Raw genomic sequence first — 231706 nt, 5'->3', positions numbered from 1 at the left:
CTGACGTGAAATTCCTTGAACTTACAAATACATTTATTTCGCGTTTCCTGTACCTCTTCGCTTAATAACCCTATGAGTTGTGCTCTTGGCCTTAATAATATCTGCGCCGTGTACTAGCATTTTATTAACGGTTGGCGATATAGCTAATATGGAATTGAATGGGAAATAATCTCCTAAACTGCCGAATTACTTTCACGACCATTTTAGATACTAATTTAAAATAACAGTAACGGTACCCTCAAATCTTTTGACAAAAAACTCCAGTACTCTAATAGGATTTGCTTGAAAATGTTCCTCCTTTTTTACTACGATCATAGTCATGTTCCTGTTCCTGAATACGTATAAGACATCAATTTTGAAGACTTCTCAGTTTTCTGACACTAAAGTAATTTAAAAGATTACTTTAGACTAGAATCAGAAATATCAATATAAAATGTAATTTCATGTGCATATATCCAAGTGAAGATTTCCATGACTATTTGTAAAATAATGAAAATTGTAAGATAGATATTTGTCAAAAACAGCTGGTGCTGAGCTCCATTTGCAGAGAGGACGATACGACAGTCATTATTTGAAATCCAGGATAACTGCTAAGGCGTGGTACACTAATTACGTAACGCAAAAATTATAGTTTTTTGACCCCCTCCCACCCCTATGTAACAATAAGGAACGCTTGGCATAGCCCCCTCTTAAAATTACGTAACGTTAACTAAACCTCCCCCTATCATTGAATGAAAATCGCACAATCCGTTTAATTTTTTTAGTTTTGCAAACTCAAGACCGCGCGCCGCATGTGGCCCTTTGAAATGATTCGTGCGGCCCGCGGACTGATTCGAAAGCTGGTGAAATTAGGAGAAAATTTTTTGATGACATAGGAGTCCCTCAGTTTTATCGTTATGCCTCGCGCATGTTGGGAATCTGAATGCTTTCCGGTTCAAATCTCATGGTGATTCCTAGAAAATTGTTTTTGTTGTCGCCTATTTTACATATTGTTATGCACAGAAATGGCCAGAGATTATTGCGGCCCGCGGCATTCATGGGCGATCTGATTTGGCCCGCACCATGCCTATACCTGGGCACCACTGATTTAACACAACCAAGTCTGAGTTCAGAACAAAAATTTTGATCAAAATGGATTTGATCAAGTGGAAATCAAGACTAAAATAATGTTACACAGCTGAAACAGCAATTAGGCATCACCCCATGTTGCATGTTGGGCCAAACGGTTTTCAGCTGCTCAGATTTATTCAGCAAAAAATAATTCCGAATTTTTTCAATTTGATAAATTTGTTACGTAACTCTTCTCAAGACTCCCCCTCCCCCCCCACGTAACAAAAAGTAACGCTAGCTTGTCCTCCCCCCCCCCTTCCCCTATGAGCGTTCCGTAATTTGTGCACGAAGCCTAACCAGAGTACAGTAGTTCTGTGGAGACCAAGGCCCTTCACTCTAAACCACCGTCGAACTAACTACGCGCGCAATGAACCAGCCTGCCGCTGTATGCAGCTAATGAACAATTTTAGAAACATACTAAACTTAAACATGTCGACTGATACTATTAAGAAAAAACTTTCTGACTATTTCTGAGAGATCAATTACATGCACACTAATACCACTGCATTTTATATTATTTTGTATTTGGTATTATAATTTATATTTATATGTATGGATTGGATGACGGGCGAAGTCCATATATCTTGCCAATAAACAATTGTAAACACTACCGTTATAAAAACTTATTTGATGAATATATCAGCAGTGGTTCGAAAACTAGCACAAGGTCAAAAAACTAGATCTCTTAACTTATCCGGAGTTCGAAGACTATTTTACGTGACAATCAGAAGAAATTGTGTCAAGGTACGACAAATTTCTTTTTTACTATTTACATGTTGACTTTAATCGTCTTCAAGAAGATATTAGAAAATACTCCATAGTAGAAAATGGTCAAACATGAAATAATTAAACTGAAATTACTCGAGTTAGAGAAAAAACCAGTTTTTTATTTTCACATATGTTTGAGATAAAACTCCAAGCTTTCAGAAACGGCCAAGTTTGATTTTTTTCGTTTGCCCCTTTTTGAGATATTCTATTCCAAAAATGACTAAAAAAACACAGGAAAAACGTTAGAACTCGTTACACGTATGAGTTTTCAACATACAATGTTCTACAAAAATATGTCTTTTGATAAGATAACCCACTTTGTAAGACATTATGATGCAATAAAACCATTGCATTTGAAGAAATCAGCGAAAAAGTGATTTTTGAGAGGTCTTTTTATAAAACACCATGTAAGTTAGAAACGCCTAGAAATACGCCTACTATGTCTTTGGCAAAGTTACTTATATAATCTTTAGCTACAACTTTGTCGAAGAAGTTATCCTTCTATCTCTTTCTTATAAAAAGTTATTATGGATTATGTGTTCACAAGCCAAACTGGAACTTGGTCGTTGATTTCGCATTAATTGTTTATTAGAGTTGTACAACTTTGCTGAACATTATGGGGAGCTATTATGAACCACAAAAAACTTTCCACTTAATTTTCGCTGCTGGACCACTGTGCAGTGATTGCAGGCGGCTAATGTTGGATGACATCCGTCCAGGGTTTTTGTTTTCCGTTCTCAGATCTCACGTTGGAAGCTTCGCTTCCAGTCCCTCCTTTTGGAGCTATAGCTAGCCATGATCGAGATCATCGACCGGATATTTTTTAAAACCAGCACACAACCGATGCGAGACAGCGTTGAGGCAGCACTGTGCGATAGTGATTCGGTGCGGCATTAGACCGGTGCGACATTTGACTTCTCCAGCAGCCGATCGGTGCACAACGACTTGTGGAAGGTTTTAGTTTGGCGTCTTTACATGGTGATGACTATTGCGTACGTCAGCGAGTGATGCTAAGTGCTGGAGGATAATGGATGATGAATAGTGAAGCAAAAAGCTAGCAAGAATCTTATATATAAAAATGGATTTCTGTCTGTCTGTCAGAATGTTCCTTATAGAATCGAAAACTACTGAACCAGTCGGCGTGAAAATTTGCATGTAGAGATTTTTGGGGCCATGGAAGATTCTTATGATGGTTAGAGACTCCTCCCCCCACTAAGAGGGGGGCTCCCATACAAATGAAACACAAATTTCTCAATAACTCGAGAACTAATCAAACAAAATTTGGCATGTGGGTGTTTTTGGAGGCAAGATTTTTTTCTATGACGAATTAGAACCCCTTACCTTTTTAGGAGGGGGGGGGCTTCCATACAAATGAAATACAAATTTCCTCATAACTCCAGAACTAATCAAGCAAATGGAACCAAATTTAGCATGTGGGTGGTTTTGTAGGCAATTTTTTTTCTATGATGAATTGAGGCCCCTCCCCTCTTTAGGAGTGGAATTATGCCCCCTCTCCCATTTAAGAGGGGGGCTTCCATACAAATGCAATATAAATTTCTTCATAACTCGAGAACTATTCAAACAAATGGAACCAAATTTGGCATGTGAAGGTTTTTGGAGGCAAGAATTTTTTCTATGTTGAATTAGGACCCCTTACCTTTTTAGGAGGGGGGCTCCCGTACAAATTAAATACAAATTTCCTCATAACTCCAGAACCCCTCACCCCTGGGATAAGGACTCTCATACAAATAAAACAGAAATTTTTGCGTGACTCAAAAATTAACCGAACTCGAGAAATTTTAGACTCTTCTTATTGTTCTTATTCTTATTAATACCAACACAGCCACAATAAAGGATTCCTGGAAATAATTTTAATTATTTCTAATCATAGAAATATTTCAAATTTTTTTCTTGTCTGTATTAACATTTGCAAAATTTCAGAGATATATTGCAAATGTTTAATCGGGCAGGCCAACTGTGAAGTATTTCCGCAAAGACGATTATAAGAAATAAATCTTGTGTGAATAAGTTATTCATACATAGATGCATTTCAAAATAGGAAGAAGAACCGGGGACGTCTCGTACCAACCGTTTCTGATTAACTGTAAATTTGTTTCGTTGGGAGTATCTTTGCTAATAAAGGTTAAGTGATTCTCCGGACCCTCGGGGATGAACTTATGGCATTAACCAAAGTCAGGCTACAATAGGCCAAGGTTATAGCGCCTTATTTCGCTTTCTGAAAATAATTAATCTCATTACCCAAAAATTTATCCGCAAACGCAAACTAACTGAGTAAGAGTTCTTCTCTGCAGGAGTAGCATAGAAAATAAACTCCCATTCGACCCGTCAACATCTGCAGAAGTGCAAAAACATTCAAATGGGAAGGTAATCGAATTGTACTCTCTAATTTTTAATACCTATCGTTTAAAGAGTACAATATAAATACTAAATGAGTTCACTTATCTTGCGTAATCCAAATGCATATGATATAGTAACGAGAAAGCTGCTCTCCATACAAACAAAGCTTCTAAGCTGGCTTCCAAATGCGTCGTTCATATACTTGTTGAATTAATGTAAAAAATTATGTCTTCAGACAATTAGTTTCATCCTTTGCATCTTGAGCTGCAGTATTTTTCCGTGATAATTTCCGCAGCATTGCATACTCCTTAGCAATCCTCCTGCAAACTCCTTCCAGCACCAACAAAAATCTGGGACCGAGCCTCGCGTCCAAGAGGCAAGCCGATCACTCACTCACTTAAAACTTATCCGTTTAACACTAATCACATTGCAATGCAATTGCCAAGTAACTATTTATTTAGGAATTTTCGGAGTGAAAAATTCATGACGCGAAAAAATATATTGGAAGCGCCGGCCACTGCGGGGGGCAGCCCCCGTAGAGATCACCTCTATCTAGGTTTATTTATTTTCCTAGATCTACTGACCTCTATTACTTTCCTTCAGTTGGGTCACCCCTGCGAAATGGTGCTTTCCACGAAAAGACTTTCGCGTAAGGTTTTTCGCGAAAGGGTGTTCTGCGAAACTCTATGTTCCGCGTTATGGTCGACCGAGAATTGGTGTTCCGCAAAATGGCATTCTGCGAAATGGTTTGAATATTTAAATGCTACCCGCTTTATTTTATCAGGCTAAGCAATAAGGGGGAGGGGGGGGAGTTGTTTTCTACTTTACTGTGAGGAATATTTGTATATTAAAACACCTCAGAAACTTGCAAAACTCGAGATTGTGATAAAGGTCATCCGACATTCAGGATTTATTTATATATTTATTTGACGTTTTGGGATAGCCATTTGATAGATTTGCGGATTTGTGATGCAGCTACAATACAACCGTTCGTTAATTGAATGACGACTGTACTGCCTATAAAAGCATAACTGTCCCATATGGAAAAACGTGAAGCGTGAGAAAATGAGATTGAAAGTGGCTGACTGATTTATATGTTGTGCGTCATTATACAAGAATTATTTTACTTTATTCGACAAAAACATCACGTTACACTAGTAATTGAACTATCCACATAAATTTTGTTGTAAAATTAAAGACCAATGCAATATTTTTTCAAAATTTCGAAGGTGGGACAGTTATGCTTTTATTTACAAGCGCAAGTTGCTAAATAAAAGCATGTCTGTCCCATTTTTTTTTAAATTTTTGTCAGTACATGGTGAAAGATAGTTTCTTCGCCAAAGTATGCGCTGCAGAAACGCTCCTATAATATTCCAAGATCTCAAGGTCGTGATTAAAGAAGGCAAGAAAGCCGTCGCGGTGTTGGACATAAAGTAGTCGATCCTTTTCAAACCAGTGATGCTGGCTTATACAAATTATAAATCCTAACCAAGGCTATACCTCGAAGATATTTGAGAAATAATATTCAAAAAGAGCAGCCTTGCTGTTAAAGATAACAGCAAACTTGATGTAGTTCGAGTTTCGAACTTCAGGTATGTGCTGCTGTTGAAAATTGTTTTGAAAACTTTTCAATCGAAATAAAACATCAGCAAAAAGGATATCGTGAAATCAAAACGAAGAGAAAAGCTGCTGTATTAAATACTCTTTTCCCTGACACCGCCGAAGAAAATTATGCCAGTGAAAGCTTCGCCAATTAAGAAAAGATTGTGGTCGAACATTGAAATAAACTTAAAAACAAATATGTATTACTATCATATTTCTTTTTTTGTTAAGTTTTTATCCTTTTCAGGTGGAAATTAAAAGAATATTGTTTTATCAAAGCTATAATGCCTTATGGTTGCCTCAGCTGGCAGAAAAAAATGTTTATAATGGACAATATTATTATGGGACAGTTATGCTTTTATTTTTCGTATGGGACAGTTCAGGTTTGATATTTTTTGGAAAAATTTTCGAACAAAGTCCGTCTAAATTAAAGTTTTTTAGATAAATTAGGATATAAACAAGCTACTTTCGTGCTTTTCTCAAAATCGATAAAATTCCATATGGGACAGTTATGCTTTTATGGGCAGTGTACTCCAACTATCGAATCGTGTTCACTAATTATACCGACGGACAATGGATCATTGAAGATAGCTGGTTTTGAAGTGACGACTTTCTTTTGGCGCTAGTATATTAGGACGGTTTAATGTACACTAGCGCCAGAAACAAGTAGTTGTCACTCCAAAACTAGCTACATTCATTGATCCATTGATAGAAATTCGAAAATAATGGAATTTGACATTCAAGTGCTTTTTAGTTGAAGCATGACCATCGCATCTTTCTGGTCCAAAGTTGAAACTAGTTGAACTGAGAATAGTAGGACATTTGCCCGAAAATCATCCCCCAGAATTTTTTTACCAGAATGCAATTTGCTCGAAAACCATTCCCCAGAAAGTATGATTTCCCAGAAAAAAATTTCCCACAATGTACCATTCCCCAGAAATATTTTTCCCAGAATGTACCATTCGCCAGAAAACCATTTTCTAGAATAGATTATGCTTCAAAAAATTTAATAAATGGAACCATTTTTCGCATTTTGGTGAAAACCATCTTGCGGAATATATCAATCTGCAGAAGAGTCGTACGACTTTTCCCCGAAAACGATTTTCCATTTTCTAGAGTATACTATTTTTCTAAAAAACCTTTACGCGTAGTACAAAGCAAAGCCTTGGATTATAAGCTTCATAAGACTTGACCGTTCTTGATCGACAGATTCCGCAACCGGTAATTAGGGTACAGGATAATTACGGAGCTAGTGTAACGATCCTACTGTCTATATAGCAACGTTACGCGTAGTACAACTCTCCCGAATAGACTGTTTCATCTCTTTGCCCCGTTTTCCCGATATTTTCTTTCCCGAAATTATATTTTTCCTGAAAACTTTTCTCGAATAATATCATACACTAATAAGAATATATTCTCAAGGTTAACATTTACCATCATAAAAGTACTTCAAAGTTGATCTTTTGCGTTTAAGCAGAATATGGGATAACGAAGGAAAGAAAAAAGCATTTCTCAAGATCTACTGCTTATGGTATATGGTTTATTACGGTATTTATTTGCATTGGTTAGCGGGACATTGGATTTTACGTGGTCATACATAAAAGAAAATCAGCCTTATTCTTGTTTTCGTTCGAATGACATTCGTTCGAAAGTTAAGCCGATTCGTATTCTTGTTTTCGTTCGAATCAATTCGAACGTTCGAACGTCCGTTCCTTTTACTCATTCGAATATGAGGATATTGCTTCCCGATTCGTTCGAAACAAACTATTCGTATGAATGCAGGATACGGCCGTAAACAAGAATAAAGGTGAATATATTACTTGCACTACAAATCCTTTTTTCTTTCCCTTAAATGCAAATTTTATTATGCTCATTACAAGGTGTGACTTATTTACCGTCTTAGTAGCAAGTGTTTCCTAAACGATTCAGGGTGAGACGGCCGTAGGCCGCGAGTGCCGGCCACTGCAGGGGGGCAGCCCCCGCAGAGATCACGTCAATTTAGGTGCAAGCATTTTCCTAGGTTTATTGACTAGTAGGGGCTATCCCTTTGTTGAGCCCGAACGAGCGATAGCGAGTAAGGACAGCATATACTCAATAAGTAGGCCGAACATGCTGTCGCAGTTTCCGAACAGTAACAGTTAAATTTAAATTACCACAAGCTGATTTTAGGGAAACTGTTAATAGGAAATTATTCGAAAACTAGACAGCAAGAAACATTTTTATTGCTTCAAGCAGGGCCTTAAATTATCACCGAATTTCGAACAAAACAGAAAATCTTTTTTCTCAGCATACATTGTTTTTTATGCCTCTGTGTTTCGTATGTACAACTGCACAGTGATTTTTATCATAGTATGCAAGTTCAATATATCGTGAAAATAGAACAGGAGAAGGTGATTTTCAAATCCAGAAGGTGATACTCACTTCAGGTAAAAAACAATTTTAAATGCAGTTAATGAAAAGAAAAATCTTATGTCCAACAGCTGAACGCAATAGATGCCAAACCAGAACATATTTTTTTTTATTCATTTTCACTGCAAAACGTGAATATCAGTTTGTTATAATATCACAGGGCGCTGATATTCTATATTCTCGTGCATGAAGTTCATGCTTGCTGCATTTAGTTGTTATGTACGTTTGATCAAAGCAAGCAGATTTTCAATGCAAGCTAGACTGATAATCCAGAAGTTTGAACGTTATGCTGATGAATATTAACAGCACTGGCTTCAAGTATTTATCATACACTTGATCCATGTATCCAGCTTTTTACGAGCCATTATGGCGGACGTGTTCATAATATTTGAACGACATTTTTGACATTTCAGTAATACATCACACGTGTTCACGGTAAAACTAAAGGAACTTGCGGAAACAATGTACTCTTCTTCGGAAGTTTCCTTATTACTCCATATTACGTATGGAGTCTAAATCCCAAAACGGTAACTGGCTTTATAAACCACTAGAGGACCCGGCGCGCGCTGCTACGCCGTTCTAAAAAGGGGGTACATGCATAATCCTGAAGTTTGATTAATTGTAATCTTGCAACCAAGAGCTTTCTTTTTGACAACCCAAGATATTCCTAAATCATGCCGCAAATTTCTAATCCAACGCATAATCATTTGTGACTCGAGCAGCTAGTCTAACGTAACGATTTGGGTTTTATTACCAACCCTTAAAATGGCAATGTTGGCCAAATCGTAATAAAATATCAGTGCAGTTCGATTGAAATCAGTTGAAAACTGGTCAGAGTGTAATCTTAGTGTAATCTCAACTTTATTTTCTTTATATTTTCATTTCAACAATGTATTTCTCTTCAATTTTGTTTTTAAAATAAGTATTATATTATCTTACTTTTAATTAATTTGACCCATTATCTAGGCTTCACCGATTTATTCTTAACAATTTTGTTCCAAATTTATCTTATACTAGCTGACCCGACAAACTTCGTATTGCCACAAATTAACCTGTGTTGTACATAAATCATGAATCTCGGATGATCTTTGTCACTATCTCGAGTTTTGCAAGCCCCCCAGTGGGCGGCGCTTCCGACGGCGGGTCACCGGCAACACTCGCGACCGGCTCGTCCTGAATGATCTAGTGTTACTATAGATAGTTTTTGTGGTCTTGTTATTGATTAATGTTTTATGGAAGAGTCTCGAATTTCTCGAGTAGGATTAGTTTTTGAGTTTCGCAAAAATTTCTGTTTTATTTGTATGAGAGTCCATATCCCCCTACCACAGGGGTGAGAGGTCTCTAACTATCATAAAATAAATTCAAGACTCAAAAATCTCCTACATTACTCTTAAAAGGGAAAGGGGTCGTAATACACCACAGAAAAAAAATTCTGCCATCTAGAACTCTCACATGCCAAATTTGGTTCCATTTGCTTGATTAGTTCTAAAGTTATGAGCAAATTTGTATTTCGTTTGAATGGGAGCCCCCCCCTCCTAAAAAGGTAAGAAGTCCTAATTCATAATGGGAAAAATGGTTGCCTCCAAAAACACCCACATGCCAAATATGGTTCCATTTGCTTGATTAGTTCTCGAATTATGAGGAAATTTGTATTTCATTTGTGTAGAAGCCCCCCTATTGTAGTGTGAAAGGATCCTAATTCACCGTAGAAAATATTTTTGCCTCCAAAAACCTCCACATGCCGAATTTGGTTCTATTTGCTTGATTAGTTCTCGAGTTATGGGGAAATTTGTATTGGAGCCCCCCCTCCTAATGTGGGAAGAGGTCCTAATTCATCACAGAAAAAATTCTTGCCTCCAAAAACACCTACACGCCAAATTTGGTTCCATTTGCTGGATTAGTTCTCGAGTTATGAGGAAATTTGTATTTCGTTTGTATAGGACCCCCCTCCTAAAGTGGGCAGGGGTCCCAATTCATCATTGAAAAAAAAATTGTCTCCAAAAACACACATATGCCAAATTTGGTTCAATTCGCTTGATTAGTTCTCGAGTTATGAGGAAATTTGTATTTCATTTGTACAGGAGCCCCTCCTCTTAAAGTGGGGAGGGGCCCTAATTCACCATAGAAAATTTTCTTGCTCTCGAAAACCTTCACATGCCAAATTTGGTTGCATTTGCTTGATTAGTTCTCGAGTTATGAGGAAATTTGTATGGAAGCCCCCCCTCTTAAAGGGGAGAGGAGTTATAATTCCTCTTATAAAGAGGGGAGGGGTCTCAATTCACCATAGAATAAATTCTTGTCACCAAAAAAAACACCCACATGCCAAATGTTGTTCTATTTGCTTGATTAGTTCTCGAGTTAGGAGGAAATTTGTATTTCATTTGTACAGGAGCCCCCCCTCTTAGAGTGGGGAGGGGTCCTAATTCGCCGTAGAAAATTTTCCTGCCCTCGAAAACCTTCACATGCCAAATTTGGTTCCATTTGCTTGATTAGTTCTCGAATTATGAGGAAATTTGTATGGAAGCCCCCCTCTTAAAGGGGAGAGGAGTTACAATTCCCCTTATAAAGAGGGAGGGGTCTCAATTTACCATAGAATAAATTCTTGTCACCGAAAACACCCACATGCCAAATTTGGTTCTATTTGCTTGATTAGTTCTCGAGTTATGAGGAAATTTGTATTTCATTTGTATGGGAGCCCCCCCTCCTACAGTGGGGAGAGGTTCTTATTCATCATAGAAAAAATTCTTGCCTCCAAAAACACCTACATGCCAAATTTGGTTCCATTTGCTGGATTAGCTCTCGAGTTATAAGGAAATTTGTATTTCGTTTGTATAGGAGCCCCCCCCCCCTCTTAAAGTGGGGAGGGGTCCCAATTCATCATAGAAAAAAATTTTGTCTTCAAAAACACACACATGCCAAATTTGGTTCCATTTGCTTGATTAGTTCTCGAGTTATGAGGAAATTGGTATTTCATTTGTACAGGAGCCCCCCCTCTTAAAGTGAGGAGGGGTCCTAATTCAACATAGAAAATTTTCTTGCCCTCGAAAACCTTCACATGCCAAATTTGGTTCCATTTGCTTGATTAGTTCTCGAGTTATGAGGAAATTTGTATGGAAACCCCCCCTCTTAAAGGGGAGAGGAGTTATAATTCCCCTTATAAAGAGGGGAGGGGTCTCAAATTACCCTAGAATAAATTCTTGTCACCGAAAACACCCACATGCCAAAGTTGGTTCTATTTGCTTGATTAGTTTTCGAGTTATGCAGATTTTTGTGTTTCATTTGTATGGGAGCCCCCCCTCTTAGTGGGGGGAGGGGTCTCTAACCATCACTAAAACCTTTCCTGGCCCCAAAAACCTCTACATGCAAATTTTCACGCTGATTGGTTCAGTAGTTTTTGATTCTATAAGGAACACAGGACAGACAGACAGACAGACAGACAGACAGACAGACAGACAGACAGAAATCCTTCTTTATAGGTATAGATTTTAATATGGACGGCAACACTCGTGAGTTCGATTACTTTTTGAATATTGCAAAAAATTCTGTTTAATTTGTATGAGAGCCCTCCCCCCTTCCAGAGGGGAGAGGAATCTCATTACGCCATAGAAAAAAAGTTTGCCTCTAGTAACCCCCAAATTCATTTGCTTGATTAATAGTCAAGTTATGGGGAAATTTTGGTTTCATTTGTATGGGAGCCCCCCTGTTAGAGGAAGGAGGGTTCTCAATCTACCATGGAAAAAATTTCTGCCTCCAAAACCCTTCACATGCCAAATTTGGTTCCATTTGCTTGATTAGTTCCCGAGTTATAAAGAAATTTGTGTTTTATTTGTATGGGAGCCCCCCCCTTCTAGAGGGGGAGGGGGCTCAAACAATCATAGAAAAAAATCCTGTCTCTAGAAACCCCCACATGCATATATAGATATGCATATATATAGATGGATGTAGTACCGAATTGTGGCACAGGATTACAACTATCCCGCTCAGCTCCATCAATGGGTATGAGCGGTACGTAAACTGTGTACAGCAATCGGGGCCTGCCATAAAAGACGACCATTAAGATTGTCGCAGTGGCCTTTTAACCCAATTCTGACATACAAAAAAAGAGTCAAGAATCAATAAAACGCTTAATTGTTCCAAATTTCTGGTATGCTCATGCAAATACATGTATTTTGGGGTATGGTCCATTCTAGTGAAGTTCCCTGGGAGACAGAGGATAATTTTCTGGGAAATGGTCCATTCTGGAGAATGGTTTTCAGGGAAATGGTTCATTCTGGGGAATAGTTTTCTGGGAACTGGTTTTTTTTGTATGGGCTTATCACTTTGACCACAACATTACTGATCTATTGTAATGTTGCCCGGGTGTATGCTGTATTCTGCACTGCATTTCTGTGCTTTATCGGTATTGAGTAAACGAAAAGCTTATATATTTTTTTATGCGTGCTTATGTGTATGAGCGTTTTACCCTTGCTTCGATGCATGTCCTACTATACCAAACCTGTTTCGCCTCGTTATAGTTAGAACTGGTGAGTCCTCATGAGGTTCAAAACCATTACCTCAATAGGTCCTCATACCAGTTACTAACCATAAGAAGCGTCTTCGGGATAATGTAGAACTCAGCATGAAGGAAGGATGATGAGGGGCCTGAGAATAAACCCATGCTAAAGTCACTTTGACATCGAATGGCCTGATTCTACTATGATTCGAACCCACGACCATTCGCTTATCAAACCAGACTCGGTAGCCTTGCGGCTACATTCTGGCAAATATTGTTGTTGCAGTTGAAACCCGTAATAAACGACTCGTGACATTCGGTTTTATTCTTGTTCTGTGTGTCGCAACTACGTCGCACGTGGTGCGCTGTATAGCGCATCAATGTGCGATCACAGCGCACCACGTGCGATGTAGTTGCGACACACAGACAGTACAAGAATAAAACCGAATGTCGCACGTCGATTATTACGGCTTTCAACTGCAACAACAATAATTTTCTGGTAAGTGGTTTTCGGGCAAGTGTCTTGCAATCGAATTGAGCTGAAATTTTTTCAGTGTATTCCCGTAGCATACCTTCTTTCGTCTGTTGTTACCTTGTTACTAAATTTGACATCGAGAAACGTCAATATCACGTGCGAGTAATTTTCTGATTGGCCTTGCCAGCGTTGCTGATATTGTTCAGGGTTTTGCGTGAGAAAAAAAGAAAGGGAAGTATTTTTGCTTTTGTCAACACTCACGCGTTGACAGTTCGGCACGAGATTTCCTGTAAGTGCGAGCAGCCTACGAAATCTCTTTCAACGCTGGCAAGGCCAATATCGTATTTTTTCTATCGCTGAGCGAGTGGTGGTTGATTAGAGTGGATAGGCAAAATACGTGGTCGAACGTTTGTGAAAGAGATCGTTGCCAAAATGTACATTCATATTATTGTGCACACAAACGACGACACAGAAATCGCTCAATAAATTTACTCCGCGGTGTTTTCTGCTGAATGGAAAAGAGAGAAGTGTTTCGCAATCACCGGATTCCGTCGCGGGGTGGCCCACAGCGAATCGATCCGAAAGTCGCACGAAGTGTGTAAACTCCGCGAGCTGTAGTGTTGTGAATTGAAGTGCGAGTGAAGATTTGCTTCGTTCCCACCGATCGATTGGTCCGCAAGTAAAGTGGAGTGGAATTTCTGGCACGAATCTGTCCCGTGTGTGGTCAACGTAAAGGAAAACCTGATCCGAAGGTAATGACTTTCTCGCTCGTTGGCTCTCTTGCTGAGTGAAATTCGCGTCGGTACCATCGGGCAGAGAGCAAGGCAGTCGAATATGCTCATGCAATGATGATCCGTTCGCACTTCGCAGGTGTGATTGATAAGAAAGAGATGGTTGACTATAGTACACTGAAACAAAATGGCTTTATCATAATGCAGCAGAAAAGATTCTGATTTACCGTTATAAACATCGTAATATTATTTATTTGACCCTCTGGTTATTTGCTTGTTTGGTCGTTTATATTTGAGACCTTTCAACCTTTTCTGGTCATTCAGGTAACCTTCTGGTGCCCACAGCTGCCTTTTGGCGGATTAGAGGTATTTCCCTTTAAATCCATATAGGGTTTTTTACTAATTCCCGTCGCAATAAGGAAAAGCACTTCAATTTTCATCATTTATTTTTAACGAATTAACGAATAGTCCAAAAGTTTTTGTGGTAATTTGACTCAAACACATTTACCTTTCGACCTGTGTACGTAACATTCACTGAAAAGCGATTATTATAAGCATTTTATTAAAATTACTCAACTATTTCTTAAATTCTTTGTACCGTTTTTAAATCCGTCTATTAATTTTCCATCGTCCGAACCAAAAACAAAAAAAAACAATGTCCGTCCGAACAACAATGTTTACGAAATTAGCGCGCATGTATTTGTGTAGGACGGCACGACGAATGTCATTCTGCAAAAATTTCTGCTGGTCCCGTAGGTTTTCCAGGATGCAGAATAACGACAATCTGTAGTGAGTTTTTTTTTTTGATGTTTTGTCTTTGACAGACAGGGATGAGAATATAGTTGATCCATCTCGCCAAGTTATTTTCATTTCTTATTTTACGCAAAGTGAAACTAATCGTTTTAAAATATTTTCTTCGTCGCACGAAGAAAGATAGAAAATTTGGCTGCTAGGAATGCTTTAATGGAAAAAAGCAATCAAATAAATCTCAGGTCACTTTAATCGAAGGCAAGTGATAGCCAACAAACTAAAATATTAATTAGGGAATAACTAGTTTTACATTGTGTTTCGAAAAACGCTGATAGTCCAATATTAGTATTGGATAGAATGGGAATAGGCAAATACAACGAAGCAACAACAGATCTCCCCAAATCTCTGATTGCTTATTATTATATGTTAATATTTACTCATACCTTCTAGTGTATCCATTCAAATACACAGTTTGATTTATGTATTACGTTAATTTGAATTTATTTTATTTCATGCGAAAGTTAAAAAAATGTGAGGAAAAACTTGGGCACCAGATAATAATTACGGGGCTAGTGCAACAATTTTACTGATTCTAGTAGTATCGCCTAATCGAGATTTGAACATACGAGTGACTTGTTACACCGGCATCGTACCTCACAGGCTTTGAGTCAAAGCTAACTGTTCAGCCAAAAAGGCAGTGGGTGCCGTTTACTTGACGTTGACAAGAACGTCATTGAACACAGACGCAAGATGCAACCGATGCAACATGCGATATTTGGGCTCAAAGTTATCAGTTGCGAAATTGACTTCCCAAATCTGTTTTCCTTTATCAATGCACTCAACGGGATAAAATAAATAGGGCTAATGGCTAACGTAATGTCATCGGATTGCGTTTGGATATTAACCAATTTTACTGAGTATGTAAGAATCTTTTCAAACGTGGAGGAAAAATTGAACTGGTGAACCATCGTACTTGTCTACACGGTGGTTTAATTTAGTATAAAGTTTTATTCATGTAGACAATTTTCAGGTCAGTTAAGTTCAGATATTATTTTTGCACGAAAAGATTATTTTTACCATTTACCCGATATTTTAATATTATCCTGCAACACTACTTTTGAGTGTTTTTTACGAATCAGGAATTTATGGCTGCCGCATTTAGTTTGGTAATTTATCCAAGTAATTTATATTTTTAGAAGAAATTTTCATTTTAACGACCTGTATATAAGTGAAATCAAAGCCGCCACAATTTTATAAACGAAAGTATGTATTTTCAGTACATCCTGGTCATTCACTCATATAATGGAGTGAAAAGTCTTTTTGTTTCAGTGTTCTCCATTATAGTAACCATCTCGTAGAGTGAGCAGGACCGACGACTGCTGGCTCGTTCCGAATCTTTAAGTGCAACAACTGTGTGAAACTTCTCTTCGACAGCCATGCAGTGTACTCTCCCGCATTCTCTCGCGCTCTCCCGTCATGTGTTTGGACTGGCAAAAGATCTCGCGAAGTCCAGTGATAATCTGGTGGTGGTTAAGCGCCTCCGAATCTTCAAGATCCTCAACGTTTCGGGGGTTTCTAGCGTAATACTGCCGACCGATCGGCTCACAATTCTTTTGACTATGGCGTGTTTAAGTTCGTCGAATCGGGTCTGCGCCCGCGTTGTGCAGGAAAAACTGTGTCAGTTCGTAGTTGGCAAAAATCAGCTAGTGACCACTGCCAGCACTGTCACTAACGTTGGTGATAGTGCTTCTGAAAAATCCGGAATTGGATCCGGCAGCAATGGCAGCGGAAACAGTGGCAGTGTAGTTCCGGCCATAAATCGTGTTACGAAGAGAAGCTCAATCTTTTCCGGTGCCGTTTATCCGTTGTTTACATCCGGTGGTGCTATCGGTGTGGAAGCCCTTAAGTACGGACCGTGTGGAATTGGTGTTGGAAGTGTTCGCAATTTTTACAGTTCATCCTTGGTACGCAATCTCTTCAAGAAGAATCAGGTAAGTGATCACCTCTCTGGCCTAGTGTGTAAAGCAAACCAGGCTTACTTAGTAGTTAACCTTACGGTCATCAGTCAGCAAACACAACGGTATAATATCGACGATCAGTGCGTGTGTGTATGTGTGTGTGTTTGTGCGCGGTTTGGTGCCCGAAGACCAGAAAAGAGAAATTTTCCAAAGATAGTGAAGCTTACACTTTCGAGGGATTACATAATTTTCTCGCTCTCACTCACGATACTTTTTCGTCATTTTCGCAATTACCGAGCTCGAACGCTGACGATCGATGCGTCAACTTTCATCGAATGCGCGAAGAAGTGAATGACATTGGAAGATTTCAACACCTTGCGCGCCACCGCGACCTTTTGCGGATCCGACAAAATGACAACAAAAAATCGGTATTTGGAATGCGAAGAATCGTCCGTGGTATGCGGCAGTGACTGCAAATAAAACAGATTTTTGCGAGATTAGATTTCGGGGCCAGCCGTTATAGCTGCGCACACGAAACTAGGAATCGCTCTGCATACCGTTGCAATGATTGAAAAATCATTACGAAAATCGAAGAAGTAGTAAAAACTAACTTAGAAAGTCGACGTAATAAAAGTGTATATGTGATTTGCTTCGAAAAAAAGAGAAACGAACGAAACGAAAAGAGCCTCTGAAAAAAAGCGTCGAAGAAAACGAAAGACACAGGCGCAGCGGCGAATAACTTGTTTAATCAACTTTCATTGAAAATTAATAAATGGGCAAACGAGAAAACAGAAAACATGCATTCGTATATATGCCCGGGCTTTGTCGTCGTGTAAGTGTGTGTAGACCGTGTCGTTCACCAACAACCCCAAACAAGCCAGCGACGAGCAATCCAACCTACCAACCAACGAACCAGATAGACCACCTAGCCAACTGAAAGAAATTTGACACCGATAACCGATGTGCCATTACGCAAAAGTCAATAGTTTTCGTAAACGGTGGCAAATTGGGAAGGGGTGAACTCGATCGCGGTGGCTATCCCTCCCGGAATTGGGCTGCCACCCACTTTTTGTTGTGTTCTCGGTCTCGGGCTGAGAAGAACGTTCTTCCTGCTGCACACGAACAGCTGAATTTGACAAACAGCTGATTGGGAGAACTGTCAAAAGCACCCGGCAAAAATAAAGGGAGAAGGAAAGCTTCATGCATGGTTGTTTTCACTCAAAGAAATGAGAGAATATTCTCTCGTTGCGTTAAACTCCGTCAATACGCGGACGGACACGGGACGGGATATGGCTTACGTTCACCACCGTAGCCGTATAAAGGAAGCTAACGGTGTTCCTGACGAAAAACAACACAACACTCTACTCTCCGCCGTTCTCGATGGTTCTCCCGGTTTCGAGTGGTGTTTTGCTTGCTTGCTTACTTATCCCCATCACTGTGTCCAGCTATAGGTAGTGTACTCAATTTGCCTCTCTTTATTAGGTCTATTTGGAACGCGTGCAAGCGGTTTGTGGTCGTCCCCGAGCCGAGCAGCTGACGACTGAACGCCGCAAGCAAAGCAAAGCGAAGGGATAGCAGCGAACAATCCGCTGTTAGGTTGCAGCTTCCGGAACTGGTTGCTGCCGATTTGAGCACACAGTTTGGCAAAGTACTGAACCGAAAGTGGTCCAATTTTTATTCATAATATGCCACAAAGCAGCAGTAGCATTGACACACAATATTCGTGAAAAAAATGAACATATATACTCCAAATAGCACCTAGTAAGAAGTAAAGCGACGAAAATTAATCAAATTCCCGAAGAAATGTGAATTGTACAAGAAAATTTGAAGCTGTACCTAAAAATCATTTTTTAAAGAGGCGAATGAACCTCTTTGGTTAAAAAAAACTCTAACAAACAAGCAAAAAATGGCAGAGAATGTGTGTCTAAAAATAGCTCAGCTCAGCCAGAAAAACATACTTTTTTAATAAATTGTCCAGTGGCCTCTCATAGTTAATCGGTACACTTGCTATTTAATTGTTGAGGGATGTTCTTCAAATTTGTTATTTGAAGAAAATGGTTACCTCAATGAAAATATGTAATGTATAGCGAAGAAAGCACACGGAATTTTGTTGATATTCAGCCATGTCGGGGATGTTTTTTTTTCCTTCGATGTTACCATGACTTGAATACATATTTATCAAACTGCATATGCCATTGAATGCCTCTTGGGCATGCACATTTCCAATAGCCTCAACACAAATATTATGTTTTCATGGCTGATGGATAAAATATTCATCTACAACTTTTTTGCAATGGAAGCTATAATATGTGTATAATTTATTGGCGTAATCCTGCAAGGAAATAGTTCGTCAAGCAAAAAAAAATTATGGCTTTACGAAATATAGAGGAACTTGTGCAGGCTGGGAGACATTTCAAGCGCTCATTGTCAGATAGGCCCCACCTCAAATCCCTACAATAGTTTGAGCGAGACGGTTTATTTACCTAACATATTTATAATATAACATAAATACAATGTAGCCAGACGGTAAAAGCAAATAACGGACTGGCTTCTAATACAGACATCATACCTTCAATCGAATGCCAAAATTTCAGAAATGTAAGGCACGATTTATCCACTCTTTCTGCAGCCCAAGGCTCGTCCAGAAAGTTTCCAACTCAAAAATCATCTGGACTTGACTGGGACCTAATGTTTTAGAGCTCCAGTTAGTCAGGATTGGTTCTAGATATCGATGTAGAACTACGAGTGAGTTCACTCCATATTAACCTCCGCAGTAAAGCGATGCTGGTAGATTTCGGTAGATTCTCCAAATTCGAACAATCCTTCAACCCGCGTGAATATCCGGATACATGCAACCATTGGTTACGCAAACCCAAACGTGGTTCGATGAATTTCGGTATGCAATACCGCCGACCGTGGTACATAAATGTATTGGCGATGCACGAAAGTTTAATTATGTCAGTAAGGTCGGTGAATCAATGTCATTGTTCAGTATTTTTACCACTAGCGTTGCCTGTTGAATTTGGCGGCGCCGTTCCAAAGGGTCTAAGCCTAGCAGGCGACAACGTTCCTGATACGGGGGAAGATTATCAGGATCTCTCCAGAGCAAATTTCTTAGGGCCTTACGGAATGAATGCGTTCGATTCTTGAAATCCAGTTGAGCCGATAGGGCTTCCAAATCATACTTGCATATTCAAGTGCAGGACGGACTAACGCACAGTATAACGATTTTAAGCAGTGAGGATCCTTGGAATCTATCCTAATTTTAGCAATAAACCCAAGCTGCCGGGATGCTGTCGAAATAATAGCAGAATAGTGAAGGTTAAACGTAAGTTTCGATTCGAGTTCGATGCCGAGGCCGCTAACTTGATCTACTTTCCGGAGAGTATTTCCGTCTTGTCTTGTAATCGTCTTGTAATCGAAGATAATTGGGCTTTGGATGCGGCGGAATGTGATTATCTCACATTTTGCTGTGCTCACGATCAAGTAGTTCAACTTGCACTGGTTCACGAAGGCGCCTAGTAATCCTTGTAGCCGGTGACAATCGTCGATGGAACGCACGACAGGGCAAGTAACAATATGAGATCGCCAGCGTAGATAAGTGCACATCCGGTTTCAAGCAGTGTAGCCACGTCGTTGACAAATAGAACGAAGAGCAAAGGTCCCATGTTGCTTCCTTGAGGAAAACCAGATTTATTGGTAAACACAGATGATACGGTAGATTCTTTTGGAAAGTTTGACCTGCAAGACTCTGTCGCATAAATATGAACCAATCCACGACAATAGCCGTTGTGAGGCTCCCAGTCACTGAAGTTTTCGTAGAAGGATGCGGTGGTCGATACGGTCAAATGCAGCTTTCAAGTCAGTGTATACTGTGTAACCCAATCCTGCTAGCCTCCGTTTTTAGTCTGGCGAAGATTACCTTCGCCGACCCAAGGTTAATTGTAATGATGTCAAGGTCATCTGCGAAGGCAAGGATTTGGCTACTTTCGCTGAAGACCTTTCCTCTCGTTTCGATGTCCGTTCGCCACACCTTCAATAGTGATGTTGAATAACAATTTCCACAATTTTTATGACTCACAAAACGGATTTGTAAACGCACTAGTTATAAGGTTTGATTTTCGTATTTGTTTTGGTAAATATGAACTTCAGAAAAAACTTCCAACCTTGACGTCTTAGTCAAGTTGATAATCTTTTTTTATTATGTCTAACCACTGTGCGCTAAACAAATTATATAAGAATCAAACAAGCCTCCCAGTTGGCCTCGAGGTATGATCCTGGCCTAATAAGCCAGTCGTCGTATGTTCGAATCTCGGCTGGGGGAGGCTGTTAGTGTCAATAGGATCGTAACAACTGGCCCTGCAATTATCCTGTACTCTAATAGCTGGCTGCGAAGTCTGTCGTATAAAAACAGAAGGTCATGTTTCAATAACGGAATGTAGCACCTTGGCTTTTGTAAGAATCAATGTTTTGAAGAATCAGCTGTCACCAGGTAAAGATTTCGTCAGTGGTTAAATTAAAAACAACATCCTGCGGCCACGTACTGTACTGAAAATCACAGCAGTAGCCGGTTACAAACGCACAACATCGCATAGTCATTAACGAAAACATGGCATTTCAAAAGATTCAGTTATGTACGTACATAGAAAATAGCTATGAGCTTACCTTGGTGTTCGCTTCCATTACTAATACTTTCAGACGGTTTCAATCATATTTTCTATACCGTTTCCGGTTTCGTCCAAAACAAAAATTTATTGCTTTATGCAGTCTGCGCAATTCCTAAAGTGGTACTCTTTGTAGGCTGTTTTTATGAGCGTATCTGCAAGAAGGTCGAAATGTTTTTTTTGAGCATTTCCAGGTGAAATCCGCAAAATAAATAAATAAAAAAAAACTTATATGAGCCCCTCCGATTTGAACGAAACTTTCCACATGTTCTCAGTGGAGGAAATCAGTCATTTTTCTCAGGTCACATAGGACGTATGGACATAAATTATTATTGCTTGTTGTAGACAATCAATTCGGTTAGATACAAATTGTCTACTAAGTCTACTAGAGAGTTGATTTCGAGGTACAACACTGGTTTGATAAACTAGTCGGCGTATGTTTGAAATTTAATAGGGAGATACTTTTAGAGTCAATAGAATCGTAGTACTAGTCTTGCAATTGTCCTGTACTCTAAAAGCTGACAACTAAGTCTGTCAAATAAAAACAGAAGGTGAAGTTCCACTTGCGTAATGGTTTTACATTAATTTTAGATTATTTAGCAACTGCATAACAAGATTTTATCCATCATTGCGCAAGACTGCTGGGCATATTAGGGTAGTTGATCCAATAGTTGTGGTAGTACCAATAGTTGCGCTATTATTCATTATTAATGCATATTTTCGTCACCGTAGCATTTTAGATAAAACAATTACATTCATTATATAAAACAGGCTTTTAGAAGTATTGGTAGTTAGACTACACCATTTAAAATTAAAGCATTATTTGCTAAAATGCCAATTTTCCAAAATCTAACGCGCAGTTGGAGCGCACAACTATAGGCGCTCATCTATAGTTTTGCTACGATGTTTTTTCACTTAGCAACCTAGCAATGTATATGGAATAACACAATTATAGGAACATCAAACTTAATTAACGAAACATTAGCGCAACTGTTGGTACAATATAATTGAATCGGAAAATTCATTTTTTCTGTATAAAGCTTCTCGTACAACGAAAGCAATTGTCTCGTCTTGTGATAAATACCTTGTATTTGATAAATTTATATCCCACAAGCATTAATTGTAGCATATACCTCAATAAACAAGCAAAATGAAGTTATATTGTGCTTAGTGGCGCAACTAATGGATCATCTACCCTATCTATAATTAAATGACTTATTTATGACTTGAGAAAAAGTCGTTTCAATGCGATGGTCCAACAATGGTGTTAGCCGTCCCATGAACAAGTCAATTAAAAAAAATCACAATTCAATGTCACTGTTTCATTTTCAGTTTCACCTTGTACTTCAATATAGAAAACAAACAAGTAATCGTACACCGAAAAAAAAAATCGCGATTCGAGTTAAACCACAATTTAACCCTGACGACATTCCCATACCAACCAAGAGCACGGCGAAGGACACTCTCGTGTTCAGGATTCGAAACTAGCTTGTAATTTGAATAAATTTGAAACCATTATTCTCTCCATCGCGCTTTTCCAAAAGCGCTTGAGTGCGACTTTGCAGCGGGACGCAAGCAGATGTAATTTGCAACCAGATGAATAGTTTAGTGACAATCATTTGCGTTGATTGAAGTAATAAATTAAAGCCAACCAATCTCCTAGGATAGAATAAAAGTTTCTTGTTTTGAAATTCCGATTGATTCGCATAATCGGATTTCACTTTTCGCTTCATAGGCTGGGCGGAACCTTGACCCTCCCGCGGCCGTTGTCATTCATTGAACAGATCACCACTGACTGCTGTAGTGTAGTTTTGTTATCAGGTGATGTCATATTTTTTCGGTGTGTGATTTCACGCAACTCATGTATCAGATACCGGATTGTCCGTCGCTTGTGTAGCGGATGTTTGCTATTCACTCGCATAACGACAGTGGCAACTATGGCGGTAATGAAGGCTGGTAATGAAGCTAGTGTCTTAACAAATGTCACTTGTGGAGGAAGAAAATACTGAAAGCTATAGTCCTTCGGTAGAAAATGACTTATGATGCATGATAATATTCAAGAGAATTTCATGGCTGCATTTTATTTTATGTTCTGGCACATCTAATCATTTTTTTAGGCGAATGCAAAAAAACATGCGTGAAGAGGTAATGGCTAACGAGCTTTTTTGACCACTACGCACAGTACGTGAGAACAAATTTCAATATCGTATTTCTTTTGAATTCAATGTCACCACGGAAAGTACTGGCCACAGTGTCTGCAGATCAACCTGCCATCTAGGGTTCTCCACACGTGCTAGGTGCGGTTCATGACAAGCCAATGTTTATTTTATACGTTAGATTAAAAATTCAAGTTATTTTTTCTATTTTCGGTGCCGCCGTTGCCGTCGTCGTCGTCGTCGTCGTCGTCGTCGTCGTTGTCCACGCTTGATCACAGTTTGGTCTTCTGGTTTGCTGACGTTGTCCTTGAGCATAATCGATGGACGGACAGACATCTAACGCAGCCGCATATAAAACATTCAATACGTTACTACCGAAGGTGCAAGATCCGACCGTCATGGTGACGGTGGCGGCGGCCGAAAAAAAATGTTTTCATGGATATCGAGCTCACATTTTTAACTAGGTTGCGGTCATCCGATCCCCTCGAAAAAAAAAAAATACAACACTTTTCGCCGCCAGTAGTAGCGGACCAAGCAGCACCCGAAAAAGAAACTGGTTCCGTCCGTTTCTTTTTTCGTTCGGACGCTTATCGTTGCGTCGTCTTTGGCCGAGCTCGTTGCGCTGTGCTGCGTTTTCCGCGCTGTATCTAGGCGCTTCATGAATAGAGGCATCCACTCTCAGTCTGCCACCCCGAAAGTTAGCGGGTAGGCGCACGTTGGGGTCAGCGAACGGGGTGGTGGGGGGATACGCGCATTGCGGTGGGAGAAGAATCAAACTCCAAAAACTAGGCGGTATGACCTCAATAGGCGCAACTTTTTTCCTGCTTCACTTCTCCTCCCTATAACTGACCACGGTCGGTCACAGACGATGGCTGGGTGCACAGTGATCGATCTGCGCTGCTGCTCCACGCGGTCCCACGGCAATCGATAGCGGGCTGGTGTGCGTGCCATTTGGCCTGAAGCGAATTTGGGAAAGGGCCGGGGTTTTGTTGCGGGTGCGGAAGCTGCGTGGTGGAGTCAATTGAGTTGATTTCGATTTTTTTTTCTACATAGGATCGGGAAGCGTTGCCAGGGTGCGTGGGCTCGAAAGCTAGGTCTAATTTGTGAGTAACGTGAGCGATGGTTTGGTTGCATTGTTCAAATATTTTTAATTTCGAACCACACGTTTGACCGAGTACTGCAGTACAAGTAACTTTACATGTGTAAAATTTCCTGTTAATGGATTGTGTGTTGGGTTCGGATTTTCAATATCTGAAAGGGTTCAAATGATCTTTTTGAGTTGCGATTAATAAAATGTACTTCAATTAGTTTTACCTTTGCTCTTTGAAAAAGAGAGAAATAATTTTAACCTATGACATGGCTAGAATATTCGGTTGGACTGAATGTAACAAAGTAGAATTTATTAGTTTTTTCTTTATTCGTCTTCTGCGACCGTCCGTTTCAGTTGGTTCCAAGCATTTCAACGCCTCTCGGTACTCCTTCAATAGCCTGCAAATGTTTGGTTGAGTGATTAGCTGGTATATTCCCATAAGGTCAGTGGTAGTTCTGCATTAGCAGTCCAAATAACAAAGTGAGTTTTGTTTTACTCTTATTGCGGATGGTACGTCGAACCACCGGCTATCATAACCTCAATAAGCGTGCGATAACATCCATATTACTGGGGTGCCACTTCCCTCACAGAGTTCTAGGGCAGTCGCAGGCTTTTTCTTCTTCCAGGAGCTTTGAGTCGAGTTGTCTCGTGTTGTATCAAGAACTTCTTCTCACTGTATATGCTCCTCGGCTAGCCATCGCTGTCAATCGGGCCAATTCGTTGAGCGTCTCGACACGACTTCAACCTGACTGGTCGTGTCGGCGGGGTTCCACAATCGCTCTGTATCCTTGCGACGTAGTCGGCCTACCGTAGCCTCCAGACTTTCGCCAGATGTACAATGGGAGTCTCTCCGTGGACAGTCGCAACCTATATAGCGTAATATTCGCTTCAATAATAGTCTCGTTTTAATCTCATCTAAGTCGAGGAGCGCCGGGGTTCACCAAAACTTTCGATGTTGTTGACATCGTTCTTTTCGAACTTCTAGCAGATGGTTCAAGCACACCTTTCCGTTGAATCTGTTTCAAAAGAGACTGTGATTTGGAGGAGATCTTCAATAAGTGGGCTTCTATCCAGCGTTCTATTATCATTCATACGGATAATGATCGTGCCACCAAAGCGGCTGAACAGAAAGTAGTTTGTACTTGCGCATTCCCAGCTACAGGCACAAATGGATGGAAGTAATTCGGTGGGATACAGAACCTTGAGTACACCGACCTCTGTTTTTATCCTCATAGCAAATTTACCACCTCCACTACCAACGATCAGCCACCAAGGCTTTCGTCTGTCGCCAAAGCAAAGCCTGGGTGCTAATTCCGTTATCGAAATTTCACCTTCTGTTTTTATACGACAGACTTCGCAACCAGCTGTTAGAATACAGGACAGTGCGGGGTCAGTGCTACGATCCTATTGACTCTAACAGCCTCTCCCAGCCGAGATTCGAACATACGACGACTGGCTTATTAGACCAGCGTCTTACCTCGCGGCCAACTGGAAGTTTGTCGCCAGCTAAGGTGCGTCGCCGTGGGCCTCCAGATTTGCCTCTCCTTCGTTGCCCTTGCGGATTCCAGTCAAGTTCTTCCCTATAGATCGCTTTTACTTCTCTCATCGAGGTGCGTCTGATTCACTTCCGCACGTTCCGCATTTTCTGATTCTATCGGTCGTTGACTATATTGACGATGGACATCCTCGTTGCTAAGCCACCAGGCACGAAAATTTCCGCCTACTCAATCTGTTGGTTTTCTACTATGCCGTTGCGGGGATTGTCAGTGTTCACTACCACATATTTACTGTGAGACTGGAAGCTTTCGGTGAGGTCATCCAGCTTGTTCTATATATTCGGGTTCGCGTTGCGCGAGCCAGACAATGTCGCCGGCTAGGTAAACGTCACTGAGCTGCTCCATCGATAGTGGATTCCAGGACAATCTTCGATTTGGTCTGCTGGTAATAAGTTAAACTAGTATCTCATTCACAACGATGAGAAAGAGCAGCAGTGAAAATGTGCGGACAAGACGCCATTGTGTAACATTAGCTGTGTTTAGCTGGAACTCCTTTACGCTTCCCACTTAGCATTTTCATATGTATGCTAGCTGACCCGATAAACTTCATATTGCCACAAATTAAACTGTGTTGTACATAAATCCTGAATCTCGGATGACCTTTATCACAATCTCGAGTTTTGCAAGTTTCTGAAGAGTTCATGGGTGTTTTAATACAAAAATTTTCCTCATAGTAAAATAGAAAACAACTCCCTCCATTGCTTAGCTTGATAAAATAAAGCGGATTGCATTTAAATATTCGCCATCATTACAAACCATTTCGCCGAATACCATTTTGCGGAACACCAATTCTCGGTTGACCATTACGCGGAATATAGAGTTTCGCAGAATACCATTTCGCGAGAAACCTTACGCGGGATGTACCATTTCACGGAAAATCTTTTCGTAGAATGTACCATTTCGCAGGGTCACGCTGAAGGAAAGTAATAGAGGTCAGTAGATCTAGCAAAATAAATAAACCTAAATAGAGGTGATCTCTACGGGAGGCTGTCCTTCCGCAGTGGCCAGCGCTTCCGACGCCGGGTTCGCACTTTCACCTGCGTGTAGAATCGAGGGCGTAAAATGAACAAGCAAAGAAAAATTAATACTTAATCCGTAACCCAATGTGCCGCTAGCCCTCACGGGCAGCTGGCTGCTCACGAGTTGTTTGCCTCGTGAGTGGGCTATGAAGAAAGACGCTACGAGGATGTGTATTCGCGACTGTGTAGGGCGTCAGTGGCGTAAACGTTGAATGCTATGCGTGAGAGCAGACATCGTTTGCTTCTTGCTCGATTTACAACATTGCTTTATTCACCTTAGCTTATTACATGCAGACTGGAGGTATCTCTAGGTGGAATGATCAATGCTAAGAACGCTTAAAAATGCTGGTGAAAATCTGCCTGCACTAAGTTTTGAATTCCCGGAAGAAGTTCCCAGCGCTTTATTTTCCATCATAAGATACAGACTGAACAACCTGGACTATTCAAATTTCCAGATGTTGTATAGGATAACCAACGTATTTTGGACCCCTTCAGCATCTGTACATAATTTGGACACTTTGTTACATTTCGAAATTGAACCAACAAAATGCCGCAAAATTGCCCATTGTGCACAAATGATCACTACGCAGCCCAATATCTGCAGTAAAATATGTGCGTCAAAAATTAGACCAGCTCTCAATTGGAATTTGCGTTGCGTTGCAACAATTGCGTTAGACGGCTCTCTTAGTGCTAAGTCCCCGAATACACTCTCACAAACAAAGCCTCAGTTTCCGGTGAACCTCAAAGTGGTTCAGTCGCCACTAAGTCAGTGTGTCTAATCGAGTGGTTTAGCGAATAAATCACCGAGTGATTAAGTAATAAACACACTTAGTGCAAGTCTCTCGCACCTGTCTGGGAAGGCCAAGTGCAGTGGGTTCATTAGCCCGTCAAACACGTCGAGATTCGAGTTATAAGCGAATTCGGATACATAAACGTACAGGCAACCATCACTCCATCAAGGACAAGTGATAGCAAGGACCCATGTGCAAGATCACTGGCAGGTAACTATTGCCTTCAACTGCAATTGCAGTCAGAATTGCAACTATATTGTACATTAAATTCGCCAGTCAGCAGACGACATCGCTCACAATAAGGACCCACTAGCAAGCATTGGCAGGCATATCATCTCACCTAACCGAAATCGTCGAACACCTGTGTTGAGAACCACCAGGTGCAGCAAAACTCCTTAAGGTAAGGTAAACCATAACATCGTTCAATTGGATTCTGGCTAATACCGCTGCATTCGTTGCAGGACTTTTTTCGTTGGCGTTTGATCGGTTTTCCAGAAATCGTCTTTATTAGAATCATCGAGCGGATGAAAGCAAAAAGCATTTAAGCATGAAGTTGACATAGTTGAGGTAGATCAAAAATAAATACGGTCCAAGGTGGCTCCCGTGAGGAACACCGCATGTAATTGCGACGATGTGAATAACGACCCGATGATATCGATAGATAAATCCTTCCAAGCTTACTTGTCATCAAACAGTTGAGGGGATTGTGATGTGACTTATTTTTAAAAAGTTGGGTTTACAAAATCAAAATTTTTTAACCATCTTTAGGGAAAGAATTTTTGGTCTCCACTGTCGGAATGCTAGTTTTAATTCCTCACTGAATGTCATGTGCTAGCTTCGATGGGAAACTGGCAGCACGGCTAAATCCCAGCCACTGCTCGCTTTAGTCCACGCCGCCGGGCAACAAGTTTCAATTAATGGGATCGAATTCGCTCGGGCTTAGTGCGATCGGCGGTCGACGAAACAAGCGTAGCGGTATGCGAAAGCGGCTATAGTGATAAAATTTCCTAAAATCCAATTAACATTGATCGTACATTCCGTCTTCTGCCTTCGGCATCGGCCCAGCTGCGCGCGTCATTCACACACCCGGGCACCCACTTTTTATCAAGAGGCTCAATCAACTGCGGATATACATATACGATCGGTTGCGGATCGGGGCTTCATTTGCATAAAAATTCCTGTCCGACTTCAGGTCACATTCGAGAGAGTCGGTCGAAGGTTTGGGGGAAAAGATTTTTTGTTGAATGCCGAAACGGCAGCACCTGGTTGCTTGCTTAGCTATCACTGGCAATGAATGAATGGACGTGGTTGGTTTCGCCTTCTGTCAGAACGAGAAATACCCGTGTCGGCAGATCCGCTTTCAAGGGTGACAACTGTGTCAAATTCTCGCTCTAATTATTCGCTTCCGAGTGGATGAGTGGGTCGTGCATCAAGCAGCGGTGACGACTATCGATTGAAGGAAAGATTGATGGCAGTTTCGAAGCAGTGACGGATCAAATTCTACGGGTGTTACCCTTCAATTGGAATAGTTGGTAGGAACCTGTGCTGGTGCGAATCGAAAACCGGAACGAAGTTATTTAAAAGAATGGACACACACAACTGAGGTTTTCAATGGGTAAACCTTGACAGCGAAGATGGCCATCGTGTTCGTACCGTGAAAAATGCCTTTTGTCGCTTCCTACTTGCTGCTGAATGTGCTGAATATCAATAAATCTGCGTGAACAAGAGCCAGTAATGAACGATTGCTCGATTGCCTCTTTGTACTTTTAAAAGTTTGTTTGTACACATTGGCGTGAGATATAAAGAGCAAAAACAAAACGAGCGAAACTTACCTAGCAGTGCGATAGAGTCTCTAATTTATTGATCATCAATTCTTTTAGTAGGCAATTAGTTCAGAGTTTCTCCGATCGTATACATTTTTGTCAGACGTCGACCTCCAAATTTACCACACTTTCGCAAGTTCAATAGCAAGATTTCAGTAGCATTCATCAGAAGAACGCTAAAGTACGAGAAACCGCGGGATCATTCAAGCGCATATTGATCGTCAAATTTTCAAGATGAAATCTAATTAGTCCCAAGTATACAAAGCTCTGAGACTTGTTTGAGCTCAGAAGAAGCTGCCAAAACGGCAGTGGTCCATTGATCAAGGCAAACCGGTGCACTGGCAGGTAGTATAACACCGGATCACGGTGAAGTGTTGATGAGCGGCGGGCGAGCGGCAAGCGTTGTGGATGTATGGCAGTGAACATATGCTCAGTTGGTCCGCGCTGCGTCTGCTTCGTTGACTTCCTCTGCCTGCCTGGCAACCAACCTGCTAAATGCAGTTGTTAGTATCCGTGTAATTGCGAAGTCATCAGTCGCCAACGCTGTTGCCCCGTGGGTTGTCTACCGTTTGTTGAAACGTGTGGGGGGTAACAAGAGCTCTTCTGGGCTCTAATTGCGGAAATCGACGATGGTATGTAGCTTCGGGGGAATCGCTCCACGGGTGGTGGTTTCCGATACTAGAAGTGCTGGTCGATAAGGATTGTTAAAGGTATTCGAATACTAAGTAGCAGTTCTTTAGCGTACCAAGGACCCTTTGAGGAGCTTCCCAATTCACAATTGTTCAAGGATTTTGCTATGCAAATAAGTTCTAATCAAAGGCTTGAATTGAAATCCATGGATGTGATTGGTTTTTGGCACTGTTAGTATGCTCTAGTCGAAAATCTTTCGGCTGTCTTCGTGCAAATTTTACCTTACTTCTAACGGTACGTATATGAAACCGTTCTAGAAGTCCAAGACTTTCACTTTCCTTTACAACGGTTAAAATGCTAATTTACTCACACTAGGGGGTGCCGTTTGCTTCCTTTTTTTCGGCCGCGACAGGCAGTGGACGAAAAACACAATCGGCTTTAAACCCCAACAATGAACATAAATAAATCGATTCAGTCTGATAATCACACGGAATTTTCAGCCGTCATATTTCATAATAGCTTCTTTCTGTGGCTCCGCTCGCCATGTTGGCGCACCAATCGAACTCTCACACATCGTCATCGATCTTCGGTGGTTGTTGGTGGTCAACTTAATAATCTCAATAGCTGGAGGGTGGTGTAGAGTTGAACCGTGAGAAGTCTTGTCGAAGTGAATGTTTCTGTTTTTGTGCGTTCGTTCCAGCAGCGTAAGAGAAAAAAATCGAGAGTGCTCGATTAACGTATCGATCGCCGGGCGCACATTTCTCGGACCTCAGAAAATCTCAAGAAAAAGATCGCGCGCCTTGACGTGACACGGACGATGGTGGAATTTTTACGATCGCTTGCGGCAATTAATAAATGCTCTGCATTATTGTCGAAACATGTCGGTGGCGTGTGAAGACAGCGGTAGCGGCCTCATGCGCACTTGCGTACGCTCAACCGATTTTGCCATTACTACCGAAAGAAGGCCTTTTCCGATTGTCCGTCCTCTCGTTCTTGGTTCAACTGTTGTAAACAACCAGCAAAATTATGAAGCTAAAAAAATCGATGAGACAGAAAACACCACACGCGGGTATATTTATCGAAGTTATTATTTGTTTTCAATCATAAAAGTGGAAAAGTGAAAGGAGCTCGCTTGGACAACGGCACGGCAGACAACCGTCGTATGGACGGACGGACGTACGGATGTACGAAAACACGCGACCAGCCAATCTTCGGGTCCGTGCTTCGGTGTGGGCATGGGCATGTGTGTTTGTGCGAACGCAAGTGATATGAGGGTTGAATGAAACTGTTTGCCCAGACGCTATGCAGGTCAGTGTTTCAACAAGATGTGACCATAAATAGGATCTTTCCGTTATTTGGTTCCGATAGTAGAGCGCTAGAGGAACACGAAACAGTTGATCAGTTGATCAGTTGAATCAGTTGAGATATTTGGCGGGTATCATGATTAAACCATTGTGAAGAGGACGTGAAGTACGTCGAACAAGTTCACCTTTTTCTCTTTAAACTAACCCTGCATCGATATTGTCACTTTACATGACATACGACTTATATTTAACAATATTTTGGTAATCAAGCAACAAATTGTTTCCTGCCTTTGTACATTTATACTGTAAAACTATCAGACCCACATAATAATCGTAACTATTTTGGTCCGCAAAATAAAATTTCAATACCGTATATTCCAAAAAATAAATCTATAACGGATCAAAGTTCTTTAACAACAAGAACAGACTGAATGCCTCTGTCATATTTTCTCGGAAACACTGTTTACTTTTGATAAACATTAATTGCATTGATTTTTATCAGTTGAAAGAGCTGCAGAACCAAGGTATAAATGCGTCTAATCTAATCTTACTTATATCTTACTCATTATTGCTCTTATCAGTAACGCAAATTTCGTCTATTAGAGTAAGGTGAGGGCGCCAATACTAGACCCATTGGGTGACTCAATTGAAGTGTTATATTTTAATTTGTTAAGATTAGTCAGTTTTGATAAGCACCACCATGATTTTAACTTAAGCTACTAGAGATGTTCTATCCGATTGAGATCGAAAGAATACTGTTGTTAAACTGAATTCGTTTTAAGGTAGGTAAAATAAGCATTAACGAAACAACGCAGCCGTACATTTATGATCTGGACGTTACATATTAGCAATCCCAAGTAACAATTTTAAAACCCCTTTGTTTTACTTGATTTTTGTAAAGGTTTTATTGCGGTATTAATCATTACTGGTTTTATTATGCTATTACACGATTCTAAGAGGATGTGAGTCAAAACACACTTATAGCTATCTATAAAACCATGATGAAACTGTTAATAAAGCAAATTTTGTTGTGGAGACTTATATTACCATGATAAAACTTGTTGGCTGCACCACGTCTCCTATAAATTTATTTACTTATAAATTTGGTATAGCAATATAATATGGTGCACCAATAAAAATTAATCCTATTATGGTTGCTTTTAAAACCGCGATAAATCTGTTAGTTTTATAGAGCTCTTAAAATGGTAACATCAATCAGTATTCTTTAAAACGATGGTTCTACAATTGATGAAGGGACGGTAGGGAAAGAAATGAAAATTTTTTGGTGAAGGTGGGGAAGAGCGGAAAGGAAGGGGGGAGGTATTGGTAGCTATGCTTGACAAGTAGTCATTTTGACTCCTACCTTTTGTCCAATACTGGAAGGTGCATGAGTCGAACCAAGCTGTAATCTGAGATTACAACCGGATTCGAACCCACAACACCCGCCAGGGCATGTGGTTTGCTGGTACTTGTACCTTTGAACCATAGAGGCGCTGGACAAAAGGAGACCGCAAAATCCACTTCTCAAGGATAGCGACGCGTTAGGTTGGGTTATCGACACATATTGTGCCGCTTCCTACATCAATTGCAGATTACCACCGAGCGAGAAGTTTTAATCTAACTACTGTTTACTTTCAGGACGACGACACTATGCCGGCCCTTACGACTTGCAAGGTACTGCACGTGACGTTGTTCGTCTGTCAGCTTGTGTTAGCCGCGTTTCACGGCGCGGGTTTTCGAGGGAAGGCCCCGTTCCTATGTAATAGACTAATCTCAAGTTTTTAGTCTTGACCTTGAAATGCGGTCATACATATATATTAATATTTTTTGAAACGATGGTTCTACAATCGATGGAGGGACGGTAGGGAAAGAAATGAAAATTTTTTGGTGAAGGTGGGGAAGAGCGGAAAGGAAGGGGGGGGGCTTGGTTCGACTCATGCACCTTCCAGTATTGGACAAAAGGTAGGAGTCAAAATGACTACTTGTCAAGCATAGCAACCAATACCCCCCCCTTCCTTTCCGCTCTTCCCCACCTTCACCAAAAAATTTTCATTTCTTTCCCTACCGTCCCTTCATCAATTGTAGAACCATCGTTTCAAAAAATATTAATATATATGTATGATCGCATTTCAAGGTCAAGACTAAAAACTCGAGATTAGTCTATTACATAGGAACGGGGCCTTCCCTCGAAAACCCGCGCCGTGAAACGCGGCTAACACAAGCTGACAGACGAACAACGTCACGTGCAGTACCTTGCAAGTCGTAAGGGCCGGCATAGTGTCGTCGTCCTGAAAGTAAACAGTAGTTAGATTAAAACTTCTCGCTCGGTGGTAATCTGCAATTGATGTAGGAAGCGGCACAATATGTGTCGATAACCCAACCTAACGCGTCGCTATCCTTGAGAAGTGGATTTTGCGGTCTCCTTTTGTCCAGCGCCTCTATGGTTCAAAGGTACAAGTACCAGCAAACCACATGCCCTGGCGGGTGTTGTGGGTTCGAATCCGGTTGTAATCTCAGATTACAGCTTGGTTCGACTCATGCACCTTCCAGTATTGGACAAAAGGTAGGAGTCAAAATGACTACTTGTCAAGCATAGCTACCAATACCCCCCCCTTCCTTTCCGCTCTTCCCCACCTTCACCAAAAAATTTTCATTTCTTTCCCTACCGTCCCTTCATCAATTGTAGAACCATCGTTTCAAAAAATATTAATATATATGTATGACCGCATTTCAAGGTCAAGACTAAAAACTTGAGATTAGTCTATAACATCAATCAGATTAACTGCTGATTTTATGAAGAATATTAGAGTTCAACACCGAAATCAGTTTTTTATCAGAGGCCCTATTGCCATATTCTAGTATTTTTCTGTCACAGGAAGCAAGTAAAATAAGCTTGCTGGAAATTTGAATTGACTGACTGAATTAATTTATTTTGTCAAGACAACCAGTTTTCAAAAATTGCAAAATCTCGATGGTTCGTTGATTTTATCCACCTATCATATCAATATGCACGATAAAAATTTAATGCGCATGTTGCAGCACATGCCAACCAACGGAAAAAAACTGAAAATTTAATAATTGTTCTATGGGATATCTTATTATGGTCAGTATAAAGCAAATCGATCAAGATGATCTGACAGTAAAACTCAAACCCTTCTGCCTTCTGGATGTATTCATAAGTTAACAAAACTGGAGGACTGATTTAGTTTTTTACCAGAACATGCTGTATTCATTAAATTATGACGGTAGATGTCAAGAAGCGAAAAGCATAATCGGTTTCATTGCTGTTTTTTTGCAGAGTGTGATAAGACTACTTAAGCTTATAACCTGATTCTTAAAGAGGTTATAAAAACCTGAAGAATGGACCCTGATGGAGCTCATAGTTTTATTAGCGGTTTTATGAAAGTCGTCATAAAAACCACTAGTGGGACGTAATAAAACTTAGAATTGTTACTTGAGATTAGCTGGTCATTTTTCAAAATTATTGCACAAAAGGGGTCGAAGGGTCTCAGAATTGCACGAAATTTTGTCTACGAGCATAGTTCACGGACATATCAATGAAAACAATATTTAAAAAATTCCCGGTTTTCCCGGAAAGCTTTAAAGGATTTTTTTTGATTTTCTCGCATATTGTTTGGGGGTTGTCTTCAATACAAATGAAACACCAATTTTCTCGTAACTCGAGAACTAATAAAGCAAATGGAACCAAATTTGACATGTAGCACACATTTTTGGAGGCAGGATTTTTTTCTATGGTGGTTTAAGGCACCTCCCCTCTCTAAGAGGGGGAGTCTCCCATATTAATGAACCACAAATTTCTGCATAACTCGAGAACTAATCAAGCAAATGGAACCAAATTTGGCATGTGAGAGTTTCTGGAGGCAGCAAATGTTTTCTATGGTGGATTAGGACCCCTTTCCCCATCTGAGAGGGTCAGGCTCCCATACAAATAAAACGGAAATTCCCTTATAGCTCGAGAAATAATCAAGTAAGTAGATCCAAATTTGGCATGTAGCGATTTTTGGATGCAGGGTTCTTCCTATGGTGGATTGAGACTCTTCTCCCCTCTCTGAGAGGGGGCTCCCATGCAAATGAAACACAAATTTCGTCATAAATCGAGTACTACTTAAGCAAATGAAACCAAATTTCGCGTGAGAGGGTTTTAGGCGGCAGGATTTTTTGCTATGGTGTTTTGAGACCCATCCCTCTCTGGAATTAATCCCTCTCATACTAATTAAACAGAAATTTCTCCATAACTCAGATACTAATGTAACTCGAGAAATTTTAAATTTAATTTCATAAAAAATTAATTAATAACAATCCCACCGACAACCACCTAAAGTAACACTTGCTGATGTTGAATGTTATGGATTTCGTACTCGTGATGAATTCACAAACGGTCTGTTTTGCCTGATTCACTCCTAGATCCACAAAAACTCGTTTATTTGCTATTGCGTAAAAAATGCGTAATTTTTCAACGATAGTTTCTTGCAAAGTTATTGTGCAGAATTGATTTTTAAGTGTTCTTTTTAAACAAATCATTATATCTTGCAACTAGCTAGAGACGTACTAGAGACCAGTTACTATATTCGGCAAAGTTACCCATTTTAGTGCATTCTACAATTTTTCTGAATTTTTTTTGACGTAGTAAAAAAACAGCCTTTGATTTAGTTTTTATCACTTTAATTTGGTTTTACTATGAATTTATGGGGAATTGAGCAAAATGGACTATCCTTGCATTTCGCACAGTATGGAATGGATAGGATTTGATTCTTCTGATGTTTTGACAACATGTAGAAGTTATTTGAGGTTATTTCACGGGCCGCAAATAAGTTTTTATGCTGTCTATGATTTTTGCAGATAATAGGGCAAAATGGACATGTTCCCAAGGGCTGCATAAGATAGGACTGTCACCAATCGATTCCTTGCATTTTTTTACATAGGAATAGGTATCTTGTTAGATTCCAAACAAACGGCTTCAATTAATTGAAGTTACGAGCTCGTTTTTGCCTATTGTGTGCCTTTACCAGAATTTAAAAAAGTTATGTACAGAAACCTTTTAGAGCTGGATTCTGGATTTGGTCTTCGGATTTGACAAAAAATCTGGAATTTAGATGAGGGACTGATTTTGAACCACATATTTCAGCTCTCGAATCGAAGCCGACATGAAATCTGAGCTGGATTTTGGATTCGAACACAACATTTTGACTGTGGGTTTGTATTTTGAATTCTTATTCTGGATTCGGATCTAGGTATGAACTCCGGATTTGGAGTAATGAAATGGAATCTGATTTTGGACCCTAGACTGGGAGTCTGAATTTGATTTAGTACTTTGGTCTGGACTCGGATTTTGATGTTGGAGTATGGATTTGGACGGTGGATTTAAATCTAGATTTGCATTAGATTTATACTATGAAATTGGACTATGAATTTGGAGCTTGCATTTCGGTTCTGAATCTGTGCTTTGCATTTGGACCTAAAATCTTTATTTTGACTGAAAATTTGGGCTCTGGATTCAGACACTACATTTAAGCTCTAAATTCGGACGTGGAATCTAGATTCTAGATTTGAGTTTTGAATCCGAAATTGATATGAAACTTTGGACCCAGGATTTGGTCTCATAATATTGATTCTAGGTTTGGATTCTCACTTCGAACTCTGAATTAAAGTTTGATATTTGAATCTGAATTAGGATTAGATTGGAGTCTTTGAGGTTGAATTTGCAATCTTACTTTGGCTTCTGGATTTGAACAACTTCATCCACCCTATTTAAATGCTTCTTTTCATTAAAGAATTCCTGGCAGACAAATTTCCTACGTTTTTTCGTGCGACGAAGAAAAAATGTCGACTAATCGTTTCAATTTCCGTCATTCATAAAATAAAAATAACTCACGCACCGCATTGTCGTTATTCTGCAGCCGGGAAAACTTGCATGACTAACAGAAATTTTTGGAGAATGCCGTCCTACACAAATACATGCGCGTTAATTTCGGAAACATTGTTGGGATTTTTAGTTCGGACGATGAAAAACTTTGATGGACGGATTTTAAAACGGTACGACGAATTTAAGAAATATAGTCAGTTGCGTAATTTTAATAAAATGCTTTAATAATCGCTTTTTAGTGAAATTAAAGTGCACGGATCGGAAGGTAAGTGTGTTTGAGTCAAGTCAGCACAAGATCTTCTGGAGTACTCGTTAAATCCATCCAATAAATGATGAAAATTGGTGTGGTGTGTTACTTACTACGACGGGAATTAGAAATAAACCCTAGGATGTTTCTATCTTTTCAACTTTTTCGTGGTCGGTAGCAAAAATAGAATTCTGTGTCAGAAAAGGGCTTTGTTCTTGAAGACCATGTTCCACCATGTTCTGGAAGACCACGTTCGAATCGAGCCAATTTTTGAAACTTTCAAATACACGATATGGTTCCATTTTTTGGTTATGGTTCCATTTTTTGACGATGCACCGTGGTTCCAAAAGAACAGAAAGTGGAACTTTTTTCCTACCATCTTTTGCTTTTATTATAGCAATATAGTGTCCCAGGGAGATTTGTTCGTATGAATGCCCCCCATAATCTGAAAGGTTCAAAACTTCAAGGTTCAAACATTTTCTTTCAAGGTTCCTTGAAAATTCTCATTTTTTATCTGTTTTCTATCACTCGTGTTAGGTGGTGAATGACCCTCAGGGTTAAAACCACTCTAATAGAACAAAAAAAAAAAAAAAATTACTCGTGTTTTTTGAAAATATATTTTATGTATAATCTAAGAGTGTTTTCATGCCATCAAATCAAAATTTACAAGCAACCTAAGTTGCGATAATGTGATGGACACGCATGGTGTTTTTGTCTATACTTGCAAGGAAACGAACATTTTCGACAAAGGGGACCAGAAGTATTAGTTTTCTTGCCTGAAAAATTAATTGCTTTTTTTCTTTAAAATATTGTATGTCCAAAAGAAAAAAGAATTGATCCGTTGTTCAAAAAAATTCCAGATATCTAGATAAGGTATTAAAAATGGAGTTCTCTTTGGCTTTCAAACTGCCTAAACAACACGATGCATTCATTGCCTTTGTTTTACTTATTAGCTTAAAATTTTACTCAAAGGTTAAGAAATCTTCGACCTAAATAACCCGATATTACAAATTGTCTCTCACTTTTTCTGGACCAGACCTTTGTCAAGTAGATTAGCAAGTTTGGTACAAACGCCGGCGACTTTAAGTTCAGGCATAATTTCGCAGGCAACAAATGATGGGACACCTGCAGTATTTGTGCCTTGTGGACAATCGTTCATATTTACAACCTGTTGCCATTGGTGGTCGGATTGGTGGGGTGTATGGTAATTGATAGCGGAAAAATGAACATCCAACGCAGGATCGAAAACAAGCCACAAAGAGATGCGCGCATGAAGTTGAAGATGAGTAATTTATCTTCATCCTCATGTGCCTTCGCCGCTATGTCTTCTTCTTCTTTTTCTTCTTCCAAAGTTTGTCGTCACTTGCACTGCAAAACCGAAAGGAATACATAATGACTCCATTGTCACCAAGATCTGTCAAGCATCTCGCTTCAGCTTAGATTCGTGTGCGATATGACATAACCAGCCTGCTACCCTCTCGGCACGGCTAGCTGCCGTTAACATGCTGGCAATCCTAGTCCCCCGCTCCTCGCTCCACTCCCTAAAAGCACACACCCCAAAGCGACTCTCTCTCTATATATTGTGGCCATTTACATGCAAATGAGGTCCGACGACCGTATACGCAAAAAGCAGACACACTAAATTTAAAGATTTCATTTACACCCAATTCTCTGTGGGTCGACTTGCTTTGTCGTTTTCACTTTCCTTACATCGATCCATCCATCCATCCATCCGTCCGTCCGTTTATCCAGACAGACAAAACGGTACACTGTTTTCGCGCATTACTACCGGAGAGACCCCGCTAGAAAGTGGTCGGTTAAAATGTATTGCGCTGTCGCCCGGAGACACAGCCCCATCTACCGCATTCGTAAGCACGCAGATCTTTGGGGTGGATCTCCCATTCGCGCCATTTGGGCAGAAATGTGTGGTTTTCGGTGTGCGAAAAAAGGAAACAATTATGCCCATGCGCTCTCGCCCGCACTGTTGGTGTCGTTGTTGTTGGCATTTTTGAGTTCCGCGCGAAAGTACGTATAGCACAGAGGGGCTGAGCTGAGACCACTGCTGTCATGGCGGCCATCATAGTTGGGAAATGCAAAACGGCAGCAGCAGCAGCAGGGAGCGCGCTGCTGGTTGCGATATGGTGCTATTTTAAAATTCCATTCGCTACCAGGAGAGAAACATTTATGTTTGCACAGGCGTGCGTGATGGGGCGTGTATGCGCGACTATCGCACGATGTCATCGCATCCCGGTCGCACGCCGTATCTGACTGTATTTGCCTGAAAGTGGAGAAGAAAACACCCCGCGAATGCGTCCTCCTAGCGGTGAGAGAAAGCTCTGTTGGTAGTCATCACTTTACTTCAGTTTTTCAACGGAAATAACTATAGCGAGTTTTCGAGTGAAATTATCAAAAATAATTTAGTTGCTAAATTAAATAGAGGTGTTGCTTTTCTTGGATGCCAACGTTTCGATCCCGATTTTGAGCATCTCTAAGAATCAAGTCAACAAGTGACACGTATCGCCGTACGAAGGGCTATATGCTAAAAGTTATTAGACAAAAACGTTTAAAATTTTATAGCCTGCAGAAGATCCCAAACCAGAATCGAAACGTTAGCGTAATCGTAAAGCAACAGGCCTATTTTATTTGACAACACAACAGCCAATTACCAAATATCTGTTCCAAAATTTATAAAAATTTATATTTTAACAGATGGCAATCGAATCAATAATTTCTTGTGTTGTCGATGGAAAACTCAAGTGATTTAGCCTATAAGTCTACGAATTGGGCATTACTGCATTAAGGATTTTTAAAAATTATTTAAAATTGCAGGTAGTATTTTTTTAAAATATTAGATATTACACTTTGCATAATTTCCTGTAATGCCATTCTATTGCCCACCAAAAAGTTTACTGAACCACTAGAGATAAGAGATTGGTGAAGATATTTTGGAGAAACGCTTCTATTAGGCACTTTTGAACCTAGCAAAAAAAATTTTGTGGTATACCTACCAATTTGACGCTACTATTTGCCATGTTCATTCATAACTTTTAAGCAAAGTTTGGTTAAAAGTGTTGAGTAACGACAGTTTTATAAACTGTTGACATTTAGCATACGTGACGATTTATAGAATGTAATTCTACATAACTTCGTACCCAAACATTGCGTCATATTGCTGAGTCTAGTTGATAGGCATGATAGGCACTGGGCTCCGCTCCAATTTTACGTTTTCGACCGATTGTATAACAAAGGTAAAAACATTATTGTACGGCTCAACGGTCACAATGTCACGTTCAGTTGGATGTTAGCCACATCCGGAACCAAACCGGTGAGACGCGGCGTGGCGACCGAATTGGTATTGTTTGTCTTGAGAACGTACGGGGAAAGAATACGAGGAAGCAACAGTACAGGTGTGCTTGTTGGTTGGTCAAGGAAATTAATTCACTAGGTCGTTTCGAGTAGAGAGGCATCATTTTCGGTTCACATTGATACTATTTGCAGTACCTACGATGCATGCTTGAAAGATTAAATAAATGGGCTGAACTGCGTTATTTTGTTACATCGTCGGTCAATAGAGGGACTAATTTCGAAGGGGGCTCTGGAAAATAGTTTTCGATGTTGATTTTCATTTTTATAAAAACTAATAAGAATATCATTTATCCATCTAAGCTTTGTTCTTTTCTAGTTAAACTCTTATTTTTTATGATGTCATCAAAACGTACTTCAAATGAAAACGATTTATCTGTAAATTAGGTAAACTGTTTTAATCATCACAGTTTTTAATTAAAGCTTCGACGAAGCCTATTCTTCAGCAAACAATAGCTAAAAAGTTAAAAGTTTTAAAAATTATCACGAAAGCGGTTTGTATATTTAACAAAATTTTAAAATTATTGTTAACAACTTTACCAGGAACTTTTTTTCTAATCTAAAGACAAAGTAGTCGAAAAAAGTGAGACTCCCAAAAATGGTCATCTAAAATTTATTTTAAGTTGGATTTTTTTTAAACTTTCCGGGAATAAACTGCAACATTGTGGTTAGGTTTTTTGGTCACTGTGTTTTGTTTATCGTTCCGGTTCGGTGTCTTATAAACCTTGAAGACATGGAAGCTGGTGGGTTCCATCGTTTTTTGGACAAACCAGACGAGCACATCCACCGTCTTCGTCGTATCGTGAATCGAATGGTTCAGCTGACGTCAGAACGGTCTGCCTAACCCCCGCTGGGTCGTTTGATGGAAGCTCAGATGTTTCCCGATCCCGATCTGTGTAACACAATCAAATTTTTTAAAAATATTAAAGCCGTTGGCTGTTGCAATACCGTCCAGTTAGCTTCGGGGGTACGATGCTGGCCTAACACGCCACTCATCATATGTTCGAATCTAAGCTAGGCGGTCAGTAGGATTGTTGCACTAGCCCCATAACTGTCATGTACTCTAACAGCCGGCAGTGCTTCCTAAGCACAGTCGTCAAATTAGTGTAGGCTTAATTGTCGTAAAGAATCTTTGACCTCTAGGGACTTTTTTTTGACGTACGACTACGTCTTACGGCAAGGTTTGGGATAGGGTGTCATTCCGAAAAATCGAAAAATGCGAGCATCACGAAAAATGCAAGCGTCACGAAAAATGATAGGTTTTGAGCGCTAATAACTAAGCGGTTTCCCTATCGATTTTAAATATGTTTGCACCAATCAATCGCTAAATCTTCTGCGCATCAACCCCGATATAGAAACCTATTGATTTCAAAGTACGCACTATTGAAAAATTGAAAATAATGATGCATTGTCCAATTCGCAATTCTCGCTTCATGATTGGTCGCAGCGTATTTTTATAAAAAAGTGACAAAATCTCCCCGTCCAAACAGGTCGAAGATTCTTTGCGACGATTGAACCTGGAACCAATTTGATATCTGTGCTTGGGAAGTACGCCAGAAAGAGTGTCAAAGTCAACCCGTCCCAACAAAATTCCTTACGAACGCGATAAACCTAGTCCAATTTAAAATCTGTGCTTGGGAAGTACGCCAGAAAGAGTGACAAAGTCTCTTTGTCTCAACAAAATTTCTTACGAAGGCGATTAAACCTAGTCCAATTTGAAATCTGTGCTTGGGAACTATGTCAGAGTGCCAAACTACCCCTCTTCTTCAACCGGCGTTATCGTTTAAACATGAAATATTGATATCTAGCTCAATTTGATGTCCTGAAGGTGAAACTTCACAGAAAGTGAGCGGCCACCCTTTCCTTTTGCCAGCATGCATCCATATACTGCAAGAATTTGTTCGTAACTGTTTTCTTGCTCGGAAACAGGGCTTAAGGGATATTTGTGTATGTGACCTGACGCAGCAATTCTCAAAGCGAGGGAAATTAGCAACTCTCTTATCCGAGAATAGTTTTGAACGTTTCATTTGCTGTTTACGTCAGTTAGTTGCCTGCAATTCTATACATAGTTACAATGATCAAGTATTACATTTAGATTAATTTCTTTCGAAAATGATGGACAAGACAAGGCAGGCGGATACGTGGATACATGCTACTATCACTGCAAAGAGACTTATGTAGTCCTGCGTCACCTATGCGGTCGTGACTTGTACACAACCCCTCTGGGGCTATCCAGATACCACGTGGACCGAAAAACACCTATTTTCAACCCCCCGCCCCTCTCCGTGGACAAGCGTATATATTGGTTCAACCCCCACCCCCCTCCCTGTTTGTCCACGTGGACATTTTTTTTCTAAAAGGGAGGTATTTGCAATCGCATTAAACAGATGCTGTACTTAACCGTCGTCCCTATCTGTGAAGCAAGCCGAACACGCAGATCGAAATCTTTCATATTCTCGTGGTGGTAAGGCTTGTTCGCGACAAAATCTGGACACCTCAATTTTGCAATAAAACAAATTTGCTAGAAGTTTAATGAAACAGTTTTCTATCATTTATGTGTGTATCGTTAATAATTATCAAACAAATTAACATTACTTATTTGGTCTGTATGAAAAATTGGCAAACTTTGGAGTTTACCCTTGCCATGAGGGTCAGTGCCGACTTGTTGGCAACCAATTTAGCTGCGTTTGTCCAAGATTTTCGAAATTCATCTATATTTGTTGCTTGTTGTTTGTGCTGGGATAGCTCTCTCTTCACCAAAGCCCAATACCGCTCGATGGGGCGTAACTCTGGACAGGTAGGTAGATTCGCCTCCTTCGGTACAATATATGGACTCCATTAGCATCATACCATTCCAAATCATCTTTGGCGTAGTGACAGGATGCCAAATCAGGCCAAAACAGCGAGGGTACATCATGGCTGTGTAGGAACGGTAACAATCGTTTCTGCAGACATTCTTCACGGTATATTTCCTTGTTAACCGTTCCCGTAGTGATGTAACTTTTGCTTGCTCGTCCACAGCTGCATATGGCCTGCCATACTAAATATTTTTTGGGGAACAGGGCTTTCTCCTTTGTCCTAAAATGCTCTGCAACGCCATGCCGTGTTTCATGGCAGTGTAAAAAGACATACCAGGTAGCTGTTTAAAGTCTTCTAGGACATACGTTTCATCGTCCATTATAACGCATGGAAACTTCGTTAAATATTCGTGATAAAGCTTACGAGCGCGTGTTTTGGCCGTCGTATTTTGCTTATCATTACGGTTTGGCACAGTCCTCACCTTGAAAGACTTCATGCCTTGTCGTTGCTTAGTAGTGTGCTCGAATGTTGGCGTAATATTTGTTTTACCCTCGCATCCTTGTGGTGGTTCCTCAGATCCGTTTTTGTTTCACTTCCCTTCTTCCTAGCTGTTGTCGAGCGAGTATCAAACGATTTTAAAACACTGTGAACAGTGCTTGGAGGAAATCCAAGCTTTTTGGCAAGTTTTCTTAACGAGAGATCCGGATTTTTATTGCGACCGCACACAATTGCTTTTCGCACGTGCTCTTCTTTTAACGCCATTTTACGTTGAGCGCTTGTAATATAAACAAGTGTTATATTTTCAGAAAGAACAGACATACGTCTACCACTCTGCAAAATATTTCACTCATTGTCAATGTATTTCCGAAGCTGTGTGTGTTTATGGAATGACACCTTTGACACATTAAATGCGTGGAGTCAGGTAACACAGTAGGATTTCTCTGATCGGTTTTTCCTTAAGATCCAGTCTTGCGCCGTAGAAACAGTTGCCGTTGTCCGTATAGATTTTTTTTTCGGATGCATGATTCCGTTCCGAAAGAGTGCATCATATGCTCTCATCGTGAGGCTGTTCAGTAGTGTGACTTACCGTTTGACTGAAATAAGTGACCGAAAATTTAAGTGGTCCCTGCGAGACAGTTAGGACTACTCCTGTGAATGGTTCATCTTGAGTGAGGAGTACTCCCAGGTGTAGACTTTCCCGTAATTTTTAGGCGCAATTTTTGAATTTGGACTGGTTATGAACCTTCGGGTTCTAATAGAAAACGCGGATGCGAAATGGTACCGTCGATGACTCGAGTAAATTCATGAAAGCGCGGTGCTCGGATCGCTCTGCAAGAATGTCCGGAAAATCTTCAGGTTGTGGTAAGGTCTTCAGTAGGCGAGCTCTGTTAACTGCGTGACCTCCGTTTTCGAACCAATGAATGGATGTCATTCATACCTCCAGATGCAAGCCGGAGTCTACAAAGATGTGGATATGCTGGTAATTGGTATTTCTAGAATTGTTGATCGAAATCAGTGTCTTAGAATGGTTGGTCTAGCTTCGGGAAAAGGCTCGTTCAGTGCAACAGGGACAGGTATTGGGAAATAATCTCATTTTAGCCTGTATCTCTGGCTTAGATATCTTCCACCAAGTAACAATTTTGGTTTTATTCCTCTCTTATGACGGTTGTTTGCAACCCAGTTAGCTTCGAAGTACGATGCTGGTCTAACAAGTCAGTCGTCGTATGTTGGACATTCGGCTGGGCGGTGCTTCTAGAGTCAGTAGGATTATTGCACTAGTCCCGTTATTTTCCTTTACTCTAATAACCGAAGTCGCGAAGTGCGAAGTCTGACGGTTTTTATGACCAATTTAGGGCGGTTTTATAACCAATTTAGGTAATATAAATAGTTTAAGGTGTACAACAAAGTCCATGTTGTTATTGGTGCGGGGTCAGGGTTTTACCATGGATGATATACAACGAGATTAGTCCCAGTGTGTCAAATATTCTTATGTCAAAGCTGTTATAAGGCCTTACACTTCGTTAGAATTTAATAAAGTTCTAAGAGCGGTCGGAAATCATCACGAAAGATTGGGTAAATACGTCTTCTCCGGGCAAACGTGTCATTATTAACACCAAAGAGGAGTTTTCTGTTGTCTCTAGCGACAAATGTTTGCTTTTTTCTTCCGTAGCTTCTTCGAGACCACGCAGAATCTCTATTTTCTCAGACAAAAAGTGCGCAACATGGAATCGAAAAAGTTGCGAAAATAATAGCAAAGTGCGGCGAGGAAATAGAAGCTTACTGTAAATATCATTAGATTAACTTGTTTTGTCTAATTAGAATTTCAAACTTAACAGCAATTTCATATGAGGGATGAGAAATTCAAAGACTTCAGAGCACTAGTGGTATCTTTGGCGATACTGAACATGACGCCTAGATTTTGATTGAAGATTTTCAAATGGTCGGCGGAAGATGAACGGAAAACTCGCAACTTCCAATTCTCATCATTGAAATATAAAAGCAATAACGATGATCTGAGATGGCTACCTTGAGACATTTCTAGAAAGGGTAGTAAATTCACTGGAAAAATCAACACCGATGAAGATCGGATGTGCAGTATCATCGACATTTTTATAATGCAGAACTAAATTCATTCAAAATCAATTTAAAGTCAAATTGGAGAAGATTGCGTAAATGGTCATTTTGTCATAATGAATGAGCATCTAAGTTTTCGGTTAAATCCGGAAAGTTTGGTTGGAAAATATTATTTTGCGTTTGTAAACACAACACTGAAAAGAATGTTTAGTATTTTATGGGGTGAGTATATGTGGTATGTGCTGAAATATGTACCCGAATCCTGTCGAGATCGGTGCAGTAGTTTTTGAGAGAGAAAGATGACCAACTTCGAAAATGGACACGCTAAGAAGAATGCATTGAAAATTTGAAATATAGAAAAGATAAAGAAAGACGAGCAAAATTTTTATTTCTGTTGCCTCAAATTGAGCACGTTTTTGTAAATTGTAAATCTATAACAAAAGTTTTCCCCAAAAAATCGTGTTTTTTTACAAACACCGAACTGCAATAATGCAGAATATAGCTTCAAAATCCGTCATGGCGTATTCGAGGTGCGAATTAATAAAATTTCGGTGTCGTTTGATTTTCAACTTCACAGACATCCTTTGTATCTGTTTTTTTGTTTGAAAATTTATTCATATTGGCACTGCTTCACATTTTGAGAGTGGGTAATTTTGTGAATTTTTATTCATAAGCGAAATGAAGCGCAGCGAACAGCAAACTGAAACTAGTGGGTGGTGCAAAATACCGTTGTTCAGGACTCGCTGGGGTTTGAAATTATTTTGAGCGATTCAGAGTTTTTTCTCGCTGGACTGCTCTGATACTGTATTATAGAATGCGTCAAGTAATAAATCGATAATTTACCCGCAGAAGTTTGCTAATCAAGTCAATCCCAAAGCATGGTTATTATTTATGAATGAAGTTTTTCGAAGCAAAAAAGCCTGCAAGAGCGACAAAACCTGTGTATCTCTGATCACGCACCGCTGATTGGAATATGCTAATTTTCTATTTAAATTCTGCTGTCTAATAACTGGAAATTGACGTTTTTTTGCTGATTGTATATTTTACACAGTTTATAGGAAGAGAGGCCCATACACACACGTCACAAGTTCATCCGTTGACAAACTTTAAGCACCGCCAGGCAGGGATGAGAACTCGAATATGGCACTATCTGTGGATGACACTTCTTTCCTTGTCCGGTCTCGTCTGGCAGGAGACGCTGCCAGGTGGTCCGCATGGCAAGATGATGTCACACATGTAGACGTCCACTAGTCCATGAATGAGCGGTTTGTGTCATCGATGCCGCGTTGATTCCGTAAATATCATTACAACTCAACCGGATCTTTGCGTGCTTGCCGGAATCGTCGAATGGGTCGCTTCATGCGGCGGAAACTTCTGATCGAACCAATTGAAGAATGGCGATCGGCACACCTTTCTAGACATGGACAGCCGAAAACTCTGAAATGCCTTCGTCTGGTTTCTGTCCATCTCAGTTTTCGTCACTCGTATAAGCATATAAAGCTGTCACACGAGTCGGAACGACGACTTTGACCATGAACAAGCCCGTATCGCGAAGTCCAAAAATAAAGTCAATATTGCCTTATGACAAACAATTCGCTGAGCGATACTTTTGACTATTTAGAGAAGAACCAGAAGTATAGGAACGCAGTAAGAGCACATAATTCTTGATCTCTTCCTCCGAAAATGCTGCTTTTCACGCCAGCTTAGGTCATTAGCCCACGCCGTCAGGGTCAGACACGCAGGTGTTTCGCCCGTAAAGTTCGCAGCAGAAATCTCTAATCTTTTTCGAAAGAAAAATAAAGACATAAGAAACATCTTTCGCCGGGTATAAAAATCGCGCTCCGTTCCTCGTTGCTGGATCCTGTTATGTAAATTTCTTGTTGCAGAAAAAATAACGCTAACACACACACACACAAACACATACGGAAATCCTAACTTACGCCACGAGAAACATTCACAGGTGCGAGTTGTGGCATACTTAGGTGAAAAACTGGCTCGAACCAGGATGTGCCGGGATCACGAGACATATTGGTTTAGGTGGGCGAACGGTAATACTTCTGAATCGGTTGAAAAATAAAATGTGCGTTTGTGGAATTTGGCGGACGAGACGACGAAAAAAGATGAGAGAAAATTTCAATTCTCACAGTCGGGCAGCATAAAAACCCGCGATTAGAGTCCGACCAGCCGCGAATGCGAATTTCATGAGGCTGGGTTACTGGACGGGTGTCGTAAAATTTGTCTTCCATTGGTTTGAAATCTTGTTCATTGTGTTGATGCGTTTTATTGGTTTTTAAATATAGCCGAAGGCCAAGTAACGTCCAGACACTAAAGTCCTCGGGGTAATTTGAAGCAATATTATTCAGTTGGTGTAAAAGCATTTTTTGACTGATTGCATTTCGCAAGCGGTGATTCTTACGTTTGATCTTGGTTCCAAAAGTTCAATTGTGGTAGAAGCTCAGACAAATCATCATTGAATTACATAGATTAAGGTTCTACAAAAATCGCATCTAAATTCGAGACCAAAGTAAAACCAATTCTTCCATATTATCGTCCCCCGTAGACTTGAACATTCTGCCAGAACATTCGAAAGAAATGGACTGGTATGCATATTTTTCAAAGCTTTGATTCCAGAAATTAAAACCATCAAACTCCTACATCCAACAGAACGAAGCTAAAGTCACCCGGCAGTCAAAGGAAATTTTCAGACCGACGACATACACGCGTCGTAACGTCTAACTGTCCGACGGATCGATAAACCGATATACTCCGAAACAAAACAAGCACAATCTTCTGTAATATCCAAACATTTGGTTGATTGCATAAAAATTAGCAGAACAACAGAGCCAAAGGTAGAGCCCCAAGCTGACCAGCCCATGTAAACAGTAGCGCTTTTCCGCGCCGCGGCTTTGCGGGCAGCGAAGGGGACCAAACAGCTTTAGCCGCCTATAAGGGCAACTGATAGGGGTAGCAATGGAGTATCGGCCAGTATCGCCCTCAGCCAGTCAATCGTTGAAATGTAAACAAGAAGCATATGGTTGTGTGTGCCGTAGTGCAGGCAGCGAACCTCGCGAAGAGCTGCAACGAAATGCAACCGCCAGCAGTGCTCAAGTGGGTCTGGGTTGGCTGGCCGGGTTGGGCTTTTGCGGATGGCATGAACGCGCGCACGAAGCACTTGCGCATGGTTGAGAAATTTGCGGGTCGTTGCGAGAGGGGGTCTCGGGGGGCAGCAAGCTACATATGGTTTAGCTACTAATCGGTAATATAATATGCCGCATGTGACGTATGTTTCAGTGTTCATGTGCGCTGGTGTGCATAGGAAGGTATCAAAACATCGATCGGTTGGTAGGCAGAAGGGCGTTTCGTAACCACATAACGATGTTTTACAGGAGGGGGCGGCTTTTGCGTTCCATGCAGGGTTACCGAGTGTTTGCGAGCGTACTTTCGTGCGTGTGTGCGGTGAAAACTATCATTTTCGAAAAGTGTAGACAGCCAATTCAAACACAGGAACGTTCCAGCAGCCAGTGGCCAGCATTGTACGGCGCGCGTACGTCTTCGACGGGAACATCGCAACATGGTACGTAGGTCTGAGTGAGAGAGCTGCTCTTTCTTTTCGGAATGACAACTGCCACGCTGTGGCAATGGCAGAAATCCAGTCGGATGCCAACAGACCGGTCTCCATCAATGAGCCGCGTCAATTTGGTGTATTGGTGTGCGATCAGGGCCGACTATTCACGGAGGTGTCCTACTTTATCTGCATCGACACCGTGATAGGAGTAAGCAGAGTGCAGCGGCGGAGAATGAGGGTCGGTAGTGACTCTGCCGTGAGGCTCTCTGCTGTCACAACGCTGGAACTACTACTTAAGTTGCGGTTGTTGATGATGATGCTGCTGCTGCTGGTCACCGTTTTTTCCAATATTTGAGAAACAAAATACAAAACAAGGCCAACCGGAGGCAACAGATGAGTTCGCGTGCGCGATTCAACTTGATTGCGGATGATGCCGTTCTCTAGAGTCATTTCGAATGCAAAACATATGATTGCGCCGTCAGAATCGGCGTCTGTGGTCGTGCACTGACGGCAGAAGAATATGTTCAGAGCAAACCTTGACAGTTCTTGGGGCTAGAAAATTTTGTTTTGTTTTAGCTTAGGAGTGTTGTAAGTACGCACATTGGGGTAAACAGGAATTGCTTAGAATTGCTCAGTTAGTTGGATTCTTTATTTCGGCTCGGTTTTCAGCAAACGGTTGCCTTCATGGTAACTTTTGTCAGATGTTCCACAGTGGCGGAACCCTAAGTTGTACATGGTGGGATACAGCATAAATTGATTCACAAAAAATAAGTGAGATTAGCTGCTCTCCCTCGATTTACACCCCCTTAAAAATTACATGTAAAAATTAAAAAACCAGTGATAGCTGCTAAAGGGAAAAAGATAGACCCCTACTATCTTCGACGAAAATGTGCAATTCAATGTGATTTATAAATTCTTAGAACATTTGAAAAGCATGCGAAGCGTTATTAAAGAGCTAGATCGAAAAAACTGTTTTTAAAGATGTCCCTAAGAGTTTGGCTCTATAACTTCTTTCATGTAAGAGATAGAAATCTTTAGTATTCAACAAAGTTTCTCGAAAATAGTTTAGCTACAACTTTTCTGTAGGTAGCAATCATTTTTATATTTTTATATTTTAGAAAATATTTTTTGTATCTGATTAGGGACACCCTAACGTCCGAATATCTTTTCACTACTAGAAAGTGCTTTTTGAATGAAGAAACTTTTCTGAAGTAACTATTATGCTGTGTCTTAAGGTTTCGATGCTATTACTGATGTCTCACTATTTTTGAAGCCGTTCCACTGTGCGGCGGAGGCAATCTACGCCAGACTGAAATCGGAGGCCGTATTTGAACGAAAGGTGTTGCGGACTATTTTTAGCGGAGTACAAACGGAAAGCAGAGAGTGGCGGAGGTCTATGAATTACGAGCTACAGGCACTGCTTGGAAAGATTCCCATCGTACATCTGGTGAAAGTTGGGAGACTACGGTAGGCCGGCCACGTCGCAAGGATGCCGGACGACTGTGCAGTGAAATCCGTTCTCGTCAAGAACCCCACCGGCACCAGGAATAGAGGGGCCCAACGTGCTAGATGGGTCGAGCAGGTTGAAGCCGACTTGCGTGTGTCGAGACGCGCAACGAATTGGCGACGAGTAGCCCAGGACCGAGTACAATGGAGAGGAATTCTTGATACGGCAAGAGCCACCCCGGCTCTCGGCTGCTAAAAACCAAAAAAAAACAACGAACTTGTGGTAGGCGGTGAGGTACAGTAGCCCCGGAAGCTGCCGGAAGTCCGCATAGACTCATCATCTATAATTGGACAATGAGGCTTCGTCAGCATCTGGGTGTACAGTTTCCGGACCATTACTTTATCGTTGGAGCCTCCTGCACTTTGTACGTATGCAGTTCCTCCCGGTCCCGGGCTCTCTGAACGAAAGACTTGAACAGAAATGCAAAAAAGAACATAATATTAGTAAACTTGGCACACTTTAAGCGAAAATTTTTTTTTCCGATTATTTCAGTTTTCCAATTATATCAGCCTAAAATTCGCGGAGGGGCTGATATAATCGGAACAATGCTGTATTGCAAAATTTGTGGCCCCTTGTGACTTTCTCCATTTTCCTAACATAACCTGGTACTGCCATCCAAAAATGTGTAGAAATTTGCAAAAAGTATTCTTTACTCTTCATTACTATAAGCACTGTTCTTTGAAAAAAAAAAAAACGAAAAGTGGTTAAACATTTAATGGGGCGAATATCAATGGCTAAAAATGTGGAAATTTTAAATATATTTTCCATCAACGGCAAGTAGGGTGTGCGAAAATAACGAGAATTTTCCCGTTTGGTACCAGTAACCCTATTCCTATATTGTTTTGGCAGAATTCTTTACAAACACACTAGCACTTAAGGTTCTATAGTGGGACAGGTAGAAGAATGTTAGGAAAAAGGAATATGAAACATTTAATTCATCATCCAGGGGTCTGATTGTGGCACACTTCACTCAAGAATTTTATTTCAGTCAAAATGAAAGTTCGATATTGCACCTGGCAGCAATTTTACGAGTCCTACGCAAATTCGTTTTTTTTTAAATAATAAATATCCTGTACTTACTAAATACATTGAAAATATGGTTGTCAAGCAAGGAGGGGTGCAGTGGGGAGGCAATAACGAAAAACTGATGGCTCAAATTGCTAAATTGCAAACATGCGTGGTAAACGCAGAAAATAACCACGCTAATAATTTTCGTGTGGGACTCTAAATAGGTGGAAACTCCACAATACATTCACCAGAATTTTTCGAGAAGGGTTGTCTGTTCTTCAGGTTAAATAATTCAGCAGATCGAACGGCAATTATTTTTCCCTAACGTTTCGCATAAGGGAATGTTTTGTCTTGCTTTACCTTATAATTTGTATTGAAATCTAAAAAAAGGGTTTACTTTAAAAGTGCTCCGATTTTTTTCAAATTTGGTATGTTTGTCTTTTGAAAAATTTTAGACTCATATTTTTTTATTTTGCGCTTAAGGTACCGCTTAAGGTAGCCACAAAAATCGTCATGCTTTTGCGATATTTCGTTTTTCATGATTTCCAATTGAGTTTTTCAGGTAATAGGGTTTTTTGTCTAATTCCCGTCGTAATAAGTAAAGCCATTCTAATTTTCACCATTTGTTGGATGGATTCAACGAATACTCCAAAAGTTCTTGTGCTGATTTGACTAAAACACACTTATCTTCCGATCCGTGAACTTTGAAATCACTGAAAAAGCGACTATTAAAGCATATTATTGAAATTACGCGACGGACTTTATTTCTAAAATTCGTCGTACCGTTTTAAAATCCGTCCATCAAAATTTTTCATCGTCTGAACTAAAAACCACAACAATGTTTACGAAGCTAACACGCATGAATTTGTGTAGGACGGCATGACAAATGTTATTCTACAAAATTTCTGCAGGTCAGGCAAGTCTTTCTAGCTGTAGAATAACGACAATGCCTTGCGTGAGTTATTTTCATTTTTGAACGACGGAAATTAAAACGATTAGTCGACATTGTCTTCTTCGTCGCACGAAAAACCGTAGGAAATTTGGCTGGTTGGTTCTTTATAATGATAAAAAGCATTTAAATAGATCTCAGCTCACTTTGATTGATCACGTATGATAGACAACAAACTAAAATATTAGAGAACTAGTTTTGCATTGTGTGTCATAAGAATGCTGATATTTTTCATAATTTGTGTTTGATAGGACGGGAATAGGCAATTACGACGATGTAGCAACATACCCTATATTTGACTGCAACTCAAAGTTTTTCGTGGTTACAAAACATTGAAACTTTAAAGAAAGAAAAATTTGCAAACATGACCATTTCTCTGGAGATCTTAACTCAAAAAGAGACACCCCAAGCGCAAAATAAAAACTATAAGTCTGATTTTTTTCGAAAAGGAACAAACAAACCAAACTTGAACAAAACCGGAACATTTTTAAGTTGACTTGTTTATCCTGGGATTTCAATACAGGTTGTAGGGAAAACAAGGCAAAACATCCCCTTATATGTCACTTTAATGCAACATTTGTTCGTCGTCCAACCTGAAGAACTGAAAGGCCTTCCTCAAAATCTCTGGTAAAAGTATCAAATTAGCATTTTGACTGTCTAACAAAATTCTTGAGTAAAATAGGGTAAATCAGACCCGTAGGTGACGCTGTATTGGATTTAAATTGTATTGGAGACTAGCTGACCCGACAAACTTCGTATTGCCACAAATTAAACTGTGAATTTCGGATGACCTTTGGCACAATCACGAGTTTTGCAAGTTTCTGAGGCGTTCATGGGTAGTTTAATACACAAATTTGCAATTTTTCCTCACAGTAAAGTAGAAAACAACTCCCCCCATGGCTTAATCTGATAAAAAAAGGGATAGTATTTAAATATTCGCCATGATTATATAACATTTCGCCGAATACCATTTTGTGGAACACCACTTCTCGGTTGACCATAACACGGAATATAGAGTTTCGCTGAATACTATTTCGCGAAAAGCCTTACGCGGGATGCACCATTTCACGGAAAATCTTTTCGTGGAAAGTACCACTCGCTATCGCTCGTTCGGACCCAACTGAAAGGAAGTAATAGAGGTCAGTAGACCTAGGGAAACAAATAAAGCTAGATAGATGTGTTCTCTGCGGGGGAGGGGGGGGGGGGCGCTTCCGACGGCCTCTAGTGACCATCTAGTGCTACTATAGGTAGTTTTTGGTCATCTTGTTATTGACTAATGTTTTATGGAAGATTCTAAAATTTCTCGAGTTCGATTACTTTTTGGCTGACGCTAAAATGTCTGTTTTATTTGTATGAGAGTCCTTATTCCCCTACCACAGGGGTGGGGTAAGGGGTCTCAAACTATCATAAAATAAATTTCGGCCTCCAAAACCCCCCACAGACTAAATTTGGTTCCATTTGCTTGAGTAGTTCTCGAGTTATGATAAAATCTGTATTTCATTTGTATGGGAGCCTCCCCGCTTAAAAAGGGGAGGGGCATAATTCACCTTAGAAAAAATTCCTGCCTCTAAAAACTCCCACATGCCAAATTTACTTCCATTTGCTTGATTAGTTTTCGAGTTATGAGGAACATTGTATTTCATTTGTATGGGAGCCCCCCTCTTAGGGGTGGGAGGGGTCTCTAACTATCATAAGAACCTTCCCAGGCCCCAAAAACCCCTGCCAGGAAATATTCACGCCGATCGGTTTAGTAGTTTCCGAGTCTTTAAGGAACATACGGACAGACAGACAGACAGAAATCCATTTTTATAGGTATAGAAGATTTTCGGCTATACAGTCGGTTATTTATCGAAAACGGCTTTTTTATACTGCCTGACATTTCGGCCCTCGGTTTTGGCATTTTTCAAGCTAATTTGGCATTTTTGTAAGGAAAAAGGCCAATCATTTTCGATAAATAACCGACTATACAGCCAAAAATCCCCAATAAAATACATTTCATTGATCTCAACAGCATAGACGTATTGGATTTAAATTTTTCATATTCTTTTTTCTAATATTCTTGTACTTTCCTTACCATAGAATCTCAAATTAGAGAGAGTTTGTAAATGATTAGGGGAATGAATAGGTGTTAATGGTGTAAAACGGGTAATTTATCGTCATTTCCGCGCGTTGAGACCATTGTCAATTGCTTTTTGGAGATTTTTTATATGAGAAAAGTTACTTTTCATCCGTTAAAAACAGCGGTAACAAAAAGTTCCTTTTTTCGGTCGATTTTGGCCATTGTACGATGCTGCAGAATATGTCTTGGCTGATCTTTAAAATCATGTCGCTCAAGCACCAATGTAAACAAATCAAGCTGGAGTTTTGACATAGTGGAAAAGCATATTTTCACTCGGTTTGCTTACATTTTTATATTTGAGCATTCAGAGTCCAGAGCTAATTGAAACAAGGTAAAATTTAAACTAAAGTTAAATTGCAATCCGTCACACAAAAATCAAAGTCCTTCTGAAAGCCGTCATTATGAGGAGCAAACAAAGAGAAACTTCATTAACGGGCGTGAAATGAGATTACCAAACAATATCGGGCTGATGATTGTTTATGGGCAGTTAAAAATCAATTTTTCATCAAATTCACAACTTTGAAGCTAAGCGAGCGGTGGCACGCGTAATTTCCTTTCGAAACACGGTTGACGGTAAAAAGGGAATAGATAGAGGGAGTAGAAAGAGAGGGAGTTGGGGGATTTCTTACCCACTGACCGCCAGCCATGCTGCCATGTACTTACGCCACGTCATAGGTGGCGGCCCTGAACACGAACTTCACCCGTTCGTTTGGCGGCTGGCTCGAAATCTCAGTGGCAGAGCAGCACGCATTCATCACATGAAATCATGCTAATTTGTTGGATCACTTATGAATGAATGAATATCGCAGCACTCAGAGTGGTTGCGAACTGCCGCAGTAGCAGCAGCAGCAGCAGCAGCAGCAGCGGTCGGTGGCAACGCCAACTACACACATGTTGGAGTAGAAGTTGGAGGGCAAATTTTACGATAACTGGCTTTTTTCCACGCGTCCCGCATTCCTTCTATCTGCAGGAATAAGGTGGTTTGCCCAGTTTGGCAAGATCAATCGCTTGCGGATTGTCGATCGAAGTATTTTCACCTTCTTGTATCGCGACTTGAAGCATATTTGGAACTGGAACTGGCCCAATTCATCGCGAGTAGTAGTGGTTGTGCAAACTGCGCTTATCACACAAACACTTCGTAAAGCTGAACAGCTTTAAATTATCAACTTTCACTGGTTGTCGGCGGCCATCGCTTCCAGCGCTCGGAGAGCGCAGAAGAGGGGCTTGCGAACACACGCGATGAAAACAAATTGCCGTTGAACTGCCAACCGCGCGGACACGACGACCGTTCAGAAAATGTTAAACCACACTCCGATGTTGCGGTTCCGCGCAGGTGTGCCCCCGACTCGTTCCCTTGCCCGTGCCCGCCAGGAGGTCAATTATCTTCCGGCGGTGCGGATTTTGTGCGGCTTGACTGATGTGCTGTTGGGCAATTTGCAGACCTGCGCTGGGGTTGTACGAAGGAATTTCGGAGCTTGTTGCTGGTGATAAAACTTCCACGCGTCTCCGTTGCTTCCGGATGACGTAACTCACTCGATGTTTATAACACTGCCTCTAAGAACGTCCGCGCGTATGTCTGCCGAGGCCAATAATGATTGAGATTTGAACAACTGCAGATATCCGAAATGTTCAACGTTGCGGGGCGGGGGAAAGGGTTGACGATGAAGCTGTTAAGTAATATGGAGATAATTTATTTCATCAATGGGCGGTGTGGGGCGTGATGTTTCTCTAGTTGAGTAGCGTAAGCTGCGATAACCCCAACTTTAAAGGCCTGCGTTTTGAGTTTTGTTTGTATTTTCGGGTACTTTGATCTTTCCGATTCGAAACTAACACCTACTTTTTCTCTATTTTTTGCAGGTACGATACCGTCCAATTTGGCAAGTGTCGCTAATTATTATGTCGTCATACAACAAGGTCAGTGCGATCGTTTTTAAATTGAGGATTGTTGGCTGCAGATGAGAAGGACTTCCAGTTTTGCGAGCTATCTTTATTCAATGTTAGTATGCACAAAAAAAGGCTTCTCGTCGTATGCATCTGCTGAATACACAAACAGTTATGTTTTCGGAATTCAAATCGAACGCGTTTGACCATATGCATGCATTTGACCGTGTGTTCCGTGATCGTGTGAATACAAAGCTTCCAAAAAAACTATGAATTAGTCTATCACACTAGGCGTTTTTCCTTTACATTTCTCGTAGGTTGTGAAATCACGCCCGATGTTCGAATAGGTGGTCTGCGACTAGTCTGTGCTAGGAGACATAATGCTTCATTCAATTGATTGCGAGTTAACAGCTCGACTACCTGGGTGTTCGATTGTGAATTTCGAAATTAAATTCCAAATTTTTGGAGAGCCAATATTAAATGTCTCAGATGATAGCAAACTGTGCTTTGAGAGTAGAATAACTTCACATATAAATGTGACAATTTATGTTATAATTTAATACAAGTTAAGTGCTATGCGAACTAGACACTAGGAAGAGATTGTTGGTTGCAAAAATTGGGTTACTTAAAGGTGTAGAAACGTTTTTCAAAAGCTACATGGGCTGTAGAATTATTTTGAATTTAATTAGCATTTCTTCTGATAATGTGTAGTTATTTCTAGTCAATGTTTACGTCTTCAATGAATTCTTCATCATTTTAGTTTTTGTTTCTACAGCATAAACTGCCGAGCGCTCAAAAGCTCAAGTCTCAAGTCGTTCACCGCGTCGCTTTTGGGGTTACAATGAAACCAACATATTTTTGACATTTAGTATAACCTATTGCAAGCGTCGTCGCCCTGGGATGCTCAGCAGAATCACCATTCACCGCGAGCGAAGGCGCCCGGGACGGTGCACTTGTACTTTCGAAAAGAAAAACGAACTACTACGAACGAGGTTCAATGACAAATTGACTGGCCGACTGCCCCAGAAGGGGCAATTAGCACCGAACGCTATTCTCCATCGTTTATTTTCGGTTAAACTAAACCTTTCGGTTGTGGAACCTTTGACTGTAAGCAATGCCGTCCGTTATTTCGTAATGCTGTTTTTCGGTGAAGGGAATACAGCAAATAACGAATGGTCAAATATGTTTGTTTGTACGTTTATATTATATTTATAATTGATCTGTTTTGAATCATTCAGTTACAATCTATGTAAATCAATCGCCCTTGAACAATACGTTTGTAGCTAGGTTCAGCTTCTTTTTGGCGTCGAAATTATTATTTCACTTTGTTCGACTAAACGTCAGCGAATAGCCAAACTGAGCACGAGCAATATTGTTGGTTCCGCTAATTTGGCGGTCGGCTCGTGGTCTGCTCGACAGAGCCGAGCTCGACAGTTCAATGTTCTACTAAGCTAGAGTATGACCATATGTGTGTTGGTTTCAGGAGAACTAGCGAGAAAAACGGTGATGCTTGACGTGCGGCGATGCGGCAAGTGATAATTGAATTACATCAGAAGTTAATGGTTGAGTCTACAAGAGGAGCGTTGCTGTGTTGCTGTTGGTGACAACCAAAGCAAACTAAGGACAATTTTGTATGATTCAGTTTAAGATATCTGCAATGGGCATTTTGCCAGAGCAATTTTCGGTTGAATGAACAAATTTTGCAATCATTATCTTCACTATCTGTATATGCGGATACGGATAAGCATTTAAGTGTACTCCAACAATGAGGGTATAAGAAAAATAATTGTTGAGACAACCGATGTCATGGTCGAAGCGTCTGAAAGCAGTGTTGATTCAAAAAATTGAAACTGATATTTTATTTTAAAGAAAATGTTTGCTGAGTAGCAAGGAAGGGGGTTGAGGAACGTGCTGCTCGAGCCATAGATGCTGAAGGAAGGGGGTCAGTTATTTTGCACAAGAATTTTTAACTAATACCTCAGAGTGATAAAATGAGCGTAATAACTTTAAATCTTTTCAAAGGTTGTACCATTCTTACAAAACGAGGAGGTGTGGCCTACAATATTAGACATTCAGATTATTACTCACGCATATTTGGTCGGTGTCAAATCAGACTGGACCAAGTCGTAAAATTTAAGAAAATAAGTTAACGATTAAGAATTTCCCAAGCTACATTTTACTCTAATCAGATTACATAAATGTTGCAAACAGCCAGAGATATGAAATGATTTCGAATGAGTGATAGCTGTAAACTACACAGCAGCAGCAAATTTTGAACGCGTTTTTCTCGAATTCAGAGTTTTGTCACTTGGTTCGGTCTGACCGACCATTTGAGACCATCTGTCGATGGTGAATGACTCTGGGTTAAAACCACTCTAATATATAAAAAAAAAGATCTGTCGACAAACATGGTCCCTAACTCAGAAGTGGCAGCCGAATAAAATAATGTGGATCTATTTTTCTCTATTTTTTACAAGTCCATAAGTATTGAACAAAATGGGAGCGTTTTAAAATTTCGTCATATCCTTATTTTATGTGTTCGACTGAATTTCACACATTTGTTTTAGTATGCAATGGTAAATCTATTAATACCTCATGATATTGTGTTTGAACGAACCGTATTTTAACGACTTGTTTGGCCAGGTCAGGTTCCTTTTAAATATGTTTATTTTCTGTTTCGGTTTATAAGGTAAAGTATCCATTAGTGGACCCTTCAGTGCTTGAGTTGTCTTCTATGAATTATCTTGCACTGGTAACGTTAAATACTCAATCGATGTCACTTACAATATTTACAATACTACAATTACTTACTTTCGATTAAACCCTAAAATAGCGTTTTATGTTGTAAATCTCTATATTTTACAAATTTTTCAAAACAGATTGGAATGTCCGTTTTCCTTTTATGGATCCTTGTGGTTTACGATAGAATAACAACCGGGTCCATTATAGACATTCTGGTGTATTTTGCATGAAAAGGGTTCACTAATGGTGACATTTTCGCATTGTTAATCGTAAAATTGACCCTAACTTGAAAACGTCGATTTTAAGGCATTACTAATAAAATGCAGTTAAAATGTTATAATCTAAAATGTACGTTATGTTTAGTACTTTCTCTTTCATGTCATATATCCTCAGATAGAAGAAGTGCAAACTAATAAACGCCGCACTTGTAGCTGAGGTCCATTATAGGTAAAGGGTCCACTATAGGTTAACTTACCATAAGTCGAAAATAAACTTGTTTGAAGACAACCCGTCACCGAAGCACTACCATTCTAACCAAACCAGAAACAGAAGACAACAAAAAAAAAAAGATCCTCACGAGCAAGGCGATTGATAATCCACTTCACTGCCGCCACTCCAATAACAGTCTCATTTATATAGGAAACTCCATAACAAATGGGACTGTTATGCGAGTAGCGACAGTTAAGTTCAGCTTCAAATTGCTTCTCCTTCCAATCGTATTCCCCTGATCGGTTACAGTGACTAGTGACAGATTTCGCGCCAACTCGACCAGAGTGGTAGGTATGATTCTTTCGGAATCAAATGATGCTTTGTGGTCTGATTCGGTGCCGCGGCCGGATAACCAAATAGGCGACACAAGCTGTTTCTCAATCCAGGAAAAGGACCCTTCTTATTGTCGAAGAGCCACCGCGGCACGCTCTCGTGTCGCCAAATGATTTGAGCACCAACCGACTGAAAGTGTACGAAAATGAAGGGCGGCACTCAACATCTATAACGGGGCTTCGCACAGTGAAATGGTGGAGGTTTACAGCCTCCCAATCACTTCAATTGATTATTCATCCACTATACTGAAGGAGGACCAGCTAACGGCTAACCGTAATTAATTCCTGAACTGTATTCTCTAGCCACACGGCCATAGTTTAGGAACTGCTAGCTGGACAATGGCTATCTACTCCGCCTGCTACGAACATATCTCGCCAAGGATCTCTCAAGGCTTTGTGCTGTCGGGATATTTTCCGAACAGCGAGGATACCTCAAGCGAGATAATCCAAAATCAGAACGACTTCTTCGGCTTCTTTACAAAGCTTTATTGAAGACCTGGCAGCACATATGTCCCGAAGTTCATTGTACCCGTAGTTTGTGTTGGATCTTCTTTCACCGGTTGGCTACTTTTCCGTCCGTTGCCGCTGGGTGGGTGCACTAAATTATCTGTATAACAAGCTAAAGAACAAAAACCTGTACTTTTTGGCACAATCTCATCTCGGCAAACGGTAGCGTTTTGGCTCTTGAGATAAGGACGTTTTAGTATATGCAGTTAGTGAGTTATCCAGGACGACACCCAGATCACTAATATGATAGACATGTTGTAACTGATGCTCCGCCATATTGTAGCTAAAAGTTATAGGCTTTTTTTATGGTGAAAGAAGCTGGCGAAGCACTATGAGATTTTCAAATTCGTCCACTAGGCGTTGCAGTTCAATAAAAAACATAAAAAGATCGGCAGTCAGGTGGCAGGAGAACCGACAGTTTATTTATGAAAAGAGAAAAGAGCATGGGTTCAAGGTTGCTTCCCTGTGGCACTCCAGAGAGCTTGCAAAACGAGTGGGAAGACTCGGACCCAATCAATCTTCACGCTTAGCTTACGGTGTGCTAGGTACGAGTGCAGCCACTTGCAGAACGGAGCGAAAACTCCCAGCTTCTCAGGAAGGAGTGTGCCGTGATTCGCCCGATCAAACGCTGCTTTGAAGTTCGTGTATACTGTATCAATGTGCACTTCTTAGGAAAAAAAACATGGTGGTCTGAACAACTGTAGTGTTCAGGAGCTAGCGAACAAAGCGTCATTCATGATTATCTCGAACACTTTAGAGCTGGAGTGCAATGATGTAATCGCAGAAAAAAATTTTGATTCTTGTGTACAGGGAACATAACTGAATCTTTCCACTGGGGTAAGAAACTTATACTAGCCATGTTAATCAAGCAAAGTTGTATGACAGGATCATTGGCAACTATCAGATCTAACAAGCGATTATTCCTGTTTAGGACTGGGTTAATTTATGTCAGGTCGTGGAAACAGAAACCGTCTAAAAGTGCGGTACAAGCGTTGGTAGCGTATGAGCAACCGTTTACAGAAACATTCCAAATTAAACTGGACTGGTTGTAATCACCGAACAGCAGCGTTAGCTTATTCGACATTAGATGATAATGCACACAGTGGTATCGTGATATTTATACCATATTGAAAGGTCTGTCTGAAGTAGCATTGGGCGATACTGTATCTGTATCGAAAAAATCGATACTTTTGAGCCGATACATCGATATTTTGGATCGATACTGAGAGTCCCGATACCGGCCAGTATCGATGCTAAAACGACGATATTTGTATCGATACCTTTATAGTAAATGCTAGAGAAACTAAAATACTTTACTTATCCTAATGCGATGTCCATTATATTATATGTCCACCTGCATAACAATGTTCCGCCAACAAACTCGATCCATGGCTGTCCGCCTCCAATTTCTCGAATGTCCCACACTTTCCAGGACTTGCTCCATTTGGTCTAATCGTCAAGCACGCTGCGTACCTCTGCGCCTGGTACCAACCGAATTCGAGGCAAACATCATTTTTACGGAATTGTTTTCCGGTATTCTCACCACATGTCCCGGCCATTGTACTCTTCCAGCCTCAGCAACTTTCTGAATACTGGGTTGGCCGAAAAGCTGCGCCAGCTTGTGGTTCATGTTTTTCCTCCATAGACCGTACTCACATACACCAAAAAAGATGATCTTAAGCACACGACGTCCAAAAGTGGCTAGTCTCCGTCGAGCATTGTCCCCGATTCGTGCCCGTAGACTATCGGTCTTATTTGCGCTTTGTACATGGTACATTTGGTACAGGGATGAAGCTTGCCAGATTTTAGGGTCTTGTAGAATCCGTAGTAAGCACGACTTCCGGCAAGAATACCTCTGCGTATTTCTCTGCTGCAGATATTATCCGACCACCTCGAACTCGTAGAAATTGAAATAAGAGGTGTACCTAATTAATGCGGCAGCTAATTTTTTTTTGATAAACTCTGCAAAAATAGATGCATTCCTAGTTCCAGTCTTAAATCAAATTTTAAGTAAAACTTCAATTTCAATTTGAAATCTAATTTAAAGTCGGATTTCTTGGGCGATGTAAAAAAAATCAAATTCAATTTCAAATCCTATTTCAAGTCCAATTATAAGTCCGATTTAACTCCAATTTCTGGCAAAGTTGTAAGTATAATTTCTAGTCAAATTTTACATCCAATTCACTATTAGTTACTAGTAAAATTTCAAGTTCTTTATTATGTCCTATTTCAAGTTCAATTTCATGTCTCATTATAATTCCTATTTCATGTGTAATTCCAAGTCCAATTTATATATTCTAGTCTGAATTGGTGTGAATTTTAAGTGTGATTTGAAGTCCAAATTCAAGTTCCACTTCAAGTTTAATTTTAAGTTAAATTTAAAGTCTTACTTCCAGCTCTATTTAAAGTAAAGATTCAAGTTGAAATTGATTCAAACTGAAGTCCAATATCATTTGATCATCAATATCAATTTGAAGTTCAATTTCAAGCATAATGCCACGCTCAATTCTAAGTTAAATTTCAGTTCCCATTTCAAGTTCAATATCAAGTTTAATTTCAGGTTCAATTTTAAGCAAAATTTCAAGTGCAATTCCAGCTCCGATTTTAAAATTAATTTCAAATGCGATCAATTAGACAACTCGCAAGTTGCTGAGTGAAGCTCTGCTTTCCTCAATGGAGGTAGCTGTCTTGGCACTCGAAGATGGATGTGGTTGGATACGCTAGACCGTCAATGAAGCCGCAACTGTGTTGTTAAGTGAAGAAACCCTGAGTGCATGAAATGACTTTTGACGGAAATGAACTGGAAGGGGTTGATAAATTCATAAATTAGGGATCTCTGGCAACCGCCGTCAATCATACGAGTAAGCAGATTCAACGACGCATTCTAGCTAAGTCAGGTCTACTTTTCCCTTCGTAAGTCATTTATATCAAGAAGCATAAACCGTACGCAAAATATAAAAGCATTTGCTAGCGCTTGGCTGAGTGGTCGATTTCTGGTCGGCCCGGCCGGTTTATCACTTGCAAAGCCGGTGACCGATCAATCATGCAAAAAGTCGGTTTACCGACTTAAGAAAACGGATTTGTACTTTTTGTCCGATTTTTAAAATTTATTTTTCATTTCCATCATTCCACTAGATTTTCTAATAAATTTTGTAGCAATCCTGAGCAATTCGTTGCAGTTTCCGGTCAAAAGAGTTTAAAACCGCGGCCTGACCAGTCCGACATCAGCCATTATTTCGTTCCTAACGAGATTTCGTATGAGAACGAAAGAGAATCAACAGTAGTAAAAGCGCACGCATATAATTTTCTAAAAAAATAAGCTAAATAATAAACAAAAGTGTGGTTTTCGTTGCACCCTGTCAGTGTATCGATACCGATATCGATACCACTGGTATCGATACTTGCCGCCCGATATTTCAACGGGATCGATACCTTTACAAAAATTGTATCGATATTCGAATATCGATGCTTTTCGCAGTATCGCCCAATGCTAGTCTGAAGTGTGTGATGTGATGTTTACTCTATATTGACTGGGGTCACCGGTAGCGTGCACTGGTTGGCAGACAGATAGAAAAGTAACGAGATGCCACGGGTCGGTCGGTAAAAAGAGTAATGAGTGTCAGAAACCGGAAATACACTGGTAACTGGTAGTCCGGGTTTCCACACACACTTCAAGCTGAGCCAGTATGTCTGTTGACACATCTGGCATCGTCCTTACGGCTGGGGTTCGAATAGATTACACCGAACGGCCTCTAGGACTTTCACCCATAGTTGCTTATGTATTTTGTAAATCGGGGATGGGGGCATGGAGCAACTCAGCTTAGTAGAGATCGCGATTAACACTCCATTACCGCGAGATTTTCTCCAGTTCTGCTGGTTACAATCACTTCCAAAGACAAAAAATGCTCTTTCGAATAGCTGTTGAATCTTTTCGTCAAGCCAGGTTTCCGTTAAAACGATTATATCGAAGATCGTCTCAGTTACGACTTACGACAATGAAAAATTCATCAATTTTGGTTCGAAGTCCGCACACGTTTTGGTAGTAAATCAGCAGCGGAGCAGTTCAGCTGCGGGTCGCGCATAGCTGGAAACGGGGCAGGCCGGAGGCTATCATTATACCGACCAACATTAAAATATTATTGTATGATAACTGCTCGCAAACCGACCTTCCACACTACAAGAGATGTGTATGAGTGTGACGCGGGCAATCGAAAAACAAAAAATGTATGCTGAAGCCTGTGTTTTTCTCGTAAATTTTAAACTTGTTCTCTAGAGTGTTTTGACTTCCATTACATGATTTAGTAGACCACACGACGAGTTCGATTCAAATTTGGGATTCTATGCTTTTAACGCAATCATAAATCTTAACTTGAGCAGCAAATTCGTCCTCCGTATGTGAAGATCTGACTCTGCCGCCTTAGTTATGCAATTGTTGCATATCTTTTAGTGGCATGGAAACATATAACCGCGGCAAACATATTTTCATTTAAGATAAATGAGCTCGTATTTAAGTTCAAAAATCGATTAATGATATTAACATTTCGTCATTTTTTCTTTGAAGAAATATTGCTGAGTTTCCATCGCCTAATGCATAAAAAATAACTGCAGCAATTTTGTACGTTATTGCATCCGGGTTATATTCATTGTAAAATTGCTTGACCTACACCACTATAATTCAGTACACATGATTAAGTTCGGCCGAATGTTAAAATTTATTGCTACGATGTGCATCCAACCTATAAATGGTGACATTGACATCGGCTCTGAAACAGCAAAACAAGAAAAAACAATGTTTTAAGTTTTTCTATACTAGCAGTTGTCAGCACAAAAAAAAACACAACAGTATCGCCATCTGGCGATTGGTGTGTGAGGGTCGCGTAAATTGGCTGGCGGTCACCATGCTCTGATTTTCATTCATAGTCGTTAAAATATAAGGTTTCAGTTTTTATGAACACATCGTACCGCACCTATATAGATAAGGGGTGGCGGCAGTATATAGCACCGAATCGACTTCCGATCCGCAGAGGTCCATGCCGGGTGGAAATCACACCGAAGAACATTTGATACGGTCATTAGCTCGATAATTCAATTGTGTTCCCCCACAATCACCGCCGCCGGAGCAGTGTATGTGTGTCCGTGGAAACGCGACGGAAAGAGCACGAGAGCAGGGTTACGTAATTGGTTTCTTCTCGTGCCCCCAGGATTGATAAATTGTGTGACAGCGGCAGCGAATAAGCGCTGAAACAGTGCGGACAATAATGAGCTTGATCGCTATCGCCTCGCGCGAATGAACGGTCACTTTTGGCACGTTAACCGAATGATTAATTACGCATGGCCATTTAAACAGTTAGTTGTCGGAATTAGGTCCAATTTTCGTTTACTTATTGTGCACTGATGTATTTCCAGCGATGTTCCGGTGCACTGCCAGGAGGTTACTCTGATTGAAAATCGATTGATGTAGTAGGGCTCAGTGGTATCAGAGTGTGAAATTTTGCACTTGTCCCAGTTTGACTTTTGACTTTCATGTGCTCTGATTTACACAGTCGCATGCCTCCGGGGTTCGTTGTTGGTAAAACCCACCGTGCGAACTAAACCGGTTCCTGCGCAGTCACTCTCGCTTGTAAGGATCGCGTTGTCCCTTATTCGAAGCTTTCAACTATCCTTGGTACGCACGGCGAGTGGAGGCGTGCGTGACCTTCACGGGAACGGTAAATAATCGGTTGCATAACGGAAATTACTGTGTGCACAAATGCACCGTTGTTGCGTTGTGTGTTTGTATAGGTGAGTTTAAGTACCCTTTCCAATTGGAACGGCGATCATTCATAATTGTGACGACGATGGATGGATTGATGTGGATTTTTTCAATTTCAAGTTCGCCGGCTAATCGGGGAGACAATAGAATGGAAGCGAACAGTGGAACGATGCTTTTAAAGCCCATAAAGCGAATCATAAATTGCTGACTAAGGGGCATAATCATGTATTATAACAAGAAGCTTCATGACATTGTTCTCAGCATTAGAGGTTTTTATCGCGATCGTTTGATTTTGTTTTGTAGTTGAAGAGCTGGTTTCAGTATTAACCGGAACTTTGATCGCTATTAGGCTCTACCATATCATTTCAAACCGATCTTCACAACCTGGCAGGTGTTCATAATCGACACATCTCGGATCATAAAGTAAAAAACAATGATTTTACACTCATGATTGTCACTTTATTTGGACTCACGTAGTGAGTGCCTCTATCCTCCACATAATCACTTGGATAACTGTATAAAAGAAACACGAAAAAATCACGTAAATTCACACCACCGAAGTTTGGAGGTAAAAGCTGCTGTTTTTTTCGCGGGGGAATTTATGTAGTTCGCTCGCTATGCTCCTACCACGCCAGTCCGTGGTCACATCTGACAATAAAGCGCCGTAATCAGGCATACATGTCACACAAATTCCTCACCATGGTACGTACGAACAACGGTGGAACCGGTGTATGGCGGCGATAGTTCCTCGCACATGTCAATGACGATTCGAATTCGTAATGAGCGATGAAAAATGTACAATCATAAATCGACCCCAGTTACTAGGCGTTCGCAGATACGGACGAAAACAGCAAAAGTCCCAGCACTCACCCGAGGCCAAAAGATTTGGCAGTAGCGGCACGATCACGGAACCTACATCGTCGTAATCGTTGTTCGGCACTGCGTAGATCAGGATTGTGACGCTTGGGATACGGTACCTGTCGGGTCGGCACTATCACAGTGCGGCACAACGGTGCCGCAAAAATTAAAATAACATCATTCTTTTAAGCTGATAAAAACGCCAATGGCTTGATGAGAAACGTTTGATCATCGGGTGGACTTATCGTAGCGATGATGGACGACCAGCTTTGGACAGCAACCAGCACCATCGCCACGTCGTTGCGCAGTGATCTTTGGCCCAACGCAACGGAAAGTGCGAAAACTCTCGGAGGGAACCGGTGATAAACCTTCGCAGTATGTTGGTTCGAATCATCAATGCCGTCTATCAATGTGTTTTGAAAACACCTGTGTCATTGAATATTTCGCATCCATATGATTTTTGTTGCATATTCAATAATATCGTCCTCTTTCGATAGAGAGCCTGTAGCTGAAAGCGAATTGGATGTATCTAACCCAAATGAATTCCAGAACTTCGAATTAGTTAATCCGCTAATCGCTTAGTTAGCTCCTTGAACTCCTTGAAGTGTAGATCGTTCAATCTCGTTTAATTTTGGCGGCTTAATTACTCATGAAATATTTGGAACTGAAATATTTGGAAATTGAGTCAAGCTACAGTGAATAAATACCAAGCGCCTCCATTACATTTTCGCAACTTCCACTGGCAAACTGTCATCACCTCTGTGTTGACAAGCAACCACCACCAAAAACTTTCTTTTTCTATGGGGGCAGTTTTCACGGCGGATTCACCAAGCTGCATACAAATACAAACTCTCTACCAAAACCAACAAGCCTAAGAACGCTGCAACATATAGTCGCTTCACAAGACGGCCACTGACATTACTTTTCGGACAAATCCTGTTGGTATAATATTGCTTCAATTTCGTATACGTCTGGTGTACTGCAGGGAAGCAGCAGTGGACCAGCGCTTTTATTTTATTTTTAAACGATGATTATTTTACCAGCATTGTATCTTCAAATGTACTTAACTAAGCTGGATCAAATTTAGATTGCTGTAAACTTCAACACTATATTGGCGTTCTTCCGCTGATAATGTTACTTTCGGAGTTTACTTACCGTTGTTGTGACAAAGTCCGTGACAGCCTTCCGTTTTCGAATATGGGACTTTGGTTTTTTATTCGACAGACTTCGCAGCCAGGTGATAGAGTACAGAACAATTACGGGGATAGTGCCCTATTGACTATAACAGCATCTTACAGTTGAGATTAAAGTAATTAACCGCTCACTTATTAGGCCAGATACTGTGGTCCAAAAGGGGCGAAAAGTTGAACTATTTTCCTAGTGTCTTTTACTTTCATTTTACCAATATTCTGTCTTCAGAACTGTTGTCAATATGAATATCCCCCCTCAACGTGTCAACCCCAAACTCAACCCAACCCAAATATCAACCTCAAAATGTCAAGGGTTAGCCACGGCTTACTATGATAAAAATCAATATACTAACTTTTTTGTGTTACGAAATATAAACATGCTTTCTTCAGCAAAGTTGTAGAGAATGTTAAAACAAACAACTTTGCTGAAGAAATAATATTTCTATCTCTATCTGAAACAGAGTTATAGAGCATTTTGTTTGGAAGCTCCTTAAAAATTAGATTTTCTTACCTAGAAGAATATATTATTCTAGGAAATTATCAAAACACTCAAAACACACGTCTTTGCAAAAGATAGCAAATCTCTAGGACCTTTCGCTGCAAAGTTATCACGTATCTAATCTTTCAGTGTAAAATTAGTGTTCAGAGCAGGTGCCGCCTGACTCCAGTATACGGTAAGTATCCAGAATACAGCAAGTATTTTGCGTGAGCCAAAATCTTATAGCACGCACACTTGATAAAATACGAAAAACAAGTAATTTTATAGCTTCCGTAAATCTCACTGTATTGTAAAGCTTTGAAATTAATAAAAAACAATTCCTTCACAGAAAGATTGATAAAGATTGAAGCACTTAAGGTGAAACGGTACTGAATCCAACATGGCCGAATCGATGGCACTTATATCCTCACATGAACGCCATTTTTTCGCCCATGGTGGGATTCAGTACCGTATCACCTTAAAAAAACTGTCAAAATACAGCCCGGACTCGATTATCCGGGTGTCGATATTGGGGTTTGATAATGATGATGATGATTTTGCTGATGATGATTATTTTGATGCTGATGTTGATCATGCTGATGATTTTGTTGATGTTGGTTATTTTAATGATGATGATTTTGATGATGCTGACGATGATGATGATGATGATGATGATGATGATGATGATGATGATGATGATGATGATGATGATGATGATGATGATGATGATGATGATGATGATGATGATGATGATGATGATGATGATGATGATGATGATGATGATGATGATGAATTATCAATCATACTACGCAACAATTTAAAAATTAAAAATTAATACCATTTTCTGCATTACTCGCTGATAAAAATATATAGAAAAGGAATTTTATACCTTTAGGGAGGTGAATCAGTATTTGTCATGCTAGAATCATGATCTAACGTGAAAACTATAACATTTGTGTTTAAAATAAATTATTTGAAAAATTGTTTTTTTTTACCCGGATAATCGAGTCTAAAAACCTGGATAATCGAATCCCCGGATAATCGAGTGCGAACTGTATATGCTTATAGGATTGGGTGGGTGGGGACAAACGGCACCTATACAAATTTGTAGTAGGCTTAACCTAAGCTGATCTAAGCTTGGCTTGTGAAATTAGGAAAGAATAAAGCTCAAATATGCAAAAACTTGGCAAGGAAAGGTCCTACAGTTTTGCGGCCTTCTGCAAAAACGTATATTTTGATCGTTTCGATTATTGCACAGAACATTGTATGCATGGAAAAGATAACTAACAAAAGTTAAGTATGAAAAACTAATTTTAAAGGATCTTTCATAGAAAATGCTTTATCGTTCTGCACCGGATTGAGATAGAAACGTCATTTCTTCATCAAAGTTGCATTCTTTTACAGTACCTGCGTCTTTCCCGAAGGAACTCTGTCTCTATCTCTTCATACAAAAAAATTTATTGATTTTTATCACAGAAAGCCATGACTAACTTTTGATATTTTCAAGTTATGGGGGTATTCATATGAACAACAGTTCTAAAGATGGTAGGTATATTGTTAAAAAGAAAGCAAATGACACTATGAAACAAATTCAACTTTTCGCCCTTTTGAACCATAGTGTAGTGTTGTACCTCGAGATGACGGATTACCTTACTTTCACTAGACACAATCGCGGCCTAGACACAATTGTACACATTTTGTAAGAGTTATAAGTGTTGTGTCTTGTCCGCAATTGCGTCTAGTGATGGTGGTGCTCTGGCGTTGGCACGAAAAATTTATTTGTTACCTTACTTTACTTTACCTTTTCGGCGACAATCCGCTTTTCGAATCCATGCCGAATTCAGGAGACATCAGCACGTTTCTCGGTCTTGGGCTGCCGCTTTCCAGTCGCCTCTAACACCCGCTACTCTAGCATCCACGTCAATAGCGCTCATTCAACGGGTACGGGGTCTGCCTCAAAGTTGTCGGCCTCTGTCGAGATTTTTCGCTAAATATTGTTGTCGCTGGTCTCTCATCCGGCATCCTTGCTACGTGGCCAGCACACTGTAGCTTGCCGTGTTTTAACCGCTTCACAATATCCGCATCTTTGTATACTCGGTATATTTCATGATACATGCGCTTGCGCCACACTCCTTCGTCCAATATGCCGTCAAGAATTGATCGCACAATCTTACGCTCAAAAACGCCAAGAGCTCGTCGGTCGCTCTCATTCAACGTCCCCGCGTCGTGGCCGTAGAGTACCACCGAGAGAATTAGTGTTTTATAAAGCGCTAGTTTTGTATAGAGTTGCAGGCTACGGGACCCCAGCTGGCTACGTAATCCGTAGAAGGCCCTGTTGGCAGCCGCTATCCACCTTTTTACTTCACGGCTCACATCGTTGTCACGTATCACTAACGTACCCAGGTAAACAAAGTCGTCGACCATTTCAAAAGTATCTACATCTATCAGCAGCGCAGTTCCAACACTCGAAGGGCTACCACGCTCTCTACCAGCCACCATATATTTGTTTTGGTAGAATTTATGATAAGCCATATCCTCGCACTTTCCTCCTTAAGATGCGTGTGCGCTTCTTCCACAGCTCTACGGTTGACGCCGATGATATCGATGTCGTCCGCAAACCCTAGGACCATTAGAGATTTCGCGATGATGGTACCGCTTCTCTGCATGCATGCCCTTCGAATAATACCTTCCAATGTAATATTAAATAGCAAATTTGTTAGTCCGTCATCTTGCTTCAAACCATTTAACATCACAAACGAGTCCGGTGTCTCACCCGTTATCCTGACGCTTGATTTTGAACCAAAGGTAGCACGTATCACTATCTAATCAGTTTTGTTAGAAAACCATGTTCAAGCATAATCTGCCACAACTCATTTCGTTTAACTGAATCGTACGCCGTCTTTAGGTTTATAAACAAATGGTGAGTCTGCAAGGTGAACATTTGCTCCGTCGTGGAACGTCACTCTAGAAAACCGCACTGGTATTCGCCAACAAAGGTTTCCTGCAGCGGCCTCAGTCTGAGAAACAGGATGCGGGAGAGAATTTTGTATGCGGAATTGAAGAGAGTATTGCCTCGAAAATTGCTGCATTCGAATAGTTTGCCCTTTTTGTAAATAGGGTATTTGAGACATTCCAACCAGTCCGTACGTAGTTCCTCCTCAGTCCATGCCTTTAGTATAACCTGTTGGAATACACAATACAGCCGTTCGCTCCCGACTTTCAATAGTTCAGCGGGGAAGCCGTCCTTTCCAGCTGCTTTGCAGGTTTTCAGCTCTCTCGCTGCTTTTCTAACCTCGTCCAAAGTTGGTGGATCTACCTACATCTTGTTCATCATCCTCAATCGTTATCCTATTTTGGTTGACCACTTCATCTTGTTCACCATTCAACAATGCATCGAAATGTTGTTTATAACGCCTAGCCACCTTCGATCTTTCAGTTATCAGGTTCCCCTCTTATCGTTGCACATAACAGGAATTGGCGCAATCCTGTTCCTGATTTCGTTCATCGTATTAAAGAAGCTGCTCGTATTGTGCCTCGCGAAGCAATTCTCCGCCTTTGCAAGAAGACCAGCCCACCACGACCTGTCACAATGTACTATCTCCACTATATCAGAAAAATTTGTTTGCTTGATATAGTTCGTTCTGCTCCACACTCCGTTTCCATTTTGTCACCAAGTATTGATCGCAAAATTCTACACTCAAAAAACCTCAAGCACTCGTCCGTCAATTTTCTTTAGCGCCCATGTTTCATGTCCGTGAAGGGCAGCCGGAAGGATTAATGTTCTGTAGAGCGTCAGTTTTGTGCGAATTTGCAAACTACGGGACTTCCGTTGGCTACGTAATCCGTAGAAAGCCCGATTTGCGGATTCAGTTCGTCGTTTTACCTCGCGGCTTTCATCATTGTCACATATTATGAGCGTACCGAGCGTATGTGAAATCTTCCGCTGCTTCATATCGTTCTCCATCCAGCTCCACCTTTGTAACAATACCACTTTTTGGAGCGCCCTGTAGCCGCAAAGCTACCGAGTTGGCCTTGGCAAACGAGTGGTCGTGGGTTCGAAACTTAGTAGAATCAGGCCATTCGATGTTAAGTGACTTTATTCTCAGGCCCCTCCACATCCTTCTTATTGAATTCTGCATTTCCTAATAAAGGGGTCTCTTGCCAGGGCAAGTTATAGGACTGGTACTTTTTTGAAGTGCGAATGAAGCCTTTTGTTCAAGGGCAAATTATAACTTGTTTCACTATCTGGTTCTAGGAACGAGATTGGTAATGCAAAAGTAGTAAGGAACACATACACACATGCACACCCTCACTATGTGCTGAACTCTGCTTTACCGACCATCTAGCCGAGGCTGGTTATAAGAATGATACTTGCTCGAGGTGCGAATAAAGCCTCTTGTTCAAAGGCAAAATATAACTAGACTCCGCATTCCTGGCTCTAGAGCAAGATTGGTTGAAAAGTAGTAAGAAGCGTAGAAGGTAAAAAGAGGGTGAAAACACAGGCACTTAAGCGCGGATAATAAGCAATTCGCTCACTTTATAGCGACAATGCAAAAATAACCTTCCTTTCCACGTTTTCTCTTCGCATTGCACCTTCCAAGAAAATATTGAATAGTAGGTTAGAGGTTCAGTCCATCCAACATCACGAAACCGGCTGAAGTCTCAGCCGCTTTTCTAACACATGGCTTTGACCCACCCAGTGTCGCACAATTCAGCATAATTAGTTTCGTCGAAAAACCAAAAACCAAAACCAACCATTGACTGAATCGTACGCCGCGTTAAAGCCCACAAACAGATAATGAGTCTGCAAGTTGTACTACCGAAACTTGTCTAGCAACTGACGTAGGGTAAGCATCTAATCCATCGTGGAGCGTCCCTCACAAAACTCGCTACTCGCCGTCGAAGGACTCCGCTAACGCTTCGTCTCAGTCTAATCTATCTTCAGGTTTAGTTGAGTTTTGCGGTGACTTAAAATCAAAGAATCAGTCTAATCTAGTTTTTACAGTCAAGTCCATGTCCATTTTTGAAATTAAGGTCATCCAACCACTCCTCCGACATTTGTTTTTCCACCCAGATCCTGATAATGATTGCGGTGGATTGCTTCGTTCCCCGCTTTGTTAAGTTCAGCCTTCCCAGTAGCTTTACCTTTTTAACAACTCATTGATTGCCTCGTCCTGTGATAGGTAACTCCGCAGCTTGGCCATCGCTCACAATTCCTATTCTGTTCCTACTGATCTCTGTGTTTACCTCTCCATTCAACAACGTCTAGAAGTGCTCCGTCCACCAGGCTACTACCGTCGTTTCGTCAGTAAGTAAGTTGTCGGTACTGTCATTGCACATATCCCTGGCATGTCAAAATTCCTGAACCCCACCGTTCTGTAGAAACTCTGTGTGTCATTGCTGGCGAATCTCTCCTCTGACATTCAGTACAGGGAGAGTAATAGTATGTTTTCTTCGCCTAGTGAATGGTATAACGACTGTTTTGGTAGGTTTATATTAGGTATACGACATGTCTGTCTCTTGACTATATGATCACTAGCTGTAACCCGCGTGCGTCGCTTCGCGTCTAATTGAGAGCGAATCGGAGGTATGCTATAAAACATTGACGCCAAGTAACCCAACGAGATGCAACTACGTTACTGTTGCTTGTCTTGAATGCAATCTGGTGTAATTGATTTGAGTCTTTACTTAATGTGGGCGTTTCCTACCACAAAAATTTGCCGCCCTATCAGGGACCTGGTTTTGGTTACAGACACGGCTCTTATATATATACTAGCTGACCCGACAATCTTCGTATTGCCACAAATTAAACTGTGTTGTTCATAAATCGTGAATCTCGGATGACCTTTGTCACAATCTCGAGTTTTGCAAGTTTCTGAGGAGTTCATGGGTGGTTTAATATACAAAATTTCCTCACAGTAAAGTAGAAAACAACTCCCTCCAATGCTTAGCCTGCTAATATAAAGCGGATAGCATTAAAATATTCTCCATGATTTTATATCATTTCGCCGCATACCGTTTTGCGGAACACCATTTCTCGGTTGACCATAACGCGGAATATAGAGTTTCGCGGAATACCATTTCGCGAAAAACCTTACGCGGGATGTACCATTTCAGGGAAAATGTTTCCGTGGAAAGTACCATTTAGCAGGGGTTATTCTCTCCTTACTCGCTGTCGCTCGTTCGGACCCAACTGAAAGAAAGTAATAGAGGTCAGTAGACCTAGGAAAATAAATAAACCCATTTGCTAGTTTTTGGTGATCCTGTTTTTGACTAATGTTTTATGGAAGAGTAAAAAATTTCGCGAGTTCGATTAGTTTTTAAATTACGCAAAAATTTCGGTTTTATTTGTATGAGAGTCCTTATTCCTCTACCACAGGGGTGAGGCGACTAAAACCATCATAAAAAAATTCCTGCCTCCAAAATCCACCACATGCCACATTTGGTTCCAATTGGTTGATTAGGTTTCTAGTTATGATGAAATTTGTACATATTTCATTTGTTTGGGAGCGCTCCCTTTTATAGGGGGGAGGAGTCATAATTTACCTCCTGAAGAGAGGAGAGGTCTCACCGCATCATAGAAGAAGAATTTGCCTCTCAAAATACCCACATGCCAAGTTAAAAAGGGTAGGGGTCCTAATTCATCATAGAAAAAATTCTTGCTTCCAAAAACCCCCACATGCCAAATTTGGTTCCATTTGATTAGTTTTCGAGAAATTTGTATATCATTTGTTTGGGCCCCTCCCCTAAAAAGGTAAGGGGCCCTAATTCATCATAGAAAAAATTCTTGTCTCCGCCAACACCCACATGCCAAATATGGTTCCATTTGATTGATTAGTTCTCGAGTTATGAAGAAATTTGTATTTCATTTGTATAGGAGCCCCCCCTCCTAAAGTGGGGAGGGGTCCTAATTCACCATAGAAAAAATTCTTGCCTCCAAAACCCTTCACATGCCAAATTTGGTTCCATTTGCTTGATTATAGTTCTCGAGTTATGAGGAAATTTGTGTATTATTTGTTTGGAAGCCCCCCCTCTTATGGAGAGAGGAGTCATAATTCCCCTTCTAAAGCGGGGGGGGGGGGGGTCTCAATTAACCATAGAAAATATACTTGTCACCAAAAATACCCACATGCCAAATTTTGTTCCATTTGCTTGATTAGTTCTCGAATTATGCAGAAATTTGTGTTTCATTTGTATGGGAGCCCCCCCCTCTTAGTGGGGGGAGAGGTCTCTTACCATCATAAGAACCTTCCCAGGCCCCAAAAACCTCTACATGCAAATTTTCACGCCGATTGGTTCAGTAGTTTTCGATTCTATAAGGAACATCCTGACAGACAGACAAGATATATAGATAGATAGGTATGATGTAAATTATTTGGTGGGAAGCGAGAAAATTACTAGTAATGATAGGATTTGAATAATGCTCTGCTAAAAATGCAGTGCGAAACAAGAACCACTCACGGGTTTGGCTGGCTCATTCGTCAGGGTACATGCTGTCCTTACTCACTACCGCTCATTTGGCGATTCTCATTGTAGAGCAAAAGCTAAGCGGAAGATATAGGCTAATTAAGAACACCCTTTCACACAGCACAGAAAATGCTGTCAGTTACATCTTGAAAGAATAGAAAACAGATGTCTGCCTTAATAGATTAACAAACCGTCCGTTGCCTTAATCTAGACTAAATTTCACTGCTGTGATCGCGCGTTCCACACCCGCACTACCGCTCACTACCCGACGGCGGATGTATGCTCACCGCTCGAAAGTGGAACTTGCGCTTGACGAAAGTGAAGAAAACTAGTTCACCACCGACCGCAACCGTAATGTTCATACCGAGCACCCCCTCCCGGGGGGGATTAGTTCAACATTTTGACGCGTACGGGTACAGCAAGTGTATCGTGCATCGTTAATGTGCTGTTGCTAGCTGGTGCGACTCCACCGACATACAAATGCAATGTATCAATCGGGTATCGAATCAACGCAATGCGATTTGCATATTCGCAGTTGCACATACATACCGTAACGAAACGACGCTGTGCAGGTCGGCTCCGGACACCCCAGGCCCATGGACCATGGCTCTGTGGAAAGCGAAACTGAACCGATCGCAAGGGTGTAACCTGTTTTTCCAGTATCTTTCCTTCTTTTTATCTCTAATGTTTTTTTACGCAAGACGCAGCAACTCGGCAGCCTGTATGTCGGTTGTAGCCGAAGACTGAGCTATGCTCGGAGATGTGTGCAGTAGCCGACGCTGCATTGCCAAACGATGCGGCATTGCGACAAATTTTGCAAATCTTACCCACAAATAGCCGCCATGGCAGCAGCAGCAGCAGCAGCAACAGCAGGCCAAGGCTAAGACGACGATCAGTGCGAGTTACGTTGCATAGCAGGGGCCATTAGTCTAAAATTTGACCCCCGCCACTGAAAAGAGCACACTATCCACGCGAGGAGCACGCCCGTCATAAGCAATGTTTGCTCTGACAACATTGTGGTCATCTCTTTTCCATCGGCTCTGAAGCTTAGTAACGCGGGTTTTCCTATGCGAACGATGCTTGCCGATGCTGCTTTTTTCGGATGTTTCTGTATACACGAATAGTTGCCGCGGTTTCTTGTTGGCCTTGAATTTATATCGCTAATCGAATAACCACATAACTATGAGGTGAATTTATTCTGGGCGGGAAAATAGCGGGCGTATTGAGGAATATGCAATATGTTGCCGCCATCTCCTGAACTTCTCAAAACCCCGACAGCAGGGGTGTACAAGTTCGAACAAAAAGGTGTGACATTTCTAGCAGAGCGCAATAATTGAGCGAATTGACGTAAAAAATTAGCGAAGGCATATTTAAGATTCAGTTTTGGTCAATTTGTACGGTACGGTACCAGTCAGTGGCTGGTTCAGTGATATCTTCACTATGGACGACGAACCCGCCCATTCATGACGGACTGAAACAAGTGCATACGATTCTACGTATTTGTACGCCATATTTTCTGTGAAACATACTAAACGTTGAATCCATTTACACTCAAGTCTTTTTTTACATGGGGGACATGTGCCGTGTAAAATAAAACTGTTTAAAAAAAATGCCGTAATTCAAAAATCGACGTAAAAAACCGCGTTAATTCAAAATCATCGAAAAAACCGCTAGAAATTAAAAATCGCTGAAAAAACCGCGTTAATTCGAAAAATGATGTAAAAAAATCGCGTTAATTCAAAAATCGTCATGAAAAAAACCGCGGTAATTCAAAAATCATAAAAACAAACCGTGTAAAAAAGACTTGAGTATATGAGCTGAAAAGTGGCTGAAACTGTTCAAAGATATATAGGTACTACAACTATAAAAAATAGTAAAATGGTGAATGTCATCAAGCTTCTTAAGATTAAAAATCATATTGTTGAATATATATTTACTCTGAGGGAGCAACCAGGCAGTTAAATTCTATTTTATAATGTTCAAATATTTTGGTCGTTTATTTTTGCTCTCCTCAAAAAATATTGCATGCTGTTGTTTAAATATATTATTTGATGACAAAATTAGTATACATATTTAAAGGACCTATTACAACGTAGTTCATTTTCTGTAATTAAACCGTAAGATTGCCACCGTTCCCGCTTCCCAGTGACCTAGAACTTGCCGCGTGCCGCGTGGGACATTTCTGCATTTTTTTTCTTTCAACCCAACAACAAAGTTAGTTCATACGGTACTATAAACGGTGCGTATAGGCGTAAATCAATGCACACTGGAAAGTAACAGGTAGCAAAACCGGTACGACAGAAAGATGAAATTAAAAGCGTTGCTTGAGCTTTGCAGGAAGGCCGCTAGACGTGTGACGGTCTGGGACCTGTCTGCAGGTTGCGTTTGTCCAATGCTAGCTTTAGCCGTACATACTTATATGTAGCCATACGGCAGAAACAGGATAGGACACAGAATTTCCAACTAAGTAGTGTGTGCCCATTTCGGCTCGCACACTTGAACTGTCGCAACTTTTTTCGCAGTATTGCGTGTGCCTGTAATGCACCCCGGCGGTGGCCACGTGATGCTTAGACTTGTGTGTGTTAGGTTGATCATTAGAGTAATGACACTGCGGCGGTGCCGTTGCCCCGGAGTTCAGTGTTAGTGACTCTGAGATGCCAACCCTCGCTGTAAACACTGCAAACTGGATTGCAGACGTCGAGGTCCAGACCGCAGTGAAGTTTGGTCCACAATTCGCCTTAGTTGTAGCTACGCCGGCCCTTTTCCTCGTCGCCAACATGTCTCAAGCGTTCACTGAAAGCAAGGTGTAAGTTGAGATTCCAAAAACAAAATCAAGATTTACCTTCTTTTCGGTATCACAAGACATGCGTATAAGGACTGTGCAGCGCTGTGTGCGTCGTCTGCGGGGGCAGCTTGCACACGTACTGAGCTTTTAATGATCAGCCAAAGTCGCAATGCACCGACCGAACGTCGTCGTTACAACATATTGGTCACGATCGACTTCTGTGTTTTACGATTCGTTTTACATATTGTTCAACCAAAATATAATTATGCTCCGCTCGTCGAGTTTCGCCGTCACGATTTGGCCACGGCTGCGTGTTTTGGTTGCGTTTCTCGGCGAGAGAAAATAAAAAACGGCGCGAAACCAGGGGAAATATTCGATAGGTTAGGCGTGGTTTTTCCTCTTTCTCTGGCAAAGGTTAAATAACCGTGATTTTCATTAGCGTTTCAACCATGTTTTTGGGTAGTTAAAATGTCAGCTGTTTGATCAAATACTTTGCACTGATAATTTAACTTGAATTTTTGGTCAAACTGTCAGTTTGAACAATAAACGTAATTCGGTACTAATCGTAGCATAAATCAATAAACCAACCGCAATAATAAACTAATTTACAATTGAACTTACAGTGAATTACTTTATATTGCGTACTTAGTTAATGCAGTTTTTCTGCGACAATCCAATTATCGAGTCAGAACTTAACCGAACTTTTTTTTCGTCGGATGGTTTGACCACTGCGACCATTATTTTGACCTATTGTGGTACTTAAGATCCGTTTCCACGCTTATCGGTCTTGGGCTGCCATTCTCCTATCGTCCCAAACACCCGCTGTTCTAGCATCCTCATGAACAGCTCACATCCAACAGGTACGGGGTCTGGCTCGAAGTCGTCGGCCTCTGTTGGGTTCTCTTCAGAATATTGTCATTGCTGGTGGGTCCATCCGGCATCGTTACTACGTGACCAACCCACTGTTTTCTACCGTATTTTAGTCGCTTCATAATGCCCGCATGTTCATATATTTGGTATATTTCGTGATTATTGCGCCTGCATCACAATCCTTATTCTAATATGCCGCCAAGAATTGATCGCAGGATCTTACGCTGAAAAACGCCCAGAGCTCGTTGATCGCTCTCTTCTAAAGTCCACGTTTCGTGGCCGTAGAGTACCACCTGGGAGAATTAACATCTTACAGAGTGCGAGTAACGTACGGAACTTGCAAGAGTTCTTACTCTTGGCCTCAATAGGCTACGTAATCCGTAGGAGCCTCTACTGGTAGCCGCTATCTGCCTTTTTACTTCGCGGCTTACATCGTAGTTACATGTCACTATCATGTAAAGATAGAACAAATTCGACAACTTCAAAAGTATTTCCATCTATCACCATCGCAGTTCCAACACCCGAAGGGCTACCATGCTTTCTACTTCTGTGTTCGTTGTTTTGGTCGAGTTTATGATAAATCCTATCCTTGAAGGTTGCTGCCTAAGATGCGTGTACGCCTTTTCCCATGATATTGATGTCGTCCGCAAACCCTAGGATCATGTGAGGTTTCGTGATGATAGTACCGCTTCTCTGCACCCCTCCTGATTTTGAACCATCAAGATTTGCACGTATCATTCTAACCAGTTTTGTTGGAAAACCACGCTCAAGCATAATCCACCACAGCTTTTGTAGTTTAATTGAATCGTACGTCGCCTTGGAGTCTACAAACAAATGGTGAGTCTGCAGGTTGAAAACCCAGAATTTATCGAAGATCTGTTGCAAGGTAAACATTTGGTCCGTCATGGAGTGTTCCTCTCGAAAACTGTAATTTGGTATCCGCCAATAAAGGTTTCCTGCAATAGCCTCGGTCTGCGGGTGCGAAAGCTAATTTTGTATGCCGAGTAAAGGACAGTCGTCGTCATCGTTTGCAGCATAGAGCCGGGGTGGTTCGTCCCGTTTCATGCAGTGGTCTCCATTCAACTCGATATTCGACCACTCGTCGCCGATTTCCCAGTCGTCTCAGAAATTGCAAATCACTTTCGACCTGGTCGAGACATCGTGCACGTGCACGTGAGCTTTCCTGTTTTTGGTGCCGATGGGGTTGTTGAAGAGAGCTGTTTTGGTTGCACTATTGTTCGGCATTTTTACGACGTGTTCGGCCCACCGCAGCCTACCGACTTTCGTCAGATGTATCGTGGGAATCTCTCCGAGCAGTGTATTTGGCTCGTCAAATATCGTCCGCAGTAGCTTCCGCTCGAACACGGCAAGGGCACGTATGTCCTCCGCAAGCAGTGTCACGGTCCCGAGTTCATAAAGAACTACTGGTTTAATAAGGTTATCATCTGCAAGACTTGGGGGTTGACTATTTTTGATGAAAATGGTGCCTCTTGTTTCACTTGTCGGATCACCCCCTCAAGAGTGATGTTGAACAGCATGAAGGATAAGCCGTCGCCTTGTCTTAATCCTTTCGAGGACTCGAGAGTGTTCCCGAGATGTGCACGAAACACATCACTCGATGGAATGTAGGTCTGATCAGTCGCGCCAGTTTATCCGGAAAACCGTGTTCGTGCATTATCTGCCACAGCTGGTCTTGATCAACTGTATCGTATGCTGCTTTGCAATCAATAAAGATGTAATGCGTGGGCACGTTGTACTCCCGACATTTTTGCAAGACCTGTCGGATAATAAAAATCTGGTCAGTAGTTGCGCGAGCCCCCACAAAGCCCGCCTGGTAATTCTCTATAATTCCCTATGCTATCGGTGATAGCCGGCGTAACAGGATCAGGGCGGCGTTTACCAGCGTAATGCCGCGATAGTTGTAGAAGTCTAGAAAATAACCGAAATCTTGGAAATAACATAGTACAGAGCCGTTGCCAGCGTTTCTCTGTGGGATTTAGAGTTGGCATCGTACCTTTTAGCCATATCCCGGGTGGAGATGCCAGGATTGGACAAGGATAGAGGCGTTGCCTGAGTTTCTCGGACATGGTTATAAAGCTCTGGCGGTAAGCGGTCCAGCGTCTTTGTTAGTCTTCAGCAACCCGATTTCTCGTTGAACTTCTTGGAGATCAGTTTTGGATTAAATTTTTTTTTCGTGTGTGTGTGTTTCGTGTTTGTAGCCCTCACGAGTTTAGTTCACCTTCTCGTAAAACTTGCGCGTGGCATTTTCTCGGAGTTCTACAGATCACTTCCCTAGGGACCGGCCGTGAGCGTTGACGATCTTGATGTCTAGTGCCGAACAACCGTCGTAGGTTGCCTCCGGCTGTGCGTAGAAAACTTCCTTTCCTTTGGCGTCGGGCAAATTTCGTGCAGCCAGTGCACGTTGATGGTGCAGTAATTGAAGAAACGACGTTTTATCCTCAACAGATAAATCCTCCCATTGACCACCTTCCTATGAATACCCGAAACAAAAATGGCTAAATCACGAATAGCCGAAATAATAAATGGCATAATAGATCTAAGGGCCGAGTAACAAATGACTGAAACATGAATGGCCGAATGTCATATTCGGCTGCACAAGTGTTGGGTATATGATGTCCTTACTTGCTGCCGTTCATTTGGACTCAACTAAGGGATAGTCAGCAAATGCGCGGGGGGGGGGGGGTCCCCGCAGTAGCTGTCTTATCTAGGAAACAATTGCTGTTGGCACGGTACATAGGTCTAGCACCTTATAAGGCTTCTTCAGAGGAACGTTTCAGATTCGCGGAAAGAAGTAGATAAAAAAAATCTATTCAAAATGTGTAAATGCTCACAAACTGATCACAAAAATTTTGTTGACACAGCTGCGCTTTTATTAAGCGCTAAACAAAGGCGTTCTCGAAGCATGTTTGTTTTGTTTTGCAGGAAATAGTGTAGTGTAGTGTCCACACTTGCGTGGTCTAATTTTCTCACCCACGCGTACTCATTCTAACGAACACGCTGCCATAAAGCATCCCTTTTGAACTTCCGCTCTTATTTCTTCTTGCACAGCAACGAGTTTTTGCGACTGTGTGTTTAGCTAAGAGCTACAGTCGTCGCTCGTCATTCGTCGTTGCAGCCCAACCCTGCTGATACTGATTACTCGCGGCTTGCACTCGCACTCCCGCCTGTGAGTAGAATCGAGGGCAAAGATAAAGAAGAAAAGAAAAAGTAATGCAAAATTTGTATCCCAATGCGCCACCAGCCTCACGGACAGCTGATTGCTCATGAGTTTTTTGACATGCGAATAAGCTATGCAGGAAGACGATGTGAGGATGCGTGCGCGAGTGAGTGCGTTGCAGAATATCTGTATCATCTGCATCGTGCATGTGCTACTTGGGATGTCGAAACCAACCTCAAGGCAGACTTCAAACAGCTTCCCGGACAAAAGTTATATATGGCAACCAGAAGGGGAAAGATGGCAGACATTTTCAGGCATATGAATATGAAAAAATATTTGGTTTGGTAGGCCGTCTGTACATTTGATTGCAACTGGGACTGTCAGGAAATTTACGTGAACGAGTGTCCGCAAGAACGTATGTTGCCTTTCCTGAATCAACAGAATTGCTCTGTGCAGTTGTGGCCGGATTTGACATCCTGTCACTACGGAACAAAGCATGTAGAGGGATATGCCATCAGTAATGTGCAGGTGGCACCTGAGGACAAGAGCCCTCTCAACATCCCAGAGCTACACCCAATCGAGAATCGCTGGGCTGGGCCATCGATCAAACAAAAAATGGTTTAAAGCGAGAAAAAGCAAACTGGTGTTCTGCTGCAAATAATGCAAACGAGATGGATGTACAGAATTTGATATCATTTGAATTTTTGAGTCACCGGTCAATTGTGTGTGCAATTTAAAGTTGATATTTTTCGGTGAATACGATGAAAAAACTTTCCCTTTTCTTTACGTTTCGGCTTACTGATTTCCTATTCAGCCATCTTCAGGATATCAAACTAATTATTTCATTTTTACGATTATCGGCTTTCCGCGCGCCAACCGCAAACGAGCTGCGTCGTCAATGGTGTTTTGAATTGCACACAGAATTTGATATCAGGAGTAAATCGAAAGGTTCGGCAATTCGGATTTGGTAATTATACATCAAAAAGAAAAAATAAGTTGATTTTTTAATAGAAAGAAAATTAACCAATTTATAGGTAATCATTTTTTGTTTGATCAAATTTTAATCGTAGCACCCTTTAGATAACCACATATGAAATCGCATTTTGTGACAGCTCGGTCATTCTTCAGTATGCTGTTCCTGTAGATTACAAATTAATTTTTGCTTTCCATTAGCCAGCTCTCGAAAGAAGCATACAAAGCAATTAATAGAAGTAAATATTCGGGAAACACGATAACACATTTTTCTCGTTAAAGAATGCCTGTGACTCTGAACGGCAATATCCTTAGCTTTTTTTCTGTGCCTATCAGATTTATCTCTAGTGTTTGCGAATGTGGACGAAAAAGGATGAATTATTCAAAAGAACTGGTTTAGAATGAATTTTGTTTTCCAGTTGGCCTCGAGGTACAACATTGGTCCAACATGTCAGTTGTCGTATGTTCGAATCCTGACCGGAGAGGTTGTTACATTCAATAGGATCGCAGCATTAGCCCCGCAATCGTCCTGTACACTAACAAAAGTTTACTGCCAAATCAGAATTGCAAATTACGTCGGAATGCACCGCCAGATCTTTGCTTTTCTTTTTACTTCGCATAAAAGATTGAAACTAAAAGCATTAACCCTGGCGTGGCTGAATATTCTAAGACTGGTAAAACTATCTCCAAGGTAATACACCGAATAGTCAGTCGAAAGTAATTATTGAAAAACAAAACAAACTGGCCATTTTTGTTCTCTCCGGGAAATTGAAAATGCAACCATTTTAGTAAAAATTATATATTTTTGTAATAAACTAATCGAAAGTGATGATTTGCTAACACAGACATCAAAATGTAGTACTAAAGTACTAAAGTGTATTAATTCATTAACTGGAAATGTGCAAAAAATTAGAATAATTCTTTAAAAGTGTAATATTTCTTTAAAAGTGTAATAATTCTTTAAAATTTTTGAATTTTTTTTTTCAAACCCAACAAATGAACCATAAAACAATAGCAGTTACTGACATTTGCAGACACTCTAAATTATAGCTTATTCGAAATAATTTTCCATTTACAATCGAATGCAGCTTGCAAATACTCTTTACCCCCCAGAAATTAAAACTGATCACGCAAATCTGCGGTTCAATAGACTCCGTTTTCCATTTATCTCCACTGCATCGTAAACGCGCGCGCGCCGAATATACCGTGTAAAATATCGTCTTGATTATTTTTGCTGCTTTTTCTCAATTTCGTGTGTACGCATTATTGATAGGCAATTAGCTGAAGCGAGATAGAGAGAAGCCAATGTACGGACACCATACGAAGCTCATGCAACTTTAGGATGATGATTGTTCGTCCGATTCGATCAAATTTTCACCTTGCCAACTTTTCCTCCTAAGTGGTGTGCGATTTAATTGGCACCAATCAGGACCGATTAGCTCTGGACCTTCATCATTTTCGGTGTACAGCGGAAAAAATATATTCTTCTCGCTTCGAACGGGAACTGAATTCATGTAGCAAATATTTACCGAGACCATTAGCTGAGGTAATACATATGGATCAGTGTACGTTTTGTACGAGTAGGGGTCAAACCCTGTCCGAAGTGTATGTCGAAGGGGCGTTCAGTCTGCGCAGTGCATGCAGTTCGCTTGGGGTGGGATTTTCCTTCGAGTTTCGTGGTGCTTCCTAATTTGTTGCTCACTAATTGATTGACCATTTTTGATAGCTGCCTACAGCCGAACGGGCAATATAGCGGAAGCAATTTATGGTTGCAGCTAACTTTCAATTTTTTTTTTGTAATGAGCAATAATTTTTCGATCGCACTCGAACAATGTTTCATTCTGCAACCGGCCAGCTGCACGTTGACTGTTGTAATTGAATCCATAAATCACTTCAGTATGTAAATTACGAATTATAAATACATATTTTAATTTATAAATCACGCGGCTGTTTGCGTTGTGAATTGTTATTTCAATTAAATAATCTTTGGTGTCACTTCGTTATAAATGGTCACTAGCAAATGTGGTGGATAAAAAACTCCTTTGTAGAAAATCCAAATTTACTTCTTACGGATTCTCTGTTATGTACCGTGAAACACCATTCTTGTTGTCATACTGGTGGACAACCTGCTTGGTAACGGGTAGCCGAGTGCAGTAGGAGAATAAGCTTTTTTTGTCAATGAATGCTGACATTAAAGAAGGAACGGACGCGCGGTAAATTTACATATTGGCTAATTTAAAATTGTTCTTCGCCGAAGAATGTGCAGAAGAATGGAGACAAATGTTAGGTAATTCCCATATTGTCCAAAGAACGATTCGTTTTTCACATCCGCAAAGATGGTGACAGAAAAAAAAAACGTCAGATACATTGATGACACACAAGAACCGGTGAAACTAACGTTGGCATGCGAGGCACGTTTGTGTTACTAGACTGAGCGGAGTTTGCGTCGAACAGTGCAACCAGTGTATTGTACTGAAGGCAAAGCTAAAAAAATAAATTATGCGATTAGTTTGCATTTACCAAATTAACAATATACCAACACAGGGTGTTAAGCATCTTTGAAGATTCCGGAAAATCACGCGCTGTCACGCCATTTAGTTTCATGACAAGGAATGACAGAATATGACAGAAGAAACTTTTGAATACACATATCAAGAACGGGACAACTTAGGGACCATTCAATTATTTCTCAATACATTTGGGAGCGGCCCGACATTCGTTACGTAGTTTGTAATTGGTCCCTAAGTTGCACCGTTCTTGAGTAATCGAAAAAAACAAACCGTGTAAAAAAAGACTTCAGTGTATGATCAGGGAAGGTGGGTAAAACCCAATTGTTAATAAGTGGTACAGAGTTGGATCACGATTGAAACTCTAGCTTAGAAAAATGAGTTATTTTCATTCGTATGTCCTTAAACAAAATCTACTAAAATACATCAAAATTATGAAACGTGTGGGGTCCAGTTTATGATTAATTCACAAATTGATTTCCTATTAGTCTTGAACTATGTGTAAATTGGTATTATTTATGGCATGAAAGAAGCTAATTACAGGCACTTATTCTTACATTGATGTGGAACAAATTGTTTTTTTGTGTCTGCTTCTATAGATTTTTATAGGAGTTTTCGACAATTACCTGAACAATAAATCCATGCTCAGTGGTTTATTCAGGCAGCACACTTGCAATAAATCTCACTCATTATTGCCGCGAAAGAACTTCGACCAGACATTTCTTGGATCCAGTAAAGGAAAATATCTTCTGTGTTTGAAGACTAAACTAACAAAAGAAAGCAAAAAGATTGTAAAATTTCCGTTCATTCGTGATTATGCTGCTAAAAACTGCTCATTGCGTTGCAAATCAGTGGCATCGTTATTCGTCGATTGCAATCGAAGAAATTCAAAGCAACAAACATTCAAAATTCGTTATTTTATTTGTGCAACGAGACCTAGCTTTGTTGCAAAACTGGATTCATCTGTTTTGCAGCATGCCTATCGAAGCAGTATTCCGCTTCTATTTGTATGGTCTTTATAGAACTTGTTTTCCATGCATTAACGAAACTAGTTCTTATTTTTTTTTTTGCATTTGAAATATGTCTTGCTGGTCTCTATTGTGAAAACAAGACATGAAAAAAGAAACGCAAAGGATTTAAAAAGCTAAAACGAGTTGCATGTTCTTTTTATTTTTGCGTAGCAATTTAGAGGTTAGAGCTTAAAACTAGGAAAATATAAATATAAACCAATGATTTCGGTCCGTCCTTGAGGGTAACTGCAGTGCACTGATTATAGTGGTTTTAATGCATTGTTCAATTTAATTGAACGCATTTCTTTGAGAACATTACATAATTATCAAATTGTCGAATTACAAAAGCATCGAGTATTAGCTTATTTACAATTAGGCATTTATGTTAGATAGCGACCCTAGTTAGGTTAATCGAAATCATGTTTCATTTACAATCGAATGCCGTGATACCACACTAGTTTTGTTTTTTTAGTAAGATTAACTGTCAAAAGTCTGAGATTAATGTCGACCACATCTGCCGCTACTCGCGTAACAGTCCCATTTATATAGGAAACACCATAGAAAATGGGACTGTTATGTGAGTAGTGGCAGACATAGATTGAACGGTGTATTAGTTGATAGCTTGTGCTAGCTGATTGCAATCGCTCATAAAAAGTGTACTACAATGTTGAACTTCTTTAACGCGGCGATTAGTACTCCGTCACCTTGCGATAGCTCAATTGTACAATTGCTTCGATCGCACCTGAAGATACAGTAATTTGAATATATTTCACTATTCATGTTATACGGACGAAGACATGTTTCTGTCAAGGCCAGAATGTCATAGTCGCACCTGGAAAACATCAACCTAAGCTCGTTCGTTTGAGCTCGTAGTCCTCTAATATTTTAGTATTAAATGGTAAAAAAAAGTTTTAAAGGGTACGAGTTAAGAGGAATAACATTTTCGTTGACTATTTCAGTGGAGCTGATAGTTTCTACGTGTTGTATATGTGGGAGGTGTTCAGATGGGTGCGTTGCCCGTAAATATATGTAGATGAATCCGTCTAGTCCAGTAATCCAAAGTTCAGCTACTCTATCAAAGTCAGCTCTGATCAAGTCGCAACCCTTAGGACGAATCGCCACAGCCGTACTGTCTCCTGCCATCAACGTCTTGTTGTCGGGATCGTGGTTGGAGTTTCTCAGTCTGTACCTCCAGGCAAGTACACTTAATCATCTCGAATCTCCCTGGCCCTGAAATGTTTTGTTGCACGCAGAGACAAATAGATGAGTCCGCCATGTCGAGTCATGTAACTCGAAGTTCATCGGTCTGCTGTCAGAATTCAACCGAGGTGCACGTAACAAGACACTGACTTGGTGCTGACCTAGTCATGACCCTCAGGACAAACCGTCACAGCCGTACTCTGTATCTTGCCATCAATGTCATTCCGGTCTTGTAGTCTGAGCCGTAGCTGGGGTCTCTCAGTCTGTATCACCAGGCAAGTGCGTGAAAAATTGGGCTCCTTATCGGTGGGTCGTTGCACAGAATTAGATCAAGCTTTGAAGGAAGGGTAAACCCTAATACACACAAGCACGCATAAAATTTAATAAGCATATCGCGATTATAGCAAAAAGAAATGCAGTGCAGGTCATACAGCAAACATCCGGGCGATGTCACAATAGATCAACTTACTGGTCGCAGTGATGAGTCCACACATGGAAAAAAATACCGACATCAAAGCTGTGTTCGATCGTGTTGACCACACCATACTGCTAGTCAAAATAAAGCATCGCGGTACCTCTGCTGCTTTTGTCCGGTGATTGAAATCCTTGCTTGAAACTCACTGTCTTTCTGGGAAACTGGGGAACACTGTGTCTCGCAACTTTCGGAGTACCTCAGGTGTTCCTCAGGGCAGCAACGTCGGACCCTTACTATTCTCGCCATATTACAACACTGAGTGCATGATTCTGCCTCCAGGATGCAAAATCGTATACGCTGATGACCACAGAATCTTTGGTGTGTATGCAACCGGCTCAGCATCAGCGTTGCTAAGTGCTCCGTAATCAGCTACAGTAGGATTTCGAATTTGGCAACAAATGCGTGTCGTTTATGTTGCCAAAATCGAAACCGTGCCAAAATCGAGACGCTTTTTCGATATGAAAAAATTTAATGTAAATGCTTTAGAAGTTGACTAAATATCATTAATCACCGATTGCAACCATTTTATGTTTAAAAAGTCCGACAAGAGCTATCCGTTCGATGCAAATAAGTTATTGACGCCCTGCGGTAAGACGTAGTCCTACGGCAATAAAAATATTATTGTTCGAAACCACATAACTTTTTTTCATGAACATACTCAGGGCATCATTTTTTCGTCATTTAAAGCATGTATGCGGAAGCTGATTGATATTTAAGCATATTTTTGAAAGAGAAATACCTTGTGTTGCCAAAAACGGATACTTTTGTTGCCAAAATCGAGGCATGCCAAAATCGAACCATGCCAAAATCGAACCATGCCAAATTCGAACCATGCCAAATTCGAAATCCAATTGTACAACCGGAAGAAGACTTCAATCCAATACAGTTATTCCATAAACAGCCAGAATGTTGAACGCGTAACTGTCGTCAAGGATCTTAGTATTCTATTGGATACCGAACTTATATTCCAGAACCACTACAGCAGCATCATTTCCAAAGCAAACAAGAACCTGAAATTCATAATGGGATCCATACTGCTTGAGAGCTTGTACACTCATCACTGGAGACGGCACCTGTTATTTAGAGTCCTTACACTGGCCTTTGGACTGCACGGATAGTATTTTTACAAAAAAGGTTTATCAGATAATCACGCTTCAGGATCTGTCTTGGACGGATCCAGTCGAACTTCCTCCACACAAACACAGGTGTAAGCTGCTGGACACCCAAGCAACAATGTGAGTTTTATTGTACTCTTATGCTGGTCTTCAAGACCAATTTTGGTCTTAAATGCCATCATAAAAGTGCAATAAAACCCAAATTGTTACTTGGGCATGGGCATGAGGTCCCTTGGATTCTAGCAAAGATCCTTATGAACGCGCCCTCGGGAGTTCTTTGTTCAACTGACATTCGAAAACAAACCTGTTACCGCTATGTGAGCAGTTTTTAAGTCTGTTTTCTTGTTTGGTTTTAATATTAGCTGTGAAACGTTCAAGTGTCGTTTACGTAATCGTAGATCATTTTAATTTGTTAGTTAGTACCTAGTTTATTTTATATCAGGTAGACCATGTTGTCAGATATAGCAAGGAAAATAAATAAATATTCCGGATCTCCCCTGTACCTGAGATGTTTTTGGCCCGCAAAGACGTTTCGACGACTCCGCGCTGAAGTCTAGTAGCCCAAGTTTATCGTTCAGCCGTCAGGATTCAACCGGGACGCACACCACAAGGCGCTATGAGAGCCCCAGTTAGCTTTGAAAATATGTTTGTTATATTATTTAGTTATGCAATTGTTATTTTTGTTATTGTTTTGTTTGTTGTTGTTTTGTTATGTATATGAATTAATTATACACTTCCTTAAAAGATTTGCTTACTCACTGGGTTTGCACTTCCAGTACATGATTGAAAATAAAAGAAGGTTTCGTGCTTGTGGCCTAAGAAGAGCCTAAGTAGTAGACTTTTTCGATGTTAATGGCAAATCTCAAACTAGCTGCTTCTCATTAAAAAACCTAATGGCCTTTTCCACTACTTTACAGTTGATTCCGATGATATCGACGTCATCGGTAAAACCAAAAAGCATGTAAGATTTCATAATGATAGTCGCATTCCTTTCCACGTTTACTGTTCGTATTGGACTTTCCAAGACATTGTTGAATAGTAGCAGGTTAGAGTGTGCACCCCCTTACTTCAGTCCATCCAACGTCACGAACAGTAATGCCAGATCTATGGATTTATCCGTAGTGTCACGAATTTGGGAATTTTCTACGGACGTGCGGATCAAGTGTTTTTTTTGTGTGTGGATATTATCACTACGACCAGCATTTTGATCTATTGTGATCAAGTGTTCATATCTACGGATTGTCGTAAATCTTACGGAAAAGGTTGAAAGTTTCATTTAGTTTATGAAAATCACGAGTACGTTACAGAACAGTTAAAAAAGATAGCGAAATACGATAAAATGTTAACAAAAAGACGATAAAAATGCAATGGAAAAAACGTGGTAATAGGTACTATAAAAACCTGATTTAATCCACCTAGTGGTGAAAGGAACCTTTGTTATACCGTCTTATTTGCAATTTGAGATAGAAATCGACACGTCTTCGGAAAATAATTCATCTATTGGTTAACGTTGCATTGGGCGTTGGTTTACATAAAATTTTTGCAAATTGAATAAGCTTACAAAATTTGAACAAAATAGGAGCACTTATAAATTTTGATAGTTCCTTTTCTCATGAAATTGCTGAGTAAGTTGTTACTAATGTGGGTAAGTGCAAGTAAAAGTAAGTTGTAAGAAGAAATATTATTCTTTAACATATACATTGCGTTGTAAAGGTCTAGTTTATAGGTTTTTGAACTATGCATAATTTCCTGTAATGTCATTCTATTTGATTCACATCAATAAAGTTTTCTTGCATAAATTTCATCAATTTTTGTTAACCTTCGGTTACTCACGCTGTTGTATTTTGTACAACATGTATAGGTTTTTAAATGCCATATTGTAATATAGTTACAAATCGTTGTTTAACTAACGTATGTTCTTCAGTAAACTATGAGCAAAATGTCAGAATTAATCAATGCATTAATACTTTAAATTGTTAGGAAAATAGATCAGCATAAACCGACCATCACAGAAACGAAGCAAGCAGCACGTGAGGTGTACCGCAATTGGCCCCAACTGGAATTTTCTCTAGTTTCTTCATATAGAAAAATGGTGTCTGTATGCAGCAAAACTATCAGCAAATGTAAAATGTTTAAAATGTATCCGTCTGCTGGTAGTCGAGTAATTCAAGATCAAAATTAGGGTATTTTTTGCAATCAAAGTTCTACAGTTCCTAAACAAGCAAACATAGAGGTATACTATATTCAGCAAAGTTGTGTATTTTTACTATCTGTACAACTTTGTAATACATGAAAAAGTCATACAATAATTGCAAAAAGCGCTAAAATAGAAAAACTGTTTTTACAAATGCATATGCAATAAATAAGATTCCTCTATCTTCGCTGAAGAGATAGAAGGTTACTGTCTTCTGCAAAATTTCTTGTAATAATATGCTCTAAAACTTTGCAGAACTCATCAATGTGTTATATTGAAACTGAAGAAAAATATTTTTTTATTTCACTTTTAGGGGGATTAGTCAAAATTTAAATTCTACCAGACGATAGAGCATTCAATTTCAAAAAACTCTTCCAAAGGTTTGATAATCTTAAAACCAAGTTTTCCTAGTCAAAACTCTAGTGCGCACGTTTTTTTAGTTTTGGGTTATTGTGAGCGCGAATAACTGTGTTACAAAAGTTAGCGCGAGTGTTCGAGGGTTAATATCTTTTTACCGGTAAAACCAATTCTTATGCAATTTTGCATATATATTCGTAGTGTCAAAACCTCTCGTTTGGTATTAAAATAATTGAAATTAGGTAAATTATCTTGGTTAAAATCATTACAAATTAAAGTTAATTTTGGCGTGGTGTATACGGTTGCTCATAACTTTCAAATTAAACGTCCAATCAAAAAACCATTCAATAGTGATCTATCCGACTATATTACCTTTTAAATGAAACTAATAGGGCATAAATCGGTTTGGCCATCTCTGAGAAACAGGCGATCATTTGGACCTTGTCAAAACTGGTTTTTTAAGCGTAACTTTTAAACTGCATATTTGTTTTCAATGAAATTTGGTAAAAAGTTTAGCAATAGCAAGAGCTTTCATTTGGTACTAAGATCATTAAAATTGGTTGTGTAGTTCCGGAAAAAACCGTGTCACGTAGTTTTCACATTTTTGCCTATAACTTTTAAACGAAACGTCATACCACGAAACAACTTTATAGTGATATATACTAGGCATAAATACCTTTCAAACAAAAGTAATAGCGGATGAATCGGTTCAGCCATCTCCGAGAAACAGGCGATTGAAAATGAGCTGCACACACATACATACACACACACACACACATACATACAGACATTGCTCAATTCGTCGAACCCTATCGATTGGTATATGACACTTGGCCCTCCGGGCCTTGGTTCTATTTCGCGTTTTTCGACCAATTTCTAAACCTTTGTTATATAGTATAACAAAGGTAAAACGAAAAGACGTCAAATGAGCAATATTTAAACGGCAAAGAGACACTTAAAACATCAAACAGACGATAAAACAGAAAGCCTGATGTAAAAAATAACGAAAATGAGAGGTTAATCCCGGTGTAAGGGTTAGCATTCACGCCTCTTACCAAAGATTGGATCTTTGGAGCTGTTAAAGAGACTATAATCCAATTAAAAAAAAAGAGCAACAGGCAACGGAACACACATTGCAAAAAAGACTAAAAATAAAAGACAAAGGACGAAAAATGGAAGATGAAATACGGAAAACAAAAACAAAACGCGAATGACGAAAGCCGAGAAAATGCGTCCTTGAATAATTTAGGAAAGTTTGAAATGTATCATAAACTGATTTGATTCAATAAAGTATCAAGTTCCTTTAAATGCGATCAAGACAAGACACTGATCACACATCTAGGCGGAACGACGCTGAGTTCATCTGTGTAAAAAGGAACTCTAGTATATCCGAAAACAGTAAACATCGAAATAAATTTACACTTTTCAGCAAAACTAATGAACACTTTATACTAACAAAGCTTCAAATAAAGTACAGATGTCGGATAAGCCTTCATTTGAACCGAAAATTTGATTGAATTTTGCCTCTTTCTTAGTTCGAAACGAAATTATAACCCTTTCACAGACTATGGATTTTTCTTCAGTAAACCCTGGTATCACTGCGCCGAAAGTGGTGTCATCCGCTTTTCTGGTGCTTGATTTTGACCCATCCACCGTCGCATGAATCAGCGTAATTGCTTGCGTCGAAAAACCATGTTCTTGCGTTATCTGCCACGGCTTATTTCGTTTGACTGAATCGTACGCCGCCTTAAAGTCCACAAACAGATGTCCAGTAACTGACGTAGGGTAAACATACATCAGGGTAAACAACGTCGTGGAACGATCCTCACGAAAACCAGCTTGGTATTTGCCGACGAAGGACTTAGCTAACGGTCTCAGTTTACAAAACAGGAAACGGGAGAGCAGCTTTAGGTCGAATTGTACAGTGTAATGCCTCGATAGTTTTTCACGCGAGTCGAGTCGATGTTCTTTTTTAAAAATAGGGACAAATGAGGCCGTCCAACGATTATCAGATCCTGACGGTGACGGTGGGTTCTTTTTTCCAGAATTTTGGCCCCTCAATTTGACGTGATATCCGCAGTGAGCATGCGGCTTCTGGCTTGATATGTCACTCTCTGGCATTCAGCATCAGTTCAGCTGTTACGTTGTCTACCACGAGCCGAAGCCACCACCTCTCTCGCAGTTGCAGTTGCCTTGGAGGTTCCTCCACAGCCCATTTATACATTCTTCTCTTTTTTCCTACTGTTATACGATTCGTTGTTCTAGCTTTCTGGCGTATTTCGCTGCCAGGCCATTGCGCGAATCTTACACACGACTATATAGTGGTCAGGGTCGATATATGGTCCTCGAAAAGGCCGTACAGCGATGTCGCCCGAAAATTGTCGACTGTCAATCACGACATGATCAATCTGAGAGAATCTCCGATGATGATTTTCGCGTCATATTTTGGGCACTCTCCATAGGTCCTCTCGAGTCTGTCGTAGAACTCGTCCTTAGCATTGCGTATACGTTGATTACAAACCGAGCGAGTAGTCAACGATGCCTACTCTCACGTGAGAGAGTATGAGAAGCATAGCATTCAACGCTTACACTACTCACGCAAGCGTAAGACAAACAGCCGCCGTGGCTGTGTGCAGACATTCTGTTACCTATGCACTCGCGAACGCATAGCTTCATATCGTTTTTCTACACAGCCCACTCGCGAGTCGTGAGTAAAATAACTCGAGAGCAACCAGCTGCCGTTGAGGGCTAGTGGTGCACTGGAATACAAATTTTGCATTACTTTTTCTCTTCTTCTTCATCTTCGCCCTCGATTCTTCTCACGGGCGGGAGTGCGAGTCCTCGCGAGTAGTTGGTATCAACAGCTCGGGCTGCAATAACAAACACGAGTGACGACGGTTAGCTAAATACGCACTCGCAGAAACGCGTCGCAGTGCATACATAAATAAGAGCGAGAGTCCGAAAGGGAAGTTTATGCAGGCGTGTTCGTTAGAATGAGTACGTGTGTGTAAGCAAATTAAACCACACGAGTGTGGGTTTCACAACATTGGTTGATTAGCCTGTTATCAAAGGACCTCCACCACTATGAAACCGACTCCATGTTCTGCTTTTCTACCGTCCCTGTAGTAGATCAGATGTGATACTTGAAAGAAGTGCCTGCAATAGGGTTTACTACGTAGAACTGCGTTTCCCCGGAATGTGGTCGCCGAATCTCCTCAATAACAGCAATTTCCACTCCGAGTCGATGTAGCTCTTGAGCTTGCAATGCCAATTTAAGAGAGTTTCAATTAACGATAACAACCTCTAACATCTACGCAATCGTGGGTGGTGCGTCCGAATTCACGACAAATTTGCGTAAGCGAAGAGTTCCTTGGAAATTGACTTCTCCCAGCAGCGCTGATTCCGGCATCGAAATAAGTACAAAGAGAAGACTTGCTCATCGAAAAATCGCGCTACGTTTCTACTATTAATTATAATAGTTTTGACAGCATATTTCGCCGATAATACATCATTCTGAACGCTGTTCGCGTTCACTGGAAGGGACCACATTATTATGCAGTCTTCCAACCTTGAATTTGCCGAGCCCTGGCGATCCGCAGAGAAGAACGGTACATTTCAGTGTGTGAATAAAAGCGTTATCTCTTCCTGCTCATCAGATTCGTATATGGTTTGCCCCCTTCTGTTAATAAACCACATTCACATTCGATGCACAATGTGCTGGTTTTTTTACGGAGCAAACGAAAAAACATGATCTTCTAGGAAACAACTCCAAACACGCATTATTTGTGCGCACAGTACTACGCGGGGTTCCGGCAAGAGGCGACGTCCAAAAAAGTTCCGGATTCCAAGCATTCAACGAACCAACCAAGCAACCAACAAACGAAACGACAAAGTTCAGGTTCAACAAACGCCCCTGCCCGGCCTAGCGGCTTTACTATCGTTGGTTCGTCGGTGGTTTAAAGGCGAAACCTCCTTCCAGGAGCAGCAGCAACAGCAGCAATAAATCGGCTTCTTACTCGACCGGTGCGTTAGGAAGGGGCGCATTGGGGCGAAGCAGGCCATTAGCAATGATTTTTATCGTGTGGCACTGTGGCTACAAGCGATGGTTAGATCGACTGGCCCGTTTCTGTTCTTCTAAACGCTGCTGGATAGGTGACATGTATGACAGATCGGTGGAAGGACTTCAACAGACACTGACAGATTTTACCCCGCTGTGCCTTTCCGTTACTGTGTAGCCAATTGTTGTACATCGTGTCAAGCGCGGAGCCGCATTGTAGTACGTATTTCGTTTGTTCGGCGTCGTCGTCATCGTCGTCGGCGGCGGTGTTGTTTCCTGCACAGTAACGAATGAATACTACACAAACCAAAAAAAATGCTAAAAGAGAAAGTCCATAAATAAAGGAAGCCTTGCTGAACGGCTGGCAGCGAAACGAAAACGTTGTCGTTGTTGTTGTCGTCGGCGTAGAAAAAAAAACTAAAAGTGATTGCGGTTTTCTGCACGCTTGAAGAACTGCAAAAGCGCGCGCGTAGATTTTATGTGTCTTGTTGTTTTTTGTTGTTTGACCCTTTCAGAACCTTAGGTTGTTCGTCGGTGGACCCAGTTCAGTCTAGGATTCCAACTCAAATATGGTTCTGATAAGGTGCGCCTAGTTCAAATGCTGGATTTTAAAACTTAGCGCACGTTAGGTTGCTTCCGACAGCTCCTAGTGGGTCAACAAATGATCATTGCCGTTAACAGTTGATTGCCGTTGCCGCTAAAGTGTTGCTGTCATTGCACGAACTCGTTTTTGGTGAAGCGTGATGCAAAAAAAACAAACCTTTTTTTGCTCGCTAATTTTTTCCATGCTACCTACCTTCCTTGAGGACAACGGGAAATGGACGGTAATTGTTTGCGGGTAGTCACTAACTGTCAGATCGATTTTAGACTGTCGGTACCGGGTCTCGACCGAACGTGTGGGATGTCTTGAACTTTTGTCAGATTGTTGTTGTTTTTGTTGTTTGTTGATGATGATGTTGACCCGGTGGCCTCAAAAATGAGGAAGTTTGCAGTGATTTTCAGCCAATCCGTTGAGAGTACTTGGTGTGTTTCTTATAATTTTTTCCATCTGTTTTTCTAACTAGTGTACGAGTAACTTCATCTGATTTGCAGTTTGTTTGACGAGCTGTTTGGATGATTTTTTGTCGGTAAATTTTCGTGTAACGGGCATTGAACTTCTCTCTCTCTCTCTCTCTCTCTCTCTCTGGTAGTTCTTCTTGATAGATAAATAAGTTTAAGTTATTCTGAAAGTTAGAATATCCGCAAAAGAAAGGCAAATAACAATCTTCTAATTGAAACTTTTTTTCTATTTTTATTTACAGGTTTGTGACATTTTCGTGATAATTGCTGTTCACCTGCAACTGTATTCGCGCTGGATTATTACGGACTGCACAAGTCGTCGAAAAAACAACAGTTAATGAGAGGATTGTTTTATAAAGAAATTTAGAGGCAAAAGCTTCAACACTGCATGCTACAAGCGAAATGCCCAAATCGGTCAATATGTAGCCTATCTCTGCCGTAGGCTATTTCCAGTGCATAGTTGGACTGATTTATGTTCTTGAAGGATCGCCGCGGCGTCAATCAGCGGGCTGCCGCTGACAAGGGCCATAATTGTGTGTGACCTTTTTGTTCGATGGTTGCCTGGAATGTCACATGAACGGTAACGGGTGGAGAAATTTTAAATTTATATTATCGACAGCAGGGTTGACCTTTTTCAATGGACGAATTTCCTCAAGCTTCGACTCTAGTATTGGCAAGTTTTTCATTTCGTCGAGACAGCAAAGGTCAAACGCTGCTGAGTGACATATGAAAGTTTTGCGATGCAAACTGCGAAGCTTTGGCAGGAAAGCAGAAACAAATGCTGCCGGGCAGGCTGACCTCTAGAAACCATCAAATGGTCGAACGTTGCTTTCAAATATCATTGATGATGTTTTTGTCGGAGTTGGATGCAGGAAGTGCGCTTTCGTGAATTGGTCTAATTAACTGGAACTGGCCGGATTCAACCGGTTTCGTTGTTGGAAAACATGTTCAAGGTCATCGGAAGCTGCACACTAACTGCACAGCTGCAGCTTATTAATAGACAGCGGTTCGGGCGTCTTTAAAAGAGAATTTCTAGAATAAAGCAGTTTACAATGGATACCTTATTTTAAATCATGTTTTGCAACACTTAATTTCAGCGACTAACAATTTCTAGAGTGAAAAAAAGATGCAATAATTTTGGATTAATTTAGTTTGTTTAATTTTATACAATTTTACAATCGTCATTACTAAACCATGTCATGTGTAAACCACATCGAAAACTTGCATATGTACAAGAATGCTGTCACATAATACGTTCTAAACACTGGTTTTAAAGGAGGAGCGTGGTACTTTTTGCCCAATTTTTACGGTCAAATGGGATTTGATGTAATTATAATGTAATCAAATGAATTGTAATAAAAATCATGACACGCAGCTTGCTTTTAGGGAGATTGCGGACGTACAAATTCGAGTTCGTTCTTTCCTCTATCTCCGATGTCTTTCGTTTCGCCTCCTTCCTTCGCGACAAGTAGCTAGTTTATTTCTACAAAAAGATAAACAACCGTTTACGAATGTGTGCCAGCCGAATATTTCACATTAGTTTAATCGCTAGCATTTATTGCTGAAACACAGAGTTGTTTCATGGCAAATGATGAACATTAAATAGTTTCTCGAATCGACCGACCCTCTTCGGATTCGGTTTGAAAATTTACATATCCATTCGCACCGGCTAAATATGTCATTTGACACCTGTTAATTTACCGTTTTGAATTGTGCCTTTTGGCTCAATTCTTTCGAAGGGCATATGCAAAATTGTGCTTTAATCAAATCTGCTAATTTCGAAAATATAAAATATATCATATCGGCCATCTTCGGCGGTGGTACAAATTTTTTCAAGTTAAAAATCAATTTGAAGAAATAGGTATCATATTTTCAAAGCATGTATTAATTTTAGGAATGGAATGATTTCTTAAAATATTTCGAAATAAGAATTATTTGCTGCTCAACTTGCCTTTCAATTGAGGAATAGTTGAAAAAAGTCTTTTGAAAAATGGATTGATTTTTTTAAATCAAAGACAGTAGTGGGGTTTGCTCTGACAGATTAAATTAAATTAAATTGAATTATCATATGCCTAACAATTCTATGCAAAACATGTACTATCATCTTTTAAAAGTGTTTATCGGTGGTAAAATACAGCCCAACCGTGTCAAATCGATCTTGGCGGTTGATTCACGGTGTCCATTTTCAATAATTCAATAGTTAATTCAATAGTTAATAGTTCAATAATTCAATAGGATTATTGTATTTCAATTTTACGCGATATCTTCACTCAATATTCATTTAATTAAATCCGTAAAGAACTACCGGTCTAATTAGAGTTCTGCACATCGTCAGTTTCATGCAGTGTACGCTCATTCATTTAAACATGGATTCAGCACGTTTGAGATAAGTTGGACTCCATAGTGGTTGTACCATTAGTACGAGTAGCTACTTACTGCAATAGTAGCTGGCTAGAAAACATAACTGGACCATCATGGCACTTTATGAAGGGTAAAATTCGTTTGCTGAGGCACTCCCTTTTGTATAGTTCTGAACTCATGGCGTCATTCGCCAAAAAACATTGGATTTCTAGCCACAGGAACATATCCCTTGCTAAACCACGAAATTTCTTTACATACAACTCGAATCTGCTGGGTCCTTTGCCGAAGCAGGAGCCTTGTAGAATTTGACTCCCGGGATTTGCAAGACACATTCACCGCTTTTCGCCAGCACCTAGTCGTGCAATTAACGAGCCCGGAATTTGGATACCGTTTGTTGTTTGAGGCTTCGCTTGGACTGTCTGCTTGCTCGGTAATTCTTGTAGCCTTCTCGGAGTCGGATTTGCCGCACAGTACAGCAAAAAGCATTCTGTTTTTTCGCCATATCAAAATCCGAAATTTTATTAAAGTGGGAGAGCGTTTTGTGAAAAGAATGGGAGACGATAAAACTACGAAACTTCAATATGATGCCAAAAATATAATGTGTAGTTCAATTAGTAAGTGGGACTCTAACCCACATTCTCTCAGTTGGTGTCCGAGTGTTTTGACAATCAAACAATCACCACATGACACCCAATATTAGAACGTGTGGTGATAGTTTAATAGTCAAAACACTCGGGCGCCAACCGAGAGAGTGTGGGTTAGAGTCCCACTTACCAATTGAACTATGCAAAATATATTGTTGGTCTCCTATTGAAGTTTCGTAGTCAAGTAAAATAGAAAAATAATCCAACATGTTGGCCATGACTTTCCTAATGACCTTCAACTGTAGTTCACAAACAAGCGTTCCACTTTGATATGTGGTTTGCACTTTTTGGGCAGTCGCGAGACTTTTCTTGTAATTAAATATTTTTCTTTTCTCCTTCTGTATGATGAATATTTCTTAACTACGTCAATTTTGAACATATCGAATTATTGAGTAAAACGGTTCACAAACAGTAAAATCCAGGAGTGCTGCTATTGTCAAATTGAAGTGCCGCATTGGTAAATGATTTAAACTTTATCATACATTTTGTTTAAGTCGCGTTGATTTTTATGGCAGTTCTTCAAGCCTCCACTTTTAGTATGGCTTCGATTGCTTCCGCTGTTGCAAAGTTTCTAGACTTCGATGACATCAGCTGCGAAGTCTAGGAGTTGACTATAGCCTTGGGTTAAAAACGTCTTCAACCCTTAACGTTGAAAAAATTCATATTCAAAAAAACTTGCTTATCTAAAGGCGGTCAACATAATTTACTTTGAGGATGTTTATTCACTATGTTGTTTTAAAGCAACATTACGTATTTAAGGGTTAAGACTTGACCCTTCTTTATCGACAGACTTCGCAGACGGTTATTAGAGTACTGGACGATTATGGAGCTAGTGCAGCGATCCTACTGACTCTAACAGCACCGCTGAACCGAGATTTGAACATACACCAACTGGCTTGTTATCGTACCTCGAACTAACTGGGCGATAACTGAAATGATAACTGAACTGAAATTTGTTCAGTACAAGTTCATCCCTCTGCCGCGAACTTCTGCGCAATTCGAAGGAATCCGAGAGTTCCTTTCCGATGGCTCTATTAGTCCTTAGTTGCCCGAATTTTTGTTGGATCTCTTCGAGGCGAAACGCTGCGATCATTTGTGGGTTTTTTCAGGTTAACTTCCAGGCCTTCTTCTGTTATATCATCATAGAGCTGCTCAGTGAAGAACCGCTTCCACCTGTCGACCACTTCGCGGTCGTTTGTAATCAGCTTTCCTTCTCATCCCTATACATGTTAGGTTTCAGCCTGTAGCCCTTACGAGATGGAATCACCTTCTCCTAGAACTTCTAGCACGTCTCATTAGCCTGGCATAGTTGACATAATTCCTTACGATCTCTGTCCTCCTTCTGAAGTTTTTTCCTCTTCAAGATCGTGGTCAACCGGTTCCAAGCTCAACGATACTAGACCGAATTCTTCTCCTCGTCCCTGATGTGCAATGCAATGTTTTATATTCAAGCTATTTTGTTCTCTTCATCATTTGCTTGCATTTCAGACATTTCGTACACTCGGATTTTCCTCATTTTGTGCCACAGTTCGGTCCACTCTGTTACGGTTTGTAACATTTGTATATATGTTGTCAAAATTATTATAGGTAAAATTTGTCATCGGTTAAATATTAAGCACACATTACACTTAACGAAAAGTAATGAAATAACCGGTTCAAATTCAGTTCAGTGGGTGGTTAAAAAACTTCCTTTTTTAATATTTTTAAAAGGAAGTAGTAAAAGAGATAGCAATAGAGGGGTACAGCAAAGACAGACTCTTCCGTGGAGATCATTTCTAACCATCCGCCCAGCGAATGACATCGAAGAAACGAACAAGTGGACGTGAACATAGAAGTAATTTAAAACCGTTGTTTTACAGATGGAAGAAAAAATAAAAGTTAAAATTTAAAAGAAAGAGAGTTGACTCAAGTGAGTAGAATTACAACATTATAACGGAAACGTGAAATAAGTATTAGTTTCCCAAATAGGACCCGTTTAGAGAGGCTGAGACCAACGGTTCACGATCTTGGGACCACGTGAGACTTGTCGGAGTTACAAATAACCGAAGTCTCGTCTATATGGAAGCAAAATTCACCGCGGAACATACCGTTGGGAAAGCAGCGAGGAGTTAGGAACTTCTATATACCGTACACCAGGCGAAATGTCCCCGTCAACCATTAGCCGGTCGCCGTCGTCCACAAATCATTGGCTAGCTGATCCCATTCGTCAAGTCGACGCCGCTTAAACCATACCGGAGTGCCAAAAATTTTCATTGGTTATCATACCGCCAACATAATCCATCTTAGGTGGATTTGGGGTCGCTAAGTGCAATAGTAGCCCATCGTACGCAGTCCACCGAACAGGTAGCATCTTCCCCGGAAAGGTAGGGCACCGCAGCATCGTGGAACGAGAACCAACTTTCGCATTATCCTACCGATAAGGTTGCGACGTCGACCACCCACACTAACTTTTACATACACACACAGATCCTTGTACACGTTAGCGGAATTAAAAGGCAAAAATTTTAATCAGTAGGCTTTTCCAATTCGCACACATATCGCAGTCCTGATTAGTGGAGTAAGCCAGTGCCGTCTTTGAGCCGTAAGAGACTCACACTTGTGCTCGGGTGAGGAAAAGAGGTCGTGAGCACCCATCGCAGACGGTCCCCAGTGGTTTGACCAGGGACCAGGGGTATAGTAGATGGAACCCATCTGGTTCCGAGCAAATCTTTCTCCATCTGTCTTGGAACTTTGAAGAATCTAGCTACACAGAGAAAAGCCCAGCTTAATCCAGCAGGCTCGCGTAGCTCTCGGAATACCATCGATACATTTGAGCGCACTGTACTGCTATTAGGTTAAAGTCCGAGTCGATGTTCGCACCCTGTGAGGGAGTGTATGTTGGTAACGTTTGAGAAAAATCGACCATCACTGAGAACCTGGTCGGTTTGGTCATTGCTTGTTGGTCAGATGATATCTAAGTGGTCTTATGGATATCTTTGCGGGGAAAGAAAATGTTTCTGATTACCAGTCTTCGAAAACTTTCAAAGTTGAAGCACCCGGTCGGTGGCAGTTATTGTTCGGTAATGAGGTGGTAGGCTATGGAGTCATATCACCGGTCTATATATCGCATCCTTATGGACTTGGGCGTTCTTATCCACGAAGACGGTTTTGATGTCCCGTGGCGAACAGCGGTCGAACTTTGTCTTAAACTGGACGTAAGGGGGGCTCTGTAGCCGCAAGGTTACCGAGTCTGCTTTGACAAGCGAATGGTCGTGGGTTCGAATCTTAGTAGAATCAGGCCATTCGATGTCAAAGTGACTTTAGCATGGGTTTATTCTCTGGCCCCACATCACCCTTCCTTCAGGCTGAGTTCTACATTATCCCGAAGACGCTTCTTATGGTTAGTATACTGGTATGAGCACCTAATGAGGTAATGGTTTTGAACCTCAGGAGGACTCACCAGTGCTAACTATAACGAGGCGAAACAGGTTTGGTATAGTAGGACATGCATCGAAGCATGGGTAAAACCCTCAACACATAAGCACGCATAACAAAAATATAAGCTTATCGTTTACTCAATAACGATAAAGCACAGAAATGCAGTGTAGAATACAGCATACACCCGGGCAACATTACAATAGATCAATAATGTTGTGGCCAAAGTGATAAGCCCATACAAAAAAAAAACTGAACGTAGATCGCTTTCCTCTCGGTATGGTAGCCTGTAGTTGTAGTAGACAAGTGGATTTAAATTTCTTGTCGTGGTTTAGTAGTGCAGTGTGCAGATATACTATTTGGTGAAGATCTAGAGCTGAAAGGCAGCAGCGCCGGACAGTTTTCCCCTATAGGCAGGGAAGTAATGGAATGAAAGGTGTTTTATAATACTCTAGAGTGGGATAAGACGCGATGGGGAAGAATGGAAAATTAGGTGTAGATTCTTTGATGCAACACTTACTAGGTTTGTAGTTCGTCAATTTTTACCAAACTGGAAGACCTGCGGATTGTACCAAGCTCTAATGGGAACCAATTATAACCGGATTTGAATAATTGGCTCCTATTATAGCTTGTTTCAATCCGTGGATCCGCCAGTTTTTTATAAAAAAAAAATTAATGCCTGATCTCATTATAAAGGTCAAAACAACAGACATGAGGTTGGCTTAGTTTCTCCTCTTTTGAATGTAGTTTAAATTCGTAGACAACCGAGAGTCGAAGACCTTTGCGTAAAAGACTGACTTTGTGAAAGTAGTTGACGAAGACCCAAAGGGAAAATAGCCGGTATCGTCAACATGTTTGCCTTAAGAATATCCGCAAGAACTCTCAACAACCACTAAGGAACATGCCCGAATGTTGACATATTTCCTAAATGATTTGGGGTTTCATTCTAGCTTACCTTTGACGTAGATTTTAAAGCAACAACATTCATTCATTTGCATCTAGTGTCGATCGTTCAAACCTTTTCTCTCGAAGTTGAGTTATTTGTATGCCTTTCGACGTGCGCTACTGGGTTGTCCAGAGTATTCGCGTTTTTACCACTAGCGTTTTGGTAGTACACTCTAGTCTTTTTTAACACGGGGGACACGTACCGTGTAAAATAAATCCGTCATAAAAAAAACCGTGTTAATTCAAAAATCGTCTTAAAAAAGACCGCGGTAATTCAAAAATCGTAAAAATAAACCGTGTAAAAAAAGATTTGAGTGTACACATGGATGATATGCTGGAGTTTGGAGAGGATAGTTCAGCAGCTAGTTGTTGGATGATCTCCGTGCATCCCAGTAAACATTATTGATGCTTCGAAGTTTCTAAGTTTGCGATAGATAACTAGTCGACGCTGTAAATCCAAAAGAGACTAAAGAAAGAGGGTCCATTGGGGTAACAGATGTAAAACCTGAGCTAGAAAGTCCCAATGACTTAGTATAACAGGAAGCTTGGCTGGTAGACAGATTGTTAAATTCCCTGAATTGATCTATTGTGACCTAGTATCATGGTTGAAGGCCCCATTTCTATGCTTCGAGGGAATACTAATCATAAAGCAAACAAAATTAATTAAGCTATAGGAAGGCAATGCCCTTGGATAACTCGCGTAGTATTCCGAGTCTGCAGGGTACTAGTGGTCCGACTGGGAAGATACTCTTAAAACAACTTTGGTGGAAACCAGATTTTCAACATGATTCTCGTCAGGCCTAGTGTTGGTAACCAGTTTTTGGTGGACAATCGCCATCTGGTATAACTATCGGTGTGTTGCAATATTAATGCAAGCCTGAAGGATGGGATGACGCTATTGAGGCGAGCTAATTTTATCACATTTGACGCATTAGTCGTATATCCAAAACAAGTTTTTTTTCATGGACGACCTTGACGAATGGGTCTTACCGCCTAATGCAACATTTCTGGTACATTTAGTATCAGAAACCTGAGCATTGCACAAGAAGGTATCGTTAAAGTTCGACAATAAACAATAAAGCCCATCGCGTCGCTATTTTAATTGTTTTCGCAAAAAATGCTCACTTGCAGTGTAGTCGGTTAATACATGAAATGAGTAAAGTTCGTTTAGCGTGTAAAATGTTTTACATTGGTGAGGATTTCCTAAAAGGCATTCACTGAAAGTTGATAACACTGAATATGTGCAAAAGGCAAACAGACTGAAATGCTTTGTTGGATTATTATATTTTACCGGCTGTCAGTCTGTTAATAAAGGTTAAAATGGAGTATCAGTTAAGGCAGAAATTGCATTATTGAGTGATTCAGTCGACAACACATTTACAAAAGTTTTTTTTTCGACCTAACGAAAACATTGCAGCTGTATTTTTTTCATACGAATATTTCTATCTAATGCTAGTCTATTATTATAACGCCGGCATAATTATCACAGTCACATGATCAACCACATCAGGCGTTCGCTATCGATGAGGATACCAACGCAGCGGGTATCAGATTAAATTCGTTTGATTGCAAGGAGAGACAACCTACCATAGAGGCATTTGATATGCTAGTTTAGTAAAAGAGTCGATAATGAACCTGTCACCTTTAAAGGAGAGTATCGAATGTTCGCGTGGAAGTCTTTTTTAATTGCTTATATTTAAAAAAAAAATAAAAAAATAAAAATAAATATTTATTTCAATATTTTTCCCATCAATCTAATTTATAGATTGCACCGGTTTTAGAAGTATAACTGTTCGCTTCGAAAATGTCCATTTCCATAGTTGACCGGATCCTTTTGTCTCGTGCGGCAAGCAATCAATCAGTGCCGGTTGGAACCGGTTTTCGGCTGGTTTTCTAATTCTTGGTGGGAGCTATACCTATATGCAAACGATTTTCTTCCGTTTGATCTTTCTCTTCGACCACCAGGTGTCAGCCGAAGTTATTGTCCAATCCGGCGCGGCGGAGAGCTCAGGTGGTCAGTTCTAGCTTTCCCAGCCATGGGGATATGTTCCGCGTTTTGCCTTTTGTTGACGCACGAAGAAGACGGCGAAGAAAGTCACAGAAACCTGTTTGACCGGTAATGAGATAGGCCAAAGTGTCGCGCTTTTTTTGGCTGTAATTCGCGGGACTGAAATTTGGGTGTCCTATAGGAAACCATCGCTGTCATCACAGGCGCGGAGGCAAACCAAAAGTGGAACATTGTTTGCACAAAAATTTAGCGCTGTTGCTATGCTATACGCACGAGGACTGATCATCGTCAGTGTCAGCTTAAATGAACGTTAAAGTAAACCACTACTACTAGAAAACAAATTTCAAACTAGATCAAGTCGTTACTTAACTATAGTAGCACACTAAAATGCAATCGTAATTGAAACTCTTTTGTCGCAAGCAGATATCATGGGAAACTTACCTGTCAAGCCGATAGCCGAAAAACTCTTCATTTTGAGTGTTGCGGTGTTCGTCGTAAACGACGATCAACCACCATAAGTCACATGTAACTACCATTGTTACGCGCCGTGCTGGATATGATGGATCACAAAATCTGTTGTGGATCAAGCGGTTAAATCGAGTGCGAAAAGGGCTGCACATACAACGAAAAGATCCGCTAAAAAGCACAATTAGGCTGAGCATTCATTTCCCACCAAAATGGTGATACTTGTGCAACGAGTCTGTCAATATCGGTTGCCATCTCTACGATGTGACACGTTTTTTTTGGGCGGCTGACAACAGTCAAAACACAATGAACCACTCTGTCGGCTTGTTGTGTTTTCTCACATACGGCATTGTGATTGTTTTGCAGCTCGTCCGTACCTCCCACGCAGCAGCTAGCTATGGCTGCCGTCTCGCAGGCTGTGGGTAATTTCATGGTGCTTCCTTTTGTTAGACATGGCGCGAAAACGCTGTCGAAAAATCTTCTTCTGATGGTATGACAACTGTACCACTTGTTGAGCGGCTCCTCCGAAATCGGCCATTCGCCGTATTAAAAGGTTATGTAAACGACGCGCGGCTTCACTGCCGCCGGAGCGGTGCGCGTTGCGTTTCTTTATGGCGGCGACGACGACGACGATGGATTTAAGTGGTATCGTGCGTCGTGAGAGGCAGATTTTCAATTTTATTCGGTTGGTTGATTTCGTGACAAATGGGCCACGTGCTAAGCTCGTTCGCAGTTCTGATAGAACGACGGTTTGCCTATGTTTAAAAATACATAGGCTTTTATGTAAAAATGTATCAGCTTACCAAAAAACCATGAAAAATGGGTGTCCCTTTAGTCTGTAAACCTTGAAAGTACGAAAAAATAAATATTTTTAATATTTCAATCCCTTTTTATTTGTTGCTAAAATCATTGAAATCGATTTAATGGTTCAAAAGTTATAAATTTTTAAATAAAACAAGACTAGCAAAAATGACAATTTTTGGAACTACTTTAATTCTGAAAGGGGCACTTTATACGCCAAATAAAAAAAAATATGGGTTTAAAATTTTCCGAAAGAAACTTTTGTAAGGAATTGGAAATATGCTTTTTGTATAAAAATCATAACACCAGGACAATGGAAACTGTAAGCATGGCCGGCTGGTGTAATGGTTGCACATTACATTCTGCTCTCAGTCAATTCAGCGAAAAAAAAAACTAAAATTCCGCTTCATGTATTAATATTTCCGAAAACAACTGCTATATTCGAAGCTACGTAAAATGTTCTTTTTTTTTGTTCAATCTTGGTATAAGTATCAATCATCGTGGCGCTTGATATGGCGCAGTAGTTCTGCGGAAGTCGACGATACAATCGCTTCGCCGGTTCCATGAACAACAGCGTTCCACAGCGGCGAGCAGAGCTTGGTCCACTTTATCTTCACGTACGGTTCTTAGGAATCATTTCCCATCATAAGTCGCAAGGCCTGAATTACTGATGAGTTTTGTACAGTGAATAATCAATTGTCAACTAAAACTTCTTCTTTCAGATTCAGTCAGTTATTTTTAAATGGTATGCTAAATGTTGTAGTATACTAGAATGATAGAATAGAGCATTTTTCAAAATATGTAGAGTTTTCAAATGGGTCTTGAGCAAAAACTTACTAAAAGTTCTTGCTATCAGGATATTTCAATGTAAATGTTTAGTTTAATAATTTATTGTATTACAAACTTTTCGGACTTTTGTTATTTGCAATTATTTTATTATTTTATATAAATATAATAATGTTCTATGAATACTCAGCCTCAAACGGAGCCTGTGGAGTACCAGAGCGCCCTCCACAGTAATCAGCCCTTACCACATCATGAGGGGCTCTGATGCGGCGGACTCTTCTTTCCCCTCAACTCGTAGGATTCTATATGAACAATCAAAACCAAAATAACGTAACTTCAGTGAGCGCGGACGGATTAGATAATAGACGGATTAGATATTTAGATAAGAGTGGGCCCGTCGCTAATAAAAGCAGACAAAAAAAGAAAAAAGAGACATGCTACCAAGAGCGGTAGCGGCGTCTCATCAGCTCGATGCCATTATCGAGTTCGTGGCAGGTCGCAGCACCCTGGCGAAGGACCTGAAACAAAATATGCTCATGCTTCGGAGCACCATGCATGCTGCGACGAAAGAACACAGTGAACTCGATGCGCGAGTAAAAGTGGCAGAGAAAGAAACCGAGAAGGCGTTTGAATCGAGGTCTGTACAAGCGGATGCCTGTCTGTCAACGACTGACCACACCGTGGCCCTTGCGACTACGGAGCAGTCCAATGACAACAAGGTATCCACGAAACGTGCAAGGCAGTCCCCAGGGGAAGAAACCACCGGCCTGAAGAAGCGCTTGATCGCTGAGAGTCGCAAGTCAACTGAAGAACCCACCGAGGGTAATAAGACGCAGTTAGCGTCCGACGGCCAGGAAGAAAGAGGAGGATTGAACTCCACCGAAAGTGGTCAGAAAAAAGAGGAGCAAAGGCGATGCCCTTATCCTCAAAACTGAGGGGCTGAGATATTCAGAAGTTTTGAAGGCCATGAGAGGGGACGATCAGCTGAAGGGTCTTGGTGCGGATGTGCGGAGTATCCGCCGCTCCCGCACGGACGACATGATCCTTGAGCTTAAAAAGGATGCCACTGAGAAAGGTTCTGCCTACAAAGTGCTGGCAGAAAAGGTCCTTGGTGATAGCGTACAGATCCGCGCACTAACGCCTGAGATGACTCCAGCTCCAGCTTAAAAACCTGGACGAGATCACTGAAGCGGTCGAACTGGTACGAGCTCTCAATGAGCAACGTAACATGGTGGTGACTACCGAAGCAGTTCGTCTGCGCAAGGGACCGGCAGGAACCCAGGTAGCTACAATAAGACTTCCACTGGTAGACGGAAATGCAGCCCTGAAAGTGGCTAACCTGAAGGTGGGATGGTCCGTATGCCCACTGAGCGTGTTCCAGAAGCCGGAGGCCTGCTTCCGGTGCTTTGAGCGAGGGCACAAGTCTTGGAGCTGTAAGGGGCCTGCCAGAAGCCTCCTGTGTAGGAGATGTGGCGGTGCGGGCCATATAGCGAGGGACTGTACTGCGCCGCCCAAGTGCCTGATATGTACAGGCCAACGGGACGCTAAGCACACAACAGAAGGCCCAAAGTGCCCGGCAGGCGCGCCGGCGACTAAAACACGGGCGTAGGGCAGTTAACGCAGCTTACTGATGGACAGAAGAAATTGCGGAACTCCGCGGAGCCTACTTTCGTGCAAGGAGAATTATGCAAAGAGCTCGTTCGGACGAGGGCAGAGCAAAATGTCGAGTAGAACTAGTTGCTGCACGCGCAGCGCTTAAGAGTGGGATAAAAGCTAGCAAACGAGCCTGCTTTGAAAGGTTATGTGCTAGTGCCAATTGTGAACCAGTGGGGTGATGCCTACAGGGTCGTAATGGCACAGACCAAGGGCGTGATGGCGCTCGCAGAGCGATCGCCAGAGATGCTGGAGCGGATCATCGAGGGCCTCTTTCCGCGTCATGAGCCCAGACCCTGGCCTCAGGGCGCTGAGTCGTCTCACGGCCGACGTTCCAGTATCTCAGACCATAGCGTAGGATGATCGGCCTCCATACCGAACACCCAAAGTAATGTGGGTGACGGCGGTTTAGAGGGAAGGAAGCGACGGTTACGAACGAGGAATTCATTGATATCGCTAAATCCCTAGAGGTGAGCAAAGCACCGGGGCCAGACGGAATCCCGAATATAGCCATTAAAGCGGCTATTCTTGAGGCTCCCGAATTATTCGGGGCAGTGATGAGTAGATGCCTGGAAGCTGGCCACTTCCCTGACAGATGGAAGCGACAGAACCTAGCCATACTGCCGAAGCCGGGAAAACTTCCGGGTGTCCCGTCGTCATATAGGCTGATCTGGCTGCTCGACATTGCCGGCAAGGTGCTGGAGAGCGTTATCGTTAACAGACTCGTACAGTACTGAGGGTACAAACGGTCTGTCATGGAACCAATTCGGCTTCCGAAAAGGCAAATCTACGGTAGATGCTATCTTGTCTGTCACTAAGACAAGGTGGCTGAGGTGGCGATCCAGCGCAAGAGGTAAGGTATCCGCTATTGCGCAGTTGTCACGCTCGACGTGAGAAATACGTTTAATAGCGCTAGCTGGGACTCCATAGCCAACTCGCTTCGGAACGTCCAAGTGCCGGTGTCGCTGTACAAGATTTATTTCCAGAATCGTGTGCCATGCTACAACACGGAGGAGGGTCAGAAGTGTGTTTCAATCACCGCAGGGGTTCCGCAAGGTTCCATACTGGGCCCGGTGTTGTGGAACGTCATGTATGACGAGGTGTTGAAGCTAAAGTTCCCGGTAGGGGTGGTGATCGTCGGCTTTGCGGACGACATTACCTTAGAATTCTAGCTCTATCAGAGAGGTTGAGTTGACGGCTGCCCACTCTATACGCATTGTTGAAGATTGGATGCGATCCAGGAAACTGGAGCTAGCGCATCATAAAGCGGAGGTTATCGTGGTGAACAACCGCAAGTCAGTGCAGCAAGCAAATATCAGCGTCGGGCACTGCACTATTTCGTCAACGCGGTCCTTAAAACTCCTGGGAGACATGGTCGACGACAAGCTCAAATTCGGGAACCACGTCGACTATGCCTGCAAGAAGGTTTCCACAGCTGCAGAACAGAACTGTTGTGGTAGCTCGGGTTCCAAACCGCAGAACAGTACTCTAGAGTCGATCTGACCAGGAAGCAGTATAATTCTTTTAAGCAGTAGACGTCTGTGAAACTTTTTGCGATCCTAAAAACGAATTCCAGGGTTCAGGATTTGTTGACGATATAAGATACATGCTGTCTGAATGATAGCTTTGTATCGAAGATTCCCTGCAGTTCCCCAGCAAACACATAACTAGTATATCAATGTAGGAAAATTATCGTTATTGACTTTTAATATATTCAGGATCGTAAATATAGCCTAATGAAATGCACACAAGTTTTTATTCTGTCGTATTTGACGATAGCAAGTGATTGACCTACGACTTCCACTACAGAATTGTATAGAATTATAAAACTAATCGTTTTGAGTCGGATTCTATCGCATACAAAGACTTAAAAAGTTGAATTGTTAACGTATATTTCGTAGTACGTATATGACCTCGCAATTAGTACGCATATGCTAGTTTTGTGCATCAACGAGGTTCACATCGTTGAAATAGAGCAGGAATATGAGGGGTCCCAGATGACTGTCCTGCGGAATACCTGAAATGAAACAGAATGTTCTGGATCTAAATCACCAATGGCAATTAGCAGCTGACGATCAGTTCGATAAGAACAGAACCATCGCAGGCGAGTTTCGCTTATCACAAGCCTTTCGAGTTTAGCGATTGCGATTACGTGGCTAAGTTTATCAAAGGCTGCTGACAGGTCGGTATATATGACGTCCGTTTGCGTCATTGCAGACATGTTGCCGACGATGTGCGTAGCAAGGCACAGCAAATTGGTAGTAGTGGATCGACCAGGGAGGAATCCATGCTGATCCGCACTCAAATATTGCTTGCATTGTGAAAAAAGTGGCTCCAAGACGATTAGCTTGAACAACTTCGAGACGGCATTCAACGATGTAGTTCCTCGGTAGTTGTCCACATCTCGCTAAGTGCCTTTTTTGTCCACAGGCAACATATGAACAGACTTCTAGCAAAGACAAAGAAATGCCACTGAAGATGGGCTTCTGGAATACGAGCTATAGTGGTCTAACCAAACAAGAGCTGTGCTTCTTCCAGAAAGCGGTCGGAATTCCATCTGGCCCGAAATTGAAGGAGGACTTCAGTTGCGTAGCGGCAGTGGAGATCATTTCGGTGTTTATACCCAAGATCACTTAGAGGTTGACCGTACGATGGGAAGTTGCTTGCGGCGCAGTCGACTTCGTCGTTGGTTAAACTTTCACGACTAAACACGCCAGCAAACTTTTCAGCGAATAAGCTGCATATTCTGTAAAATTTGGGGCAACTACATCGCGATAGTTCATAGAGGAGGGCAGCCCGCATTCCTCGCGTTGCTCGTTCACAAACTTCCAGAGAGCTTTGGGGTGCGGCCTGAGTTTCCTCTGAATCCTACGTTTTTTCCTTTTTGGGTACATTTTCCACTGTTTGTGGAATTGTCAATATTGCAATATTTTAAAAGTTAGAGTTTTAAAGGTTTTTTGTTGTACTTTTAAGTAGGAGTAGTACTATTGTTTATCAAAAATACTCAAAATCTCCGAAACTGCAGAAAATCACTTAGAATAATGTTCTACATAAACGTTGATTTTACAAAGATAAACAACTTTCTAGAACACTATGAACACGTAAAAGTTGACCAGAATAAGCCAGGGTTTAAAAACTGTTTTAAAGGGTTTATCCACGAATAACGCTTCATAGATAATTTCCATGAAAAGATACAAGTATAGTGTCTTTAACAAAGTTGTTTGCATTGATATTTACTACAACTTTGCCGAAAGTACCAAACCTGTATCTCGAATGTACGAGAAAATAAATTTCTTATCTCACTTTTAAGGGAATTAATCACCCAAAGATTTCTCTCACAAGAAGGGGCTTGTTATACCAAGAAATGTTCCTAAAGACACTATATGCGAAAAACTTCACGTTTTGGCACGATATCACACGATCGCGTATTTCGCTGATTGAACCGCTGTGCACCCGAAAGAAAAAGTGCGCACAAAAATACAGCCAATTACTAATGATCGACAGGAGCTTCCATAGCCACAAGGTTACCGTGTCTGCTTCGATAAGCGAGTTGTCGCGGATTCGATTCTATGTAGAATCAGGCCATTCATTGTCTTGTGGCTTTAGAATGGGTTTATACTCAGGCCCCTCTTTACCCTTCCTTTATACTGAGTTCTATATTATCCCGGTGAAGCCTCTTGACAGTGCAAAAGTGACACTTATAGTTAAGTTACTGGTCAGATGAACGCAATGAATCCTTACCAGGCACGACTATAATATGAGGTAGTACTAGCGGTGAGGAATAAGTGGGTAAATTAGTGCAAATTTTGAAGAAGGGTAAAACCCAATACACGCAAGCACGCTTAAAATTAATAGTAAGCATATCACTTACTCAAAAGCGATTATAGTAAAAAGAAATACAGTGCGGACTACAGCAAACACCCGGGTGATATCACAATAGAGATGAATAGTACTGGTCGCAGTGATGAGACCAAACAAGGAAAAAAACGAGAGTCACAACTTGGGTCCCTCCATTCCTGGTGATCGTGCGGTGGGGCTCTAGAAGAGAACGGATTTCACTGTACAGTCGAACGGTATCTTTGCGACCTAGCCAGCCCACCGTAGTCTCGTAGTAGTCACCGTAGTTTAGTTTATGTGGCACATGTATTAGTTTCAGCTTTGTACAAAGTTTTGTGGAAGCGAGCAGTGATTCTTACTACGAAAATATCGCGTTTTAGGAGAAATTCAGGATTTTTGATAACAAACTGGAAAAGCGCCAACTCAGATTGAATTTTAAATGCAAAAGAAGGAACAGTAGGGAACAAAAAATAAGCGCGAACATTGTCAAAACGTTGTCATAGACAACGAAAAATCAAAAGTAAACTAGAATAACCGACTATTTTAAATTTACTGAAAGGAACTAAGTATCATTTCATAAGGATCTTGCTACATATTTCTTTACATTACAACTTCCAGATTCCTAAAAATGTGTATCCTGTATTTTTCGCTTTTGTATTTATTATTTTCGATGACTCTTAGGACTCTCAGAAAAGTTCATATTTCGGAAAAGTTAATCGACCCATTCCGCAATCGATTAACTTTTCCGAGAGTCCACTGTATTTATTCGCGACAGATACGTATTTCGCCTACAACTTGTTGGCTTCCCCAGTGTCTGTTTTCGAACTTCGAACTTCGAGTTCAGTTTCCATTTTATTTAATTTCATGAAATATAGTTTTAAATAGAAATTTACGGTCTCAAAATACTACTGATATTGTTATTCTATAAAAAAATATATACAATCGAGAGAAACGCAATGAGTCATCGCCTTAAGAAAAAATAAAATTAACTAATGTTTATTTGAGCGTCTTAGTAGAATACCTGAAACAATAAAAAAGAAGAAAACAAAAAGTTATTTATATCCTTTAATTCTACTACTGTGTTTTATTGATAAATACGTATTTCGGTCTCGACGTGAGACCTTCATCAGTATCTAACTACTAACACAGTCTAAGTTAGTTAGATACTGATGAAGGTCTCACGTCGAGATCGAAATACGTATTTATCAATAAAACACAGTAGTAGAATTAAAGGATATAAATAACTTTTTGTTTTCTTCTTTTTTATTGTAAGAGAAAATAGTTTAAATTGACAACAAATAGTGAAAAACCTGAGCGAAACCGGAAAAATTGTAATATGTGAGACAAGTGTAAAAGAGGAGACACGAAGCTCTGCTTTCCAACTACACAATATTCCGTCCGTTCCGTTCGAACATGTTTTGTTCTGTTTTCTGATCGGTGCACAAAAATTGTTCTGCTCTAGCTAGACCGTGTGCAGTTATATCGTGCGTGCTGGAGTAGTTGAAAAATCGTGAAGAAAGCAAAGCCAAGTCTTGGCGCTACATTTCGACGTAGTTTGGTTTTTTGCTGCTTTTCTATTCGACAGACTTCACAGTCAACTGTTAGTGCACAGGATAATTGCATGGCTGGTGCTACGATCCTATTGAGTCTATCCCGATCGAGATTCGAACATACAACGATTGGCTTGTTAAAACCAGGGCGTTAACCGATCCCTTTTTTCTATCGCAGCCACGCATTCAGATTCATACCGTTCGTTTAGTGGTGGATTATGAACGCTATGCATAACACAACCAGCAGTTCGCTCAGTCATACCTCCGATAGTACAGCAGAACGAACGCGTTCTGATCTTTTTTTACATTTTTGTTTCGATCAAGTTTCCTTTACCTTAGCGGTGAAGGACTGTAAAACAATCAACTGACTGGCAGTCACCACACAAACGAAAAGTATGATTCCATACTACAAAAAAAACCAACCACTAGATGTGCATGAAGGAAGTCAGTCGGATGTCGTCCGACACAAGTGACATTTCGCAAGCGTTAGATTGACTGGATTCAAAAACAGTCAAATGAACACGCAGAAAGCGTACACAATCACGCAGTCACAGTCTTTTTCTCTTGCTTGCGCTTGCGATTCTTTTTCTAAAAAACCCTGGTTAGAACAATGTTTACAATAAATTAAAGCTAAATTTTGAAAAACGAAAGCGAGATTGACCTATTTTACTCTTCATCAAACGCATGTTTGTCTGCAGCTGTCACTGACTACGATCAAATTGATGTCTGTGTTAGTAAAACACCTCATTTTCTTAACAAAAGTGCGGAAAATAGATCCATCTCGTGTTTTTGTGTTGGCTCATTAATGAGGTCATACATTTGAATACTTTTTTACGATAGTCGTTTCAATAAACGAACCTATTACCTAGTAGCAGTACATGTGCGCTCAAAGCTGCCCATCGTATACCGGACACGTCAAAGCCGCCCTCCTCGGCTGAACATCAGGCAGCTAGATAACCCACAAGCTGCCGAGAACTACGCGCGAGTACTGAATGAGGCATTGCCTTCTTCCGAGGAGTTAGGTGCTTCAAACCTCGAAGACGGTTGGGGCAGAATACGCTCGACCATCGGAGAGGCCGCTACCGCGGTACTAGGTATTGGGCCTCGGAGTACACAAAATGATAGGTTGGATGGGGAATGCCAACAAGCGGTGGAGGAGAAAAAAAATGCTTGGAAAAATTATCTAAGTATTGCCACTAGAGAGAACCTGGCCAAGTACCGACGAGCTAGGAACCAGTTGACCACGATCCTGAGGAGAAAAAAGCGCCAAAAGGAGGACAGAGATCGTGAAGAATTAGAGCAACTATTCCGAGCTAATGATACGCCCAAGTTTTATGAGAAGCTGAACCAAACTCGGAAGGGCTACACACCGAAATCTGACATGTGTAGGGACGAGGGAGGGATTCTACTTACAAACGAGCGCGAGGTGGTCGACAGGTGGAAGCAGTTCTTCGATGAACACCTCAATGGCGAAGTCGCACAAGGAGGCGGAACGGAAATTAACCTAGGAGCGCCCATGGAAGATAGTGATGTCCTAGCGCTTGATCTCCAAGAAGTCAAACGAGAAATCAGGCTGCTGAAGACCAATAAAGCCGCTGGGAAGGACCGCCTACCGGCAGAGCTTTATAAACGTGGCGGAGAAACGCTAGCAAAGGCTCTACACTGGGTTATTTCGAGGATTTGGGAGGAGGAAAAGCTACCGGAGGAATGGATGGAAGGAGTGGTTTGTCCCATCTACAAAAAGGGTGATCGGCTAGACTGCTGCAACTATCGTGGTATTACGCTGGTAAATGCCGCCTACAAGGTACTCTCCCAGATCCTGTTACGCCGGCTGTCACCGATAGCACAAGGTTTCGTAGGGAATTATCAGGCGGGTTTCATGGGGGCTCGCGCAACTACGGACCAAATTTTTACTATCCGACAGATCTTGCAGAAATGTCGGGAGTACAACGTGCCCACGCATCACATCTTTATTGATTTCAAAGCAGCATACGATACAGTCGATCGAGACAAGCTATGGCAGATAATGCACGAATACGGTTTTCCGGACAAACTGACGCGACTGATCAGAGCTACATTGGATCGAGTGATGTATTTCGTACGCATCTCTGGGACACTCTCGAGTCCCTTCGAGACGCGACGAGGGTTGAGACAAGGTGACGGTCTATCCTGCATGCTGTTCAACATCGCTCTTGAGGGGGTGATCCGACGAGCGGGCATTGAAACGAGAGGCACGATTTTTACCAAGAGTAGCCAACTTCTAGGCTTTGCAGATGACTTCGATATCATTGCCAGGAACTTTGCGACGGCGGAGGCAATCTACGCCAGACTGAAAGCGGAGTCTAGGAGAATTGGGCTAAAAATAAATGCGTCGAAGACCAAATACATGAAACTTTACTTTAATTATCACCGAATTTCAAACAAAACAGAAAATCTTTTTTCTTAGCATGCATTGTTTTTTATGCCTCTGAGTTTCGTATGTACAACTGCACAGTGATTTTCATCATAGTATACAAGTTCAATATATCGTGAAAATAGAACAGCAGAAAGTGATTTTTAAACCCAGAAGGTGATATTCACTTCAGGAAAAAAAAAAAAAACAATTTTAAATGCAGTAAATGAAAAGACAAATCTTATGTCCAACAGCTGAACGCAATAGATGCTAAATAGCAACATAATTTTTTTTTGTTGATTTTCACTGCTCAAACGTGAATATCAGTTTGTTACATTATCACAGGGCGCTGATATTCTATATTCTCGTGCATAAAGTTCATGCTTGCTGTATATAGTTATTATGTACGTTTGATCAAAGCAAGCAGATTTTCAATGCAAGGCAGACTGATAATCCAGAAGTTTGAACGTTATGCTGATGAATATTAACAGCACTGCATGAAAGGAAGAGGCTCAAAGGAAACAAATGCGCGCCTCCCACGGACAGTAACCGTTGACGGCGACGAACTAGAAGTGGTAGAGGAGTTCGTGTATTTGGGATCGCTGGTGACCGCGGACAACAACACTAGTAAGGAGATCCAGCGGCGCATCCAAGCGGGAAATCGGGCCTACTTTGCCCTTCGTAGAACGCTACGATCAGGAAGCATACGCCGCCTTACGAAGCTAACAATGTACAAAACCATTATTAGACCGGTAGTTCTATATGGACTTGAAGCCGTGACGCTGCTTACGGAGGACATACGCGCTCTTGCCGTGTTTGAGCGGAAAGTGCTGCGGACGATATTTGGCGGAGTACAAACTGAAAGCGGAGAGTGGCGGAGGCGTATGAATCACGAGCTGCAGGCCCTGCTTGGGGAGACTCCCATCGTACATCTAGCGAAAGTTAGCAGACTACGGTGAGCCGGACACGTCGTAAGGATGCCGGACGACAGTGCGGCGAAAATAGTCCTCTTCAACAACCCCACCGGCACCAGGAACAGGGGGGCCCAACGTGCACGATGGCTCGACCAGGTCGAAAGCGATTTGCGACTTCTGAGACGACTAGGAAATTGGCGACGAGTGGCCCAAGACCGAGTTGAATGGAGACGAGTGCTTGAAACAGCACGAGCCACCTCGGCTCTATGCTGCTGAAGAAGAAGATAATCCTCCATCTAAAACAATGACATTGGAGTTTTTTTTAGATAAAATTGTACTCATTGAGAGAAAACTCCAAATCTAGTTTCAGCACGGACGTAATTACCCACATGAATTGGAAGACTCTAGAGGGTTATACTAGACGGTATAAAATCGTGAAGCTTTCGTGGTCCCGAACTATCAATGGTTCGTGCCATAAAGTTCTTACTCCAATGCCAGTGTTGATTCTTGCGTAATTCGAAAGGTACGCAAAAGCTCAATTGTTATTATATTTTGTTTGGGCAATTTAATATTACAAAGCGTCACAAGGCAGCACCCAGATTAGCGAAAACAAACAAACTATTGGAAAGCTTGTCGAAGGGTCGTTGCCTAAGATCCCGCTCGGCAAACAGTGCACAAATTTACGAGCCGTGAAGGATTCATAGCCCTTGTGTATCCGTTGCAAGCAACACTCCGCGTCAGATGGACTATTATATATCGCTAATCGTTGTTGTTGTTGTTGTTGTTGCTGGCAAGGGTACCTATTAGAACCATCGCCGGCCGCGCACCGGTAGCGAAACACATCGAATCAGGCCATCATCCATCATGCTGAAAATGATCAACGATCGAAAGTAGCGCTGACTAGAACAGCAACAGCACCGTGGCTGAATCGCCCATTCGCGAAACCGGCTTACGACCTTTGTCAACCGGGGGGCGGCTCGCAACGGTTTTCAAGTAGTTCGGAAAGGCACTGATTCCCCACTTGTAGGCCATTACCGGCCGGCAGCGTGACATCTCGCAACCAAACGATCTGAAATAACCGTTCTTTGCAGTGTTTCTACGCTGATGCAAGATTGTACCTGCCGCGGAGGCACTAAACTCAATTAAAACGATCATATAACAAAAGTCTATGGCAGCGGTTGATTGGGTTATGTAACGAACTGTCACGTCGATTTATTACGATATAGAACGCTCACGTGAAGTCCAGTTTGAGCGTCCGTCGTCGCAAAAAAACTCTAGATGACTCAATCTGTGTAGGGAAAAAGATAAACAGTCTAACGGGCAAAAACGACAAGCAGCAGGTTCGTTGTCATCGTTGCTGCAGGCGTCCAACTCTCCGTTGTCGTCGGTGGCGGCGCGGCGGTTCGATATGGGGACTTCAATTAGCGAATGCGAAACGAACTGTTATGACTAAATGTCGATGCGATGATGATGTTTCCTTTTTCGAACGATCGTTGATAGATGGACGATTCAACATGACTTAGGCTGTTTGTTCGAGATTGGTGAAATAACAAAAAATGTGATCACTTGTAGAATTGAGTGGTCCTAGAAGAGCTAATTATGCAATCATTACTAGCTGGGCTGGAGATTTTCCAAGTACGTGAAAAAAAATTGTCTGATATCTTATTTAGTTGCGCATAATAAATAAGCTTTAGGTACCTAGCGGGCTGGTCGATCCCAGTGAAATATCCATGAACTTCTACATTGTTGTCGAAGGTTGTTTAGAGCTTTACTATTCTAGTGCGGTGGTGCACCTTCTAAGATCACAACGGCACCGTCGTTGAGCACCGGACACAGCAGCATACCATTGCGTCGTCGGTAGCATATGTCTACCTACCACAGTAGCATGTAGAATATAAAATGTCAATACCTATCGGTGCTTTGGCCACCGCCGTGCTGTCAAGTGAACCGCACTCGCGGTAGTCGTGCTCACCATCAACGCGTAGTACGATCGCGAGCATGACACAGTTACGCCTGCACTTGATACCGATTTTTTTTCTATCCCCGCACCCGAGCATACCCTTTCCTCCGGCAGCCAGCGTAGAGCAGGAAAGTGTTGCCGCAAGCTATGCGTATGCGGGACGGTCTGCGAAAGGTAAACGATTTGGACTAGATCAATCGAATTAGCTCGAAACCGGTTTCTCTTCTCTTCTGTGCTCTCGACTTCACTCTCGTTTCTTGTGCTGTCTTGTTTTTCCTGGCACCGGCTGTTCCGTCGTCGCGGGTTCAATAGTTTCGCTATTCGTTGGTGTTCCTTCTCACTACTCGGTGACGCCGGGACAGTGCCGGGCGGATGTATTCGAATAAATGTGTTCTGTTTGCTGTTAACAAACCTGACATTGTTATGTTAGAATGGTAAATTGCTTGGTAAAGTCAAAGCTAATCGATAACCCTTGTCTGTACAATTCAGATGTTTCAGATGTAGTTCGGAGGTTAGTTTGGAGGTTAGGAAATTAAATAACACATAAGTGAAACTGAAATTTCAAGTCAATCGAACATTTTAGCTCGTAGTGTGTTATCCATTTCAAGTACACCCAAGAAAGTACGCAGTCATCGTCATTGATTGAAAGTCGCAGCACAGCAACATTCCGACACCCTTAAACGACACTGTCCGCCTGCTAGTAGGTCAATGGGTCGGTTTAGAACTGACCATGTCACTAAGACCGTGCATTCGCTGCCGATAGCGGGGTGAGCTAGACGGACTTGCCCTGCTCAAGCCTACTCGGGTGACGAGGGGGTAACGGTAATTAAGCTGCCACAAGAAGTTCTAGCAATGAACGGATTGATTCGGCTTTTTTGTTTCTGCCTTCCTTTTGGACACTGGGCGCGATTTTGCTGATTGGTTCCATTAGATATAGCATAAAATATGTTAATCGACGAAATGACAGGCTAGCTTTGATTTACGCGGCTGGACGCGGCATAATTGACGATGGGTGGCGGGGTAATTTAGCCCTATTGTGAACGCGAACGGTAAACTAGTTTGAGCAGAGTTGAATGCTTTCGGACGCTGATTAATATTTTTCTGTCGAATAGTCGGTGCAGTACGCTATCAACTAATGTTACGGAAATTATGAACAGATTGGTTGAATTCAATTTAATTAATCAAGCTTCCACGTTCTGCATAGTTATTAACGACCAGAAGGACCTAGATATGCTCTTGCAGGTTGTTATTGCTACCACTATGAAGTTGAGCAAGCAGCAAATCCTGTTCCGAATTGTACTTTAGAGGTGACACTAACACCGCTGGATATTTGATTATTATATGATTGGTGACCATTAACTCGATTTTTACCAGGGTCTTCAAGAGTTACTTGTGCCAGTTAACTTTGACATTGATCACAAAATGTCGTTCGCTTTTAGGTAAATATTAGAGTTCTCCTATTCAATCACGAGTGATGTAGAAGGTTGTCGTTCATACTTCAGCAGTCTAGGTTGTTCATTTTATGATGGAAATACATGACTAATCTTTTATTCTTATGCCCTTTAGTACTACCTGGCAAGGACTCATTGCGTTTCTCTGCCCAGTACACTTAACTATAAGAGGGACTTTTGCACTGTCAAGAGACTTTATTAGGGTAATATGAAATTCAGCATGAAGGAAGGGTATGTGAGGGGCCTGAGAGTAAACCCAGGCTAAAGTCACTTGACATCGAATGGCCTGATTCTACTAAGATTGGAACCCACGAAACTCGGTTACCTTGCGGCTATATGGAGCCCTCCCGGTGGGGTTGTTGTAGAAAACTATTTTCATCGCACTGTCGTCCGACATCCTTTCGACGTGTCCGGCCCAAACTCTCCTAGACTCCGCTTTCAGTCTGACGTTGATTAATTCCGCCTTTCCAGGCTATGATAATAAAGTCATCTGCAAAGCCTAGGAGTTGGTAACTCTTGGCGGATCTCTCGTTCGATGCCCGCTCGTCAGATCTCCCCCTCAAGAGCGACCTTGAATAGCATACAGCATAAGCCGTCACCTTATCTCAACTCTGGCCGCGTCTCGAAGAGACTGGAGAGTATCTCCGAGTAGCGAGCGAAACGCATCACTCGATGCAATATAGCTTGATCAGCCGCGTCAGTTGATCCAGAAAACTGACAGCCCGGCGTAACAGAATCTTGGATAGTACCTTGTAGGGGGCGTTTACCAGCGTTTCTCGGCCATGTTTATAAAGCTCTACCGGTAGGCGGTTATACCAGCTGATTTGTTTGTCTTCAGTAACCCGATTTCTCGTAAGACTTCTTGGAGATCAGGTGCTGGGACTTTACTATTTTCGATGGGCACTCCCATGCCTACCAACGATAACAGCATGCCGATCCCGAAGAGATCCAGCGAGAAATCGGTCAACTGAAAAATAATACATTTTGTTGCGTCGTCCATCCCCAATAGCAGGAGAATTCGGTTTTAAGGGGGCCCGTGCTACTGCGGATCAAATTTTTACTCTCCGACAAATCCTCCAGAAGTGTTGGGAGTACAACGTTCCCACGCACTATATTGCACGAATACGGTTTTCCAAATAAACTGACGCGACTGATCAACGATCATCAGCAAGAGTAGCCAACTTCTAGCCTTCGCAGACGACCTGGACAGCATTACTAGAAATCTCGGGACGACGGAGGCAATCTACGCCAGACTAAAAACTGAGGCTAGGAGGATAGGGTTACAAATTAATGCGTCGAAAACCAAATATATGGCTCCAGAGGCTCCAGAGAAAGCATCGTTAGCCTCCCGCGGACAGTTACCATTGATGGCGTTAAACTGCAAGTGGTTGATGAATTCGTATATTTGGGATCTCTGGTCACCACCGACAATAATACGAGTAAGGAGATTCAACGATTGCATTCGACTTGGAAATCGAGCCTACTTTTTTCTTGTAAAGATGCTTCGATTAAGAGCATTCGCCGCCGCATAAAGCTGACGATGTACAAAACGCTAATCATACCGGTAGTCTTATACAGTCTTGAGACAGTAACTTTGCTTACAAAAGACATACGTGCACTTGGCGTATTTAACGAAAGGTCTTGTGGACTATTTTTGGCGGAGTACAAACGGATAGCGGAGAGTGGCGTAGGCGTATGACCCACGCGTTGCAGGCACTGCTTGGAGAGATTTCCATCGTACACCTGGCGAGACTTGGAAGACTACGGTGGACCGATCACGTCGCAAGGATGCCGAACAACTGTGCAACGAAATTTGTTCCCTTCAAGAACCCCACCGACACCAGGAATAGAGGGGCTCTACGTGCTAGAAGGCTCGATCAAGTTGAAGCCGACTTGCGTGCGACGCGCAGACGCGCAACAAATTGACGACGAGTAGCCTAAGACCGAGTACAATGGAGAGAAATTCTTGATACGGCAAGCGCCAGCCCGACTCTCCGTCCAATGAAGTCTGTTGTGGGTTGCCGCTCTCTAATTCTTTGGATACTTCCTCTCGTTAGACCAAATCTACCTCGTTACGTTCCTAGTCGGCTTGTTTCTATCAGATATGCAGCATTTTTGCAACTTGCCCTGCCGTATCGTATCCGCCAGCTTTAGCCACCTTTCAAATACTGGATTCGTAGCAGAGCTGCGCGAGTTCATGAGGTTCATTATTCGCCTCCATACTCTGTCCTCCCATATGCCCCCAAAGATCGTTCTTACCTTTCGTCTCTCGAAAACTCCGAGCACTCGTAAGTCCTCCTCGAGCATTGGCCTCATTTCATGCCCGTAGAGACCAACTGGTCTAATGAGCGTCTTATACAGGGTACACTGTGTGAGGGGGCTTAGTCTGTTTGACTGCAGCACAACCTCCGCTGATAATATGCATCCGAATCCCGCAGTTGATGAGCCAAGTACTTTGTTTTGGACCCCATCTGCTAAGCGTTTTAGTCTGGTGTATTGTTCAACCATCGCCACTGATGTTCTGCCGACAATGTCCATGTCGTCGGCAAAGCAGATGAATTGGCTAGATTTGTAGAAAATCGTGCACCGCGTGCTGATTTGCGTTCGGTTCATAACACCTTGTAACGGTGTATTAAACAGCAGAAATGCTAGACAAAGCCCTCTGTGAGATTCTGTGAGATTGAAATCGACAATCCCCGACATACCATGCACCGTAGATTCAATCAATCTGATCAGCTTCCTGGGGAAGCCGTTTTCGTTCATAATTTTCTATAGCTCTTTTCGGTCGATGGTATCATATACAGCCTTGAAGTCAATGGATGGTGTTTGGGAAATCTATTCTCGGCGTTTTTGGAGGATCTGCCATACTGTAAATATTTGGTGCGTCGTTGACCGTCCTCCAACGAAACCTGCTTGATAAATTCTCACAAATTTGTACGCAATTGGAGACAGTCGGAGGAAAACAATTTGGGAGAGCACTTTGTAGGCGGCATTGAGAACAGTGATCACTCAATAGTTTTCACAGTCTAGCTGGTCGCCTTTCTTTTATAGATCGGGCAGATAACGCCATCCACCCACTCCTCCGGTAGCTGTTCAGTATCCCAAATTGTAACAATCAGGCGGTGCCTGTTTTCCCGGTCTTCTAATAAGCTCCACTCCGATGCCATCCTTCCCTGCCAATTTTTTGTTCTTTAGCTGTTTGATGATCTCCTTTAACATCGCCTATCGTTGGGGCTGACACCTGATTCCTGGGGTTATCGCACCGTCCAAATAACCTTTCCCGCCGTTTTGTTACTTCGCCTGGGTGCCATTTTTGTGTTCCTCGGAATATTGCTTGCATCTTTTAGGTACCACTTGATCGTCCGTTGATTTACCGATACAGTTTGGCCTGTGATGAAAGCCTTTGCGTGACGCGTTCAGTTTCTGGTAAAAAATCCTCGTTTCCTGAGAACTTCTGCAACTGCTTCAATTCTGCATACTCCTGCCTGCTTTTCCAGGCTTTATCTACCAGAAGATTTGGGTTCGCTGCATCTTTTTCTGTCTGCGTCTTTCCACGTTATGACAAGTGGCACTGCGCATCTACCACCTTCCTACATTTATCGTTTTACCAATTGTTTCGCTGATTCCGTGCCAGGAGTCCTATGATGCTCTCTGCTGCATTGTTAATGGCTATTTTGATGATATTCTAAAAGTGCTCGAGATGGGCTTCTCCTCGTCCTCCTCCGGTAGTGTAGCTTTAAGTGAATACGCGTAGTTTATGGCGATGTTAGGGTGCTTCAGCCTCGCGACATTTTCGTGAAGCAACCGTCGGCACGAAATATTGCTCACCACGGAGAATTTTGGGGGCATCTTAACCGTCACTTGGTACTGGTTCCAGTAAACGTTATCGCTTCGGTAGGATCAGACGCTAATGACGTCTGAGAAGTGTCGGTAGGCGATCAAAACGTAGACAATCCGTGTTTCTGTTTAATTTGGTGACCTTCACGTGTATTTGTGGAGGTGTCCTCCGTTCGCTGCCATGTTCTTGGAGATGACAAAGTCGCTAAGTCTTAGACCCATTGCGTAAGTCAGCAGGTGCGCGCTGAACTCTCCAATCGCCGGTTTTTATTTCTCTTTTTGGTCGACCTGAGCATGTTTTGGGAAGCGGTAGTAGTCACGCTCCAGCTGTGCGTAAAATTCCTCCTTGTTACCATCCAAACTTTCGAGGTGAGGGCTGGGTACGTATATGATACTCATGTTGAAGAACCGGTCCTTGATTCTTAACCTGCACATTCGAGGATTGATTGGCCCATAAGGCACAAACTTTCCACACGATTGTGAGGAATGTGTCTGTTGCTTGAGCCTTCCTGCTTCGTTGGAGAATGAGAAATCGACAATTCTACGTCTTGAGTTTTCAGTTTTCGATCCATAGTCCGCGACACCAACTCCCTGTATTGCCGGAGGACCAACCAAACGCAAAACAAACCCTTCTTCTTAGTCAGCATACGACTTTAGTTTTCATCGGGATTGGGACTCGATCTCCACTAAGGTTGCTTGTAATCCGGCTGATATCATGAGGCGGTATTGTTACTGGATAAGGGTTCTGACTGTAGAGTCTATCTAGCCGTTTACCAGCCAATAAATTCGTTAATAAACATCTAGGGTGATTTATGTATTTTGAACAGGCGTTACGCGTACGCTATTTTGGATATTTTCATTTGGTTTTTGCCGTGAATGTCCAAAATAGCGTACGCATAACGCCTGTCCATAATACATAAATCACCCTACTGTTTGTTATTCGATAATTATGAAAAATGCCATTCTATAACATGAAAATAAAAGACTTTTATTAAATTAAAATGTCTGTTATCAAATAAATTGGTTTTTACCTGACCTAAGTTTTGTTTGACATCCGTCATCAACATCACACGCATATATTCTTTCAGGTGGTTGCGATCACTAACACTTTTAAGCGATAGTAGCTCACTTGAGATAGGAGATGGCGTTAGTAGTATCGTCCTTTGCTGTGTTTATCCGAGCCATATACTATGTCTAGTCTTGAGTTCTGTATTCTTCACTTTTTGGTATGCTTTAGTTATACTTAACGTATTTTAAATTTAATGCATACTTGTAAAAACGTTTCATACGAAACCAGAGGCGCAAGCATTTGTGAAACAGAATTTGTTCGCTCCATTCACACCTTCGCTTGCTCTTACAACATCTTTCGGTCGCTATCTAAAAAACCGCAAACAAATCACCAGCAATACAACAAACAACAAAAACTCCACCGGTTGCAGTTCTACTTTGAGGTCGATTCGTTTCGGTCAGTAATCAAATGCAAATTACTTCCTGGTTTTCTGCCCGCGCTGCTAACAATGACATCGAGGAGGGTGTGCAAGCTTCAATTAATTGGACCCTCATTATTGACCACGGAAAAGATCGATTTCGGTGGATAATTGACCACAAAGGACAATAGGATGGATTGTAATGAGTTGCACCGTTCCACTTCGGCTGCGTCTCAAGTATTGTCACACCTTTCGTCAAGGTACAGCATTCTGTTGACATTATCGTTATGTCTCTCACATCAGTGATGCCAGTTATTTATAAAACCTATTTTTTTTAGCTTTATAAACTACCTTCCTTTCAAATCCCGGAGGAGATACTGAACAAAAATAAGATCGTTGAACTTGAATAAATGAATGAAATTATGGTGAGATCAGCTGACCTTTACACCGAACCACATCCCTCCTTTTCAAGTAGGTACCGGCCGACGACGCAACCAGTATGGGGTACTGTCCGTAAGTGGATAATAAAATCTGTTTACGTTTTTGCACCCGCGCCCGCAAATGCCGCAGGAGGGTCCATTCAGTTTTCTCCTGTTTGCTCTGTCGTACTGTACTTTTCGATTCAGCACAGTTTGTTCGATGCTAATCTTCTCGGGTATGCTGTCGGGTGCGAATGCACGGCATGAAAGTGAGTGCACTATTTGCGTACTGATTGGATTTCGGATTTTCTCGCGCTTTGGTACGGCCGCCCGTCCGTCCCACGGGGGCGGTATGCGTCGTAAATATTAAATTGCTTACCCACTGATTCAGAGGATTGTGGCTACCGGACGGTGGTGTTTATTTGCAAACATGAAACAACGGTGGAGCAAAGAAAGAAAAAACGGTTAGATGCATTGTAATTTATTGTGACATGTTGTCGACGTGCTTTGATGTGCTCCGATCAAGGGGGGTTGTTTGCAGCGCGAAACAGGCAATTAGAATGTCAAACATGTGGTCAATCACAGCGAAGAATCTTGTGTTTAATTCGAAGGGAGATTTCAAGCGTGTATGCTAGCGTATGTTCACTGGAATAAATCAGAAAGGCTTTCAGGCTACTGTTGAATCTTCAACTGTTTATTAGTTAAGCTTTGAAAATACAGCTCAACTCAAATAACATTTTCCATTTTTCTTGGTTTATTTTCAGCCATGCAGTTCACAGATCCTTCCTCCAGCCACACATCCCTGTATGCGAGGGTACAGTTCCGTGCACACACAGCAACCAGCCGGCCCGATACGGGAATACAACATCGATCCGTATATCCTGCTGGACGAAGAGCTTAAATATATCTTCGAAGATATTAGACAAGTACGTACGATGGTGATCATTCTGATATATGATATTTTTTTAAATGTCAAGAAAACGAGAAAAGAATATTCATTGTAAAGGACGATGTCCATAGGTTCAAATCGAACTTTCTCAAATGTTGTGTGCCCATTCACTGTAACTATGCAGCAAGTAGTAAGATCAAAATGCTGAGAACACATTTTTCCTGTACAATCATTAACTTATACGAGACCAAAATACACCGGCATTGAGAACTGTTGCTCTTGAAATCAGGACAGACATTCGTAAAATAGTGGATGAAATGACTGGGTTAGATAGAAACATTAAAGATTCTTGCACTTTGGCCAAAAAGTTCTTACGAAGAGCAAAGTTGAATTGAGCGATTGACACTTTTGAACCCTTCAAATCACAGGGTAAGGATGGAATTTTTCCTGTACTACTACAGCAGGGCAAGGCGTTTTCAACACTTATTCTAACAAACCTCTTTGTTGTTCATGTTCTAAATTGACAGAATATCATCTGAATATTAGTTGAAGTGGTGGGGGTGGGTATAAAATGGTTCTCATAACAAACCACAACAAGCTTTTACTTCGGTTGTGCTAAGCTTCAAAAATAAACAAGGCCATGTGATGATTTTAAACACGAGTTTATTCTCGGGCCTCTCCATATCCTACCCTCCTACATTGCTAATGACAAAACCAGTTTCGCTTTCCGAATTATATCAGTTTTTCAATAAACAATACTGTGTAGAAAATGAAGTGCGGAATACAGAGACCACTCAAATAATATCAGAGTAGATCAACATATTAGTCCCAAATCTCCACGAATATCCGCTACTCGAGTATCCTGGTCAAAAACACAAGTTCAGTGGATGTCTGCCTCCCAGTCATTGGTCTTTTATGGGTTCTCTGCTGAATATAACGTATGCATTAGAAAAATGGATTTTTTTTCGGATGGTGTTAAAAAAACTAAGACAACTAATTGAGTGTGATACATTTCCCAAAGAAGGTTATTATAATAGCACAGAACAGAAGTGAAAGTAGAAATCCAAACACGTACATGCTACTTTCTACAGATACTAGCGAACCTGGCGGTAGCGAGTCACTTTTTTCCACGAAAACACACGAACGCATACGAATGTACACGAAAGCATGTGAAAGCTGCTTTGCGATTAACAGCGAGCGTTCTGCTTATATTGCTGTTATTTGCTTCTATGCGAAAACCTTCCCGAAGAAAAATAAAAACATAAAAGACTCTGTTACCAGTTTTGATCACCGAATCGTTCGGACTTCCACTTCTGTTTTGCGCTAATACTTTACTTGCAAAAAATTCTACGCCCCTGTGGCCTTCCGGCAGTTAACCGGCACATTCGCCATGGCGGACGAAACCATGCGTGTAGGCATGTTTTTGAGTTCTTTCTTCGTTTTACTTATCAATTGCTCCTCAGTTTTCGCGACAAAATTGTTGGAGTAGATCTTACGCTTCAGGTTTGTCCCAGAAATTCTTGATGGGACGCAGCTGGGGGACGCTGGGCGGGTTCACCGATTTGGGTACCATCCGCTCCATATCCTCCAACGATTCGCTTCGAGTAGTGGGCCGACGCCAGATCCGGCCGGAACACCACGTCTTCGCCCTTATGGTATTTCTAGATGAACGATGCAACTTCCGGCAGGCACTTCGTACTATACGTACTATAAAATTCCCCGTTCACGGCCAGTCGGGAGCGAAAGAAGGGCGGCTTTGACATCCCCTTCTCGCTGATTGTCAGCCACAGCAGTACCTTCTTGAGAAACATGGTGTGTGAAATGAACTTCACCTCGGAGCTCACTTCCTTCGTGGGGGAAATAAAATACGAAGTGCTCTGTTAGTCGTTGCCATCCAGGGTGAGATAGGTTCCCTGAAGTAATACCGATAAGGTGGTTCCAGGGGGGATTGAGGCTGGAGACTCGAGTAGGGTTTTAGTGGGTCTGGATCTTCACGATCTTCACGAGATACCAAACCCCACTCCCTGAGCTGTCTTCTCAGGTGTCTGATAGCAGATTTCCCTACTCGTTAAAAAAAAAAAAAAAAAAAAAAAAAAAAAGGGTGAGATAGGTCTCGTCGTCCATCACTACCGCCACGTCGCGATTCGCCGGGAAAATCGACTTGATTTTCTTATTCAACCGCTGCCGCTGCGTCATTGCCTGCCGCCCCGAGGCCAGTGGACGGGACATGTCGCTTCTTGATATGTATGTCCATGTTCTTTTGGTACTTTTTCACTGTTGCGCGGTTGCACTGACCTCCCGAGCACGCAGCGATGTAGCCACTTTTCCTTCGGTTTTCCTCTTCGGCATACTTTAGAGCTTCTTGTCGCTCAGGGTCGACGGCCGTCCGGAACCGGGCTGTCTTAAGATGCTCTGATTGTTGTCCAATAGTGCCAAGATGTTGTAGATGCCGGAATGGGCGTATCCGGCATCCACAAAGTGCCGCACGATATCCGTTTTCGCCATCCGAAAAAAGTTCATTTTTTTTTTGTGCAAACGTTAGTCTTCGCAGCTCGTTTATCCAGCATTCTCGCTATGTGATTAGCCCATTCTAACCTGCCATGCTTTATTTAACTGAGGTTTTTGGAGCATCTTAGTAGAATACGAAACCTGAAATTAAAGAGAGACTTGTTTGACCAACGTTACTAATTTTGGTTTTAGTTGGCGTTTTGGTCATAAAAAAGAAAACTTTTCCAATTAAATTCTACTATGTATATTTATTCGCGATAGATACGTTTTTCACCTACGATTTGCAGGTTTCATCAGTGTTCGAAAACATGCTGATGAAGCCTGCAAGTCGTAGGCGAAATACGTATCGGTCGCGAATAAATATACATAGTAGAATTTAATTGGAAAAGTTTTCTTTTTTATTTAATTTCAGGATGCTTTATTTGTTGGGAATATGCACATTCGTATACAACTGATACAACTCGCGGTTCATGCGCCTGCGCCACACTCCATCCTCCCGTTTGCCACCAAGGATTGATGGCAGGATCTTACGCCCAAAGATAATGAGAGTTGTCAGGTTGTTCTCCCTCGGCGTACACGTTTCGTGGTAGTGTTACACCGAGACTATCAGCGATAGCAATTTGAAGAAATTCGCAGACTGTGTAATCCCGGCAGTTATTCACAAAAATGGCAACAAAACACTTGCAATGGTACTTTGTTGGATAATTTGTAGAAGGTGGAAGGTTGGAAGGTGTGATTTGTCCCATCTTAACAAAGGGTAGTCGGCTCGATTCGATGTAATTAACGTGGTATTACGCTGATCAACGCCGCCAACGATGTACCCTCCCAGATCTTGCTACGTCATCTATCCCCAACAGCAATAGATTTCATAGGGTGATCTTTATGATGGGCGCCCGTGTTATTGCGGCTCATACCCAATGCATCTTATTTTCGTGGATTTCAAGGCAGCATACAATACAGTCGAGTGCAAACAGCTATGGCAGGTAATGCACGAGAAAGTACTAACTTTCCGGACCAATTGATGCGGCTGATCGAAGCTACCCTGGAGCAAGAGCTACGTGCGTGTTTCGAGGGCAATCTTCAGTCGCTTCAGATCGCGCAGAGAGTTGCGGCAGGGGGATTGACTGTCCTGAATGTTGCTTAACTTCGCTATTGAGGGTGTGATTGGACGAGCGGTTGTCGAAACGAGAGGAACGATCTACAACAAAAGTAGCCAACTCCTAGCGTTTACGAACGACCTTGATATCATTGTCTTGAGCCGGCGAAGGCAACCTACGCCAGACTAAAAACGAAAGCCAGGGGCATTGGGCTAAAGATCGGCCCGCCCAGTTACCTCCGGGGTACGATGCTGGTTTAACAAGCCAGCCATCGTTGGTTCGAATATCGACTGGAAGGTGCCCCTATTGAGTCAATAGGATCTTTACACTAGCCTCGTAGTTTTCCTGTACTCTAATAACCGGATACGAAGTCTGTCGATAAAGAAGGGTCAAGTTCTTAATGACGTTTATACCCATGGCTTTGCTTTTATCAGTGCGTCTTAAACCAAATATGTGGTAGGAAGGGGCTCCGGAGAAAACAACGTTTGCCCCTACTTACAATAATTATTGACGGCGATGAACTTGAAGATGATTGAATGTGGCATGTGGGGGTTTCCGAAGGCAAGAATTTTTTTTATGGTGAATTGAGACCCCTTCCCTCTGTAGGAGGAAATTTCTTCATAACTCGAGAACTAAACAAGCAAAAGGAACCAAATTTGGCATGTGGAGGTTTTTGGATGTAACATTATTTTCTATGATGTACTGAGACCCGTTTCCCTTCTAAGGAGGGGGGCTTCCATCCAAAAGAAATACAAATTTCCTCATAACTCTAGAACTAATCAAGCAAATAGAACCAAGTTTGGCATGTGGGGGTTTTTGGAGTCCTTATCCTCCTACCACAGGTGTGAGGGGTCTCAAACCATCATAAAACGAATTTGTTTTATGATGGTTTGAGACCCCTCACCCCTGTGGTAGGAGGATAAGGACTCTCATACCCGATATAATAGAAATTTTTGCGTATGTGCCATATTTTCTGTTATGTAACAAGGGGTAAGCTGTGAAAGTAAACTAGTAAAACCTTCTCGAAGCAAGACACAGTGAATCGACACTGGTAACTTACGTGCCTGTTGCCATTCATGTCAAAAAAGAAGGACATGTCTCAATTCAAAGCCATTCAATGCCATTGCATTCAATGTATAATTGGATCTGAATATTTCGCTCTTCTCTTTTAAACATTCACCTAAACAATGGCGCTCACAGTTTCTTATAAACATACATATGCCAGAAATGCAGTTTACATTAGTCTTTGATCTAAGGATCTGTTATAGTCCTACGTCTCCCTTTCGTACAACCCTTAGGGTTGTATACCTTGTAGTTTTTCTTCTGTAAGACTTTTCTATCAAGGACGCTAATCAGACCGGTCCCAAGTAACACAATTTTGGTACTTCTAGTTGCTGCGACTTATTTATAACCAGAATTTCATGTAATCAGTTTCCGTAACAACTTTATAACAACTGTGTTAATAGCGGTAGTCCTTTACGGACTCGACTTTGCACACGGTAGATATACGTGACTTGTCGTATTTGAATGAGAAGTGTTACGTACGATTTTCGGTGAAGTACAAACGGAAAGCTGAAAGTGGCGCATGCGTATGAACCACGAGTTGCAGGCACTACTTGGAGAGATTCCCAATGTACCTGGAGAAAGTCGAGAGGCTACGGTGCGTCGGATATGTCGCAAGAGTGCCAGTTGACAGTAAAATGAAATGTGTTATTTTCGAGGAACCCTGTAGAATCAGGAATAGAGAAGACCAACGTTCTAGACAGCCCGTCCAGGTCGAAGCCGACTTGCGAGTGCTGAGTCGCTCAACAAATTGCCGACGAGTAGCCCAGGACCGAGTACAATAGAGACAAGTTTTTGTTTGACAAGTTCTAAGCTGCTTGAGAAGGAGGAGGAGGTGTGAGACTTGGTTAGGATGGTACCGCTTCTCTGCACACCTATCCTTCCAATAACGTCTTGCAATACTGTATTCGATATTCTGTAATTTTTGTTCAAACCATCTAACTTCCTAAACGAAACCGCCTGTGGGCTCCGGCTCAGGTTTTCTGTCAATTGTTGGTAAATACTCTGACTCAAATCACTAACTGGACGTGACTGATCGTATCGTAAATGCGCTTCCACTGCTCGATCAGATCTGCAATCTGTTCGTCGCTCTGCTCATCAACAATTCGTGAGTAGTTTCCTCTGCTGACTACCGCTAGACCTTCAGCTGTATCTTCTTCGTCAAAGTTGTCGCTCGCTTCTCATCGCGTATACTCGCTCATTGATGGGCCTCAGCCAAGTGACACGCTTCATTTGTTATGGTGTTAGGACAAAACCAATGCCTCGTTCCACTCTATCACGTCATCTTCGTCACTTTATCACTGTATCACGTCATTAGTGTAGTGAATGTGACAATGTGACACTTGAATAAAACGCCATAGGTAGGCTCTAATACCCTGAATTTTCTTACAGAAAATTAAGGTTTTCGTACTACATCAAGACAAGAGGGTCTACATGACATGCTTGAGGGATAGTAGCAGTGACTTGAATTGGATTCGGTTGCTTTCCGTTGAACTTCATTGTTTGTTGGAGGTCGGTTCATTATGATTCAACCCAGTTCAGTTGCCATAGCCGACATTACCAAAAGAGAAAAGAGTAGTGGTCCAAGGCTGCTCCCCTGTGGTATGCCAGGGCTATTGCAGAACGAGTCGGAAAACTCGGACCCGATGCCCTTCACATTCAATCTATGGTATGTTAGGTACGAGTATAGCCATTTGCAAAATGGAGCGCAAACTTCCAGCTTCTCAAGTCTTGCAAGTATTCTCACGGTATTCTCCGTGATCCACCCGATCGAACACTGCATCAATTTGCACTCCTGCATTCATGTTACGCAGGCAGAACGAGACGAAATCAACGAGATTCGTAGAGACTGATCGTTTTGCAAAAAACCCATGCTGGTCTGAAGAAATGTCAGCCCAACAATGCGTCATTCACGATTATGTCGAGCACTTTAGAGCTGGAGGACGACGATGTATCCCTTGTTAATTTTGAATTTTAGGCTTATCACGCTTCTTGTGTACAGGGAACATACATAGATCTTACATTTCTAGGGTGAAGAAATGAACAATGGTGAAATAGGTCTAGCGAAAACGATAGAACACCTTTTCAAGATGTAAGATGGAATACCGTCTGGTCCGGGTACTAATAACAAATATTTAAATTTTCCGATACAGTTACGACAATCTCTTCAGTTACACACAAACCGTTGAGGTTATGACTTTGTATGAGTGTTTCTAACTGCAGAGGCAATTTGTTCCAAGGAAGCAGGAATAATCGTCGAGCTGCTTGGTTGAAATGTGTTGCAAAGAGGTTGCGTTTATCGCGCGCAACATTGACTCTACGATCATCAAGAAACAGGTCTACAGGCAGGCCGTCTTCGTTTTTCTTAGATGTTACAAACGACCGGATTCCTGCGAAGGTACCCTTGCATTAGTAGAGGTTACTGTTTATAGAAGACTGCTTAAGGAATAGCACTGCAAAGTGGGAGTTTTTCGAAAAGAAAAAAACCTATAATTTCAAATACTATCAGGCTAGATTCAATCTTTTGAAGTCAAAAGCAACATCTATTTATATAAGAGGCTTATGTCCGAAAACCAGGGGTGACATTGCGATTCTTGTTTCGAGTGATTTTGGTTCGTTTCGCCCATTCGTTTAACGTGGTCGAAACGAACCAAAATCACTCGAAACGAGAATCACAATGTCACCCCAGGTCTCTGACAGGACGCCATAAAAGGCTTAATTAAAAAGTGGCCGCTGACACGACATCATATTTTCGTAGCAATGAGTTCTATCCTGAGTCACTTCACTGGTCGACAGCTGGACTGCTCGATTGCTCAACTGGTTGACTAGACTGCTCGACTGGACTAGTCGATTAGACTGCTCGATTTGATTGCTCGACTGGACTGCTTAACTGAACTGCTCGACTGAACTATTCGATTCGACTGCTCGACTCAACTGCTTGATTGAACAGATCGACTTGACTGTTTGAACAGCTCGATTTAACTGCTCGAGTGGATTACTCGACTTAACTACTCGATTCGACTGTTTGACACATTTGTTTGACTTACTACTAGACCCGACTGCTCGACTTAACTGCACGATTGAACTGCTCGACTGGACTGTTCGACTCGACTGCTCGACTGGACTGCTTGATTGGACAGCATGATTCATCTGCTCAACTAGACTGCTCGACTCAACTGTTCGATTCGTCGCTCGACTCAACTGCTTGACTTCTATTTGAATCGACAGCTCGACTTAACTACTCGATTCAGCTGCTCGACTGGGCTACTCGATTCAGCTGCTCAACTGGACTTCTCGACTTACCTGCTCGAAAAAACTGTTCGACTGGGCTTCTCGACTCAACTGCTCGACTCGACTGCTCGAATGAACTGCTCGACTCAACTGTTAGACTTTACCGCTGGATCCGACTGCTTGACTAAATCATTGGATTCGACTACTCGACTAGACTACTCGATTCAACTGCTCGACTGGACTACTCGACTTAACTGCCCGATTAAACTGCTCGACTGGATTGCTCGATTTAATTGCTCCACTTGACTGCTTGACTTGACTGCTTGACTTGACTGCTTGACTTGACTGCTCGACTCGACCACTCGATTCAACTGCTCGACTCGACTGCTCGACTCAACTGCTTGACCGGACTGAACAGCTCGATTTAATTGCTCGACTAGACTGCTCGATTTGACTGCTCGACTCGACTGCTCGACCCAACTGCTTGACTCGAATGCTTGATTCGACTGCTCGACTCACCTACTCAACTTGATTGCTTGTCGCGAAATCATATGGTCGGCGTTAAATCAAACCGGAACAAGTCGCAAAATTTGAAAAAATAAGGTAATGATAGCAAACGATCAAGAATTTTCTAAGCAACATTTTACTCTAATCAGACTACATAATAGTTTTTATTCAGTTAAATATAATCCAATACGACCATAAAAACTATTCGTTTCAGCTTCTGGCTATGACTCTTTTATGCACAACATCATAGAGCTATACTATGCAATATAAGAACTCAAAGAACTAATACAAGGATTAAACACCTTCGCAAACACTGGCCAATGGAGTTTTTTGAATTCTGAACAGGCATTTATATTTTCCAGATCTTAAGATTCGGGCTCAACTAGTAATTTTATAAGGATTTTCGTTTTTGTTTATGACACACATCTGTTTCCAGCAGTTTTGAAAGTTATTTTCATGTAGAATCCGATGGCGGGGTGTTCGATTTCGATAATAAATGACATTTTACCTTATTCTTTGGAAAGAGAGTAAGTGTCTGATGCGAAGAACGATTAACTGCATGAACCGAAAAATTGCGATATAGACATATTGAGTTGTGCAATGGCAGATGGGGTTTGCACCCATGCTCTTTCTGTCGGTACCCGAATGTTGTACTCACTAAACTACTGCCACCCGTTATATTAGGTAGTCTAATCTACTTTTGTTTTATTCTCTCAATTACAGTCAGTCCACAATCATGGGTCACACACAATTGTGGGTCATTCTAGCTTTAGCTGCTATTTTCCGTTTAAATATCACCTAACAATTGATCAAATGATTAGTTCTACCTACAAGTAACAATTTTGTCAATCAATTAGTATAACATTCATGCATTAATCGGCAGTTAAAGTTAAAATGACTCACAATAGAGCTTTCTGACAGCTCAAGTACCCACACTAGCGAACACGAAATACGCGTGTATATACATGATGTTTACCTCATTTTGGGGAACAGCTGATGCTGGAGGAACAAACCGAAAAATAGCGATTACTAGTTGTGTTTCTCCGTTTGCCACACTGCAGTGCACATATTTCAGTCAAATTTTTCATCCTGTTCCAAATTCAAGCACATATTTTGAAAATTTGCTGGTATTTAAGCCAGCGGAAGACGAAATTCATTCTGTACTTTAGTGACAAAGGAATGCATCTCTTTTGTTTACTGTTGTTGTTTGCCTCATTTTCAAGCACACACACACACAATACTGGAAAGCTCTATTGTGTGTGACCTATGATTGTGGACTGACTGTATATTATTCCGCACGTACCACACACTCCCATGCGACGTAATAATTTTTGCATGAATGCTGTACCGCCGCGAAGATAGACTATTATCTGCTCAGTCAGTGCGATAGAAACAAGCAGTGCGTTACCGACTGTCGCTCCGGCAAGTCTCGTGATTACCCACCACCGAGTGTGTTTTTTTCTGTTTATTCACTCGTATATGACTCTATGCGCGGTCATGACCTAAAGTATTTTGGAATGGAGGAAAAGTCTGATGCGAAGAATGATTAATTGGATGAACTTGAAAATTTCGATATAGACCAAAAATATATTGGATTATGCAATGGCAGGTAGGGCTCGTTTTCCGGCTGACGTCATGAGAATTAGGATAAAATGGCCCTCATTTAGTCAAACTACAATAAATAAACCGGTGTTGTGAAGAAACACCAAAAGATTGAAATTCATATAAAAATATTGTTCTGATGCTATATTCAGCTTTCTTTAACGAAGCCGTTTCATATTTTTGTAATTTTCTTTTTATTTGGGGGAATAATTCGGCATAAACTTTTCAAACGGGCCAATCTGCAAAATGTAAACAAACCGAGTGAGGCTTATTTTCTGCTGGACTAGCATAGGGAAAGAAACCGTCACTCGGTTTGTTTACATTTTGGAGATTGGCCCTTTTGATAAGATGGTGCGAATTTTTCGTTGACAATTGCCTTGAAAAGATTACTACGTAAGTTCAGATGTCGAAATGAATGAAAGTTGAAAAGCATGCATACATCATATGTGATCAGAGCAAAAAATTGTGTATGTTTTCAGCCTAATTGAAGAAGGTCGATGTTTCCATCAGTTGCTCAGACTAGGCAAGATGAAATCAGTCGCTACCACTTAAGCTATGATTAAATGTTTGTTCAAGAATACCACCTTGATGATATATCAAACACTAATTGCAGCTCGGTTTATATACTACAATACTTCCTCGGAAGCAATCACCTTCCATGACATTATGCCATAATCCTCTGGTAAATCTCTAGTGATCATCCTTCTTAATTTGGGAGCCAAACAAAGTTCATTTTCTTCAATTTCGTACCCCGGCAGATATGTTTTTTTTACTGCTTGCAGAGGCCGTCGGAGCCAACATGTCTAAGGTCAGTCGAGATGAGACCACTGCTAGACATTCGGGCGGAATTTTACGAGCGTAATACATGCGCGTACAAATCTGGCAGCTGGCAGTGCGCTATTGTGACGACGGCGCCTGATTTCGGCTTGATTTATTATGGGTTCAAAACGGTTAAGTCGAATACAGTTTGGTTCGCCATCCGCGCTGACGTTGGGTTGCTGGATTGCTAACAGTGAGCAAAAAGTGAGTGAGCTGTCCAATTGAGATTCTATGTTGTTATGGAGTTGTTAGTATTGTGATGTGCTTTTAATTAACTGCCATCGTAAAAGTTTCGAGATGAGACGTGGCATGAATGGGCGGAACAAAATGAAGTTTTTTTAGCCACTTGAACTTGAAGGTAAATGCCCTGCAGCACTTTTTGTACTGTGCACCGGAAAAGATCACTGAAATATTAATCGATGGTTCCGCTTATTAATAAAGTTTTCTCGTTTCATTAATTGTAAATAATACTGTAGCAGAGAACCTTCTCCTGAATTTATTTGACATTTTCTTTTAAAACTCATAGTCGTTTCAAACCCAAGCCAAGGCTGGTAGCTTAGTTGAACAAATATTGACCATCTGTCGTTTACGTTAAGAGCCCAGCAGTTGTCAAACAAAATCGTTTGCTTTGGACCACCATCGTTGTGGCGAAATTTTAACCGATACCGACCGATTCCCGTCCTTAATGTTAGCCAAAAAGGTTTACCTCGGCGTTTCTAATCCGAGCTTATGCGGGTCTGTCAATTTATTCGGCATGTTCGGCATGTGTTATTTTTAGCTGTACCTGTGCGATATCATCACACTCTAAACAGGTGTGGGGAGACGCGATTTCATTGAAAGTATCTCTCCCAAACCGGTTCATATGAGTACCGCCAATTTTTCGACGTTTATGGCCAAAGTCGTTCGGAGTGGAGAATTGACCGCGCGCGCTCCCATATAATGCCACGGAGTCTGTGCTGCATGGCGTGATGGTCAACTCTATCGTCGACGTCGACAGGATTGACAGCACCACGATAGCCCCACCAGACCAGCAGGGTGATGGTGCGTCATATCATTTTCGTAGTGAAAGAACCGGTTGTCGCAAATCTGTTTTGTACTGCTGCTGCGTGACTGCCGGCATTGATGTTCTTTGTTTCTGGTTATTTTTTACTTTTGTTATAGTTTAGCAAAAGTAAAAGAATCGGTTGAGAAAATTATTCAACCATTTATCAAGGAATAGAGAAAAGTTCACGTATGCGCAAGTAACATCGCAAAACCGTGTTAGACGCTTTTAGTTGTGTTTGAAAGCTACTATTGCGTAATTATTCATTACTAATTATTCTAGTGAAAATTTATTTATTTAATTATTTTATCAATTTTCTAACCGTATTAGTCCTTTACGTCCCATAGTGTCGTTCGACTGTATCGTAAGCTGCTCTAAAATCAGTAAAGATCTGATGGTCTGACACATTATTCTCGACATTTCTACAAGAGCTGAATTATTAGTCCTTAGTAGATTTGGAAGAGTACCTACCGCGTTATACCGCGATAGTTGCGACAGCAGAACACCCTTTCAGTAGATGGAACAAACAACTCCTTCCATCCGCCTCGCCGGTAGCTTTTCCTCTTCCCGGAAATAACCCTTGGATCTTGGAAATAATCCAGTTTCGGCCATGATTGATAGGCTCTGCTGGTTGGCCATTCTTACCGGCTGCCTTGCTGGTATTCAGCAACCCGATTTGTGGCTTAAACCTCTTGGAGATCAAGTGCTGGGAAACTATTATCTTCCAAGAGCGTTTCTAGGTAAACGTTTTCTTCTGCTGTTAAAAACCATGTTGCGTTTCTAGAATTCTATTTTTGATTTGAAGCAAATATTTCGTATGGAAGATTCGAATGTTTTCTCCCAAAATTTTATTGGTGACACCGATTAGTAACTTATTTCAAAAATTGCAGGAAAGTGATGCACAGTGGTCCAGAATCGCAAAAAAAGCGGACATTACCAATGCAATGAAGTTTCTTATTGAAATATAGCGCATCTTTCTGCACTATTAGGGTGACCGTTTATTCCCCAGCTAGCATTTTCATATGTATAAAAAAGGTAAAAACCAGCATTACGTACAGATATACATGCTAAATAAATCGTATTTCATGCGCAAAATTGGCATATCCGTACTATTTTGGAGGCGATATATGTGATTACGAATAATTTTGAGCGTTACGACTATATAAGTATTTATATACGATAATATCCGATTAAGCGCGAGTCGCTCCGTACTACTCTACGATTTTGTGCTGAAAATCGTATGTATGTCAGTCATTATCATTATATACGACAGAAAATCAACTTGATCCCACTTTATCCAGTTTTAGTTACGATTTCGAGTTTATTAGGAGATATTTACGATAGTTTTCGTACATTGATATACGAGTTGGTGCTAGCTGGGTCACCTATAAAGGTGATATAAACTTTTGTTTCTTTTAATAATTTCAAAACAAAAAAATTTTCTCTGAAAAGTTGTAGAACGTACTAAAATAAGTAACTTTGCTAAATATAGTAACTATCTATCTCTTACTGGTTGCGAAATAAAATGATGTGTTTAAAAAGAGCGCTTAAAAATGAACTATGCTCAATAACTTTGCACATATTTTTTTTTTTGCTTTCAAATATTCTACAAAGTTATTCAGTATGTTGAAGTACACATTTTCTCTGAAGACTGCTTTTCACTAAGATGCGTATATAATGAATTATAAAATATTTTTTCATAAAGTAACACACTTTTCAATTAATATTTTCCGAGGATGCTTCGGAGACGGAATTTTTTTTGGAGACGAAATGTAGTACTTTCCTATAAAAGTTGTAGGTTTTCCAGAAGTTGCCCGAATTTGAAAAAAAAAATTGTTCGGTGAGTGCGAATTTTTTTTAAATATTTCATAACTCATTAAATATGCGTCCTAGCGACAAACAGTCTTCAGAGAATAAGTGTATTTTAACATACTGAATAACTTTGTAGAACATTCGAAAACAATAAAAAAAATCGTGTGTATTCAGCAAAGTTGCTTATTTTAGTACCGTTCTAATTCAAACTTCGAACACTTAAGCTATGCTAAAACTTTCTTCAAAGAAAAATCTTCGAAAACATCTTTATTCTACTCCCATAAATGGTTTAATAGCATGATAATTTAATTATTTTCGTGTTAAAATTTTAAAAATGAGGATAAAATGTTAATTTACATTGAAAAACACTAAAACACTGCTTTTCGGTTTTGATTCAAACTTCGAACGCTTTCATGGTCGACATTCAAAGCTCGAATATTTCAGTCTCAGACATCGAACACTTGTATTACTTTGAAAAGTATTAATGTTTTTAGTGTCATCTAACTTAAATAAGTAAAATTTCACCCTTTTTCTGAACACTGTCTTTTTAAATCCACCTTACAGTATGATTTAAGTTTTTCCCACAATAATTAGTTTTAATCCGTACTTCTGTACAACTTTGTACACTTTTACAATACAGATAATTCATTTTCCCGAAGGAAAAACCTGATATTATTCGTGGGTGTTCGAGATTTGAATCACACCTCAAAACGTGATTCAAACTTCGAACATTTTTTATTTATCTAATGTCTTTGAAATAATGCATGAATTATTGTATTTAAACTATGCTTTAGTACATATATATCTTGCACTTACCTAATAATTGCAAAGTGGGAAGGTAACTATTCTAAAATTGGTAAGATAAGGTAAACGAAGAAAAGCAGCTACTTTTGCACGAAACGCTAAGAGATGCGAACGAAGTTAAAATCTGAGTTCTCACTTTTTTCCAGCGCTGATTTCTTACAAGGAGTCCTACAGTTCAATGTCATACCTCACCGGATAGAGGACATTCTAACGAACACGGTGGTGTACAATAAGCATAATATTTCATCATATTAGCGATACTAACGAGCATTTTATTCTGAAGTGTTCGAAGTTTGAGACTGTTCTAAGTTTGAATCAGAACGGTATGTTCTGTAACTTTTGGAGCATTTTTTTTCAAAGTTATTTGAAAAAACAACACTTATAAGAGTTAGGAGTGAATTCACGGTCACTTTAACCCATTAAGCCCCACACTTTTCCCAGCAGGGATAGAAAGTTGAAACTTTCAGGAAAATTCTCTTTTAGGTCAACTAAAAAAAAGCCGCTGACATGTATTTTTAATTTTGACCTTGTGTCCCGCAACGCTACGTTGCGAAAACGCAACGCTGGGCATTAAGAGTATACCGTTTTTGCATACCTTCATTATTATGCATATAAATGCTTCATACTTTTTCACCGTTAAATCAAATTTGGGATTTTTTTTTTGAGATTTTGAGTATTAATAAAGATTAAATGAACTACTTAGAGTATTACATGTTATGTTTTATGATAGATATCGAAACATTTGGGTTGGGGACCATCTTTGCACTAGACGCATAGTATGCAGTTTGAATGCTAAATGCATGTCATCGCAGATGATTAAATGCCTACCAACACGTTCCGGAAAGGTTGTAACATTAAATTTGGGTACATGAAACTGTCGTTGCCATCACTCAATTCCTCCAGATATTCCGGAGGCAAAGGTACTTTAACAATTTTATTACGCTCTTATCACAACGGCTTCTCCATCTGCCATCAGTGTTTGAAGCTGTGAATTCTATGTTATGTAAACTTTTATAATGTTTCCGGGATATTTTAAATAAGCGAAAGATAAGATTTACATTCATTTGTTTACTAAAAAGCAACGACATGAAATGAAACACCGCAGCGAACGAACGAAAACAAACGTTCCCGTTGCAAATTTTGAATATCGTTACTTCCTAGCGTTGCGTTTTCGCAACGCAAAGCTTCAAACCTATCTTAAAATTACAAAAATAATCAAAATTATGAAACAAAGTTTTTTTTTGGCAAGCAACCGATTCTTACTAACACTGATTGATAGGTCAGGCGTTAATAGAGGTAAAATCGAGTTTTATGAGCATTTTTCCTTAACTGTCTGAAAAATTGCAAAACCTGTTGTTTTGTCACAGCTGTAATTATGTTACAAGTAACATCTGATCTTTGAGCAAAAACAGGTCGATTAGATTTTTTTCCAATCTTTCTTTGTTTCTCAGGGTCCAAGTTGATATCTTCAACCGGGCCTTCTCTAGAAACGAATGAAAGTGCGTTGCGTTTTCGCAACGCTGGGAGGAAATGGGTTAATAGTGCAGAAATGCGCTATATTTTAATAATAAACTTCTTCAAAGACATCACTCTTTAAAAATCTGGCATTTTTTATCCAATTGCTAATGACCGCTCTTTTGCGATTCTGGACCACTGTGTGGAAAATATTTCTCGCTACTAGGTGGATCGATCGTTTTTTGTTGTTGATAATTTCATACCACCTGGTTGCTCGCATTATTTTAAAATTTAAGTTATGATCAATTATTTCTCATTTATGTAAATATTATTTGACTCCATTAGGTTGCCATGTAAAGTGTATAACTGAATGACTGAAGCATTCAATTTAAATTTAAAAACCGTTCAGCTTATCCTTCCCGCGAACGCGGCGGAACTGTGTCATGTCAAAGGAAATTCTCATGAAACTTCTGGTAAAAATCGTTCGCATTTCGGAAATAAAGTGATAAACAAATCGCATGGATTGGGAGTCGAAAAGATGGGGGAAAAGGTTACGGTAGAAATCGTTCAGCAAACGTTAATCAGAAATATTTTAATGTGTTGAAAACAAAATCGATCGCCGTGAACATAGCTTTGCATATATTTATTGGCCTTTTAGTGCATTTTTCAGCGATTTTCAGGTGTCTCAAGGTTTTAGAGCAGCAGCTTAAGCATCGCTAATATCCATATTTTAATGTCTGTTCTCACGGGTGATTGAATTGGTGATGTGTTGTATTTTGGGCAGAAATTTTTTTCTTTGCCAATAGTATATTATGCAACATATGTCAAGCGTCTAATTTTAAACATTATTTACAATTCAACGAGTTTTTCAATGTTAGTTTCGTCAGTCGGTTTGTTTTTTTTTGCATCCTGGTCTGCTGAAAAATTCATCGTACGACGTTTAGTTTTATGTCGAGAGAAAGGTGTCTATAATATTTAGCCTAACAAATTAAGTAATTTATGCCTTGCGGTTGATGGCCGATGAACTGCAGATGCCTCTGTGGCTTACGTGCTGTTCGCGTTTCCGCATTTGCTTTGTTTTGCAATCATGTCTTTATTTTGATATTGTGATAGTGAGAAGAGTAAAGATACTGTTCATGAGTAGCCTGTACTCGACACTAGATTTGTTATCCGTATCAAGATTTGTTGTCAAATTCGAACTTAATCTCATGCATTAGTTTGGACTTTCTTCTGGTTCTGTGTACAGCAGGGATATGTCATATTTTTGTTTATGCTGCGAGGTATTTGATGTCTGTAAAGATTAAATAAAATTAGCAAACTGTAATATTTTATTTGCTAAGAAATTTTCACAACTTATAATTACTGCATGCAAAATGTAAAGGTATATAGTTTTTTAATTAATCAAGTGATTTTTTGTGAATTCATAATAAGTGTTGTTGACAGATCGTCATCTACTGGCTGAAATTTAAGCTATGAAAACAAATATAAATTTAAATATTAATTCCAATCTCTCCTGCTCCATTGTATAAAAAGTGACCGAAATTCGTTAAAAACGTATGAATGCAGGAGTTTCTCTGACGTCAATGGGGTTTCCGCCAGAAGTTGCGAAATTTGCGCCTATGATTGACGTTCTAAGTGTAAGATGATAATAATGATATGTTAAAGAAAAATGAAACACAACTTCAAGCGCTGTTTTCTCATTTCGATGATTTTTTCTATTTATTTATTTATTTTTAAATTTTAATTAATCAATTTTTCTTTTGAAATAGTTGCTTTGTTTAGATCTTATCTCATGAGCCGATTACAAATTGTTGTAATTGATGATAAACCTTCTCAATTCAACAATCATGAAACTGAGATACTTCAAGGTTCAATTCTAGGTTTTCTTCTTATCATTCTGTAGCGCATATGTTTGCTGACGATGTTCAGCTTTATTTTTGCTCGAATCATCCGTCAGCTATGGTGCAGTTAATATATTCAAATCTGACGCAGGTAGCTAACTGGCCAGCGAGAAACGTACTTCTTATCAGGTCTGATTGTTTATTCCAAGATTACAAAGACCTTCAGATTTTCCTTGTATCGTACTTTCAAATCAGTTAATTGAGTATGTTAGTAAGTTACTCGATATCACTTCCTCCTGCATCGCGCAGCTCGAGGAAAAATCATAAGTGGACGCTGTATTCACTGATTTGAAAGCTGCATTCGACAGGAGGATTGACCAACGCATCCTTTTACGAAAGCTCCAGCGTCTGGGAGCATCGCAATTGGTATGTTAGTTTGGCTCATATTTATCTGAACGAGTCTTGCAAGTTATGCTTGAATCTACCGTTTCATATGTGTTTGTAGATAAATCTGGTGTTCCCCAAGGAAGTAATATGGGATCTTTGCTTTTCATCCTATTCTTCAACGACATAGCCGCACTACTTGAAGCCAAATGCATACTTGTTTACGCTGATGATCTCAAACTGTATCTTAACGTGCGCTCCATCGAGGACTGTAATCGGCTGCAAGATTTACTAGATGTCTTTGTTAATTGGTTCAAGTTAAATTACTTGATTGTGAGCATAGCCAAATGTAAGGTAATCACGTTCCACCGTATTCAGAGCCCGATTATATTGGACTACCACATTGACGGAAATACTCTTCGTAGGATTGACCATGAATTGCATCAGCTGCTTAGGGAACCACCTTGCTCACACCGCAAAAATCGGTCGCCTGCGATGAGCTGGACACGTCGTGAGAATGTCGGACGACAGCCCGGTTAAAAAAGTTCTCAATAATGATCCGACTGGAACGAGACGGCGGGGCGCGCAGCGAGCAAGACGGATCGATCAAGTGGAAGACGACCTGCGAACTCTACGCAGACTACGTGGCTGGCGAATTGCGGCCATGGATCGAGTGGAATGGAGACGCAAAGCAGCAAATGACACGCTCAAAAACTATTCTCGGATAAAACAGTCGCTGATTTTCCTCGCTTTGAAAATTGCTGCGTCACGTGACAAATATATGCAACTAGCTGACCCGACAAACTTCGTATTGCCACAAATTAAACTGTGTTGTGCATAAATCGTGAAACTCGGATGACCTATGTCACAATCTCGAGTTTTGCAAGTTTCTGAGGAGTTCATGGGTGTTTTAATATACAAATTTTCCTCACAGAAAAAAAGAAAACAACTCCCCCCATTGCTTAGCCTGATAAAATAGAGCGGATAGCATTTAAATATTCGCCATCATTACAAACCATTTCGCCGAATACCATTTTGCGGAACACCAATTCTCAGTTGACCCTAACGTGGAAAATAGAGATTCGCAGAATAACATTTCGCGTAAAACCTTACGCGGGATGTACCATTTCACGGAAAATCTATTCGTAGAAAGTACCATTTCGCAGGGGTGACCCAACTGAAGGAAAGTAATAGAGGTCAAACTCGTGTTTTTTAGTCGTTGACCTTGAAATGCGGTCAGGTATTAATATTAATATTTTTTTGAAACGAAGGTTCTACAATTGATGGAGGGACGGTAGGGGAAAGTAATGAAATTTTCTTGGGAAAGGAGGGGAAAGAGTGAAAAAGAAGGGGGGCGTTCCACTCTTTCCCTTCCTTTCCCAAAAAATTTTCATTACTTTCCCCTACCGTCCCTCCATCAATTGTAGAACCATCGATTCAAAAATATATTAACCCCTCTAAGGTCTACATCATTTTTAGCGCCGCAAAATTCACTAAAATGGCCATAACTTTTTTATTTTTCAATATTTTTTCACCAAATTTGGGAATTTTGCCGAAAATATTTTCTATTTTCATAATATCTATAGATAATGGTCATATGTTATATGGTCCCGGAGTTATTCCGGAGTTCCTTGGGGGACCGAGATATGGCTTTTTTAGATAAAGTTGCCAAATATCTCAAATTTGTTTGAAATCTGTTGATTTTTGAAAATATATCATCAACTGTGGACATATCAGCTACTTTGCCGCAGTCATGAGCCATGGTGCGCGCCATCCGGATCCGGGGGGACACTATGAATCCGGAACCGGTTCCCGTAACGGGACATTTCAGCGTCAGTAAAGCATGTCGTGTCGCATATCAAAAAACATCAGCATTCGACAAAATAGCGATTGGTGAGAGACATGAGATGCTCTCAGAGGCCGTATGACCGGTTCCGGGTCCGGGGAGGGTTTCTTTTCTGATTCAAGCACAGAACGGATTTCGGAGGAACTTGTCCGGGACCTGGAATCGGCCATATGGGCTCTGAAAGACATGAGATGATCGCCAATCGCTATTTTATCGAATACTGATGTTTTTTGATATGCGACACGACATGCTTTACTGATGCTGAAATGCCCCGTTACGGGAACCGGTTCCGGATTTATAGCGTCCCCCCGGATCCGGATGGCACGCACCATGGCTCATAACTGCGGCAAAGTAACTGATATGTCCACAGTCGATGATATGTTTTCAAAAATCAACAGATTTCAAACAAATTTTAGATATTTGGCAACTTTATCTAAAAAAGCCATATCTCGGTCCCCCAAGGAACTCCGGAATAACTCCGGGACCATATGGCATATGGCCATTATCTATAGATATCATGAAAATAGAAAATATTTTCGGCAAAATTCCCGAATTTGGTGAAAAAATATTGAAAAATAAAGAAGTTATGGCCATTTTAGTGAATTTTGCGGCGCTAAAAATGATGTAGACCTTAGAGGGGTTAATAGAGGTGAGTAGATCTAGGAAAATAAATAAACCTAGATAGAGGTGACCTCTACGGGGGGCAATGGCCAGCGCCTCCGACGGCAGGTCGCCGGCAACACTCGCGGCCTGTGTCCGTCTCGCACTGAATCATCTAATGTTACTATTGATCGTTTCTGGTGGTCTTGTTATTGACTGATGTTTTATGAAAGAGTCTAAAATTTCTCGAGCTCGGTTAGTTTTTGTGTTACGCAAAAATTCCTGTTGTATTTGTATTAGAGTCCTTATCCCCCTACCACAGGGGTGAGGGGTCTCAAACCATCATAAAAAATTCCTTCCTCCAAAACCCCCCACATGCCAAATTTGATTCCATTTGCTTGATTAGTTTTCTAGTTATGAGGATATTTGTATTTCATTTGTATTGGAGTCCCCCTCCACTATTGAAGGGGGGAGGGGTCATAACTCCCCTCCTAAAGAGGGTAGAAGTCTCAATTTACCATAGAAAAAATTTATGCCTCCAAAAACACCCACATGCCAAATATGGTTCCATTTGATTAATTAGTTTTCGAGTTATGAGGAAATTTGTATTTCATTTGTATAGGAGCCCCCCTTCCTGAAAAGGTAAGGGGTCCTAATTCATCATAGAAAAAATTCATGCCTCCAAAAACACCCACATGCCAAATATGGTTCCATTTGCTTGATTAGTTCTGGAGTTATTAGGAAATTTGTATTTCATTTGTATGGGAGCTCCCCCTTCTAAAGTGGGGAGGGGTCTCAATTTACCATAGAAAAAATTCTTGTCTCCAAAAACACCCACATGTAAAATTTTGTTCCATTTGCTTGATTAGTTTTCGAGTTATGCAGAAATTTGTGTTTCATTTGTATGAGAGCCCCCCTTCTTAGTGGGGGAGGGGTTTCTAACCATCATAAGAACCTTCCCTGGCCCAAAAAACCCCTATATGCAAATTTTCACGCCGATCGGTTCAGCTGTTTTCGATTCTATAAGGAACATTCGGGCAGACAGACAGAAATTCATTTTTAAAGGTATAGATTTGTATGGGAGCCCCCCTCTTAGTGGGGAGAGGGATCGCTAATCATCATAAGAACCTTCTCTGGCACCAAAAACCCCTACATGCAAATTTTCACTCCGACCGGTTCAGTAGTTTTCGATTCTATAAGGAACATAGGGCAGACAGAAATCCATTTTTATGGGCATACACACTTAAAAAACTCAGCAAAACTTGCCGAGATTTGGACAGCCGAGCGTTCGGTAAAAATTTCAGTTCTGCAAATCGACGTTTACGGATGTTTACTAACGTTTGGCATCATAAAAAATTTTACCGAACGATCGCCTTTCCAAATCTCGGCAAAATTTTGCTGACTTCGGCACTTTTTTTAAGTGTGTAGATTTGTATGGGAGCCCCCCCCCCTCTTAGTGGGGGGATGGGTCTTTTGCCATCGAGAGAACGGTTCAGTAGTTTTCGATTCTATAAGGAACATAGGGACAGACAGACAGACAGACAGAAAACCATTTTTATAGGTATAGATAATATGCACAATATCCCTTTCAGCCCTGTTTTCGTGTAAGACAACAGTTCCGAACAATTCTTGCAGTATATGGATGCAATCTGGTAAAAAGGAAGGATGACCGCTCACTTTTCTATGCGGTTTCGCTTTCAGGACCTCAAATTGAACTAGGTTAAATATTTAAATGACAATATCGGTTGAAGAAAAGGCGTGGTTTTGCACTCTGGCGTCCTCTTTAACTTTTTTTGTTTTGGGATTTGACTACTTTGTCCATTAATTTGAACTTTTGTAGTAATGTCAATTGGTATAGGTTTAAATGTTTCAATTGGTATAGGATTAAATGTCGTAAAGAATCTTCGACCTGCTGGAACGTGGGGGAGTTGTTACATTTTTTGTTAAAGGAAACCCACACTAAGCAGATGATGTGTTTTAATTTTCACTGTTAGCGATTGAAAATGAACTGGTAATTGGTATTCAAGTCATCAAAATCCATTCATCATTGGCAGAGCTATTAGCGTTCAAAATTTTTCATTTTTTCCTGACGCTCGCTTTTTTTTATTTTATGGAATTGGCCCCTGTACCAGCTAATTTCTTGAGTTCCACAAGGTTCGCGCCTGAGTCCTCTTCTTTTCATTATGTACGGAAATGATACCTTCTTTCTTCTGAATTCAATACGTGTTCTTGTACATGCAGACGTCATGAAGCAGTTCGTGAAAATAACTACCCAAGTAACATTGAAGGTTTTATTACACTCTTATGATGGTTTTGCTAACCAAAATTGATCATAAATACCTTTATAAGAGGATAGTTTTATTATCCTTAGTTTTATTATTCTTAATCCATTATGACCCGGGTATACCTAAATTTGGATCAAATGAAGTGAAACTCTGTAATCTATTATATTATGGCTCGAATGTGTCGGGAAACGCGAAATCGTCATTTGGAATGCTTCCAAGACCAAAATATCGCAGGTTTAATATTTCATAGGCTCAGTTTCAAACAAACAAATTACACAGTTGTTGACAGATTTCTTATCGAATGTTGTGATAGCCTTTACATATAAATACCAATTTACATGTCAGGTAATGTTTCGTCACTAAATGTAGACTTTTTCATGCGTTTTAAAGACAAAGTTTTTATCGCCATTTTTTCAATTTTTTTTCTGCCATTTATCACAGCTTTGTACTGTTGAAAATACAGATGAAATGACAAAAACTGACAAATTATATCACACACACATCAGATTGATGTCTTATCTCTCTTATGGTGATATATTAACAATGCTAACTATTAAAATTCAACAGTAAACAGGTTTTGAAGACGAGGTATGATATATCATACGCTAGGAAATAATGGGTTAAGCTAAGCTAAGCTAAAAAATGTTCCTGTTGCAGGATCATTACAACAAAAAAATGATTGGATATATGTATGCGTGCCAGCTGTAACGCTTTCAACAACGATTTCGACTGGTAATTAAAGCAAAGAGAGATAGATTTGAATTAGACTAATTTAAAACAAATGTTATGGATATGCTTGACATGAAATACTCTCAAGATTAAAATTTACTGACAGTAATTACTACTCACACTGTATAGATACAGATACGTTATTAAATAATTAATAATAATAAATTCAGTAAAACTCATTATGCCGATTTGAGCACAGCTTAGAGTATAATTGAAATCAAATTGAAAAAAAAATTCAATTAAAATCTAAATTTGACTAGAACACGAGCCGCATCAAAACTTTAAAACACGAAGCACAAATCGGACTTGCTCTATATGGTAACATTTTGCTGCCACATCTTCCGTTATGACATGCCAGTTGTAATAAATTTCTATTTACAGTAATTCCATCAATGAGGTGGAGCTTACCTGCCACCGCAATTTCTGTTCACTGTTGAGCTGTGCTATAAACAACGCAGTTAATTTTTTGTATGTGGCTAGGCCCTATCATTGTCACTTACGGAAGACGAACTAAATAAAAAAGGCCAAGGAAATGGGACCGGTGTTTCAGCACCACCTGATTCGGGGGAGGACTGTATTTGTTTATTTTAAGATTGTCAACTGACACGGTTGTGTTCTTCTAGACTGAAATTCCAGCCTTCAGTGAAGTTTTCCCATTAATTTTTGTGTTTAAGATTTTCCGAAAGACTAAAAGTTTCTGTTTGTTTATTTTATGGGCTGAAAAAGTTAAAATTTCTGTTCTTCGGGAGGGTACACTGCCGTGAATCGCACAACAGTCCCATTTATATAGGAAACTCCATATAAAATGGGACTGTTATGGGATTCACGGCAGTACAAGATTTCTGCCAGTTTTTTTTATGTTATACACTAAAAAATATTCTTATATCTGTTTTCTTTTACTATTTTACAGGAAATAAATCGTGCCACCAACCACCAAGAGCTGAAAAAAATCGCCGTGTATTACTTCGACGGTCAGGGAAAAGCGATTCGGCCGATGGTCGCGATGCTGATGGCCAAGGCGCTGAACTATCACATGCACAACGAGACCAGGTAGGTTTTTATCTCTTCCTAGTTAGCAATAATGGTACACTGTTCAAGGTTACCTGTCTAGCGATAAGAGCACCAAGCATCCTTTGTCCTGTGGTAGTCTTTTCATCCCGTGGTTTTTATGTGCGTTAAAAAATGGTAGCCAGTCTTTATAGTTTGCTTGAGAAGTAACCATAATTAGGGATCTCAGATCTGCTGCTGATAAACGATGCAGATACCTCTTGGGGATTGCTAGAATTGTCTGCAGCTGAAAAATAAAATAATAAAATGCAAAAGCTGTGGGTTTCCTTTGTGAATAAACAATTGCATTATCATCATTCCGGTCCAGTTGTAGTGGGAACTTTCCGAGACCATCCTAGATGGGATGGAGTAAGGCGTGCAGTTAATGTTCGGTGGTATCACGTTCTTGAATGAGTCCTCTTGGTACCACGGTAACCATTGCACGACGTCCGATCGTATGCAAAAATAACCTTGAACTCGGTTATGGTAAGATCTGACTGGGAAATCCCCTCCTCACTTAAAGTAAACGATGTTCTGGTCTAGATCAAACTTGTTTTCACACATTTTGTAGAGTTTGTTTTATTTATTCTTGTCATTCATTGGTCGCCAGTAAGAATGACAGGGGATTTCTTAAGGGCCTGTGACCGGTTTGTCATCTAGGAAAAATGTTGAATCTTTTGCACGTTTGTTTCTCTTCTGATAAAATCAAAGTTCTGAATCTGTTTTTAATGGTGAAAGCAAGAATTAAAAATTGCCTTTTGCGAAGCAAAAATGTTTCAGCACTTGGCAAAAATGTTACTGCGAAACTATTTTTATGCATCAACTCCGGAGTGGTTGTAATCTGTATGTTTAAATATGCGGGATTGGCTAAATCTATCTTATGAGCGATCAATATCCGGGTTTGGATTGTTTCTAGCATAACCAAGTCCATCATCCAGCTTGATAATAGTATGTGCGACGGACAGGTTTTGAACTGGTCTGATCGATTGCGAATTCCGTCAGGTGGGTTTTCCGATCCTCACCGGTATCCAATTATCTAGGCGAGCCCGTTCGCGTTTTTAAACTGCCTCATTCTGTAATTTAAGATCACTTATTCTCGGATCCTAGACTATGGCGGTGCTAAGAAACATCGTTGCTTTTATTATTCATTTTTCCTGCCCGCTCAGGTGCTCACTAAATTGCATCGATACCACAATGCAATCCTCTGTGCACTGTCGTACGGTTGAAGGACGTTCAGTAATTCCGTTGACCACAACCGTTTGACGTCAAGCAATTCCTTTTTGGTTTCATCGTTCAACGACCTGATCATCTCAGAGTTCTACTACGTTATCAATACCCACACTGGCGTGTGGGAACCCGTTTTCTGTTCACATGACTTCCTTCTGATGCATGAGTCAAAGCCATTGTGGGGTCAATTTGACGTCAATGTTCATCAGGACGGGAATTGGAACTGGCTCAGAAGCGCTTAGCGCTGGCCATGATCTTGAAAGGATAAAACATGTTTTGGGATTGTTGCTTGTAGATTGTGGGCGAGGTATGCGGAATCGCATTCGTATAACACGAAATGGGTTTGTTTTTAAAATTCGAAAGGAAATGAGGATGTTTTTGTGTCACGAGTATCGCTGGAAACAGCGCAACTGATCTTTGACATTTATGTCACCAGGCTGACGCAAATGTTCCGCTGGGGTATTGACGCAAAATTAAATACATCATAATCTGCATTTCTGCTCGTTGAATAGGTCCAGTTTAGTTTGAAGGTTTCAAACTAAATAAATTTTCTATGTCGTCCGCTGGTTTTGTGTATTATCTAATCAGAATAATTCCATTTTTCTTTTGCATGTAATCCCCGTATCCAGCAGCAATGTAGTGCACGCCCAACGACAGATCGCCATGATTGCAGAGATGATTCACACCGCCAGCCTGGTACACGACGACGTCATCGATCAGTCCTTTGCGCGGCGGGGTAAACCTAGTGTCAACGTAATATGGAACCACAAAAAGGTAAGCCTTTACGTTAGGTGTAGTGAGCATAAATCTGCGACCTGCAACGTGCCCAGATGATTGCGTCAAATCGCTTGTTTTTATTTGTCTGCCCTGCGAGCTGGTGATGTCAAGGTCTTTGTAATGGTTTAACTCAAATTCCTGAGCTACATACATTCCTTACGCTCGCATGTGACGCTTGCAACGGTGCGGTGGTGGGTTTTTATGTGGGAGTTTCTAGTGCTGAATCAAGATCCGGTTTTGTTACGTTATGACAGGCACGCACGCATCCATAACCATACGGTACGCACAAAACTTCATAAAAATGTCACATTTTCATTGACGAACGGGGAAAGCCTACCGAAAAGAGAGCCGATGATCAGTGCACGTCAACGTCAACACACTGCCAGTGGTACCAGGAGGAATTATGACGATTTTTAGTTTCTCGAAATCGAAAATAACATAAAAATTATCGGGAGAAACATTTTCCACGAGCATGATTGTAATGTTTGTCTCGAATTTTTATATTTTATCGGACATTTGATTTGAAAGTTGGATGTTAAATCTATATTAATTCAATTCAATTGTTATCCAAATTTGGTTGCTGCTGTTCAACTGATTCCAGTAACATTGATGAAATGTCTCACCAGCATAAATTTATCGGCAAAAATTAATTAAAAATCAGTAAGTGAGTGTCAGCAGATTGATTACCGGTTTGATGCAATTTTACTAATTGCAGCTTATTCCTTTGACATTGCCTGATTGATTTCCGTGCTACAAGTTCCGGTGGAAAGTTATAATAGTGCGGTAGATCACTTATAAATTTCTGTGTATTATGGGTCAATTTATACTGAGCTTTACGTCTATTTTTATTTTCATTGTATGAAATATTTAGAACTCAAACATGTTTTGTGATGACCAGGAGCCTGGGGTCTTCGCATTTGCGCTGTGGGACAGCGTGTAACAAAGCAGTAAATTTCCTTGTCAATGCTGTGGTATCTACATGGAGGAGACCGAAAACTGGAGTTTGTTCAAGGCGGTATGACCGTACAATTAATGCGGAATTCTCTATGGAATTTTATCGATTATTGTATCAATTCAGGTTTTTTCAGACTACTTCGTCCTTAACAAGTTATGCGATAGGTTTTACGGAGTCTTGTTTCGAATTCGGTGGATGTATTTTGATGGCTGGGGGCTCTGAGACTTTGTGAACGCGAGAAATGAATATTAGACGTTGTCATGAAGATTGTCAGTCGTATTACTTGCAATTTATCAATATGATCATGACTCGTAAAACTTGATGGAGACAATCACTTGAGCAATCAGATTTGGAGGACGCCGTTTTGTTTGATAGTCGGCATGCATACAAATTCCTAACGAACATGGTAAACCTGTGGAAACTGCGCTTCATTGCTTACTGATGATGATTAAAAAGTCGCTCAAATATTAAGAGACGGCCCCTTGTGCTTTTCTAGGCCTTGAAAAGGGCCTTTCGATAATAGTTTCTTCGCTTCAATCAATACGGCTCTCCTCAAAAAGCTAATCAACAAATGCTTTCGAGTAGAGAAGTCTTAGCATCATTAGAAGATACATCAATCACGATTTCGGTGATCTAAGGATGGCCTAAAGAAAGAGTTCTTTTTCCATTGCTGTGGTCGCTGATGTTAGACAAAGTTCTTCCCAAGCTATTGCTCCACGTTTTCGTTGTTTTCGGATTCTGATCACTTCCACTTAGCTTTGATCCTTCAATACAATATTTAATTCACGAAATTTGTTGAGTTGTACAAACATCGTCTCTAGGCAAGGCAGGGCAGGTATTTCAATCAGGTCATCAGATACTGAGTTGCCCGTGATTGATCTAGATCAACTGAGATTGCACAAAGAACCATCAAAATGATGCTTGGGACTAGGAGGTAGCAGATCATTCTCAGTGTGCATTTTCTGGTGATCTAATTCTTTATGATGATCAATAGCAAAGCTGGCCACGCCCATGCAGGTCAATTTGGGAGGGAAAGGAATGTTAGTCCGACACTTGCTGCTACTAGAGACCGAGGAATCCTCTGCATCATCCACAAGTGTCACAGGAAGGAGGAGTAGAAAGGAATTGATCTGGATCCACCGAGGCAGGTGGTGCGATCACTGTCATTCGAGTTCGCGTACGGTTTGAGGACGTTTTTGGTTACGTGGCCATTGCGAAACAGGTAGTTGAGATCCGACATACCGAAAAAAACTTTGAAAAATCGATTTACCGCACCGAAAGTTATGTACTATCAACATATGCGATTCGTTCGAAATCACGCGCGGTCAGTTATTAAATACCGATAGACCTTTGTTGCTGTACACGAAAGCTACCCTGAGACAAACGTGTCTATTTGGCAATTCATCAAAAACATTGACTGCGCGAAATACCATTTGGGCATCCTTTGATCATAGAACTTGCTTAAAGACTCTGACTTCTCCCTAAGCTGTATAAAAGGTATTAAGTTTTTGATAATCACATGATAGAAATAACGCGCGATGTTCCTAGGTAACCGATTTTACGATTCAAATGAACGTTTATACGATTTCAATAAAAGTTCCGGTTTGTAAACGCACCATTGCTAAGTGTGCTCAAATGAATTCAAAATGGCGTTCTAAAATAACCGCTGTCAGAAAAAAGCAATGAGCGAGACACGAAAGCAAACGATGCTAAATTACCATACGAAAAGATTCTCAGTTTGTAAGCACCGGTTGTATGAGACCAACCTGGATATTCGGAAATTTTCGTGTACTGCCAGTAATTAAGAAAATTAAGATCAAAAATACAACTTTTTTATAAATGAAATATAATGGTAATGATACTACATAATGAACCATAGTTTGAAAATTTATATCGAGAAATATTATACACATGCGAGATTTACGGTGGCTTGAAAACCACGTGGCAAACTTAAATTTATTATATCTGAAATTAAAAATCAGGCACATTGAAGTGTGCCAATATAGTCCCTAAGTTGATTAGCATTTCCTCCTATCAACACTAATATGCAGAGATATAGCGCCCTGCACGCGTGCTTCAAATACACCCACCAGCACAAAAGCGAAAAAACTATTTAACTGTTGCACACGCTGGGAAGCGCTTCGTGCATCTCTCTTACGCTACCGGCACCAGGTTGAGCGTACGACTCACTGCAAATTGAACATCAAATTCGCACTTCTAGAAGCTCAAAGCACAGGGTAACAGTATTTATACACAGTACTTATACACAGTAGTAGTAGCAAGTGCTCAGCAGCGTTAGCAAGCACAAAATAAAGCCCAATAAACACTGAAATAAGCGATAATAGATTAGATACTGGAGCTTTAATGACCAAACATCCGTTGTTCGTGAAAGTTTAACTCGAAATTATGCTGACCCTGATGCATTCATGTCTTTTTTTACACGAATTGCTAAAAAAATGCGTAATTTTTCAAAGGTAGCGTCTTTAGAGAAATTCAACAGCTGGATTGGATTCAAACAGCTAGCACGCTTCTTGGCTACTAAATTCTGCTTCAAGTGCCGATTCGGACGTATACTGGCACTGTAAGACCTACAGCTTTCTCGAGCGATCATATCCCGGATAGAGATGCCATGATTAGACTTAACGCACCTCAATATCTTCCCCCGCAGCTTTTAGTCCCTAGTTCCGGTTTTCATGAAAGTTATTTGTCGCCTTTCCACAGGTTTCTTCTTCTTATAATGCTTCATAACATACATGCATTACAGACTGTTGATTTTGGCATTTTTAGCATTTTAGCCACGTTTGATCCAGACCACTCTGCATTTTCCAATTCCATTCCAATTGTTTATGCAAGATTTTTTTACGTCGTTCTAGTTCCATTCTATACTGCTCCGCAACGGGGTGGAATATCTTGACAAAACCTGCACTGATTGTTGTTCATAAACATTATGCCCAAATGGTTCCAGTTCCTACCACATATCAGATGTACCGGAGACACACCAGGGGGCGTCCAGATTGACTTTCAGTCAGATTTTAGGTTGCATATTTATTGAATTAAAAAAGTTTTGTCGAGTTTTTTTTTGGAGATTTCGTGGTTAAAATTTATAGACAAAATATAGTACTTTCCTCTAGAAGTTGTTTAGTTTGTCCTAAGTAGGCCGAAATAGAAAAAAAATCTGTTAGTGTGAATTTTTTTCTAAACTCAATTTTTCATTACTCAAAATCAAAATCAATCAAAAAATTGTTGTCAAGCAGAACTGATTTTAGGTGCTCTTTGTAAACATGTAATATTATTAATAAGAGAATGACAGTTTTTTTTCATTCTGCAAAGCTGCTCGTTTTAGTGCGTTCTATAACTTTTCTGAAGAAAGAATCTTTTGAACGCATTTAAAAAAACAAAAGTTTGTATCGCCTCAATGAACGGGTTCACTGTCGCACTAGTATGATGCGCTATATTTCAATAATAAACTTCCAAAGACCCTAGAAAAATTACACATTTTGGCGCAATAGCTAATGATCGCGTTTTTGCGATTCGGCACCGCTGTATAGTGGTAATCCGAATTAGATATCGTCGCTTGGAAATTTATTGTACTAGCTTCACTGTCGATCGTGTTTTTGCCTTCTACATAACGCTCCAAACATAACGCGTCTGTCTCGAAACGGGCGGCTGAATATGAAATGCTGTATCCCGCAAGCTATACCTAAGATGGCAGACCCATCAGCGGGATGTAGGTATCGCGACCCCGGTGAGGTAGTATACCGAAAACTCAATTACCACGAACAACGAAGAAAGAAATTCGGGACGGAACAATCGGTATAGGACACGGCAAGGGACAAGGAAACGATTAAGGGATAACGATTGGAAACTTGGTACCTGAAATGTCCGAACTCTCCATGAACCGGCACGAGCTGGCTTGCTTGCTCGAGAGCTGCATCAACTCGGAGTGGAGATCGCTGCTATTCAGGACCATTCAGGTGGTCAAATTCCGGAGAAAGGGAGTTCCGTAGTAGACTCTATTGCAGGCACTTCTTTTATGTACCACATCTACTACAGTGGTGGTAAAAAAGCAGAACATAGTGTCGGTTTCGTAGTGTTGGGAAAGCAACGAGTTTTCCGATGGAGGCCCGTAGATGACCGTATATGCGTGTTGAGGATTAAGGGCAGATTCCACAACTATAGCCTAATCAACTTATACGCACCGACAAATGATAAACCCGATGATACTAAGGATAAGTTTTACGACAGGCTTGGGAGGACCTATGGAGAGTGCCCAAAACACGACGTGAAAATCATCATGGGAGATGCAAACGCGCAGATCGGGAGGGAGGAATTCCTCCGTCCAGTTATTGGAAGACATAGCCTTTATCTGTCGACCAATGATAACGGTCTGAGGCTCATAAATTTTGTCGCGGCCAGAGGAATGGCCATCTGTAGCACCTACTTTCCACGTTTGAATATTCGGCAACACACCTGGAGGCATCTCAATGGAGAATTTAGCTTTTAGATCGATCATGTCTTGATTGACGGGTTTCGAATGTTATCGACTTACGGTCTTTTCGGAGACCAAATATCGACTCTGACCACTATCTCGTAGTGAGTAAGATTCGCGCAAGGCTGTCGAACACGGCGAAAGCTCGCAACGCACTGAGAGGACGCTGCGTTTCAACATCCAGCGGTTAACGGTGGACGGCGTAGCAGTGGAGTACGCCAGGAAGCTTGACCAGCGAATCGCAGAACAGCAGGTAGAAGGAGCAGATATAAATGGGCTGTGGAGGAACATCCATGGTGCCATCGAAGCAGCTGCGAGAGAGGTGGTAGGCACGACGCGTGGAGGACAGCGTAACACTGGTTTGATACCGAATGCCAGAGAGTGACAGATGAAAAGAATCAGGCCAGGAGTCGCATGCTCACTGCGGCATCGCGTCAAAACAGAGAGAGGTACAGAGAGACTAGAGCTGCGGAAAAAAGAATCCATCGTCTAAAGAAACGCGAGTACGAGAAGCACGTGCTCGCCGGCGCAGAGGAACGATACGCCAGCAACGACACACGAAGTTTCTATAAAACGGTGAGATGCAGGAATTTTGCCATGCCTGTGATGTGCAATGATAGTGCTGGCAACCTGCTTACCGACAAAAAAGCGGTAGCAGCCAGGTGGAAGGAGCACTTTCAGACACTATTGAATGGAGAGGTAAATGCGGAGGTCAGCAGGGACAGGATAGAAATTGTAAGCGATGGTCAAGCTGTGGAGCCACCAACACAGGAGGAGGTTAAAAAGGCAATCAATGAGCTGAAAAACGGTAAGGCTGCTGGGAAGCACGGTATTCCGGCTGAACTTCTAAAAGCGGGGAGCGAGCGGCTGTACGAAGCAATCCACCGGATCATTATCAGGATCTGAGAGGAAGAACAAATGCCGGAGGAGTGGTTGGATGGCCTCATTTGCCCAATTTTCAAAAAGGGACATCGACTGGAGTGTAAAAACTATCGAGGAATTACATTGCTCAATTCTGCCTACAAGGTGCTTTCTCGTATCCTGTTCTGCAGACTGAGACCGTTACCGAAGTCCTTCGTCGGCGAGTACCAAGTTGGTTTTCGGGATGGTCGCTCCACGACGGATCAGATGTTTACCCTGCGTCAGTTACTAGACAAGTTCCGGGAGTACAACTTGCAGACACACCATCTATTTGTGAACTTTAAAGCGGCGTACGATTCAGTTAAACGAAATGAGCTGTAGCAGATAACGCTAGAACATGGTTTTCCGACGAAACTAGTTACGCTGATTCGTGCGACGCTGGACGGATCCAAATCATGCGCTAGAATAGCGGATGAGACCTCAGCTGCTTTCGTGACGTTGGATGAACTGATGCAAGGGGATGCACTCTCTAACCTGCTATTCAACATTGCCTTGGAAGGTGCATTACGAAAGGCAAACGTGGAAAGGAATGGAACTATCATCACGAAATCTCACATGCTTCTTGGTTTTGCGAATGACGTTGATATCGTCGGAATCAACCGTAGAGCAGTGGAAGAGGCCTTCAGGCCCATTAAAAGGGAAGCGGCGAGATTAGGACTTACCATTAACACCGCCAAAACGAAGTACATGGTTGCTGGTAGGGAACGTGGGAGCCCAAGTGGTGTTGGTACCGAGGTGGAGTTAGATGGGGTACGATATGAAGTAGTGGAGGAATTTATATACCTTGGTACACTCGTGACATGTGACAACGATTTAAGCCGCGAAGTGAAACGACGAGTTGCAGCCGCGAATCGGGCTTTCTACGGATTACGTAGCCAGCTGAAGTCCCGCAGTTTGCAAATTCGCACAAAACTGGCGCTCTACAGAACACTAATCCTCCCGGTGGCCCTTTACGGACACGAATCATGGACGCTAAAGGAAGCTGATCGGCGAGTGCTTGGGGTTTTTGAGCGTGAAATTCTGCGATCTATACTTGGTGGTTAAATGGAAAATGGAGTGTGGCGCAGACGCATGAATCACGAGCTGTACCAAGTATACAAATATGCTGATATAGTGAAGGTAGTACAAGGTGGCAGGCTGCAGTGGGCTGGACACGTGGCCAGAATGCCCGATGAAAGAGTAGCCAAAACTATTTTCAGCAGAGAACCAGGAAGAGGCCGTAGACTTCGAAGCAGACTCCGCACCCGGTGGGTGTGTGCTGTCGAAGACGATGTACGTTCAGCTGGTGATCGTGGGGATTGGAGAACGGCAGCCCAGGACCGACGGTACTGGAGGACCATAATTCGTTCGGCGCAGGATCGGTAACGGACCGTTGCGACCAAAGTAAGTAAGTATAACTGCGTACAGCAATCGGGGCCTGCCACAAAAGACGATCATTAAGACTGTTGCAGTGGCCTTTTAACCTGATGCCCTTCGCGTACAAAAAAAGTAAGTATAACGCTCCAAATAGGCCACATAAATATGCCCTCACGAACTGACTAATGTGAATCAATTTTCGTGCCTTGACGGCTGCAGCCGCGGTACAGGAATAAGTGAGCAGACAAGAGAGAACATGTTCCGGCAGCGCGGTACAAAATTAAATGGCATCTGAACAAGTTTGCTTTTTGATAGCTGTCAGTGCCGACAAATGTACGCCTAATGTACAGTAGAATTTTATGAGTTTTAGTAAATCCACATCAATTAATGGCACTTATTATGGCCAATAATACACTATTTTGAAGATTTGAATTTTCTCCTGGATTTTTCACATTGCGATTTGGCACTGGTATAAAATATTCATTTTTGGATTCATAAAATAGCTCACCTGCCTAAAAATACCGTAAAATGAATTTTTACTATGTGTTCTAAAATATGAAAGCTTATGATTTTATGATAAAAATCAAAAGATAATAGTTTCGATTGCTTAGGAACAGAATACTATCATTATACTTTTTGTTTTTTTTTTTTCGCACTTTACTCTATTTTGGTTACATATAGGTCAATATGGAGTAAAAAGCTGTCTTGAATATTCAAGGTTTTATCGATAGCCTAACGTAGTTCTACGCCAGCTACACGGTTGCGTTCGTAGCCCAACCCTTCTGATTTCTTCTACTGAGCGGAAGCTAAAAATTGGGTAACACGAACATTTTTCCAAGGGTAAAAATAATTACATCCTAATGCCGTGGTTCATAGCTTCCGAACAACCTCATTTTGCCACCGATCAACCGGCTGCGTCTAAAAGCCTCCGGGTAACCTATATTCCGCACCCATCATCGTGCGACGCTGATTTCGCTCGCTGACCACCGGGCATTGGATACCGGCCACTTTAACGAAGCGCTCGTCCTACTGGCGGCAAGTGCCTGGAGCGGCACTTGTAAGCAAATGGATAGACGCTGCTGCTGTGGCACGAGTGTTAGCATACAAGAGGTCCTCCGCGCGTGCGCACACACTAACAAATTACATTATCAAGCTGTCGCATATTTTCGAAAAAAAAATCTGGTTTGTTACACAACCTACCATTTTACACTGCAGGCGTGCGTTTCTTGAAGGTGACGGCAGCGGCGTCGATTTTCGGTCTTTTGAAGCAAAAGGCATTCCTTTGGCTCGATGGGCCTAGCAGCTTGCGCTTTTCAATACCGCAACTTGTACCAATCACTTATACTTACCTTAAGGTAGTCGGTGTGCTGTTTTCGCACATTACAAGATGCGCACATGCCTGAGCTTTGTTTTCCGATTTGAAGTTGAAATGCCTTTCGGCGGCCTACCTGCCTAACTGGATTGAATAATCGCGTCGTTGATGTAAGTGAAACAGCTAGTAATTTGATCAATGTTTCTGTGGAATTCGAGGCAGAATCAGTTTGGTTGCCGTTTACGTCAGCATCGTCGGTATTTCTCAAACAGTTTGAATAGAAACCAAAAAGTATCATCGTCAGAAAGTCTACGATTGACGATACTGCCAGAACCATGTTGACGTATCCATTTCATACCGAGATGATTCACGTGGTTCGCTACTTCCAGCAGCATTCAAAACACGCTTGAGGGAATTTTAGCGTTCATGAGTTAAAGCTTTTTTTTTTGTCGAAAACTGGCACTTCTCAGGGTTCCGAAGCTCATCATCGGAGTGGTCAAACTTATGTCGTTTGGGTCGAAACGTATCTAATTGAAAATGATCATGATCTTGGATGAATAAGACAGCACGTCGAATCCTACACTAGAGTTGATTAATGGTTATAATGGTTTGCAGAAATATGCATCGCCAGGTCGGCGTTCTTCCTAGTCGCTGAAGCGCACAATGTGACCGGTTATTTAGGAAGGAGTTTCGATGCAATTTAAATATTCGTTTGCGTGTATCAATTTGAACGAATTAATCGATCGCCCATGAGTTGAACTTTTATTTCGATTAGTTGCTTGACAGGGGATAATTTACGTAATTTGCAGCCGGCTTGTACCGCTTGTGCAAGCATGTATCGCTTTTATTGACTTTGATTACTATATGATGAAAAATCTAAATGTTGACGGTTAGTTTATTGTTTACGGAGTTCGAAGTCTCCTCCTAGCATGAACACAGTTCGGGCCCAGATGGGATGCTACAGGTGCCCTCTAAAATGTTTTATAGCTACACGAATTGCTCGTTAATGTTGTTCGTCCGCAGGCAAAAGTCAATGTCTCATTTGCACAAATGATGCTAGACCTAGCTAGCTAGCAGCTCGTGATATGCCTTGTGAGAATATGCGGATTCGCCTTGTGTCTTTTTATATTGTATGAATTTATAGCTTTAATAATAGAAATACAATCTTATCCGTTGAGTTATTAGCAGATTTCTTACTTGTTTATTGGGGTATTATCATTTACGTTGATTTAGTACAATTCTACAAATAACATTTTTTTTAACAGAATCTACGGTGATTGTGTAGCTCAAATTGTTTCAATGATTAAACTAAGTATATACAAATTATATCGAAACTAATTCTGTCCTAGAAAGATCGTGTGGGTTCAAACTTCTGCAACAAACGAAAATCTGGGCCCGAGGCATTTCAAAATTAAAAGGGGATCGTAAACTTTCGTTTTTTCTTCTTAAAATTGTAGGCCTCTAATTTGACCGGCGGGCTCCATTTTTGAAATCCGGCCCCGAAGATTTATCTTTTCACATTACGATCTAGTTGGATTTGTACTCTGTTTTTTAAGCTAATATCCGGAGGTTTAAACGTCCAACTTAACTATTTGCTAAAGCGACCAATTTAGAAGCAACGGCCTTGCCCGACTTTAGCGTCAAAAAACTTTTATATTTTGACAACACTCTTTGTGGCTTTTTAGGCAAACAAAACACCATCCGTTTCCATCGCATTATCGCAACTTCATTCTTTAAAAAGTTGTATCTCAAAAATCAAAAACATTAATGCCAGTCAAGCGTGAAGAAGTTTATCAACTGCCTGTACTTCAACAATAAACAGAAGCCACCTATGACCACCACTTATCAACTATCAGCTTATCAACTAAAAACAGATTACCCCTCCTGGACTTCGAAGTGCCCGATGTACCCAAAATGGCTGCAGAAGTCAAAACTCAAAATTGACTACTCAGCTTAGCAATCAACATCCGCTGGGGTAACAAACAGGACTAGTGGAAGTACCGTTTTTTCTTGGTTAACCAAAGAGAAGTTATTGCAGGTACCACGCGCCCTCATAATGAACTTCATTTGCAGCCAACCGGCTTGGACATCCTTTCCCGCTGCTTTGTTGTTCTTCAGCCGCTGGATGGCATCTTTAACTTCCCTTATCGATGGGTGTGGCACATCTTCGTCGCTTGCTGCACCAATGTGGTCAATTCCTCCGTTATCATGGTCTTCCGCCTGAACGCCATTCAGGTGTTCATCGTAGCTTCCACCTTTCGATCACCGCTCGGTCGTCAGTCACGATACCTCCATCTTTATCTCTGCACATTTTGGCTCGCCGCACGAAGCCTTTGCGAGATCCGTTGAGTCTCTGATAGAACTTCCGTGTGTCGTGAAAGCGGTACAGCTGTTCGAATTCTTCGCACTCCTTCTCCTTTTGGTGGCGCTTCTTCTCCTTGAAGAGTCAGGTTTGCTGCCTCCGCTTCTGTTTGTATCGCTCCACATTCTGACGGGTGGCTCTACGCAGCTTTTGTACCCGCGCTGCGGTCTTCTCAGCCAATATCTGCTGGCATTCCTCGTCAAACCATTCGTTACGTCGATTCGGTGCCACACGGCCTAGGATGTTCTCCGCTACGCTGTTAATAGCTGTTTTCACGGCATTCCAACAGTCCTCAAAAGGGGCTTCACCCAGCTCACTCTCTTCCGGTAGCGCGGTTTCGAGAGATAACGCATAGTTTTCGGCAACCTCCGGTTGCTTCAGTTGCGCTAGATTATACCATGGCGGGCGCCGGTATCGTATGTTGTTTACAACAGCTAGTTTTTGACGTATCCTTACTATCACTAGGTAGTGATCCGAATCAATGTTAGCGCCCGGATAGGTTCTGACGTCGATAATGTCTGAAAAGTGCCGACCATCTATCAGAACGTGGTCGATTTGTGATTCTGTCCGGTTGGGTGATCTCCAGGTGTACCGATGGTAGAGGTTATGCAGGAAAAAGGTACAACGTATGGCCATGTTCTTGAAGGCGGCGAAGTCGACAGGTCTTAGGCCGTTTTTGTTCGTTTGCGAGTGAGCGCTGAACCGTCCAATCACCGGTTTGAATTCCCCCTCCTAACCAACCTGAGCATTACAGTCCCCGATGATAATTTTGACATCACGTCTTAGGCAGCGGTCGTATTCACGCTGCAACTGCGCGTAGAATTTGTCTTTATCATTCTCGGTACTTCCGAGGTGAGGGCTGTGCACGTTCATTATGCTTATATTGAAGAATTCGGGGGTTGATCGGCCACCACCCGATCACCCGCTTCTGCATCTCGCCCATCACTATAAAAGCTGTGCCCAGCTCGTGTGTATTGCCGCAGCTCTGCATACGTACGTACCATCGTCCCTTTCTAGCATACCTCCTGCAGCGCTACGATGGTGAACTTGCGGCTCTTCACTTCTTGAGAAAGCACGTGGGCACTTCCGAGGAAATTTAGAGACCGACAGTTCCATGTTCCTAATTTCCAATCGTTAGTCCGTTTTCGTCGCCTGGGTCTTTCCCGATTGTTCCGATTAGAGTTATTATTATTACTTACGGAGTCCATTGCTTTGATTTTTTTAGTGGTTCAGGCTTGCAAAGCCCGCAATCATCCCCACAGTATCGTCGGAGGGCCAACGTAGCTCGAAGGAGCCCTCCTCCCCTGTCAGCATACGACCTTGGTTTTCACCGGGGTTGGTTACTCGATTTCCACCGAGGTTGCTCGTATCCCGGCTGGTACCACGAGGAGGTAGGGGTAGGAGTTGTTAGGAAAGAGGCTGTGGACCACTGTGGGGTCTATTTTATGCTCAGTGCACAAGGCACCGATGGTGCGCATTACCCAGCCGTTTACCAGCCCCTGTGCACTGTACCTTGATTATATTTCGAAATCATTTTCTTTCGATATTTTTTGTAGTTCAATTTTGATTTTGGTTTCGATTTTTGACACGTTTGGGTTTGGTTTTGATTTTCTTTGTATGCTCGTTGTGCAGGCATCAGCTGGTAGCTAATTCTATCAATAAGGAAAGACCAGTTTACTAAAGACGTTTAAGCCTAAGACAGGGCCAAGACACGGCAATTCCAAGGAATCAAGTGGATCCAGAAAAAATACCTAATTCCATTAAATTCCTTGAAATCAAGGCATATCCCAACAGGCATGGCTTCCTGAAAATCTCTGGTGAAAGTATCGAATTGACATTTTGCCTGTGGTACAAAAGCTTGAGTAAAATAGGGCAAAACAGACTGCTAGATTATCTTGCATTAAAAGAAAATTGTTCACATACCGTTTTTCTAACATTCTTCTTCTTTTCTAACCATAGACTCTCAAATTAGAGAAATTTTGCACATGATCTTTTCAAAACTATTAGAAAAAAGGGGTGAATGGGGTAAAATGGGCTACTTCCCGTCATTTCCGCGCGTTGAGACCATCACCAATCGATTTCTCGTGATTTTTTACATAAGAAAAGTTACTTTTTACCCCTTAAAAATAGCGGCAAAAAAAAGTTCCGTTTTTCGGTCGATTTTGCCCACTGTGCGTTGGGAGTATCTTTGCTAATAAAGGTTAAGTGATAATCCGGACCCTCAGGGATGAACTAATAGCATTTAGACCAGAAGCCAGGCTGCAATTGGCCAAGGATATAGCGCTTTATTTCGCTCTCTGAAAATAGATTATAGCTAGCCAAAAATATTAGTTTAAATCATATAATACTTGAAAATAATGTCGTGTGGTTTAATGGTTGCTTGAAACTACATTGGTTTTTTGGCTACTCAATTATACAAATTGAAGTATTTCAAGGTATGGCCATGTGGAGGCGCTTGGTAGGGGCTTGGGATGGCTAGAGCTATGTTGGGCGCTTTTTCCTAGCTGCATTCCCCATTTCGTACCCTATGTTCCATTAAGAAAATTTATCATATAAAAAGTCAGTTAAATCATCCGGTCATTAAAAATCATTGAATCATAAAACCAACACTCATAGCAATTTGAGTTTTGTTGAATCAAAAACTTTTATAGCCCAAAAATAACAACCCAAAATCACTGACTTTGCCATATACAGGAAGTCACGGTCTGCTGATGTAGATTGAACAGACGACCTCAGATGCAGATAGAGCATACCGTTGCTCGACTACCGAAAAAACTTGCTTCAAGTCTCAAATAAAATGGAATGTGTTTTAGATTCCCACCGGCAAGAACCGAGTTTTCGATCCACCACTGCAGTTTACTAGGTACTGTTGCATCCATCTAATTGCTAGTTAGAACTTCGGCCCACATCAAGTTACAGCAACTGTTTCCTCCCGCCAGCCAGCCAGCCACAGCGCATGTGCAAATGAGTATGTGCCCTTGGATCATTATGCACTGAATTTTATGCTCGCGTAACGCGTCTGCCTGTGGTTGGGTTTCTCCTCTTCGCAGCGTGCGCGGTTTGTTTGGTTGCCGATGCAATACATTGTGGCCTGGCTTCATACAGCATCGCAAAGTGCTAATTAATCGAAGAAAACGGCCACTATTTGAAGTCCAAGCTCACAAGCGCCGTGCTCGTGAGTTCTATATTAGCCGGACGGCCTTGACGTCTGTCTATTGCAATATCATGAGCCGGCCACAATTCGAACATCCTTGAAAAGCGTTCGCTGCAGTTGATGTTGTCAAACATGACGGCAGTTGAGCTGGGACCGGAAGCCGGCGACCCAAATGTCACTTTTAAGATGAAGAAATTTGCGTGATTCATCTCTGATTAAGCTCGGAGACAAAGTAGTTTACGACCAGGATCTGCATTCCATGACCTAGATTGCAGACGGTTACGCGTTGGCGAATAGCGGCCCTGAGTGTCTCTTCTGTTTTTGTCAGATGATTACATTGTAAGCGGATTGAATCATCCGCGGAGGTTGTTGAACCCACACGACAAATGACGACTAATCCGATTGTCTACACAAATATGCTCGCTTCTCGTGCTTGCTTACATACTAAGAAAATAGTTGACCAGGTCAGTAGTTTGTCGCCCTCATGGGTATCTTCTTTGCTGCAATTATATAAAAACGTAATTGATGAACGGTCGAACGTGAACCCTTCGTCGGTTGGAGCTGGTTTTGCTTCAGCCATTCGGTCCGCCGTTGACGCTTTCAACCACTTTCTCTTTACCTCTACGCGTTTGCGTACAGCTTGGCCGCATTACTATCAGCAGAAATTCATCATTTCTTTTCACTCACCCCGCGATCCAGCATATCGTCTGTCCCATTTCGGTGCATACCAAGCATACTTTAGTAATCACCAACTTCGCAAATTCCCGTTCGATCCGAGACGAAAGAAGTTTTGGCTCTCTTTTTGTTAGTTTTAATTCAATTTGCACTCACTATTACGCACACACATCGATTGCGCGATATCACATCAGTAGACTTTCGCTTTTGATGGAGCAGTGCCCCCCTCTCAAGGTCGTCGCTAATTGAAGTGGAATGAAACAATCAGCGAACGGCTAGGCAGACAATTAATCGGCAGGCGGCTCATCGCGAAAGCCGCCTCATTTGTACCACATTTTGACGAAATGCTGTGTCGTTCCCGAGGAACGGTATGAAACGAAACAGTTTGTTCGACGCGAGCACACCTTTGGCATACGAACGAGCCTTTGAATGCTCACCCTCCGGCGGTCACGATTTTGCAGGCCTACCACTAGACCCGAACATCTTTTCTCTTCTGTGCGATTGTTTTGGTGGCAGGTGAGATCCGCGTTCACACGACAACGATGATGATGACGATGACGACGACGACGACGACGACGACTATGATGATCGGTCATTTGCATGTCAGATGGCGTGGATTTCCTGATGCCTTACAAGGTACTCAGCATAAAGTGTCCAACAATAGCAAACATCAATTTCAATGCTGTGGCTAGATCAACTGATTGATTGATACGTGCTAAGGGCTTTTTCATAAGGTTTGGCTTTACTTTAGTTTATTAATGGACAAACTCGTTCAGATCGACAATTAAATGGAACTGGTTACGACTCGATTGATAAGTGGTTCTACTCATAGTGCGTCGCCATTCTGCGTGAATGTTGAGAATAAATTCTTTAGTCGTTTTCATAAATCAACAACCTTTTCGGCTCTCATGTTGTTTAGGACGGATCATTTTTGATTCATGTCAAATAAAGTTTCCCTTTCAATAACGAATGAGTAAAAAATCAATTTAGGAATAGGATTTTTTCGGTTCGGCTTTGTTTTCTTTTTTAATTAATCAAAATAAGCCACACTGTTTCCTATTCAACGTTTATAATATAGAGCATGATTCCAACTAATGAAACAGTTCAGTCGTAGAAATGCTAGGTCATGGTAAAAAATTGTGTTAATTATTAGCCGAATCGAACAATATTGTTTCAAATGACTTATTGATTTTGAGGGATACACCTACCTTGGATACTGACAAATCAATCCTCGCTGTCGCAAAGTATCTGGCGAAGATATCAAAGTCGTTTTCGAAGTATAGAAATTTATTACCTTTGCGAAAAATCGTACCTCTCAATTCGCCGTCCGCTAGTCTGATCATCATCTCAAAAGCGAGGTTTTAAAGTCATGCAATTTAAGCCGTCACCTTGTTTCATCCCTCGCTGCGTTTCGAATGGACTTGAGCGTTCCCCGAGATACGAAACACATAACTCGATCTAATGTTGTTCTGATCAACGTTAGGATGTCCATAAAACTGTATTCTTGCATTATGGGCCCTAGCTTTTTTTTCGATCGACTGTAGCGTATGCTGCCTTGAAATAAAAAAATATGTGATGTGTGGGGACGTAGTGTTCCCGATAGTTAGGTCCGCGCGAGATCCCATGAAGTCTGCTTGCTCCCTTACGAAACTATTTGCTAGCGACGACAGGCGGCATAAACAGGATCAGAGAGAGTTCTTAGCAGATAGTGCTTATCAGTGTAATACAGCGGTACTAGTCGAGCCAGTCACCCTTTTTGTAGATGATACAAACAATTCCTCCCATCCACTCCTTCGGTAGCTTTTCCTCTTCCCAGATATTGGAAAATAGCAGGTGTAGAGCAATTGCCAACGTTTCTCCGTCGTGGAGGGACTATGCCTCTTCCAAGAGTGTTCCCGGGCTAACTTCCGCCTCCTTCTGCAATTTCGCTATTGAGATGTTGTCGAAGAACTATGGTTTTACCTATCGACCACCTTACGATCGTTTGTGATCAGATTCTCTGCCTCGTACACCACCACATGTCAGTTAGTGGTGTAGTGTAGCCCTTTCGCGATTAGTTCACCTTCTCGTAGAACTTGCGTATATCATTAGCCCGCAATAGCCGTTCTAGTTCTTTGGATGTGAACCGTGGTCTACAAGTTTCCGGCTCGTCGGTATTAGGTCAAGTTCTCCCTACTGGTAATGCTTAGATAGTTTTTCATGCTCCATCGCATGCTGACAATTCCTAGAAAACCAGTCATTTAGTGCACTCGGGGTTTCATCATCTTGCACCGCGACTGTGGTCTCATTGACTCTCGGGTCTAGAATTACCTAGAAAGCGTTTGCCAATGTATGTCAGCTGCGTACGGCGGTGCTTCTTGATTGTAGCGTTTTGTGAAGGGCCAAGGTGGCCCGATTTCCCGCTTGAATGCGCCGCTGGATCTCCTCAATAGTGTTGTCCGCGGTCACCAGCGATCCCAAATATCCGTACATAACTACCACTTCCAGTTTATCGTCGTCAACGGTAACCGTCCGCGGGAAATACGCGTTTGTTTCCTCTCATGTATTTGGTATTCGACGCAGTTATTTTTAGCTCAATCCTCTTAGAGTTCGCTTTCAGTCTGGTGTAGATTGCCATTGCTTCCGTCGTCGCAAAGTTCTGGTTATGGTATCAAAGTAATCTGCAAAGCCTAGCAGTTGGTTACTCTTGGTGAAAATCGTGCCTCTCATTTTGAAGGCCGCTTGTCGGATCACCCCCTCAAGAGCGATATTGAACAGTGTGCCAGGATAAGCTGTCACCTTATCTCCAGCCATGCTTCCTCTTGAAGAAACTCGAGAATATCCCCGAGATGCGCACGAAATACATCATTCAATGAGGCTCTGATCAGTCGCGTCAGTTGATCTGGAAATCCGTATTCGTGATTATCGACCATAACTGGTCACGATCGACTGTATTGTATGCTGTTTTGAAATCAATAAAGATGTGATGCGTGGGCACGTTATAGTACATGCATTTCTGCAAGATCTGCCGGATTGTACAAATTTGGTCCGCAGTTGTGTGAAACCACCTGGCAATTCCCTACGAAACCTTGTGATGTCGGTGGTGGTCGGCGTAACAGGATCTGGGAGAGTACCTTATTGGCGACGTTTGTCAGCGTTATGCCGCGCTGTTTAAAACAGTAACTTCTTCTCCTGCCAAAGCTATTACCAAGACCCAGTTGCTGCCAGCTTCCTTCTGCAACTTCGCCATTGAGGTGTTCGTCGAAGAACTACTTCCACCTGTCGTGTTCATTTGTGGTTAGATTCCTTCCCTCGTCCCTAGACATGTCAGGTTTCGGTGAGTAGCCCGTACGAGTTTGGTTCGCCTTCTCGTAAAACTTCGTTAGTTCTCCTTTGTGGCAATACTCAGACAATCTTTCTAAGCATTTTTTTCACTCTCCACTGCTTGTTGGCATTCCCCATCAAACCAATCATTTTGTATACTCCAGGGCGGTTCAGCTGCCGCCGTAGCGATCTCTCCGATGGCCGAGAGTATTCTGCCCTTACCGTCTTCGAGGTTTGCAGCACTCCTCGGAAGAAGGCAGTGTCTCATTTAGTGCATAGTTCTCGACAGAATCCGGGTTATCTAGCTACCTAATGTTCAACTGAAGAGTACGGTATTGACGTGTCTGGTATAGGACAGTTTTGAGTGTACATATACTGCTACTAGTACGTTGGTCAGGTGATCTTAATTTGTGGATATCTTTGCGTGAGAAAAAGGTACTTGAGATCACCAGGTTTCGGAGAGCTGCGAAGTTTATACATCGTTAGCCCTTATCGTTCGCGTCCCATCATCAGTCGATACATTTCTTCCCTACTGTTCATATCTCCGATGACGATTCCCATGGCGAGCAGCCTCCCGTGGCGTGGCGAGCAGCAGTAGTACATTGCCTCCAGCCTCGCGTAGAAGCCTTACTTCTCATCGTCGGGCGGTGCACATTGATGATGTTGTAATTGAAGAAACGGCCCTTTATCCTCAATAGACAGATTCTCTCGGTTACCGCCTATCAAACTATCAACGATCCTACAATCTGCCTAACACAAACAAAGCTTGTTTTAAGTTCGTTGGTGATGCCACCGCTTTAGTAAAACCGGACCTTCCCGCCGCGAACCGTCCAATCCTACTCTCTTTTGTGACAAGTTGCCTGCAGCGCTGTGACGCCGAGGCTACGAGGTTCAAGCTGTTCTAGCAGAGGAATCGTCAAGCCATCAAGAGTCGCCCTGACATGGGAAACACACTGAAGGCTAACAACCCAAGTAGCAATTCTAAACCCGCTTGGTTTTATTTGAGTTTTATAAAGGTTTTATTGCGGCTTGATGTTTACCTCTGGTTTTATCACAGTGCTACGGAATACCAAGATGATGCAAGTCAAGAACTATTTATAGCTAGCTATAAAACCATAATAAAACTGTTAAAAATCAAATTTATTGTGGCTGCTTATATTACCACGATAAAACTGGTTGGCTGCAACACATCTCTTATAAACTTACTAGAAGTGGGGCATAGCAATACAATATGGCGCACTAATAAGAGTTGATCTTATTGCGATTGCTTATCAAACTGCAATAAATCTACTAGTTTTATGGTGTTTCAATATGGTAACACCCTGACCAAATAGATTTTGTTGCTGCTGTTATAAATAAAAGCATAAATAAAAGTTAAAAGCATAGATAAAAGCAAAGCAAACTGTTTCATTCATATGGCCTCATATGACCGTTTTCTAGCCATTTTTTGGTCCCTAAACAACAATTCATCAATGCAAACTGTCCGTTGCAGAACCGAAGTTATCATTAATCAGTGTTAATGTCAGAATGCAATTAGAATGATTTCGCTATAAACTAAGATAGACCTAATGAATATATTTATTTTGTTTAAACAATAGGCTTATAAATTTGCAAAATTATGATGGCGCGTCAATTTTAGCCACTTATCATTCTAATATGGACAATAACATTTAATGCGCATATGCTGCACAACAACAGAAACTGCTGAAAATATATAATATGTTGTTTGGGATCTTTTATTTTGGTAATGGCACTGTAAATCAAGTCGATCATGATGATCAGACAGTAAAACTTTACTAATTTAACTTTTTAAGCAACAAGCTTTAAACTTTGTAGCTTTGTCGATCAAAGCGAAAAGCTTCTTTAGATTATGATGATTACCGTTGAGCAGCGAAAAGCATATTCGCCTTTATTGCTACTTTTAGTAGAGCGTAATAAACTTACTTGAACTTATGGCTTGTCTCTTCAAAAGGTTATAACAACCTTCTTAATAGCGAGTCTCTTGGTCGGAAGGAAGTTTTATAGAGCTCATGAAAAGGTTCCAGTGGAGTACATAGTTTCATTAGTGGTTTTATGAAATTGGCGTGAAATCCTCTAGAGCAGCGTTTCCCAAATGGGGGTTCGCCAAAAATTTAATTCGCTGCGGAATAGTATAGGAAATTCCGTCAGGGGGTTCGCGGACCAAAAAAGGTTGGGCACCGTTGCACTAGAGGAACGTTATGAAACTTGAATGGCTGGTTGGGAAGGCTATTTCTCGTTACTACACTCAGTATTCGCACGAGAGCCGAAGTTACTCGTATTCCGGTTGGTACCATGAGAATGTCGCTGGATAAGATGTTAGGAACCACTGTGGAAAGCAATGCTATGCATTAGCTAATCGTTCACCAATTACTACTATTCAGTTAAGCAAAACTTCATTTTATACCGTGAATCCCTGTTCGTTTTACCGTTTTCTGAACCTTTTTTAAATTTGTACCCGGCGAGTTTGCAAATTAAAAATGAATCGTTTGTTTGAGAAACCCCACAAACGCCATTTTTAAGAAAATTGACTTTTTAACAGTTTTCGAATCCTTGAGGAGATCCACACCTTCCCTCAAAATTCCAGAAAAAGTTAGTTCCACGAACCCCTTTTAATTGGGGTTGCAAATATCCGTTTGTTTGAGAAACCCCAAATATCCATGTTTCCGATAATCACCTAGAGCGGCGCTGCGATCGGTACAAAATTATCATTCAATATTTACGTGCAGCGTTGTAAGCAGCATTCGAAAAACAATTCAATAGTATAAAAATGTCTTCGGAATCGAAAAATTACGAGTTGGACACAGTCAAAAAGAAGAAACATAGTGTTCGGCGGACTACAGAATACAAGGCGGAAGCTATTAAAGTAAAAGAACGGCGTATAAAATTGAAAAGAAAAGGATGTTTTAGCTGAAAAAGTTCAAGCTGATTGCAAATGCAGATAAGCTTGGATCAGTTAGTCAACAAGATAAACGTAAATAAACCGAACCTGTAATCTAGATACAGTGAAAACTGAAGCAATCTCGTTCCAGAAATCGACAGACTAAACTATCCATGCGTTTCTCACAAAAGCAGTAACCCACCATTTACTATACAATGTTAATAATAGCACAATATATAAATAAAAGGTTTAATCTTCTATTTATCTTTTTTGTTAACTCGTTGCTTTTCCTAATGTGAGTAATTCCGAGTAACTGTAAAATCAATAGTTTATCCGTTCGAAGTATTTAAGGTGCTGTTCACGTATCTCCATTTCCTTTTGGTATAACGTAATTTGAGAACAGACCCTTATTCTCAGATTCTGTTCCATTATCATAGTACGGTTGTTATCCAAGATCTTCTTCAGAAAATATTTATTTTCTGGTTATAACATCTTTAATTACTACTGGCAAAGTATCAAGGTGAATTCGACGTGAATTCGTGTTACTCTGGTCCATTTGTGCAATTCAAAAACCGCCGTTATTCCATTTACCTTTTATTTTTTAATAGGTAAATGCAAACCATGATAAAAATTTCGATTAAAAAAGAACAAAACTTTTTCTAAAACTGGTATTATTTTACTTCAAAATTTTTAATAAATAATATATAGCGCCTGTCCCCTCTTCTTCTTCTTAGCGGTAAGTACTTTTTTAACATCCTCAGTGATATATAGTAGCAAATTACATACTATGAGCATGAAAAGATTACAAGTTTGAATAGAAACGGCCTAAAACTACTTAAGTGCACCGTCAATTTCTCGTTTGTTTGAGAAACCCCAAATATCCATCAACTTTAAAGCCTTGTAATTTCAGCTAGAATTATTATTTTGATCAAAAGATAAGTCTACATAATGTATTTTAGATATTATCATAGAACCTCATACCACAAAATATAAGGATTGGTTCAAAATATTGAGAAAACCAGTTTTTTGTTGTTTTCCAACAATAGTGTCGAGTGGACTTGTGGGGTTTCTCAAACAAACGATTCAAATGGTTTAACTGGCCTAATCAACATGACATCATTTGCTTATGAAGACAATGTACATAAACATGATTTGTTTGTACTGATCGGGTGTATTTGATCTGTTTTTGTTTGAAATCTTTTGGGAAAACGGAACATCCCAACGATTCTGATAGAAATTCGATTGGAGAATGAAATATTCGCTGCCGGTAACTGCCTACTAAATCAAATCACTGAAACAATAACAAAGAGCAGGGTGACCTGTTCCTACAAGTTGCAACATATTTAGAGTTGCTAGTTGTTCAAAATCAAAACTAACCCCGTTAGTTTGCATGAGAAATCGTTCAAATTAGCGGGGGTTCACCGTACTTTTTGTTTTTTTTTTTTATAGCGCAAAGTGTCTTTTGCCTTGCATGGTAATTTCGTGTTTCAAGAAGATGTAATTTGTTTTTGATTTTTCATGAGATATCGAAAGTTGTTTGCTTCAAAAGGCTGTATTTCGGGGACGGTGCAAAATGTCTTCTGGTTGATCAAGACAAAACAGTTTGGGGAATAGGATGGGGTTGGATTTTTTTTTTGATAACATTTTACTTATTGGGAGAAAACTGTATCGACGCTAAGAAATAGTGATTTTCCGATTCCTTGGTTAATTTTCCTCAAACATTCAAAAAAGAGTTCTTTTCTAATCCTAATATTTTCGGAGATTAAGTATATGAAAGTAAGAGTTTATAGCATAAACCGGGCTTGAAAGTGGTCGATAGATAGGAGATCCAATAGGCACGAATGATTTTTACTTTTTTAATTTTCGTTCATATCTGAAACGGTTGGTTATCTATTGCGAAGTCACTTTGCGTAGAATGAAGCATATAAACTTTATTTAATCCCTTTAAGCGCTAGTCCACTACATTTTGTAAATGATAGCTTTTGGTAAATCGATTTTATAAAATTGTTCACATGAACCACAAAGTTGCGCAACGTTAGTTAGTTAGTTTGATACGTTCTAGGAAATAGTTGTTTGCACGGTAACAATTTTCTGATAAATTGCGAAAAACGTGCCGATCTTAAAGCGTTGTAATTATAACTGCGCACTGCTACCGTAGAATGAAACAAAGGAAGTGCAAGGGGACTTTATAATACGTGATCCGATCATGACCTAATGGCGTAGATGAGTTTTATTGCAGAACAAATTGGTTATAGTAATATATATATAGTAATAAGTAACTGGACAGATCGTTGAATACAGCAAACCCATTAAAGCAAGTTGGAAGTAATCAAACATAAACTGCAACCTTCCGCTGTGGTCAAGGGTCTACGAGTGTCGGTAATCTGCTGCAACCAGACCTGGGTTACTTTTATGTTTTTGTAACTCTTTGCAAGGTAAAGGTTAATCACAGTCACGATTTTGCAGTAGTTTTTATCTTTATGCCAGCTACTGCGACACATGTTTGACGGCAGCGTGTGTTGCATACGATTGTATTTTCATAATGTATTTGAGATAACCATCTTCTTCGCTCCAGCGTGCAAACAAAATGTATTTATATCTTCTCATCGTTTTATAACTATTCGTATCTAACTTATGGTCAATACTTCGAAGACAATAAATTGCATAAACCTCAACTGAGCAATCAAAACTACTTCAAACCAGTTGTCTTGGTATGGCCGACTCTGTGCATTTGTCATGAGGAAGCTTGCGAGCTTGCCTGTTATCGAAAACCGGCTCCAGTGAAGTAAAAAAAACTAGACACGTGCAGTTTTAGCCATTGTTTTTGTCCTTGCCACGAAAGTTACCGTTGAGCGGTTGCAAAAAACTCCCGGTCTATTCGCACATGCGTATCAAAGCTCCGCCAAATATATGCCGAAGAATGCTGCCTAGGAACTGGATGCATTAAAAACCTAACGCAATTACAACATTCCCCCCTTCGACTTTGCCATTCACTGCTCGTCCATCGGACGCTCAAATATGAATGGAGTAATAAAGTCGCTTTCTTCTTGCTAACCATAGACATCCGTGCGGCACGTTGCATAGCCGGTTGCGACCATCGCATGGATTTTGCATGCGTACGAAACCGCTTGTTGGCCCCTCGTATTCTACCGCACTTCCCTACACACAGTAGAGGTGTCGTATTTACATACCGATTATAGTGACCGTGCACGGTAATTGTTAGTAATTAAAATAAAATACGCATCACGGATTGGGCGCTGGTTGAGGGTCGATTTTCCGGTCCGAAAAACAGTAGAGTCTTTCTACTGGACAATAAAGATGAACGGAAAAGGATCGGCCGTAATATATGCTGAACACACCCGCGTGTCCGGGGATCCCACTTGTAGCAGCGGTTTAAAGGAGGTTATATGGTTTAATTAATTAAGGTACGCAGCGAAACGATGTCCCCGGGGGAGGCACGCGATCAATCAGATTTGGTGTGATAATTGCTGGTTACAGCATGAAGTGGATATTAATGAGTCAAGCAATTTTTGCGACGAACATCGCGGCATCGTTTAGTGGAGCATTCCGCTTTCTAATTTGTTTGATATTTTATGCTGAAACTTCCCGTTGCTTATCTGTTTTGTTTTTTTTTCTTCCTTTTTCTCCTGCTCAGGTGACGCAAGCCGGTGATTATGTTCTAGCCATTGCCTCAATGCTGCTGGCCCGCCTTAAACACGACGAAGTCACACACATCCTCAGTCAGGTTAGTACAATATGGAATTGCTAGTTAAGCTTGGAGCATTCAGTTGAGTTGCTTATTCAGGAACAACTTCGAAACATTTGCGTGTTGTTACCACCAATATCCAATAAGTTTTTCAAGCCTCAATTGATCATCCCAGATTTACAGTTACGAGTTACAGTTTCGGATTGTTTCTTTTAAAATATTGTCAGAAGGCTGCAGATACTTGTTATTTACATAATTTTACGTAAATTGACACGTTTATATAACAACTTTTATTTTTATAAGCGGGTGGTCCGGTTGCTCGAATTTGTCGGATTTTCGTTCAGTCAAACTAAAGTTTAAATTGAAAAATGTTGCAAGATATACATGCCTGCCCTTAACAAAATCGCTGCTTCTTCTATTGAAAGCTTCAAGTTTCATATCACGATAAACCTAGTTTCGGGGTTTGTTTTCGAAACAACAGAATGCCAATTCCTTATTTATGAAGTATCATCTCCTCATGAAATGCGTCATGATTGAAAATGAACAAACAAGGAACATAATCATTTCATTGGGAAATCCCTGCTCATTCATTGTCCTTCGGTACCGATTACCAACAGTTGATTAAGCTCGCTTAGCGTAATATTTGATCATGTGATTCGAAGAGGAAAAAATCTGTATCATCAGCGAGCATGACTTGCTAAACTGGAAACAAACCAGATAGCACCAGTTGCAGTTTTTGGCAAGCGAATTATTCATTCAGCTCCATTTTTTGTTTGAATGTGGAACTATGTTTTTGTTTACTATATGGGTTGCACCTTAGAAATGTATCTATGCATTGATAGATACTGAGAATATCATAAAAATTTGTCGAGTCATTACCGTCATCCGGGGATACTTGCAACACTTTTGAACTTTGACTTGGTATAACTTTCGAAGTGTACCGCTTAGTTACCGTTAACTTACATTGTTCATACTGTCTATTACGATAATTATCTATTTTACAAGTGCTGCAAGCCGCGCTATATTGGAAGTAACAACACGAATTCATCGTCTCTTCTCCAAGTTCAAAATATAAACAAAGCTCAAAGTTACTATTTGTTGGCTTATATGATGCACTAATTGTGTACAGGAGCTGCCAAAAGCATAATGCGCAGACGTGCTGCAAGTAACCCCGGTATTGCAAGTATCCTCGGATGATGATATTGAAAGAAAACCGGGTTGAAAGTTGATCTGAACGCACAGAACAACCTGTAATGTGGGACTGGAGTGTCGCAAAAAAACTGATAAATGACTGGATTGCAGTATTTTTATTCAGCTTTATGATCCACAGGCTGGCAAAGGGTGAACATGTGCATTCCATAACCTTTGTTCATTAACTCCTATTCCTACCTCCACGAGGTGCCGGCTGGGGTACGCAACTTCGGTTGTCGTATGCTAACAGGAAAGGGGGCACAGTGGCTCCCGCCCACATTAAGATGGCAGCCCCATCAGCGGGATAAGGACCTTAGGTTAACAGCCTACTGTACCAGAACACACAAAAAGTTAATGAAAATGAAAGAAGAAATCTCTCCGGATTATTGGCAACGACCTTTAGCATGAAAACACGGACACGAATCGGAACATGGAATATACTGACCCTTGCCCAGCAGGGCAAGCTGGCTCAACTTGCAAGGGAAGCTAGCCGCCTGAAACTTGAAATCCTGGGGCTGAGCGAGGTCCGCTGGCCGGGTACTGGCGAACACAGGACATCATCCGGGCAAGTCTTGCTCTACTCTGGCATACGAGGTGAAAATGCTACTCGAGAAAGAGGAGTTGGATTCCTTTTGAGCCCAGGGGCACGTGCGGCCCTGATGAAGTGGGAACCAATAAATGAGCGAATAATCGTTGCCAGATTTAGAACACGGGTTAGGAACCTTACGGCAATCCAGTGCTATGCGCCAACAGATGCTGCCGACCTGCAGGAGAAAGAGAGCTTTTACAGCCAGCTGAACAGCGTGGTTGAGAAAATCCCGAAGGGGGACATCCAAATTCACATGGGCGACTTCAACGCGAAGATTGGCTCAAACAACGCGGACCTTGAACGCGTCATGGGACGCCATGGCCTAGGAGAGATGAGCGAAAACGGGGAGCTGTTTACAGAATTCTGTGGTAATAACGACATGGTCATTGGTGGATCGCTCTTCCCCCATAGACCAGTACATAAAGTCACGTGGGTTTCCCGCGACGGCCGAACAGAAAACCAAATTGACCACATCTGCATCAGCCGGAAATGGAGAAGGAGCCTTCTTGATGTACGCAACAAACGCAGCGCTGACATTGCATCCGACCATCATCTTGTTATCGCTGAGATACGTCTGCACGTCGCACGTGTCCAACGACGGGAGGAGAAAGTTGGGTGCCGCTACGACGTCCGCCGATTGGAGAATTCTGAGGTGAAAAGGGCCTTTGTTGAACAACTTGAATCTCGAGCCTCGGATTTGCCATCTGGTGGAACCGTCGAAGAGCAATGGACCGGCATCAAGAATGCCTTCATCACGACCAGTGATGAAACCCTCGGCAAAGCGCGCAGCGGGCCGAGGGAGTGGATTTCGGATGAAACTTGGAGAGGAAGATCGACGAGCGGAGAGGCGAAATCCGGCATTGAACGAGCGCTAGATCGGCTAAGACAGCTGTCCGTCGACGATACGCCGAACTGGAGAGGGCTGTTAAACGTGCTTGTAGGCGGGACAAGAGAGCCTGGACTAACTCCCTAGCCGAACAAGGAGAAACCGCCGCCGCCAATGGTGATATCCGTTTGTTGTACGATATTTCTCGCCGCCTTAGTGGTGCCAGGATGAATACAAAGATGCCGCTAAAGGACAGAGCTGGTCAGCTATTGACTGACCGTACAGAACAGCTTAAGCGATGGACTGAACATTTTGAACAACTCTTCCGAGTTTCAAATGTCAGAGACCAACAAAACCAGCAGCGTACGACGCCTACAGTTCGTCGAATAAATCGCGTGAACTCGGAGGCGCCATCGCTGGATGAAATTGTAGCAGCCATCAAGAGTATGAAATCCAATAGAGCGCCAGGGATAGATCGTATTTCAGCCGAAATGCTCAAAGCTGACCCATCTTTGTCAGCCCAGATGATGCATCAGCTTTTCAGCAATATTTGGGAAACCGCAACTTTTCCGGTGGACTGGATGCAGGGCATATTGGTCAAAGTCCCTAAGAAAGGAGACCTAACGGAATGCGGTAACTGGCGTGGCATCACGTTGCTCTGTATTACTCTCAAAGTACTCTGTAAGGTAATCCTCAACCGGATCCAGGAGAAGATCGACGCTACTCTCCGGCGGCAGCAAGCTGGATTCCGTGCTGGCCGATCATGTGTAGACCATATCACAACGCTCCGCATTATATTGGAGCAGATCAACGAATTCCAGGACTCTCTTCTGCTGGTGTTCGTTGACTTCGAAAAGGCGTTCGACCGACTCAATCACGAAAACATCTGGGGCGCACTTAGGCGTAGAGGAGTTCCAGATAAGCTAGTCCATCTCATCGAGGCTCAGTACGAGGCGTTCTCGTGCAAGGTTTTGCACGACGGCGTCTTGTCCGACCCCATAAGGGTTACTGCTGGCGTGAGACAGGGCTGCATTTTATCACCGCTTCTGTTTCTCATCGTTATGGATGAGATATTAGTTGGAGCAATTGACAGTAGACCAAATCGAGGATTGCCTTGGAATCCTCTAACGATGGAGCAGCTAAATGACCTCGACCTAGCCGACGACATTGTCTTGCTCGCACAACGCCGAAACGATATGCAGAGCAAGTTAGACGACCTCTCCGAGAGCTCCCAGGCAGCAGGTCTCACAGTCAATGTAGCGAAAACTAAGTCTATGGTAGTGAACACTGACAATTCCACCAACTTTACAGTAGCGGGACAACAAGTTGAGCAGGTAGCCGTCTTTCAATATCTTGGTAGCCAAACAACGCCCGATGGTGGTACCAAGACTGATATAGCCACACGGATCAGGAAGGCCAGGGGTGCCTTTGCAGGTCTGCGAAACATTTGGCGCTCAAACCAGATCACTCTACGTACGAAAACCCGAATCTTTAATTCAAACGTTAAATCCGTACTGCTGTATGCCTGCGAAACGTGGTGCGTCTCAGCGGAGACAACGCAAAAACTGCAGGTATTCATTAACCGGTGCCTGCGATATATTATTCGTGCCTGGTGGCCTGATAATTGGATATCCAATGAGGAACTCCATCGTCGGTGTCATCAACGGCCGATAGCCACAGAAATTCGTGAGCGTAGGTGGAAGTGGATCGGACACACCTTGAGGAAAGGAGCGAACGAGGTTTGCAGAGCAGCACTCGACTGGAATCCACAAGGACAGCGTAGAAGAGGCAGACCCAGAGGCTCATGGAGACGGAGCTTAGCCAACGACATCCGGGCTGTAGACGAGAACCTGTCCTGGCGACAGGTAAAAGCCATGGCGGGTAACCGTCAGCAGTGGAGATCTCTAATTTCATCCCTTTGTTCTGCCGGACCGGCGGACATGGACACATAAGTAAGTAAGTAAGTTTATGATCCACAGTATTGCATCATTGCTTGTCTCTGGTTCTGATAAAATTTCGAACTTTTTTTTTAATAGAACTCGTCCATAATCTGCACAGTTAACGGTGCGACTGAATCAATATGTTTCTGCCACTTTAAAAGCATTTCTTTAGCACCGTTGACGGGCCCCCCGCGTCGTCGTAGTCGTTGCTTGACAATTGCCCAAACTATTTCAGGAAAATTTGGAGGGTTTGGGTTTGAAATGGACATTATTACATTATTAGTTGCATATCACTCTAGCATCACTTTAGAATAGGGACAGCTTGCTAAATCAGGCCAGAATATAATATTACCTTTATGTTTACGAGTGAATGGCAAATCCGTTTCTTCCAGTATTTTTCCCAGTATACATTTTACGTCATTGCTGAGGAAATTATGAAAGGCTTCAGCTCACAGATATATTTTTCTTGCCAGATCATGCTCTTCTTTGCGAATTTATCAGCAGACACGAATTCATGCCCCAAATTTTTGGCCGGAAAGTTGCTTGAATTCCATTTTTACGTAAGTTTCGGCGCCCATCAAAATACATCTGTTGAATTTCGTCAAAACTTGCTCGTAGAAATGCCCAGCATGCTTCTTGGCTACCAAATTCTGCTTCAAGTGCCGATCCGGATGTTTACTGGCACAGTAGCCTTCGTGACCGAGGATATTCTGCGTGATTTGATAGTTGGCGTCGTACCTTCGCATCATCCCGGATGAGGATGCAGGGTTTGGATTTAACGCGTCTTAATATATTCCTCTACACTTCTCGGTCCTCGGTTTCCACACCCTAGGTTCTCCACATAACCTTTTAGAGCATTACACACTGTTGATTTTGGCATTTTTAGCACTTTCGCCAACTTTTATCCAGACCGCTCTGGATTTTCCAGGTGATTTTCCAGGGTCCAGGTGATTTGTTTACGTCGTTCAAGTTCCATTCTATACTGTTCCATACTGTACTGCTGTACTGCTGTACTGTAGCCAGACTTAAAGCATGCTGCTGCTGTACTGTAGCCAGACTTAAAGCATAAACATCAGGCATTGTCAAAAATGAACAAATCAGCCTATCACATGTAAGCACGATTTTGATTCTCAGAGCCGCACAGCCCAAGTAACAATACGAAAACGAATACGAAACATTTTATAAAGGTTTCATTGCGGTATGAATCAAAACCTCTGGTTTTATCATGGTATTGCAGAATACCAAGATGATTCAAGTGAAAAATTTATTTATATCTAATAAAAGTACTACAAGTAGGGCTTAGTAATTCAATGTGGCATAACAGTCAAAGATGATCTTATTGCGGTTGCTTGTCAAACCGCAATAAAACTATTAGTGCACCATAAAACATATTAAGGTGAAATTAGTCGTCATCGATTCTGCCAATTTCAAAAGCAGTTTTTTTGTTTGAAACAAAAATTCTGTTCATGAAAATATAATTGAAGTGTTCAGATTCGCAAGAAGAATGCAATATTTACAATTTTACGAACAAAACTCCGCTTTTGGGCCCAAAAACTGCTTCCAAGATTGGGCTCTCCGATGAAAAGTTGATGACTGCTAATTTCCCGTTAATATGGTAACACCCGGACCAAACAGTTTTATTGCTGCTATTATGAAGAAAGAACAAATGTATTTATTTTGTTTGAACAACTGGTTTTCAAAAATTGCCAAATTTTGATGGCATGTTAATTTTTGCTTGCACACTAGCGCTCTCTGTTATGCATGTTATGGAGTAGCTTGCATTTGCAGGGTTTTGTACTGTAGGTTTTTTACATTTGCAGGGTTTTATACTGAAGGTTTTTTACATTTGTATGGTTTTATACTGGAAACTCGAAGCAACACTCGAGCGCCGCGGTGTGGTCATGTTGCGAAACATGCTTTTTTGAAAAATAAGTGGTTTTTGAATGGACGATGGAATTAACGCGAGTGTCTCGTCTGTTTGTCTGGAATACAAGTTAATGCGCATATGCTGCACAACTACGGAAACTGCTGAAAATTTATTATATATTCTTTAGTATATTTTATTATGGTCGCTGTAAATCAAATTGATCAGTATGTTCTGTTCACGGCTATATATTTTCAAGGTTATAAAGCTTTAACTTTTTACGTGTTTGGGGCGAACGAACAAACGGTTGAAAGCCCCATCAAATAGTAAATAAATAAACTTTTTACGCAGCAAGCCTTATGCTTCATTGCTTTGTCAAGCAAAGCGAAAAGCTTCATTAGATTATGGCGGCTGCTATTAAGCAGCGAAAAGCATAAACGGTTTTATTGCAGAGGGCCACTTATAGGGTGATACAAACTTTTGTTTTTTAAATACACCCAAAAAAGTTTCTTTCCTTCAATAAAGTTGCAGAACACATTATAATAGGTAACTTGGCTGAATATAGTAATTATCTATTTCTTGCTGGTTGTCAAATATGATGACTTGTTTAAAAAGAGCACCTAAAAATCAATTCTGCACAATTGCACACGATTTTTTCATTGCTTTCAAATATTTTACAAAGTTATTCAGTATATTAAGATACACATTTTATCTAAAAACTGTTTGTCGCTTGGCCGCAGATAGGCCCAAATTTCTCGATAAGGCGAAGTTTCGGGCTGTTGTTTAGAGGGTTGTTCTTGATGATACAAAAACAACATTGATATTTTTGTAGGGTAAGACTGTCCAGAACGCACCGGGGGGGTAGAATGGCCCATGCGATTAATTGCTTAAAAACACGAAAAATTGGTAAAATGGTAAAATTATGAATGCGCATTTTATTTTGGTGTAAAACACGCTAATTTATAATTGTGTAGAATGTAAAAGCATCAAACATAGCAACATCCAATAAAATCAAGCGATTATCCGCGATCTCATTCCACATGTAAGAAATCACGGTTTTCTCTTAAGCTTTTACCACTAGTCGGTTCATAATAATTTCACAAATTTCATAATAAATACAGTCTTTCTAATTGATATACTGTCATACTCGACGATTCATCACAAAAACGGCATTAACTATACATATTTTTCACATATATTGCAAAAAACTTCAAAATACAAAACAAGGGTAGAATGCATCACAGCGGGATCGAAGAGTTATAAAATATTTTTAATTTGCAGTACATCTTTTGTTTCGGATTATTTATTAAAAATTTAGCAATATTATGTATTGTATAGGACTTAGAATTTGCCTTAAACCTAATTGTACATTGTTTAACTTACAATATTTCATCACATATCAGTTGGAGAAAAGTAGATGATTAAATTTTATTGCCAATTATGTTGAGATATGAACCCATTGTATCCCAGCAAACAAGCGTATGTAACAAACGCTATAACGAACGCTTCCGCCATTGCGGCAGCCTAGTTTTAGGAGTTTATACAACACGTAAATTTTTTGGTTGCGTTTAACGCCTAGCTGGGCAAACTTTGTGCGTTTTGTTCACGGGCTTTGGCGTTCTGCCTCACATAATGATTTTGACTCTTGCCAAAAATCGTCAGAAATAACTAAAAATACTGGTTTTTGTTAGGAAATTTCACCAGTAGTAAATGTAAAAAAGATCCCAAAGTCTTCTAGAAGTTGAAAAACGTGGAACAAACGCGCCGTTGCTCTGCAAAATGATGTTTTGCTTAAGCGGTGCATTCTGCACCACCTTACCCTACTAGTATAGGACGTGCCGGACATAGTGGCAAGATGCCAAATCAGTGTCGGGTCTTTGAGAGATATCAAGAAAGGTAAAAACCACTTTTGGAGGCATTCGTCCTTGCAGATTTATCCGATGACGGTCCCTAATGTGATGAACGGTTTACTCATTTTGCCATATTCGCAGATCGCTTGTCAGACAAGGATTTTTTACAGCGAATTTCGATAGCTTCTTCTTCCCTATATTCTCGAAAACTGTAAATTCAGAGCTGGTAGCATAGAATTCCTGCTCCGACATTTGTTTTGATGTAGGTTTCATTACGCATCAAAACGCGGAACCCTTTTGTGAGGCATTTACTGTACAGCTTCCTTGCGCGAGCTTTTGTCACCATATTCCGTTTGTCATTCCGGTTCGGTACCTTTCAACCTTTAAACTTACTTAGTCCAGAATGGGGCATTATCTTTTACAGACAAAACCGCGATTCTGGGAGGAGGCATAACCACCGGAGCAAAATATGGAAAGATGGGCTTGCACCATCTACAAGAAAAGCTGTAATTATGGCGGCACTACACTGGTAAACGTCGCTTACTGGTTAACTAACTCTTAGTTGGGTTCCTGTTATAATTGGCTATCATTATACCTTGGTTCGATACGCGGGTCCTCCAGTTTAGGTAAAGAGGCACGGTATACATACCTAATAAGCGTTGCCTCAATGACCCTACCTTACCTTATTCTCCGCTCTTTCGCTTTCACGTTTTGTCTCCCCTGAGATACTATAAAACACCTTCGTTTCATTACTTTCTTCAACCGTCCCCTCCGTCGATTGTAAAAAACTACCGTTTTAAAAAATTAATGAAATGCCTGACCTCATTATAAAGGTCAAGACAAAATACAAGATTTGTCTAGGTAATAACCGGACGGAACTAGACTTCTCACTTGGGTGTTTCCAAGTAGGTTTTGGCGACAAAAGACCGACCGTTGCACAGTGGTCCAGAATCGCAAAAGGGGACATTAGCAATTGGGTAAATAATGCGTAACTTTTCAAGGCTGGTGTCTTTGGAGGTGTTTATAACTAAAATATAGCACATTTTTCTGCACCCCTGTGAATTCACCTATAAGGGAGATACTAACTTTTGTTACTTAAATAATTTCAAAAAACAAGTAAACAAATTTACCAAGCTTAGAAACTTGATTCATGAAACTTTGTTGGGCGCCTAATGCAATGCTCGAGTATTTGAAAAATAGAGCAATCATCAATCATACAAACTTTTGCATAGATTTTTAATGATTTACCGTTTATGTTTGATTATGATTTGCTAAAAAATCTAGCCTGCAATCATACATTTTTCCTCGTCAGATCTGTTTAACAAACTCATTTTTTCATTCTATTTAAATCCACTAAATAATGCAATTTACGAGCAAGTGCATTTCTTTAAAACCACAAGGTGCATTTTATAAATCAGCTTCAACGGTAACAAATAGTTGTTAAAGTTTCCCCATCATCGCGCTTCGCGCCAGCCGGGAGCCCTGCTCAGCTCTTGTAAATTTCATTTGTGTTGGAATATGTAGGTTTATTCCCCAGTGCAGCACCTTCCCCATTGCTTGCCTATTCACGCGATGAGAACGGACAACGGTACCCGTCGTAATGAGTTTACCCTACAGTCGTCGGCCGCCCGCCCGTCCTCAACCATCGTCCACTACCGCTGTCAAGGTAATCCAGAGTAAAAGTGACAGCGACGACGTGCCGCAGCCCGTTGTGGGTCATGAATGAAAACCGAAAGTATTTTCCGCACTATTCCCGCTTCGCCTATGTGTGTGTGTGCTGTTACCTCGATTAAAGCAGGTCTGCTGGTCCCGGCCGGTCTGCGGTCGGTGGATGCGTGGAGAGTACCCGGTTGTACAGCAAGCAGATTGTAACTTCACACAAACCGAGACGAAAGTGGAGAAGAGTGGTAAAGTACACTTCACCACAGTTTTGCACAATTTTGCGCGTTATTAGCACACCTCTTGCCTTGCAGAATGAGGAACAAAACACCAAACTGCAGTTAAGCGGGTGCTAATAAATAAGGTGCATCCTCACAGTTGGCCACACACATACGGAATATCCCTAATTCGGTTGGATTCTGGTCACTAGTCAAAGACGATCGGTCAACCAGATTGCCGCTTAAATTAACGACATAATGTACGAACGCTAGTATTAATAACATCGATTGAGTTCGATTGAAACTCCGCAACCTTGTCGGGGGGCTGGCATTCACTTTGCGGCAGCATCCCTTCGTGAGCCGATTAACTCATTTTTAATGTGGATAGCTGATGTTCGACAAGAGTGCAGAAAAAGTGCAATGAAGAAAAAAAAACCGGCAACCTCAATTCAGCCGCTGCTGTAGGTAGGTAAGTATGGCTATTGTTTGGCGGCCGACGAGACAAATTGCCGCGCGTTTTACGGTCACTACCGGAGTTGATTGTTTGATCCGAAGTTCAATTGCAATTACTTCGGTGGGCACTTGCTAGCGTGCACACGTATTGATGTATGTATGCCCATTGCAAGTTGATCTCTAATGGCAATCTTGGTGAAGTGTTTTTTATAATGGTTTGAAGGTTGGATTCACCTACGGGACGGAATCTGCTTCAGGATTGATTGGAAGCACAACAAAGTTACGATAGGGTGACTCACCATTCTTACATCACTAAGCATAATTCACTTCAAATTCTGAATGGTTAATACTTTTACGTGAAATGTTACGAAAATTTTCAATAAAATAACATGGGTTTATTTAGATCATTGAACTGACTGTTCATATGCACAATGTTTTCACGTTTACCACTCAGAACGAAATGGATGTTCGGATATGACCAGCATTGTTATTAGTACGCGGTTCATAAAGCGGAAAAAAGCCTTGAGGTAAAATGCCACTCAATATGCGCTATAATTTGCGGATGAAATCTGATTGCGTCGTAATGAATGATGAAATGTTTCATAAGACCGACAACGGCAGCTAATTCCTGGCTGGACGAGAGCTATAATCGGAAGAGACATTCTACAGTTGTAATCATCCGATGGTAACCGATTTTCCAATGTTTTCGTCATCTACTTATTGGTTATGCCACCTAAAAATTAATCACCTCGATTCTACATTCCGATCAGTCCCGTTTCGATTAAATAGAAATCATATTCTTCTGAGTCTGCTTTAACAAGCAAGTGGTCCTGGGCTCGAATCTTAGTAGAATCAGGCTATTCGATGTTAAGTGACATTAGCAAGTGTTTAGTCTCAGATTCTTAAGCATTCTGCCTTCAGGCTGTTTTCTACATTTAACAATGAAGTCTCTTGTTAGGACAAAATACAAGAGTAGCGCTGGCTCGAGGAGCGTAATGAAGCCTCTTGTCCATAGGCAAATTATAGCTAGTCTTCAGTTATAACTAGCTCTAGAGACAGATCTGGGTTGAAAAGAAGTAAAAGCATAAACAGGGTGAAAATAGGATGCAAACAGCGTCACAAGCACGATTAATAAGCGGTTCGCTCACTATAGTGTTACTGCAAAAAGAACAGAGCGCGGAATGCAGAAAAAACATTTGGATAATAACACAATGGATAAAAATACTGATCGCAGTAATAATATCCATTCGAAAAAAAGCCGCCATTTGTGTACATTGATTTGTCAACGCTGCTATGATCTCGCTGACATTTTATCAAATCAATTTTAAGTCCATCATTTGCTTTTAGATCACTAGGTCTTGATTTGTCATACACCAATCGTCTCGAACATCTGCTATATCGTCATCCTCACCACCTAGTACACATCCAACGCGATGCCTGCCAGAATGTCTATTCGGCTAAATACAAATACAAATATAACCTTTGCTGGTTGTTAATTTGGTATTCTCGTTACATGTTCAGCTTACTGCAGCCTGTCGTATTCCATTTACCTGGCTATATCCGAAGATTTATACGTCTGATACAGTCTGTGGTTTATGCTCCTGCGCCGTACTCCATCTTGCAGCTTGCCGCTCAGGATTGTTCACAAAATCCTATGCCTAAAGGCACCAATAGATCGTCAATCGACCTCCTTCGATGTTCATGCTTCATAGTTGGCAGAAAAGTCAACGTCTTGAAGATGCCTAGTTCTTTACGAATTTGGGTGACTCACTATGGGTCATAGCTGGTCGCACAATCTATAGAAGGTTTGTTTGCCGACTACTTCCAAAGTAATCTCATCGATCACTATCCTATCACCAACTTTTCCTCACCACTTATACTTCGTTTTGGTAGAGTTCATGAGCTTAATTCTCGTAGCTCCTTTCTGATGCTCGATGTGGAACTGTCGATTGACAAGAATCTACTTAATCAGCTTTGTTGCGGAACTCTATGCGTAATCTACTATCCCGCTTGGGTTAATTATACGCTCCTCCTGTTCTTCCAGCCGCATAGAGTCAGGGTGGCTCAGCAAGGACTTGCCGTCACTGTACTCGATCTTGGGCTATTCGTTGTCAATTCATTGCGCGTCTCGACACTCGTAGGTCGGTTTCAACCTGGTCGAGTCACCCAACATGTCTATTCCGCTAGTCTTGGTGACGGAGGGGTTCTCGAATTTGACTGCACAGTAGTCTGACATCCTTGCGATCCTCCAAGCAGTAGTGGTTTCCAAGTCTCCAAGACTTGAAAGTGTACCCGTAACACGCAGGTAACATAACACTCGCTCCAGGGTAGCTTTGATTGGCCGCGTTAGTTTATCCGGAAAACCGTTCTCGTGCATTATCTGTCACAGCAGTTTTCGTTCGACTGTATCGCATGCTCCCTTGAAATCCATAATCCATCCATGTTGCGTGGGCAAGTTGGTTCTAATTTGATCGGGTCTCCATAAAGCCCGCCTCTTGCTATTGGAGATAAACGACGTAACAAAATCTAGGAGAGCACCTTGTAGGCGTCATTGACTCAAATAGACGCTGCCTTGAAGAATATAAACAGATAGTGTGTCTGTGAGCTGAATACGTTAAATAACCTTTGTCGAAGTGGTAATTCTTCGTTAACTCATAGTATATAGGATGATAGGTCTAATGGGTTGCACAGTGCTACTGTTTGCTTCCAACTTTTAAATGTTCAACGGCTATGTTGTCTATTCCAGCAAATTTGTCTTTCTTTAGCTCTTTAGAAAACATTCGATTTCTTTAGCTCTTTAGCTTTAGAAAGCATTCGATTTCTTCATATCGTCCATAGTTGGTGAATCCAAGTTTGTTTGAATGTGCGGAATAGAGCGCGGTATCTATTTAATGATTCCTTATTTACTTACTTAATTGCCTTATGTTCCATAAACAAAACATGCATAACCCAATTCTTCCATCTAACTCGGTCCATGGCTACTAGTCTCCAGTTACATCGCGCCTCTCTTCGTCTTGTTCCAACCGGATTCGATGTGAACTCCATTTTTGCAAGATGGTTGATGCAGTGTACTCCACCATTTGGCGTACGGACGTTAAACATAAATACAATAGGTATAATGCACGTTAGGAACGATTTATGTTAGACATAAAGGACGATAGATATAATGGACAATAGATATAATGGGCTTAATGGACGATAGGCATGATGGACGATAGGTATAATGTGCTGAAGGCATAATGTATGTAGGGTGAATCGGATTATCTATGACGGCCCGGAAGACAAATGGCAGAATCACGAATGGCCGAAAGTCAAATGGACGAAATAATAAATGGCATAGTAAGTGGCATCTAATGGAATCACAAATTACGGAAACACAGATGGCCGAATCACAAATGACCGAATGTCATAAAACATATTCGTGGTCTTCGACCTGCTCAAACGTTCAGACTCAGCTAAAGGATACCTTTTTGATGATAGCTTAACCAGCTTAACATTGATCTTAAAAACAATTTTTTTATCAGTAATATTCGAGAAATTAGCTTTCGACGAGATTCAGTCAAGTTTTATGAGAGTTCTTGGAAAAGTCGGTAGACTCAGGAAAGCGAATGAACCTAGACGGATTGATTTCTGCGGGAGGACTACCCGAGCAGGAGAAAATCACTGAAGAATACCTGATCCAGATATTTTTTGGTGAATAACTGCATATCTGAATTTGGTATTGATGAGCTTGACATAAGAGGTAAAATAGCTAAAATAATAGCTTAAATGTTCGACAAACACTTAAATAATAACTGGTTTTGTTATTGCAATATCTAAATAATATCAATTGTTTTTGCTACACGGGGCATCAGTTGAGGTACTATATCTCAATGAGGCATTTACAAGTCATTCTTTATAGCTTCATAGCTGATTCAGTAATTCATTTGGTATAGTACAAAAACGTAAAATAACTTATTAATAGCATATTGAGGTATCATATCTCATCGAGATATTCACAGGTTATTCTTTGTGAAAATGCGATTACGAATGAATATCAAATTTAAATATGACAGCTGAATTTGATATTCATTAGGTATGGATGAGGTATTGACTCCTGCTCGTGTACCCCACGCAGTGGCCGGCACCTCCGACGGCGGGTTGTCGGCAACACTCGCATCCTGCTGCTGTCTCGCCCTGAATCATCTATGAAAAGACATAAAATATTTTTTACGGAATTATGCCAAAAGGTCATGCCAAATGTTTTTCTTCCAGATGGTCCCTTATGTTTATGCCAATATTTTTATGACAAATGACGCTATGTCAAACAGCATCATGCGAAAAAAAATTTATGTTAAATGGGCGGCCCGGTTCAAATTGTATTGTGAAGGAGCGATGATTGACTCAAGTGCGATATGAAATACAAATATGATATGATATGATATGAATACAAAAGCGAAGTTTTGTAAATTATGCCTATCGTCCATTATGCCTACCGTCCATTATACCTATCATGCATTATGCATTTCGTCCATTATGCCTAATGTCCGAATGCCTTTCGTCCGTACGCCGGTTGTATGGCATTCTAGCAACATGTCCTGCTCCAGTTTAATTCCAATTACCTACGGAACAGTGTATGCTTCTTGATCGTAACGTTTTGCTAAGGGTAAAGTCCTCAGTAAACATTTTTATATGTATATCAGAGCAATAAATGAGTTATATGTACCTATGTATACCCTGAAACATCGAATCTGATGCACAAAACAAGCATATGCGTACTAATTTGGAGGCCATATACGTACTTCAAAATATACGTTAACAATTCAACTTTGAAAGTCTTTGTATGCGATAAAATCCGACTCAAAGCGATTTGCGTTTATAATTGTGTTTTATAATGCTATACAATTCTATACTGGAAGACGTAGGTCAATTACTTGCTATCGTCCAATACGACAGAATATAAACTTGTGTGCATCTAATTAGGCTATATTTACGATCCTGAATTTATTAAAAGTCAATAACGATAATTTTCGTACATTGATATACGAGTTGGTGTTTGTTGGGTCGGCTCGGTTTCCTACTTGTGTTGTCACCAGGTCACCAGAAATACCAAATACATGAACTCCTCTACCACTCCTAGTTCGTTGCCATCAACGGTTACCATTCCTAACCCAGCTAGCATTTTTATATGTATAAAAAGGTAAAAATCAGCATTACGTACAGATATACATGCTAAATAAATCGTATTTCATGCGCAAAATTGGCATATCCGTACTATTTTGGAGGCGATATACGTGATTACGAATAATGTTGAGCGTTACGACTATATAAGTATTTATATACGATAATATCCGATTAAGCGCGAGTCGCTCCGTGCTATTCTACGATTTTGTGCTGAAAATCGTATGTATGTCAGTCATTATCATTATATACGACAGAAAATTAACTTGATCCCGCTTTATCCAGCTTTAGTTACGATTTCGAGTTTGTTAGGAGATATTTACGATAGTTTTCGTACATTGATATACGAGTTAGTGCTAGCTGGGAAGCCATCAACGGTTACCATTCCTAAGAAGTGCGCGTTGTTCTCCCTTGAGCCTCTACCTTTCATGTATTTTGGTCTTCACCGTAGTTATTTTTAATCCAATCTTTCTAGACCCGGCTTTCACGCCGTCACAAAGTTCCTGGCTATGATAACAAAGTCATCTCCAGAGCCTATGAGTCGGGCATCTTTCCTAAAAATCGTGACCCTCGTTTCGATCTCCGTTCTTCGGGCCACTAACACAAGAGGGATGTTTCAAAGCATTCAGGATGAACCAGTATCATGTCTCAGCCCTCGCCGCATCTCCCGACATGCGCAGGAAATACTTCACTCGATCTAATGTGGTTGATTAGTTTGGAAATCCGTATTCATGCATTATCTGCCTTAGCTGGCCTCGGTTAATTGTAAAGTATGCTATTTTGAAGTCCATAGAGATGTGATGCGTGAGTACGTTTTGTTAGATGGTAAAAATTTGGTCCGCACTGATGCGAGCTCCGATAAAGTTCTTCTGATAATTCTCTTCGAAATTATGTGATATCGGTGATAGCCGTTGGTGTTGTCAAGATCTGGGAGAGTACCTTGTACGCGACGTCTACCAGTATTATGCCGCGATAGTTGCAGCAGTCTCCTTTCATCCATTTCCTTTCAGAATTACACTTTCAATACCTCGAGACAGTGGACTCCTCGTTCGCCAAGGCGCCCGGCACTTTGAAAATATGTGGAATTTTTAGCAAACCTAGAGATCTATATCAAGTGATATTTTCTAAATTTGCAATGAAACAACTAGCAAATAGCATAGTTCTGTAAAGAAGAAGAACTGCGGCTTCAAATGGAGTAAAAATTTTTTGGCGGCCATCTTGGATTTGGACGCTTATTGGATTTGATCACAAAAACACCGTTTTCGCCATGAGCCTGCCTACTGATTTTCATTTTCGGACCACCATTGGAAAGCTGAAAAAAATACTATAAGAAACATTCATAAAGTTATATGTTCATTGACATTAACTGAATAAATAAACAGTTATCTGATAGTAAGGTTCACAGCTTTCGTATAATTAGGCCATTGCAAATTATTTTTAAAATTTTTGTCATCCCCCCCTTGGAAATTGGCTTGAAAAATCGGGGGGCAAAAAAACAATTTGTAGGATACGCGTTAATTTTTGTTATTAAATAAAATAGTAAATTAAATTGTCTGTGGGCTCTATAGCCTGAACAGCTCGAAAAATGAGTGTACGAGTTGAATTAACGCTTCTAGCACGAAATAGAAATGGGAATTCGAATAGTAAAATTTCGGTCAAAAAAATTTCTTTCGTTTTTGTCTTTTTTTCATAAATTTTTGCATGGAAAATAATAACGTACATAATAAAAGCAAGAATAGATTTGGTTTTTACGTTTAAACTTTAAATAAAAATGACTAAAATCCATATTTTTTTGCTCGATTAAAAAATTCTATTTTTTCGCACCTCCCCCTCCCCCTCCTTCAGTGGCCCAACACCGGAGAGACTAAAACTTTTTGAAATATTTGTAATGGCCTTATTGTGATATTTACACAATTTGCTATGAAATAAACTACAAACGACATGGTTTTGTGAAGAGGAAGGACACGGATTTCAAATAAAATGAAAAAACAAATTGGCGGCCGGTCCACTGCTTCGACATTCGTCATTCGTACTGATTGTTGTTGCTTCATCGAAGATATACAGTTCTTGGGCTCTTGAACTGGATGGCTTCAATGCTGATGTTTCTGGTCTTTTTGTTAGCTCATTTATTGAAGCATTCGCATATGTTTTCAACTGGTCATTCTAGTGAGGAGAATTTTCTTGTTTCCTTTGTTTTTATGTTCCATGTTCATGCATATTTGCATACGTACACTAAAGTGACGATCGCCGTGACTTCAAGAAATACCATGATATAACCAGCCTTTCCGTAGCTTCGAAGCTGTTCGAAAGCATCATCAGCGACCGAATTCTACAAGCCACGAATCCTATCTAACCGATGGGACGTTGCATCTTGGGCGCGGTCTATGCGTTTCCCAATCACTTGTGAACACCTCTGTCGTTCTGCGAGGCAGCAATTTGAGACCATTTGGAATTTTTTCCTCTTCTTTCACAATGATGTTGCATTTTCGGATGGCTGTAGATTCAACTTATTTACACTGATGATTTAAAGTTATACTTAATGGTCCATTGCATTAGGAACACTTTCCACTTGAAAAGTGGCTGAATGTGTTCGTTAATTGGTTTCCGCTAAACAAGTACATTACAATAGTATCGCTAAATGTAACTTGACGACTTGTCATCGTTACTTAGAATGTAACGGATTTTGGTATTCTATTGGATTCAAAGCGTACCTTACATGCACATTATATATCGATTATTTCTATGTTAAACTGATAAAATGGGTTTATCTACAGAATTGCCAAGGACCTTACGGATCCGCACCTAACTTCTGATTTCGTATGCTATTTTTTCCATTTCACCCAATAGAAAACAATAGGTTTGAAGAGATTTTGTAATACCAAAACAGCTCGACCCGACGTTCGGCATTGCGTCCAGTCTGTGTCACGCCCCGCATTTGCAAAGCATAAGCGGGATAAAATCTCCAAAAGTTTGCTATTTCTTATTCGTTGACACTGCTCATGCAAGCAACCAACCCGACCGATAGTGATTATTCAACATGGTGCTCTATCCCACTTCAATCTAATGCTCTAACTGATGATTAGCGTACAAATTTTGATAGCAAATGTTTGTGCTGCCGGTTGGGAATCGATGTAATAATTTTCCCACGCATGCGTACTAAGGTTACTCGAGATGAAAGCATACAGGAAGATGGTTTATCTAACGATTCAAGACAGATTTGTGCATCGAAACTTATGAAAGAATTCCATCAGATTTTTCATCTACACGGAATCGATGGTTGTGCAACGTTGAACTAGTTTTACTTACAGCATTGTTTCGTTGTGAATGAATCAATTAAGACTGTTAATAGATATTTTTGCATTTTCGAAGATGTGTTCAATTTCGCTTGTGTTCTTTTATTTATTTTCAAGGATTTTTCCCACAACCTGTTAATCTCATACCCACCCCGTACCGCCGCATCAGACTCGTCTTCATTTTTGAATCCTCGCATAAGTGAAGATATTATCATCGTTTAATCCGTGACGGGGCTTTCAGTGCCTCGAATACCGCTTAAAATGACTCCACTTCATGTCATACTTGAGTGCGGTGAACTTCACCAGCCGACCACCCAACAAAGAAGCGCCTGCGGCGCTGGTCGGCAGCATTTCGCATAACACTTCTCGAGCGAGGGTATGTACTTGCCGCCAGCATTGGATCCACCTCCGACGATACTGTAAACCGTACGAGGGAATGAAGTTTAAACAAGCAAGCTTGTCACAGCCACCCATCGATGGTTGTGCGTTTTTGCGCGAATGTTAAGTAACCCATCAACAACAACCGAAGGTGAAACTCCGCAGGGACTTCAATTAGAATTGAAAGTGAGGAACCTGAAAGTTTTCCTACTGGGTTGTTTTGTGAAGTTGGGTTTTTTTACCTCAACAATCGTGTAGTTTGACTCGTAGGAGCCAATTTGGTTCTACCTGATTCATATTTCCTTCAAAATGATTGCTTTCACGCTGCAGGTAACAACAACAAATAAATAATTGAGTGGTGTAACATTATCTGTTAATTCTATTAATACACACTTCTTCATTGGGTTCTTGACTGTCAATGACATTTCCGCGGTGGTTTATTGCTCATGTGGTAGTTATTTCCACTGAACCAGATTGAGTTTTTTGCGCTTCGAGCCAACGACCCGGCCGAAGCCGTCATCATCACGAGTTCAAATTGGCCGGCTAATAGCTCAATCATACTGCTGGCAGCACTTCCCCAAACAGTGTTCCAAATTGAATATCGTATTTGCGATCTTTATGAAGCTCATTAGTCTCGCTGGTACAAAGAGACTACAGGTGGTAGCACACGAAGCGTGGTGGAAGCAGTAACAGTAGCAGCAGCAGCCGAGAGGCAAAGATCCATTATATGGCAGGGGACAAATTGCTTCCGTCATTAACAGCTTGTTTGGTGTGGCATTGCACCTTAAATGACGAAGAAAAAGCTTTGCCAACTTAACATCTGCGTTGGCTTCATTCATGATTTTGAATGTGAAACCCAAGGTTAGTCAAGAGAGGTTTTCTGACTTCCAAATTCGTTTTTCACCCCCGCTGGGTTACCCTTGACGATCACCGAAATTTTCAAAGCGGAAACTGTTGAATGTTTAAACAACGTCGATGGTTGCTAACCAATCGTTCCGCGCACTTCTGTTCTACAAACTGTGAAAACTAGATCACCTATTTTAACTCACCTTGGTGAAACCGACAGCAATGACACTCACCTGTGCCAAGCTTGTGGTTGCTGGCGAAGAAGTGTCTACGTCATTCGCAACCTGGTGACAAGTGGTTAAGAGATTTTTCAGCTCCGGGACAGCGGACAACTTTTCCTGTTGCGATTTTCTGATTCGCTGCTCATCGTATTAGATACCGTTAACCGATTCGCACTCATTTCACTTAGTATCGGCAAGCCTTAGTATTGTAGTCATGAACACAACTGACGTTGTTCGATTTTTTTTGATAATGCGCAACAACACAACAGCATTGCATTTTACGTACCATCTGTCATTTATCACGGGTAACTTGTAATTATCATAATCATTTTTTTCTTAAGCAAAACATTTTTGGATCAACATGTCGGTTAGCTATTACCCATTGCCAGTTAACTAGTTCTAATGCTGCGATGAGCTCGCCATGTAGAAGCCAAAAATTGTATAATTAACTACTGTGCTACTGCGCATAGCAGCCAGCTTGTGCCACGTTTATGTGCTACCCGAGTTGGAGGCGCAGGCTCGTAATTAGGCAGTCAACTACAGCCGAGCCAATGTAAATAAATTATCCAAATGAAAGAAATAGCACTTCTTGGTCGCGCGGCAACCCCTTAGTCGAGGAGAGCGAACGAAGAAACAAAAACCTGTTGAAATATGCCAATCAATATGTTATTGCTGTTGCTGCTGTTTCGAAAAAAAAATAGTCGAACACGAGCGGCCGCAACAATTGAAAAAAGTAAAAAAAAAACAGGGGCACTCGTATCGTCTTAGCAGCAACAACAACGTCGAGAGCAAAACTGTTTTGAAAATTATAGACTTTTAAAGATAATGGCCTCGATTGGGTTTAAGTCTGTGGATTCGGTTCGAATGAGAAATGGCTAGACGCGAATATTGTTTTTTTTTCTTTTTTTTTGGGTTTACCTTTTCATGCACTTGAAGAACTGCCGGAGAGTGGCATCGTTCCGGTTCGCCATTGAGACCACACGACGTCGGAATGTGCGTTAAGCTCGCTGATCATTTGCCATTTGCTTCGGACTTGTATGCGATATGCATATGCATAGAGACTTTGGTCACTCTAAGAGTTGTTCTAATCCCTTTCATGCTTCCAAGGAAGTTCGGAAAGACTGAAGCACATTTTTGCAATGAAAATAATTTAATTTGATAATAAAATTTAGCCTGTGTAAAACAAGACATAAACTTAGTCGATAATTTCATGCGTATTCTGAAATTGCAAAAAAAAAATTATTTTGCACCTGAAGTTTCTCCAAATGGATCAAACGGCATCAACTGTCGATGACGGAGGGCAAAGCGTAAGAATCGGGCGTTGAATCGACTCAGTCTTGGCCATCCCGTTTTGGCAATATGGATGCCATACAATGGAACCGTTTTCGAAAGTCGCACGGATGAGTGAGCAGTATAATAACTTGAGACAATACACATTCGTGAAGCCTTTAGTAACGCGGAAGACGAATCCTAAGGTTCTGGATGATTTGTCCACAGTGCAGGAAATGTGTCGTCAAACGTAACGCCGAGATCCTCCACCTGGTTGACACGTTGAGTTTCAGTACCATCGACTTACTTACTTACTTGTGTGTCCATGTCCGCCGGTCCAGCAGAACAAAGAGATGAAATCATATCAGTCTTGGTACCACCATCGGGCGGTGACTGGCTACGAAGATATTGAAAGACATCTACCTGCTCAACTTGTTGTCCCGCTACTGTGAAGTTGGGTGGATTGTCAGTGTTCACTACCATAGACTTAGTTTTTGCTACATTGACTGTCAGACCTGCGGCCTGGGAGCTCTCCAAGAGGGCATCTAACTTGCTCTGCATAGGATTCCAAGGCAATCCTCGATTTGGTCTACTGTCAATTGCTCCAACAAATACCTCATCCGTAACGATGAGAAACAGAAGCGGTGATAAAATGCAGCCCTCTCAAGCCAGCAGTAACCCTTATGGGGTCGGACAAGACGCCGTCGTGCAAAACCTTGCACGAGAACACCTCGTACTGAGCCTCGATGAGATGAACTAGCTTATCTGGAACTCCTCTACGCCTAAGTGCGCCCCAGATGTTTTCGTGGTTGAGCCGGTCGAACGCCTTTTCGAAGTTAACGAACACCAGCAGAAGAGAGTCCTGGAATTCGTTGATCTGCTCCAATATAAAGCGGAGTGTTGCGATATAGTCTACACATGATCGGCCAGCACGGAATCCAGCTTGCTGCCGCCGGAGAGTAGCGTCGATCTTCTCCTGGATCCAGTTGAGGATTACCTTACAGAGTACTTTGAGAGTAATGCAGAGCAACGTGATGCTACGCCAATTACCGCATTCAGTTAGTATCTGCTGTTTTAGGGACTTTGACCAATATGCCTTGCATCCAGTCCACCGGAAAAGTTGCGGTTCCCATATATTGCTGAAAAGCTAATGCATCATCTGAGCTGACAAAGATGGGTCAGCTTTGAGCATTTCGGCTGAAATACAGTCTATCCCTGGCGTTCTATTGAATTTCATACTCTTGATGGCTGCTACAATTTCATACAGCGAAGGCGCCTCCGAGTTGACGCGATTAATTCGACGAACTGTAGGCGTCATACGCTGCTGGTTTTGTTGGTCTCTGATATTTGAAACTCGGAAGAACTGTTCAAAATGTTCAGTCTATCGCTTAAGCTATTCTGTACGGTCAGTCAGTAGCTGGCGGTGAGAAATGTCGTACAACAAACGAATATCACCATTGACGGCGACGGTTTCTTCTTATTCGGCTGGGGAGTTAGTCCAGGCTCTCTTGTCCCGCCTACAAGCACGTATAACAGCCCTCTCCAGTTTGGCGTATTGTTGATGGGCAGCTGTCTTAGCCGATCTGGTTTGCGCTCGCTCAATGCCGGCTTTCGCCTCTCTCCGCTCGTCGATCTTCCTCCAAGTTTCATCCGAGATACACTCCCTCCGCCCGCTGCGCGCTTTGCCGACGGTTTCATCACTGGTCGTGATGAAGGCATTCTTGATGCCGGTCCATTGGTCTTCTACCCTACGGTTCCACCAGGTGGCAACTCCGACGCTCGGGATTCAAGTAGTTCGACAAAGGCCCTTTTCACCTCATAGCGGCACCCAACTTTCTCCTCCCGTCGTTGGACACGTATTTCAGTGATAACAAAATGATCGTCGGATGCGATATCAGCTGTCAAGAAGTTGGTTGCATACATCAAGAAGGGTCCTTCGCCATTTCCGGCTGATGCAGATGTGGTCGATTTGGTTTTCTGTTCGACCGCCGCGGGAAACCCACGTTGCTTTATGTACTGGACTATGGGGGAAGAGCCATTTTTTCCAATTTTCGAAAAACTGACCGCGATAAAAGTACAGTGATAAACAATACACTCCAAACTATTTCTACCGAAATTTTCCAGAGAAAATACCCATTGAGTACCGTCCCTGGCGAGGACTCATTCGTTCCTCTGGCCAGTACACTTAAACTATAAGAGGGACTTTTGCACTGTCAAGAAGATTCAGTGGATAATATACAATTCAGCACGAAGGAAGGGTAAATGAGGGGCCTGAGAATAAATACCTGTTACAGTCATTTAACATCGGATGGCCTGATTCTACTAAGATTCGAACTTATGACCACTCGCTTGTCAAAGCAGAATCGTTAACCTTGCGGCTGCGGAGCCCCTAAGATCAGGATGGCAACTCAATCTGTGATTTCAAATTCCTGGTTTTTTCCCGGTTTTCCTGGCCGATTTTTGAAAAAATTCTGGTTTTCGAATATAACTCAAAATTAGCACCAAGAACGGAAAAATACAAGTTTTTTTGTGTTGAATATAATGCTGGAAAGTTTGCCGGGTAATCTATTCCCTTTCACTAAATGTGAAAGAGTAAAGATAAAAATTTATATTTGCTACACTGACTAGGATTGAAACCAGCGGTGAGTCTTCTCTAGCAGAATTTTCTCGTGAAAATGAGTCGGCTACTTCTGCTAAAGGTAAACATTATGAGAAAGATCTACGAAAGAAGCAAAATCGAGACAAAATCGGACAAGATACTTTTTCTCATCCGGGTCTGTCTTTTACAGACCTGCGGTTCCAAGTTAGGATGGTAAGCCGTCATTTTACGGTATCTTTGAAAGATGCGCTTCTCAGAGGCCTGCACAGGGTTCTGTGTGCCATACCCCCCAACTCATTCATGCCTACTTATAAAAGGCATGGATTAAGATTTTGGGTGGTATGGTTAAACTCTTGCAATTCCGCATGACGGATTAAACGCTTTGCTAGGTCATCCCCTCGGGGGTGCTAAGTTTCCTAACTTAGTTAAAAGTTTTATGCTCTTTTCGAAGACGACCAATATCCCTTCGGGAGTAGAAATGCTCTACCGGTTTTACCGGTTTTGCCAGGCACTTTTCCAATACCGAATTATTGGTTTTTCTACGATCATAAACCGGTATTTTCTAGCATGATTCAATAACAACTAAAGAAGCTTAAATCGCTGGTAAAACTTTGAAAGTCTAGGGCAAACTTAATTTCATGATTAATAGTTTTCCCAGTTGGCCTCGAGGTATGGTGCTGACCTAATAAGCCATTCGTCGTATGTTCGAATCCCGACTGAGAGAAGCTGTTAGAGTCAATAGGATTGTAGCAACTGGCCCTGCAATTGTAAGCTGGCTGCGAATTCTGTCGTATAAAAACAGAAGGTCAGGTTTCGATAACGGAATGTAGCACCTAGGCTTTGCTTTTTTTAGTTCTACAAATAATAATTCAATCATGTAATTTTTTCAAAGGGAAACCCCTGAAACACCTCACTGTTGTCAGCATAGAGCCGGAGTGCCTCGTGCTTTTTAAGCAGTTGTCTCCATTCAACTCAGTCCGCTTCATGGGTCATTCATCGCTAATTTCCCAGTAGTTACAAGTCGTTTTTGATCTGGTTGAGCAATCTAGCATGTCGATCCCACCGAGTGCTGGTGCGGTTGTCATTTGGCATCCTTACGACATGCCCAACCCACCTCAGCCTACTGACTTTAGCCAGATATACGATTGCAATCTTTCCAAGAAGTGTATGTAGCTCGTGATTTATAAAACGTTCCCACTCTCCGCTTTCAGTTTGTGCTCCGCCAAATATCATCCGCAGCATCTTCCGGTCAAACACGACAAGAGCGCGTATTTCCACTGTAAGTGACGTCACTGCTTCAAGTCTGTAAAGAACTACCGGTTAAATAAGGGTTTTGTACATTGTCAGCTCCGTACAGCGGCGTATGCGTCTTGATTTCTTGTAGCGTTTTGTGAAGGGCAAACCACGTCCGGTTTCCTACTTGAATGTGCCGATTAATTAAGAATATTGCGCAACAACAAAAATGTGCGATATACAGTGAAACTATTCAGAAAATCTTTAGTGAAAATTGACGGAGTACTCTAGAGAAATGTCAGAACACACCACGGAAGAAGGATTCGTTCGGTTGCTAATACAAACTGGAATAAAAATAACTTTCTGATTAGTTAGAATAGCCTGTTGACAAGGCTGAGCCAATTCTGCGGGCTCCAATCATCTCTTCGAATGTCTCTGCCTGATCTAAAAAGTAAATATACGCATTGCATTGCCAGAACCAGTCAAGGCTACTGTCGAAGTGCTGTACCGGAAAAATCGCAAACTCTACGACTCTAGAGCTGCTCTCGGAACACCTCTCACGTACCGCACAACTGCTGTTCGAGTTACTGTACTGGTAGAATTTCAGAGAAATTTCATATATTTAAATTTATTCGTTTTATAATTAACCGCCCTATTCGTGATTTAAAAACAAATGACTTTGTAATATTCTTCATGACATCAAGGATGTTTTGCTAGTAAAATTCTGTAAGGTGCTTCCTTTTTCCGAGGACACTGAATGAAAATTCTCTGCCTCCGCAATTTTTTTCTTGAGAATTTATTCATTAACATTTGTTCTCGTTTAAGAGATGACATTATAAATTCTCTTCGCATTCTAAAACTTAATTTTTTTAATGAACTAGTCAATTAGTTATGCCTAAAAAAATTGAGAACCATTGATTATGGAAAGATATTCTTCAAATCACAAAATTTTCAAATGTAGTTTTTGATTATTAACTTTTACCGGTTTTCATCAATACCGAAAACCCGGTTTTCGAAATACCCCCCGTTATGGGCATCTCTATACGGGAGTACAAGTTTTCTTTTATTTAAATGTTTTTGTGACGTTTTCTTTCCCCCATCCAAACCCTCACCCTCCCTTCCTGATCCTTTTCCCTTCCCATCAGGTAAGTGATGATGAGAAGCCAAAGCGGCGAGGCACAAATGTCCAAAATAAATATGAAGAACGTGCCACCCGAGCCAAAAATACCTTCTGAGGATTGAAACCACCCGTTTTCATAAGTTAACTTAATTTAGTACGATTAACTACTTTAAAGAGAAATTTCGTACTTATTTAAAATTTAAGTCATTCTGTAACTCGAATTGGAAGCTTGCTATTCAATTTTGTAAAATGAAGAGTTGCGGAATGTGACCACAGATTACTTCACAGAGTCTTGCCAGTTGGCTTAATGGGCAAGAAAAGCTAGCAGCTTGTAGCTTGTAGCTGTAAACGCGACAAAAGAGCTAGGGTCAACTAACTAGATGAAGAGGGTCACTACCAGCAGACATATCCATTTATGGTAAAATTTTTTTGCTGCGTTAGTGGTGTTAGCACCAATGCGAAGATGTCGGCACGGGCAGAGCTGGCTAATTACTGATCGACCGTTCGACCGACAAGCTTAACCGTTGAACTAAACATTTAAACAACTCTTCCGTGCCTCAAAATCCGCAGACTAGCAAAATCAGTAGCGCGTGATGCCCACAGTACGTCGCATCGACCATGTCAACCCGGAGGTGCCGTCGTTGATTGAAATTGGATATATGAAGTCTTGTAAATCACCAGGAATAGTCTGTATTTCAGCCGAGATGCTGAAAGCTTGCCCAGTATCGTCATCGCAAATGTTGCATCAGCTCTTCAGCAATATCTAGAAAACTGTAACATTTCCGGTGGATTGGATCCTTCTGTGGGCCCTATAAGGGTTGCTACAGGAGTGAGACAGGGTGACATACCTTCATCGCTACTGTTCCTCGCGGTTATGGATAAAATTTCAATTGGCATTGATACCAAACCTAACCGAGGATTACAATGGAGTAATTAAATGACCTCGAGCTGGCCGACGACATGCAGAGAAATTTAGATGGTCTCTGCTACAACTCAAGGTCTTTGCGACCGTAGTCAACGTGGCAAAGACCAAGTCAGTGGGAGTGAACAATAACAATTCCTCCAATTTTACAGTAGAGGTTGAGGTGGAAGATTTTGGCAGCCACACAACCCCAGACGGTGGTACCAAGACCGATATAAACACACAAATTAGGATGACTAGCGGTGATTTTTTGGATCTTACTTTGAAATGTTTTGTGCTCAAATAAGATCACTTTACCGACTCAAACGCGGATTTTCAATTCTAACGTGAAATCCGGTCTATTGCCTGCGAGACGTGGTGCGTTGCGTATCTATCAGCGGAGACAACTGCAGGTCTTCATTAATCGTTGCCTGAATACATTATTCGAGCTTGGTGGCCTAACAATCGATCGTCGATATCACCAGCGCCAGATAGAAACAGAGTTTTGGGAACGTAGGTAGAGGTGGATCTGACATATTTTGAGAAGAGAATCGAACGAAATCTGCAGGAAACCTGAACTCAACTGTAATCCACAGGGAGAGCAGAAAAGGCAAACCTAGAGGCTAATGGTGGGTTACGCCGTCAACGTCAACGTCCGTCAATTGATTGAGACTATTGATGCAAACCTCTCCTGGCGACAGGTGAAAGTCAGGGCATATGACCGTCGACAGTTGGGATAGCCGACCTTTTGTTTTTTCGAACCAACACAAGTAATTAAGCAATCAGCTAGCATCTAATTTTTTCCTGGTTTTGGGTAAAAATTCCTGGTTTTTTCCCGGTTTTTTCTGGTGAAAAAAAATTCCTGGTCTTTTCCTGGTTTTCCCGGTTTTCCTGGTTGAGTTGCCACCCTGCAAAAATCATACTCTTACGAAAGAACATTCTTGCAGGATAACTAATCAATCATGATAGACGCCAAAATTTGGAGAAAATTGAAAAAAAAGAAAAAAAAAGAATTAGTTACCTTAAGTAATTTAAATAAGTTTTATGCAAGCGCAATATGTCTTCTTCAAGAAACGGATTAGTATAATTGAACTTATCGCGCTCTTGGAAAAATCTTTATCGTGTGCAAAAAATATTAGTTTTATTATCAGTTGATGCTGGATTGGGATACACATCGAAGCTTGATTTGTGTGGCGACGAGGAGGGAAACCTAGCTACGTCTTACGGCAAGGTTTGGGAGAGGGTGTCATTCCAAAAAATCGAAAAATGCGAGCGTCACGAAAACATGAAAGATTTTGAGCGCAAATAGCTTAGTGGTTTTCAAATCGATTTCAACTATTTTTACGACAATCGATCGGAAAATCGTTTACGCTGCCACACCAATGATAAAACCTATTGATTTCAGAGTATGTACTATTGAAAAATTGAAAATAATGAAGCATTGTCCAACTGGAAATCCTCGCTTTGTGATTGATTGGAAAAGACGTTATTCTTCCTAGTTTTAACGCGATTTTAGAAAAAAGTGACAAAACCTTCCCGTTCCAACAGGTCGAAGATTCTTTACGAGTTACGACGATTTAAACTAGGGATGGGAAAACTATCATTAACTACTGATAGTTATCAGTAAGCAATAATATCACTAAGTATCAGTAAGGTTTCGCTATTACTGATATTTACTGATATAGTTACCTCCCAGTTGGCCTCGAGGTATGACGCTGGCCTAATAAGCCACTCGTCGCATGTTCGAATCTCCGCTGGGAGAGGCTGTTAGAGTCAATACGATCGTAGCAACTGGCCCTGCAATTGTCCTGTACTCTACCAGCTGGCTGCGAAGTCTATCGTTTAAAAACAGAAGGTCAAGTTTCGATAACGGAATGTAGCACCTAGACGTTGCTTTTACTGATATAGTTACGTTGTCCCGTTAGAAAAATTAGTTAGATTAAACTTATTGATCGGTAGTTGCGTACGATAAACGTGAATGACACAAAATATCCTAGTCAACGTCAGTAGCCTAAAGCCGGGGTACCTCGTGCTGATTCATGCAGTCGTCTCCATTTAACTCGAACTTTGGCCACACGTCGCCAATTTTCCAGTCGTTTCAAAAGTCACAAATCACTTTCGACGTGATCGTGCCATCTTGCACGTTGAGCCCCCTGTTCCTGGTGCCAGTGAGGTTGTTGAAGATAACTGTTTCCGTCGCACTATCATCCGGCATTCTTACGACGTGTCTGGCCCTACTGACTTTCGCCAAATGTACGATGGGATTCGCTCCTGTTTTCACGAGCGGTGTCCTAGTGTCCTGGTTTACAGCGGAAAATCCTGATTTTTAAAATGAAATCCTGCTTTACTAAAGAAATTGAAGTACAAATGTTTTTATAGTCCTGCTTTGTCAATTTCTCTAGAAACATAGGTTATCTTATCTTCGATGCCTGATTTTACATTCTCAGTTTCGTAAATGTAGCATACTTTCAACTGTTTAAACTGCTGTAGACCCGACTACGGGCAGAAAATGTCCTGATTTTTAGTTGGATCGAAATGGTCACCCTAATGAAGAACTACTGCCCTAATAAAAGATTTGTGCATTATCAGCATCGTACGGTAGCGTATGCTTCTTGATCGTAGCGGATAGCGAAGGGCAAAGTTGGCACGATTTCTCGCTTGAATGCGCCGCTGGATTTCCTTACTAATGTTGTCCGCGGTCACCAGCTATCCAAAATACACGAATTCATCTACCACTTCTAGTTCGTCGCCGTCAAGGGTTACCATCCGTGAGAAGCGTTTAGTCCCTTGGAGCCTCTTCATTTCATGTATGTGATCTTTGACGTATTTATTATTAATCGGATCTTCGTAGACTACTGCTTTTAACCTCGCGTAGGATGCCTCCACCATCGCAAGGTTCCTAGCTATGATATCAGTCATCTTATCCCCTTGTCAACCCTCGTCGCGTCTCGAAGGGTGTGTCCCCGAGATGCGCACGAAACACACCACTCGATCCAATAGCTCTGATCAGCAGCGTCAGTTTATCTGGGAAACCGTGTTCATCCAATAAGTGCAACTGCTGGTCTTGATCGACTGGTTCGTAGGGATGTGCGATATTTTATCGATACCGGAGGTATCGAGTATATGCAGATGACAGTCTTGCCGATATCAGTTAACTCGCGTTGGCCGATATCAGTTAACTCGGAAATGTGTTGACCGGGTGCATTGAAAACTGGTGCTAAAAGTATGACAAATTCAACACCACCGATAAATTCCTAGCCACACTTCGTGTTTGTTTGCATGTATGAAAAAGAGATGAACTTGGTTGCGTCGTCTTAGAAAGCGGTAACGACCGTATAAGCTACGTTCGGTGTTTTGCCAATGTCTGATTCTAATTTGGAATTTTATTTCTTGAGATGTAGATGATCTTTAATATTTTCCCCCCTAGAATAACACAATGTGAATAAATAATGTGAGAAGGTAAACTTATGCGAATCTAAATTACATTCAACACTTTTCTGATTATAGGAGTTGATGTAAGCATTTATGATGCTACTTTTGTTGAAATATAATAAACTATGAACTATAAAATCTTGCCAGGATATTTTCTTCCATTTTAGACCAATCTATTGAAAAATTCGTTTGAAACTGATCAGTTCTAGTTCTGGTGCTTCTAGTTAAAAAACGCCCGCCTGACCAATAAATCTGCAGCGAACATTGTCGAGTGGAACGTATACGGTATCTTGGAGGTGCGGAGATGCCGGCGACATAAACGAGGCAGGTGGCCGCATCGCAAGCCCGTGACGGATCGTATCTGAAAACTTTCTGAATATTTCGGGTTTCGATATCGGTGAATATCGAAGTATCGATATTTTGGTTGCGATATACTCATTACTCAGTATCGGATCGGTCCGATATATTGCGATACCAGATATCGATACTTTGGCTTTCGATTCCCATCCCTTCGTGTGATGCGTAGGCACGATGTGCTCCCAACATATCTGCTGGGTGGTAAAAATGTGGTCCGTAGCTGCGCGAGCTTCCAGAAAGTCCGCTTGGTAGATTACAAAGTAGACTTACAATGAAGAACGCAGTTATAATATAATACAATTTCCTATTTTTTGCTTCAGTGTCCTGATGAGTAAAATTACTGATATTTACTGATAGTTATCAGTAACGTACTGAAATTACTGATAGTTATCAGTAACGATTTTTAATGATAGTTCCCTTCCCTAATTTAAACCTATACCAATTTGATATCTGTGCTTAGGGCCAAAACAAGTGACAAAGTTTCGTCGTCTCAACAAGATTTCTTAGCACAGTGATTAAACCTAGACCATTTTGATGTTCTTGCTTGAGAAGCACGCCAAAAAGTGTGACAGTCTTCTCGTGCCAACAAATTTCTTACGAACGCGATTAAACTTAGTCCAATTTGATGTATGTGTTAGGGAAGTGTGGCCGAAAAATTGCAAAAGTCCTTTATCCCTACAGATCGCAAATTCTTTACGGCGAGACGATTAAAACTAGGCGGATTTGATATCTGTGTTGGAAAAGTGCGATACAACTGTATAGTGTTTGATTATAATTCTGTATGGATATGCATGTTTGCCGTTTCATTGGAAGCGTAGTGAAAATATGTGCTATTGATTAAATGGGATTGGTAAAATCCCTTCAACCTTCCTCCATTGATAGTAAAAATAACCTCTAATTTCTGTAAGGTATCAGAAAAGCAATAGTTTGTGTTCTTAATTTTGTTAAATTATTTCCAAATGCACATAGAAATAACTCAGAAATCTATTGAGGATTGAACGTATACAATGTTACTACTTTGATAAATGTTACATACAACGCATGTAGCATGTATATATGCTGCTTACAGCATGTATACAGAAAGAATCGAATGGTTACATGAATCGATACATGCTATACGATCGCTATCAAAGACACTTACATAGTCCTGCATCATCTATGTGGTCGCGTCTTGTACACAACCCCTCTGATTTTCTTTGTATTTTATCAAAAAACGAAATCAACAAAATAAAAAAACATTGAACTTCAATGTGTAATAATAGTTCAATTTCAACTAGACAGCACTCGGGACCGTTGATAAATCGGCTACATTCTTTTCGAGTTGCATCATCATCCTCCTAAAAAGAAACAGCCCTATAGAGATTACCGCAGACAGGTAACTTTGATTAGCCATTGCCGCCGCCGCCGCCGTGGTGGTGTGGCAGTGGCGACACGATAGGCAGTCAGATTCCGCATAAGGTTCGCCTTTTTCCACACCTGGCGTGCTGCCGTGCGACAATCTTTTCGCTATTTACTCTGCAATGTCCGTGCACTGTACCAGGCACCGTTCATTCATTCAAACTGTTCAATGGCTTTTTGCGCATTCCGATCGCGACCAAAGGATGAGCGCATCGCGATCATACGATAGTTAGATAGTTGTGTCATCGGCGTTGCGCTCCTCGACACAAATAAAAAACTACTGCCATCGAGTGAAGTGCTCTCTTTCACCTGCATCTGGGTATTTAGTATGGTAACGCGTTAACTTTTTAAGGGAGGGTGCTCGGCACTCCCTAACAGGATGAGGCAGCTTTGAAATGCGAGTACCGCGCCTCGCCAACCAGCCGTTAGACATCGTTCGCATAGTTCAGCTATGATGCCACCATGGCCAGTCTGAAATCGACATCATTCTGGTTGAACGCATCAGGTGCGTGTTTAGATTAAACAGAAGTGAAGTCGTACTTGACAATGCGACGATACATGTGTCAAGTAGCACCAGCCGTATGAAACCACAACCTGACACAAGAGGCTGCTCAAATGATATGTCAATCTAGCGTTGGTAGGTTGGATCCGTCTAGTGGATCACTCCAGCCGGTCGTTAGACTAGTGTAAATGACAAATTGAGACCCATTTCGATGAAGTGGATTTGGTAACGACAACGAATGGTTCGATACTTGTTTCGAGAATACGTAGATTTTATGCTGTGCACGCAAAATTTCAACAAATAGTTTCTATCTGTTAATATCATTAAATGGAATATTTTTCTCGCTCCCACAGGTACTGACAGACTTAGTGCAAGGTGAATTCATGCAGCTGGGCTCCAAGGAAACGGAAAACGAACGATTCGCTCACTACTTCACCAAGACGTACAGGAAAACAGCATCCTTGATAGCGAATAGTTTAAAAGCGGTCAGTAGTAGTTGCGTGCTATACTTCTAACTTCTTGTATAACGTCTTTGTTTTTGTTTTTGTTGTAGGTGGCAGTCCTATCCGGAGCGGACGAACAGATGGTGGAACTAAGTTTTCAGTACGGACGAAACCTCGGATTAGCTTTCCAATTTGTGGACGATCTGCTTGATTTTGTGTCCAGTTCGGAGGCGATGGGCAAACCAGCGGCAGCCGATCTGAAGCTAGGACTGGCCACTGCGCCGGTGCTGTTTGCGTGCGAAAAAGTAAGTTATCCAGTTACATTTTTATCGTAACAGTTTAACAAGTATTTTGCAACTACCTGGCACATTTTTGCTGGTAAATATTGGTTGTTAGATAAGTTTGTGTTTTAAATAACAAGCAACCGTGCGTTTGCATCGTTCATCGTACAACGATGGAGGCGCCTTATGTTTTGTTCGAAAACTCACCTACCCACACACTGCCGTTGCTAATTATTCTCTGTCTACTTCGCTTGCAGTTCCCCGAGCTGAATCCGATGATCCTGCGTCGCTTCCGAGAGCCAGGCGACGTCGAGCGGGCGTACGAGCTGGTTCACCAGTCGCAGGGTTTGGAGCAGACACGCTTCCTCGCACGCAAACACTGCGTCGAGGCGCTCCGGCTAGCATCCCAAATCAGCGAATCGCCGTATCAAAAGGGTTTGATAGTGGTCGGCGACTTCGTGCTGAACCGAATGAAATAGTAGTTCCACTAGGTGCGTGCGGGGTAGCTGCCGCCGGTGGCAAGCGCAGATACAGAACAACGAGAAACACCCACCATCATCTCCAAACATCAACAAAACAACAAGAGCAACACCGTCATATCCGGCCACCGGTTAGTGCAATGCGGAAAAAAGGAGGAAAACCAGTGAGAAAGACAGCGACAGCGAGAATGAGAGACAAAGAGTGAACGGGTGCACTAGGATTAGTTTAGATAGGTTTTGGGAAGCAGGAATATTTCGGCAGTTTAAGTAAGCAGTCGAATCCGGGAGGGACATGTACAGCAGTATGTTTATTTTCTGTAATAAAAAAGTTTGTGTGTGTGTGTTTGAGCGAATATTTTAACTGCAACCAAGGAAATAATCATGTTATTCCTCCGTGTGCTTGCTCCGCTTGTTCATCTTTGGACTCTTCGGACAATCGGTACACGTAAGCTTGGGATGGTTTTCCGGAGTGTGTGAGCGCGCCAGAGGAAATAGTGCGGGTTTTATATCTAATAAAATTGTAAAGAAATAAAAAAAAACTCATAATATGTACTAGAGTCAGTAAGATTATCTAGCGGGAAGAAAATAACCAGTTTATTAATCAAGATTAATAAAATAAGTCAACGTTTACCCGAAACGAACACAAACTTGACAGAACGAAGTAGAAGAAAATTGGCCGCTATTATACGATCAGCTGGTAGCGGCTGATTTGCTTTTATTCCGTAAATGTGTGAAATCTATTCATTACTACTATTGCTATCTATTTGTATTCCTTATTGGGTTAGCTAAATTGAACAATCGTGTACGAAGTGCAATGTCAACTCGTTGACTTAACCATCTCTTTTGTTTTTCTGTTGTAAAATACTATGTACCTAGTGTTTGGACTAACTAGCAATGAATCGATGATAGTGTAAGTTTGGCGCGGCAAATGGGTGTGTAAGGATCGTGCGAACGGGCTCGGTAGGCGGGGTTAAAGGGAAAAGCTAGGTCGATTCCGGTCATACTTTTCTCACTCAATAAATAAAAATTTTGTATCCTGAAGATTTCAACTTTTATAGTAACTAATAGTCACAAGAGCCTTGTTCCTAAGTGTTTGATTAAACGAAAGCGGAAGAAACGCATCATTTTGTACTTATAATGCGCAGAAGTTTTGTTCTATTAAGTACAATTCGGCATAATGGTATCGACCTACAGAATGGTACCCTTATTCCCTGGTTAGTTCTAGCAAGAATCAGTTTGCAATTTCCCTATTTTTATGCACAAACGTGGCCCAATGTTTCACACCCTTGATTTGTAAGCAATTGACAGCAGTGTCAAATGCTAGCACAAATCGTAGAATGTTTTGATTTCATTGATTGGAAAGTCGAAATAAAAAAAATCATGAAGACAAGAATGCCGGAAGAAGATGTACATCATCACAATAAGCACTGCCATTTGAATAGTGGAACGAAAAGTAATGGGACAACGAGGATGAGTGCGTGTTGTTAGGCATGGTTGCGGGTAGATAATTTCAAACTCTTTTTTATTTGGAAGTAAAAAATAATTTTGACTGTGTTTGGCAGATTGGTAGATTGATATTGGATTCGACAGAAAAAATGGGCGCCTTAGAATATGACAAAAGAAAATGTAAATAAAAACTAGATAAGCAAATAAATGGTAATGCAAGAAAATGTAGCACGCAGCAGAACTGTGCGTACCTGTGTATGCGTGCGTGTTCTAGCTTTAAGTGTCAAACGAAGTAGGCCAATATGCGACCTCTAGCTGCTCAATTATCAATTAAAGTGGAAACCGTAGCAGATCAATTAATTATTATTTTAAACACGTAACACTAATTTTGATGAAATCAAAGAAACACACGCGCGACACACCATACTGTAAATAGTAGCTCTAATTTAACCTCTAAGGAAACGTAAAAAAACATTAGTTTAACTCAAACACTATTTTACACATTTGTACGCACTTGTTATTTTTTGAGTTTGCATTGCTCTATTTTTCTGTTTTATTACTACAGTTTATGTTTTGTGTTCATTTTCGTACTTTACATAAAAATCAACTAAACTCATTTTCCGTGTCGTGGTAGGAATTTGCTGTTATTTCGAATGCTGTCTTACTCTGAAGTACTCTCAGCTTATAGTTGCACCAGGCCGGGGCTCTTAGTAGAGTTTTTAGCTCATTTACCGACCGACCGGACAGACCCATGTTGCAGCGAAGAAACTTCCACTGCTGTTGGTCAACTCATCAAGTTACCGAAATAGCCGCCACGACTTGCTTCAACTCTATACATACAAACACAAACGCACACTCATGCACACGCGCACACACACACACATACACATACATTAACACCCGTCGGGACTTGATCGAAGATTCAAGCAAGCTTTGAAGCTAAAAAATGGTGTTCATCGATGTGGAGCGAATGAAGAATTCCTAAAGACAAGATCAAAAAATCATTATAGAAACGCAAAAGTTATAAACCATGTTGAATAAATTCCCGTTGAGAGTAGTAGTAATAACGTTTTCAACCTTGACGTAATGACGGGATGCCAAGAAGAACTAACTAGAAAACATGCACAGAAGAAAACGACAAGAGAAGGCAGTTTTTCAGGGGATATTGAGAGAGCCGATGTATATTATCGTTGCTACAGTTTACACAGTCTTTACAAGAATGTTTTTGATATGTAATGATGAAAATGAAAAGAAATAAATGAGACTAATCATCTATCAAAACGACGACAAGGTGTGAGAGGAGATTTTATTCGAAAGCGTTCCCTCGCAACCTTCAGGCGTTGAACATATTATGACCATACATATTCACTTACAAGCGACGTTAGATTCTGTTAAACGCAATTGAAGGGATTAAGTATGGAAATAGTTTGAAAACAATACAGATTAGGCTAATTTGTGCTTATGTAGTTCAAGTTCCACAACCACAACTGAACGGAGAATTTCTTTCAAATATTTGAAAGTTTATAGCTGAAAAACTGAAGCGCAATAGTGGATCCTATAGGTTTGCAGATCTATCCAATCATACTTACACACGCTGTTTTAAATAACTTTTTTTTGCACTTATTTTCGTTTTTGTAAATTACAAAAATTCTTTTTGCCGCGTTATTAGACTTTTCTCCATTATCCAGATTTTTTTCGAGGACAATTAATTGTAATCAGCTATTACGGAGCAGCTTCGGAAAGGAGAAACGAGTTTATTCCGTTGAAAATAGTTGCTGACTTATTCGGGTGTGAGTGGTGGATCAGAAAGGGATGACAGTTTAATGAATGGCTTAGGCTTCATTCACTCCGTTGTGGTTAGAGCAAAAGTATCGATTTACCTGCGTTGCCTTATCGTTATCTAAAAGAATCTAAACCTGAGAGCAAGCGGCTGAATGTGGAATGTGGTTGGGGTAAGGACTTTCGCCCAACACCCCACTATATCTGGCAACCTTATTGTCACAGAAAATCAAAAAAAGTAATCATTCTGGATTTTTGGCAACGACCTCTAGCATGAAAACACGTACACGAATCGGAATATGGAACGGCTTTACCCTTGTCCAGCAGGGTAAGCTGGCTCAATTAACTATGGAAACTAGCTACCTGAAGCTCGAACCACTGGGCCTGAGCGAGGTCCGATGGCCGATTACTGCTGAATACAAGGTATTATCACAGACTAACAGACGTAACACTGAAGCCTTTTTCCATCGCCAATAAAAACGATCATTTCAAATGTTCACTTAAGCCAAGACTCAAACAACAGTCGCTGCGCGAGAATGCCGCTCGCTTGCGCTGGCGCTGTTGTCAGATAATATAGAAGTAAATTTATAGCATTGCTAAATGCATAGCAAGCTGCTTTGCGTAGCGCGAAGACTGCACCAGGTGATGCTAGTGTTTTTTCCAAGTTTGAGGGGTGTCACGGAAACGATGTTTTGTTAGAAAATTTGTTCGAAGTGTTACGTCTGTTAGTCTGTGGTATTATCTTAGCAAGTCTTATGAAATTCTGGAGCACGGGTGAGAAACCTTAAGATGATCCAGTACTACGCGTCAACAGATGTTGCCGACTTGCAACAGAAAGAGAGTTTTTACAGCCAGTTGAATGGTATGGCTGATAGAGTCCGAAATTTAGGCGACTTCAACGCGTAACGGGACGCTATAGCCTAAAAGAGATCTTCGTTACGTTCTGTGGTAATAACCACATGGTCATTGGTAGATTACTCTGCGCCTATAGACCAATATATATTTGGACGGATATATTACGGGAGCGACGAAACCTAACTCTAGTGTCATTGGAGTTTCATTTACAAGCACAGAAGCCACTTTTAAGCAATAAAAAAAATAAATTTGTTTTTGAGCAGCTTCCGATGTAACTTTTTGCGTCGTTTCCATAAGCTATGTTCTTGTCAAAATCTGTAAATAACCGGTTGTTGCGATTGATTGCATGAAGTGAGCTTCAAAAAGACTTACTTACTTAGGGCCCTATTTTGTAAGACACGTCCAGTGTCACTTTGTTCGACTAGTCGACTTTTGGTATTATGTAAGTCAAACGCGACCCGATTGTGTCGAGTAACTCGACTGAGTCCACCACCAAAAAGCTAGTGACTAAACGGTTAGCAAGTGACGCCTGAGCTAGCTTTGTTTTGGTCGTGCATTGAGCCGCTATGTTAAATGTTGCCCGTTCTTCTTGCACTCGACAGTGACTGAGTCGAGCCGAGTTGCTCGACGTGACTTACAGAATAGGGCCCTTAAGTGGCCTAACGTCTTACGACAAATTTCTTCATCTATTTCGGCGGTCCATGGCAGCTGGTCTCCAGGTCCGCGGGCACCCAGTGCTCGCCAGATCTCGCTCCACCTGATCTTGCCACCTCGCTCGTTGTGCCCCTCTTCGTCTTGTTCCTACCGGATTTGATGTGAAAACCATTTTTACAGGATAGTTGTCCGGCATTCTATCAACATGTCCTGCCCAACGAATCCGTCCAGCTTTAACCACTATCTGAATACTGGGTTCGCCGTAAACACGTGTTGTTAGCTCGTGGCTCATTCTTCGCCTCCATACACCGTTCTCTTGCACTCCGCCAAAGATGATTCTGAGTACCCGCCATTCGAAAACTTCGAGTGCTCGTAAGTCCTCTTCTCGCAGTGTTCACGTTTCGTGTCTGTAGAGGGCAACCGGTATAATTAGCGTTTTGTACAGTGAGCATTTTGTACGGGCGCTCAGATTGTTCGACCGCAAGTGTTTGTGGATTCCGTAGTAGGCCTGACATCTGCTGATAATATACCTTTTAATCTCACGGCTGGTATTGTTGTCCTCTGTTGACAGTGAGCCAAGGTATACGAACTCTTCGACTATCTCAAACTCATCCCCGTCGATTACCACGGTACTGCCCATGCGGGTCCTGTCGCGCTCGGTCCCGCCCGCCAGCATATACTTCGTTTTAGACGTATTTATCTTCAATCCAATCTTCTCTGCTTCGCGTTTTAGTCTGGTGTACTGATCTTCCACCGCCTCAAATGTTCTGTCGACAGCATCCACGTCGTCAGAAAAGCAGATAAATTGACTGGATTTATTGAAAATCGTGCCCCGCATTTCGATCGCCGATCGTCTTATAACACCTTCAAGCGCAATGTTAAATAGCAGGCAGGAAAGACCATCTCCTTGTCGAAGTCCCCTGCGAGATTCGAATGGGTCCGACAATCCATCTGAGATTCTCACACAGCACTGGATCCCATCCATCGTAGCCATGATAAGTCTAGTAAGCTTACCCAGAAAGCCGTTTTCGTCCAAAATTTTTCATAGCTCTTGTCGGTTCACGCTATCATTTGCGACTTTGAAATCGATGAACAGGTGGTGCGTGGGGACTCGGAATTCGCGGTACTTCTGGAGGATCTGCCGCAGGGTGAAGATTTGGTCCGTTTTAGACCGACCCTCCATGAAGCCGGCCTGGTAACTTTGCACAAATCTATTGGCTATTGGCGATAATCGATGAAAGATGACTTGGGACAGCACTTTGTAGGCGGCATTCAGGATAGTGATTGCTCGGTAGTTCTCACAATCCAGCTTATCGCATTTCTTGTAGATAGGGCAAATGAACCCGTCTTTCCACTCCTCTGGTAGTCGTTCTGTATCCCAAATCTTGACAATCAGTTGATGCAGAGAGCCGGCCAACTTGTCCGGGCTCATTTTAATAAGTTCCGCTCCAATGCCATCCTTTCCCGCTGCTTTGTTGTTCTTCAGCCGCTGGATGGCTTCTTTAACTTCCCTTATCGATGAGGGTGGCACATCTTCGTTACTTGCTCACCAATGTGGTCACTTTCTCCGCTATCATGGTCTTCCGCCTACACACCATTCAGGTCTCCATCGTAGTGCTGCTTTCACCTTTCGATCACCACACGGTCGTCAGTCAAGATACATCCATCTTTATCTCTGCACATTTCGGCCCACGGCACAAAGCCTTTGCGAGATCCGTTGAGTCTCTAATAGAACTTCCGTGTGTCGTGAAAGCGGTACAGCTGTTCGAGTTCTTCGCACTCCTTCTCTTCTTGATGGCGCTTCTTCTCCTTGAAGAGTCGGGTTTGCTGCCTCCGCTTCTGTTTGTATCGCTCTACATTCTGACGGGTGGCTCTACGCAGCATTTGTACCCGCGCTGCGTTCTTCTTGGCTAGTAAACGGCTGGGTAATGCGTACCATCGGTGCCTGTGCACTGGGCATAAAATAGACCCCACAGTGGTCCACAGTCTCTTACTCATCAAATTCTACCCCTACCTCCTCGTGGTACCAGCTGGGATACGAGCAACCTCGGTGGAGATCGGATAACGAACCCCGGTGGAAAACAAGGTCGTATGCTGACAGGGGAGGAGGGCTCCTTCGAGCTACGTTGGCCCTCTGGCGATACTGTGGGGTTGGTTGCGGGTTTTGCAAGCTTGAACCACTAAAAAAAATCAAAGCAATGGACTCCGTAAGTACTAATAATAACTCTAATCGGATCAATCGGCAAAGACCCAGGCGACGAAAACGGACTAACGATTGGAAATTAGGAACATGGAACTGTCGGTCTCTAAATTTCCTCGGAAGTACCCACGTGCTTTTTAAAGAAGTGAAGAGCCGCAAGAAGACAGTTTTACAGCTGATTTGATGCCGAATGCCAGAGAGTGACAGATGAAAAGAACCAGGCCAGGGTCGCATGCGCACTGCGGCAACGCGTGAAAACAGAGAGACTAGACGCGTACGAGGAACGCGTGCTAGCCGGCGTAGAGGAGTTTCTACAAAACGGTGAGATGCAGGAATTTTGGCATGACTGTGATGTGTAATGATTCCTGCTTACTGAAAAAACGTTGGTAGCAACCAGGTGGAAGGAACACTTACAGACACTGTTGAAAAGAGAGGTAAACGCGGAGATCAGCAGGGTCAGGATAAGGATAGTCAGCGATGGCCAAGCTGTGAAGCCACCAACTCAGGAGGAGGTTAAGAAGGCAATCGGTGAGCTGCAAAACGGTGAAGCGACTCTCATTCCCTATAACGATGCATGCACGCATTTTTATCTGGCTGAACCCGGATGAATCAACTCCGGTCAGCTCAGAACATAAATTTAATATTCAATTTGATCACCCGCGCCGGTCAGTGGGTCAATCGAGCTGCGGCGCCGGTAGGGCGAAGCACTTACATTCTAGGTGAGCGAGCGCGCATGATTTTTAACCTGCGGCAACGAACAGTTTCCAAAACAAATGCGCTGTTGCATTTTGCCGACTAAGGTAAACAACGAAGCGCGGGACTGTTCGAGGTGCTAAAGCCACGTGACTTAAGCAGTGGCGAATTGGCATGAAAGGGTTGGCCGCTTAGCGAGGCTATATGCTCGGAGCATGCCAGACTCGCTCATATGAATATGTCATTTGTTGACATAACAAAGTCCCCGCGCGAGGGGCCAAAAGGTATGCGTGAGAGGGAAGCTCGACGAACAGCGTGAGGTCTGCCGCTAGGACGAAACTACCTCGAGAAGGAGGAGTTTCCTTAGGGGGAAGAGCACCGTTAGCGAGTAAGGAATAACCTTGTAAATTAAGTTTAAATAAATGAATCAATTCGGTTTTGGCAAGCCGACCCGTCTGGTCGGTGAGTGATAGTAAAGACGTTTTTTTTATTCACGAAAAAGAAAGTACAGTGTACCCTCGGGAAAGGGTTACACAACGGTAAGGCTGCTGGGAAGGACGGTATCCCGGCTGAACTTCTGAACGCGGTGAGCGAGCGGCTGTACGAAGCAAGCCTCCGAATCATTGTCAGGTTGTAGGAGGAAGAACAAATGCCGGAGGAGTGGTCATTTGCCCAAATTTTAAAAAAGAGCATCGACTCGAGAGTAAAAACTCTCGAGAAATCACGTTGCTCAATTCTGCCAAGGTGTTCAGACAGACAGACAGACTGAGACCGTTAGCGGACTCCTTCGTCGGAAAGTACCATGCTGGTTTTCGTAAGGGTCGCTTCACGACGGATCAGATGTTTACACTGCGTTAGTTACTAGAAAAGTTCCGGGAGTACAACTTGCGGACACATCATCGTGGACGTTAAGGCGGCGTACGATTCAATCAAACGAAATGAGCTGTGACAGATAATGCTAGAACATGATTTTCCACCGAAACTGATTCATGCGACGCTGGATGGGTCAAAATCATGCGTCAGAATAGCGGGTGAAACCTCATCCGCTTCCGTGACCTTGGATGGACTGTAGCAAGAGGATGCACTCTATAACCAGCTATTCAACATCGCCTTAGAAGTCGCAATACGAAGAGCAAACGTGGAAAGGAATGGAACTATCATCACGAAATCTCACATGCTTCTTTGCTTTGCGGATGACGTCAATATCATCGGAATCAACCGTAGAGCACTGGAAGAGGCCTTCAGGCCTTTTAAAAGCGAAGCGGTGAGATTGGGGTTTACCATTAACACCGCCAAAACGAAGTACATGATTGCTGGCAGGGAACATGGGAGACCAAGTGTCGTTGGTGTCGAGGTGGATTGAGATAAGGAACGATATGAAGTAGTGGAAGAATTTATATACCTTGGTACTCGTGACATATGACAACGATGTAAGCCGCGAAATGAAACGAAATGAATTGCAGCCGCGAATCGGGCTTTCTACCGATTACGTAGCTAGCTGAAGTCCCGTAGTTTGCAAATTCGCACAAAACTGGCGTTCTACAGAACACTAATCTTCCCGGTGGCCCTTTACGGTTATGAATCATGGACGCTAAAGGAAGGTCATCGACGAGTGCTTGGGGTTTTAGTGCGTAAAATTCTGCGATTCATACTTGGTGGTCAAATGGAAGATGGAGTGTGGCGCAGACGCATGAGTCACGAGCTGTACCAAGTATATAAAAATGCTGATGTAGTGAAGGTAGTACAATGTGGCAGGCTGCGGAGGGCTGGGCACGTGGCCAGAATGCCCGACGAAAGAGTAGCCAAAACTATTTTCAGCAGAGAACCAGAAAGAGGCCGTAGACTCCGGACAGACCCCGCACTCGATTGGTGCGCGCTGTCGAAGACGATGCATGTTCAGCTGGTGTTCGTGGGGATTGGAGAACGGCAGCCCAGGACCGACAGTACTGGAGAACCATAACTCGATCGGTGCAGGATCGGTAACGGACCGTTGTCACTAAAGTAAAGTAAATACGTTTCCTTTTATGCACATTGTTTAAACTGTGTACAGCAATCGGGGCCTGCCACAAAAGACGATCATTAAGACTGTCGCAGTGGCCTTTTAACCCAATGCCCTTCTGGCATACAAAAAAAAAAAAAAATGCACATTGTTTGCTTCGAAATAATCGATAACACAGATCGATATTTCACTTATTCTAATACATTCTTAACGCTAAAGTGAAATTACATTCTTAACGCTAAAGAGACAATTGGGCAAAAATCGGTTCGATGTTGAATTTTTTTCAGATCATACTTTTTTCATGTTCAGAAATCAATTTTCTACTAACTTTTGCTTAGACATAATTTTAGATACAATCTTTCAAACATAATACACATGAAAATAAATACGCCCTTTTTAAAAATGAGTCTTGAATCAAAATGGCGCCAAAACCTGTGGAAGGTGCATATTTCCTCCTATCAAACACGTTTGAAAAGTTTCATCCAAATCAAAGAGGTTCATTTCAGATTTCAGCTTTTTTTGGACGATTTGGCGTGGAACTACTCAATATTCAATGCATCGTATGCATGCAGGGGCGGACTGGCCCACCGGGCAACCGGGCAAATGCCCGGTGGGCCCCAGAAAAAATTTCGTTGTTACACAAAATGAGATTTTCCAAAATTTTTATATCAGTTAAACCCTTTCTACGACTCACGAATGTTCAATTGCTGGGGCCCCATGATTTACGAAATTAACCGATTTGATGATTGAAAATTCAGCTTCGAATGGGACTATTAGGGCCCCGAACTTTAAACCAAAATTTCTATATCAATTAAAGTTTTTCTATGACTCACGAATGTTCGATTGCTGGGGCCCCATGATTTACGAAATTAACCGATTTAATGATCGAAAATTCAGCTTCGAATGGGACTGTTGGGGCCCCGAACTTTAAACCAAAATTTCTATTTCGATTAAACTTTTTCTATGACTCACGAATGTTCGATTGTTGGGGCCCCATGACTTATGAAATCAACCGATTTGATGATTGAAAATTCAGCTTCGAATGGGACTATTAGGGCCCCGAACTTTAAACCAAAATTTCTATATCAATTAAACTTTTTCTATGACTTACGAATGTTCGATTGCTGGGGCCCCATGATTTACGAAATTAACCGATTTAATGATCGAAAATTCAGCTTCGAATGGGACTATTAGGGCCCCGAACTTTAAACCTAAATTTCTCTTTCAATTAATGTTTTTCTATGTCTCACGAATGTTCGATTGCTGGGACCCCATGATTAATGAAATCATTTAAGTTGAGCTGTTGGGGTCCAAGTTCCGAAAATATTACCAGCTTAAATTCTGAGTACTTAAAAGTAGAATTAGTATTTCATCCGCAGATATTTGACAACTTATAAATATTGAACTGTCGGCTTAGGCTCCATACTCAGTTTACTTCAGTGGCGACGGTCCGTTATCGATCCTGCGCCGAATGAATTATGGTCCTCCAGTACTCAATCCTGAGCTACCTTTCTTCAAACCCCTCGAACACCAGCTGAACGTGCATCATCCTCGATAGCGCACATCTATCAGAGCGATGTCTACTCCGAAGTCTACGGCCTCTTCTTGATTCTCTGCTTAAAATAATTTTGGCTACTCTTTCGTCGGGCATTCTAGACACGTGACCAGTCCAGCGCAGACTGCCACACTGTACTATCTTCATTATAACAGCATATTTGCATTCTTAATATAGTTCGTGGTTCATGCGTCTGCGCGACACTCCATTTTGGATTTTGCCACATTTTACGCTAAAACCCCAAGCATTCGTCGATCAGCTTCTTTTAGTGTCCATGATTCTTGTCCGGAAAGGGCCACCGAGAGGATTAGTGTCCTTTAGAGCGTCTGTTTTATGCGAATTTGCAAGCTACGGGACTTCAGCTACAAAATGTAATGCCTGCGTAAAGGCCAATTCTCAGCTGTAATTAGTCGTTTTACTTTGCGACTTACATCGTTGTCAAATGTCACGAGTATACCAAAATATATTCAGTTCCTCTTCGACACCAACATCATTTGGATTTCCACGCCATGTACTTCGTTTTGACGGTGTTAATGGTAAGTCCCAATTTCTCAATAAATGACCTAAAGGCTTCTTTCGCTGCTCTACTATTGATTTTGGTGATAACGACGTCATCCGCAAAATCAAAAAGCACGTGAGGTCTCATCTGCTATTCTGACTCATATCACGAATCAACGTAACTAGTCCAGTGGGAAAACCATGTCCTAGCGTTAACTGTCACAGCTCATTTCGTTTGACTGAATCGTATGCCGCCTTGAAATCCATAAAATATTATGAGTCTACAAGTTGTACTCCCGGAACTCGTCAGTTACTAGACACAGGGTAAATATCTGATCCATCGTGAAGCGACCCTCATGAAAACCAGCTTGATACTCGCCGACGAAGAACTCAGCTAACGGACTCAGTCTAAAACACAGAATAGGGAGAGCACCTTATAGGCAAAATTGAGTAACGTAATGCCTCGATAGTTTTTACTCTCAAGTCGATGTCCGTTTTTAAAATTATGGGAAATGAGGCCAATCAACCACTCCTCCGATATTTATTTTCCTCCCATATTCTGTTCCTGACAATGAGGTGGCGAATTGTTTCGTATAACTGCTCCCCGTTTTTAGAAGTTCAGCCAGGATACCATCCTTTACAGCAACCTTGCCGTTTCTCAGCTCACTGATTGCTCTTTTGACCTCCTCCTGTGTTGGTGGCTTCACAGTTTGGCCTTCGCTCAAAATTCTTATCCTGTAGCTGCTGATCTTCGTGTTTACTTCTCTATTCAACAGCGTCTGGAAATATTCTTCCACCTGCCGTTTACCGTCATTTTGTCAGTAAGCAGGTTGCCAGCACTATCATTGCACATCACAGGCATGGCAAAATTCTTGGACCTGACCGTTTTGTGGAAAGTCCGTGTGTTGTTGCTGACGAACCTCTCCTCTGGACTGGAGAGCACGTGCTCTTCGTACTGGCGTTTTTGGACGATGGGTTCTTTTTTCCGCAGCTCTACCAGGACGAACCAAAAAGACTCGCGCAGAGTCTCGGGCATTCCTCGCATTGAAATCGTGTGAAGAAATTATACAGAGGATTCTCACAGAATTCCTTGCTTATAGAAGCAGGATTCTTATAGGAGAATCCTAGAGTTTAATCCCAGGGATAGCTATAACTCGGCACGGGAATCGCCTGCACTATGAACTGTTCTGTTCTGACGTGTAGAGACAGTAAGCTACTCATGTATATTGAACTATTGACATCATATTATTTATCACGCAAATCAAATCAAATGTTCACACTGCGGCAGATCCTCCAAAAAGTCCATGAATACAGAATTCTACGGACAATTATTTCATTGATTTCAAAGTTGCGCATGATACCATTGACCGTAAAATCATGGCCATTCTAACCTCGCAGGGGACTTTATCAACATGATGGTCCCTCATGTGGCCTGTTCAACATGCCGTTACAGGATGTTATGCAACAAGCAACACACAGGCCCAATCTTCAGCAAATCTAGTTAGTTCGTCTGTTTTCCCAATAAAATGGATATTGTCGAAGCTGTTCTTTCTGTGGTGGTGGCTGAACAAACTAAAACTCAAAGCAGCGAAGATTGGGTTGAAGAAAAATGCGTCAAAACTAAAGTACCGTGAACCGCTAATATGACCCACACGCTAAAAGCTGGTAACTCGGTCCTAAGGGGCCATCCATATACCACGTGGACAGCTTAGAGGGGGGTGGGGGGTGTAAAAATGTCCACGCTTGTCCACGGAATGGGGGGAGGGGGTATGGAAAATGTCCACGTGGACAAGTTTTTTTTCCTACAAAAAATAGAAATTAAAAACATTGACCATTGATCAGTGATTGTTTTTGAGCTTAACGGGAAATTAGCAGTCATTAGCTTTTCGTCGGAGAGCCCAATTTCGGATGCAGTTTTTGGGCCCAAAAGCGGGATTCTGTTTATACTGCATTCTACTTGCGAATCTGAATACAGCGAATTAATTTTCATGAACAGAATTTTTGTTTCAAACAAAAAAACTTCTTTTGAAATTGGCAGAATCGACGAGGACTAATTATACCTTAAATAAAATTTTATCTTCTGAGGCATATGTTGACCTAAATACATGAACCGAGCATTACGAGAGCACATATCTGACATAAATCTTGTTGAAAAGATTAAGCCTGCGTTAGTACACTTAGATGTTGACTGCCTAGCCTGGATGAATTCACGAATATTGTATCGCTTGCACCAAATGTGGATGGCATTTTGCCTCAACATCAAATGCAGCTCACCACAAAAAATGTATCCATGGGCAACGTATTTCCAAAAGGATTCGCCTTCAGAAAATTTAACGAATCACATCGTCTCGGAAAGATCTTGTGTTGTGTTGAAGTAGACGGTCAAGCTGAAGTGCTCTGGTTAGACAAAGACCCCAGTAGCACACTTTAGGTCCATTTAGTTGAAGCAACCGAATTAAGACTGAAATTAGTCATATTTCGGCTACCACAACAACTTTGTAACAACCGTGCTAGTAGGGGATGCTCTGGACAAAGAAGAATCGTCAAGCTGAAACGGACTTTCTTGTAGTCGATAATAATAATTTGCAGTAGAACATGAATTAAGATCCAAACACCTTACATACGGATTTTAAGACGTTGAGGAAAATTGACGGAAAAACTATGGAAAAACTTAAATTTCCGCAACGACTAAAAATTGGTATGCATTGTGTCGGTGACTTTAGACTGGAGCTTCCTTTCACGTAAGCTTTTTCAATAAATATTGCATAAATGAAGTTGAAAACCAAACT

At 41.3% G+C, this 231706-nt stretch overlaps 1 protein-coding gene across 3 annotated transcripts; it reads left to right on the top strand.

Moving 5' to 3' along the window:
* Positions 1–13594: 13594 nt before the first annotated feature.
* On the top strand, positions 13595–219942 carry LOC128733189 (all trans-polyprenyl-diphosphate synthase PDSS1). 3 transcript variants are annotated; one of them, XM_053826864.1, is made up of 9 exons: positions 13595–13966; positions 16130–16686; positions 130805–130966; positions 155464–155603; positions 157457–157601; positions 182686–182775; positions 216389–216520; positions 216589–216783; positions 217017–219942. In XM_053826864.1, exons 2-9 carry the CDS (start codon positions 16132–16134, stop codon positions 217236–217238), a joined length of 1641 nt encoding a protein of 546 aa, XP_053682839.1. In that variant the 5' UTR covers positions 13595–13966; positions 16130–16131; the 3' UTR covers positions 217239–219942. The 3 variants fall into 3 exon arrangements, with proteins under 3 accessions (XP_053682839.1, XP_053682840.1, XP_053682838.1); XM_053826865.1 differs by having other exon boundaries at positions 13926–13966; positions 16329–16686; XM_053826863.1 differs by lacking the exon at positions 13595–13966 and adding an exon at positions 13979–14084.
* Positions 219943–231706: the final 11764 nt, after the last annotated feature.

Source organism: Sabethes cyaneus, chromosome 1 (assembly GCF_943734655.1).
Source record: "Sabethes cyaneus chromosome 1, idSabCyanKW18_F2, whole genome shotgun sequence".
Lineage (NCBI taxonomy): Eukaryota > Metazoa > Arthropoda > Insecta > Diptera > Culicidae > Sabethes > Sabethes cyaneus.
This window is presented reverse-complemented; position numbering and strand designations above follow the sequence as displayed.

Excerpts from the sequence above, each read along its gene's own strand:
- LOC128733189 (XM_053826863.1), top strand. The coding sequence starts at position 14,060 with ATGATGATCCGTTCGCACTTCGCAG. Across the intron at positions 130,967-155,463 it reads TCTTCGAAGATATTAGACAA|GAAATAAATCGTGCCACCAA; the intron begins GTACGTACGATG and ends ACTATTTTACAG. Across the intron at positions 157,602-182,685 it reads TAATATGGAACCACAAAAAG|GTGACGCAAGCCGGTGATTA; the intron begins GTAAGCCTTTAC and ends TCTCCTGCTCAG.